Genomic DNA, 288,358 nt, shown 5'->3' with positions numbered 1-288,358 from the left:
TTTCAACAAAATAGCAGGATACAAGATAAATGTACAAAAATCAGTTGGATTTCTCCTACACCAACAAAGAGAACTTCAAAAAGGAAATCACCCAATCAATACAATTTACAATAGCCCCCAAGAAGAAAAAATACTTAGGAATAAACCTAACTGGGAATGTAAAAGTCCTATACAAAAAAAAAAAAAAAAAAAAAACCTGCAAAACACTACTGCAAGAAACCAAAGAAACCTACATAAGTGCAAAAACACACCATACTCATGGATAGGAAGACTCAACATTGTGAAAATGTCAGTTGTACCCAAAGTGATCTACAGGTACAATGCAATCCCGATCTAAATTCCAATGACATTTTTTAATGAGATGAAGAAACAAATCACCAACCACACATGGAAAGGAAAGAGGCCCAAATAAGTAAAGCATTACTGAAGAAGAACAAAGTGAGAGGCCTCACACTACCTGATTTGGAACCTGTTATACTGCCACAGTAGTCAAAACAGCGTGATAGTGGCACAACAGATACATAGACAAATGGGACAGAATTGAGAACCCAAACATAAATTCATCCACCTATAGCAGCTGATATTTGACAAAGACCCAAAGTCCATTAAATGGGGAAAAAACAGTCTCTAACAAATGGTGCTGGCATGACTGGATATCCATCTGCAAAAAAATGAAACAAGATCCATACCTCACACCATGTACAAAAACTGACTCAAAATGGATCGAAGACCTAAATATAAAGTCTAAAATGATAAAGATCATGGAGGAAAAAACAGGGACAACACTCGGAGCCCTAACACATGACACAAACAGAATAAAAAACACAAACAGAACACAAAACATAAATAACAATGCACAAACACCAGAAGAGAAACAAGATAACTGGGAGCTCCTAAAAAAATCAAACACTTTGTGCTCATCAAAAGATTTCACCAGGGCGGGGCCAAGATGGCGGACTAGGTAGACGCTACCTCATATCCCTCTTGCAACAAAGACTCAGAAAAACAAGTGAATCGATCATGTACATAACAATCTACGAACCCTGAACAACAAACACAGATTTAGAGAAGGAAAACGAACAAATACAGGGAAGTAGCAATTGTTTTCAGAGCCTGGAGCCAGAGTCCCAGTCAGGTAACCTTTAGTGCCCGATTTAGGGCAGAGCCCAGGGGAGCTGACGGCACAAACAAGGGGCCCAGCCCTACCCCCCTGAACTCACCCCGGGAGGGGGCCCAGCTGGTTCGCGCAGGTGGTGTGGCGTCGCAGCCGGTGGGAGAAGACCCCGGGAGGCAGTGACTGGTCTTGGAGCTGGGAGAGCAGTGTCCCAGCTGGGGAATCGTGCCGCCCGGCATTTGACTGGGCGCTGTCACGGCACAAGCACAGGGAGCTGCTCCACTCACCTGAACTAACCCCGGGAGGGGGCCCAGCCAGTTCGCGGAGTCAGCATGGCGACATGGCTAGGGGGTCAAGAAGTCCCCGGGAAGCAGCGACTGATTTTGGAGCCGGAAGTAAAGCGTCCCAGCAGGGGAACCTTGATGCTAGGATTTGGACTGGCAGCGGAGGATCTGACCGTGACTTCAGCGGGCCAGACCCCCGGGGGCAATCTCCACACAGCCAGCACACATAGGTGACACGCCCCGCAGGAATCTCAGATATAATAGTCATTCCAAGCCAGACAAGCAACTCTGGCTATATTCTGAGGTGCTACTCTCCTATCTCTCTGATCCCTCCCCCACCCTCCCCAGGCGGCTTCATTAACATTGGAATTGCCTGAGCCAGAGGGAGAATGGCTCCGGCTCTGCGGTGGCTTTGCTTCCCCCCCACCTTTTTTTTTCTTTTGGTCTTTTCCTAACCCACTCTTTCGGCCTGAGAGAAGGAACAACAACAACAAAAAAAAAACCAGGGACCAAAAATCCACCCCTAATTGGACTAAAAACACAGAACCAGCTACAGCCAAGCATATATGATCCAAATCTCAGGCTTTCATCCTTACAGGGAACAAGGTGGCAGTTATAATCCAAAGGCAATTCTGGTAGGGATCTGACTGCATTTTTTTTTAGCGGATTTTCTGGGAAAACTAGTTTCCCAGTGATGGCTCGGAGACAGCAGTCCATATCAAACCACATAAAGAAGCAGACCATGACAGCCTCTACAACCCCCCAAACAAAAGAATCAAAATCTTTCCCAAATGAAGATACAATCCTGGAATTATCAGATACAGAATATAAAAAACTAATTTACAGAATGCTTCAAGACATCACAAACAAAATAAGGCAAACTGCAGAAAAAGGCAAGGAACACACTGATAAAACTGTTGAAGAACTCAAAAAGATTATTCAAGAACATAGTGGAAAAATTAATAAGTTGCAAGAATCCATAGAGAGACAACATGTAGAAATCCAAAAGATTAACAATAAAATTACAGGATTAGACAACGCAATAGGAAGTCAGAGGAGCAGACTCGAGCAATTAGAATGCAGACTGCGACATCTGGAGGACCAGGGAATTAACACCAACATAGCTGAAAAAAAAAATCAGATAAAAGAATTAAAAAAAATGAAGAAACCCTAAGAATCATGTGGGACTCTATCAAGAAGGATAACTTGCGTGTGATTGGAGTCCCAGGACAGGGAGGGAGGACAGAAAACACAGAGAAAATAGTTGAAGAACTCCTGACAGAAAACTTCCCTGACATCATGAAAGACGAAAGGATATCTATCCAAGATGCTCATCGAACCCCATTTAAGATTGATCCATAAAGAAAAACACCAAGACATATTATCATCAAACTTGCCAAACCAAAGATAAAGAGAAAATTTTAAAAGCAGCCAGGGAGAAAAGAAAGGTTTCCTTCAAGGGAGAATCAATAAGAATAAGTTCAGACTACTCGGCAGAAACCATGCAGGCAAGAAGGGAATGGGATGACATATACAGAGCACTGAAGGAGAAAAACTGCCAACCAAGGATCATATATCCAGCAAAACTCTCTCTGAAATATGAAGGCGAAATTAAGATATTTACAGATAAACACAAGTTTAGAGAATTTGCAAAAACCAAACCAAAGCTACAAGAAATACTAAAGGATATTGTTTGGTCAGAAAACCAATAATATCAGATATCAGCACAACACAAGGTCACAAAACAGAACATCCTGATATCAACTCAAATAGGGAAATCACAAAAACAAATTAAGATTAATTAAAAAAAAATACTCATAACAGGGAATCATTGAAGTCAATATGTAAAAGATCACAAAATCAAAAAGAGGGACTAAATACAGGAGGCATAGAACTGCCATATGGAGAGTGATACAAGGCGATATAGAACAATACAAGTTAGGTTTTTACTTAGAAAAATAGGGGTAAATAATAAGGTAACCACAAAGAGGTATAACAACTCCATAACTCAAGATAAAAGCCAAGAAAAACGTAACGACTCAACAAACATAAAGTCAAACACTACGAAAATGAGGATCTTACAATTTACTAGGAAAAACGTCTCAGCACAAAAAAGTATGTGGAAAAATGAAATTGTCAACAACACACATAAAAGGCATCAAAATGACAACACTAAACACTTGTTTATAATTACCCTGAATGTAAATGGACTAAATGCACCAATAAAGAGACAGAGAGTCTCGGACTGGATATAGAAACACGATCCGTCTATATGCTGCCTACAAGAGACACACCTTAGCCTTAGAGACACAAACTAAAACTCAAAGGATGAAAAAAAATATATCAAGCAAACAATAAGCAAAAAAGAAGAGGAGTAGCAACATTAATTTCTGACAAAATAGACTTTAGACTTAAATCCACCACAAAGGATAAAGAAGGACACTATATAATGATAAAAGGGACAATTGACCAGGAAGACATAACCATATTAAATATTTATGCACCCAATGACAGTGCTGCAAGATACATAAGTCAAATTTTAACAGAACTGAAAAGTGAGATAGACACCTCCACAATTATAGTAGGAGACTTCAACACACCACTTTCGGAGAAGGACAGGACATCCAGTAAGAAGCTCAATAGAGACACGGAAGACCTACTTACAACAATCAACCAACTTGACCTCATTGACTTATACAGAAGTCTCCACCCAACTGCTACAAAGTATACTTTTTTTTCTAGCGCACATGGAACATTCTCTAGAATAGACCACATATTAGGTCATAAAACAAACCTTTGCAGAGTCCAAAACATCAAAATATTACAAAGCATCTTCTCAGACCACAAGGGAATAAAACTAGAAATCAATAACAGAAAAACTAGGGAAAAGAAATCAGATACTTGGAAACTGAACAATACCCTCCTGAAAAAAGACTGGGTTATAGAAGACATCAAGGAGGGAATAAGGAAATTCATAGAAAGCAACGAGAATGAAAATACTTCCTATCAAAACCTCTGGGACACAGCAAAAGCAGTGCTCAGAGGCCAATTTATATCGATAAATGCACACATACAAAAAGAAGAAAGAGCCAAAATCAGAGAACTGTCCCTACAACTTGAATAAATAGAAACTGAGCAACAAGAGAATCCATCAGGCACCAGAAGAAAACAAATAATAAAAATTAGAGCTGAACTAAATGAACTAGAAAACAGAAAAACAATTGAAAGAATTAACAAAGCCAAAAGCTGGTTCTTTGAAGAAATTAACAAAATTGATAAACCATTGGCTAGACTGACTAAAGAAATACAGGAAAGGAAACAAATAACCCGAATAAGAAACGAGAAGGACCACATCACAACAGAACCAAATGAAATTAAAAGAATCACATCAGATTATTACGAAAAATTGTAGTCTAACAAATTTGCAAACCTAGAAGAAATGGATCAATTCCTGGAAAAAGACTACCTACCTAAACTAACACATTCAGAAGTAGAACAACTAAATAGACCCATAACAAAAAAAGAGATTGAAACGGTAATCAAAAAACTCCCAACAAAAAAAAGCCCTGGCCCGGACGGCTTCACTGCAGAGTTCTACCAAACTTTCAGAGAAGAGTTAACACCACTACTACTGAAGGTATTTCAAAGCATAGAAAATGACGGAATACTACCCAACTCATTCTATGAAGCCACCATTTCCCTGATACCAAAACCAGGTAAAGACATTACAAAAAAAGAAAATTACAGACCTATATCCCTCATGAACATAGATGCAAAAATCCTCAACAAAATTCTAGCCAATAGAATTCAACAACATATCAAAAAAATAATTCACCACAATCAAGTGGGATTTATACCAGGTATGCAAGGCTGGTTTAATATCAGAAAAACCATTAATGTAATCCATCACATAAATAAAACAAAAGACAAAAACCACATGATCTTATCAATTGATGCAGAAAAGGCATTTGACAAAGTCCAACACCCATTTATGATAAAAACTCTCACCAAAATAGGAATTGAAGGAAAATTCCTCAACATAATAAAGGGCATCTATGCAAAGCCAACAGCCGATATCACTCTAAATGGAGAGAACCTGAAAGCATTTCCCTTGAGAACGGGAACCAGAGAAGGATGCCCTTTATCACTGCTCTTATTCAGCATCATGCTAGAAGTCCGAGCCAGGGCAATTAGGCTAGACAAAGAAATAAAGGGTATCCGGATTGGCAAGGAGGAAGTAAAATTATCTCTATTTGGAGATGACATGGTCTTATACACAGAAAACCCTAAGGAATCCTCCAGAAAACTACTGAAACTAATAGAAGAGTTTGGCAGAGTCTCAGGTTATAAGATAAACATACAAAAATCACTTGCATTCCTCTACATCAACAAAAAGAACATCGAAGAGGAAATAACCAAATCAATACCATTCAGAGTAGCCCCCAAGAAGATAAAATACTTAGGAATAAATCTTACCAAGGATGTAAAAGACCTATACAAAGAAAACTACAAAGCTCTACTACAAGAAATTCAAAAGGACATACTTAAGTGGAAAAACATACCTTGCTCATGGATAGAAAGACTTAACATAGTAAAAATGTCTATTCTACCAAAAGCCATCTATACATATAACACACTTCCGATCCAAATTCCAATGTCATTTTTTAATGTGATAGAGAAACAAATCACCAATTTCATATGGAAGGGAAAGAAGCCCCGGATAAGTAAAGCATTACTGAAAAAGAAGAAGAAAGTGGGAGGCCTCACTCTACCTGATTTCAGAACCTATTATACAACTACAGTAGTCAGAACAGCCTGGTACTGGTACAACAACAGGCACATAGACCAATGGAACAGAATTGAGAACCCAGATATAAATCCATCCACGTATGAGCAGCTGATATTTGACAAAGGACCAGTGTCAGTTAATTGGGGAAAAGACAATCTTTTTAACAAATGGTGCTGGCATAACTGGATATCCATTTGCAAAAAAATGAAACAGGACCCATACCTCACACCATGCACAAAAACTAACTCCAAGTGGATCAAAGACCTAAACATAAAGACTAAAACGATAAAGATCATGGAAGAAAAAATAGGGACAACCTTAGGAGCCCTAATACAAGGCATAAACAGAATACAAAACATTACCAAAAATGACGAAGAGAAACCCGATAACTGGGAGCTCCTACAAATCAAACACCTATGCTCATCTAAAGACTTCACCAAAAGAGTAAAAAGACCACCTACAGACTGGGAAAGAATTTTCAGCTATGACATCTCCGACCTGCGCCTGATCTCTAAAATCTATATGATTCTGTCAAAACTCAACCACAAAAAGACAAACAACCCAATCAAGAAGTGGGCAAAGGATATGAACACACACTTCACTAAAGAAGAGATTCAGGCAGCTAACAGATACATGACAAAATGCTCTCGATCATTAGCCATTAGAGAAATGGAAATTAAAACTACGATGAGATTCCATCTCACTCCAACAAGGCTGGCATTAATCCAAAAAACACAAAATAATAAATGTTGGAGAGGCTGCGGAGAGATTGGAACTGTTATACACTGCTGGTGGGAATGTAAAATGGTACAACCACTTTGGAAATCTATCTGGCGATATCTTAAACAGTTAGAAATAGAACTACCATACAACCCAGAAATCCCACTCCTCGGAATATACCCTAGAGATAGAAGAGCCTTCACACAAACAGATATATGCACACCCATGTTTATTGCAGCTCTGTTTACAATAGCAAAAAGCTGGAAGCAACCAAGGTGTCCATCAACGGATGAATGGGTAAATAAATTGTGCTATATTCACACAATGGAATACTACGCATCGATAAAGAACAGTGACGAATCTGTGAAACATTTCGTAATGTGGAGGAACCTGGAAGGCATTATGCTGAGTGAAATTAGTCAGAGACAAAAGGACAAATATTGTATAAGACCACTATTATAAGATCTTGAGAAATTGTATAAACTGAGAACACATACTTTGTGGTTACGAGGGGGGGAGGGAGGGAGAGGGTTTTTTATTGATTAATTAGTAGATAAGAACTGCTTTAGGTGAAGGGAAGGACAACACTCAATACATGGAAGGTCAGCTCAATTGGACTGGACCAAAAGCAGTTTCCAGGATAAAATGAATGCTTCAAAGGTCAGCGGAGCAAGGGCGGGGGTTTGGGGACCATGGTTTAAGGGGACTTTTAAGTCAATTGGCAAAATAATTCTATTATGAAAACATTCTGCATCCCACTTTGAAATGTGGCGTCTGGGGTCTTAAATGCTAACAAGCGGCCATCTAAGATGCAGCAATTCGTCTCAACCCACCTGGATCAAAGGAAAATGAAGAACACCAAGGTCACACAACAACTAAGAGCCCAAGAGACAGAAAGGGCCACATGAACCAGAGACCTACATCATCCTGAGACCAGAAGAACTAGTTGGTGCCCGGCCACAATCGATGACTGCCCTGACAGGGAGCACAGCAGAGGACCCCTGAGGGAGCAGGAGATCAGTGGGATGCAGACCCCAAATTCTCATAAAAAGACCATACTTAATGGTCTGACTGAGACTAGAGGAATCCCGGCAGCCATGGTCCCCAGACCTTCTGTTGGCCCAGGACAGGAACCATCCCCGAAGACAACTCATCAGACATGAAAGGGACTGGACAGTGGGTGGGAGAGAGATGCTGATGAAGAGTGAGCTAATTATATCAGGTGGACACTTGAGATTGTGTTGGCATCTCCTGTCTGGAGGGGGGATGGGAGAATAGAGAGAGTGGGAAGCTGGCAAAATTGTCATGAAAGGAGAGACTGGAAGGGCTGACTCATTAGGGGGAGAGCAAGTGGGCGTATGGAGTAAGATGTATGTAAACTTATATGTGACAGACTGACTTGGTTTGTAAACATTCACTTGAAGCTCAATAAAAGTTAACACAAAAAAAATAGAGATTTCACCAAAAGAATAAAAAGAGAACCTACAGACTGGGAAAAAATTTTTGGCTATGGCATATCCCATAAGACTCTAATCTCTAAAATCCACAAGATACTGCAATACCTCAACAACAAAAAGACAAATAACCCAATTAAAAAATGGGCAAAGGATCTGAACACATACCTCACCAAACAAGACATTCAGGCAGCTAGCAGATACATGAGGAAATGCTCATGATCATTAACCATTAAACCCAGACTGAGAAATGCAAATCAAAACTACAATGAGATACCATCTCACCCCAACAAGGCTGGCACTAATCTAAAAAACACAAAATAAATGCTGGAGATGTTGTGGAGAGACTGAAACACTTATGCAGTGCTGGTGGGAATGTAAAATGGTGCAGCCACTTTGGAAATCCATTTGGAGCTTCCTTAAAAAGCAAGAAATAGAAGTTCCATATGATCTAGCAATCCCACTCCTTGGAATATATCCTAGAGAAAAAAGAGCTGTCACACAAATAGACATATGCACACCTATGTTCATTGCATCACTGTTCACAATAGCAAAAAGATAGAAACAACCTAGGTGCTCATCAATGGATGAATGGATAAACAAACTATGGTACATACACATGAAGGAATACTATGCAATGATAAAGAACAATGATGAATCCATGAAATATCTCACAACACGGATGAATATGGAGGGCATTATGCTAAGTGAAATTAGTCAGTTGCAAAAGGATAAATATTGTATGAGACCACTACTATAAGGACTCCATAAAAGGTTTAAATACAGAAGAAAACATTCTTTGATGGTTACGAGGGAGGGGAGGAATGGGAGGGAAAAACATAAGTGGTAACTTTGGTGAAGGGTAAGACAATACTCAATACTGGGGAAGCCAGCACGACTTGTCCAAGGTAAGGTAATGGAAGCTTCATAGACACATTCAAATTCCCTGAGGGACCAAATTACTGGGCTGAGGGCTCTGGGGACCATGGTCTCAAGGAACATCTAGCTCAATTGGCATAGTTTATAAAGAAAATGTTCTATATTCCACTCTGATGAGTAGCATCTGGGATCTTAAAAGCTTGTGGGTGGTCATCTAAGATACTCCACTGGCCTCACACTGTCTGGAGCAAGGGAGAATGAAGAAAACAAAAGACACAGGGAAAGATTAATCCAAGGGACTAATGGACCAAAACTACCATAGCTTCCACAGGACTGAGTCCAGCACAACTAGATGGTGTCCAGATACCACCACTCACTGGCCCGACAGGGATCACAATGGAGGGTCCCAGACAGAGCTGGAGAAAAATGTAGAAAATTCTAACTCAGAAAAAAAAAAAGGCCAGAATTACTGATCTAACAGAACCTGGAGAAACCCTAGAGCATGGCCCTGGATACCCTTATATCTCAGTAATGAAGTCACTCCTGAGGTTCACCCTTCAGCCAAAGCTTGGACAGGCCCATAAAACAAAATGAGACTAAATGAGCACACCAGCCCAGGGGCAAGGACAAGAAGGCAGGAGGGGACAGGAAGGGTGGTAGTAGGGAACCCAAGGTCAAGAAGGGGAGAGTGTTGACATATCGTGGGGCTGGCAACTAATGTTACAAAACAATATGTTTTGTGAGAAACTTGTTTGTCCTATAAACCTAAAGTACAAAAAAAAAAGAGAAAAAACTAGAAAAAGAATAGCAAAATAGACCAAAAGAAGTGCAACAAAGGGAAAAATAAAGATTAAAGCAGAAGATAGTGATGTAGAGTATGGAAAAACAATAAATTTAATTAATAAGTAAAAATTTTGTTGCATTTCAATTAACAGACAAACCATTAGCTAACTTGATCAAAAAAAATAGAATGCACAAATATAAATGTAAGACATGACAGTGGTGAAATAAACATAGAAAGAAGAATTCTAAAACTATTACGAGACCACTTGGCGGATATCTATGCAAATAAATCTGAAAAACTAGACAAAAAATGGATAACAGAGGGAAATACAGGTTACCAAATTTGACTTCATTTGATTTAGGAAAACCAATTTCCACAAAAGAAATAGAGAATGTTACTAAGAACTACCCTACAAAACCTAAGTCCCTGGGTGGTGCAAATGGTTTGTGCTGGGCTACTAACCAAAAGGTTGACAGTTCCAATCCACCCAGCTGGGCAAAGAAAGAAAGGCCTGGAATAAGATTATAGCCATTGAAAAGCCTATGAAGTTCAGATCTCTCTGACATACGTGAATTGCCATGAGTCAGAATAGAGTCAGTGGCAACAGGTTACCCCCACAAAACAGCACCAGGAGAGATGGTGTCACAAGAGAATTCTACCAAATCTTGAAAGTCTGGATAATCCAAATGCTCCACAAATTATTCTGGAACATTGAGAAAAGAAGGAAAACTTGCTAATTCCTTTAAAAAAGCCCATTGCCGTTGAGTTGATTCCTACCCATAGCGACCCTATGGGAAAGAACTGCCCCATACCGTTTCTGAGGAGTGCCTGGTGGATCTGACCTTTTGGTTAGCAGCCGTAGCTCTTAACCACTATGCCACCAGGGTTTCCAGTTCCTTTTAAGGGGCAAATACAACACTGATACCTAAAACTGCTAATGGCAGTACAAAAAGGAAAATTACAGACCAATATTCTTTTTTTTTAATCACTCATGAATGTTGATGTAAAAATATTAGCAAACAGAATCCAATACCACATTAAGAAATAGTATACCATGACCAAGTGGGATTTATTCCAGGAATGCAAGCCAGATTCAATATCAGGAAATTCATTTATATAATACACTATGTTAATAGGCAAAAATTACATGAATATCTCCATATGCTGAAAAAAATTCAACAAAATTAATGCCCATTTGAGATCAGAAATACTCTGGAAAATAGAAATTGAGGGATACCTGCTTATTGTGATAAAATTCATAAACCTTGATCTTAAAGCTAGTATCTTATTTAATGAAGAATCACTAGAAATATTTCCACCAAGAACAGGAACAAAGACAAGGACGCCCACCATCTTCACTATTATTTGACATTGTAAAAAGAAGCATTAGAAGGTAAGATTTCACAAAATAAATCAATTAGAGGCAAAAGAATGGTAGCGTAGAAATGAAACAATCTCTATACGCAATTGAGTGGTAGTATACCTGAAAACTCATATGAAGTAATATGGTGTTATTTCCAGGATATACTGAAAGTGTGTATGGGGGGGAACTGAATGGTACAAACCAGCATCTGTAGTATGCTACTATACACGTAAGAATGAAAGGATATAAGAAAATGTACATGTATCTGCTCATTTGTGCAAAAAAAAAAAAAAAATTGTACAAAAAGGATAAACCAGAAATGGAAGAAATTGGTTACTTGCAGGCGGTGGGTAGAAAAGAGCTGGAAAGAAGGGAGAAATGACAACAGGTTAATAGGGAGGAGGAAAGGACAGCAATTCTCTGAATGTACTTTTTGTATAATTCTGACAGACCCATCCATATTAAAGTCTTACAGAACTAAAAAATTTTAAAAAACCTGCATGTGGAAAAAACACAAAATAGAATGCAAACAGCAACAGATAAACCTATGTTATAAAAAAAAATCAGTATAAATAACACTGAAGGAGATGGAGAAGAAAATATGAAGGAGATTGGAAAGAAAACTAACTTAAGTAACTTTGGAAAACAGTGTTTTGACTGGATAATATAAGGCTGTGGGGTTTACAATTAAGTTTATCCAAAGAATTTGGTCTTTGTCCTTGGTTCCTGAGAGATGACTTCTAAAACCTTGAAATTTCCCCAGTGATTAAAGTGTCTTTTATCTATAACGGCTCCAGATCACTCCTGAGAGCTTACACTAATGAGTGACTCTTGGGTACGGACTGGTCGGGCCAGAAAGACCTAGGACATGATATCAGCCCAACCTCAGGGATGGGGTCTGAAGGATGATTCGATCACTTATATCTATGTAATGAGGCCCCAGTAAAGGCTCTGGACATAGACCATATACTTCTGGTGGGAATATAAAATAAGCACTTTAGAAAAAGGTTTGGCAGTTTCTAGACCTACCATAGTTTCTAGACCTACCATACGACCCTCTCACTCCATTCCTACATATTCACTCCCCCCACTGCAGAATGAAAACGTACGTTTGTAGGAAGACTTGTACAGGTATGTCCATAGCAGTTTGATTTGTAATAGCTAAAAACTGGAAACAAACCAAATGGCTATCAAGAAGTAAATGGATTAAAACAATTCTGATATGTCCACATAAAAAAGGGAATATTATTTAGCAATTAAAATGAACTATTAACAAAAATGTCATCCAGCCAATAGTGAGAGAAAGCAGATAGATGATTGCTTTGGTATGTGGGGAGGGGCAGGAGAATGAAATATTACAAAATGATACAAGGAAATATTTGTGAGTAATGCTTAGGTATATTATCTTTGTTGTGTTGATGATTTTACATGTGAATATACACGTCAAAAAGTATTAAATTGTACATGTCAAATATATGCAGTTTATTATGTCAATTGTACCTTAACAAAGATATGCACCTACTCCTCACTTATTGACTCTCGTTATCCGACATTTCACATTTGCAACAAAAGTAAAAAACCTATTATGTGGCTATTTTGCACATTAATGACGTACATCTGGCAGTAACGAACGCGGAGGTACAAGGCGAGAGTAACGTTGGCTGTGTTGGGTAAGGATATGTGTCGGCTTGGGTGGGCCATGATTCTCAGTGGTTTGGCAGGTATGTAATGATGCAATTTGGCAATTATGTAATGATGTAGTCATCCTCCATTTCGTGATCTAATGTGGCCGTCCTCCATTTTTGCATAATGCTGATTTTCTCAAGACGACCTCGTCTTTGGAACCTAACCATGTCGATAAGTGAGGGAGCAGGTGTGTATCTATCTATCTATCTAGAGAGGTGGAGAGAAAGAGAAGAACTCGAAGAAGAAAAGTAAAGTGAGTACCGACGCAAAATAAAACCAAAACAGCCACTTATAAGTCTCAATCTCAAATTTTTGTCCTCATGGAAATACTCTGTTTTTCTCACAGATTGTCTTTACAAGTAATCTATATTTCAACTTGTAAATTGAGTTTAAATAAATGGACTACTGGTATGATGTGTTTCATAGATGGAAGTTCCACAATTTTTTTTTAAGGGATTTATTGTTTAAGTGGTTAAAGCACTCGGCTACTGACCGAAAAGTTGGCGGTTCAAGCCCATGAGCCCCTCCGTGAGAGAAAAGACCTGGAGATCTGCTCCCATAAAGGCTACAGCCTAGGAAACCCTATGGGGCAGTTTTGCTCTGACTTGATGGCACACAATAACAACAAAAATATTGTAAAACCACTGGGTATGTGGCACTCACAAAAAAAGCCTGGCTTAAATGAACCTGTGCATTTATTAGAGGTCACGCTGATGCATTTGACTCATCAATTATTATCATGGATCGGTGATTTACAAACTGTTCCCCTCAGAGCCTTAGACAAGCTGACCTATCTGTGTACCCCATTTCCACTTCAATCAGAGTTCTGTCTTTATTTTATAAATGGGGTTCTGCATAAAATTTGAATTGATGAAAACTTGTTAGTCATTGGCATATTCTCATGGAAATGGAAACCAGGAAATGGTGAGGAAAAGGGAAAGGTTTAGAACATGGTGCCAGGAAAAGGCAAACTAATTTACAGGACTACCGTGGGGGAAGCAGAGGGCACTGGGAAAGTGAAGCATAAGATGAAGAGGATAAATTTGGAGAGGGCACTAAATAATGAGTATCTACCAAACAAGGTTACCTAGGGAAAGCTCTAGCAAAATTTAAAATACCTTTAACAAATACCTCTAGCAAAATGTTAAAGTGATAAGATGTACAATTTTCTAAACTTCTCAACTTTTCTGTGCTGAGTACCTGTTATTTTTATAATCCGTCTAAACTGAAGTTATTTTACAGAGCTGAGGCAAACCTAGACTGATGTCAACCAGACTAATTGTACAACATCTTAGGTGTGTCTTGGGAAATAGCTTGTTGTTGTTAGTAGTCACTGAGGGGATTCTGACTCATAACAATCTCACACGTGTAGAGTAGAACTGCACCACAGGGTTTTTAAGGCTGTGATCCTTCTGAAGCAGATCTCCAGGATTGTCTGCCCTGGGTGGGTGTGAACCCAACCTTTCAGCTAGTAGTTGAGCGCTGAACTGTTTGCCCAACCAGACCCCCTGAAATGTTCAGTTTCATAAAGTTTTGCCCTTTCTTTTACCTGTTGTGTGACCTGGCACACAATATGTACTGAGCTGTGGAATAAAACCAATGAAGCAGGAGTGTTTCGAAAGATTTTTTTCTAATTACAGGAGAACAAGATCTTATCTTCAAGGATAAACAGGGAGATCAAGGACTTTAGCACTGCCCATTTAGAAAAAGAAAAACAAAAAACAAACAAACAAAAATGGTCTAAGAAAGCTCTAAACTTAAACTGGGAGAAATTGATATTATTCAAACACAACTGATAGAAAGTATGAGACAAGTAAGGTTCATGTCATTCTAGGTCTTTTTTTTTTTTAATGTCCTGCTTCATATGTAACCTTTTATCTTGATTATAAATATGTGTGTGTGCTTCTCTAAGCATATATAATATATAGTCATAACCACAACCCGTTGCCATGGAATCGATTCCAACTCATAGCAACCCTATAGGACACAGTAGAACTACGCCATAGAGTTTCCAAGATGCATCTGGTGAATTTGAACTGCCAATGTTTTGGTTAACAGTTGTAGTGCTTAACCACTACTGCACCAGGGTTTCTATAGATAGTCATAGATTTTTTTTATTTTAAAATTTAATTTACTTGAGGGTAGCTGATATTACAAAGTCATATTCTAGTAGTTCCCTACAGGGGTATTTTATAAATATGCAAAATGTTAAAAAATTTAATGACATAGGATTGATAATGGTCTTATTTTCCAAATATGGTAACTAAACAACAATGACAATTACAAAATACCATGTATTTCCTTCATCATTTCTAAAATGAAAAGATATATTAAGTAATCCAAATAGAAAAAACACCATCTTAAAATGAAGAATAATCCTTTAAATTTACACAGTTTCACTTTATAAAACCTTGTTTGCACTTGGTTTTGCTGACACTAATCTGTGTGCCAGCCTTTGGATCTCTGGGAATCAGTGCTTGAGAGTCCATTCTAGACAAGGGAACAGACTACTGGAGTGTGCATAAAAGCAAAGAAACATTCTACTTATTCAGCAGATTTCTCATCCCTAAAACCCACAGAGAGCTCTAGGGCATGTCATACTAACATAATTCATTCATATATATATATATAGTTAGTTATAACTAATATAACTCATGTGTTATGCTGTATAACACCGTGTGTACACAAGGGATTTCTGTGAGAGATGAAGAAAGATTTTCTTGCTTTCAAATAAACGGAAGATGAATTAACAGCAACTCTATTCTAGAGACCTAAATATGTAAGTATAGATGGTTTTGATAAATGGTACAAGAGAATAAACTAAACGATATTTGGGGTTGCCTCAAATCTCTAATATTGTAGCACTCCTGATTCTTGAAATACTATACTTTTTCTCATACATATATCATATTGTTTAGCCTAACACAAGCTAACTGATTAGTTTTAAAGAATTTATTCTGTATAGTAGAAATGGCAGCTAGCCAAATGACAATGAAACTCACCTTTTAAAAGTTTTATTTGCAAGAAATATGTAATACGTGCCAAGGTTTCTGCTTTGTTTTGCAAAAGCTAGTTAAAATGACTGATGTTTTCCAGGCGTAATGAGTTCCTTCTTTAGTGTAAGGGAGATTAATGAATGTTCAACATTCAATGAAGCTACTGTACACTATATATGTCTTTATTGCTCTCTAACTTTTATCTTCAAATTATAGTCAATATACTGATGTTGGAAACCCTGGTGGCGTAGTGGTTAAGTGCTACAGCTGCTAACCAAACGATCGGCAGTTCAAATCTGCCAGGCACTCCTTGGAAACTCTATGGGGCAGTTCTACTCTGTCCTATAGGGTCGCTATGAGTCTGAATCGACTCGAGGGCACTGGGTTTTTTTTGGTTTATACTGATGTTGGGATATAGCACATCAACCTTAAAATAACTGCTTATTTCTTGAAACTTACAATGTTTTACATTCCCCTTTGAGGTCAATTAACCTGTCATTATCAGTAAAATCATGTTAAATGTTTATTCGCAATTCTTAACAGTGAGATCCCATTTCTAATTTTACTGTGTTGGGAGCTCATTAGACTACTAACTGGTTTTATCTTTTAGCATTAGATGTCTAGTATGGTACAGTTAAATCCAAAGAAGCAGATAATTTCACTGAATCAGGAATCATTTTAATTACTTAAAACCACTACATAGCCTGGAGAATTGATTAACCCACTGCCGTCGAGTCAATTCTGATTCACAGTGACCCTATAGAACAGAGCAGAACTTCCCCACAGGGTTTCCAAGGCTGTAATCTTTACGGAAGCAGTCTGCCACTTCTTTCTCCCGAGGAGCAAGCAGCCTCACGAGTTTGAACCACGGACTTTTCGGTTAGCAGCTGAGAGCTTAACTACTGCACCACCAGGGCTCCTGAGAGGATAGATTAAATAGGATTATTATGATTAAAAAAAAAAGTCCAACGTTATATTTTAAAACATTTAATATTTTTTCTTAAAAAAAACTATAAAAAAACAACCAAACCCGTCGAGTCGATTCCCACTCATAGCGACCCTATAGAGCAGAGCAGAACCGTCCCATAGGGTTTCCAAGGAGCCCCTGGTGGATTCAAACTGCTGACCTTTTCGTTAGCAGCTGAGCTCTTAACCACTGCACCACGAGGGTTTCCAAATAAACTCTAAGGTTCATCATTAACTGCACTTTCCAATGGCAAAATTTGATAGCATAAATATGATGAATAACACCAAAAATGTTGAACGGTCATTGCTTATAAAATCATAGGGAAACAAGTTTTGTAAAGAACTTTCATCTAAACTTAAAACTACGTTTCAGATTGATTAACAATTTTATCATAATCCATTAAAAGACACTGTATCTCTTACTGCGTATATTAAGCACTGTGCTAGGTGGTAGCAATACATAGTGAACAAGTCAGATTTCCTCAAGGAAGAAGTTTATATTGTGAAGGGTAAAAAAATGATAGAAAATTAGTAATTAGTATGAAAAGGGCTATAAGGTAAAAGTAACCACGGATAGTATGGAAGCACTTAGAAGGGACACTTAACCCGTTGGGGCAGAAGTGGTTTAGAGAATGCTTTCTGGAAGAACTGATATGTAGCTTGACACTTGAAGGTTAAGCAGGAGTCAGGTAGGCTAAGAAGGAGAATAGAGTGTTTCAGGAGAAGGGACAGCACAGACAGAATCCTGGAGGTGACAGAGAGCATTAAGAGTTGGGAGTCTTCAGTAGTTTAGCATAGTAGTTTAGAACAGAAGGGAGAATTAGAGGAGATGCAGCTGAACACGTAAGTAGGAACCTGGCAATTTAGATCCACTCAGACGTGATTGAGAAGAAAGGCCTGTTGATCTACTTCCAAAAGATGACAGGAATGGAAAAGCCTGTGGAGCCCAGTTCTACTCTGACACACTTGGGGTCATCATAAGTTGGAACTGAGTTGCTATCAAATGGATGTGGGGGTTGGGGTGCCCAGATATTACCCAGGGAGAGAGGCATTAGGGTATAGATGAGAGTGTAATGGGACAGATTCCAGTATCTGGAAGAATACACTCTACTGAAGTTTCTAGTGGAAGCCTGACAAATGCTGTACGAAATAAGGATTAAAAAAAAAAAAAATACCCATTGCCGTTGAGTCGGTTCTGACTTATAGCAACCCTATGGGACAGAGTAGAACTGCCCCATAGAGTTTCCAAGGAGCGCCTGGTAGATTCAAACCACTGACCTTTTGGTTAGCAGCACGTAACCACTATGCAACCAAGGTTTCCAAATAAGGATTAGGCATGTATTTTAAAGGATAATTTTTTGTTAAAGGTAAAATTATGATTTTCATATAGATATAAAAGTGAACATGTGTTAAAATCTTTTAACTCATTAATGAGGAAACTGGAAAGGTGTTAAAATCGATTCAAAGGAGAATTCAAAGAGCAGACATACTTATAAGTGCTAAAAAATATCCCCTTGTAGTGGAGTTTGTTTCAACTCATAGCAACTCTATTGGGCAGAGTAGAACTGCCCCATAGGGTTCCCAAGGAGGGCTGGTGGATTCAAACTGTTGATCTTTTGGTCAGCAGCTGAGCTCTTAACCACTGCACCACCAGGGCTCCATTTATAAGTGAGAAATATTAAAATCAGTGCACAAATGGAGGCAAAGCTAGATTCTCTCATAGTGAGGAAAGGAAGTCATCTGAATCTCAATGTAACATAATTTGCATATCTACAGACAAGAATTATTTTGCATTGCATTGATAATTTTCAACTTACGGAATTATAAAATAACTTCCTTTGAATTAGACTCAGATAACACAGAAGGGGCTCTACACAAAGGACTTGGCAAACTACTGCCCTCTGGCTAAACTCTGTCCATAACCACTTTTGTAAGGACTATGAACTATGAAGAGTCCTGGTGGTGCAGTGGTTAATAGCTTGGCTGCTAACCAAAAGGTCAGCAGTTTGAATCCACCAGCTGCTCCTTGGAAACCCTATGGGGAGTTCTACCCTATACTATAGGGTCACTATTAGTCAGAATCAACTCCATGGCAACAGGTTTGGTTTTTGATATGGGCTATGAGTCCCTAGGAATCAGAACCAACTCAACAGCACCTAACAACAACAACAATAATATGAGCTAAGAGAGGAGCCCTGGTGTCACAATGGTTAAGTGCTCGACTGCTGACCAAAAAGTTTGTAGTTTTAACCCACCCAGTGGCTCCACATGACAGAAGACTTCCTGATCTGCTCTTGTAAAGACTACAGCCTAGAAAAGCCTACTGGGCAGTTCTACTCTATTGTGGCGACCCCATGTACAACAGAACAAAACACTCCATGTTGTGTGCCAACCTCACGCTCCTTGCATTGTAGCAGAGCCTGTGTCACCCCAGCTCGTTGAGGGTCTTCCTGTTTTTTGCTAACCTTCTACTTTACCAGGCATGATGTCCTTCTCCAAGGACTGGTTCCTCCTAATATCATGTCCAAAGTATATAAAATGAAATCTCACCATCTTTTCCCTTCTAAGGAGTATTCTGGCTGTACATCTTCCAAGACAGATTTGTTCAGTATGTTCAATGTTCTTTGTCAACACCATAATTCAAAGCATTGATTTTACTTTGGTCTTCTTTATTTACTGTCCAGCTTTCACATGCATATAAGGCAACTGGGAACACTGTGCCTTGGGTCAGGCTCACCTTAGTCCTCAAAGTAATGTCTTTGCTCTTAACACTTTAAAGAAGTCTTTTGCAGCATATTTGCCCAATGCAATGCATCTTTTGATTTCTTGACTCTTGCTTCCGTGGGTGTTGATTGTGAATCCAAGTAAAATGAAATTCTTGACAACTTCAATCTTTTCTCCATTTATCATGATGTTTCTTATTGGTCCAGCTGTGAGGAGTTTTATTTTCTTTAATGTTGAGGTGTAACCCATATTGAAGCCTGTAGTCTTTGATCTTTGTCAGTGCTTCAACTTTTCTTCATTTTCAGCAAGCAAAGTTGTATCATCTGCATATCATAGGTTGTTAATGAGTCTTCGTCTAAGCATGATGCCCTGTTCTTCTCCACATAGTCCAGCTTCTAGGTTTATTTGCTCAGCATACAGATTGAATAAGTATGGTGAAAGGACACACACCTTTCCTGATTTCAAATCATGCTAGCCCCTTGTTCTGTTTGAATGACTGACTGCCTCTAGGTCTAAGTACAGGTTCCATTATTTGCAATGTTATCCATAATTTGTTATGATCCACACGGTTGAATGACTTTGCATAGTTAATAAAACACAGGTAAACATCTTTCTGGTATTCTTTGTTTTCAGCTGAGACCCATCTGATATCAACAATGATCTCCTCTTTTCCACGTCCTCTCCTGAATTCAGTTTGAATTTCTGGCAGTTCCCTGTTGCTGTACTGCTGCAACCTTTTTTTAATTATCTTTGGCAAAATTCTACTTGTGTGTGATATTAATAATATTGTTTGATATTTTACACATTCTGTTGGATCACCTTTCTTTGGAATGGCCACAAATATGAATCTGTTCTAGATGGCTGACCAGACAGCTGGTTTCCAAATTTATTGGCATAGAGTGAGGACTTTTAGCATTGCCTCCATTTGTTAAAACATCTCAGTTGGTATCCTGTCAATTCCTGGAACCTTGTTTTTTGCCAATGCCTTCAGGGCAGCTTTGACTTTTTCCTTCAATACCATTAGTTCTTGATCATATGCTACCTCCTAAAATGGCTGAACAGCAACAAATTCTTTTTGGGACAGTGACTCTGTGTATTCCTTCCGTCTTCTTTTGATGCTTCCTGCATCATTCAATATTTTGTCCATACCAGTCTTCAATATTGCAACTTGAAGTTCGAATTTTTTCTTCAGTTCTCTCAGTTTGAGAGGTGCTGAGCTTGTTCTTCTCTTCTGGTTTTTTAACTCCAGGTCTTTGCACGTTTCATTATAATAGTTCACTTTGTCCTCTCAAGCCACTGTTTGAAATCTTTCATTAACTTCATCATTTCTTCTGTTTGTTTTAGCTGCTTTACATTCAAGAGCAAGTTTCAGAGTCTCTTCTGATGTTCATTTAGGTCTTTTCTTTCTTTCTAGTCTTTTTAATGACCTCTTGCTTTTTCAGGTATGATGTTCTTGATGTCATCCCACAACTTGTCTGGTCCTCAGTCATTAGTGTTCAGTGTGACAAATCTATTCTTGAGATGGTCTCTAAATTCAGGTGGGATATACCCAAGTTTGCATTTTGCCTCCTGTCGACTTGTTTTAATTTTCTTCAGCTTCAAGTTGAACTTGCATAGGAGCAAGTGATGATCTGTTCTACAGTTGGCCCCGGCTTTGTTCTAACTGATGATATTGAGCTTTTCCATCATCTTTTTCCACAGATGTAGTCCATTTGATTCCTGTGTTTTCCATCTGGTGAGGTCCATGTGTATAGTCACCATTTATGTTGTTGAAAAAGTTCTATGATGCGATCTCCTGCGTAGTTTCTATCACCAAGGCCATATTTTCCAAATACTGATCCGGTTTCTTTGTTTCCAACCTTAGCAACCCAACCACCAGTAATTATCAGTGCATCCTGATTGCTCGTTTGATTGATTTCAGACTGCAGAAGTTGGTAAAAATCTTCAGTTTCTTCCTCTTCGGCATTATGGTTGTGGGTAAATTTAAATAATAATCATATTAACTGGTCATCCTTGTGGACATATGGGTATTATTCTATCACCAACAGCATTGTACTTCAGGATAGATTTTGAAATGTTCTTTTTTATGATACATGTGATTCTTCAGTTTGTCATTCCCAGCATAGTAGACCATATGATAGTCTGCTCGAAAAGGCCAATGCCAGTCCATTTCAGCCCACTAATGCCTAGGATATCTATTTTCAAGAGTTTATTTTATTTTTTGACAACTTCCAATTTTCCTAGATTCATCCTTCATACATTCCCATTCCAATTATTAGTGGATGTTTGTAGCTGTTTCTTCTCATTTTGAGTGGTCTCACATCAACAAATGAAGGACCCCAAAGCTTTACTTTATCCACGTCATCCATGTCTACTTCAAAGAGGTAAGTCTTCCCCAGTTAAATTTGGATGCCTTCCAACCTGAGGGTCTCATCTTCCGGCACTGTATCAGACAAGTTACCCTGCTATCCACAAGGTTTTCAATGGTCACTTTTTAAAGAAGTAGATCCCCAGGTCCGTCTTCCCAGTCTGTCTTAGCCTGGAAGCTCTGCTGAAACCACAATTGGTGGCCCTGCTGGCATTTAAAACACTGGTGGCATAGTTTCCAGCATCATGGCAACACACAAGCCACCACAGTACAATAAACTGACAGATGAGTGGTGGTCAGTAAAGATTACAGCCAAGAAAACACGATGGACCTCAGTTCTACTCTGTAACACATGGGTTGCCAGGAGTTACAATGGACTCAACAGAATTTTTTTTTTTTTGGTCAGCTGGTTTGGTTTTTGAACCCCTTTCTAAACAATACACAGTTCTTCACTGAAACACAAATTTATTTCTCATTTGTAGACTTTTATGTTTATTTTTTTTGTTAGTTATTGTCCCAGTTTTTCTTCTGGTTCTTTTGCTTGATTTACCCCATTTTTTCCATCCTGTAATCCATAATTATTTCTCATATTTTTTCTTCTCTTTAACTCTTTCTTTTTTCTTCTCTTTAACTCTTACTTTCTCCTGTAAATTGCCAGAATGTGGTTGTGTAATGAATAATTATCCTTACCCACAGAGGAGTATGGCCTTTGCCCTCAGCTACTGGGAGGTGATCTCTAGGCCTCTGGAATGTCTTTTCTGATTGTAGTGTCTTTGTTTACCTCGTGGATTTGACCACCAGATAGTTTAACAATGTGATTTATGATTGGGTTTTTGGCAATATCATATTGGTTATGACCTCTGGAGGAACTAGAGAATAAAATTATAGCTCACACTCCAGGAGGCTAGAAACTAAAGGTCAGCTATCCTGACAGTATGTGATTAAGCTATAATAAAACTTCTGGACACCAAAGGCTTGAGTGAGCTTCCCTGGTTGACAATACTCTGTGTGTATTTTCAAACATCATGACGGGGAGGAGGTAACACCATCCATAATGCCACAGAGAGAGGATACTTAGAAGTTCCATGTTTGAATCCTTCTCAGATTTTGCCCTACGTGTTTAAAATCCTATGTGGATTTTCATTTGTATCATTTTGGTGTTCCAAAACTGTAATCACAACTGCAGCACTTTCCTGAGTTCTGTAAGTTATTCTAATGAATTATCAAACCCCAGGTTCTCATGGAGAAGCCCAAATTTCAGCTGGTCTATAGCGAAGGTGACCCTAGGGGCCCCCAAAATTTTGGTTGGTGTTTGACGTGAGGGCAGTTTTTGGGGGACTGCACCGTCTAACTATAGAGTTAGCTAAATGCATTGCAGGGAAACTAAAATACAATACTTTAAAAATAATTTACTATATGAAATTTTAGGCTCTTCTTAGATTTAAAGTAAAAAATGTGTCTTTATTCTGAGTCTAAACTTAATTGGAAGTTACTTTTTGCTACCTTTTAACCTTTGATTAACATATGTCTGGGCCAATGACTCTTAAGAGAAAAAAGGCTCCTCACCTGTGAAAAAAGGATGATGGGTAGTCAGCATCCCCACTCAAAACAAGGAACATTTGTTTGCATTTCAATATGTGAAATTTGAGACAGTGACTTAATATAATCTTCACTGAATGGTTCTTTACTCCCACTGCTTTATAGATAAAGCAGTATGAAATTAGGGATCGACTACTAAAGGTATAATGTCAGCACTTAAATAATGTCAGCAGTTTAAAAATCTAAATGTTTAAATATATGTTGTGTATCATATAATAAATACTAAGTATAATATCAGTGTTTTAAAAACCCCAGTATGCCCAGGCAACAAAGAGATTTACAAGAAAATGGCCTCTGTCTCCTGACTCTGCTGATTTTCTTTTAACTCTCTAATTCCTTCTCATCCCTCTTTATTACCCTTGTACATGTGTTAAATGTCATTATCCTCAGAATTCTGTCCTTGATCCTCTTGTCTTTCTGCATTCTATATCTGAGCAGTCTCATCTCATCTACTCCTTTGATTTTAAATTCCATTTGATCCCAGTCTGTATCTCTAACTGGGTAATCTAAATAGAGCTACAGATGTTATATGTGTATATGTATAACTCATATTAAATGGCCAGCTCTGATTAAGTGTTTCCTGATCCGACTCAGCACAGCCTCTTCCAGTTCACTCCATAACTTTTTATCCTACTTTCCTCCTCATCAAGAAACCGCCCACTCTTCTTTACTGCCATTGACAATCTTAAAATTATTTCATTGCAGGTAAGTGTACTGATGTATGCAGCTCACACTGAAATGCATCCAGAAAGGATGCTTAAATAAATGGATGGAAGGATGGATAGAAGAGTAAATATGTGTTAAAGCAGGTATAATAAAATGTCAGTTGCAGATTCCAAGTGGTGGGTATTTGAGTGTTCGATGTAAAAGTTTTTAAACTTCTCTGTATGTTTGAAATCTTTCAATAAAATGTTGGAGGAAAAAAAATTCTTTTTAATTTACCCCCAAAATTTCTCTAGTGACTGTCATTGCTTTGGCCTAGGCTTTTATCATCTCTCCCCTGAATTATTGCAGTAGTGTCAGTGTCTGTGCCATCGTGCTGGACCCCATCAGACACTCCCAAAGGAAAGTCCCCTAAAATATTGCCCCAAAAGTGTGGTACTATGGTGTGATTGATTACTTTGTGTGGCCTTTCTAGCCATGGTTTTGTAACTCAACCCAGGTGATTAATTGGGACTGTGTGAAAAGGTAATTGTGGACTACTGAGGGGATTGAAGAAAATTAGAACAAGGCCATAAGAGCCAAAGTATGACTTTGAGTATAGTCTACCTGAATTTAGAGACGACCTCAAGAATAGATTTGACTCATGAACACTAATGACAGAAGACCAGGCGAGTTATGGAATGACATCAAAGATACCACACATGAAGAAAGCAAAAGGTCATTAAAAAGACTGCAAAGAAAGAAAAGATCAAAAAGGTTGTCAGTAGAGACACTGAAATTTGCTCTTAAACGTAGAGTAGAATTCTTTATCCAGGGAGGGGGCCAGGATGGCTGACTAGGTAGATGCTACCTCGGATCCCTCTTGCAACAAAGACTCAGAAAAACAAGTGAATCGATCACATACATGACAATCTACGAACCCTGACCAACAAACACAGATTTAAAGAGTTGACCTGAGTGACAGAGACTGAGAATGAACAACTACGGGGAAGCAGCAACTGTTTTCGGAGCCTGGAGCCAGCGTCCCAGTCAGGAAAACTTGGCGCCGGGCTTTGGACTGGATGCAGGGGATCTGAGCACTGCATCCTGTGACGGTGCAAACACGGGGCTCGGCCCTACCCCCTGAACTGACCTGGGGAGGGGGCCCAGCCGGTCCTTGCCGGCGGCGCAGCGATGCAGCTGGCGGGAGGAGAAGTCGCCCAGAGGCACTGACTGGTTTTGGAGCCGGGAGTGCAGCATCCCAGCTGGGGAACCTTGGCGCAGGGCTTTGGACTGGGCGCAGTGGAGCTGAGCACAACATCCTGTGACGGTACAAACATGGGGCACAGCCCCGCCCCCTGAACTGACCTTGGGGGAAGCCCAGCTGGTGCACACAGGCAGCGCAGCAATGCAGCTGACAGGAGGAGAAGTCACCGGGAGGCAGTGACTGTTTTTGGAGCTGGGAGTGCAGCATCCCAGCCAGGGAACCTTGACGCTGGGCTTTGGACTGGCAGTGGAGGAACTGACTGTGGCTTCTGAGACAGTGCAAGCACGGGACGCGGGCCTGACCCTCGGGGGCAATCTCTACCCAGCCAGCGCACACAGGCTATGCGCCACTCGGGAATCTGAGATAAAACAGTCATCCAAAGCAAGATAAGTAACTTTGTCTATATTCCTGGGTGCAACTCTCTCCTGTTTATCTGAACCCTCCCCTCCCCTTCCCAGGTGGCTTCATTAACATTGGAATTTCCTGAGCCAGACGGAGAACTGCTCTGCGGTACCTCTTTTCCTTTTTTTTTTTTTTTTTGGTCTTTTCCTAACCCATTCTTCTGGCCTGAGAGAAGCAACCACAAAAAACCCAGAGACCAAAAATTCTTCCCTAATTGGACTAAAAACACAGAACCAGCTCCAGCCAAGCATATGTGATCCACAGTCTCGGGCTTTCATCCCTACAGGGAACAAGGTGGCTGTTATAATGCAAAGGCATTTCTGATAGGGATCTGACTGCATTTGTTTCAGTGGATTTACTGGAAAGACAAGTTTCCCAGGTCTGATATCTCTGCATATTCAACAGAGCCCTCACTGACCCACAACAGGGAACTGAGGGCTGAAGCTCCCCCTAGACCACCTAGCCTCCTGCCTTAGGGGTCTAAGGAGGGTGACACCTACCAATCTGTAGAGGTACTTGCATTGGGGGCCTAAGGTACACCTGCAGAGCCCACCCACCGAGGTGCTTTAGGAATAGAGACACACCTACCTCACTGACACTTGGGGGAAGCCTGTCAGCATCCTGCCCCCCCGCCCGGAGTGTGAACCCCAGCTGCTACTAGAATCTGGTGCACACAACTATCACCACTACTTCTCAAGGTTGATAGGTGACTGTGTGCATCACACACTTGATGACCCAAAATCAGGTTCTACTCAAGAATAGTGAATGGACTCAGGCATATATATCTGGTAACAGCCCAAACCAGCTGGTAATAGGACGTAAGTGAGTCAAGGGCTACAACAATCAAGACAGCGCAATCTAGTAGCCCATCTACATATACTGAAAGAAAACAAAACAAGATAAGACTCAGTGAATAAATCACTACAATATCTTAGTGATGGCTCGGAGAGAGCAGTGATATCAAACCACATAAAGAACCATGACTGATTCTACAACCCCCCCAAACTAAAGAATCAAAATCTTTCCCAAATGAAGATACAATCCTGGAATTACCAGATACAGAATATAAAAAACGAATTTCAGAATGCTTCAAGACATCAGGGATGACCTCAGAAATGAAATAAGGCAATCTACAGAAAAAGCCAAGGAACACACTGATAAAGCAGTTGAAGAACTAAAAAAGATTATTCAAGAATATAGTGGAAAAATTAATAAGTTCCAAGAATCCATAGAGAGACAGCATTCAGAAATCCAAAACATTAACAATAAAATTACAGAATTAGACAACACAATAGGAAGTCAGAGGAGCAGACTCGAGCAATTAGAATGCAGACTGGGACATCTGGAGGACCAGGGAATCGACACCAATATAGCTGAAAAAAAATCAGATAAAAGAATGTAAAAAAAATGAAGAAACCCTAAGAATCATGTGGGACTCTATCAAGAAGGTTAACTTGTGTGTTATTGGAGTCCCAGAACAGGGAGGGATAACAGAAAACACAGGGAGAATAGTTGAAGACCTGCTGACAGAAAACTTCGCTGACATCATGAAAGACAAAAGGATATCTCTCCAAGATGCTCATCGAACCCCATTTAAGATTGATCCAAAAAGAAAATCACCAAGACATATTATCATCAAACTTGCCAAAACCAAAGATAAAGAGAAAATTTTAAAAGCAGCCAGGGATAAAAGAAAGGTCTCCTACAAAGGAGAATCAATAAGTTCAGACTACTCAGCAGAAACCATGCAGGCAAGAAGGCAATGGGATGACATATACAGAGCACTGGAGGAGAAAAACTGCCAGCCAAGGATCATATATCCAGCAAAACTCTCTCTGAAATATGAAGGCGAAATTAAGATATTTACAGATAAACACAAGTTTAGAGAATTTGCAAAAACCAGACCAAAGCTACAAGAAATACTAAAGGATATTGTTTGGTCAGAAAACCAATAATATCAGATACCAGCATAACACAAGGTCACAGAACAGAACATCCTGATATCAACTCAGATAGGGAAATCACAAAAACAAATTAAGATTAATTAAAAAAAAAAAAAAAAACCGCTCAAAACGGAATCATTGAAGTCAATATGTAAAAGATCACAATAATCAAAAAGAGGGACTAAATACAGGTGGCATAGAACTGCCATATGGAGAGGGATACAAGGCGATATAGGACAATACAAGTTAGGTTTTTACTTAGAAAAATAGGGGTAAATATTAAGGTAACCACAAAGAGGTATAACAACTCCATAACTCAAAATAAAAACCAAGAAAATCGTAACGACTCAGCAAACATAAAGTCAAATACTATGAAAATGAGGATCACACAATTTACAAAGAAAAACGTCTCAGCACAAAAAAGTAAGTGGAAAATGAAATTGTCAACAACACACATAAAAAGGCCTCAAAAAGACAACACAAAACACATACTTATCTATAATTACGCTGAATGTAAATGGACTAAACGCACCAATAAAGAGACAGAGAGTCTCGGACTGGATAAAGAAACATGATCCATCTATATGCTGCCTACAAGAGACACACCTTAGACTTAGAGACAAAAACAAACTAAAACTCAAAGGATGGAAAAAAACATATCAAGCAAACAAGAAGCAAAAAATGCAGGAGTAGCAATATTAATTTCTGACAAAATAGACTTTAAAGTTAAATCCACCACAAAGGATAAAGAAGGACACTACATAATGATAAAAGGGACAATTGACCAGGAAGATATAACCATATTAAATATTTATGCACCCAATGACAGGGCTGCAAGATACATACAACAAATTTTAACAGAACTGGAAAGTGAGAGAGACACCTCCACAATTATAGTAGGAGACTTCAACACACCACTTTCGGAGAAGGACAGGACATCCAGTAAGAAGCTCACTAGAGACACGGAAAGCCTAATTACTACAATCAACCAACTTGACCTCATTGACTTATACAGAACTCTCCACCCAACTGCTGCAAAATATACTTTTTTTTCTAGCGCACATGGAATATTCTCTAGAATAGACCACGTATTAGGTCATAAAACAAACCTTTGCAGAGTTCAAAACATCGAAATATTACAAAGCATCTTCTCAGACCACAAGGCCATAAAAGTGGAAATCAATAACAGAAAAATTAGGGAAAAGAAATCAAATACTTGGAAACTGAACAATACCGTGCTCAAAAAAGACTGGGTTATAGAAGACATTAAGGAGGGAATAAAGAAATTCATAGAATGCAACGAGAATGAAAATACCTCCTATCAAAACCTCTGGGACACAGAAAAGCAGTGCTCAGAGGCCAATTTATATCGATAAATGCACACATACAAAAAGAAGAAAGAGCCAAAATCAGAGAACTGTCCCTACAACTTGAACAAATAGAAAGTGAGCAACAAAAGAATCCATCAGGCACCAGAAGAAAACAAATAATAAAAATTAGAGCTGAACTAAATGAACTAGAAAACAGAAAAACAATTGAAAGAATTAACAAAGCCAAAAGCTGGTTCTCTGAAAGCATTAGCAAAATTGATAAACCATTGCCCCAGACTGACTAAAGAAATACAGGAAACAAATAACCCGAATGAGAAACGAGAAGGGCCACATCACAACAGACCCAACTGAAATTAAAAGAATCATATCAGATTATTACTAAAAATTGTACTCTAACAAATTTGCAAACCTAGAAGAAATGGATGAATTCTGGAAAAACACTACCTACCTAAACTAACACATTCAGAAGTAGAACAACTAAATAGACCCATAACAAAAAAAAAGATTGAAACGGTAATCAAAAACCTCCCAACAAAAAAAAGCCCTGGCCCAGATGGCTTTACTGCAGAGTTCTACCAAACTTTCAGAGAAGAGTTAACACCACTACTGCTAAAGGTATTTCAAAGCATAGAAAATGACGGAATACTACCTAATTCATTCTATGAAGCCACCATCTCCCTGATACCAAAACCAGGTAAAGACATCACAAAAAAAGAAAATTACAGACCTATATTCCTCATGAACATAGGTGCAAAAATCCTCATCAAAATTCTAGCCAATAGAATACAACAACATATCAAAAAAATAATCCACCATGACCAAGTGGGATTTATACCAGGTATGCAAGGCTGGTTTAATATTAGAAAAACCATTAATGTAATCCACCATATAAATAAAACAAAAGACAAAAACCACATGATCTTATCAATTGATGCAGAAAAGGCATTTGACAAAGTCCAACACCCATTTACGATAAAAACTCTCACCAAAATAGGAACTGAAGGAAAATTCCTCAACATAATAAAGGGCATCTAAAAAAAAAATTTTTTTTTTAATTTTTTTTATGCAAAGCCAACAGCCAACATCACTCTAAATGGAGAGAGCCTGAAAGCATTTCCCTTAAGAACGGGAACCAGACAAGGATGCCGTGTATCACCGCTCTTATTCAACATTGTGCTAGAGGTCCTAGCTGGAGCAATTAGGCTAGACAAAGAAATAAAGGGCATCCGGATTGGCAAGGAGGAAGTAAAATTATCTCTATTTGCAGATGACGTGATCTTATACACAGAAAACCCTAAGGAATCCTCCAGAAAACTACTAAAACTAATAGAAGAGTTTGGCAGAGTCTCAGGTAATAAGATTAAAAAAAAAAAAAATACAAAAATCACTTGGATTACTCTACATCAACAAAAAGAATATCGAAGAGGAAATAACCAAATCAATACCATTCACAGTAGCCCCCAAGAAGATAAAATACTTAGGAACAAATCTTACCAAAGATGTAAAAGACCTATACAAAGAAAACTACGAAGTACTACTACAAGAAACTAAAAAGAACCTACTTAAGTGGAAAAACACCTTGCTCATGGATAGGAAGACTTAACATAGTAAAAATGTCTATTATACCAAAAGCCATCTATACATACAATGCACTTCCAATCCAAATTCCAATGTCATTTTTTAATGTGATGGAGAAACAAATCACCATCTTCATATGGAAGGGAAAGAAGCCTTGGATAAGTAAAGCATTACTGAAAAAGAAGAAGAAAGTGGGAGGCCTCACTCTACCTGATTTCAGAACCTATTATACAGCCACAGTAGTCAAAACAGCCTGGTACTGGTACAACAACAGGCACATAGACCAATGAAACAGAATTGAGAACCCAGATATAAATCCATCCACATATGAGCAGCTGATATTTGACAAAGGCCCAGTGTCAGTTAATTGGGGAAAAGATAATCTTTTTAACAAATGGTGCTGGCATAATTGGATATCCATTTGCAAAAAAATGAAACAGGACCCATACCTCACACCATGCACAAAAACTAACTCCAAGTGGATCAAAGACCTAAACATAAAGACTAAAACGATAAAGATCATGGAAGAAAAAATAGGGACAACCTTAGGAGCCCTAATACAAGGCATAAACAGAATACAAAACATTACCAAAAATGACGAAGAGAAACCCGATAACTGGGAGCTCCTAAAAATCAAACACCTATGCTCATCTAAAGACTTCACCAAAAGAGTAAAAAGACCACCTACAGACTGGGAAAGAATTTTCAGCTATGACATCTCCGACCTGCGCCTGATCTCTAAAATCTATATGATTCTGTCAAAACTCAACCACAAAAAGACAAACAACCCAATGAAGAAGTGGGCAAAGGATATGAACACGCACTTTCACTAAAGAAGATATTCATGCAGCTAACAGATACATGACAAAATGCTCTCGATCATTAGCCATTAGAGAAATGCAAATTAAAACTACGATGAGATTCCATCTCACTCCTACAAGGCTGGCATTAATCCAAAAAACACAAAATAATCAATGTTGGAGAGGCTGCGGAGAGATTGGAACTCTTATACACTGCTGGTGGGAATGTAAAATGGTACAACCACTTTGGAAATCTATCTGGCGTTATCTTAAACAGTTAGAAATAGAACTACCATACAACCCAGAAATCCCACTCCTCGGAATATACCCTAGAGAAAAAAGAGCCTTCACACAAACAGATATATGCACACCCATGTTTGTTGCAGCTCTGTTTACAATAGCAAAAAGCTGGAAGCAACCAAGGTGTCCATCAACGGATGAATGGGTAAATAAATTGTGGTATATTCACACAATGGAATACTACGCATCCATAAAGAACGGTGACGAATCTGTGAAACATTTCATAACATGGAGGAACCTGGAAGGCTTTATGCTGAGCGAAATTAGTCAGAGGCAAAAGGACAAATACTGTATAAGACCACTATTATAAGATCTTGAGAAATAGTATAAACTGTGAAGAACACATACTTTTGTGGTTACGAAGGGGGGAGGGAGGGAGGGTGGGAGAGGGTTATTTACCGATTAGTTAGTAGATAATAACTACTTTAGGTGAAGGGAAGGACAATACTCAATACATGGAAGGTCAGCTCAACTGGACTGGACCAAAAGCAAAGAAGTTTCCAGGATAAACTGAATGCTTCAAAGGTCAGCGGAGCAAGGGCAGGGGTTTGGGGACCATGGTTTAAAGGAACTTCTAAGTCAATTGGCAAAATAATTCTATTATGAAAACATTCTGCATCCCACTAACAAGCGGCTATCTAAGATGCATCAATTGGTTTCAACCCACCTGGATCAAAGGAGAATGAAGAACACCAAGGTCACACGATAACTATGAGCCCAAGAGACAGAAAGGGCCACATGAACCAGAGACTTACATCATCCTGAGACCAGAAGAACTAGATGGTGCCCGGCCACAACCGATGACTGCCCTGACAGGGAGCACAACAGAGAACCCCTGAGGGAGCAGGAGATCAGTGGGATGCAGACCCCAAATTCTCACAAAAAGACCAGACTTAATGGTCTGACTGAGACTAGAGGAATCCCGGCGATCATGGTCCCCAAACCTTCTGTTGGCCCAGGACAGGAACCATTCCCGAAGACAACTCATCAGACATGGAAGGGACTGGACAGTGGGTAGGAGAGAGATGCTGATGAAGAGTGAGTTATTTGTATCAGGTGGACACTTGAGACTGTGTTGGCATCTCCTGTCTGGAGGGGGGATGGGAGGGTAGAGAGGATTGGAAGCTGGCAAAATTGTCACGAAAGGAGAGACTGGAAGGGCTGACTCATTAGGGGGAGAGCAAGTGGGAGTACAGAGTAAGGTGTATATAAACTTATATGTGACAGTCTGACTTGATCTGTAAACGTTCACTTGAAGCTCAATAAAAATTAAAAAAAAAAAAACCAAAACGTAGAGTAGCTAAAGTGAATAGAAGAAATGAAGTATAAGAGCTGAACAGAAGATTTCAAAGTGCGGCTCAAGAAGACAAAGTAAAACATTATAATGACATGTACAAATACCTGGAATTAGAAAACTAAAAGAGAAGAACAAGCTCAGCATCTCTCAAGGTGAAAGAACTGAAGAGAAAATTCAAGCCTGGAGTTGCAATAGTGAAGGATTCTATGGGTAAAACACTGAATGATACAGAAAGCATCAAAAGGAGATGGAAAGAATACACAGAGTCACTGTACCAAAAAGAATTGGTTGATGTTCAACTATTTCGGGAGATAGCATATCATCAAGAACCAATGCTAGTGTAGAAAGAAGTCCAAGTTGCATTGAATACACTGGCATAAAACAAGGTTCCAGAAATTGACGGAATATCAATTAAGATGCTTCAACAAACAGATGTAGTGCTGGAAGTGCTCACTCGTCTATGCCACGAAATTTGGAAAACAGCTTCCTGTCCAACTGACTGGAAGAGATCCCTATTTATGCCTATTCCGAAGAAAATTGATCCAGCCCAATGTGGATATTATCGAACAATATCATTAATAGCACATGCAAGTAAAATTTTGCTGAAGATCATTCAAAAGCAGCTGCAGCACTATATTGACAGGGAACTGCTAGAAATTCAAGTCATATTCCGTAGAGCACGTGGAATGAGTGATATCATTGTCGATGTCAGGTGGATCCTGGCTGAAAGCAAAGAATACCAGAAAGTTGTTTACTTGTGTTGTATCGACTTTGCAAAGGTATTTGACTCTGTGAATCATAACAAATTATGGATAACATTGTGGAGAATGGGAATTCCAGAACACTTAATTGTGCTCATGAGGAACCTATACATAGATCAAGAGGCAGTCGTTTGAACAGAACAAGGGGATATTGCACAGTTTAAAGTCAGGAAAGGAGTGCGTCAGGGTTGTACTTATCCATCGTACTTATTCCATCTGTATGCTGAGCAAATAATCTAAGAAGCTGGACTATGTGAATAAGAACAGGGCATCTGGATTGGAGGAAGACTCATCAACAACCTGAGATATGCAGATGATACAACCTTGCTTGCTGAAAGTGAAGAGGACTTGAAGCACTTACTGATGAAGATCAAAGACCACAGCCTTCAGTATGGATTACACCTCAACATAAAGAAAACAAAAATCCTCACAACTGGACCAATAAGCAACATGATGATAAATGGAGAATAGATTGAAGTTGTCAAGGATTTCATTTTACTTGGATCCTCAGTCAACACCCATGCAAGCGGCAGTCAAGAAATCAAAAGATGCGTTGCATTGCGCAAATCTGCTGTAAAAATAAAAGACTTTTTTAATTGCTAAAAAGCAAAGATATCACTTTAAGGACTAAGGTCCCCCGACCCAAGCCATGGTGTTTTCAGTCACCTCATATGCATGCATATGAAAGCTAGGCAATGAATAAGGAGGACCAATTGATGCCTTTGAATTATGGTGTCAGCAAAGAATATTGAGTATACCATGGACTGCCAGAAGAACGAACAAATCTGTCTTGAAAGTAGTACAACCAGAATGCTCATTAGAACCAAGGTTAGGAAGACTTAGTCTCACATACTTTGGACATGTTATCAGGAGGGACTAGTCCCTGGAGAAGGACATCATGCTTGGTAGAGGGTCAGTGAAAAAGAGGAAGATCCTCAGTGAGATGGATTGACACAGTGGTTGCAACAATGGGCTAAAGCATAACAATGATCACGAGGAGGTGGCGGACTGGGCAGTGTTTCATTCTATTGTACATAGGGTGGTTGGAAGCCATTCAGTGGCACCTAGCAACAACAACAAAGGTGATTGGTCAGCTTTGCCTTAAAAGAGGGCCTATTCCAGAGCAGAGAGTACGATCCTACCATCACTAAGGAGGAATAGCCAGGAGTGGAGAGTGTGTCTTTGGACCCAGGATCCTTGGCTGAGAAGCTTCTGGAAGCAGGAGAGAGAGAGAGAGAGCAAGCTGTAACCCTGAAGACGGTGAGAAGTGGTGGCAGGAAATACATGGCAGCAGTGACCCAGCAGCAGGCAATAGTGAGGTGGGCTTAGAGGCCCGTGGAGAGCGAAAGCTGAGTGCCTTTGGGCAGAGGCCTGGGGCCAGGGAGAGGCATGCCTAAAAGCATGGCGGGAAAGAGGCTGTCCTGATGGAAGGACTGTATCCTGAGTGTTCCTGGGCCTGAATTGTAACTACTACTTCCCTAATAAACCCCATAAACGTGAGTTTAGTCTGTGAGCTCTGTGCACGCATTGCAAGGAATTATTGAACCCAGCAGAGAAGTAGAGAGTGCTATGGGAGGGACTATTGGTGTCAGAATTAGTAAAGATGGTGGAGGTAGGAGGCTTGTCCAGCCTCCACCTCATGGGAGTCAGCCTTTTGCTGTTGATCTTTGTTCTCCTTCCCCCTTGTGGGGTTGGAGAAGGTCAGATACTGCCCCCAACCAATTTTTACATGTCCATAGACCAGCAGGAAGCCTGCACATTACCTAGGAGCTTATTGGAAATGCAGGCAGCCTCCTGACATACTGAATAAGGGATTTTCAGTTAAGAAGATCCCCAGATAATTTGTATCAACTTTAAAGTTTGAGAAGCATAGCTCTATATGACATCTATATTCTTTCTCACTCCCTTGGCTTCAACCTTTCAATGGCTCCCCATTGCTTACAAAAGGATACCTGAAGCCTTTACTTAGCATGCCACACAAAGGTCTCTATGGATTGGCAAATGTCTATATAAAAAGCTTCATGTGTTATCACTACCCCTATTCCTTTTCCACCCCCAGTGAGATATCCAACTAGTGTGGTTGTCTATTTTAAGCATTTTTAATATTTCCAAGGCACGTATGTCTTTGTCTCATTCTGTTTCCCCTTTCTGTAACATTCTCCCTACACCTCAATCCTTCACCTAGCTGCTCTAACACATTTGTTGGATGGTAAGTCAGGTATGATCCAGGAAAGAGGAGTCAGAGAGGCCATGAAAGTAACTAGGTTTATTATACTTACAGATCCCAGAATCAGGGAGGTACAGCATGCCACACACAGGGCCACATAGGGGGTTGTACCTGGGGGCAAGGTAAAAAGAAGCTGAAATTAGAGGCGAGTGCTTATGTATGGGAAACAGGGTGGATTTAGCAAGGTTGAGTAGGCTCCCTAGGAATCGAGCATTTTGAAAAAATCTGCAGGTTCAGGGCACATAAGGACTGTCCCCAAGTTGTTGGGTACCTGGCCCTGGAGCAATTAGAATGGTTGCATAGTAGCCCAGGAGTTTGAGAACCTGAAAAAGAGAATGACTGGAGAGTGGACTTGCCAACTGCTCAAGGGAAATAAACCAGCCTCCAACCAGAGCCTCAAAACTGTGTCAAGTCAGCATTAAAAAAAAAGGATATTGCACTAATTCAATCCCATTTGTTCTTTACAATAATTTAGTCCACATTGCTCCCTTAATTTTTGATGCATGACTGTATTTTTATCTGTTGAAATTATGATTCTCAGTTTTACCACTAGGTTGCTGGCCTTAGGAGGCAGAGAATATGTCTTGTCCGTGATAATATTCACAAGTCTTAGCACAGTATAGTCAAATATGCTAGGTACTTAAGAAATATTTATTGAATTTAACCCACTGACTATCCCTGAACCTATAAAATTTAATTATAGAGGTGGTTCAGAGGAGATTGCTACATGATAAACAAGTAAAAACAAATCTTATTATAGCTGTATCTACCAACTTACCCATCCACCTTAGTTGTTAATTCTACCTTCCAGTTATCTGAATATATTAATAATAAAGCAGCTATTTCAATAAATGTGTATATTCTGAAGTACAAATAAAATAGACATGCAAATTCACTCACTACATATTTACTGAGCATCTGTTAGAACTTCTCTCTCTGTTAGAACTAGACTAGTCATATTAAGATGTAATATTGCTTTTGTTGCACTTAAAGAGACCTTCTAAGCACTTGTTTCCAGGGGTCATATAATTAGATTTTACCAATTTTCGTGCATAGGCAAAAGTACAATGTCATATTTATCAACAAAGGCAATGAAATGTCATTTAGATATTCCTAGGGCAATCAGTCTATCTGTCAGCAAAGCATAATTCAAATCTCATTTTGATTTTTGCCTGTGAGACTATTACAAATAATAAGAGAATTAAATAGTTTGTCTATGTTCTTTTTTAATGAGATAAACCAGAGCTGAAAGTAAAAGGACAAAAATGTGAAAAAAAATCTTGCAATTTAAGTCCTGTTTCTAGTCCGTTTCCAATAAAAAGCTACTTTCAGCCAATCATAAAACCAAACCAAAACAGATCCATTGCTATCGGGCTGATTCCGACTCATCGCAACCCTAAAGGACAGGGTAGAACTGCCCTAATAAATCAGCTACTGCAAAATGGAGATTTTTCCTTCTAACCCCCTTCCTTCCTTCCTTCTTTCCACAATATTTATTGAATAGTTATATGATGCAAAGCATTATGCTATGCTAGGTTCCAAGGATACGGAGATAAAAGATTCTTATATTGATTCCACAAATATTTATTCAGTGCCTTCTACATGCCAGGCACTGTACTAAATAAACAAATAAAAAAAACCAAACCCAGTGCCGTCAAGTCAATTCCGACTAATAGCGACCCTATACCCCATAAAGTTTCCAAGGAGCACCTGGTGGATTCGAACTGCCAGCCCTTTGCTTAGCAGCCATAGCACTTAACCACTGTGCCACAAGGGTTTCCAGCACTGTACTAGGCCTTGAAAATAGTGCGGTTGATAGCCAAAGCCTCTGTTCTTGGAGGTATAAGCTAGTGGGTGAACAGACAACAAGTAAACAAAGGAGTTAAGGAGTACAATCAGAGATAAGTGCTCTCGAATACACGAAGCAGGGCAATGGCCTAGAGTACGTAAGGGTAGAGGAGGGCAAGCATCCTATTTTAGAAAGTCCTCCCTAAGAAGGTGAAATTTGAGTAGAACCCTCAATTAGCCCCCTAAAATGAGCGATTTGTAAGCTTGGGGTGGGGAGAAGTATTCCAGGCAGCAGGAACTGCAAGTGTAAAGACTGAGATGAGATTGAGTTTGGAATGTTTTCAGCAAAGCAAAAGACAAAACTAGTTGGAGATTTGGGGAGCAGATGGTGCATGGTAGGGGATGAGGTCAGGAAGGGAGGTGTGGTCATATCACTCAGAGCCATTCAGACAATGGTGATGAGCATGGAATTTATTCAAAAATCTGAGAAGCCATTAAAGAGATTTAAACAGGGAAAGCTTCTGAAATGATTCTCATTTTAGAAATATCATCATGGTTGATGTGTGAAAAAAAAAAGAACCATAGAGAGACAAAATGGAAGCAGGGAAGGAGTTCAGGCAAAAAAAAAAAATCATACCTTAGATTCTTTCCTTCCCCATGTAGGTAGAGAGAAGTGAGTGAATTGGAGTTATATTGTAAAGGCAGATTTATCAAGATCTGTATTTGGAGTAGGTCTAGGGGTTTGAAGTAGAGAAATCAAAGGAGGATCTCCTGCTTAAGTGTTGAGGTGAACAGTGAATTAAGTTAGCTTAAAGAAGCAGATGTTTGTGGGTGCAGTTGGGAGCTAGAAGTAAGATACCCATTATATGTCAAAGTGGAAAGTGTGGGCAGGCAGTTTTTTATGTATGACCGAAACTCAGAGAAGAGGTCAGGGCTGAGGTACAAATTTGGGAATAATCAGCACATAGATGGCATTTCAAGCTCTGGGATTGGGTGAGATCATATAAGGAAGGAACGGATAAGAGAAAAAGGCTTAAGGGTGACCCACAGTATACAACGTATAGCCAGTGAGAACAATGGAGAAGATGCAGCCAGTGGTATAGAAGGAAAACCAGGAAACAGGATTGGCCTTATGAGTAGGTGACCTCTGCAGTTAGCATAAGGCCCTCACTCAAAAGGGCCCCATACTTGGTTTAATGTTCTGCTGTTGCCATCTTGAAATTTCTAATAACTTCATTTTTTAGCTTGTTTTTGTAAGTGAAGTCCAATGACTATAGACCCGATACGCCCAGTATACATGTTCACCTTTCCTTGCCACACCGTTCACATGTGGCCTTCCTGACACCCATGAGCATTGAATTCTGGTGGGCCCATGATCTGTGGGAGTTCAGTGAGGAAGCAAGTGCAGATAAGCAGATTACATCTATAGAAGAGTGAGTGGTGGCAGTGAAACCCTGAAAGCCCATGCCAGAGCTTGTTTCTAGTGCAGAAAGAAGGCAGTGGCACCCTGAGGAACACAACAACCACAGAACCCTGCCATACCTGTGAGGTAGCCAACCACTCACACAAAACAATGACGTACAAGAAAAGGGGAAGGTAGAACAACCCATAGTTCCTTTTCATTCCAGTTTTTCCTTACTCATCCACAAACCAAAGGTAGAGAGTACTGATAGAATGTGTGCATATCAAAAAGTGAAATCAAACAGTTGACTTAGTTTTGTACAGCATTTCCACTCTTCTGGGAAGAATGAAATTCTTATGCATGTATAAGCAACAAATATAAATTATGTAATTTTAATGATTCCCATAAGTTAAATTTTCTTACATTTGCATTTCAAACTGGCATTGTACGGTATACAGATGAATGGTGAAAATCCATGCTAATAATTTTTTTTACTTAAGAATGATATTAAAAGCAAATAAAAAACATCATGACAAGTCTAGAGAGAGACTGTAGAAGAAAGGAAAAAGCTTTATATTTTAGTGCCTTAATAGCATTTTAGTATTGTTTTTTGGACAATGGGATTCAGATTTTTATTTTGCACTAGACCTTTCAAATTGTGTACCCAGCCCTGACAGGAGGGTATTGTGTTCTGGTAACCAAGTAAAGACAACGCTGCCAGAAGGGTCTGTCAACTGTGTCAAATGCTGAGAGTTGAGCAAAATAAGGACAGAAAATTGATCATTGCCTTTGGCATGGAGACTATTTAAGTAAAATCTATCCATTTAGAAGGATATACATCTGTGCAATAGTTTAACTCCTGTTTAAAAAAAAAATGGGAGAGTTATAGACTTACTTTTACCTATTAAGTTTCCATTTAAATATATCAGTTTTATTTATTCTAACTATATTTGAAGTAAGAATAAATTAGTATTTGTTCACTGACAAAAAAGGAATCACCTTATAACTGGTAAGAATTAATAAGAAATAAAATTAAATTATATACTGTTTATTCCTTCTATTATGGCAGATAAAAAAATGCTGTTTTATTTTTCTTTCTCTGCTTTTTTCTTTCCTCTTTTCTATTTTTCCCCTTTCCTTTGAAGAAACCTATGCTAAAGGAGAATGACTATTATTAGATCAAATTTGACACTAATTCTTTCGTAAATAAAAAAGTATATTTTATACCTTGTTAGCAACATGAAAAAATGTAAATGAAGAATAATTATCAAAACTTTGCCCTCTTCCAGGCTATTATTTGTGTAAAACAGAAAATTTCTAATTCATTGCATAGCCCCTGAAGTCAGCCACTAGATGGCAGATGTTACCATGTGCAACAAATCCCTTCATGAAAGGAAAGCGTTAGTAGTTACAAGTTCATTTAGAGTTACAGATTGCAGAAACATAAAATTCTACTGATTCATCCTCTCCATCCTTCCTGCACTTGAAGAATTTATTTCAGGGGTCTGATTTCTATGTCAGTTTTCCTGGATTAAAGTTCTCCCCTGTATACAAGATGGATGATTCTGAAAGCAATTCTGGAATCTTATCAACTCCACAAAACATAAAGTGGAATCACAAAACTGGGTAACAAATTGCATTTAAATGACTGTGAAGATGAATGACAGTGTTGTGCTGGAATGTTTTCAACCAAGGCCAAGTGGATAAGTTCATTGATCTTCCCCGCATAAGATTACAAGGAAGGAAAGGAAGGAAATGACACGCGGGTCACAAAGCAAAGCTAATATATTTACTGCTATGTTGAACGAGTTACATTGCATTAAAAAAAATTTTTTTGATCTGCCGTATGTTCACTTGATCACTATTGTGGTTTTTATTCTTTAAACAGTAGTTCAGATTGAAGAACATACGGAGGAAGAAACATTAGCTAGAAGGATAATATTATGTAAGATGTTATTCTACCCAGTTATAACAACCGAATTTCAGAACCTGCCAGAGATTATAATTCTAACTAATCAAATTCCTTTTATGAAGTTGTGTATTGCTTGTATTTTGACCAATGTGTTGAAATATATTTAAACAAAATAGGCTTGTAAAATGTGAACTTTTTTAAGTTTATAAATTTTCTAAATTGACAGATTGTTGTTTTATAAAATTATGATAAAGGAAATGTTTGCTGCTGGATAATTCTGTGAAAATTTCATTAAGATCTTAACTGGATATCCTGCAATATTTCATACCAGGTACTTTTTTTCCTTTTTTATAAAAATTAATAACACAAGTGGGATTGGCTGAAGTAGGGAAATTTGGGAACTTAAAAATAAAGAATCAGAAGGCAGGGCCAAGATGGTGGAATAGACAGGCACTTCCGGCAAGCCCTCACACAACAAAGACCTGAAAAAACAAGTGAAACGAGTATATTTATGACAAGTTAGGAGCCCTGAACATCAAAGGCAAAGTTAGAAAACAAACTGAACTGCAGGGGGAGGAAGAGACAGTTCAGAAAAGGAAAGGAGATACCAGACCTGAATTGCCGGGAGCCCTCAGGCATCATTCCCGGGAGCGGCTGCGGTGGGCTGGCACTAGCATTCAGCCGCAGTTTCCTCAGGGAGAAGTAGACAGCCGCACAGCCTACTCACACCTCTGGAACCAGAAAAGAACAGCACTCTCGGAAAAAGCTAAGTACTTGCGTATATTTTAACATGCCCCCCCCCGACCCCCACGTCCCCAAGCCAACTTCAGCCACTTTTGATTTTCCTGGGCCTGAGATAGGCCCTGTTGAGTGCCTAGAGCCATCCTCCTGGCCTTGGAGAAAAAATAAATTTGCAGTTGGGGAAAAAGATAATTTGCCAGCTCTACTAATCTGGGGAGCTCAGGACAGAAGCGGCTTCTGTCCAGGCATAAACGGTCTGTGGACTTTGAGTACCTTTCCCTCCTGCATGGACCTGTGTGGGACTACAGCTGTTTCAGCTGTGCAGTGGAGTGGTGGGTGTTTGATGTTTGACACTGCTTTGCCTATTAAACAGGGTCCTCGCCTACCCACATCAGGGGCCTAAAGACTGGTGGCTCCACTCAGGTAACCCAGCCACTCGCAACAGGGGTCCAAGGAAAACTGATACCTCTCAATCCTTATAACCAAAAACATTGGGTGCCCATGGTCTGTCTGCAGAACCCACCCACCTGTATGCTCTAGGGAAGAGGGACATGCTTTCCTCAGAGACATTTGGGGGATGAGTCTCAGCCCCCTGCTTTGTTCAGAGTGTGATCCCCTGCTGCAACCAGATACCAGTACATACACCAATCACCCCTGCCCCTCTAAGACTGTAGGACAGAGCCTATACCACACATTTGATGACCAGCTACCTGGACACCTGAGCTGAATCCATACAAGAAAAGTGAATGGACTGCTAGACTGATATACACAATAACAGCTCTAGCCATCTGGTGACAGGACGTCAGAGCTTCAGAGGTGAAAATAATCAAGCTAGCTCACTCAAGCAACCCATTTGGGCATATCAAAACAAAACAAAGCAAGAAGCTAGGATAGAGTAAGCAAACATAAAATAAACTAATACAATACTTTATAGATGATTCAGAGACAACAGTCAATATCAAATCACATGAAGAAACAGACCATGATCAGTTCAACAAGCTCTCAAAACAAGTAATTAAGGGATCTTCTAGATGGAAGTGCCTTCCTGGAATTACTGGATGCAGAATACAAAAGATTAATATACAGAACCCTTCAAAACATCAGGAAGGAAATCAGGCAACACACAGAAGAAGCCACGGAACACAAGATAAAGTAGTTGAAGAAATTAAAAAAGGTTATTCAGGAACATAATCAAAAATTTAATAAGCTGGAAAAATCCATAGACAGACAGCAATCAGAAATTCAGAAGATTAATAATAAAATTACAGAATTAGATAACTCATTACAAAGTCAGAGGAGCAGAATTGAGAAAGTGGAACGAAGAATTGGTGAACTTGAAGATAAACCACTTGGCACCAATATATTTGAAGAAAAATCTGATAAAAGAATTTAAAAAAATGAAGAAATATTAAAACCTTGTGAGACTCTATCAAGAGAAATAATCTATGAGTGACTGGAGTATCAGAATGGGGAGGGACAACAGGAAATACAGAGAGAATTGTCGAAGATTTCTTGGCAGAAAACTTCTCTGATATTATGAAAGATGAGAAGATGTCTACCCAAGATGCTCACTAAACTCCACATAATGGAGATTTTAAAAAAGAAAGTCAGTAAGGCATTACAATCAAACTTGCCAAAGCCAAAGACAAAAAGAGAACTTTAAGAGCAGCTAGGGATAAATGAAGTCACCTACAAAGGAGAGTTAATAAGAATAATCTCAGACTACTTGGCAGAAACCATGCTGGCAAGAAGGCAATGGGATGACTTATATAAAGAACTGAAGGAAAAAATTGCCAGCCAAGAATCATATATCCAACAAAACTGTCTCTCAAATATGAAGGTGAAATTAAGATATTTCTAGATAAAGAGAAGTTCAGGGAATTCGTAAAAACAAAACCAAAACTACAAGACATACTAAAGGAAGTTCTTGGTTAGAAAACCAATAATATCAGGTATCAACCCAAGACTAGAACACTGGAGAGAGCGATCAGATGTCAATTCAGACGGAAATCACAAAAATAAATCAAGATTAAAAAAAAAAACCAGGGAAACAGCAATGTTATTATGTAAAAGAAGACAACATTAAAACAATAAAAAGGGACTAAGAAATGTAGTCATAGATCTTTCATATGGAGAGGAAGACAAGGCAATACAAAGAAGAGTTAGATTTAAATTTAGAAAAATAGGGGTAAATATTAAGGTAACCACAAAGGAGAGAAACTATCCCACACATCAAAATAAAATACGAGAAAAAAATACAGACAGCAGAAACAAAATCAACAACAATGAATAAGAGGAAAAGACAATATATGAAGATAACCACTTAGCACAAAAAATTAAGTGTGAAAAAGAAACTGCCAACAACACACAAAAAAAGACATCAAAATGATGGCACTAAATTCATACCTATCCATAATTATGCTGAACGTAAATGGACTACATGCACCAATAAAGAGATAGAGAGTGGCAGAATGGATTAAAAAACACGATCTGTCTATATGCTGCCTACAACAGACACACCTTAGACTTAGAGACACAAACAAACTAAAACTCAAAGGATAGAAAAAAATATATCAAGCAAACAGCAATCAAAAAAAGCAGGAGTGGCAATATTAATTTCTGACTAAATAGACTTTAAAGTTAAATCCACCACAAAAGAACAGGAAGGACACTATATAATGATTAAAGGGACAATATACCAGGAGGATATAACCATATTAAATATTTATGCACCCAATGACAGGGCTGCAAGATACATAAAACAAAGTCTAACAGAATTGAAAAGTGAGATAGACAGCTCCACAATTATAGTAGGAGACTTCAACACACCACTTTTGGTGAAGGACAGGACATCCAGAAAGAAGCTCAATAAAGACACGGAAGATCTAAATGCCACATTCAACCAACTTGACCTCACAGACATATACAGAACTCTCCACCCAACAGCACCCAAATATACTTTCTTTTCTAGTGCACATGGACCATTCTCTAGCAGAGACCACATATTAGGTCATAAAGCAAGCCTTAGCAGAATCTAAAACTTTGAAATATCACGAAGCATCTTCTCTGACCATAAGGTCATAAAAGTAGAAATCAATAACAGAAAAGGCAGGGAGAAGGAATTAAACACTTGGAAACTGAATAGTACCCTGCTCAAAAAAGACTGGGTTAAAGAAGATATTAAGGATGGAATAAAGAAATTTATAAAATCCAATGAGAATGAAAACACTTCCTATCAGAACCTCTGGGACACAGCGAAAATAGTGCTCAGAGGCCAATTTATATCGAAAAATGCACATATCCAAAAAGAAGAAAGGGCCAAAGTCAAAGAGTTAGCCCTACAACCTGAACAAATAGAAAGAGAGCAACAAAAGAAACTGTCAGGCACCCGAAGAAAGCAATAATAAAAATTAGAGCAGAACTAAATGAAATAGAAAACAGGAAAACAATTGAAAGAATTAACAAGACCAAAAAGCTGGTTCTTTGAAAATTTAGAAAAACAGGAGAGAAAGAAATAACCCAAATAAGAAATGAGAAGGGCGATATTATAAAAGACCCAACTGAAATTAAAAGAATCATATCAGATTACTATGAAAAATTGTACTCAACAAATTTGAAAACCTAGAAGAAATGGATGAATTCCTAGAAACACACTACCTACCTAAACTAACACAAACAGAGGTAGAACAACTGAACAGACCCATAATAAAAGAAGAGATTGAAAAGGAAATCAAAAAACTCCCAACAACAAAAAAAAAGCCCTGGCCTGGACAGCTTCATGGCAGAATTCTACCAAACTTTCAGAGAAGAGTTAACACCACTACTACTAAAGGTATTTCAGAGCATAGAAAACAACGGAATACTACCAAACTCATTCTATGAAGCCAGTATATCCCTGATACCAAAACCGGGTAAAGACACTACAAAAAAAAAAAAGAGAAAATGACAGATCTATATCCCTCACGAACTTAGATGCAAAAATTCTCCACAAAATTCTAGCCAATAGAATTCAACAACATATCAAAAAAATAATTCACAATGACCTAGTGGGATTCATACCAGGTATGCAGGAATGGTTCAACACTAGAAAAACAATTAATGTAATCCATCATATAAATAAAACAAAAGAATCACATGATTTTATTAATTGATGCAGAAAAGGCCTTTGACAAAGTTCAACACCATTCATGATAAAAAGTCTCAGCAAAATAGGAATAGAAGGAAAATTCCTCAACATAATAAAGGGCATTTATACAAAGCCAATAGCCAACATCATCATAAATGGAGGGAGTCTGAAAGCATTCCCCTTGAGATCGGGAACCAGACAAGGATGCCCTTTATCACCGCTCTTATTCAACGTTGTGCTGGAAGTCCTAGCCAGAGCCATTAGGCTAGATAAAGAAATAAAGGACATCCAGATTGGTAAGGAAGAAGTAAAAGAATCTCTATTTGCAGATGACATGATCTTATCCATAGAAAACCCTAAAGAACCCTCAAGAAAACTACTGAAACTAATAGAAGAGTTCAGCAGAGTATCAGGATATAAGATCAACATACAAAGATCAGTTGGATTCCTCTACACCAACAGAAAAGAACATCGAAGAGGAAATCATCAAATCAATACCATTTACTGTGGCCCCAAGAAGATAAAATACTAAGGAATAAATCTTACCAGAGAATCTGTGAAACATTTCATAACATGGAGGAATCTGGAGGGCATTATGCTGAGTGAAATTAGTCAGTTGCAAAAGGACAAATATTGTATAAAACCACTATTACAAGAACTGGAGAAATAGTTTAAACAAAGAAGAAAATATTCTTTGATGGTTATGAGAAGTGGGAGGGACTGCGGGAGGGTGGGAGAAAAATTTTCATTAATAAGATAGTAGATAAGAATTATTTTATGTGAAGGGAAAGACAACACATAGTACAGGCGAGGTCAGCACAACTGGACTAAACCAAAACCAAAGAAGTTTCCTGAATAAACTGAACACTTTGAAGCCTAGTGTAGCAGGGGCAGGAGTTTGAGGACCATGGTTTCAGGGGACATCTAAGTCAATTGGTGTAATAAAATCTATTAAGAAAACATTCTGCATCCCACTTTGGAGAGTGGCATCTAGGGTCTTAAATGCTAGCAAGCAGCCATCTAAAATGCATCAATTGGCCTCAACTCACCTGGAGCAAAGGAGAATGAAGAACACCAAAGACACAAGGTAATTATGAGCCCAAGAGACAGGAAGGGCCAAACCAGAGACTACACCAGCCTGAGACCAGGAGAACTAGATGGTGCCCGGCTACAACCGATGACTGCCCTGACAGGGAACACAACGGAGAACCCCTGAGGGAGCACGAGAGCAGTGCGATGTAGACCCCAAATTCTCATAAAAAGACCAGACTAAATAGTTGGCTGAGACTAGAAGGACCCTGGTGGTCATGGTCCCTAGACCTTCTGTTAGCCCAAGACAGGAACCATTCCCAAAGCCAACTCTTCAGACAGGAATTGGACTGGACAATGGGATAGAAAATGATACTGGTGAAGAGTGAGCTTCTTGCATGAAGTAGACACATGAGACTATGTTGGCATATCCTGTCTGGAGGGGAATGAGGGGGCAGAGGGGATCAGAAGCTGGCCAAATGGACACGAAAAAGAGAGTGGAGGGAAGGAGTGTGCTGTCTCATCAGGGAGGAAGCAATCAGGTGTATAGCAAGGTCTGTATAAATTTTTGTGTGAGAGACTGACTTGATTTGTAAACTTTCACTTAAAGCACAACAAAAATAAAAAAAAAGATTCAGAGTCTGAAAATAAGCCAATTCTCTACTAGAGTTCTCCATCACTCCTGAGACCCTCCTTCATGGCTCCATGACACACACTCTCCTTGGTTTACCTCCCTTCTCTCTGCCTTCTCAGTCTTTTTCCTGAGTTCCTCATCCATCTCCTGCCTGCTTCTAAAATTCTTTTGCTCTTAGCTTTTTTCTTATCCCTCTATTTTTGTTTCATGTTTCAGCTACGATGGATGTACTGGTTGCTCCCCCAGTTCTACGAGGCAGTATTGCATAGTGGTGATACTTAGGCTTTGGCTTTAGACAGCTAGTGTTCAAATCCTGATTCCACCACTCAATGATTAGGAGATCTTGGTAAATTACTTAACCTCAATGAATCTTAGTTTGCTTTTGGCTGATAACTGAAAGGTCAGCAGTTCAAATCTACCCAGTGGTGCCACAGAAGAAAGGCCTGGTGATCTGCTTACATAAGATTGCAGCCAAGAAAGCCTTACGGAGTGCAGTTCTACTGTGAAGCACTTGGGTTCCCTATGAGTCAGAATTAACTTGATGGCAGCAGATTGTGGTAATCTTGTCATTAGATTAAACTGAAACAGTGTAATGCACTTTTTTTTTTTTAATGCACTTAGCACAGTATCTAGCAAAAAGTTGAACTCAATTAATATTCCATCTAGTTCTCTTTCTTAGAAAATAGAGCTATACTTATTGGATATCTCCGCTCAAATGTCTTACAGAAACCTCAAGATGATATATCCAAATTCACACTCAATATCTTACTTGTTGTTGTTGTTACTTGCCATCGAGTCATCTCTGACTTACGGTGACCTGATAACAGAACTAAGTGTTGCCCAGTTCTGTGCCATATTCATGATTATCAGTATGCTTGAGTCCGCAGTTGTGGCTATTGTGACAATCTATCTTGTTGAGGGATTCCTTCATTTTCACTTTACCAAACATGATACCCTTTTGTAGCGATTAGTCTTCCTGATGAACTCTTACTTCTTGTTGTTCTTAGTTGTCATTAAGTCTATTCCAATTCGTAGTGACCCCATATGTGCAGAGTAGAACTACTATGGTTTCCAAGGTTGTGATCTTTTGGAAACAGACCACTAGGCCTGTCTTCTGAGGAGCTTTTGGGTAAGTTCAAACTGCTCGCTCTTCAGCTAGAAGTCAAGTGTTTAACTATTTGTGCCACCCAGAAACTTGTCCATACCTGGGTTCTCTCTCTTAAATTGCCTAAATTAATAGCAACAATATCACCTAATTTCATCTCCTTAATCTCTCACATTTCTTTAGTCCCTATCTCCTGTTGACATCTACTTGGTAAATATACCCTGGATTTATTTTCTCCAGTTAATCCCTATTTATTCATTCATTATTGTATTTATTCATTCATTGAGTGACTATATTAACAACTATAATGGGAACTTGAGGAATGGCGATGGTCTTATAGCTTAATGGTACATGACATACTGGCATGAAACAGAGAAATTACGAGTAACTCCTACCTTAGTTTGTCTCCTCAGCTATTCCTCACCTAGATTTTTAGAATTATCCTTTAATCTCTCCTCCTTCCACTACATCTGTCAAAATTTGCCAAAATTCTCTCTTTAAAACACCGATCTAAATCTTAAAATATTAGCCAAAATTATCCAACAGCACCTTAAAAAAAAAAAAAAAAAAGCATCATGACCAAGTTGGTTTTATTCTGAGTTCAAGGGTGATCCAATATTAGGAAATCCATTATTATAATTCATTATACTAATAAAAAAGAAAAATCATATGTCATTTCCATAGGTACAGTAAATGTACTTGACAAAATTCAACACACATTAATGTTAAAAAATACTCAAATTGCCAAAGGGCTTGCATAGACACTTCACCAAAGAGGATGTTCAAATGGCCACCAAACACATGAAAAGATGCTCAACATCATTAGCCATCAGAGAGATGCAAACCAAAATCACAATGAAATACAATTTCACTCCCACTAGGATGCCTAAAATTAAAAAATAAAATAACAAATGTTGTCAAGGGTGTGGTGAAATTGGAACCCTTACCCATTGTTGGTGGGAATGCAAAATGGTACAGCTATTGTGGAAAACAATGTGGCAGTTCATCAAAAAACTAAACACAGAACTACCATAGAACTACCATATGACCCAGCAATCCCACTCCTAGGTTTATATCTAGAAGACTTGAAAGCAGAGACTCAGAGAATTGTACACCAATGTTAATTGCAGCACTATTCACAATAGCTGAAAGGCGGAAACATCTTAAATGCCCATAAACAGATGAATAGATAAACAAGATGTGGTACAGACATACAATGAAGTACTATTCAGCCAGTAGAAGAAACAAAATCTTGATACATGCTACGATATGGCTGGAGCTTGAAGACATTATGCTGAGTGAAATAAGTCAATTACAAAAGGCCAAATATTGTATGACCTCATTTACATAAAAAGACAAGAAATGGCAAATGTGTAGAGACCAAGTTTGTTAGTGGTTACCAGGCACAGGAGGGAAGGGGAAAGGGAGATTAAAGGTGATGAAAAATAGCATTGATTAAGGGTAGGATTGAAAAGCCAATTATTGTAATTGATGTCAATAAGTTGTACACCTGTAAAAAATTGAATTGGCAAAAGTTGTGTGATAGATATAATTACGACCAAAAAAAAAAAAAAAAAAAGTAGCCACTGAGGCTGTTTATGTACAACTAAAAATCTCACTAGATTTGGTTCCTTGGATTGGAGGTTTAGGGTCCTGTTTTTACCAAACATTACAGTTAGTTGGCCTGATAACATGTTTAGTACTTCTGTTCTGCCTCCTAGTTTGTTGTCCAGTGCCTGGGGTCTTAAAAGCTTGCAAGTGGCCATCCAAAGCATGACAATTGTTTTCCATTTGCCTGGAGCAACAGAGGAAGAAGGAGAGTCAGGAATAAGAGGAGGATATGGAATGTGTGGCTAATTGCGTCTCTGAACAACTGCCTCCTTTGCCATGAGACCAGAGGACCTGGATGGTGAAAGGCTACCACCACTGAACATTATGATCAAAGATTCTATAGAAGAATCCTTATCAAAAGGTGAAAAATGAAGAGCAGAATTTCAAATTCTCAGGTACTCCAGACTTTCTGGAGCCATGGGGGATAGATGAACCCCTGAAACTACTGCCCTGAGATAACCTTTAAAACTTAAAACAAAAATATCCCCTGAAATCATCTTAAAACCAAACAATAGTTTAGCTTAACTAGTAAAAAAAGACCTGCCTTGAGCTTTATGCTCTTTTAAGAACTATCTGTATGGGATCAAAGTGATAACAGCAACTTGAAAGATTAAATAGGAACCTTAGGGGGCAGTGAGTTTATGTTAATGGGGAGTACAACTCGGAAAAGGAAGGTAAGAATGTAATCAATGTCACTGAATTGTGCATGTAGAAATGGTTGAATTGGTGTATGTTTTGCTGTCTATATTCTTAATAACAAAACCAAAATAATTTTTAAATTTTTTAAAATATATACTCAATAAACTTCCTTACAATGTTAAAAGATATTTACTTAAACAAAAAAGTGAAAAGAACTTGAAGCACTTACTGATGAAAATCAAAGACCACAGCCTTCAGTATGGATTACACCTCAAAACAAAGAAAACACAACTGGACCAATAATCAATATCATGATAAACAGAGAAAAGATCGAAGTTGTCAAAGATTTCATTTTACTTAGATCCATAATCGAATCCCATGGAAGCAGAAGTTAAGAAATCAAGCAATGCATTGCGTTAGGCAAATCTGCTGCAAAAGATCTCTTTAAAGTATTAAAAAACAGGGACATAACTTTAAGGACTAAGGTGTGCCTGACTCAAGCCATGGTGTTTTCTATTGCCTCATACTCATGTGAAAGATGGACAATGATTAAAACAGACCACGGAAGAATTGATTCTTTGAATTATGGTGTTGGTAAGGAATATTGAATAAACTATGGACTGCCAGAAAAACAAACAAATCTGTCTTGGAGAAAGTACAGCCAGAGTGCTCCTTAGAATTGAGGATGGGGAGACTTTGTCTCTTGTACTTTGTACATGTTTTCAGGAGGGGCCAGTCCCTGGAGAAGGACATCATGCTAGATAGAGTAGAGTGTCAGTGAAAAAGACGAAGACCCTCAATGAGATGGATTGACTCAGTGGCTGCAACAATGGGCTCAAGCATAACAACAATTGCGAGGATGGCACAGGACTGGGGAGTGTGGTGTTCTAGGGTCACTATGAGTTGAAACCGTCTTGAGGGCACCTAACAACAACACAACAAGCACAAAAGCTGGGGGAGACTTTAATGTTTAATATTTAATGTAATTTTTCTCCTCTAACGTAAGGAAGAAAGCAAAGGTACCTACTATATATGTAACATGTAGCATTATATTGTAGTTATTAACCAATGGAACCAGACATGAGAAAGAAATTGCTGGAATAAAAATAGGAAACAAAGAGGCAACACTACATTTATTTATTAAGGGTGATTATATATCTGGAAAAGAATCCATGGAAAAATATGACAAATAGCAATAGATTATGATAAAGTAGAAAGTTATAAAATGAGGTTATGAAAATCAATGCCACACACAGGCACATATAAGCAGGCTGTATAAATGAGGATAAGATCCCCTTTGTGGTAGAAAACAGACCATAGAGAAAAAATACCTTGACATCAATATAACAAGAAATATCCAATACTTTTCTGAGCAAAACTATAAAGTACATTGAAGATACAAAACTAGGCTTGAATGAATGGAAGATAGATAGCTGCTGTTGAGTTGACTTTGACTCATGACAACCTTATGTAGAACAGGATAAAATGTTGCCCAGTCCTCATCATCCTCATGATCTTTATCATTGCAACTATTGTGCCAATCCATCTCACCAAGTGTTTCCCTTGCTCTTGGTGCCCCTCTACTTTGCCAAACATGTTCTCTCCTCCAGCAATTGACCCCTTTTGATGACATGCCCAGCAATTGAGTTGGACAGCCTCATGTTGTGAACCATAAGGTTTTCATTGGCTAATTTTCAGAACTCATGGTAACACTGTAGGACAGAGTAGAATTGCCCCCATAGGGTCTCCAAGGAGTGGCTAGTGGATTCGAAATGCCAACCTTTTAATTAGCAGTTGAGTTCTTAATTGATTTGATGGCAAAAGGTTTTTAATTTTCAGGAGTAAATTGCCAGGCCTTTCTTCTTAGTCTGGACAGCTGAAAACCATCCACCATGGGTGACTCTGTTGGTATTTGAAATACCAGCGACATTACTTCCAGCATCATTGCAACATGCAAGTCAGCACAGTACAACAGACAGATGAATGAATGGAAAGGCAATACTCTAGGAAAGAAAGAAATCAGTATCATAAAGAAGTGAGTTCTCCCTAAGTTAATTTAGAAATTTAACTCAATCCTAATTAAATATCATTAGTCTTTTTTATTTTTTTAGGACTAAACAAGTTGATTACATAGCTCATTTGGAATAAAAATAACAAGCAGGAATAACCAGATAAACTCTGAATATTGGTGGTGAGAGAAGCCATATAAGATTTTTTTTTTTTACATACTCTAAAACCTCTATAATTCAAACACATTATACATAAGTAAGCAGAAAAACCAAAACCAAAGGGGAAAAAGAAATAGAAAATTCAGAAATAGAAGAAATTGCATATGGAAATTTAGTTTGCCATACAGGTGGCATCTCAAATCACTGAGTAAAAATGGACTTTTAAAAAAATGTGAAAACTGGAAACCCTGGTGGCGTAGTGGTTAATTGCTAACCAAAAGGTCGGCAGTTGGAATCCACCAGGCGCTCCTTGGAAACTCTAAGGGGCAGTTCTACTCTGTCTTATAGGGTCGCTATGAGTCAGAATTGACTTGACCGCAGTGGGTTTGGTTTTCTGGTTTTGGTTGTGAAAACTGGGTAATCATATGGAGAAAGACAAAATTGGATTCACTTCTTACACCATAAACCAGAGTAAATATCCAACGGGTCAGATATTTAAATTAAGGCAAGAAAAGGAACCATGCATATATTAGAAAAAGCACTTGTGAATTTCTCTATAATCTGTGAGTGGAGAAATATTCCTAAATATGACTCAAAAATAAAAGACTGATAAATTTTATTTTGCAATTTTTTTTTAACTTTTCCCAGTAAAAAATATGCTGTAAATAAAGTAAAAATACAAATGAAAAAACTGGGAACACATATTTCCAAAGGGTACTACCAAAGGTTATCATACCTAATACCCCTCAAAAAACAAAAAACCTGATACAGTTTCTAAAAATTGAGAAAAAGAAGTCCAAGAGCTCTATAATAAAATGGAGTTTTTACTATAAATGGGCTGAACTGCAGAAAAGTCATAGAAAAAGAAACATAACTTGCTCTTAACAGTATGAAAAATTGCCCAACTTCATTCATGAGCTGATAACTGTTGACTCTGGGTGAAGGTACATAGGTGTTCATTGTGTACCCAGGGCCGTCGAGTCGATTATTGTGTACAGGCTTAAATAAATCTGATCATGTCATTCATCTCTGCTTCTCCAGAGAAAAGACCTGGGAATATGCTTCCTTTAAGATAAAAGTCACTGCTATTGAGTCCATTCTGACTCTCAGCGACCCTGTAGGACAGAGTAGAACTGCCCTATAGGGTTTCCAAGGCTGTAATCTTTACGGAAGCACATTGCCACATCTATCTCCTGAGCAGCGGCTGGTGGGTTTCAACAGCACACCTTTCCATTAGCAGTCAAGAGCTTAACCACTGCACCACTATCCTTCCATAAAGATTACAGCCTAGAAAAATCTCATGGGGCAGTTCTACTCTGTCACATGTGGTCACTATGAGCCAAATCTACTCATGACACCTATCAGGTCTCAACTAATTGTTTAGTCTAATCTCTCACCATTACCATTTGCAATTATGCTGTGATCATATTAAAGATTTTGTTATTCCCCACACTTGGAATGCATTTTCATACTTCCATGTCCTTGAAACATGCTATTTCCTCTGTCCATACTGCTGTTTCCTTTCTTCTCTGCTTGGCAAAATCCTGCGACTCTTCAAGGCATACTTAAACTTCGAGCTTTCCTTTGGAGCACTTTGCATGCTCCTTCACTCCCCACAACACTTTGCACAGGTCTCTATCAAAGCACTTTTTTCACAGTTCTTTAGTAACTGGCTTTTACGTGCTCATTTGCCACAGAGATGGGGCACTTCCTTGCCTGAACCAACTTAGCATTTTCAGTGTTTAGCACAATGCCTGCCCTCAAAGATACATGTAATAAACTTTGTTGAGTCATTATAGTTATTATGTGCTTGCCAAAGAGACTTCAGCATTTCCTATGCAAATATTCTTTCAAGACAGATGTAAAGAGAAGTAGAAGCTAGAAAATAGATGTCTCACAGATTTTGTTTACTTAATACCCAGGGTTTTGGTTATTAGTCAAGACTCCAGATTAAATGACAAAAATCCAACTTGAACTAGCTCTGCAAAAGGGCAATTTATTTGCTCCTGCAACTAAACCTTGGAAAGTGGGTTTGGGCTCAGAGACTGTGGGTTCAGGATCTCAAACGCTATCAAAAGTATCTTTCTCTCTCGCTCTATTTCATACACACATACCTCTGACTGTTTGTGATTGCAGCTCTGGGCTTATATACATATAGACTTGCAACCAGCAAGGAACAGCTAATTCCTGCCAGTGACTGTTAGAAAAATTCCATGGAAGTAATGATTGTCGTTGGCAACACATCGACTCCTTGGCCAATAACCACGGCCAGAAAGGTGGGAATATGTACATGGTGGGCACCAGTCTGGCACCATGTCTCACCCTGGAGGTGGGATAATGTGATTGGCAACCCCCTTAAGAGCCATGTTTTGGAGTAGGAGAGAGGCAACATCCCAAGAGAACAAAGACCTCTTCTGGGCATGTAAAGGAATACCTCTCCATCATAAATGGGAAGGAAAGAACAAGGTTAAAAGGAATCTTGCATAATTTTTATGACTAAAAGCTTTTTTATTCCTAATAAATAAGTATTATAGTTCAAATACATGATAAAAATATATGAATCAAAAGAGACAGCTGGTCAGGAATCTTATTCGGGCACTTCCATCTTTTCCTTCTCCTTTCTCATTATTTCTTAAGTAAGAATCTACTTAAAAAGTACAATTCCCTAACCTAAACTTTCCAAGTTTCATAAATTTTGCACTTTGTCAGCTGTATTCTCTTTGTTCTTTCTTTCTTTTACCTTGCCTATTTTCCCCAAAACCAAGTACAGTATTCAAAGAGAAAAAAAAAAAAAAAAAGTTTTTCTTATCTGTGAATAAGTTACTGCTCAAAGATGTTTTAAGAGAGAAAATTATGAAGCAAGCACTCCCATGATGTTCAGTGTAAACCAAATTTTCTTTTGGCTCTTGTGTTGTTGCTATGTCACTCTTTTCAGAAGATTCTACTGGCTGGACCAGTATAGCACCCAACTCTGGGGACAACGTGACTGCAATCAGGAAGAGAGACTACCAAATGTTTCTGTGCTAGCTTGGTAGTCCCAATAAGCAGCTTTTACTTGGATTTATTTGGTTCACGATGTTTGTCTATTATGTGTACAGAACTATCCTAGGAACAGTGGGGAAATAAAAGAAAGTCCCCAAGAAGTTAACCTTCCAGAAGAAAGAGAAGGTACGCAAAAGTGTTCAGTTGCTGAGTTGGTTTTTAAAACAAACAAGCAAATTAAGCATTTTCAATATGAAGTCATATTTATTTTACTTATCTGTGTTTTCTGCTTTTTTTCTTACAACGAGCATATATTTCAAGAATAACAAAATAAAATAAAATGAAACGTCATCGTAAAATGATACACCTCATCTGGCATAAAATGGGGTCACATTCCATTTCTGTCAATCACCAGCTCTGTGAACTTGGGCAGACTAATGAATCTCCCTAAGCTTTGGTTGCTTTGTCTGTGAAATGAGGCTAATAATTCCACCTACCCAATAAGGTTGTGAGTATTAAACAAGATGAAAAGTAATGAAGTGGACAACACTATGCCTGAAATTTAGAAAATGCACAAAAGAGAATGTCTTATTGTTCTTTTTGTTTATATGATGAATATCTAATTTGAATGCTAGACAAGTGTAATCCCTAGGAACAAGTGGTACTTGTCCCAGTTTATTGTTTGTCAATATTTGCTCAAATATGAATTCTCTTGGCTCATTCAACTTTATACTAAACTCTTCAGCATCCACCGTGGAGGTCACTGTTGCAGGGTCTACGTGTTTGCATTGCTGTTGGCTTGCATCTTGTTGCTAGTGGCAGGAGCTGGCTAGACTTCCAGCCCTGTTTCCATTTAGAACCTTAGAACTAGTGATACCACCATGGGAGCCCAATTTTGGATTATTTCAGTTGGTATGTTTCTCTGTAATTTAATATCAAAGAGGGGAATAAAATGGTGTTTTTTGTGTTTTTTCCTTTCTCCCTGTTCCTGTAACTCCATTTTTCAATAAAAGGGTATTCAAGCGCAAGTGGTGAATGGTGACAGCTTCTTCTCTGTTTTTCTCCACCAGTTTTGGATGGGCTCTGAGAGTCTCTTCCACACAGTGGAAAAGTTAATTGCCAACTCCCATCAATAAGCTGTTCCTAAAGTTTGCTTACTGCCAGACTGACCTTTCTTTTGAGAGATACCACTTCATCTGTTTCTCATGACCAAAATCTATGTGAAAAAGCAAAGTCCATTTTAGTTTTATCCACCTGAGAGGTTTCCACCCAGTTCAAATCACCAAACTTGTTTGACTTAAATTTATCTTCCCATAGTTCACTATTTGAATAGTTTTAGAGATGGAAGTTACACAATTGTATATAGTAATGCAGCTGAAAAACAGCATAATGCTCAATGCCAGAATTCTTGGAAAACAGAACTGATGGCTCTCTAAATATTGTAGCTACTACTGATATTTCTACTAATGAACTTTTAATGGGCCCTTATTACATGTCAGGTAGGGCATATGCATAATTTATTTGACCCTAATAACAACCCTACGAGTTATTATTTTCTTTCTCATTTTACACATGAGGAAACTGAGGCTTAGAGAGGTTAACTAATTGGACAAAGGCCACCCAGCTAGTGAGTGACAGGATCCAGGGCATGCTAATTAAATTTCTAAGATTGAGTTCTTTACCAATTATACTATTTGCTCATATCAGGTAGAAATATGAACACTGAGTTAAATATTTTCAATGTGTATCAAAGTCCATTCACAAATCTATGAATTTGGCTGTAGAACCTATTTGCTTTAGGTGAACAGCAAAAGAAGTTTATCAGTGAGTTCAACATATGTTACTGTCTTAGGCTGGGTTCTCTACAGAAGCAAAACCAGTAAAACGTATAAGTATATAGACAGATATTTATATCAAGGAAATGGCTCAGGCAGTTGTACAGGCTGGAAGTCCCAAGTCTATGGGTCACGCTGAAGGCTTCTACCAACTGACATAGCTGTAGGGACTGACAAATCCAAGATCTGCAGGTCAGACAGCAGGGCTCTGGCTCACAGGCTGCAGAGACTGATGAAGCCCAAGATTGGCAGGCAAGATGGCAGATAATCTGCTAGCTCAAGTCCCAAGAACCAGAGGTCAGGTGACAGGAGCCAGCTGCAGGATCCAGAATGAGCAAAAGCCTGTGAGCCTTACCAGAAAGTCCATCTATATTGGATGCAGGCCACACTGCCAAGAAAACTCCCTTTCAACTGATTTGCTACTCATAGCAGATCCCATCATGGAGGTGATCACATCATATCAAAGCTCATCATGGAGGTGATCACATCATTATATGACTGCCAAACTACATCATAACTGCCAAACCACTGAGAATCATGGCCCAACCAAGTTAACACACAACCTTAACTATCACAGTTACTGTAAGTATAAGCTATGTTGCCTACAGGAGTCCCTAGGTGGTGAAAATGGTTAACAGCTTGGCTGCTAACCAAAAGTTTAGAGGTATGTATTCACCCAGAGGCACCCCAGAAGAAATGCCTGGTGATTTAGTTCTGGAAAATCAGCCACTGAAAACTCTATGGAGCACGATTCTTCTGTGGCACACATGGGGTCACCATGAGTTGGTATGTTGCCTGCTCTATTCCAAGTTTGTGGGCTTCTCAGATCACCATAACACTTTAGAACTGGAAAGAAATTTAGAATCCAATTTAATGTTTTTTCCAGCAGTGCTGTGAGGCTGTCCAGTCCCTAGAGGGTTGCATTCTAGGAAGGGCAGTGCTGCTACCTGCCACAACTAGGGGTACCTGGCTGCATGATTACGTGATCCTCTATACAATACAATGATTAGATCATTTTAAACTGTGACTGTTCTATACCTGGTTAGTAAGCCCAGAAAATTTAGGGACACTTCAACAAAACTGTCTGAATTTGAAAATTTTCAACCAGTTTCAATGGTAGTGTGACTTTGTATGACTTGACAAGGAAGGAAAATACATCTCTTTTCATGAGATTTATGTTCAAGATGTACAAATTAAATGGATTTTCTCAGGTACTCCCAATTTTAATCATTTAGTTATGTTTTCTCCACAATCCATTGAAGTCCTTTCAAAATTCTATTTTAAAGAAAATAATAACTGAATTAAGTCATAAATATTACAATATGAACTAGTCATAAAATATGTGGAATCACAAAGCTGGGGTTATCTAGCTTCATAAAAAAAGTTATAATTACACATAAAAATGCATGAGTGTCTAACGTATACACAAGGTACAATTCTTTATGAATATGGCACTTTTCCAGCTGTAAAAAAAAAAAAATTTTTTTTTAAAGTTTTGTAAAATCATGATAATAAAAAAAGTCAGTGTAATTGAGGCTGCAAAAATACTGATGCAGCACAAGGTGTGTGATGATATAATGGGCCATTACTTTGTCTATGGTCAGAAGAAGTTTGAATTACATTTGTAAAACTTTAGTTATAATTCAATGTATCATGCCCCCAGGAAGAAATGTTTTTATTTACTTGTGCAACAAATATATACACATATGGACCCATACTTAAGCACTAGAAGTAGTAGTTGCTAGAGTGTGAGTGCGAGAGCTGACTACCTGAGTTCAAATCCTGACTCTGACACTTACTAGTGGGTAACCTTGGCCAAATTATTTAATTTCCCTGTTACTCAGTTTCCTCATCTGTAAAATGGGGATAATAATCACCTCTAAATCATACAGTTGATGAGAGGATTCCAGATCAAAACCAAAACCAGTGCCATCAAGTCAATTCTAACTCATAGTGACCCTATCGGACAGAGGAGAACTGCCCCATAGAGTTTCCAAGGAGCGCCTGTCAGATTCGAACTGCCAGCCCTTTGGTTAGCAGCTGTAGCACTTAACCACTACGCCACCAGGGTTTCCGATGTGAGGATTAGAGGACTTAAAACAGTGCTTGGCACATGTTGTAGTGTGAATGTTTATTGAGTGCCTGCTCTGTGCCAGGCACTGTTCTGGATCCTGGTATACTGTAGTGAACGTGACACACAAGGCCCCTGCTCTCATGTAATTATATTGTTGTGCAGGAGAGAGGCGACCAGGGAGTACACACTATAAGTAAATAAGATATTTGAAGGTTAAGGTTAAGTGCAATGAAGACAAGAACATTTTCTAAGAAAGACTGAACTCACAATACAGTATGAGAATGATACTTATTTTTTAATATAAGTAATATAAGCATGTACCTATGCACGAGTATCTCCTCACTAAAGAATTAGTAAAAAACAATTTGCCAGATACAACCGGTGAATATATCAGCCTTTGTTCAGCACAGGCTTGTTTCCTCTTCTTCCATGTACTCCCCAAGTTCTGTTGTGCCTTCTATTCTGTGGGCACCATTCAGGGATGTGACTTTCCTACCCCGTTGCCTTCAAAATGAGAATTGTCTCCCACTTACCTGCTAAGAAGGCATCTGTGTACTGCTAAGCTGTTTCACCCCCTGTATGTTCTGTAAAAAATACTAAGTTCTGTAAAAAATGCATAGGGTTAAGAGCTTTACTAACAGGGAATGTCTTTTCTCCGTTTGCGTGATGCTGCAGTTCCTTCAAGCTCTCTCTCACTGCACTGCCTTTCTCTTGCCGGCTGCCTCTAGGATTTTGCCCATTGTCTCCTGTGTCCCCATGATGGGCTATTTAGTTTGTCTGGAAGAGTAGCTTTCTTATTCCCTCATTGAACAGAAATGAGAATGCTACGACATTTCATATGTAACACCATTAGGCTCTCCTTGGCTCGCAGGCCCAGGAGCTTTACTGTGTAACCCTTCCATGCCCCAAAATAAAATATATGTGCTAATGTAAAAGAGATGCAACAGATCACTCCATAGTCTATTATTGAAAAATAATCCTTTACTGGATCACTTATACTGAATTTTGAGTTAAAAAAGGGGCAGAAATCTCTGATAATGAAATATTATGATGCATGTAGCACTTTTAATAAGAACTGCCTGTTAAAATAATTTTGAAGTATTTTTCTAGGCTCTGTGGTGAAGTGTGAAAAGTGAGTCAGTGAGAATGGAAGTAAATTTGCTAGACCTATTTTCATGTCAGCAGTAGTGAGTCACCAGGCAAGCAGACAGAACATTCAGGAATTTGCTCTTGCTGGCCAACCCTTTTCAAGAGGATAGTTTATCACAGCTGTATCTTTGCTGAGGAGTATTTTTTGAAGTGTTTTGTTTTGCTTTTCAGCTTTAAGACATTTTATAAAGACCATTGTCTATGGGATTGCAGAATGGGAACTCCGTGCCCCAAGGGCAGGGCTGAGTACCTAGTTACTTAGGTGGAAGTCTAGGAAGGCTCAAGGTTACTTTCACAGAAAATAAAATATTTATCAATCAATTATAATAAAGGAAAATTATGATAAAAATGCTTAACTAAGATTTATTTTGCCAGGTTTGATTCTAAGTGCATTTAGCTGTGTTATTTTATTCTCACAATCCCTATCAATTAGGAATTATCATTGTATCAATCTCTGATATGACTAAATGGAAACATGGAGAGACTTTAACAACATAACTCTTAGCTAATATGCTCATTATTAGCACCATATGGATTTTTCAAAAGGATTGACTCTTCAAACTCACCCAGAAGAATTGTGGAAAAAGACCTGAAGATCTACTGGCCTAAAGATTTTAGCCAAGAAAACCCCATGGAACAGTTCTGTTCTGTAACACATGGTGTCGTCATGACTTGGAATCTACTGGATTGCAACGGGTTTGGGTTTTGGTTTAAAATTCAGAACAAAATGAAAATTGCCTTCATAATAGTGTATATAATAAGTTTCATTGTAATTAGAATTATCTTCAATGTCGAGTAATCCAAGGTCTAAAATTAAAAAAAAAAAATTTTTTTTTTTTTTTTTATTTAGAGCCTCCTAAATCTGTGAAGACATGATTTAGCAGGAAAAGTATTTGGACAAGAGAATACTGCAACTGTTTATCGTGTTTTGAATGAATAGTTGCTCTAAAAAATCTTTACTATCAACTGCCCCAGTCTGCTGTAACATATTCCTTTTCACGGCGATAACATGTGGAATTGTTCATTACAAGATGCTCTGGTAAGTAAGCGCCATGCTTACCTTGCCTACTGGCTAATCCACCCCTGTCTGTACATGAATCAAGAGGTAGTTGTTTGAACAGAACAAGGGGATAATTTGTGGTTTAAAATTGTAATAGGTGTGTAGCAGTGTTGTATTCTTTCACCTTACTTATTTAATCTACATCTGAACAAATAATATGAGAAATCTGACTATATTAAGAAGAACGAGGCATCAGGATTGGAGGAAGACTTATTTAGATATGCAGATGACACAAATTTGCTTGCTGAAAGTGAAGTGAATTTGAAGCACTTACTGGTGAAGATCAAAGACTAGAGCCTTCAGTATGGGTTACATCTGAAAATAAAATGAAAATCCTTACAATTGGACTAATCAACAATATCATGATGAACAGCAAAGAAATTGCTGGTCTCATAGAGTTCATTCTTCTTGGATCCACAATCAATGTTTATGGAAGCAGCAGTCAAGAAATCAAACTACATACCGCATTGGACAAATTCTGCTGCAAAAGACCTCTTTAAAGTGTTAAAAAGCAAAGATTCCACTTTGATGACTAAGGTGTGCCTTTTCAGTTGCTCAGATTCACACAAAAACTGGACAATAAGAAAGGGAAGATCCCAGAAGAACTGACCTGCTCGAACTGATTTTGGGGAAGAATACTGAATATACCGTGGGCTACCAGGAGAACAAATATGTCTTAAAGGAAGTGGAGCCAGAATGCTCCTTAGAAGCAAGGATGGCAAGACTTTGTCTCACTTACTTTGGACATGTCATCAGGACAGACCAACTGCTGGAGAAGGACATCATGTTTGGTAAAGCAAAGGGTCAGCAAAAAAGAGAAAGACCCTCAATGAGATGGATTGATACAGTGGATAGGACTATGGGTTCAAACATAGCAATGATTGTGAGGATGGTGCAGGACCAGGCAACATTTCATTCTGTTGTACTTAGGATTGTCTACGAGTCAAAACTCACTTGAAGGCATCTAACAACAATTAAATACAAGGTTACTATTTCATAATTTTTCATTTATACTGTATTACTTTTTGAGTATTTTAGCAATGAAATGTATTAAAAAATTTGACTATATTAATATAAAATCTTGATTTATTGCAATTTGTCACCTTAAAAAGGTTACTGGGTTTTATTTTTAATTATAAAAGTAATGCACAATTTTACCAAAAAGTGTTGCACAGTAGTAGTGATGGCAGACATTGCTGTCTTGTTGCTGCTTCAAATGGGAATACAGTTAATACTTTATCATTCAATACAGTCAGTGTTTTTTGCTTTCTTTACTTTCCCTCTTTTGTTTGAGAAAATTAGGTGACAATATCCACATTTTTAGAAACCAAGAGAAAAACCTCTCTCATCTTTTCCATGTTTATTCTCTATCTCTTCTCTGTTTTATTGAAATATAAATATTTTGTTCATACCAGATGAATAACAGGACAGCCTAATTCAGGGGGGAAGAAGAGAAGGAGGAAATGCTGAGGGAGGAGAAGTTAAGAAGAAAGAGGAAGAACAGCTGGCAGCCATCTGTAAATAGAGCCTAATGAATATGGCCAACGTATTTCCACTCCCGCAAATAAACACCACCAATAAGGTTTTAGACTATATCCTTCCAGATTTTTCCCATGAATCATATTTTTATGTGAATAACCTGTGCCTTCTTCATTTGTTTGCCAACAGCAACATGTAAAAAAAAAAAAATTGGCATAGTAGCACTTGTGAAAATGCCTTGTGGGGGGAGGGAGCAGTTGGCAAGCGAACGTAGAAGGCACACGTTATTTGCATAAAAACACAGGTATTCATATGTAGACGTACACATTTTTGGTTTAGACATAGAAATATTTCTGTACATGTTTATACTTTTTCAATTAGTTTATTATAGACATTATTCAATGTCAGCATATACAGACCTAAGTGGCCATTTTAAACAACTGGATGTATGGATGTGAAAAAATTATTTAACAAGGCCACTCTTAATGTATCCTTATGGAATCTTTTCAATTTTTTTTTCTATTAAGAACAATGAGTAATCCTATTTTTACATGTATTTTTGCACAATTGCCCAAATATTTACTTAAGATAAAGTTTGAAGAAATTTGGTTTCAAAAAGCATATGCACTTTTCAAAAATCATTCTAATTATTTTTCAGAAAGTCTGTAACAATTTGCATCCTCAACTTTAGTGGAGGGAGTGTTTGCACATACCTTCAGCATCACTAAAATGTATCTCTTTTTATTCCTCCTAATAAACCTCTTCGTAGAAGTTTGGGAAAGTGAGAAAAGAGAGAAGGAGGAATATTCACAAAGCTGCTGTAACCCTGTAGCCTATGCAGGACTGAACTCTTGGCTTTCATCAATTGTCGGTTTATACATTTAAGATATCCAGGGGAAGTTTTCCAGCCACTTCAGCAAAATTCAATTTTAAATTGCATTTGTTCACATCCTTTCATACGTGATTTGAACAGATATGGGCTATTGAATATAATGGAAGCAACTCTCCCACTGCTTTCCTTAGACTATTTCATAGTTCCCTGCTTTAACAGGCAGAAGGCTATCCAGAAATACTGATTCAGCTATTTCTTAAAGATTTCATAATTATACATTCAACAAAGAAAATGTGAATTCCAAGAAAGTATAGTATTAGTGAAGTATTTAATGTAAGCTTCCGCGTAGAACCTGGACATATCTGCAAGCCCAAACTTTATAGGATTCCGTGATGCAGAATCTGCTAGGTTGCTGAATTCCCAAAAGGAATGTGAGCATCACTGTGTGAGTCGTAGGTTATCTTAGCAGAAAAAAGCATCATAATATTTCATGGTAATTTAGCAGTTGACTAGAATGGCAGCAATGATTTTCAGCTTGGAAGAGCAATGAGGAGAAGTCTTGGTGGATAAAATCTTGCTTATCTTAGTATCTAGATTATGAATGTGAAAGGATATTACTAAAACCAAAAGCATAAAAAGACAACATCCGTGTTCTACCTTCAATTTGTTTACTTAATGAATCATAGTGATGGATTTCCTAAGACTGAACCATGAGATGCCATGGATTTTAAATTATGGAGATAAAATAAATGCATAAGATGAAATGACTGGAATATATTTAAGTGTTAAATACTTATTCTTAAACAGAAGAAAATGCTGTCTCAATAAAGTTAACCAGGATATGACATACTAAGAATGGGAAGCAATTGCAGAAAAACCAAGTATTGGTGGTGGGGAAGGGTGAGAATTTTGCTCAGGATGGAGGACCAGGGGCAAATGGGAATGCCTTTCATCTTCAAGGGGGCAGGAAGTGAGGGGCAAATAAAATACTTTGGTAATTACAGTTACTGGTTAACTTTTATATGTTACAACAACAACTATAGAGATACATAGATTCTAATACAACTATTAGAATAAAAAACAAAAAACCCAAACCCGTTGCTGCCAAGTCGATTCCAACCCATAGCAACCCTAGAGGACAGAGCAGAACTGCCCTGTAGGGTTTACAAGCAGCGCCTGGTGAATTCAAATTGCCAATCTTTTGGTTAGCAGCGATAGCACTTAACCACTTTGCCATCAGGGTTTCCACTCTTAGAATAGGAAGGCAATATTTAGAGGCATGGAGAATCATAAAAGAACACTAATTTAAAAGTGAGGGAGAGAGAATAGAAGAGAAATTCAGCAAGTGTAGCGAAAAGCTTAATATGATCAGCAAAAAGGCAAGGAGAGGAAAAAATAATAAATACTAAAGATAATAAAAGCAAAATATTGATTTAAACAAATTAAATAGAAATAAACCATATTTCTCTATCATGAAACAGGAATATGAAATTGGGTTAAAAATATAGATATGTGCTGTCTATAAGAAACATATTCGAGCTTATGTAGGCTCAAACACCTCAAGGGTTTTGGTTCCTTAGTTTGGAGGTCTAGGGTCATGGTTTTATGGGACTCCCCAGTTAATTGACCTAATGGTATGTTTGGTGCTTCTGCTCTACCTCCTAATTCATTGCATAGTGCCTGGGGTCATAAAAGCTTGCAACTGGTCATCCAAGGCGTGACAATTGGTCTGTATTTGCCTGGAGCTACAGAGGAAGAAACAGAGTCAGGAAAAGAAGGAGGAAATGAAATGTGTGGTTAATTGCCTCCGTGAACAACTGCCTCCTTTGCCATGAGACCAGAAGAACTAGATCATGCCCCGCTACCATTACTGAACATTTTGCTCGAAGACTGTATAGAAGAATACTGATCAAAAGGGAGAAAATGTAGAACAGAATTTCAAATTCTCATGGATTTCCTGGAGCCATGGAGGCTAGATGAACCCCTGAAATTATTGCCCTGAGATTATCTTTAAACCTTAAGTCTTAAGACAAAACTGTCCCCTGGGGTCTTCTTAAAATCAAACAACGGTTTAGCTGAACTAGTAAAGAATGTCTGCCTTGAGCATTGTGGTCTTTTAAGAACTCTCCATATGAGATCAAATTGACAACAGCAACTAGAAAGACTGGATAGGAACCTTAGGGGACAGTGAGTTTATGTTAACGGTGGAGGAACAACTCAGAAAAGGAGGGTGAGAATGGTTGCACAACACAAAGAATTTAATCAATGTTGCTGAATTGTACATGTAGAAATTGTTGAATTGGTATACGTTCTGTTGTGTACATTCTCAACAATAATAACAAAAATAAAATATTTTTTTAAAAGACACATTTGAAGTAAAATAAAGATTGAAAAGAAAATGATGTGCAGAGTCATATAATGAAAATGCAAAATGTAAGACTGGCTAACATTAACAATATATCAAATAAAGCAAATTTTACAGCAACTGTATGAAATGAGACAAAGGGGCTATTATATCAGGGCAAAAGTTGCAGTCCAAACTAAAGTTTATATTTTTATTCACCTGGCACACATCATCAAAAATATATGGAACAAAAACCTCCAGAAATATAAGGATAATTCAAGCAAGATACAATGCATTGAAAATAGGATCAGCAAACTGCTTTTCACATATTTACAAACGTATGCGTTTTTTAAACTTCTGTATTTTATTGACAGAGAACGTAATTATTTTCTTACATTATCAGAGCATAGACAATTGTGGATCACTTACTTCACCACAAACAGAGCCTCAGAGGCCACGTTCTCATCAATCCAAAAAACTAGAAAAAAAAATCATGAAGAAAAAACCAGAACCATGTGGAAATTTAAAAACACTCAACTAAACAGAAGATTGCAGTGGAAATCAGATGGCTATTAATAACAAATTATCTTGCAATTAGTTTTAATTACACACTCATAAATGCTTCACTTCAAAATCTATGGAATTATGACCTTAAATTTGTTTTATCAACAGAGAAAGCCTGAAATTTAATGAATTAAGAATGTAACTTAAGGAAAGACAAAGAGACTAAATTCTATTATTCTAAGTGCTGAGATATTTTAGGCTTCTGGTTTATCTAGCATATTTAAGGTAATACTACAGAAACCGCAGGTGGCCTGGCAAGGATTCAGGGCTATGTTTGACAGTTTCCCTTGTCACAGGCAGGAGCATGAGTTGGCTGCTCTCAGGGTCCACAGAGCTGATTCGCAGACAGCAAAGTAGAAGAGGAGTGTCTATCAAGCATGAAGACTTGGGGCATCTTTCCACACGGGCTGCTCAAGAGCCCTGAAGGGTCTCTCTTCATTCCCCATTCTCCTCAAGGCTATCTGCAAGCCCTGCAAGTAGGTAGCAAAAACCTGGGAGAAGCAACCTTGCCCAACGGTGGAGTCCCAGGTTAGCCAAGAAAAACCAGATACTGCTGGGTTGGGGAGCAGGTCACTTTGGAAAAGCTCCGAGCTCTTTTGTCCCTGGACGTCCTCACCTCCTCCCTTGCAGGTAGACATGTACTCAGGGGCTCCAGTGGCACCAATGGGCTCTGCAGGCCTATGGTTCTAGGGAGAAGCAACAAGAAAGACACTGAGAAGATGGTACAGGTTGTGCTTACTAAGCCCCGTGATGAGCAGGGATCTTCAATCCAGCCTAGCTCCACCGACAAATAGTGACTTGGTGTGACCCTCAAACCCACCTGCACAGGAAGGGGTGTCTTTTTCTAATTTGCACAAAGCCACCATGGGGCCATGAATATCAGGGGAGGGGAGATGTGGTAGTTAAAGACTGCAAGTCAGAGGCTGCCACCTCTCTGGGCACAGAGAGGAGCTTTGGGAATCTGTGAAGATGATGCAATGATGAAATAAGGCAACTGTCTGGCCTCACCTTCCACAGGGAGTGGGGATGGAATGAAGGGGCTCAAAGTCTTTTGGAAAATTGATGCCTGGGAGGCCACAAGAGCAAGAGGTTAGTATTATCTCCTGTGCTCCTCCTTGAAATGAGGATATAGTCTCTGCGCATCACAAGGCTATGCCTTGCAGGTATGGCTCCACTGTCTATGCTGTGCCCTGGGAGCCCTCTTGGTGCTCTCCTTGAGCATACCTGGGGTCAAGAGTGGCTGAAGCATGTGCCAGGTATCCAGTAACAGGACAGGGCCCTACCTAGTTCAGGCCCGAAGCTTCCCTGTACCTCAGGGGCTGCTCACAGCCACTAGGTTCTACCTTCTACTAGGTTAAGTAGTTGTCTTTGCCAAAATGCTTGGCTTCCCAACGCTTTGGAATCCTATTGTTATGGATTGAATTGTGTCCCTCTAAAACATGTGTTGTAAATCCTGATCTCTAGTCTGTGGTTATAATCCCATTTAAGAACGTGTTGTTTCGTGTTAATGAGGCAGGGTTAGTGTAGGGTGTATCTTGAGTCAATTTCTTTCGAGATATACAAGAGATTAAACACAAGCTAGAAAATACAGACTGGTGAAGAGAGTTGCCAAGCGCATGGAGACTGCCCAGGAGCAGAAGCTTGGAAGAGACAAGGACCTTATTCTAGAGCTTAGAGAGAGGGAAAGACTTCCCCTAAAGCCAGCACCTGAATTTGAACTTCTAGCCTCTTAAACTGTGAGAAAAGAAATTTCTGTTTATTAAAGCCATTCATTTGTGGTATTTCTGTTACAGCAGCATAGATAACTAAGGCACCTATGGATTCAATATACAATAGGATGATTTATAGGACCCCAGGAGCTTGCTACTCAGCCCTAAGGCCTGTATCATCAGCATCCCTGGGAGCCTGTTCGAAATGCAGCACTCCAGGCCCCCACTCCAGACCTCCTGAATCAGAACCTGCATTTTAACAAGACTCACAGGCGATTGGTACGCACCTTCAGATCTGTGCAGCACTGCCCCTCCAGACCCTTTCTTCTGTCTCCAAGTACAAGATATGACATTGCCCTAAAGCTGAAATCTCTGAGTGTTGTGGGCTCGTGCCAGGTCCCTATCTTTTCTCAGGTTTAAGTTCCTGTGAAGGTCATTAACGCCATGTCTGTATGCATGAGTAAGAATTGCAGCTGAAATCCTTGGCTTGTTTCATCCATGGCTGGAGCCTGGAATCTCACTCTAACTTGTGCAGTTCTCAGGAGGCTCCGGGGCTGCTGTTCGAAGGAGGTAATGTAAATGCCACTCCATTGGACAGGGAAGGACTTGCTCCTGGTGAGTTTATCCTTTTCAGTACCCTGAACTGTTTAGTTCTCATCTTACAAATGTCATGGCATCATATTTTAAATTCATTAGCAAATATTACCCCACACTTGGTATTTCTGTATCCTACAAGACAATGAGCTGTCAGATATGTGATTTGTTTATCTCCCTTGTTCCAAAGGAAAAGATCATTTGAAAACAAACTAGCATTTACCAAAAATGCTAGAATTAGCTGCCCAGAAAGGGGCTTGTTTGTTTCTTTCCTTGTATTATTCCTATGTTTGATTTAGACATATAATTTCAAGCAACCATGGATGATTTCAATATACACAGTAAACATTTTGCTCATCATTTTGCCTACAATGAAGACTGATGCATACGATTTCCAAATCCTTATTATAAATACATGCTTTGTTAGATCGTTTTTTAAAAGGACCGCAAACATATCTTTTGAAATGTGGTGTTTTCAAATTGCCAAGGGCACACAGCTTTCTTTCTCCTCATGCAACTGAGGAAGTTAGTAGCGTCTTCTGTCTAAACAGCTGCAATCTAGTCCCTGGGGAACAGAAAAGGAAACACATGACCTCTTTCAAAGAGTTTACAGTCCAGAGTAATGCCCAGGAGATAGAGAAAATTGAATATGATATTGTGGTTGGGCTGCCTAACTTGAAGGTCAAAGAAAAGCAAAGCCACTACCAGCTGTAAGAGTAAGGGAAGCCCACATGTTAAAGATGTGGGACTTGACCATTTCATGTATCCAGGCTTTGAAAAGTCAGGCTTTTCAGCAAATGTGATTGTGTTTATAAAAAATTAGATGCCGGCCAGCACTTGCATGTAAATAAACTTTCCTATCGTTTTTAATTTCAAATAGCCTCTTCCTCTTCTAGCTTAAAATTGCCATGAGGATGTCCTACTCCTGAAAAATACACACTGGTTAGAGACCACGGATCCCCATCATGGGGGTGGGTGGCAGGGAGAGAAACTTGCAGGCCACACCAGGACACACATCTAATACACACAGAATGGGAAAGTTGGGATTGGTATTTTAATAATTTTAATAGATCTTCTGAATATCAATGTAATGTCTATCTATTGCAAAAAAAAAAAGAAAAGTAATAAAGAAACTATTTGGTTCTAGTATTATTAATCAGAGATAACTGCTATAAACATTTAAGGTTATATTTTACCAGACATTGTTTTTGTGTGTGTGTACAATGTGTGCACCCAGATATGAACACATTCTTCATTATCTCTTATTAGTTACCAAACATAGAATCATATTATATATCTTCTGTGTGACTAAGGTTTAAAAAAAAAAAAATTGTGCAATATATTATGGATATATTTCCATCACAGTACTTATAGATGTGATATAAAATGATAAATTTTGTGTCACTTGTATGATAAACTTTAGTACCTGGATAAACATTTGAAAGTGGGGTTCCTGGGTCAATTTTGAGGGTTACATATAACATTCACGTTGACCTCCAAAAATACATCATTTTTAACCCTCAACAGCTGTAATATTTATAAAATTTCCCCAGTGCTGTGTATTAACAATATTTCAAAATTCCTCCTTCAAAATTCTTGGGACTGAGTGGGGACACGGGAAGAGAGGGGTGAAGGAAGCCACAATTCAATCTGTCTCTTTAGGTTTAAATTGCTTTGTCTTGAATTGATTTTCAATGCCATCATTTTGATGTACGGTTTGAAAAAATTTGTTATCCTCTTTAGCACAGTTCAGTATTCTCTTGTGTTGTCTACACCCTTCTACGTGAGGTGTGACAAATGTGCACTGCTAAACAAAATGAAAATGATTCCTTTAGAGCTGCTTCATGGACTTAGCTTTAGTAAGCAAAGGACAATTGGGAAATAATTACTCAGCTATTCCTTAGAAGGTTTCAAATGTCTATATCTAATTCAACATGAGCAAAATTTTACCTTTAGCAAGATGTATTTCCAATGTGATTAATGTAAGCATTTTCACTGGGTTGTGTGACTCTTAATCCCAAGTCACATGTGTATTCCAGAATGGGACTGCTCACCTGTACATTTGTGTCTTAAAGACATTATTCTAGGGTCTGTGCCAGGGAGAAATTTGTGCCAAACACAAGCCCTGACTTACAGAACTCACCATCTCCAATGCGAGATATAAAGCATATGGAACATGCCAGTGACGAGCTTCATGATTGGTAAAAAGTCCAGAAAAGAGTAGCAGAGACTTGTCTTCAGGCCACACTTTCTTTGAAGAATCCTGATCACTCTTCAGATCCTGTTCACTAGGAAACTTTCTCTGAGTCCTTAGTCTGAGCTACAGCTCCTTTTTTGATGCTTCCTCTAGACTCCATGCTTGCCTCTGTTACTGCTCTGCACTCCATTGTTTTTTTCTTGCACCTGACTTCATTCTTTCATTCCCAGACTGTGAGTAAATGGAGAAGATGTACTATGACTTATTTAAATTTGCATCCTCTATTGCAGTCTAGGAAGCCCTGGTGGCATAGTGGTTAAGTGTTATGGCTGCTAACCAAAAGGTTGGCAGTTCGAATCCACCCAGCGCTCCTTGGAAACCCTATGGGGCAGTTCTACTCTGTCCTGTAGGGTCGCTATGAGTCAGAATTGACTTGACGGCAATGGTTTTTTATTGCAGTCTAATGAGGACATATTTTTTGTTTGGTAATTTCGGTTTTTAAGACACAAATTCTATCTTTAAGATACAAACAAGCAGTCAAGCATCTGGCATATTAAATTATTTAATGAATGATATTGGAATGGATGAAATCCAGAGGCAGGGGAAGTTCAAGAAGGAAACTGAAAAATAACATTTTGATTTTGATGTATCGGCAGCTCCCTTAAGAAGGCAACACTTCATAAAGCAGTTAGAAATGTAGAGCGGAACCAAGGGGATGGTCGAGAGGCTCTGATTGTGGCATTGAGGGCATCTATCCCTCTATATGCAAGTGAATTGCCTTGATCTGCCTCAAAAAGGGAAGTTTAATTGGTGGTTTAGGAGGTCATACTAAGAAAACCAAACCCAGTGCTGTGGAGTCAATCCCGACTCATAGCGACCCTATAGGACAGAGTAGAACTGCCCCATAGAGTTTCCAAGGAGCACCTGGCAGATTCAAACTGCTGACTCTTTGGTTAGCAGCTGTAGCACTTAACCACTATACCACCAGGGTTTCCTTGGAAGGTCATAGTTTTAATTAAATTTGTTTTAAGTTGTGATACAAAATTTAGACAAGTTAATTTTAGAAACTGTCGTTGTTGTTCGTTGCCTTTGAGTCAGTTCCAACTCATAGTGACCCTATGAAAAACAGAACTAAACACTGCCCAGTCCTGTGCCATCCTCACAATCATTATGCTTTAGCCCATTGTTTGCAGCCACTGTGTCAATCCATCTCATTTCAGTTCTTCCTCTTTTTTGCTGACCCTCTTTAGCACATGATGTCTTTACCAAGCATGATGCCCTTCTCCAAGGACAGATCCCTCCTGATCACATGTCCAAAGTGTGTGAGATGAAGTCTTGCCATCCCTGCTTCTAAGCAGCATGCTGTCTGTACTTTTTCCAAGGCAGATTTATTCTTTCTTTTGGCAGTCTGTAGTATGTTCAGTGCTCTTTACCGACACCATAATTCAAAGGTGTCAATTCTTCTTCAGTCTTCCTTATTCATTGCCCAGCATTTGCGTGCATAGGAGGCAATTGAAAACACCATGGCTTGGGCCAGGTGTACCTTAGTTTTCAAAGTGGCAACTTTGCTTTTTAACACTTTAGAAAAAGATCTCTCGCAGCAGATTTGCCCAATGCAATGCATCATTTGATTTCTTGACTGCTGCTTTCATGAGTGTTGATTGTGGACCCAAGTAAAATGAAATCCTTGACAACTTCAATCTATTCTCCATTTATCATCATGTTGCTTTTGGTCCAGTTGTGAGGATTTTTGTTTTCTTTATGTTGAGGTGTAATCCATACTGAAGGCTGTGGTCTTTGATCTTCATCAGTAAGTGCTTCAAGTCCTCTTCACTTTCAGCAAGCAAGGTTGTGCCATCTGCATATTGCAGGTTGCTGATGAACCTTTCTCCAATCCTCATTCTTCTTCATATAGTCCAGCTTCTCAGATTATTTGCTCTGCATACAGATTGAATAAATATGGTGTAAGGTTATAACCTTTCCTGACTTTAAACCATATAGTATCTCCTTGTTCTGTTCAAATGACTATCTCTTTATCTATGTACAGGTTTCTGATGAGCACGATTAAATGTTCTGAAATTCCCATTCTTCGTGTTGTCATCCATAATTTGTTATGATTCATGCAGTTGAATGCCTTTGTGTAGTCAATAAAACACAGGTAAACATCTTTCTGGTTTTCTAATTTTAGAAACTAGCCTTTATTTAAATAAGGTAGTGAAGCTGCAAAAATAAAAAGAGATAGGAAATGTATTTCCTCCAGGGATTTTAAAACAAGTTATTTTCCAAATAATTGGATGATCTCCAATTATTAAAGAAATTGTCTTCCCCAGCTCTTTCTTGTCCGCATATTACTTGCTCTCTCTACTACCTTTCAATCCAATCTTTTAATACAAAATATATTTTTAGTAGGTGTTCAAGAGTAGTATGGAGGGGATAAGGATATATTATTTGAGGAGGTAGATGGGCTTTAATAATATGGACTAACATGACTTACAAGGAAATAGAACTGAATTTAACCTGAGAAACACATTTCAGAACAATTCTGTAAGAACTGAGTTTAACGTATTTGAATAGAAAATGGAACAGCTCCAGCTTACTGTATAATTTCTGTCATCTTAATCAAATCTATAAAGATATGATTATACTGAATTTTCATTTTCAAGTCTTTTATAATCCTTCCTTGTAAAATCCTATGAGAATGACTTGTCATCCTCAGTATTATCTTTAGTCTTATTATCTCCATTTTCAAATTGAAACTTGAGTTTCTTGAGATTGTATGTGGATTAGAACATTTTATTACAGAGCTAGAAAGAGAAAGCTGGAGAATTGAAAAAGGTCTTGTAGATTTCCTAAACTAATCTTCAGCTGAATAGAAAGACAAGTATAGTACTTATCACAGTGTAGTAAAAAGAACATAAATTTTATAATCAAAAGGCCTTGGTTGGTGCCCTAGTTTTACCACTTACCTTGTAGATTTTTTACTAAATAGGAATTGAATTAAAAGCATTAAGTGCTTGAATTAAATTCAAATATTTGATTGAATTAAACATTTTAAATATAGTGATTGAGTACCTATTGAAGTAAATATTCTAATAGAATTTAAGCTCCATTAAAGTGGAAATTTTTTCTCTTTTCCAGAGCCTAGAACAGTGCCTGGAACATAGTAGGTGCTCTATAAGTGCTTCTTGAATTAATGAATTTAATAAATGAATGACTGTGAAGAAATAAAACATATTTATCATTAAAACTGTACTGAATATAGTTCAGTTTTGAATAATTCACACTTAACATTATGACTATCAAATTTCATAGTATCATCAATGTGTTTGGATGTTGAGGCACCAGCAGGTTATTTGGGGGTAGGTTTCTTGTTTTACAGAATGATAATAAATGGAGTTTATTGGGCTTTATCTTCTGCTTAAATATTTCCAGAGATAGGTAGCTTACCATGTATTTGTTGATTCTTAGGCTTTATTATCAATACAAGTGAGACTATTCTCCTTATGATTCATGGAAGATCAAGAAGTATGATTTAATTATAGCTACCAAAATGTTAATATCAAATTATCAAATAAATTCACTCATTAATCCATCCAACCACCCATCTATTCATAATAGTTCTGCATTGGAAGTTGGCAGGATGGATGAGCTAGAAAGTTCATGGTGTATGGTGGTTCAATAAGTCTTTCTATTTATTGGGCATCCTCAGAGTGCTAAGTAACCCATGGAATACAGTTTACATCACAGTTTTCACCTTCATAAAGTAAGTCATAAGCACCTCACAAAGTCGATGTGGAATGAGGCAACTTGTTAACTCAAAAAACAAAATCAAATAAAATAATAATGAGTGCTATTTTACTTAATCTTTTATATCTTGATTTTTTTCCTTGCTCAATCTGAAAAAAAATAATAAATCTAGGGTAGATAGAATAGAGAATACCCAGCTCCTGTTTAGTTGTCAGGGCATTGAAAGTAGACTTATCCATTGGCAATGAACTACCTTGAACTGCCTTTGTGGAAAGAAAGCTTGATTTGTGGATTAAGAGATAAAACATTTATCAATTTAAAAAACCTATGGTATAAAATGGTACAAACCCCATGCATCTGTCAGTTTGTTGTACTGTGGTGGCTTGGGTGTTCCTATGATGCTTGAAGCTGTGCCATCAGTATTCAAATACCAGAGGGTCACCCATTGTGAACAGGTTTTAGCTGAGTTTCCAGACTAAGACAGGCTATGAAGAAGAACCTGGTGGTCTATTCCTGAAAAAAAATTAGCCAGTGTGGTCCCACCCAGTCTAAAGCAAGAGAGAACGATGAAGACCAAAGACACAAAGGAAAGATTAGTCCAAAGGACTAACGGACCACAACTACCACAGTCTCTGACAGACTAAGTCCAGCACAACTAGATGGTGCCCAGCTACCACCACTGGCCGCTTTGGCAGAGATCACAATAGAGAGTCCTGGACGGAGCTGGAGAAAAATGTAGAACAACATTCTAATTCACAAAAAAAGACCAGACTTACTGATCTGACAGAGACTGAGCCCCTGGACACCCTTTTAATTCAGTACTGAAGTCACTCCTGAGGTTCACCCTTCAGTCAAAGATTAGACAGGCCCATAAAACAAACAATAATACAGGTATCTAAACCACGTGTATGAGACTAAATGGGCACTCCAGCACAGGGGCAAGGATGAGAAGGCAAGAGAAGACAGGAAAGCTGGACGAATGGAAATGTGGAACCCAAGGTGAGAAGGAGAGAGTGTTGACATTTCAAGGGGTCAGCAACCAATGTCACAAAACAATATGTGTATTAATTGTTTAATGAGAAACTTATATGCTCTGTAAACCTTCATCTAGAGTATAACAGTAATAAAATTAGCCAGTGAAAACCCTATGAACAGCAGTCAAACATTGTTTGATTTAATGCTGCAAGATAAGCCCCTTAGGTTGGAAGGCACACCTTTTCAAAGTAGAGTCAACTTTAATGACATGGATGGAGTTGAGCTGTCAGGTTCTTCATTTGCTGATATGGCATGACTCAAAATGAGAAGAAACAGATGCAAACATCCATTAATAATGCAAATGTGCAATGTACAAAGTATGAACCAGGAAAATTGGAAGTTATCAAAAATGAAATAAAATCCATAAACATCAACATCCTAAGAATTAGTCAGCTGAAATGGACTGGTATTGGCCATTTTGAATCAGAAAATCATGTAGTCTACTATGCCGGGAATGACAAATAAAACAGGAATGGCATTGCATTCATCATCAAAAAGAAAACTTCAAGATGTACTCTGAAGTATAACACTGTCAGTGATAGGATAATACACACATGCCTACAAGGAAGACCAGTTAATATGACTATTATTCAAATTTACATACCAACCACAAAGGCCAAAGATGAAGAAATTGAAGATTTTTGCCAACTTCTGCAGTTGGAAATTGATGAAACAAGCAATCAAGATGCATTGAAAATTACTGGTGATTCGAATACGAAAGTTCGAAAAAATAAGAGGGATCAATAGTCGGAAAATATAGTGTGGGTGACAGAAATGATGCTGGAGTTCGTTTGACAGAACATTGCAAGGCCAAGGACTTCTTCATTGCAAATGCCTTTATTAAACAACATAAATGGTAACTATACACGTGGACCTAGCCAGATGGAATACGCAGGAATCAAACCAATTACATCTGTGGAAAGAGACAATGGAAAAATTCAATATCATTAGTCAGAACAAGGCCAGTGGCCTACTGTGGAACAGACCATCAACTGCTAATACACAAGTTCAAGTTGAAGCTGAAGAAAATTAAAACAAGGTCATGAGAGCCAAAGTACAACCTTTAGCATATCCTACCTGAATTTGGAGACCATCTCAAGAATAGATTTGATGCATTGAACACTAGTGACCAAAGACTAGACGAGTTGTGGAATGATATCATATATGAAGAAAGCAAGAGGTCATTAAAAAGACAGGTAAGAATGAAAAGACCAAAATGGATGTCAGAAGAGACTCTGAAACTTTCTCTTGAACATTGAGTAACAAAAGTGAATGGAAGAAATGATGAAGTAAAAAAACTGAACAGAAGATTTCAAAGGGCTGCTTAAAAAGATGAAGTAAAGTGTTGTAATGACACGTGCAGAGTTAGAAAACCAAAAGGAAAGAACATGCTCGGCAATTCCCAAGCTGAAGAACTGAAGGAAATACTCAAGACTTGAGTTGCAATATTGAAAGATTCTATGGGAAAATACTGAATGTCACAGGCAGCATCAAAAGAAGATGAAAAGAATACACAGAGTCACTGTACCAAAAAAAAATTGATCTATGTTCAACCATTTCAGAAGGTATCACATGATCTAGAACCTACAGTACTGAAGAAAGAAGTCCAAGCTGCACTGAAGGCATTGGAGAAAAACAAGGCTCCAGGAATTGGGAGAATACCAACTGAGATGTTTCAACAAATGGATGCAGTGCTGGAGGTGCTCACTTGCCTATGCCAAGAAATGTGGAAGACAGCTACCTTGCCAACAGACTGGAAGAAATCCATATTTCTGCTTATTCCAAAGAAAGATGATCCAACAGAATGCAGAAATTACTGAAAAATATCATTAATATCACAAGCAAGTAAAATTTTGCTGAAGATCATTCAAAAGAGGTTGCAGCAGTACATCAACAGGGAACTGCCAGAAATTCAAACCAGATTCAGAAGAGGCCATGCAACAAGGGATATCATTGCTGATGTAAGATGGATCCTGGCTGAAAGCAGACAATACCAGAACGATGTTCACCTGTGTTTTATTGACTATGCAAAAGCTATTGAGTGTGTGGATCCTGACAAATAATCAATAACATTGTGAAAAATGGGAATCCTTTAGAACAATTAATTGTGCTCGTGAGGAATCTGTGCTTAGACCAAGAAGCAGTTGTTTGTACAGAACAAGGAGATGCTACCTGGTTTAAAGTCAGGAAAGTTGTGTATCTGGACTGTATCCTTTCACCATACTTATTCAATCTGAATTCTGAGCAAATAATCCAAGATTCTGGACTATATGAAGAAGACTAGGGCATCAGGATTGGAGAAAGACTCATTAACAATCTGTGTTACACAGATGACACAATCTTGCTTGCTGAAAGTAAAGAGGACTTGAAGCACTTACTGATGAAGATCAAAAAACACAGCCCTAAGTATAGATTACACTTCAATATAAGGAAAACAAAAATCCTCACAACATCCTGATAAATGGAGAAAATATTGAAGTTGTAAAGAATTTCATTTTACTTGGATCCACAATTAACACTCATGGAACCAGCAGAAATAAAGAAATTAAATGATGCATTGCGTTGGGTAAATTTGCTGCAAAAGACCTCTTTGAAGTGTTAAAAAACAAAGAAGTCACTTTAAGGACTAAAGTACACCTGACCCAAGCCATAGTGTTTTCAATCACCTCCTATGCATGTGAAAGTTGGACAATGAGTAAGGAAGACTTATGGTGTTGGCAAACAATTTTGAATATGTCACGGACTGCCAAAAGAACGAACAAATCTGTCTTGGAAGAAGTATAGCCAGAATGCTCCTTAGAAGCAAGGATGGTGAGACTTCATCTAACACACTTGGAATATGTTATCAGGAAGGACGTCCCTGGAGAAGGACATCAGGGTTCGTAAAGGAGACAACGAAAAAGCAGACGACCTTCTGTGAGATGGATTGACACAGTGGCTGCAACAATGGGCTCAAGCATAAAAATGATTGTGAGAATGGTGCAGCCGGGGGCAGTGTTTTGTTCTGTCTACATAGGGTTGTTATGAGTCGGAATCGACTCGACAGCACCTAACAGCAACTAACAACGACATGATGCAAAGCTCAAAGACAAGTGAATTCTAGAAATTCACCTCTATTTAATTAAGTTAGTAACCTGTGTTAGGAAAAATATTCCTTTCAGAGTTTTAAAAACAAGAGTTTCCAAATAATTGATTTGAAAGTAAGGACATATAAAGAAGGTAGTCACCAAGGCTGTGGTGCTAGACCTACTTATGTGACCCTTCCCTAACTCTTCAATGTTGGTGTTGTTAGTTGCCACGGAGCCAGCCCCAACTCCTAGTGACCTCATGCCCAATACAATGAAACATTGCCCTGTCCTGCCCCATATTCCTGTTTGTTGGCCTGCTTGAGTTCATTGGTGTGGCCACTATGTATTCTGAGTGCCTTACAATCTAGGGGGCTCATCTTACAGCACTATGTTCGACAATATTTTGTTGTGATCCATATGGAATTTGTGGAAGTAGATCACCAGGCCTTTCTTCCTAGTGTATTTTAGTCTGAAAGGTCCATTGAAACCTGACCATCAGGGTGAGCCTGTTGGTATTTGAAATACCTGTGGCATAGCTTCCAGGATCATGTTGTTGTTGTTAGTTGCTGTGGAACTGGCTCTGAATCATAGTGACCTTATATATAACAGAACAAAATGCTGCCTGGTTGTACACCGTCTTCACAATCTTTGCTATGTTTGAGCCCGTTGTTGAATCCATTGTGTCAATCCATCTCACGGAGGGCCTCCCTTTTTTTCGATGACCCTCTTACCAAACATGATGTCTTTCTCCAGGAATTGATCCCTCCTGATGACTTGTCCAAAGCAAATAAAATGAAATCTTGCCATCCTCACTTCTAAGGAACATTCTGGCTGTACTTCCTTCAAAAATAATTTGCTCATTCTTCTGGCAGTCTACGATATGTTCAATATTCTCTGCCAACACCACAATTCAAATGCATCAATTCTTCTTTATTCTTCCTTTTTCAATGTCCAGCTTTTATGTGCTTTATGAGGTGATTGAAAATACCATGACTTGGGTCAGGCACACTGTCTAGGCATGGACCAGTAACTCAAAATTTGCCTCTGAAAATGGAGGGCACCAAGAAACTGAAGAAAGACGTGGGCAACTCCAGCATGGTGGCTAAGGAGTTTATTAGGGAGACTTACATACAATGTAAGTCTCGTGCATTGTACAAGAGACCCCATTCCCTCCAACCAGAAACAGATATAAAAGTGGGGTTGGCCAGGTGCCACATGGTGCCTGTGCTGTGCAAGACACAGAGAAAGTCACTCCATGCCTAGAGTAGGGAAAAGCTTCTCTGATAAGGAGAAGCTGAAACTGGGAGAGAGAAGGTGACCGAATTCCCGGCCTCCTTATCAAAGAATGCTCTGGAACCAAGCCTTTACTTAGGCAGATTGGATGGAATGCATAGAGGCAGACCATTCCCCCAACACGCACATTAGTCATCAAAGTGACATCCTTGCTTTTTAAGATTTTAAAAAGATCTTTTACTGCAGATTTGCACAATGCAATATGTCATTTAATTTCTTAACATCCAGTATCACAGCAATATGCAAGCTACCACGGTAGGACAAACTGACAGATAGGTTGTGCCACTCTTCAATATAACCTTTTAAAACAAAAAATATATTTGTAATAGGAATTTGGACTTATCCTATGAGTTATAAGAAATTGCTACCTTTTGTCACAAGTTAATATACAATGACATTGTCCAAAATAGTAGCCGCTAGCTACATGTGGCTATTGGGCACTTGAAACAAGGGTAGTAGAAATTGTGCTATAAATGTAAACACTAGATTTCAAAGACTTAATAGGAAAAAAGAATGCAAAATATCTTATTAATAATTTTGTTTTGATTACATGTTAAAATGCAATATTTTGGATACGTTGGGTTGAAGTACATTATAAAATTAATTTTACTGGTTTCTTTCTATTTTTTAAGGAGGTTGCTAAGTAATTTAAAAACAAATGTGTGGCTTGCATTACATTCTATTGATTAGCACTGCTGAATGTTGAATGAAACTTTTCCTGTCTCCCAGAAATTGGCTTCTAAAATTCACAGCAGAAGACAAGAAGTGCTAATTAGCCTCACATTTCAACCCCTAAACTAAGAGGTGAGGGAACTATTCCTCTTAAAATTCCAACTTAAGTCAAACACCCTCCAGGGCAATGTTTGTTGAGAGAGGCTTTCCTCCCCTCCTCCCTGTGTTTGTATCCTATCCATCTCCAAGCCAAGTGGTGGGTCTTGTGGGTGTGAGTCAGGAATAGGAGCTTGGGGTCCCTGAAAGGAGTGGAGCTAGGCATCTTGCTTCTTGGCTGAATGCCCAACCTGTTGCGGAATCTGTGGACAACACTGGTGGTGCATCGGAATGCACTGGAAATATGGTGGGAGAATAATTGGAAAGTTTGATGTGCATGCCCCGATGGTGGCTCTTGAAGCAGAACATTGAGACTGGCCCTTTATTCTAGTCTAGAAATGGATTAAGTCAGAAGGTTTACTGGAATAGTTTACCTAGAAAAACAATCTGTTCTATAATTTGTAGGTGAAGAAATGTCAAAGGCAAAGAGGAGTACCATCATCCCAAGTCCTGTGGCCCTCAGAGGGCACAGAAGAGGACCACTTTGATTTCCATGGCTGCTGTAGAGTTGTCCAGGAATCCTGGCCAAGTGAGGGGACATCCCACCTCACCAAGAACACTACACGATCTCTTTTTCTTTTCTCTTGTGCTTGTATGTGTGTAGCGCATTGGGGGAAAATAAGGGTAGGTCAAGGTAAAACCTGTTTTGTTTTAGCCTTGGGGTAAGGTATCTCCCCTGAATAATTGACCATTCTGTTTATAATGTGAGCTACTTAGCACATCTTGGTACTTATATGTGGGCTTTTGTCATCAATTCCCAAGCAATTTGAAAAGATCCATTCAACATTGTATACTCACATTACTGCACTACTCAAATGTTGTTAATGGCTTCCGCATTGTCTGCAAGGTTAAGCACTATCCCTAGCAAGCATAGTTAGGACATTGCCTTTATCTACCGTTCTAGCCTCAACTGTTAACCCCAATCTTTCTGTGCCTTAACTAGATAAAACAACCTGAAACCACTCACCTTTGCCTGATATAATGCTTTCACTCATTCAACAAATATGTATTGATAATCGCTTGTGCACCAGACACTCTCCTAGGCATTAAGCATATAGTAGATAAATCAGATTTTCTTCCTGCCAACATGGAACTTACAGCCTAATGATTGGGACATATTTTCTTGTCTTGGCAAATTGCGCTCCCAATTTTGAAATGTATTTTCTTCCCTCTTCCACCACAGATTAAATGTTACCTCCACTCTGAAGACTTTCTTAACACCCTTGAATAGCATAAATGCTTTCTGTCACTGTATTTTGTGATTATCATTTTGTAGAACTTTGTATCTATTATTTGATTATCTCTCTAGCTCATCTGAGATCTCAATGACAGGAGCTGTGTCCTCTCTATCTTTAAATCTATAACATTTGGCACATTCTGGGTGATCAATAAATGTATGCTGAAAAGCCTCAACCTCATTGTCTTCTAGTTAATTCTTTTTTTTTTTTTTTTTTTGTATTTTCTCTGAGGTTATATAACATTCAGAGATTTGGAAAGCCAAGTTTTGTTGAGAACAGTTACACAATCAAAATATGCTTTAAAGTAGTTTATTCTGAGCATCATGGCTGAATGATTTAACATATTTCTTTCTGTATCTAAACAGTGAAGTCATTCCTGTCTTTTTGGGAAAAAAGCAAAGTACATAGCTCCCCAAATTTTTCTCAAATTTAAGGATAAACAGCTGCTATCAACTTGAAGATATAAAACTATTTTGACCACCACAGGCTCATTTTAATGCAGTCAAAAAATAGAACTCTATATACTTAACACAGCCTCACATGTTGAGTTACTGATTAAGTAGTGGCTTATCTCTGGGACTTAGCTTGAAAGCAAGAATTTTTACTATCAAAATAGTTATTTTATTGTCCTCAGTATTTGATAAAAACTAAAATAATACAAGGTTCCAAATGGCAATATATGACACTTTCAAAATTAGAAATTGAACTTTATGGATCTGCTTTACTAGTAGGGCTGAAATAAGTAGGTATGTAGTTGATTAGAGGTCTCATTTGCAACTTATCATGAGGATGGCACAAGACTGGTCAGTGTTTCAGTTTGTTGTGCATGTAATCCCTGTGAGTTGGGGCTGACTCAATGACAGCTAACAACAGTTGATTAAAGCCCTAGGCAACCTCAGAATTTACCAAATGGCAGAATGATCCCAAGCATCTGATAGTGGTATCAAAGGAGTCAAGTCTCAGCCTCAGTTTCTGGCGGCCCCACATGGTATGGAGGTAATAGAAGCAGAGGGTAATGTGGCTAGATAGGATGGAACCACGAGGATGAAGTCAAGACATGAGCAACTATCTGCATATAAAATCTATTAAGTATCATCAGAATCGCGCCCAAGTCAGGAGACAACAACATGGATGGATTAGGGCATAAGCCCCAATACTCTACACACGCACACCCCAATAATTTCACTCTGTGCAGGCCTCTTGGTTCTCAAATGTAACTCTGGAAAAATGTCAGGGAATGAATCTTGAAATGAATGAGATTTATTTTTATCACCTGGTACCATGGGCTTGAAAGATGTCAGTTCCACTTATAAGGGGCAAAAAGGATACTCCCTGCATACCTGAATTTAGGAGTTGCTATTGGTATGAAATATAGTACTATATCCCTATGTATTTGTGTGTATTTCTGACAGAGATATTCCTAGAAGTGGAATTGCTGGGTCAAAGAGTATGTATCCTTCACATTTTGATAGATACTACCAAATTGCCCTCCAAAATTGTACTTTTAAAAATTCTCCTACTAACAGTGTATAGGAGTGCCCTTTGCCTGCTGCCTTTGCAATATTTACCATTAGCTTCTAAAGATTCATTTACTTAAAATACCACTCTTAATTTATTTTAACAGAAATATCTCCATTGGGTTGCTTCCAGAAAAACTTTGCCCAATGACAATGGTATTTCCCTCAGCTCCATTCAAATCCAGCATCTTTAATTCATTTTTATCACCTATTTGCTTTGAGGAAACTTGGAATAGAGGGGAAGGACAGGGAGACTCATATTCCTTAGGTGGTTACTTTGAATTGGGCACTTCACAGACAGGATTTATAATCCTGGTAACATTATATCAGCAGTTCTCAATGTGTGGTCCCTAGATGAGCATCATCAGCATTAACTGGGACCTTCTTAGAAATGTAAAGTCTACCATCCCATACCAGACCTACTGAGTCAGAAATTCTGGGAATGGGGCCCAGTAGCCTGTTTTCTGTTTTTCCAAGCCCTCTGGATGATTCTAGAGTTCGAGAAGGAACCCTGGTGGTGCAATGGTTAGGTGCTTGGCTGCTAATTGAAAGGTTGTCAGTTCCAGCCCACCTAGCAGTTCCTCTGTAGAAAGACTTGGTGATCTGCTCTTGTAAAGATTACAACCTAGGAAACCCTATGGGGCAATTCTCCTCTGTCATATGGGGTCACTATGAGTTGAAATCAACTCTACTGTACATAAAAAAAAAAAAAAAAATTTTTTTTTTTTATTTTTTAGACAACAACAATAGTGTTTGACAGTCACTGTATTGCACCCGTTTTTTAGACAAGGAATTGAACCTAAGGGAAGTAATCATCTTGCTCAAGGATATAAGCTTGGCCTAATTTCAAAGTCAGCACAATGCTTCTTCCCTGTGTGGGGGAAAATTTTAACAAGATACCATGTTCAAGATGTGCTATAGAGAAGGGACGATATGGAGAACTGTGAGAAAACCAAGAGGCAGCATAAAAGGCCATGAATAACCTTTGGAGGAGGAGGTTACTGAAAGGGACAATGAAATGAAATCCCAGGGCACCAAAACTGACAGAGGGAGAGAGAATTTGCTGATATATCAACAGGAGCATGAAATTGGATTTGGGTCTATGGCTCCTTCTAGTCTCACAAACATGCCAGAGATGTGAACAGTAGATAGTAGGCAGAGAACGAGACCACGAGTTAAAATTACTGCAGTGCAGAGAAGGTAGCAAAAGACAGGAGCAAAGTTGGAGGAAGACAAATTTATCTTGTGCTAAAATTAGGGCATCTTTGTCTGAGATAATTATTAGTCACTGAAAAAAAAAATTTCTTTTCAGTAAGGAGAAAACACTGCAGCTTTTGTGATAAAAGGTGGGGTCACAGAAATATATGGGAAATAGGAGTGGATTCATTTTGGAAGAGGAGAGAGTTCAGTGTGATTCATTGTTAAGTAAAAGAAAATTCTATGAGACTCAGACTTTCTCTAGCTTGCTCCGTGTGCTAACATAGAAAAATAATTCAAGTCCTTTCTAAGTAGAAACTGGCCACTACTCATTTGATTCAAGAATTTAACCTTGGAAATGGGGCCTAAAATGAGGGAAACTTAAATTCAAGAGTCCTCGGAATCCAGAAGGAGACTCTGGGTGGCACAAACAGAAAGGTTGGCTGTTTAAATCCACCCAGAGGCATCTTGGAAGAAAGACCTAGCAATCTACTTCCAAAAGATCACAGCCATGAATATCCTATGGAGCACAGCTCTACCATGGGTCAGGGGCCCTGGTGGTGCAGTGGTTAAGCACTTGGCTGCTAACTGAAAGGTTGACGGTTTGAACCCACCAGCTGCTCCACGTCAGAAAGATGTGGCACTCTGCTCCCATAAAGATTTCAGCCCTGGAAACCCTATGGGGCAATTATCTGTCTTTTTTTTTTTTTATATAGAGCTGCTATGAGTTACCATCTATTGGACAGCAATGAGTTTTTGTTTTTGTGAATGCAGAAGGTGGCTCTGCATGGCACAGGTATTTGGCTATTAAAGGAAAGGTTGGCTGTTTGAATCCACCCAGAGGCATCTTGGAAGAAAGGCCTGGAAATCTACTTCCAAAAAATCACAGCCATGAAAACCCTATGGAGCACAGTTCTACTCTGAAGCACATGGAGTTGCCATGAGTCGGAATTGATGTGATGGCAACTGGTTTGGGTTTTTTGGTGAATCTGAAAGTAGGGTATATTCAATTCCTGGGGCTGCTGTAACAAAATACCACAAAATAGGTGGCTTTAGGCAATAGAAATTTATTGTCTCTCAGTTCTGGAGGCTAGTGGTCTGAATTCCAAGTGTCAGCAGGTCCAATTTCTTGATGTTCTTTGACTTGAAGATATGCCTTCACATGGCGGTTATTCCCTGAGCATTTCTCTGTGTCTCTTTTCCTCTTTTGTAAGGACACCACTCAGATGGGATTACGAACCCTACTCCTGTATGACCTCCTGTTAAATTAAATGATAACATCTTCAAAGGCCCTGTTTCCAAACATCACAAGTACTGGGGGTTAGGACTTCAATACATCTTTTGGGGGATACTGTTCAATCTATAACATAAGACAAAGATAGCTTTGACACTTTGTAATGTACCAACAACGATCTCCTGAGCTGAGCTTCAGGAAAAGTCAGTACATACATTCCATTTTCTGTCAAATCGCTTAAAAACCAGAGAAAAAGTTTGGAGGTTCAAGTCTACCCAGAGGTACCACAGAAGAAATCCCTGGCAATCTAATTCCAAAAAATCAGCCACCAAAAACTCCATGGAACACAGTCCTATTCTAACACACATGAGGCTGCTATGAGTAAGAATTGATTCAATGGCAACTGAAAAAAAAAAAAAAAATGGGGGGGTAGGCAGTATGGTGTAGTGCAGTAGTTCTCAAAATTTAGTACGCATCGGAATCTCCTGGAGGGCATGTTAAACCCAGATTACTGTGCTCCACTCCCAGAGTTTCTGATTTATTAGGTCTGGGTTTATTAGAATTTGCTTTTCTAACAGATTGCATTGCAGATACCTTTTTTTTCAACAACATAAATGGTAACTATACACGTGGACCTCACCGGATAGAAGACACAGGAATCAAATCCTACATATCTGAGGAAAGACACAATGGAAAAGCCCAATATTATCAGTCAGAACAAGGCCAGCCACCGGCTACAGAACAGATCATCAATTGCTAATACACAAATTTAAGTTGAAGCTGAAGAAAATTAAAACAAGTCCACGAGAATCAAAATGTGACCTTGAGTTTATCCCATCTGAATTTGGAGACCGTCTCAAGAATAGATTTGATGCATTGAACACAAATGAACAAAGACCAGACAAATTGTGGGATGACATCAAGGACGTCATACATGAAGAAAGCAAGAGGTTATTAAAAACACAGAAAAGAAAGAAAGAACCAAAATGGATATCAGAAGAGACTCCGAAACTTGCTCTTGAACATAAGTAGCTAAGGGTAATGGAAGGAATGGTGAAGTAAAAGAGCTGAACAGAAGATTTCAATGGGTTGTTCAAGAAGACAAAATGAAGTATTATAATGAAATGTACAAAGACCTGGAGTTAGAAAACCAAAAGGAAAGAACACACTCAGCATTTCTCAAGTTGAAAGAACTAAAGAAAAAAATCAAGCCTCAAATTCCAATACTGAAGTATTCTACGGGGAAAATATTGAACGACGCAGGAAGCATCGAAAGAAGATGGAAGAAATACCCAAAGTCACCGTGCCAAAAAGATTGGTTGACGTTCAAATATTTCACGAGGTAGCACATGATCAAGAACTGATGGTACTGAAGGAAGAACTCCAAGCTGCACTGAAGGCATTGATGAAAAACAAGCCTCCAAGAATTGATGGAATATCAGTTGAGAAGTTTCAACAAATGGATGCAGTATTGGAGGTCCTCACTCATCTATGCCAAGAAATTTGTAAGACAGCTACCTGGCCAGCAGACTACAAGAGATCCATATTTGTGCACACTCCAAAGAAAGGTGATCCAACAGAATGCGGAAATTATTGAACAATATCATCAATATCAAAAGCAAGTAAAATTTTGCCGAAGATCATTCAAAAGCGGTTACGGCAGTACATCAAAAGGGAACTTACAGAAATTTAAGCTGGATTCAGAAGAGGAATCATTGCTGACATCAGATGGATTCTCGCTGAAAGCAGAGAATACCAGAAAGATGTTTACCTATATTTTATTGACTATGGAAAGTCATTCAACTGTGTGGATCATAACAAATTATGGATAACATTGTGAAGAATGAGAATACCAGAACACTTAACTGTGCCCATGAGGAACCTGTACATAGACCAAGAGACAGTCGTTCAAACAGAACAAGGGGATACTGCATGGTTTAAAATGAGGAAAGTGGTACATCAGGGTTGTATCCGTTCACCATGCTTATTCAATCTGTATGTCAGGCAAATAATCTGAGAAGTTGAACTATATGAAGAACATGGTATGAGGATTGGTGGAAGACTCATTAACATCCTGTGATATGCAGATGACACAACCTTGCTTGCTGAAAGCAAAAAGGACTTGAAGCCATTATTGATGAAGGTCAAAGACCACAGCCTTCAGTGTGGCTTATACCTCAACACAAAAATCCTCGCAATTAGACCAATAAGCAGCATCATGATAACCAGAGAAAATACTGAAGTTGTTAAGGATTTCATTTTACTGGGGTACACAGTCAACACACATAGCAGCAGCAATCACGAAATCAAAGTGCATATTGCATCAGGCAAATCTGCTACAAAAGACTTCTTTGAAGTGTTGCAAAGCAAAGGCCTCACCTTGAGGGCTAAGGTGCAGCTGACCGAGGCCATGGTATTTCAATTACTTCATATCCACGGACAAAGAATAAGGAAGATGGAAAAAGAATTGATGCCTTTGAATTATGGTGTTGGTGAACAATATTGTATGTCATGAATTTCCAGAAGAACAAACAAGTCTGTCTTGGAAGAAGTACAACCAGAATGCTCCTTAGAAGCGAGAATGGCAAAACTTCATCTCAGGTACCTTGAACACGTTATCAGGAGGGACCAGTCCCTGGAAAAAGACATCATGCTTGGTAAGATAGAGGGTCAGGGAAAAAGAGGAAGACCCTAGACAAGATGGATGGACACAGTAGCTGAAACACTGGACTCAAACACAGCAACGATTGTGGGGATGGCACAGGACTAGGCAGTGTTTCATTCTGTTGTACACAGGCTGGCCATGAGTTGGAACTGACTCAATGGCACCTGACAACAACAGATTCCTGGGTGATGCTGATGCTCTGGGGACCAAGGGGGTGGTGAAAAGCATCTGGATTTGGGAATCAGAAAACCTGTGTCCTGCTTCAAGCTGAACGTACACCTGCGTAGTCCCATTAGACAAATCGCCTAACCTTCTGATTCACGACTTCTTATTCGCAAATGTGTGCGATGGTAATAACACCAGCCTCATGACGTTGTTCAGAACTGTTGTGAGGGCCAGTGAGGTTATGCAGGAAAATACATACGAATGTTGGTTAATAATGTAAATTTCTTCCCATTTGTTTCTACAATTCAAAGAAGAACAAAACTCCTCCCTCTGCATATTTGTCTCCGCATGGCTCCGCCTTGCTTTTCTCACCTTTTTTGTTTTTTGCTTGCCTTTTTTTTTCTTTAGCCTTTTAAAAAACCAAAGTTCATTTCTACTTAAAAATGTTCAAGGCAGTTTAAAAAAGTCCAAAGGCTCAAAGATATCCAGGTTTAATAAAGTTTATAGTGAGGTGCTGGCTATCGGTGCCTCTGTTGCTATAGTTTCAACTTGACTGGCCAATTCTTCGCCTTGGAGTTCCTTCCAGTTGTAGAGTAGACAATTCGGGTGACTTCTGACGTACTTCATAAAAGACTTTTACCCCAGTAGTGGTGAAAAAAAGAATGCCAAAAGCAGTCATTGCTATTGCAATGCAGAAAGTTGTATAATTCAGATGGAAAATCACCACAGCAATTCCAAAAATCAAAATTATTAATCCAATACTTAAAGAACAGAGGCATTTGCAGATTTTACGTAAAAATTGGTCCTGCACTAGTGCAACAGGGTCCGCTGATTATCGGTTTGAATAGCTGGGATCATGCCTCTGGGAAGGGTTTTTATCTCCAGTAAAAATAGACAGACTTATGAGAAGAAGCCCTTTCTTCCTTGGTCCTACTGAAGTGGGTGCCGAGGAAATCTTCCAAGCTGCAGCATGAGGGAAAGCCAGAATTGTACAGAAGTGGAATAAAACTGATACTGTTAACCTACTGAGTTAAACCAACCCTGAAACAGCCTACTTTTGAATTTCCTGTTATGTTAGGCAATAATTATGTAAAATTCACTTTTACTTGCGTACAGGAATGTGTCATTTAACAGCCAGGATTCATTCTAGGACGTTATGCAATTCTAACTTCGTGCGAACACCTGCGTCCTAGGGCCGAGGGCTGCCGAGTGGCGGCCTGGGCAACTCCCCCTGCAGATGCCTCAAGTGAACTATCCGCTGGTGCTGCTGGCTTGCACCCTGCAGCCCGGTGAAGGTCCAGGGGCTGGCCCCCGAAAACAGGGGAACGGTCTCCAAGACCCTGGCGCCCCCGTTCTTCATGCTCGATGCCTGCCCTTGGCAGGGGTGTCTGTTCCTGAAGGTGGGGGGCTGCAGGCTACGGGCATTCCCTGGAAAAAGGAAGGGAGAGGATTTTGTTCGTTTCTCTTTTGGGGAAGTCAGTCATTTATTGTGGGGGTGAGGGTGAAGTTAGGGAAACAGGTCCTTTTTAAAAGGAAACCGAAGGCCTCACCTGGAACCCACAGGAGCCCCAGGGCAGCGTCTCTGGGCTCCAATCTGAGGCATGCCGTGGGCCTTGCTGAATGAGGCTCAGGCTCAGCCACCCTCTTGGGCGGCTGCGCCTCGCCCTGCAAATGGCCCCGGGCAACCCCTCTGGGCCCCAGCTTGGCCTGGGCTTTGCAGGACCTGCCCTTGTGCTCTGGAGGCTGCCGGTCACCGCCTCGGTGTGACCTCCAATACTTTACCCGCTGCTTCTTGCGTGGAGGCCCCGAGGACTGTCTCGGCTTTGCCAGCTTGGGGAACATGTCCTGGTTAGGCTCCTCGCCCACCACCTTGCGGAGATAGCTTCATCCTCCTTCTCAGGGCAGCCAGCCCCCTAGCCTCTGGTAGGTCTCCAGTCCCCTTCATAGGTTCCCCTGGGCCTCTGCCTGTCCCCTCTTCATGCCCGCCGGGCTCTTCTTGTTGTGGGCCTCTCTCTGTTCCTACTTGCTTCAGCACGTTGTGGGCCTGCTGGTCCTGCCTCTGGGCCTTTAGTCACAGCTTTTCCTCTTTGGCCGCCAGGATGGCCTGCAGCCCCTCCTCCGTCTTGTGCACGAAATTGCAGAACAGCTCCTTCCCCTACCCGACACCCTCCTGGATCTTCAAGAGCTGCAGCGTCACCCTAGGACAGAGCTCAGTGAGCCCCAGGGCGCTCTGGTTGGTTTTCGTGTTGCCGCGCCTGCGGCGGCCTGGGCCAGCTCGGCTTGCCTCAGTCTCTGCTCTCTGACAGCCTGCGCCCGTGGCCAGCAGCTCTCTGGTATCCTGCCGAAGGCTCATGTTGGGGAACTTCTCCTGGAGAAGCTTCTTCATGTCGCGACTTGGAGCCCACAGGAGTGACTTTCATGCTATAATGGCAAAAGTCCAGCTCCTGGGAGACAGGGTTGTAATTGATGAGAAGGCAGCACTTGGTGGTGCTCAAGTTCACCTTGTGCACGTTGATGGAGGGGAGCGGGTTCTGGAACACAGTGTCCATGAGCTTTACCTGTGTGCCATGGGGGCGGAAGCCGTTGAGTACCAGGAGGGGCAGGTGGGCATGCCCTGGAGGCCGCGGGGGACTTCGATGTATATGTGGTTGGACAGTGCCAGAACGGAGGTTTGCTGCTTCCTGACTATATTCTGTAATATGTAGTCATGAGTAGCCCTTTACCGTTAATTCTTTTAAATCAGAATTTACCATTTGTGACATAATTATCATGCTTCTTTTTCGAGATATTCTAGTGAAACCGAATGCATTCTAGGTGATAACTAGTGCCTGACCATTCTTCTCCCTGAAACACCAAGCCCCAAAGTGTTTTGTTCTTTCGTTTCAACTTTCATTCCTTTTTTTTAATGCAAAATGCCTTTGGGAAGTAACCCTACTAGCATTCTGTTCTGCACATTGCATATAAAGTGAATGATACTGTATGTTGCCTTTTGTGTCTGGCTTCTTTCATTTAGTCAACTGTCTCTTAACGCCCTCCCAAACCTATGAACTTGAACACTAGAACCCAACTGCAAGAAAAGCTAACATCTGTATGACTTTGCCGGCAAGTAGAAAATGGCCCCCAAATACCCTCTTTCTCCTGTTTCGCAGATCTTTATGAATGTATCTAATGCACGGAACCCTAACTGAGGCAAGTGTGCGGATTGTTTAGTTTTCTAGCCCCTACAATATAAGATGGCACACTAACAGAAAGTTGCAATGGATGCAGAGTTCTAATCTACTATACCACAACCAGAATTTTCTTGTGCTGTGACTTTACTTGTATTCTTAACTCTTTAGCCTCCTTTGGTTGCCACCCTTTTTCTGTGCCTTGTTCTCAATGCTTCTGTGGATTTTGAGAGCTACCTAACTATGCTGGATATTTTCTGTTTGTCTCTCCAAATCCACCCCTCCCTCTTCTCCTTAATCAAGGATGGAGATGTTGACCTTTAGATTTTGTTCGGTTTCCTCTCATGCCTCAACATTTAAACACCCTACATTAATAGGAAAAGTTATCCTTTCTTGGGTTTGGCTAATGGCAGGTCCAGCAGGAAAGGTGGCAAACAGGAAGAAAATGAGGTCGAATTGGCTCCCTTGCTACCAGATCACCTCAGGTTAGCTGTGTCCTTCTCCTATGAGGTGGTCCAGCCACCCTTGCTCCTTCAGGTCTCCTGGTAGTAATGGCTCTCAGCTGTTGCTAGCCCTGGGCTCCTTCACCATACCATGTCATTTCCCTTGACCCTACCTAACCCAGTGCCATCGACTACCCACACCTTGTAAATAGTCCTTTCATTTAACTCTCTTAAATTGAATGTTTTGAGTGTGCCAGCTGTTTCCTATTTACATCCTGCTTCACACGCTGCTATCTTTCCAATTGATTTGTTTTCTGCTTGTCCTTGCCTGGGTTAGTTTCTGTAGTCCATGACTAAGAACGCCGACTGATGTAGGTAAAGTTTTCATTTAGCTAAATTGTTGTTGTTGTTAGGCACTGGTGAATGATTCTGACTCATAGTGACCCCATGTGACAGAGTAGAGTTACCCCATAAGAGCAGATATTACAAATGAATTCTAACATGTAGGTTACCTTTGTATATAAGAATAAAATAGAAGTACCTATAACTATATTTGGAAACAATTGAAAAAGATGCATGCCATCTTTATTTTTTTTTTACCAGTAAATAAAAGTGCATTTTCTGGGGGAGTTCAAATACGATTCTTTAAAAGGTACCGTCTGTATGGATTTAAATGCCTGTTTGCCAAAAATTACTTTAAAAAATAAGTTTTTATATCTAATATTGAGGATAAAAAGGTTGAAAGGTTTAGCTAAAATACCAAATACACCCACTTTTTTCCACTATAACATATGACTTGCATGTTGTCTATTTTATTGCGTGTGTATATTTAATTTCATTGAATTATCCAAGTATATCTAAAACACCAAACTCAAAATAAGAATAACTATTTTCTTTATCTTTATACTACTAGAAATGTGATTGCAGTTAGTGGGATTGGCTTCTCTCTTTTATGAATAATATTAAACCAAAAAACCAAACCCACTGCTGTCAAGTCAATTCTGACTCATTGTAACCTTATAGGATGGAGTAGAACTGCCCCATAGGGTTTCCAAGGCTGTAAATCTTTACAGAAGCAGACTGCCACATCTTTTTCTCACAGAGCAGCTGGTGAGTTCGAACCTCAGACCTTTGGTTAGCAAGTGAATGCTTAACCACTGTACCACCAGAGCTCCTATGAATAATATTAAAAGAGTCAAATTCGTATATTCAACAAATATTTATTCAATACCAGGCACTCCTCTTGGTGCTGAAGAGATAAAGATGAACAAGAGCGACTAATAGTCTCGAATGGGAAGCCTACATTGAACAAATAATAACATAAATAATTTCTGCTAGGAAGGAAAAAATACTGAGTTCTGTAACACTGTTAAGATCCTACCTTAATCTGAAGAAGGAATGAAGGGAATATTAAGGAAAATTTCTGTGAATAAGTGGCCCTTAAGCTTTTTAAGCTAAGAATTAAGGATAGATAGAAGCAAATTATAAATTATGGTGTTGGCGAAGAATATTGACTATACCAAGGACTGCCAGAAGAGCAAATAAACATGTCTTAGAAGAAGTACAGCCAGAATGCTCCTTAGAAGCAAGGATGGGGAGACTTCATCTCACATACTTTGGACATGTTATCAGGAGGGACCAGTCCCTGGAGAAGGACTTTATTCTTGATAAAGTAGACGGTCAGCTAAAGAGATGAAGACCCTCAATGAGATGGATTGGCACAGTAGCAGCAACAAGGGGCTCAAGCATTGCAATGATCGTGAGGATGGCACAACACCAGGCAGTATTTCACTCTGTTGTACATAGGGTCACTATGAGTCCGAATCAACTTGATGGCACCTAACAACAGCAGGAGCAAAAATATCCCAAGCATTTCCAAAAGTGAAATGGAAGAAGTTTAGTACATTACACAAGTTGGAGAGTAAAAAGGAGTCAGTTCACAGAATGTATCATAGGTTATATTGAAAGTTTCAGACTTTAGCCAAAGAAAAAAATGGGAAGTCACTGAAGGATTTTTTGCTGACAGTCATAAGACAGATTTACGCTGAAAAAATTGACTCTGGTTCCTCCATGAAGAATGAACTGAGAGAAGAACAAGAAGGTATGTATGATGCGCCTTAGCAGATGCTGCAGTAAGAGATGATCAAAGCTTGGACTGCATCTGCCTTTTCTAGTATGGTAGACAATAGTCAAGTGTGGCTATTGAGCACTTGGAATGCAACTAGCCCAAATAAGACGTGCTGTAGGTGCAAATTTGTGGGTAGGTGCAAAATACGCACTAGATTTTAAAGCCTTAGTAATAAAATTTTAAAAACATATATTTTATTAACAATATTTTATATTGATTAAGCATTAAAGCTAACATTTTGAGTAGAATTAAATAACATTCTGTAAAAGAAGTTTTCATTTTACTTTTTTAATTTGACTATTAGAAAATTTAAAGTTATATGTCTGGCTTGCATTATATTTCATTGGCTAGTTCTGGTCCAGAGAAATTAACAATGGAGATTGAAAGAAGTAGACACATTTGAGAAGTGCTTAGGAAATAAGTTAACTATTTTGATATCTTATTATGGAAGAGGGGATTATCAAGGAACATGTATATGTTATGCTATGAATATTAGGCTGAATACATCAGTTTCTGAGATATTGAAGGAGGAGCTGGGTTGAGGAAAGTATGAAAGATGATGTGTTCATTTTTGGTCATGTTGAATTTCATTTTTCTAAGGAAATAAATCTGAGCAGAACATATGAATTTAGGGGCTGGTCACAGATAATAAATAAAGCCATGGGAATGGCTGAGCTCAAGGAGAAACTGACGTGGAAAAGAGAAGGCTGGGAAGGAGCAGCCAGAGAGACAGGCAAACTAGGAGAGTATGTTATACTGGAAGGAAAGGAGGGAGATGCCATTGTACGGAAAGCTATTGGAGACAAAAACTGCAGAATGCCGATAATTAATGAAATTGGGTGATAGACATATGGTAGTTCATTATTACTATTCTCTCTACATTTGTGGGTATTGAAATTCTGTAATGGGAAGTTAATGTTAAGTTTTCTAGTGGTCTAGAAAGAGAAGGACTGAAAAGTGTTCTCTGGGAAGGATTCAGCCAAATCATCCATAAGTTTCTATCAAATAGTAGAATTGTATACATTTATAGCTCAATAACTTAAAAAAAGGAAACCCTGGTAGCGTAGTGGTTAAGTGCTATGGCTGCTAACCAAAAGGTCGGCAGTTCGAATCCGCCAGGCGCTCCTTGGAAACTCTATGGGCCAGTTCTACTCTGTCCTATAGGGTCACTTATGACTCGACGGCACTGGGTTTTTAAGTTAAAAAAAAAAAATAGATGCAGATATTAAGGTTCAGTAAGCCTTGTCCAACGAAGAGATAATATTTACATGTACTCTGCCATGACAATAACAGTCTAATTACACGTAATTTGAGAAGGGAGAATGTAAGAAATGCAAGTACTCATACGTGAGAAAAAAAGGATAGAATAAAAAGTTTAGATAATGATCCCTGAATTTTCGTATCTTTTCTCTGACCCAAGGAAGGAATAGACAAGTTGTAAAACTGAGATTTCAATCACTTGAATGATAACAGTCAGCACCTTATATCAAGGATAATATGTTCCAGACCCGTGGTTTCCTATTAAGATTTTAGCCAACGTAGAGTAAATATTGACTAAGTCTTCGTGCTTGGTACAAAGTAATTATTTTGCTTATGAGTTCAAATTCCTGGGATGTTGAATATCATGATTCTAAATGCCAGGAATCAATAGATCATGTTCCAATATGTTTTTTCTTCTCTAGGCAAGAGTAGACTAGAATTCTAAGACAAGTGAAATAAGAAAATCAGTAGTTCGAGTTATATCAATTGCATTAAAATTTTCAACATGTTGTAACTATAGAAAAACTTGTTCCTATGGTTCTTTCATAATTTTACTAGAAGTATATCTTTTTGTGGAAAAAGAAATTATTTTACTTGAGGACAGAAAATTCATAAATGGTATATTTAAGAATTAAATATCAAAAAGGTTGACATTTCAAATTAACAGATTAAAACTGGATTATTCAGTAAATGCTTTTGAAAAGGCTGATCAACTATTTGTAATTATTCCATAATAAAAGAGAATTCAGTTCCTAACACCATATGCCAAAGTATATCAAAATAAATTCCATATGGGTTGAATATTTAAACATAAAATCAAACAAAAATGCTAAGGAATATGTAAGTGATTAATTATATAAGCCAGAAAATATAAAGGGAAATACCAATAGATTTAACTTTGTAAAATTCAGGACATTAAAAACACTCTCAACTGAACTGAATGGCAAATGACAGCATGAAGGGAATGTTTACAACATATGAGGAAAGTTAATGTTCTTAATACAGAAATCTTAAAGAATGATAAGGAAAAGGTAAACATCTAGTTAAGACACAGGCAAAAGACTTGAAAGAGAAATTTCCAAAAGTAAATAGAATATAAAATACCATTTACAAGCTATCAAACATTTAAAAAAAAAAATAATAATAAATGCTGCTCTGAGAGCATGGGCATTCTAATATTCTGTTGATATAACTCAATATAATCTTTTTGGAGGGCAACTGGAAATACATTTTAAAACCTAAATAATGTATAAAATTTTGATCCAGAAATTCTACTTATATGAATACAATTAAAGTAAATATTCATGGGTATGCATAAAAAATACACATAATCAAATATTCATTAAAATTTTATTTAAAATAATGGAAATTTCAACAGCCTACATTTCTAGGAAGAGAGGATTGATTAAATAGAAGATATTACAGACATACAATAAAATGTCATTCAGGAACATTTAATGCTGTGTAAATATGTTTACAACAGTTTTTAAAATGGTTTAAAAAAAAAAAGAGTATTGTCTCATTTCCCCCCATACATAACTATAGAATAAATACAAAAAGTATCATTTGTGGGGTTAACCCAGTAAACCCAGTGCCGTCGAGCAGATTCCGACTCATAGTAACTCAGGACCCTTGTTGTTGGTGCAGTGGTTAAGAGCTAGGGCTGCTAGCCAGAAGGTCAGCAGTTGGAATCTGCTAGCCATTCCTTGGAAACTCTATGGGACAGTTCTATTCTGTCCTGTAGGGTCACTATGAGTTGGTATCTACTCACTCTATGGCAATGGGTTTAAGTTTTTTTTTTTTTTGGTGGTTGTTTCTGGGTGGTAGAATTATGGATGCTAATATAATAAAAAAAAATATTTTCTTCTTTTGGCTTGTCAAAATTTTCTAAATTTTTCTTATTTCTACTTTCACTAAACTAATTTTAAAAAAATAACAAGAATGTTCAAGCAATAGAGAAAAGTTTGAGTATTATACAACAAACATCCAAGAACTAAAAACCCTACTATGACAAATCTTAACAATATTTTACTATGTTAATTTCAGTCTTAAAACTTTTTGTTGTTGTTATTTTTCAGAATTCAGAGATTCTGAAAGAGTTGTGCTTCAAGTCATAAGGAAGTAAAAGATTCAGGAATTACTTCCCTAGGATAAACAACTAAGAAATTTAAAAAATTTTAAAAAAAGACCATTTCCTGGCATTAAATTAAATGCAGTCAACATTGTAATCTTTTAGGAAAGAACAAGACAAGTGAGTCCTAGAATGACCTGTACTTGGAGATAACTGTTGGACTGAGGTGCAGAGAGAGGAATGTCAAATACGGCCTATTAATCCTGAAGAGTTGAGAAAACAGAGATCAGACCTTGGGGTGAACACAGTGGCTAGAATTTTGAGGCAGAGTGACTGAGAGCAGGGAGTTGTAAGAGAAAGTGTTTCAGAAATCTGAATAAGGATTTTAAGTCTTTGGGTGAATGCCAATTTGTGCATGCTAATACAAAATATGCTAATGTGAAACTGTACTTAGACAGGCAGGTGTTTGAACATAACAATAGGATACTGTGTGGATTAAAGTCAGTAAGGTGTGCATCTGGTTGTATCCTTTCACCATACTTATTCAATCTGTATGCTGAGCAAATAATTTGAGAAGCTGGACTATATGAAGAAGAATGTGACGTCAGGATTGAAGGAAGACCCATTAACAACCTATGATATACAAATAACACAATCTTGCTTACTGAAAGTGAAGAGGTCTTGAAGCACTTACTGATGAAGATCAAAAACCACAGCCTTCAGTATGGATTACATTTCAACATAAAGAAAGCAAAAATCCTCACAATTAGACAAATAAGCAACATCATGATAAATGGAGAAAATTTTGAAGTTGTAAAGGATTTTACTTGGATCCACAGTCAACACCCATGGAAACAGCAGTGAAGAAATCAAATGACACATTGCATTGTGCAAATCTGCTGCAAAATATTTCTTTAAAGTATTAAAAAGCAAAGATGTCACTTTAAGGACTAAGGTGCACCTGAACTAAGCCATGGTGTTTTCAATTGCCTCATGTGTATGCAAAAGCTGGACACTGAATAAGAAAGACTGAAGAAGAATTGATGTCTTTTGAATTACGGTGTTGGCAAAGAATATTGAACATGTCATGGACTGCCAGAAGAACAAACAAATCTGTCTTAGAAGAAGTACAACCAGAATGCTCATTTAGAAACAAAGATGGTGAGATTTCTTCTAATATACTTTAGACATGTTATCAGGAGGGACCAGTTCCTGGAGAAGGACATCATGCTTGGTAAAGTAGAGGGTCAGCCAAAAAAGAGGAAGACCCTCAATGAGATGAATTGACACAGTGGTTGCAACAATGGGTTCAAGATAACAGCAATTGTGAGGATGTCACAGGACCAGGCAGTTTTTCCTTCCATAGTACATAGGGCCACTATGAGTAAGAGCAGATTGAACAGCACTTAACAACAGCAACAACAATGTGAAACATAGAAGACTGAGAGAAACAACAATTACAAGAAAAAGAACAATTACCAGCTAAACAATTCCTCATACTCACAAAGAGCTCATTATTAGTCTGATTTTCCTCCAGTCAAAGTGGAGAGACCTCGTTGAATGTATGGAGGCTTAGCTTCAGAAATAGGGCTAAATTATCACTAGAGTAAAGGGTTGCTCCATGTCCTCCCTAAAATAGCTTTAAAATAAGTCTGGAAATGATCTGCAAATAATTTAACAGTCAGTATGAAGTTCAAGACTCTTTAAAGAAATATAACAAAATTGAGATGTTAATGGAAAACTCACAATCCTAAGTGCACTCCCCTCAAAAAATTAATAAATGTATGGTGAGGCATAAAATTATGACATAACTTGGAGAAAAAGTTTGGTAGAAACATACCCCAAAATTAGAGATAATAAAATTATAAGGTAAGAACATTAAAAGAGAGGAAGGGCCAAGATGGTGGAGTAGTCAGACATTTCCCGTGATCCCTCTTACAACAAAGACCAAAAATAACAAGTGAATTGATTATATATATGACAAGCTAGGAACCCTGAGCATAAAAGGCAAAGTTAAGAAATTGGACTGAGTGAGGGGGGAGGGAGAGTCGGAGCAGAAGCAGTGAGGAGTTGCCAAGCCCATGGCAGCACCTCAGCCACGATTCCTTGGCACAACTATGGCAGGGCTGATGGTAGTTTTTGGGGACATGGCTGCTTCAGCAAAAGAAGGGAAGCAAAGTGGCGCACCCCTGACCCTGTGGCATGACTGCAGCGGGGCGGGCTGTGGCATTTAGGACACGGCAGTTTCAGCAAAAGAAGGCAAGCATGGGGCACAGCCCTAACACCATGGAGCAATCTCGGTGGGGACCCAGCCAGTGCACACAGGCTACACATGCCTCTAGAATCTGAGATAAAACAGTGCTCTTGGCACAAGATAAGTGATTTTGTGTAATCTATTGCGTAGGTCTAATAGCTCCTCCTTTTGAAAGAACTCTTTCCTATCTATCTGATCCCTCCTCCCTCTGCCCCAGCCAGCTTTATTAACAGTTGATTTCCCTGGGCCTGAGATAGGTCCTGCTGCACTTCCTGAGCCATTCTTCTGGCCTTGGAGAAAGAACAAATTAAGAATGGGGGAAAAATATTCTGGAAACTCAGAGCAGAAGCGGATCCAGTTTAGGCACAAGCGGCCCACAGACTTTGTCTTTCACCCCTGCATGGGTCTACCTGGCTCCACTACACCAGATAGGACCTGGCTATTATATTTCAAGGGTGAATCTGTTTGAGGCCTGACTGTAACTGTTTCAGCTGTGCAGTGGAGATGCAGGTTTTGGATGTTTGAAACTGCTCTGCCTATTGAACTAGGTCTTCACGTACCCACAGCAGGGGCCTGAGGGCTGGAGGCTCCAACCATGCCACCTATCCATCCCAGAAAGGGCTCCAAGAATAAGCGGTGCCTACCGGCCCTTACAGGTAAAAGCATTGGGTGCCTATGGTACAGCTGCAGAGCCCACCCACCAAGGTGCACAAGGATGTTCCTTCCTCACAGACACTTGGGGGAAGGTTGTCAGCTGCCTGCCTTCCCCAGAGTGTGGCCTTCTTTTGCTACCAGAAACCTGTGCATACACCCATCATCACTGCTCCTCTAAGATAGTAGGTGAGAGCCTATAACACACACAATGTAACCAACTATGAGGACACCTAAGCTGAATCTACACAAGAATAGTGAATGGACTCCTAGGCTCATATACCTGGTAACAGCTCTAGCCATTTGGTGGCAGGACATTAGTGCTTCAAAGGCTCCAATAATCAAGTTAGCTCACTCTAGTAGCCTATTTGGGTATATCAAAATGAAACAAATCAAGAAACTAGGACACAGTGAGCAAAAGTAAAATAAAGTAATACAATAACTTATAGATGGCTTGGAGACAATAGTCGATATCAGATCACGTAAAGAAGCAGACCATGATTGCTTCAACAAAATCCCAAAACAAAGAATCAAGGACTCTTCCAGATGAAGGTGTATTCCAGGAATTCCAGCTGTAGAATACAAGATTAATAGACAGAACTCTTCAAGACATCAGGAATGACAACAGGAACGAGATCAGGCAACACACAGAACAAGTCAAAGAACACACAAATAAAGCAGCTGAAGAAATTAAAAAATCATTCAACAACATAATGAAAAATTGAATAAGCTGCAAAAATCCATAGAGAAACAGCAATCAGAAGTTCAGAAGATTAACAATAAAATAACAGAATTAGACAACTCAATAGAAAGTCAGAGGAGCAGAATTAAGGAAGTGGAAGGGAGAATTAGTGAGATTGAAGATAAAACACTTGGCAATAATATAAACCAAAACCAAACCAAACCACTGCCATTGAGTTGATTCCAACTCATAGCGACCCTATAGGACAGAGTAGAACTGCCTCATAGAGTTTCCAAGGAGAATCTGGCGGATTTTAACTGCCAACCTCTTGGTTAGCAGCTGTAGCTATTAACCACTATGCCACCAGGGTTTCCAGCAGCAATATATTTGAAGAAAAATCAGATAAAAACTTTTAAAAAATGAAGAAACCCTAAGAATCATGTGGAACGCTATCAAGGAGAATAACTTGCAAGTGATTGGAATACCAGAACAGGGAGGGATCAGAAAAAATTGTTGAAGATTTGTTGGCAGAAAAGTTCCCTGACAAGATGCTCATTGAACCCTATACAAGGTTGATCCCAAAAGAAAATCACCAAGACATATTATAATCAAACTTGCCAAAACCAAAGATGAAAACAAAACTTTAAGAGTGGCCATGGATAAGCAAAAAGTCACCTACAAAGGAGAATCAATAAGAATAAGTTCGGACTACTTGGCAGAAACCATGCAGGCAAGAAGGCAATGGGATCACATATATAGAGAATTGAAGGAGAAAAATTACCAGCCAAGAATTGTATATCCAGCAAAACTGTCTCTCAAATATGAAGGCGAAATTAAGACATTTCCAGATAAACAGAAGCTTACTGAATTTGAAAAACCAAACCAAAACTACAAGAAATACTAAAGGGAATTCTCTGGTTAGAAAATCAATAATATTATATATCAACCCAACACTAGAACACAGGGCAAAGGAACCAGATATCAACCCAGACAGGGAAAATATAAAAATAAAACATGATTTAAAAAAATGCTCGGAACAGGGAATCAGTGATGTCTTTATGTAAAAGATGACATTAAATCAATGAAGAGGGACGAAATAAAGTAGGCATAGATCTTCCATATGGAAAGGAAATCAAGGGTATATAGGGAGATACAAGTTAAGTTAGGTTTAAACTTAGAAAAATAGGGTAAATATTAAGGTAAACACAAACAAGACTAACAATCCCACACATCAAAATAAAATACAAGAAAAACATAAAGACTCAGCAAGATAGAAATCAACTACAGTGAAAAAGAACAACACACAATTTACAAAGAAAAACTACTCAGCACAAAAAAATAGGTGGAAAAATGAAACTCAACAACACACACAAAAAGGCATCAAAAAGACAGCACTAAACTCATACCTATCTATAGTCATGCTGAATGTAAGTGGACTAAATGCACCAATAAAGAGACAGAGAGTTGCTGAATGGAAAAAAAAAAAACAAGATCAGTCTATATGCTGCCTACAAGAGACACACCTTAGACTTAAAGACACAAACAAACTAAAACTCAAAAGATGGAAGAAAATATATCAAGCAAACAACAATCGAAAAAGAGCAGGAGTGGCTATACTAATTTCTGACAAAACAGACTTCGAACTCAAATCCACCACAAAGAATAAAGAAGGACACTATATAATGATAAAAGGGACAATATACCAGGAGGATATTACCATATTAAATATTTTTGCACCCAACGACAGGCCTTCAAGATACAAAAAACAAACTCTAACAGCATTGAAAAGTGAGATAGACAGCTCTACAATAATAGTAGAAGATTTCAACACACCACTTTCAGTGAAGGACAGAACATCCAGAAAGTAGCTCAATAAAGACATGGAAGACCTAAATGCCTCAGCTAACTGACTTGACCTCATAGAACGCTCCACCCAACAGCATCCAAGTATACTTTCTTTTCCAACATGCATGGAACACTCTCTAGAATAGACCACATATTATGCCACAAAGCAAGCCTTAAGAGAATCCAAAACATCAAAATATTACAAAGCATCATCTCTGACCATAAAGCCGTAAAACTAGAAGTCAATAACAGAAAAGTCAGGGAAAATAAAGCAAACTCGTGAAAACTGAAGAACATTTTGCTCAAAAACGATTGGATTATAGAACAAATAAGGGACAGAATAAAGAAATTCATAGAATCCAATGAGAATGAAAACACTTCCTATCAGAACATTTGGGACAGAGCAAAAACCGTACTGAGATATCAATTTATATCAATAAATGCACACATAGAGAAAGAAGAAAGGGCCAAAATCAAAGAATTATCCCTACAACTTGAACAAATAGAAAGTGAGCAACAAAAGAAACCCTAATGCACCAGAAGAAAACAAATAATAAAAACAAGAGCAGAACTAAATGAAATAGAAAACAGAAAAACAACTGAAAGAATTAACAAGACCAAAAGCTGGTTCTTTGAAAAGATTAATAAAATCGATAAACCACTGGCCAGACTGACAAAAGAAAAACAGGAGATGAAGCAAATAACCCAAAAAAGAAATGAGATGGGCCATATCACAACAGACCCGACAGAAATTAAAAGAATCACATCAGATTACTATGAAAAATTATACTCTAACAAATTTGAAAACCTAGAGAAAATGGACAAATTTCTAGAAACACCACTACCTACCTAAACTAACACAAACAGAGGAAGAACAGCTAAATAAACCCACAACAAAAGAGGAGATTGAAAATATAATTTAAAAACTCCCAGCAAAGAAAAGCCCTGGCCCTGACGGCTTCAATGGAGAATTCTACGAAACTTTCAGAGAAGACTTAACACCACTACTACTAAAGGTATTTCAGAGCATAGAAAAGGATGGAATACTCCCAAGCATATTCTATGTAGCCAGCATAACCCTGATACCAAAACCAGCAAAAGACTCTGCAAAAAAAGAATGTTACAGACCAATATCCCTCATGAACTTAAACACAAAAATCTTCAACAAAATTCTAGCCGGTAGAATTCAACAACATAACAAAAAAATAATTCACCATGACCAAGCGAGATTCATACCAGGTATGCAGGGATGGTTCAACATCAGAAAAACAATCAATGTAATCCATCACATAAAACAAAAGACAAGAACCGCACGATCTTATCAACTGATACAAAAAAGGCTTTTGACAAAGTCTAACACCCATTCGTGATAAAAAAAAATCTCAGCAGAATAGGAATAGAAGGAAAATTCCTAAACATTAAAAAAAAAAAATTATAAGGACATTTATACAAAGACGACAGCCAACATCACCCTAAACAGAGAAAGACTGAAAGCATCTGCCTTAAGAACAGGAACCAGACAAGAATGCTCTTTATCACCACTCTTATGCAACATTGTGCTGGAGATCCTAGCCAGACCAATTAGGCTAGATAAAGAAATAAAGGGCATCCAGATTGGTAACAAAGAAGTAAAAGTATCTCTATTTGCAGATGACATGATCTTATACACAGAAAACCCTAAGGAATCCTCAAGAAAACTACTGAAACTAGTAGAAGAGTTCAGCAGAGTATCAGGATACGAGATAAATGTGCAAAAATCAGTTGGATTCCTCTACACCGACAAAAAAGAACATCGAAGAGGAAATCACAAAATCAATGCCATTTACAATACCCCCTAAGAAGATAAAATACTTAGGAATAAATCTAACCAGAAATGTAAAAGACCTATACCAAGAACACTGTAAGACACTACTACAAGAAACCAAGAGGCCTACATAAGTGGAAAAACAGACCTTGCTCGTGGATAGGAAGACTCAACATTGTAAAAATGTCTATTCTGCCCAAAGCGATCTATAGCTACAATGCAATCCCGATCCAAATACCAGTGACATTTTTTAATGAGATGGAGAAACAAATCACAAACTTCATATGGAAGGGAAAGAGGCCCTGAAATAGTAAAGCATTACTGAAAAGAACAAAGTGGGAAGCTTCGCACTACCTGATTTTAGATATTATAGTGCCATTGTAGTCAAAACTGGTACAACACTGGTACAACAGCAGTTACATAGACCAGTGGAGCAGAATTGAGAATCCAGACATAAATCCAACCACATATGAGCTCTGATATTTGTTAAAAACCCAAAGTCTGTTAAATAGTTAAAAGACAGTCTCTTTAACAAATGGTGATGGCATAACTGGATATCCATCTGCGAAAAAAAAAAAAAGAAAAGAAACAAGACCCATACCTCACACCATCAAGAAAACCAACTCAAAATGGATCACAGACCTAAGTATAAAATCTAAAATGATAAAGATCATAGAAGAAAAAATAGAGAAAATGTTAGGAGCCCAAATACATGGTATAAACAGTATACAAAACATTATTAAAAATGTACAAACACCAGAAGAAAAATTAGCTAACTAGGAGCTCCTAAAAGTCAAACACCTATGCTCATCCAAAGACTTCACCAAAAGAGTAAAAAGATTACCTACAGACTGGGAAAAAGTTTTTAGCTATGACATTTCCGATCAGCGGCTGATCTCTAAAATCTATATGTTACTGCAAAAACTCAACAACAAAAAGACAAATAACACAATTAAAAAATGGGCAAAGGATATGAATAGGCACTTCACTAAGGAAGACATTCAGGTAGCTAACAGGTACATGAGGAAATGCTCAAGTTCATTAGCCATTAGAGAAATGCAAATCAAAACTACAATGAGATTCCATCTCACTTCAACAAGGCTGGCATTAATCCAAAAAACACAAAATAATAAAGTTGGAGAGGCTGTGCAGAGACTGGAACACTTATACACTGCTGCTGGGAACGTAAAATGGTACAACCACTTTGGAAATCGATTTGGCGCTCCATAAAAAGCTAGAAATAGAACTACCATACGATCCAGCAATCCCACTCCTTGGAATATATCCTAGAGAAATAAGAGCCTTTACAAGAACACATATTTGCACACCCATGTTCATTGCAGTACTGTTTACTATAACAAAAAGATGGAAGCAATCAAGGTGCCCATCAACAGATGAATAGATAAATGAATTATGGTATATTCACCCAGCGGGATACTACGCATCGATAGAGAACAACATTGAATCTGTGAAACATTTCATAACATGGAGGAATCTGGAAGGCATTATGCTGAGTGAAATTAGTCAGTTGCAAAAGGGCAAATATTGTATAAGACCACTATTATAAGAACTTAAGAAATAGTTTAAACAGAGAAGAAAATATTCTCTGATGCTTACGAGATGTGGGAGGGAGGGAGGGAGGGAAGGAGGAGAGAAGAGGAGGACTCGCTAATTAGGTAGTAGACAAGAACTAATTCAGCTGAAGGGAAAGACAACACACAATACAGGAGACATCAACACAACTGGACTAAACCAAAAGCAAAGAAGTTTCCTGAATAAACTGAATTCTTCGAAGGCCAGTGTAGCAGAGGTGGGGGTTTGGGAACCATGGTTTCGGGGGACATCTAGGTCAATTGGCATAATAAAATCTATTAAGAAAACATTCTGCATCCCACTTTTGGAGAGTGGTGTCTCAGGTCTTAAATGCTAGCAAGCAGCCATCCAAGACATATCAATTGGTCTCAACCCACATGCACCAAAGGAGAATGAAGAACACCAAGGACACAAGGTAATTACAAGCCCAAGAGACAGAAAGGGCCACATGAGCCAGAGACTGCATCATCCTGAGACCAGAAGAACTAGATGGCGCCTGGCTACAACAGATGACTGCCATGACAAGGAACAGAGCAGAGAATCCCTGAAGTGGCAGGAGAACAGTGGAATGCAGACCTCAAATTCTCGTAAAAAGACCTGACCTCATGGTGTGACTGAGACTAGAAGGACCCCAGGAGTCATGGTCCCCAGACCTTCTATTAGCCTAAGACTGGAACCATTCCCAAAGCTAACTCTTCAGACAAGGATTGGACTGGACTATAAGATAGAAAATGATACTGGTGAGGTGTGAGCCTTTTGGATCAGGTAGACACATGAGACTACATTGGCAGCTCCTGTCTGGAGGGCAGCTGTGAAGACTAAGTGGGACAGGAGCTGGCTGAATGGAGACAGAAATACAGGGTGGAGAGAAGGAGTGTGCTGTCTCATTAGGGGGAGAGCAACCAGGAGTATATAGCAAGGTGTATGTAAGTTTTTTTTATGAGAGAGTGATTTGATTTGCAAACTTGTACTGAAAGCACAATAAAATTTTTAAAAAAAGAACATTTAAAGAGGTGTCATAGATATATTCCATGTATCCAATATGTGAAAGAAACATAAACATAGAGAAATAGAAAATATGAAAAAGAGCCAAATGGGTCTTCAAGAGAAAAAAAAAATCATCCAAAATAAAAAATCACTGAATGGAATTAAAAACCGATTAAACATGCATAAGGAAATAAGAATGAGTTTGAAGGCATAGCAGCAACAAGAAAGAAAAAAAAATTCAAAATAAAGTGCAAGGAGAAAAATGTTGACAAAATAGTCCAGTATATTCCAAGGAAAAGTAAAGGAAGCGATATTTGGAGAAATGAGGCATGAAAATTTTCAAAATTTAATGGAAACTATTAATGTGAAGCTCAACAATCCCCAAGGAAGAAAAACCTAAATAAAATCTTGATGAGGTACATAATAATCAAATTGTTGAAAACCATTGATGAAGAGATAAAAGTTAAAAGCAGCTGGGGGCGGGGGAAGACACATCAAATATAAAGGAACAAAGATATGAATAACTGCAGACTTCTTGTTAGAAATTACATAAGCCAAAAGACAGTGTAGAAGCATTTTTGAAGTACTAAAACAGAAAAAATAATCAAAAGCTTAGAATTCTTTACTAAACAAAACATCTTTTAAAAAAAAGAAGGGTGACATATTTTTTTCAAACAAATAGAAGCAAATTTATCACTACATCTACACTCTAAAAAATGTTAAAGATAGTTGTTCATTCAGAAGGAAAATGATGTCAGATAAAAATTTGGATCAGAGTACCAGCAATGATAAATACATTGATAAATATAAAATATATATTTTTCATTTAAAAAAATTTATTGTGTTTTAGGTGAGAGCTTACAGCACAAATTAGTTTCTCACTCAAAAATTTACTCGCAAATTATTTTGTGACATTGGTTGCAATCTTCACAATTTATCAGCCTTCCCCCTTCTTTGCCTTTACACCCTGGGTTCCTTGTGTCCATTTGTCCATGTTTCCTGTCCCTTCATGCCTTCTCATCTTGCTTTTAGGCAGGTGTTGCCCATTTGGTCTCATTTGCATGATTGAGCTAAGGAGCATTTTCCTCACTCGTGTTATTGTTTGTTTTATAGACCTGCCTCATCTTTGGCTGAAAGGTGGACTTCCGGAGTGGCTTCAGTTCGAAGTTAGCTGGGTGTCCGGGGACCATAGTTTCAGGGGTTCCTTCAGTGTCTGTCAGACCAGTAAGTCTGGTCAGACCAGTAAGTCTGGTCTTTATACTGTGAGTTTAAATTTTGTTTTATATTTTTCTCTCACTCTGTCTGGAAACCTCTATCTTGATCCCTGTCAGAGTGGTCAGTGGTGGTAGACAGGCACCATCTAGTTCTTCTGGACTCAGGCTGGTGAAATCTGTGGTTCATATGGTCCATTAGTTCTTTGGCTTTCTTCATTCTCCTTTGCTCTCAACACAATGGGACCAATAAATGTATTTTAGACGGCCACTGGCAAGCTTTTAAAACTCCAGCTGTTACTCACCAAAGAAGGATGTAGAACATTTTCTTTATGAACTATGTTATGCCAATTAACCTAGATGTCCCCTGAGACCATGGTCTCCAGCCCTCGGCCCTAGTAACTTGGCCCCTCAAGGTGTTTGGATGTGTCTAGGGAGCTTCCATGGCTTTGCCTTGATTAAGTTGTGCTGACTTCCCCTACATTGTGTGTTGCCTTGTCTACTATCTAGTTAGCGATTTCCCCTTTCCTTCCCCCCTTCCCTCGTAACCATCAAAGATTTTTTTTTTCTGTGTAAACATTTTCTTGGGGTTTTATAATACTAGTCTCATAAAATATTTGTCCTTTTGTGATTGACTTATTTTATCCAGCTTGATGCCCTCCAGATTCACTCATGTTGTTATATGTTTTGCAGATTCATCATTGTTCTTTATTGTTGCATAGTATTTCATTGTGTGTATGTGCCATAATTTGTTTATCCATTCATCTATTGATGGACATTTAGGTTGTTTCCATCTTTTTGCTATTGTGAATAATGCTGCAGTGAACATGGGTGTGTGTATATCTATCCATGTGATGGCTTTTATTCTAGGTTATATTCCTAGTAGTGGGATTGCTGAATCATATGATATTTCTGTTTCTAGCTTTCTTTTTTTTTAAGGAAGCATCATATGATTTTCCATAGTGGTTGTATCATTTTGCATTCCCACTAGCAGTGTATAAGAGATCCAATCTCCCTGAAGCCTCTCGAACATTTGTTATTTTCTGTTTTTTTAATTTGTGCCTGTAATGTTGGGGTGGGATGGTATCACATCATAGTTTTGGTATGCATTTTTCCAATGGCTAACGTTCGTGGGCATTTCCTCATACACCTATTAGCTGCCTGAATGTCTTATTTGGTGAAGTGTCTATTCATGTCCTTTGCCCATTTTTTAATTGGGTTATTTGTCTTTTGGTTTTTGAGGTGGTGAAGTATTATATAGATTTTAGAAATTAGACCCTTGTCAGATATGTTTTAGTGAAAATTTTTTTCCCAGTCTGTAGGTTCTCTTTTTACTCTTTTGTTGAAGTCTTTTGATGAGCATAAGTGTTTAGTTTTTAGGAGCTCCCAGTTATCTAGTTTATCTTCTGGTGTTTGTGCATTGTTAATTATGGTTTGCATTCTATTTATGCCATGTATTAGGGCCCCTGGAGTTGTCCCTATTTTTTCTTCCATGATCTTTATCATTTTAAGTTTTATATTTATGCCTTTATCCATTTTGAGTTATTTTATGTGTCCTGTTACATTTTTTTTTTTTTAACAGGTGGACATACTGTTTTGCCAGCACCATTTGTTAAACAGACTGTCTTTTCCCCACTTAATGGACTTTGGACCTTTGTCAAAGATCAGCTGACCATAGGTGGATGGGCTCATGTCTGTGTTCTTGATTTTGTTCCATTAGTCAATGTGTCTGTCGTTGTACCATTACCAGGCTGTTCTGACTACTGTAGGTTCTGAGATCAGATAATGTAAAGCATCCTACTTTGTTCTTTTTCTTCAGTAATGCTTTGCTTATCTGGGGCTTCTTTCCTTTCCATATAAAGTTGGTAGTTTTCCATCTTGTTAAAGAATGCTACTGGTATTTGGATTGTGATTCCATTATATCTGTAGATTCCTTTGGGTAGAATTGACTTTCTCACAATATTGAGTCTTCCTATCCAAGAACATGGTATATTTTTCCATTTATGTGGTCTTTTTTGGTTTTTTGGGGTAGTGTTTTGTATTTTTCTTTGTATAAGTCTTTTACATCCCTGGTTAGATTTATTCATAAGAATTTTTATCTTTGTAGGGGCTTTTATAAGTGGTATTCTTTTCCTGATTTCCTTTTTGAAGTTCTCTTTGTTCGTGTATTTTTTTTTTTCATTTTTTAACTTCTTTAAAATATAGTTGACTATTTAAAACAATAGTGATAACAATGTATTATTATGAGGTATATGGTATATGTAGAATTAAACATGAAAACAATAACAAAAGTAAGGGAGGAGAGAAATGAAAGTATACCACCTTATTAAGATTCTTATTCTATGAGTGAAATGGTATGTTATTTGAAACAGATGGTAATTTTAAAATGTATGTTATAAACCCTAGAGTGGCCACTAAAACAATAAAACAAAGAAGTATAACTAATAAGATAATAGTGGAGATATGGAATTATAAAAAGAAAAATCAGTGAATAAAAAGGGCAAGGAGGGAAGTTTAACAGAAAAAAAAAAGAGCAGAGATAAGAAATAGAAAAAAAGTTGCAATTAAAAAAACAGATTCAACTATCTGCTGTCCACAAGTCACTTACTTTGAATTTATATTAAAAAAAAAACAAAAAACCCATTGCCATCAAGTCAGTTCCTACTTGTAGTGAGTCACAGATAAATTAAAAAGAAAAGGGTGGAAAAAGATATATGTTATAGATTGAATTGCGTCCCTCAAAAGTGTGTATCAACTTGTCTAGGCCATGATTCCCAGTATTGTGATTGTCCACCATTTTGTTATCTGATGTGATCTGCCTATTTATGTGTTGTAAATTCTACCTCTACAATGTTAATGAGGCAGAATTACAGGCAATTATGTTAATGAGGACTGAATCTACAAGATTAGGTTGTGTTTTAAGTGAATCTCTTTTGAGATATAAAAGAGAGAAGCAAGCAGAGAGACATGAAGACCTCATACCATCAAGAAAGCAGTGCTGGGAGAAAAGCATGTCCTTTGGACCTGGCATTCCTGCATGGAGAAGCTGCCAGACCAAGGGAAAATTGATGACAAGGACCTTCCCCCAGAGCCGACAGAAAGAGAAAGCCTTTCCCTGGAGCTGGCACCCTGAATTTGGACTTCTAGCCTACTAAACTGTGAAAGAATAAACTATTTGTTAAAGCCATCCACTTGTATTTCTGTTATAGCAGCACTAGGTGACTAAGATGACAGCTACATGAATCAGGAGAAGTCTCTACCCTGACTTGAGGACTTGGGACATTCCAGCCCCTACAACCATGCAAGCCATTTCCTTGATATAAATCTCTCTATATGTATACATTTATATGCTTTACTGGTTCTGCTTCTCTGGAGAACTCAGCAGAAGATATTATATGATTCAAATGTTAATCAAAAGAAAACTGAAGTCCTTATGTTAATAGTTGATAAAGTAGATTTTAGAAAAAAGAATATCCCAAAGAATAAGGAGGGAAATTTCATCATAATAAAAGGGGTTAATTCATAAATGTGTATGCACCTGAAGACAGAGCTGCAAAATACATGAAGCAATAACTTACAGAACTGAAAGGAAAATAAAAAAAAATTATAATTGGAGAGTTAAACACCTCTCTCTCTCAGTAATTGAACGAGTGAATAGAAAATCTGTAAAAATAAAGAATAATAATATCATCCAGGTAGAAAATAGAAGCTAGAAAAAATACTCAAACCCAAAATAAGAAAGGAAATAATCAATAAATCAATGCACTTTGAATCAAAAAAAAAAAAAAAAGAGGATAATCAGTGAGGCCAAAAACAGATTCTTTGAAAATATCAATAAAATTGGTAAATCATTAGCCAAGCTGATCAATTTAAAAAAAAAAAAGAAGTCCCAATTTACATGCTGATAAATGCAGTTTGCTGTGGGCCCAGAATCTCCTGCATGTCCCTGCTGAGTGCCAATCTGCAAGGCCTCACTGTTCTCTAACCCTGAGCCATTACCCGTACAACATCTCGTTCCCTGGTGAGAAGGACTGGTTGGTTTACTGCTTTCCGTAAGAGATGTTCAACTCCTGGTTGTCAGTTCATTACCTGCAGAGCAATGGGCTGTTTTGCTTCCATCTGGGCAGATTATGTCTCCTCATGGGACTTGGGGGAAGGACAACCAGAACTACCATGTTGACGCTACTGCTGCTTTCTGTCATGTGAGTAATAAAATATCTGGCTCTTTTTTATTGATTCTCATTGTCTGTTTTGGGCATCTTTGGAGTTATTGCAAGCCAGCCTGCTTGTTTATTTAGTCCTCTCTTTTGGAATGCTTTACTCCTTGCCCTTCTCTATAAGGTCAGGGTTTTTCCCTGACATTACCAATACCAGGAATGAAGGCACAAACATCACTATAGACTCTATAAATATTTAAAACAATAATAATAAGGTCCTATTATGAAGAACTATATGTCAATAATTTTGAAAGCTTAGAAAATACAGACAAATTCTTTGAAGGAAACAAATTAGCAAAACTTCCTTAAGAAGAAATAGATAACCTGAATAGAATTTTATGTGTTAAAGAAATTGCATTTGCAGTGAAAAACCTTCCCCCCAAAAACATTCCAGCTCCAGAGTTCTCTAAATGTATTGACATTTAAAGAAATAATATCAATTCTGCAAAACTCTTTCAAAAAATATAAGAAGAGGTGACATTTCTCAACTCATTTTAAGGTCAGTATTGCCCTCCTACCAAAATCAAAGGCATTAAAAGAAAATAAAACCCCAGACAAATACACTATTTGAAAATAGTCACAAGAGAGCTCTTAACAATTGTAGCAAACTTATTCCAGAAGTATTTAAAATGTTTGATATATAATTAACAAAAGGATTTCATCCAAGGAATACATAGTGATTTAACCTCAGAAAATCAATGAATGCAAAGTACCATATGATCAATGTAATTTACCGTACTAATAGATAAAAGAAAAACTACATAATCATCTCAGTAGATGCACAAAAAATGTATTAATCAAAATTCAATACCCATTCATGATTTAAAAAAAATTCTTTTGGAAAACTAGATACAGTAGAGAACATCCTCAACCTGATGAAGAACATATCCAAAAAACTCCAACTAACATAATACTTAGTACTGAAGGACAGAGCGATTTCCCCCTAAGACCAGTAACAGGGCAGAGTTCAGCTTTCACCACTTTTACTCAATATTTTACTGAAGGTATTAGTTAATGGGGTAAGATAATAAGATAAAAGGTACCTACACTGGAAAAGGAAGAATATAAGTGTATTTATTCACAGATGACATTATTGTCTATAGAAAAATTCCGAAGGAATCTGCAAAACAAAGAGCTTCCAGAACTTATAAGTGAATTTAACATATAATGAATGAATTTGAGATACAAGGTTGACATTTTAAAAACCAACCCTATTTCTGTTTGCAGGTGAAAAAAAAAAAGGTAAATTTAAAGATACCATTGAAAATAATATCCTAAAGTATGAAATGATTAGGGGTAAATTTAACAAAATATATACAAGACCTAAATACAAAGCTACAAAACAGTACTGAAAGAATTTACAGAGGATCTAAATAAATGGAAAGATATACCATGTTCATTAATTAGAAGACTTCATATCAGTATGGTGTCAATTCTCTCCAAACTAATCTTTAGGTCCATTACAATTCCAATCAAAATCTCAGAAGATTTTTTTTTTGTATAAATAATTATACAATTTTATGGAAGTGCAAAGGACCCCAAATTCACTATAAATTCAGAGTAATTGAGTCAGTGTGGTACTAGAGTAAGAATAGACATTTGGATCAATGGATAAAAATAGTGAGTCTAGAAATGCACCCATACCTATATGGTGAATTGATTTTTTTTTTTAATATGGTGAGAGAAACATCTTTCATTAAAAAAAATACTTCATTGAGTTTTTGGTGAAAGTTTGCACAGCAAATTAGGTTCCTGTTTAACAATTTCTATACATACTGTTCAGTGACATTGGTTACATTTTCCACATTGTGTCAACATTCTCATTATTTCCATTCTGGTTGTTCTCTTTCCATTATTCTTGCTTCCCTGACCCCTCCCACTGACCCCACCTTTGCTTGAGGATAAATGTTGACCATTTGGTCTCATACACATGATTGTGTTTTTTGTTTTTGTTTTAGAGGAACACAGTACTCACAGGTGATATTGTTGAGCCAATTTACTATTTAGCTGAAAGGTGACCTCTGGGAGTAGTTTCAGTTCAAAGTTTAAAGGGTATCACAGGGTGACAGTCTTGGAGGTTCCTCTGGTCTCTGCCAATCCAGTAAGTCTGAACTTTTTTTTTTTAAGAATTTCAGTTTTTTTCTATAACTTTCTCCCATTCTATCTGGGATCATCTACTGTGGATCCTCATCAGAACAGTCGGTAGTGGTAACCTGGCTCCATCTAGTTCTTCTGGCCTCTGGATAGGTGAGGTCGTGGTTCCTGTAGGCATTTGGTCCTGTAGACTAGTTTCCTCTCTGAGTCTTTGATTTCCCTCTTTCTCTTTTGTTCTAGAGAGTAGAGGCCAATAGTTGTGCCTTAGCACCTCACAAGCTAGATGCTATTTACCAAACTAGGATGTAGAGCATAAGCTCTATGGACTATTTTGTGCCAGTTACCAAGATGTTGCCAAGACTATGATCCTGAGTGTTCAAACCCAGTAAAGCAATCCTGCGAGGTGTTTGATTATATTTGAGAGGTATCCATGACTGTGTCCCCTATGTGCTTTATTATACACATGAATGTATGTGCAGTACACACAAGCATATGTGTAGATATACCTACAGACACACCTATATATGCTCACATATATGCACATACATTTCTATACACATGTATGCGTACATATCTACCTTTGTAAACATTCACTTTTTTTGGTTTTTACTGCTGTTGTTGTCAAATTTTTTATGTTATAGCATTTACCAATAACACCCTTTATTCTTGTATATTTCTTAGTGTCATCATTTATCTTGGTTAAGTTGTGCTCAGTTTACTAACACTTGGTGTTGACTTTCCCATCACCAAAGCTAACAAGTGTCTACTGTCTAGACAGTGGTTCGCCTTCCCTCACCTTCATATCCCTAGTAATCACCAAAGAATGCTGTTTTCTGTATGTATATCTATTTTTGTCTTTTTCTAAAAGTACGCTTTTAAGCATTTGCCCTTTTGTGCTTGACTTATTTCACTCAGCATAATGCCCTCCAGATTCACCCATGTTATTCTTTATAGCTGCATTGTATTCCATTGTATATACAGGCATAGCTTGCTTTATTACACTTTATTGCACTCTGCAGATATTGTGTTTTTTAGAAATTGAAGGTTTTTGTCAACCCTGTGTCGAGTAAGTCTATTGGCACAATTTTTCAAACAGCACATGCTCATTTTGTGTCCCTGTGTCACATTTTGTTAATTCTTGCAATTTTCAAACTTTTTCATTTTTATTATATCTGTTATGGTGCTCTGTGATCATTGATCTTTCATGTTACTATTGTAATTATTTTGGGGTGCTATTTTTTTTTATGGACCATGCTCATATAAGAAGACGAACTTAAACTATAAATGTTGACTGCTCCACTGAGTGGCCTTCCCCCAGTCTCTGTCCCTATCCCTGGGCCTTTCTATTCCCTGAGACATGACAATATTGAGATTAGGCCAATTAATAACCCTACAATGGCCTGTAAATGTTCAAGTGAAAGAAAGAGTCGCACATCTCTCACTTTAAATCAAAAGCTAGAAATGATTAAGCTTGGTGAGGAAGGAATGTCGAAAGTTGAGATAGGGTGAGAGCTGGGTCTCTTGAACCAAACAGTTAGCCAAGCTGTAAATGTAAAGGAAAACTTCCTGAAGGAAATTAAAAACGCTACTCCAGTGAACACACGAATGACAGGAAAGTGAAACAGGCTTATTGCTGATATGGAGAAAGTTTTAGTGATCTGGATAGAAGATTAAACTAGCCATAACATTCCCTTAAGCCAAAGTCTAAACCAGGGCAAGATCCTAACTCTCTTCAGTTCTGTGAAGGCTGACAGAGGTGGGGAAGCTGAGGAAGAAAAGTTTGAAGCTAGCAGAGGTTGGCTGAAGAGGCTGAAGGAAGGAAGCTGTCTCCATAACACAAAAGTGCAAGGTGAAGCAGCAAGTGCTGATGCAGAAGCTTCAGCAAGTTATCCAGAAGATCCAGCTGAGACAATTGATCAAGGTGGCTGCACTAAACAACCGATTTTCAATGTAGATGAAGCGGTTATACTAGAAGAAGATGCTACCTAGGGCTTTCACAGCTAGAGAGGGGAAGTCAGTGCCTGGCTCCAAAGCTTCAAAGGACAGGCTGACCCTAATGCAGCTCATGACTTTGGGTTGAAGCCAATGCTCATTTGCCATTCCAAAAATCACAGGTCCCTTAAGGATTATGTTAAGTCTACTCTGCCTGTGCTCTGTAAATGAAACGACAAGGCCTGGATGACAGCACATCTGTTTACAACATGGTTTACTGAATATTTTAAGCCCACTGTTGAGACCTACTGCTCACAAAAAAAGATTCCTTTCAAAGCATTGACAATGTACCTGGCCACCCAAGAGCTCTAATGGAGATCTATGAAGAGATTAATGTTATTTTCATGCCTGCTAACACAACATCCATTCTGCAGATAAAGGAGTAATTTTGACTTTCAAGTCTTATTCCTCTGATGGACCTGGGTAAAGTAAATTGTAAATCTTCTGGAAAAGACTCACCATTCTAAATGCTGTTAAGAACACTCGTGATTCATGGGAGGAGGTCAAAATATCAACATTAACAGGAGTTTGGAAAAAGTTGATTCCAATCCTCATGGGTGACTTTGAGGAATTCAAGTCTTCAGTGGAGGAAGTGACTGCAGATCTGGTGTAAACAGCAAGAGAACTAGAATTAAAAGTGAGCCTGAAGATGTGATTGAATTGGTGCAATCTCATGATGTAACTTTACTGAATGAGGATTTGCTTCTCATGGATGAGCAAAGAAAGTGGTTTTCTGAGATGGAATCTACTCCTGGTGAAGATGCTGTGAACCTTGCTGAAATAACTACAAAGATTTCGAGTATTAAATAAACTTAGTTGATAAAGCAGCAGCAGGATTTGAGAGGATTGACACCAATTTTGAAAGACGTTCTACTGTGGGTAAAATTCTGTCATATAGCCTTGCATGCTACAGAGAAATCTCTCATGAAAGGAATAGACAATCGATTCGGCCAACTTCATTGTTGCCTTATGTTAAGAAATTGCCACAGCCACTTCAACCTTCAGCAATCACCACCCTAATCAGTCAGCAGCCATCAATATCAAAACAAGACCTTCTGCCAGCAAAAAAATTATGACTCTCTTAAAGATCAGATGATGGCCAGCATTTTTTAGCAATAAAGTGTTTTTTAATTAAGGTATGTACATTTTTTTTTTAGATATAATTCTATTATTGCTCACTTAATAGACCACAGTATAGTGTAAACATAACTTTTATATGCACTGGGAAACCAAAAACAAAAAAAAATTGTGCGACTCGCTTTATTGTGATATCTGCTTTATTGCAGTGGTCTAGAACCAAACCTGCAATATCTCTGAGGTATGCCTGTATATACTGCGTTTTGTATATTCATTCATCCACTGATGGGCACATAGGTTGTTTCCAGCTTTTTGCTACTGTGAATAATGCTGCAATGAACATAGGTGTGCATATGTCTATTAGCGTCACTGTTATTAAATCTGTAGGGTATATACCTAGGAATGGGATTGATGGGTCATAGGGTACTCCTATTTCTAGCTTTTTAGGATGAGCCATACCATTTTCCACAGTTGTACCATTTTTCAATCCCACCAGCAGTGGCTAAGCATTTGGTCAATTGATTTTTTGATAAAAGGATCAACGTAATTCAATGGAGGAAGGATAATTTTTTCAACAAACAGTACCTGAACCACTGACATTTGATACACACACACAAAAAAACCTTTTAACTTTTATAACTCTTGCTATACATTTACAGCATACACACTATACGTAAAAATTACTTGAAAAAAATTGCTAAATCGGACTTTGTCAAAATTAAAAACTTCTGCTCTTCAAAAGATATCATTTAGACGATGAAAAGGAAAGCCAAAAACTGGGAGGAAATATTGGTAATACACGTATATGACAAAGAACTTGTATCAGAACATATAAAAATCTCTTACAACTCAGTAATAAGAAGACAATCCAATTTTTAAAAAATAGAGAAATGATTTAAAGACATTCTACCAAAGAAGATAAAGGAATGACCAATACGCACATGAAAAGTTGCTCAACATCATTAGTCATCAGAGAAATGTAAATTAAAACCAGAATAAGATGCTACTACACACCCGTTAGAAAGATTAAAATTAAGAAGACTGACAATACCATATGTTGACGAAGATGTGGAACAACTTTAATGCAGCTTTAATGCCCATCCATTTACTTGTGGAAGTAGAAAATGGTAAAGTAACCTTGGAAAACAATTTTCATTTTCTTAAAATATTAAACAAACATTTACCACATGACCTAGCAATCCCACTTTTAGATATTTACTCAAGACGAAACAAAAAAGTCCACACAAGGCTTTGTACATGAATGTTCACAGTGCCTTTATTTACCATAGCAAAACATTGGAAGCAACCCAAACACCCTTAACAGGTGAAATGATTAACAAGCTTGGTATATCCGTACAACTGAAAACCACACAGTGATAAAGAGGAATGAAGAACTGATACCCACAAGAAATGAGAACTAATACCTACAAGAGATTATGCTGATCAACAGATACCAGACGCAAACATCTACATACCATAGAATTTCATTTACTTGCAACTCTAACATATAAATCAAATTTACAGCAACAGGAAGAAGGTACGTGGGCCAGAACAGAAAGTTGACTAAGAATGGACACAAGAGTATCCTTTGGGGGTGATGGAAATGTTCTCTATATCAATTGTGTTGATGGTTATAGGGAGTATGTATTTGTCAAACTCTACGCTTAAAATGGGTGGATTTTATTGTATGCAAAATCATATCTTTATAATGTGATTTTCAAAAAACCGGTACGTAAGTTTGACTTTCCCCTGCCTTGTATGCCCTTCCTTGATCTCATTTCTAATCATTTATCTCCATCTTCACTATGCTAAATTTGTTGTTTATCAATCCACACAGACTTCTATATTTTACTATGTGTATTTTTTTTATACCCGATAGTGCTACACAGCAGTTTTGCAAGCATTAAAATTTTATAGAAATGTTATCATACATTGTTGCTAAATATTATGTTTCTGAGATTTTTTTCAAGTAAATTCTTGAACCTTCTGTGTTTTTATTGTATGAATCTATTATCATTAATCCATTCCTATTTTGATGGATATTTAGTTCATATTTTATGCAATAAATAGATATTGCTCTACAAAATCACAACGGTTATTGAAAATACTGAGTAATGTTAAAACATATTAGATTATGGGATTCGAATAATAGAGTTAGCTGTAATATCTCGTAGGTGTTATCTGATTTTGCCGTTGAGTCAATTCCGACTCATAGCGACACTACAGGACAGAGTAGAACTGTCCCATGGTGTTTCCAAGGAGCATCTGGCGGATTCGAACTGCCAACCTTTTGGCTAGCAGCCGAACTCTTAACCATATGCCACCAGCGTTTCCAGATACAAATATCCATGAATGAGCTCCCCTTGTATAGAGACTCTGTTTAAGATTTAGAGTAACTTAAAATTTTTTCATCTATAAGCAAAAAACAAAGAAAAGAAAAAGGCTGGTACTTTCTGAAGTGCTAAAAAGAATTTAAAAGAAAAAAACAAAAACCTCTTTTAGCCTCTTTGAAATGGAATTTTCTAGGTAGTCAAACATCCAGCAAAAGAGACAGTTTCAGGCTTGTTTAAATGTCAACTGAATTTTAATGTACAATTCACCACAGAGCTATCATAGAGCTACTTTTTTTTCTGAACCCAAACTTGGAACTATCGCTCACTCCTCTATCCCAGAAGCCTGGTACGTAATGAATGGCCTATAAATATTTGTTCAACAAATTAATGTTCAATGTATTCATTTTTGGCTATGAGAGAAAGTCTGGGAGAAGGCATTTTGATGTCAAAATGTGGAAATTTCAAAAACATTTGGGCATGATGAGGACTGTGGGAAGAATACATACTTTAAATTGGCATCACCCCAGAAAATCTCAAACATGTGGTTATGGTGAGTTACGATAGATTTTTATCTACCTCGCTGGCCCCTTTACTAATTATCTGTTACCATTGCTCTCAAGTGGACTCTGACTCATGGTGACCCCATGTGTGTCAGAGTCAAACTATGCTTCAATGGGTTTTCAGTGGCTAATTTTCCAGAAGTAGATTGCCAGACCTTTCTTCCAAGATGCCTTTGGGTCGGCTTAAACTTCTCATCTTTCAGTTAGCAGCCAAGAAGTGTGTGTTAGCCACTTGCACCACCCAGAGACTTCTTCAAAGAGTAGAATAAGAATTTTTCGCTCTTTTGAAGTAGAGTAATTTTCATTTTTATGACACACTTCCAGCTACCTTATTTCTGATTCAGATTTGAGGCGGAATAATGCTAGATGGAAATAAAAAGTCCAGGTTAAAGAATCAGTAAAAACCATTCTGTAATGTCTGTGCTGTCCGTGAGTGGTTCCATTGCCAGTCGAAATGGAGGTAAAATTATAGGAAACATATTTTTAAATCTAAAATACATTTCTATTTCTGGAACCCTGGTGGTGCAGTGGTTAAGAGCTTGGCTGCTAACCAAAGGCTGGCAGTTCGAATCCACCAGACCCTCCTTGAAAACCCTATGGGCAGTTCTACTCTGTCTTCTAGGGTCGGTATATGCATATCTATTTCTATATATTAGTGTTTATACTTTGTTATAGACTACATAGGTCATCTTTTGCATTGTAAATTTTAGAAAGTTAATGCTATATTTTTTTAATGTTATGATTTCAGCTTTATTTCTCATTCATTTCTTTTTTGTTTACATTTATTCTCATTATCTTCAATATGCATTCACACAGCTTTCAGCCCTGTTCTCAGTTCATAACCTCTTTGCAGCTAATGTACCATTTTCCCTCTAAAATTTCAGTGCTGTTACAATAATAATTAAAATGTAGGGGTAATTTTGAAAGGAAATGAAACTGAGGTATAACTAACTATATGGATGGGGCTGCTCTGTCAAATGTGTCGGTGAAAATTTGTTGCAGATAAATTTGTGAGAACATAGCATTATGTTTTGCGTGTTTAATTTTCATTCTTTCATTTGCTCAACAATATTTTGAGGGCCTAAAATGCAATAAAGGAGCCCTGGTGGTGCAATGGTTAAGCACTTGGCTGCTAAGCAAAAGTTGGCTCTTCAAACCCACTCAGCAGCTCTGTCAGAGAAAGACCAGGAGATCTGCTCCAGTAAGGGTTAAAAAAAAAGCCTAAAAAAACCCCTATGGGGCAATTCTACTCTGTCGCACGGGATCACCATAAGGCAAAATCGACTTGATGGCGCCTAATGACAACAAAATGTGTTAAATTAATTGTATAATAAATGTGCTTGGTAGTCTTGAGTCCTGGGTTCTAACTATGGTCCCACAACTAACAAGCAGCTGAACACAAGGATTAAGAATTAAATGTTAGTTGTGTGACCCTGAGCACTGTCTACAGCTACTTTGAGCCTCAGGGGCTTCATTAATAAAAAAAAATAGATGGGGCTAATATAGCATCTAGGATTGTTGACAGAATGCTATGATGAGATGTGTATAAAGCACAGTGCCCAGGACATAGAAAGTGGGCAGTAAGTGCCAACACCATGATCTTGTTAATGACAGTTGCTGGGCCAGAGCTGCGCCTGTCTGGATCTGTTTCCTCAGCTGTAAAATGGAAGATTGAACCAGGTGCTCTTCAAGGGCAAAAAAGTGATTATTTAGGGTTAGGAAGACTTGTAGTAGAAAACATCCAAAGCCCCATTGACTTAAGAGTAAATTAGGCAGACTTTAAGGTCTTTAAGGGATAGCAGGATATACAAATGCCCGAAGAGAGATATTCTGTTCCTGAAATGTGCACGGGTTGAGCTTTCTTAGCATTTACATTGCCATATCTGTGACTCATACCCAAACTCAAAAATGGTAATTCCTTTCTAACATGTAAGTGAGATAAAAAATGATCTTGGACAGGGCTGAAGCTCAACAGTCAATGCTGCAGGAACCACTGACTCTTCCCACTTTCAAAACTTTTATGGGCAGACTTGTAAAGACACGCACAATCCCAACACCAGATAAATTACTAGTGAATATCTTACTCATAATAGTTACTGATGGGTCAGGATTTTACCACTTAAAAAATAGGGCTACTTGTTTTTGGAAAACATTTCAAAAAGACATATACATTTTAAAGATCATATTTAAAGACCCGTTTTTCCTATACTTTATTTAAAAATTGTTCTCTTTTCATGGTTGCCATGATAGAATTTGGGCAGGTAGTTTTTTTAGATGATTGTCTTTGTTTGTTTGCTTTTGTTTGGTATTTTGAGTTTTAACCATTCTCTATTGATTTTGAAACTCATTCTTAGAGCTGAGTTCTTGTTATGATAACTTAAATTCAGTTTGTCCCCCAAGAGGGAAAACATATACCCTGGTAAACTGTGTGCACGTCTTCCCTGACCTGCACTGCTGTCATTAGAGCTTCCAGAGCACTTTATAATTTCCAAGTATTTTAGCACTGTTTTAATTTGTGTCATGCCTGTGAAATAAGAACGCCATAAATACCCAAAAAGTAGGTTAGTTTATAAAGAACCTGTAAAACATCTTGAATATCAGGAGAAAATAAAAAAAACAAACTAAAAATCAAAAATAACAAGTAAATACAGTTAAATGAAGGAGGTACGAAAAAGAGTCTAAAGAGGAAGGGGAAGGCTAATAACAAATGGCATTTTAAAAAATGCTTTAATTGCCTCTGTTTTAACAGTCCTTTATCGAAATATTATTTACATTCAATAAAATGCACAAACCTTAAGAGCGCAGCCCAATTAATTTTGGTCCACCCTCACCCTGAGCCTCCCTCTAGCATGGTGCCTTGCACACAATCCTAACCGCCTGTGCGCTTGTCTGTCTCTCCTCCGACCTCCTTCAACTGGACTGCGAACTCTCTGAGGGTAAGAGCTGAGTCAAGCTCAGTTGCTTCTTTAGTGCCTTCACAGAGACTTGCATGCAGTAGGTGCTCAATAAATGATGCCTGAATCAATCAACAAATACGCATTCGTTAATAGGATATTCTATTATACTTTCCGGCTGCTTTTCTCAGCAGCTCAGACCTGGGAAGAGATGATGAGTTTAAAGGTCTACAATACCTGAACATAAAGAAAAGGAAAATTCTTACAATTGTACTAATAAACAACATCATGATAAATGACAAAGAAATTGAAGTTGTCACCGATTTAATTCTTCTTGGATCAACAATCAATGCCCATGGATGCAATAGTCAAGAAATCAAATGGCATATTGTATTGGGCAAATCTGCTACAAAAACCTTTTTAAAGTGTTAAAAAACGAAGATGTCACTTTGATGACTAAGATGTCCCTGACCCAATCACATGCATGCAAAAGCTGGCAATGAAAAAGAAAGCCTGAAGAAGAATTGACACATTTGAATTGTGGTGTTGGTGGAAAATATTGAATATAACACAGATTTTTAAAAGAACAAACAAATCTGTCTTGTAGGAAGTACAAGTAAAAGGCTTCTTAGAAGCTAGGATGACAAGACTTCATCTTGCTTACTTTGGCCGTGTCATCAGGAGAGACCAATGCCTGGAGAAAGACATCGTGCTTGGTAAAGTAAAAAGTCAGCAGAAGAGAGGAAGACCCTCAACAAGATGGATTGACATAGTGGCTGCAACAATGGGCTCAAAAAATAGCCATGATTGTGAAGATGACTCAGGACCAAGTAGTGTTTTGTTCTGTTATACACGAGGTCGTTATGAGTTAGAAATGACTTGACAGTACCTAACAACAACATTATACTGCCTGACTGCTTTTCTGGGAAGAGATGATGGGGGGTTAAAGGTCTTATACCTGTAACAGTTGCAGCCTGAAGTGTTGGGAGGCTATCAGTCATGGTCTGTCTTAACTGCAATTCAGAGCTCCTCAAAGAGAGGCATTTGGGCAAAAGATGCAGAGTCCAGGGGGAAGAGAGGTCCAGGAAACAAAGGGTTGTTTCAAGTATTTGATTCTCAGAGTCCAAAACAAAAAGATGGTAAAAATCTAATCAATACTTGATGGTCTACCCACTGGGACTATACAAGGGAGCTTCTTATGATCAGTCCTTGAAAATCCTTCATAGGACTTATCCTGCATTATTAACAATTTTTAGTGAGAGTAACCTCACAAAAATCAAGCATTAATTCAAAATAAATTTGTATTGCTGACTGGGGACACATCATTATCTTTGGGAAGTATATTGTTGTTGTTAGGTGCCCTGGAGTTGGTTCCAACTCATAGTAACCCTTTGAACAATAGAACAAAACCCTGTCTGTTCTGCACGAACCTCATAATTGTTGCCATGTGTAAGCCCATTGTTGCAGCCACTGTGTCAGTCCATCTCGTTGAGGCTCTTCCTCTTTTTTGCTGACTGTCTACTTTACCAAGCATGATGTCCTTCTCCATGGACTAGTCCTTCCTCATAACATGTCCAAAGTACTTGAGACAAAGTCTTGCCATCCTTGCTTCTAAGGAGCATTGTGGCTGTTCTTCTTCCAAGACAGATTTGTTCATTCTTCTGGCATTCCATGGTGTCTTCAGTATTATTCACCTACACCATAATTCAAAGGAATTAATTTTACTTTGATTTTCTTTATTCATTGTCCAGCTTTGACATGCATATGAGATTATTGAAAATACCATGGCTTGGGTTAGACGCACCTTAGTCTCAAAGTGACATCTTTGCTTTTTAATACTTTAAAGAGGTCTTTTGCTGTTTTTTTTTTTTTTTTTTTTTTGCTGTAGATTTGGCCAATGCACAGCATTGTTTGATTTCTTGACTGCTGCTTCCATGGGTGTTGATTACAGATCCAAGTAAAACGAAATCCTTGACAACATCAATCTTTTCTGCGTTTATCATGATGTTGCTTATTGGTCCAGTTGTGAGGAGTTTTGTTTTCTTTATGTTGAGGTGTAATCCATACTGAGGACTATAGTTTTTGATTTTCACCAGTAAGTGATTCAAGTCCTCTTCACTTTCAGTAAGCAAGGCTGTGTCATCTGGATATAACAGGTTGTTAATGAATCTTCTTCCAATGCTGATGTCAGGTTCTTCTTCATTTAGTCCAGCTTCTTGGATTATTTGCTCATGAATAATTCATGAAGTTTCTGGGAATGAGGGGCAATTTAAGGAAACAATTAACATGTATGGGGTGCAGTGGGGGTGCAATATGATGGCTGGCGGTATGAATCATGGCGTTTATTCAAAGCCAGCTTTGGGGCTTATTGCTCATGTTCGAATAGAGGGGAACACGGTGAGTAGTGAAGCGGTTTTGAGCAGAGAAGCAGTAAGACCATCTTGTGTTGTTACACAGAAATGTCTTATCAGGAATTCATGGGTGGGGAGGTGGGAGGAGGGGGAACTGTTTAACCCTGTTGGTTACATTTCAGGAGGGGGACAGTTTAACCCTGTCAGTCTGTTACAGTTCCACATCCTCTTCTGAATCCAGCTTGAATTTCTGGCAGTTCCCCGTTGATGTACTGCTGCAACCATTTTTGAATTGTTGTTGTTGTTAGGTGCCGTCAAGTCGGTGCTGGCTCATAGCAACCCTATGCACAACAGAATGAAACAGTGCCTGCTCCTGAGCCATCCTTACAATCGTTGTTGTGCTAGAGCTCATTGTTGTAGCCACTGTGTCATTCCACTTCGTTGAAGGTCTTCCTCTTTTCCACTGACCCTGTACTCTGCCAAGCATGATGTCCTTCTCCAGGGACTGATCCCTCCTGACAACATGTCCAAAATATGTAAGATACGGTCTCGCCATCCTTGCTTCTAAGGGGAGTTCTGGTTGTACTTCTTCTAAGACAGATTTGTTTGTTCTTTTGGCAGTCCATGGTATATTCAATATTATTTGCCAACACCACAATTCAAAGGTGTCAATTCTTCTTCAGTCTTCCTTATTCATTGTCCAGCTTTCACAGGCATATGATGTGATTGAAAATACCACGGCTTGGGTTAGGTGCACCTTAGTCTTCAGAGTAACGTCTTTGCTCTTCAACACTTTGAAGAGGTCCTTTGCGGCAGATTTACCCAATGCAATGCATCTTTTGATTTCTTGACTGCTGCTTCCATGGCTGTTGATTGTGGATCCAAGTAAAAAGAAATCCTTGTCAATTTCAATCTTTTCTCCGTTTATCATGATGTTGTTTACTGGTCCAGTTGTGAGGATTTTTGTTTTCTTTATGTTGAGGTGTAATCCACACTGAAGGCTGTGGTCTTTGATCTTCATTAGTAAGTACTTCAAGTCCTCTTCACTTTCAGCAAGAAAGGTTGTGTCATCTGCATAATGCAGGTTGTTAATGAGTCTTCCTCCAATCCAGATGCCACGTTCTTCTTCATATAGTCCAGCTTCTCATATTATTTGCTCAGGATACAGATTGAATAGGTATAGTGAAAGAATACAACCCTGATGCACACCTTTCTTGACTTTGAACCAATCAGTATCCCCTTGTTCTGTCCGAGCAACTGCTTCTTGATTTATGTAAAGGTTCCTCATGAGCACAATTAAGTGCTCTGGAATTCCCATTCTTAGCAATGTTATCCATAATTATCCTCAGCAAATTTTTACTTGCATGTGGTATTAAGGTTATTGTTGGATAGTTCCACATCCTATTGGATCACTTTTCTTTGGAATAGGCACAAGTATGGATTTCTTCCAGTTGTTTGGTCAGGTAGATCGATGTCTTCCAAATTTCTTGGCATAGATGAGTAAGCACCTGCAGCACTACCTCTGTTTGTTGAAACATCTCAATTGGCATTCTACCAATTTTTGGAGCCTTGTTTTTTTAACCAATGCCTTCAGTGCAGCTTGGACTTCTTCCTTCAAGACCATCAGTTCTCGATCATATGCTACCTCATGAAATGGCTGAATGTCAACCAATTCTTTTTGGTACAATGGCTCTTTGTATTCCTTTCAGCTTCCTTCAACACTTCCTGCATCGCTCAACACTTTGCCCGTAGAATCCTATAGGGTAATTATATTACATAGGGTGTTATTTTGGTAAAACATCAAGGAAAAGAAAAACAGAAAAAGTGAACAGATATAAAGCATGCTTATGAGAATGAATTAGTCATATACATGCTTGGAAAAGTCATAGTAGGCCAACTGCTGTAACAAACAGACTCAAATTTAGTGGCTTAACCACAGTTTAGTTTTTGCTCATGCACAGACCAAATGGGTGGTTCTGGTCCCATGGCTCTTCTGGGCATATTTCTTCCAAGTGGCATCTCAGAGAATTAGGTTCCTTCCCTCCTGGGTTTTTTTCAGCTCCTAGGAGCCCTGGTGGTACAGTGGTTAAGAGCTATGGCTGCTATCCAAAAGGTTGGCAGTTCAAATCCACCAGCTGCTCCTTGGAAACTCTATAGGGCAATTCTACTCTGTCCTATATGGTCGCTATGAGTCGGAATCAATGGCAATGGTTTTTTTTTTTTTTTTTTTAATCACAGCCTTACTGGAACTTCTGTCTCCAGACAGCAGGTGAGATAAGAGAAAAAACATGGAGGAGAGTGTGGGAGATTCTTGGCCCAACACAGAAGTGGCATAAATATGTCCACTCACATACCATTGGCCAGAATTTAGTTACCTGGTTGCATCCAACTGCAAAACAAGTTGAGAAATGTACTTGATATGTACCCTGGAGAAAAGCTAGCCATTTTCTGCCACAAGGTATAAAAACGACATGGTGGAGGCATCTGACCATGTCTAACTTCGCAAGAAGGAAGGAGAATCTAGATCAACGGCCCAAGGCTGATTCCTATGAGGCATAGGTCAGACATGCCTCCTCTCTCCACCATCTTTACCAATTCTGACACCAACCATTGCTCCCACAGCACTTTCTACTTCTCTGCTGAGTTCGATAGAACTCACAGACCATACTCATAGTTGTGGAGTTTATTAGGGAAGTATCCAAAAAACCAATTACCATCAAGTCAGTTCTGACTCATAACGACCCTATAGGACAGAGAAGAACTGCCCCATAGGCTTTCCAAGGAGCGCCTGGTGGATTTGAACTGCTGACCTTTCAGTTAGCAGCCATATCACTTAACCACTACCCCACCAGGGTTTCCATTAGGGAAGTAATAAGTTACAATTCAGGTTCAAGAATGCTCAGGATGCAGGCACGTGTCTCTCTGGCCCTTTGGCCTCTGCTTTGCTTGGGCAAATATTACAAAGCTCTTTTAACTCTGATGATTACTGCCCCAAGGCATCTCACTCTGCCAGTAAGTCTTGGCCCAAAGGTGCTCAGCTCTAGTTCCATGGGTCTGCAAACTTAGCTCCACCAAGTACCTGGAGGCATCCTACTCAGCCAGCAAGGTTCCTGCCCAAAGGCACTCAGCTTTCTCGCTCTGTGGGTTGGGTGTCTCCTATCGGTTTTTGGGTTCTGCTGCCACCATTTCTGTCTTTGGTGTTACAGCTCTCTCTCTCTCTCATCCTCCTGGTTCCGGAAGCTTCTCAGAACAGGGATCCCGGGTCCAAAGGATATGCTTCACTCCTAGCTCTCACTCATTGTTGGTGGTGAGATCCTCTCTTCTCACCTCTGGGATTGCTCATTTTAAGCTTAGCAGGGTGGCAAAATTGGCCAACCCCTTTGTTAGGGTTCCATATACCTTATTTGCACAGTCCCGCTCAATCATTGTGTGTGAGTCATAAAGACTATGCCTACAAGGGCCATATTAAGCAATTCATTGCACCTCACAGGGATTGTCCTCTCTTTTCTTATGAACTGTCAGATTAATTTTTTAAATACTTGCTTTAAATTAAAAAAAAAAATTCAGTTCTCTCAAGAAAATATCTTCTGTTTGACAGTAGTCTCAAATTTTTACTTTAAAGAAATACCATAGTTTGTCCCAGGCCAAACTAAAAAAGCCGGTTTGGGTTGCAAGATGAGCATGGAAATGACTTGGACCTAGTTTAAAGTTGCTAGTTGTTGCTGTTAGTTGTCATCGAGTTAATTCCAACTCATGGCAACCCCATGTGTGCAGAACAGAATTGCTCCATAGGGTTTTCAAAGCTGTGACCTTTTGTAAGCAGATCATCAGAACTGTCTCCCAAGGGAGGTGCCTCCCGGTAAGTTCAAGCAGCCAACCTTTCAGTTAGTAGGTAGCACTTAACATTTTGCAGCACCTCCCCAAACAGCAAAGAAATAGTGCACAGGATATAAATGAGATCGGATGTGGGTTTTGGTGGTTGCTCTCCAATGCCTCCCTTATCCCGTCATACAGGTTGTCCAATGGTTGGTGTTCTGGTGGCATTCACAGAGTAAGATCTCCCCAAGGGCAGAGGAGCTTAGGGAATGTGAGCTAATTCCTACCTGTTCCCAGCCAGATCAGTTCCTGGAAACAGTTATCAATCTGCTACTAAGGAGCTCTTGACAGAGTAATATCCTAGTTCTTTAGCCTTAAAAATTCTTTCTATGCCAGGACTAGAGCAATCTTCCCCACCTGGGCCTGATCGGCGGGGCCAAGGAGTTTGCCGTTTATGTACATTCTGAGACTTCCTATGGGTGGGCCTAGCTATGGCTTATCACAGGGTGAGAAGTCATTTTCTTAATTCGAGAGTCTAGGTTTAGGGATCAAAAAATGCCTTTTTGATGTGGAGAGAACTTCAAGCTTTCAAGATAAACTCATAGGTTTTGCTGTATCTGTATTCTTCATTAAAGTGATTTTTTTTTCACATTTTCCTTTTGTTATGGACCAAGGGATGAACAGACAAGGGCTTTTATCAATAAGTTACGGGCAGAAGCAAACGAGTTGGCTTGTTCTTATCTGATCATGTAGCCACATGAACATTAATTTACAGAACCTCTTTTTAGCAATGTTTCCTATCTTCTAGTAAACAATTCCTTTCAGGTGTTAACAATGTCATAAAAATTAGAAAATGGTTGCTCTGAATCTTTAGTAAATTTACAAAACTGAAAATAAAATTAATATTATGATTTTTGGTAGATTTTCTTTCAGTATAAAAGGAAATAAATCGCAGAGCAAGTAAAAATTAAAATAAAAACAATCACCTAAAGATCTTTGTTGCCTTCCACTTTGGAATTATATCCGACTGGCCCTCCTTACCCAGCCTCCTGAGGAACTATTTCATCTTCACCTAATATAGCTTCTAAAACAGCACCTGTTAATGTAGTTGTCCTCCTCAACTAGGTTTCAAGAGCCTTGAGAGAAAGCCAGCTCTGCATCTAGTTCATTTTTGTATTTCTAACCAACCACTTTGTTTTTAACCAACGACTTGCCATCAAGTCAACTCTGACTTATGACATCCCATGTGTGTCAGAGGAGAACTGTGCTCCATCAAGTTTTCAATGCCTGATTTTTCAGAAGTAGATTGTCCAGGCTTTCTTTCAAGGCACCTCTGGGTGGACTCAAGCCTCTAAACTTTCAGTTAGCAGCCAAAAGCATTAATTATTTCCACCACCAATAGGTACCTGTTAAGTGAATAAATACGGAAAAAAAAAAAATCCAAATTCGGCAAAAGAAATGGTCATCAAAGTTACAGGTGGCAAAGGCTTTCATATATCTAGCTATAAGGATCTGCTTTTCGAAACAGTTTCACAAAGACTTCCCTTTTTTAAAAAAATAAGGGACAACTTTAAAAAAAAAAAGTCTCCAAGTCTGTGTATCCAAAGTTCTCAACACCTTACAGATAAAACCTAAGGAGGCTGTGAATATAATATTATTTGTAATGTTCAAATATAGACATTTCTCTAACAAATGAGATGTTATTATCTCTACCAGTAATGGTAAAAGTGGTCTTGAAAGAACCAACTAAACTCACTTTTGCTCATGAGTTTGTCACTATAGTTAAAACAGAAGTTTATAGACTCCATTCAAATCTATGTTCTTTGATTATAGGGTGTGAATCAGAAGACTTTTAACAGGAAAGTTAGCAACAACTGTTAGTTCATCCATGCTTTGTGTCTCAGAATAGATTACCAAGACAGAAATATTTTCCCTTTTTGACAGCCCACGCTGTGTTTTTCTCACAATTCTATCTCCATTCTGGCTGGCATTGGAACCACTCATGGACATCAAAGGCATAATAGAATGGGTATAAAAACCTTTTCCCCCACATGTCTGTCAGTTTTTTTTACTGTGTAGGCTTGTGTGTTGCTGTGATGCTGGAAGATAGGCTGCTGGTATTCAGACACCAGCAGGGTCACCCATGAAGGACAGGTTTCAGCTGAGCTTCCACACTAAGACAGACTAGGAAGAAGGACCTGGAAGTCTACTTCTGAAAAGGATTAGCCAGTGAAAACCTTATGAATAGCAGCAGAACATTGTCTGATATAGTGCTGGAAGATGAGACCCCCCAGGTTGGAAGGCACACAAAAAACAACTGGGAAAGAGCTGCCTCCTCAAAGTACAGTCAATCTTAATGACGTGATTGGAATCAAGCTTTTAGGACCTTCATTTGGTAATGTGGCACGACTCAAAATGAGAAGAAACAGCTGTAAACACCCATTAATAGTTGGAATCTGGAAAGTACAAAGTATGAATCTAGGAAAATTGGAAATCCTCAAAAATGAAATGGAATGCATAAATTTCAATATCCTAGACATTAGGAAGCTGAAATGAACTGGTATTGGCCACTTTGAATTGGACAATCATGTGGTCTACTACTCCAGGAATACAACTGGAAGAGGAGTGGTGCTGCATTCATCAACAAAAAGAACATTTCAAGATCTATCCTGAAGTACAATGCTGTCAGTGATAGGATAATATCCATTTTTTTTATAAGGAAGACCAGTTATACAACTATTATTCAAATTTACACACCAACCACTAAGGCCACAGATGAAGAAATTGAAGACTTTTATCAGCTTCTGCAGTTTGAAATTGATCGAGCATGCAATCAGGATGCATTGATAATTACTGGTGATTGGAACATGAAAGTTGGAAACAAAGAAGAAGGATCAGTAGTTGGAAAATACGGCCTTGGCGATAGAAATGTTGTCAGAGTTCACATGACAGAATTTTGCAAGACCAATGACTTCTTCATTGCAAATACCTTTTCTCACCAACATACACATGGACCTCACCAGATGGAATACGCAGGAATCAAATCAATTACATCTGTGGAAAGAGAATGGAAAAACTCAATATCACCAGTCTGAACAAGACCAGGAGCCAACTGTGGAACAGACCATCAACTGCTCATATACAACTTCAAGTTGAAAATGAAGAAAATTAGAACAAGTTAACCAGAGCCAAAGTACGACCTTGAGTATATCTCACCTGAATTTAGAGAACATCTCAAGAATAGATTTGGTGCATTGAACACGAATGACTGAAGACCAGATGAGTTGTGGAATTACATCAAGGACACCATACATGAAGAAAGCAAGAGGTGATTAAAAAGACAGGAAAGAAAGAAAAGACCAAAATGGATGTCAGAAGAGACTCTGAAACTTGCTCTTGAACATCAGGCAGCTAAAGCAAAAGGAAGAAATGATGAAGTAAAAGAACTGAACAGAATATTTCAAAGGGCATCTCGAGAAGACAAAGTATTATAATGACATGTGCAAAGAGTTGGAGATAGAAAACCAAAAGAGAAGAACATACTTGGTATTTCTCAAGCTGAAAGAACTGAAGAAATATTTCAAGGCTGGAGTTACAATAGTGAAGGATTCTATGGGCAAAATACTGAAAGATGCAGGAAGCATCAAAAGGAGATGGAAGAATACGCAGAGTCACTGTACGAAAAAGAATTGGTAGACATTCAACCATTTCCGGAGACAGCACATGATCAGGAACTGATGGTAGAAATCCAAGCTGCACTGAAGGCATTTGCAAAAAACAAGGCTCCAGGAACTGAGAGAATATCAATTGAGATGTTTCAAGAAACAGATACAACACTGGAAGTGCTCACTCGTCTACGCCAAGAAATTTGGAAGATAGCTACCTGGTCAACTGACTGGAAGAGATCCATATTTATGCCTATTCCCAAGAAAGGTGATCCAACTGAATGTGGAAATTATAGAACAATATTATTATGCAAATTATGCAAGCAAAATTTTGCTGAAAATCATTCAGAAGTGGCTGCAGCAGTATGTTGATAGGGAACTGCCAGAAATTCAGGATGGATTCAGAAGAGGACGTGGTACAGGGATATCATTGTTGATGTCAGATGGATCCTGGCGGAAAGCAGAGAATACCAGAAGGATGTTTACCTGTGTTTTATCGACTATGCAAAGGCATTCTACTATGTGGATCATAACAAATTATGGATAACATTGTAAAGAATGGGAATTCCAGAACACTTAATTGTGCTCATAAGGAACCGGTACATAGATCAAGAGGCAGTTGTTCAGACAGAACAAGGGGATACTTTGTGGTTTAAAGTCAGGAAAGGTGTGCTTTAGAATTGTGTCCTTTTACCATACCTATTCAGCCTATATGCTGAACAAATAACTCAGGAAGCTGAACTCTTTGAAGAAGAATGGGGCATCAGGATTGGAGGAAGACTCATTAACAACCTGCATTATGTAGATAACACAACCTTGCTTGCTGAAAGAGAAGAGGACTTGAAGCACTTACTAACGAAGATCAAAGACCACAACCTTCAGTATGGATTACACCTCAACATAAAGAAAACAAAACCCCTCAGAGCTGGACAAATAAGTGAAGAATAGATTGAAGCTGTCAAGGATTTCATTTTACTTGGATCCACAATCAACACCCATGGAAGCAGCAGTCAGGAAATCAAAAGCATTGCATTGGGCAAATCTGCCGCAAAAGACTTCTTTAAAGAGTCGAAAATCAAAGATGTCACCTTGAAGACTAAGGTGTGCCTGACCCAAACCATGGTATTTTTCAATTGCATCATATACATGTGAAAGTTGGACAATGAATAAGACCAAAGAAGAATTGACTCCTTTGAATTGTATTGGCAAGAATATTGAATATACCATGGATTGCCAAAAGAATGAACAAATCTGTCTTGGAAGAACAACCAGAATGCTCATTAGAAGCAAGGATGGTGAGACTAGTCTCACATACTTTGGTCATGTTGTCGGAAGAGATCAGTCCCTGGAGAAGGACATCATGGTCCATAAAGTAGAGAGTCAGTGAAAAAGAGGAAGACCCTCAACGAGGTAGACTGATACAGTAACTGCAGCAATGGGTTCAAGCATAACAAGGATTTTGGCCATGGCACAGGACCCGGCAGTGTTTCATTCTGTGGCACACAGGGTTGCTATGAGTCGGAACTGACTCAATAGTACCTAACAACAACGAAGACCTTTTACTATGTCTTTAACCTGGAGTTTTTATTTCCAAAGAAGCCAAAAATAAAAACCCAAACTAGTTGTCATCAAGTCTATTCCGACTCATAGCTACCCTACTACCACCATCACCACCACCACCCATTGCCATCAAGTTGATTCAGACTCACAGTGACCCTATAGGACAGAGTAGAATTGCCCCACAGAGTATCCAAGGAGCTTCTGGTGGATTTGAACTGGTGGCCTTTTGGTAAGCAGCCGAACTCTTAACTACTATGCCACCAGGGTTTTCGCTACCCTACTATAGTCTAAATCAGAAATAGGGTAGATGAAACTGTATCATAAAAATGAAGATTTTGTGTATATATATATATACATATATATATATATATATAACTTCAAAAGAGTAAAAAAAGGTTTATCCTATTCTCTGAAAGTTGCCATTGAATGCAAGAGGCTGATTCCAGGTTGCATGTATAGCTATGTGCAGATCTGGAAGGATAGAGTGTAACCAACTGCCTCTGTGCCCATTGTGAGAATTTTTTCACCCATCTAACTTTTTAAACGTTGAAATAAAAGTAGTTAGTGCTCTTATCAGTTTATTAGGATTACAGTGACATCTTGTGGCATGTCATTTTTCCTTTTAAAACTATTGCCCAAGTAAAAAGCTAATACTTAAAATACTTTAGTTCTTCCTAAATAAATTTAGATGTATTAATATACGTTGATCAAAAAACTCAGAAACTACTAATTGAAACGAAACCCAACTGAACAAAATTCATTCCACTTTATTTGGCTCAAGTAATTTTTTCTGAGTATGTTAAAGTTTTTTTTTCTTTCAAAAATACTGATATCTAGCAGTTATTTTAGTTTTTTTCTCATCAGCATCATTTTGACATAGAGAATGCCCCTGAAATTCAGCGTAATTCGATCCATGTATAAACTATGAAATTAAAAATCTACTGTTAAGTATGCATTGCCTGATCACAACTTCTATACGGTGTTAAGTCCAACTAAAACAATCTTTAAAATAATCTTATCGGAAGAAAGTTTTTATTGAAATAAAAATAATTTCAGAGAAAAATAAAAATTCTGCCATTAAATCTAATCATTATCGATCTCTTCGAGGACTGTTTCTGATTAGCGTGGACAATGTGTGAAGCAAGGAGATGTAATTTAAAAACAACAACAACAACAAACAGACTGAAGTAGCATCAGTACTCTCTCCTCATTCTCCCTAACCACCGCTCTGACCCCAACACACATACACGTTTTAGCCATTAATGTTCACTTCCAAGTCATGGACATCAGAATAATTCTTCTTTCAGATACATTTTAATAATGAAGTTTCATCTATTTCAGGTAATTTACTGTTGTTCTGCTGAAAATATTTACCCTTTTGTAGGTGGCTTAGGTAGGGTGCTTTTCTCTTCCCTTTTCCTTTCCCTCTCTCCCCCATTCTGTCTCTTCCCTCTTTCTGCTTTTAAACTTCTAAATAACTCTTTTGATAAACGTAGTGTTAGTTAATAGTCAATGAAAGTAACTCTTTAGAAATTATAGGTGACAATATTTCTACTTGTTACGGACTTTAATAAACATAATTCCTACACAAGTCTTAGTGTAGATAATATGCTGTTTCAGCCAACTGAAAACAACATCAATTGTCAGATACTTCTTTGTTTCATGTGTCATTAAGACAGAAAAAAATTACTGTCAAAGTATGGCACCATGATTAGAATGTTTAAGCATATCCAAATTTCATTAAACAAGTCTCTTAGACTTAAACAAATTCTATTATATATCATTCTTATGCATACTTTTAAAAGAAAATATAAGTGAAATAAAATGTTTAAGGCATTTCCGAAGCACAGAGTCCAGCTCCAAGTTACTTTTCTGATAAGAGTAAGTGATTGATGTCCCGTGTTGGCCTAGCCCATCATCCAAATGCCAGCAAGAGCAATGGTGATGCAGCCACGCCAAAAGAGTGCTCCAAATTTTGTCTCAAATACTTTCTTCCAAGCAAGTGACTCTTATTCAGCAAGTTTTGAAACTGGCATCTTATCTTACAGAAAAGTCAATGAAAGGATTTACGATTTTGCCTCTAATCGTCTTTACAATTCTTTCTTAAATGTTTTGTTGACTGAGATGCTAAGGGATTGCTGTTAGACTGCAGTCGTGTAAAGAGATGACTGTATGCATAGGCCATGACACCTAAGCCGTGACTGCTGCCTGACCACTAGCAATTATAAGATGTCGTTGATGGTAGGAGCACTCCATTTTCATAAATGTTAAAGCATGAAAAATGTGCCTTAGAATAGCCAATGCTAATACCCTTTGTTGACTGCTACGTGTCAAGTACTACTCTTCATACATATATCATTTAGTCCTTAATATAATCCTATGAAGTAAATGTTATTACTTAATGATATAGATGAAAATTAAGCAGCTGGCTCTAGAGACAGACAGCGAGTCAGTGGCAGACCTGGGGTTTGAACTCAGATCTGTCTCATTCCAAAGTATATGTTTTTCCCCTAGGCATCTGGTTATAAATATTTAAGCAGAAAATGCCAGAAGAGGGGGTCACCGAATCATGTGGAAAAGGGTAATCTCTCCATCAGCTATTTTTCCTGAATAGCCAACAGAGCAAAGAGCAATTGTATGAAAAAATGTCAGATTTATACATTCCTGAATTATCACAAAACTTTCCGAAGAGGAGGGAGATGAAACGCTGTCTCCTATTTGAGGAGGAAAAAAAAAAAAAGCCCTGCTACGTCAGCGAGAAGCTGTGCTGGCTGCTGAAGAAACATTTTCTGAAACATGCCACATGTCACAAATAACCACTTTATTTTTCCCCAAGGAAACGAAAACTCTACAATTTTCAAATGGAGGAAAAAAAATGCATCTATATTTAATGTATAATAAAGTATGTTCTCTGTCTGGATTTATTTTATTTTTATTGTTTTTTCTTGAGAAAGTGATCTATTTTATTTAAATTATTTTTAATTCAGCCAAAAATCTGAGGAAAAATCAGTGACAATATATACTAGAGATGGATATTTGTTAAAAGCATTTTTAATGTTTACTGACATGGCAACTAATAGATCATCTGTACACTTTGAAACAAATGCTTCTCTGGTAAATGCTAAAAAGTACTTTTTCTGTCAAGAATCTTGCTGGCTTTATTTCCCTGGTATTTCCAGAAAGTTTTTGAGTTACCAAGATACACTATACATCTGTACATTTTAGTGTCGTAATTCAAGAGCACTGCTTCATGGTTTTTTGCTAGTCTTGTTCCATTCATTTCATTTTCCCTCCAAGCCCTCAATGCAAGGGCCCTCTGATATGTTCGGCCCAACACAGGACCTAACGGTCATCAGGCTTTACACGTTTCTATCTGTCAGCATTCTAGAAATCCGTTGTTAAGTAACCAATGCTTTGAAATGTTGGCATTTTTCTACAATTTAAATCACTTATAAGATTAAACACTAACTTTAACAATCACTTGGGCGTTTCTTGACATTTTTTTCTGGCTTAGATTTTTAATAACTGCACAATAGAAATCTGAGGTATGATGAGATTTTTTTAAATTAAAACCTAGATATTTCATGTTATGAAACTCTGGGTCTTATTTAAAACTTCTGTTTTGGCTGACTTTCGCGGATACCTACCACCTTAGTATGGGAAGCTGGAGCACTGCTTTGATACTGCTAGAAAGAGGTGGAAGTCCAGGTTCCCCACCCGAGCTGGGGAGCTCCATGTACCGCTGGGGTGAGAGTTTTAGCTTCCTGCATGCTTTCCACAGACACTGAGGCAGGGGTGGCTTTGTTACCACTGGGCAGTGGTGAAAGTCCTGATTCTCCAGTAGGCTTTCTCTGGCACCACCCCAACAGGGACAATGGGACACCTCATTATAGCCTGGGAGGGTGGAAGTCTAGTCTTCCCACTCAGCTTTTACCTGTGGGGTGGGAACACGGTTTTTTCCGTGGTGTCTGGCTTGAGTAACTTGGTTATCTGTCTTGCTTTCCTGCCTCTTCCCTGGTCCTTTGGGTAGAAAAAATAGAGTCTTGATTTTATTTTATTTTTTTTGCCTGTGCCCATTGGTGTTTCTGAGTTGCTGCTGGTGTCTGGATTGAGTTTAATTGAATGAATTAACCCCCTTCATGAATCCATGCATCTTTATCTCACTAAAATGCATCTAACATGATGCCTCTTTAGGTTTTAGCTTATGAATGTAAATTATCTTCTATACTTTGAACTAAAGCATTTAATAAAAAAGTAAACCAATTCTTCTTTGCCAAATTCTCTTTCTTCGTAACACACAGATTTTTTTTTCATAAGCTATTTTGACGTGTGTGTGGAGGCTTTAACATTCCCTCAAGAATAACTTCGTTAGAAGACATAGAACAAAGCGGCTTGTCTAAACATTATATCCTCTATGGTTGCAAAAACTTAGAAGAAGAATAAAGTAAATCACCAAGATTTTCTCTTTTTTAAAAAAACAAAAACCTTTAGTCTTTCATAGTTCTATGACATTTTCCAAATCTGTATAAAATTTGAAATCGGCACAGATAATCTTAAAACTTCCATTTCTTGCAAAGATGTCTCTGTCCAGGCTTGATAGAAATGGCTATGTGGTTGAAAAAATAAACAAGCAATTATTCAAAAATTCAAGATTTTAGGCCTCAGGTCTGGAGATCCTTGCATTTTATTTTCATATTTTATAATGTCAACACTATCCTAAACAAAAAGACAGAAAACTGATATTTAAAAAAAATTCTTTCTAAGAACAAATTCTATGATGAAATTGTCAGGGAGTGAGCTGAGCTAGAGAGAGGCAAACTGAGCTGTTGGGTGTCAGAGTAGCTGAATAAGAGGAGTTTAAGTGAAAGTAACAGCCAAGCCTTTAGTCACGGCAATAGCATAAGCAAGAGAAACCCAGAGAAGGTTCAGACTCCTCCCTGTTCCATGTTTCCCAAGGAGCAGCACTTGGGCAAGAGTCAGGTGGATCAGCAAGATGTGGGGACCTATCTCACTGCCAAGGGAGCTCCAAACAAAGGTATCTTGCAGTTTTATAGATCCTGAGGATGACAAAAGGGTTATAGGTAAGGGATAGGAGTAGAAAAGTGCTGAGGCAGAGTGGGGGAAAGGGTCTTCAAGATTCCCCCTCCTTGATAAGGAGGCTTCAGCAGAGATGCCTGAGAAAGGTCTCTGCCAAATACCCCAGAAAAGAGGCACCCATGTGGAGGTTGCAAGGCTAGGAATGCAGATATGTGAAAGAGTACAGTTGGTCAGGCGGGCCTGAGACCTTGAGTGAAAATTCCCTCAGAGACTGCAGTGCATTAGCTGTGCACAGAATTTGGTTGGGGAGGGTAGCTTTCTCCCTGAGGACTGCCAGGTAAATCCTCTGTAATTGCCTACTATGGTCAGGCCTAAAAAATCATAGATTGTTAGGTAGAAGCCAGACTGCTCAGAAACTTATCACAATGTAAAACATACCCAGAAAAATCCTAACCATTTAAATATGAAAAGTGGTAAATGAAACTGAATAAACAAAAACATAGGTCATAGGTCAGAAAGTCTAAACATTGAAGGGCATGTACTTTGCTACAAAACACATAGAATTCAGGCCTAATTACTTTTACTTTAATTTCAATTCTAACATAGTGTACAAGTTTCTGGCCCACAGATATGAATAAGCAAATTCAAAAGTATAGGCACATACATTACATAACAAAGAAGAGACAGTTGAGAGAAGACAGGAAAAATACGAAGAGAAAAAAAAGCATGTACACATGCACTCATAGCAGGCATAAAACTCAACAGTAATCAATCCGTGACCATTCTTGAACAAACAGCATTACACATGTCAGTAGCTATGTGTGCAGCTTTACATTACAGTAGGTGTGATGCTCACAGTGATGACACAGGTTTACTGGGAAGAGTTGTTATCATTCAGAACCTTAATATGTGTAAGAATGGGTGTAAGTCATTTTGGGATACTTTCCATAAAAGACGGTCAAAATGAGACATTTTTGAGGTTAAGTGGAGATTGTTCCATGAAAAATTTATTTTTGAAACCAGCTTAATTCCTGATGATGTTAAAAAATCAAGATGTACTTGGCCTTGTGCTTTCTTTAAATGTATTAAGAAAAACGGGTGAGTAATATTTATACAGATTTATGCCAGTAACTTAGATTCCTCCTCCTGAAACTGATATTCATAGACCAGCAGTAGCGGCATCCTCTCCGGGCTTGAAGAATCCCAGGCTTGACCCATTCATATTAAATCAGAAACTAAATTTTAAAAAGATTTTCACGTGATTTATATACACATTAAAGTTTGAGAAGCACTGATTTAGAGAACTTAAAAACCTACTGCAAAGAGCTTGAGAAACGAATTTCATGAAGCTGAGTAGGAAGTGTTCGGTCATCCCGGAACTGTGCATGTGTGGAACTGACCCAAAACAGGATGCCAAAGGCATTGACAACTGAATTATGCTGTATAACAAGGGGTAGGTACCACACTAGGTCCAGGAGGTGCAGGCCCAAGTGGCATTTGGAAGCCTTCAGTACTGAACTGACACTGAAACTATAGCCCACAGAAGGCAGATCAGGACTTATATCCTAAACCTAACTGAATTGATGGCCTTCTGGGGACAAAAAAGAAAAGAAAAAAAACAACCTTCCCTCCAAAATAAACATTCTGCAGAGGAGAACAGGACATTTAAAAATGTCCAAGATACAATCCAAAATACAAAAATCTCAAGGGCTCAGAAGGGAAAAGATAATCAACTAATGTTAACCCTGAGATAACCAGCATGCTGGGATTTATCAAATACTTTAAAGTAGCTATTATAACCATTCCAAAGCGGCAAACACTCTTGAAATGAAAGAAAAGATTAAAAATACTCTGCAGAGAAATAGAAGCTACAAAAAAAGGAACAAATGAAAATTTTAGAACTAAAAAAGATAATAACTGAAATGAACAATTCACTGGATGGGATCAATAGTAAAATGGCAATGACACAAGAAAGAATGTGTGAACTTGAACATAAATTAATAAAATTTAGGTAATCTAAACAACATAAAAAATATGTTAAAAAATGAATACAGTCTCAGCAACCTGTGGGAAAATATTAAAAGGTCTAACATATGTGTCATTGGAATCCTACAAGAATAGAAGAAAGACATTGGGGTGGAATATTGTTTTTGAAAAAATAGTGGTAAAAAACTTACCAAAGATTTAAGAAGCTTTATTTTTGAGGATAAAGCCAAAGGAAAGCACACCCAGATATACTGTAATCAAAGTACTGAAAAGCAAAGCAAGGAAAAAGTCTTGAAAGAAACCAGATAAAATTACACATTACATAGAAGGGAACACTGACTAAAGTGACCGTGGAATTCTCAATAAAAGTCATGGAGGCAAGAAGACATTGTAACAAAGTTTATAAAGTGCTGGCGGAAAAGAACTATCCACCCATGATTTTATATCCACTGAAAATATCTCTGAGGAAGAAAGGTAAAATAGACATTCTCAGATGAAAGAAAACTAAAAGATTTTGTTATTAATAATCCTGCTTTGAAAGAAATGCTGAAGAAAAAATTTTCAGGGAGAAGGGAAATGGGGAAATGATATACGAAGGAAACTTGGAAGTTCAAGAACAAAGGAAGAGCAACCATAATGGTCAACATACAGGTGATTATAATCAACTATTTTTCTTCTCTTAAGTTATTTAAAATATGTATGACAACTGAAAGCAAAAATTGTAATTCTTGTCTTTTGGGGTTTCTGATGTATGTAGGTGTAATAGATATGGCATTTACAACATAAGTGGGGTGGTTGTAAAGTTTCTACATTTCACACGAAGTAGTAAAATTTTAATAGTAAATGTAATGTAAAAAGATAGGTTTTAAACCCTAGAGCAACCACTAAAAAATTATAATGAGAAACAATCAAGAAGTCAACAGTTATTTTGAAATGGAATGCTAAAAAATAATTGAAATATTCCCAAAAAAAGCAAGAAAATGAAAAACAGAGGGGAACAAACAGAAAATAAGTAATATAATGGTAGCCCTAAATCCAACCATATCAACAGTTACATTAAATACGAATGGTCCAAACACAGCAATTAAAGGTAGAAATTATCCAATTGAATAAAAAGACCCAACTATAAGCTGTTTAGGAGCTCCAGTTGTGTAGCGGTTAAGCACTTGGTGCTAACTGAAAAGTGGAGGTTCTAACCTACGAGCAGCTCCATGGGAGAATGATGTGGCAGCCTGCTTCCATAAATATTTACAATCTTGGAAACCCCTAAGGGACAGTTCTACTTTGTCCTATAGGGAACACTATGAGTTGGAATTGACCTGACAGCAATGGATTTTGGCTTGATGTCCTGCATACAAGAAACATTTTTGAAATATAATGACATAGACAAGTTAAGAGTAAAAGAATGAAAAACATTATAACATAAAAACACTAATCAAAACAAAGCTTGTTGTTAGGTGCTGTTGAGTTAGTTCTGACTCATAGTCACCCTACTTAGAACAGAACAAAACATTGTCCAGTCCTGTGCCATCCTCACCATCATTGCTATGCTTCAGCCCATTGCTGCTCAAAGCTAGACAAACAAAGCTAGAATAGCTATATTAATATCAGTCAAAATAGACTTCAAAACAAGGAGAATTTTCCAGGAATAAAGTAGGACATTAGATAAAGATAAAAGTGTTATTTCAGCAAGAGGACATAACAATTCTAAATGTGTATGCACCTAACAACAACATGATGAAAAATCCTGATGGAACTGAAAGGAGAAATAATACACAATTACAGCTGGAGACTTCATCACTCCTCTCTTAGAAATTGATAGAACAAGTAGTCATAAGATCAGCATAAATATAGAAGACTTGAACAAAATCATCAACTAACTTGACCTAATAGACATTTACATAGCATACAATCCAACAACAGGAGAATACACATTCTTTTCAAGTGTGCATGCAACGTTCACCAAGATAGACAAACCTTAACAAAAAAAAAAAAAAAAAACAAATTTAGGAGGAATAAAATCGTACAAATTAAGTTCTATAATGGGATAAAACCAATATTCAATAACAAAAATATGTATGAAAAATTCTCAAATAGTTGGAAATTAAACAACACACTTCTAAATAATCCATGGGTCAAAGAGGAAGTCTCAAGAGAAACTAGAAAGTATTTTGAATTGAAAGAAAACAAAAATATATCGAAAGTTGAGTGATGCAGTTAAAGTATGTAAATTTGTAAAACTACATAATTACATTAGCAAAGAAGAAATATCTCAAATTAATAATACAGGCCTCCACTTTAAGAAATTAGAAACACAAGAGCAAACTAAACCAACAGAAAGCAGAAGGAAGGACATAAAAGACAAAGAGCAGAAATCAATGAAATTTAAACCAGGAAAAACAGAAATAATCAATGAAATTAAAAACTTTTTAAAAAATATCAATAAATTGATATACCTGTAGTGAGACTGACCAAGAGAAAACAAGAGAACACAAATTAGAATTGTTGAGAATGAAAGAAGGGACATCACCAAAGATCCCACTGACGATAAAGGATAATGAGGAAACGTTACTAACAACTCTATACACCGAAGATGAACAATACAGATGAAATAAACTGATGCTGAGAAAAACACAAATTTCCCAAACTCACTCAAGAAGAAATAGATAACTTGAATAGCCTTATATTTCTTCAAGAAATTAAATTAGTAGTAGCTCAAAACTTTCTAAAATAAAAAGTCCAGGTACAATTGGTTTCACTGGCCAATTCTACCAAATATTTAAGGAAGAAATAATATCCTTTCTACCCGATCTCTTCCATAAAGTAGACGAGGAGGGAACATTTTCCAACTAGTTTTATCAGACATGTTTTTTTGTTTTTTCTCTATTCCTCTCAAGAAGTTTCCTCAGATGTTGAGAAAAACACTATCAAGCATCCTACGGAAATCAAATTGCTCCCTAATAGATAATAATGGAAATCCTTGGTGGTACAAGGGTTAATGTGCTTGACTACTACCTGAAAGGTTGGAAGTCTGAGTCCACCCAGAGGCACATTGGAAGAAACGCCTAGCTATCTACTTCTGAAAAGTCAGTTCTTACTCTGACACACATGAGTCAGAGCTGACTTGACAGCAACTGGTATTGGTACTGGTAGGTTACGATAAATGTGAGAGAACTCTCATCTATTGTCACAATGACAGAAAAATCTTCAGTGCTGACAGTAAGCTATTGAAACAAACATTGAAAAGAAAAGAGAAAAAATTCATACGCACCCTAAAATGGAATGTAACTAAATCTTTTTTAGTGATATATGACTGGGGTGAGCCAGAGTTGCACTCTGGTACCCAGGCACCACATACCACATGGTGAAAAGTTGTGGGATGCTGCTTTTAGATTTGTCCACCCCACCCCACACCTATATACCCCTCCCTTTCTCTACCTTGTTACCATATCACCTCTAGCGATTCAACCTTTCTTGGGGAACAAGAACTGAATTAGAACAATCTTGGAGTCATCTGGGTGTGGGATTTCTTTTCAATGATACACTTTAGTCAAATTAGATTTTTGCTTTTATTTTAGTCCAGTAATTAAAAAAAAAAAGTATTAAAATATAAATAGGCAGTTTAGCCTGCCTGGAAGGAAACAGTTACACTGGAGATTTGTTGGAATATTTTTATTGCATCTATACATTGAGGTAGCCTTACAATGAAATCATTTGATAAAGCACATTGCACTATGTCTAAGGCATGCTTCTTTAAGTAGGTTCCCTCTGTGATGGATAAGAGCAACAAATTTCTCTTATGTGGCCTTTCTGGCCCTGGCTTTTAATTTTACCAAAATGACTGGTTGGACTACAATCTGCCAAGAGATTGGTCCAATTGTTTGTTGCCTAAAAGACTTGTAAATCTACCCAAAAGGATCGGCAGGTTTACAATCCACCTAAGGGATTGGTTGGTGTATGAAAGTTATGCTTTGAAATCGACAAGTTTTCCTACACTAGCCTCTGATCTCAGGAAAGTTTTGGGGGACCTTCTGATCAACAAGAGCCTGCAGCAGAATATGTCCTGTGGACCAGGGTCTCTTCACTGAGAACCTCCTAGACCCAGATAAAAGATAATGTACTATGTTTGGGTCAAGGGCTGTAACACTGAGCTGATAACATTGAAGACAGAGAGGACTAGAAGGTGACCGGTGCAGAAAGAGCAGTCAAGACAGCTGCAATGGGCAAGGTTTGGTCTCGAGGCATAGCTAGGCATCTCCAGGCAGGAGGCCACCAGTGAAGCTGGGCACCCAGTTGTGGGGGGGAGGCAGCCACAGTCCGGGTCCACTGGGGAGTATGCGTGAGCAGAACAGGTGGCAGTGCCGGGCCGCATGGCCTGCCTTTGCCAGTGGCAGACGCCCCGACTGCATGAGAGCTGTACTTGAAGGCCAAGAGAAGGCCGTTCCTAAGGGCTGAGAGGGGGCCAGTTTTGAGCAGGATTTGTCAGCAGAGGCGTGGGTACATCCCTGTGTAGGGGTCACCAGCAGAGGTTAGGGAGACTCTGTGCAGGGGTCTTCCTGCAACAGGGCAAAGCCTGCTGTGTGAGCTCCAACCAGGCCCAGTGGCCGACCAGAGGGAGTCATATGGCCTGGGCAGCACGGTGGGAGCCTGAGGCATCATGGCATGAACACAGCATCTCACCTGAACGACAGCTACCTAGGCGGTGACATAGACTGGGCATTGGTTTGTGGGAAAGGGTAAGTGGGTCCCTCTCCTATAAAGTGGGTCATGTTGGAGGGGAGTGAGACCAGTTCACCATAATTGATCAGTTCCTTTTGTTTACTCTTTGTTTTCTGTAAATTATAATGACTTTCACTTTTCTAACACTGTGTAGGTGTCTTCAGAGTACTGCTGATCATACTGGATGAACACAGCACCCATGGAGTGGTTGATACCCCTGGGTGAAACTCTCATTCTTAGCAGTCTTATTGCTGCCTGGAATTCTGAGGCAACTGTGGGTGCAAGGCAGCAATCCTGTTACAGCGAGGTTCTGAGAGAATATTGTAAGGTTACAGGTTTTTCAGCAGCCAGTTTTGTATTAAAAATAGTCATTAATCTTATTTTCTCAAGATTGCAACAAAGGCCTTTATTACAAAGATCATCTCAAGTTGCCTTTGGCTGGTAACCGAAATACCCCAGGTTTAAATAAAAGATAGTTTTTCAGGTAAGAAAAATATCTGTCATTATAAATTCAAGAAGCTGATTACATATTGAAAGCAGTGAATTATATTATGTGTAATGTACACATTTAATGAAATATGAATTTTATCATCAGTGAATTTAAACAGAATGAAATGTCTTTTATCATCTTTTCTCCTTTCATTGTTTTGATGAAACCTAACTTAAAGGAACGGTTGTTGGTTTGAACCCACTCAGCAGCTCTGCAGGAGAAAGACTTGGCGACCTACTGTCCTAAATATTATAGCCTAGAAAACGCTATAGGGCAGGTCTACTCTGTCAGATGGGGTCACTATGAATGAAATTGGCTCAATGGCACCCAAAAACAACAAGAATTTTTCTGGTGTTCAAATAAACATGTCTTTTTAAGACAGATTCTAACAGTGATTTGGTCATGGTGGTGAGGTCAAGATTTAAGATTATATTCCCTATAATTATTCAGACCAGACTATTAATAAAAAATTAAAAAAAAAGACTATTATTACATACAAAAAAAAAGCAAAATCAAGATTTAAAATAAAATTTTAAAAATGTATAATTAATAATTTTCTCAAAAAAATAGGTCTAAAATCAAGACATTTCAGTAAGCTGTGCATACTGTGTGTGAGTGTATGCATAGAAATTTATCCATTTTAAGAGAAACTGAACTACAGTGCATTACTTTTCCAAGAAAAAGGAAAACATTGAAAAGATTATAAACAAAGTCCAACAATAGGTAAAGCTTGGGTACTATCATGTAGTCTAGTTTAAGCACTCCACAAACATGCTAAGGACAAGGCAGAATCCATTTTCATTTACCAAAAAACCAAACCCATTGCTGTTGAGTTGATTACATCTCATAACGACCCTCTAGGACAGAGGAGAATTGCCCCATAGAGTTTCCAAGGATTGGCTGTTGGACTCAAACTGCTCACGTTTTGGTTAGCAGCCAAGCTCTTCACCACTATGCCACCAGGGCTCCTATTTTCATTTAAGGGACATCTAAATTATATTGTAATACTTTAAGGTCAACATTCTTAATGGAAGAGTTTCATCTTATACCACCACTCCACTAACCAGCTAATACAAATTGCATTTTGGGCTTTATAAAATCTACATGATTGTCTAGTGACATTTCCTCTTCCTTACATGTAACTCACTTAGTTTAATGAACATACAGATATAGCGCTACCTGTAATGCTGAACATACATAATGATATGGTGCTAAAGAAAATCACAAACTCAGAATATCCACTGAATCAACATTGGTTAGCCTGATTTGTATACATTACAAACAAAAACAAGCGTGCTGTTCCACAATAGCTTCAGCTTCCTGAATAAACTGCAAATCTTCTGAAAATATAAGCTGTAAAAAATTCAGTGCGAAGTATTATGTGCTTGGGTATCTGTAAATTCTTTTGTCGGTATTGCCTATAAATGTCTCTGTGTTTTTTAACAATTTATTCAAGTGCTCTAACCATGCAGAGAAATCCTGCATTTTTCCATAGCATGTAATAGAAAGAAAGAAAAAGCTTTAGAGTAAAAACATTTTTTTTCATGTTTTAGTATAAGTGCGTTGCATTTTTAATGCAGAATACCCAGATCCCTCCAAGCTGTATGGAAATTTATATATATATAAAAAAAAACACCAAACATGCAAACCTTACATTAGGTAGAATTTTCCTACTCAAAGTGAGTCCATAGACACTTAGCAATAGCATCACTTGGGTGCTTGTTAGAAACGCAGAATCAGAGGCCCCACTGCAGACCTACTGAATGAAAGCCTGCATTTTTATCAAGGTCCCCAAGTGATTTGAATGCATGTCAAAGTTTGAAAAGCACTGATTTAGAACACTCCATAATTGATCTAAAAGCTTAAATTTGAAGTCAGGAAAGGTGTGGGTCAGGGTTGTAGCCTTTCACCATACCTATTCAATCTGTGTGCTAAGCAAAAAACTCGAAAAGCTGTATTCTATGAAGAAGAACCAGGCATTAGGATTGGAGGAAGACTCATTAACAACCTGCATCATGCAGATGACACAACCTTGCTTGCTGAAAGTGAAGAGAATTCAAAGCACGTACTAATGAATATCAAAGACCGCAGCCTTCAGTACGGATTACACCTCAACATAAAGAACACAAAAATCCTCACAACTGGACCAATAAGCCACATCTTGATATATGCAGAAAAGACTGAAGTTGTCAAGGATTTCATTTTACTTGGATCCACAGTCAACAGCCATGGAAGCAGCTGTCAAGAAATCAAAAGACGCTTTGCATTGGTTAAATCTGCTGCAAAGGACCTCTTTAGCAAAGACATCACCTTGAAGACTAAGGTGCGCCTGACTCAAGCCATGGTATTTTCAATTTTATCATATGCATGTGAAAGCTGGACAGTAAATAAGGAAGGCCACAGAAGAACCGATGCCTTTGAATCGTGGTGTTGGCGAAGAATATTGAATATACCAGGGACTGCCAAAAGAATGAACAAATCTGTCTTGGAAGAAGTACAACCAGAATGTTCCTTAGAAGCAAGGATGACGAGACTGTGTCTTACATAATTTGGACATGTTGTCAGGAGGGATCAGTCCCTGGAGAAGGACATCATGCTTGGTAAAGTAAGTACAGGGTCAGTAGAAAAAAGGAAGACCCTCAATGAGATTGACACAGTGGCTGCAACAACGGGCTCAAGCATAACAACTATCGTGAGGATGGCGCAGGTCCGGGCAGTGTTTCGTTCTGTAGTACACAGGGTTGCTCTGAATCAGAACTGGCTTGACGACTCCTAACAGCAAAAATTATAATAATTGATCTAATTTTCCATAAATTAACTGTATCTAAGCACTAGCACTAAAAAAAATAAAAATATTTTATAGAAGTATTCTGTATGTATCCTTTACTTTAGCAGTGTTCAAGATTTATTGCATAACAGAATTAGCAAGTGGGTTGTTAGAAATAAAGTACAGATTTTCAGGTTTTCCCTCAGACAGAATTCAGTAGGTCTTTCAGATCCGGTTTCCCCAAACTACTGATCTCCTGAACTGGATTAAATTTAATAAAAATACCAATAAATTTTAACAGCTCCAAATCATAACAAAATACCTATGGCGCAAGAAAGTAATAAGTAAACCGTTTCTGTTAAATTTTGAAGACACTTCAAACTTTTCCTGAAACTCTTAATCTTAGAATAAAAACATCTGGCACTGAAGAGGCCTGTTCCATTCATCAAACGGTCATTCTTTTCCACTCCCCCCCACCCCCGCCCAAGAAATACCATTATTTCAACCAAAGAGTAACAACATAATTTACTGGAGGCCATAAATTGATTGGCATGGATTACCTCTTATACTAGAGAATAAGACCAAATATATTCTACAAAGTGCTACATATAACTCTTCTGTGGCCCCAAATGCGAATACAACCAGGAACCCCACAGGTAACCAGTGGGAGAAGCAGAAGAGTGGCACCCCAATTACTGACATTCGAGTTCAAATCCAAAAAAAACACCATGCAGAGCAAACTACAACACCTGTGTGGAGAGCTTTCAGCCCATGACCTTTCTGTTTCCAGTATCTGTGCTGGCAAGCTTTTTCAAGTACTATCCGAACTCCCCGGTGACATATTAAAGGACAAATTTTTATTATTAGTTTGCTCATTTGGGAACTTGCAGTTCTAATTTTACTTGAAGCAGCAAAATGTGGTGATACAACAGGCTTATAAACTACACCGGGCATATGAAACCAAGTGGATTTTTTAAAGATACAGTGGTAGGCTATGGCTATTGCCTATAAGCTTGCACAGCCCGTATTATTTTTTCTAACAAATTTTGTAGTGAAGTCATACGGAAGATGTCGTCAGCTTGCATTCTTTTGTACCACATAACAAATCTTCTTCAGAGAACCTAAAAATTAGAATATTTGTAGAGAACCTGTCTTCCACTCACTAGTTGTACTTGTTATTGTTTGTTCTATGTAAGTGTACAACACCAATTTACTTTGTTGCTTTTACTCTGTTTCCAAACTTCCCCTAGAGGTATCTTTATCTTTCTTTATGTTACATTTCTAAAATTAAAAACAAAGCTGTTCACATGTTCAATATGTACTTTTATTTTAAATACCAGCACAACAAACACAGTGACATAATAGGATCATTATCTTAATAATACTGATAACATTCCTTGACAAAGTTGGTTTATAATTTACATACATTGTTGTTTTTATCCAGGGCTATTTTAAATATTATCTTAAGATACACTGTGAAACACAAATCTTAAATATATGCGAGTTGCAAACATAATGTGCTTAGTTACTGATTTCCTTGCTATTTAAATATAATGATTTAAAGTTCCTCAAAATCATGTCCACTTGTGTTCATTGTTTCAGGATGCATGACTCGTCCCATGAAGAGGACTGTACCTGTATTGGGTTGGAAGTGAACAAAAGAAGGGGTGAAAAAAAAAAGGGGGTTAAGCAAAAGAATGAGATATTTATTTTTTCCTTGCATATAATTACCAATATCCTAAAAATGAAAATATAAGGAAATGTAGTTTCATTTTTTAAGAAGCTTCTGAACACTAGACATTCCCTGATAAATATGGAGAAAAAACATGTTCGCAACTAAATAAAACGGCTTCATTGTGCTCTACTAAATAAAGTTCTCCTAACAGACTTACCTGTCCTCCTGTTCCTGATAAGAAAGAAAAATGGGTGGTCGATAATAACTTGTGGATACAGCACCGCCATCCTACTAATTGCAATCATTCCTAGAGTGCAGAGAGAAGGCAATTACATGTCTCTGTATGTGCACCGCCTAATGAGTAATGCCTCAAACCCATTTATGTTTAATTAAAGGCAACAATTTATAGGAAGCAAGAGTCTGAAGATTTAAAGAGAGAAAAATTGTAAAAGTGTTAACATTTCTGCTTGATCTGTTAAACAAAACAACTGCATACAAAACAAAATCTCTCCCCATGCCAAAAATAATAGGACAATTTATTCTGCCTCTTTCAAAATTTTTAATCTCAATCTCAGATAAATACTTGTAGCTGTACTAAAACGACCTTTGATCTGGGGTGGGGAGGAGAGAGAAGGAAAAAATCAAACACCAAACAACAACAAAAACTAAGTCAGTTTCTTTATATCTCACATCATTATTTCTTTTGTCTGAACTGTGTATTTTTACCTAAGAAGCCGCCCTGCTCCTAGTGGGTGGTCAGGTTGGCAGTGATTAAAGGGAAAATACAGCAGGGGAGCTGCAATGATGTCTCCTATACTGGGAAACTGAATTCCCCTGTGATCCTGGTTTTGAGATGATGTTTAGCAGGGTAGCTAGTGGTCAAAAAAGTTGTCCAAGGTCGAGAAAGGAGAGAGTTGACATGTGGTGGGGTTGTTAACCAATGTCATAAAACAATATGTATACTAACTGTTTAATGAGAAACTAGTTTGTTCTGTAAACCTTCATTTAACGTACAATTAAAAAAAAAAAGAAATTAATGAGAACTATAAAAAAGATAAAATCATGTAAGATTTTAAACTTTCTTGATGCCTGAGACTATTATTTCTATTTCCTCCTGAAAATATTATTATAACTGGTGAAATAACTTTTAATGGACAAACACGTGCAGAAGCTAGAAATAACGTGAGCAAATATCATGTTAACATTATAAAAAAAAAATTTTTTTTATAGCAGGGGGAAGAATAAATCCTACCAAAATATGACGATAGTTGCTGAAAATGGGATTGGAAAAAAAAAAATCCAAAAATGAAAGGGAAAAGGAAAATCATTTTCAGTTAACTCGGGAGGTCAGAACTATCAAAACGGTCAAGGACATTTACCATCATGCTTTGGGTACATGCTTTCTGTCAAAGCTCTTAAAAAAAAAAAAAAGTGTTACATCCTATCACAGGCTCTTGTTTAGGTACGTACTTTTTAAAAAATCAAACCTTTTCACTTACAAAATTAAGAAACAACTTCCATGAGTAATTAGGTAGGAAGAAACATATTCAAACAGGCAGCAGCGAAATATTTAAAATATTTAAACAGGCAGCACAGCAGGAAATTCTATTCTCATAGAACCGCCAGGGTCCTCCAGCCTCTCATTAGAGAAAAGCTGGAGAGAGGAGTTACACTGTAACAGTGCATCAGAATTAGGGCAAGCTTCATATCCGATTTAGAAAATTCTGGCTGTTTCAGCATTAGCTTGACTTCTGAGTTAGAGCAGAGTTAGTTAGTTTTTTGGCATGGTTCTGAAAATGGCCCCCAACCCCACTCCAGATTCCTTTAAAAATACAAATATCAAAAAGGTGAGAAGATTTTAAGGAAACAACTTGATACCTGAGGCAGCAGCAGCTTCTGAGCCTTCCTCGTTAACCTCTATGAAGGACTTGTGAATTGCTTTGGAAAGGAAAATCTCTTTGTCACCTGCACAAAGAGAATCAGAAGCACTACTTTAGTATTAGGTAAAGGGGAACATTTTATCCATTTGTCAAATAGGCTTGTGGGATGTAAGAGACATAAGATACTGATATAATACAGAACAGAGAATGTTGTACGGTCACATTTATGATATGAAGAAACTGTTGAAGACACGGTTTCTAATTTGTCCTCATTTTATATTCCCTTGTGAATCTTTCATTTTTGTTGGTGATTTTTCCATGGTTTATTTCTTATATTGCCAGAAAAATAGAAAAGGTGGCTCAATTTTTGATGACTTCAAATTAGTTCATAACTCAAGAATAAAAGGTTTAATATACGGTTCTCTAATTTGAAACCTTGAATGAGAAAATGAAAACATAAAATTAAATGCAGTTATTACCAGAATAAGAAGTAATGTTTTTCTTTTTTTTAAAAAAAATCTAATTTCTAATTACTATGATAATGTAAAAATTTTTAACAAAGAAAGATAAAATTGACTTCTAGGTTTTAGAAATGTGAATATATAAAAAAAAGTTACTTTCAATTCCAGTTAATTGGTTTATCTGAGGACTCACATATATTCTTTACCTTAATATCGGAGGAAATAATACACTTTCAATATCAGGAGGATTATTGTTCTTTTTGAACTTCTTTTTATATTTATACGTACTTTTAAGTTACTGACTTTCAAACATGGGTTTCCAATCTTTCCCCAAGATTAAAACAAAACAAACAAAAGAATGCCCTGCAAATAAAAATGAAAACAGCACAAGGAAGCAGGATGAAGGACACTCAAGTTTGTACTCTTTGTTTGCAATTCCAGGAGACCTAATTCAAATTTAAGATAAACAACTGTGTTGCTGAAGCCCAGGGCCATTCAGGACCATCTCTGGAAATACTTTAAACAGGGATATTGCTTCCTCATATTACATTTCATATTAAAATAGAAGCACTACATTATTGAACAGTCCATCTTGTATGTTACGGTATTTTCTTCAAGAAAGCATTTGATGTCTACAAGAAAAGGAAAAGGCAATCAAGTTTTTACATTAAGCAATGAAGTATAATGAGCTCTCTCAAATTCACAGGACTAGGTTTTCTCTTTTGGGGTTGTTTTTAACAAAAGGAAACATATAAATTGCTTTAAGTAACCATACAAATGCATTTAGTTGGCTAAACAAACATGAATTTCAAGACAGCAAACTATTTTAACTATTTAACAGGTAACTGATGCTGTATTATTGTTAGATTCTGCCACTCATTTTTGTCAGTCTGCCAGTTAAAGAGCCAGGGCTACGACCCTGGATGTAAAAGTGACAAAACCTGATTCCTAAAGGGTAATGAGTGTCCACATTGTCAGCTAGGCTCTCCTCAAATATTCTGAGGGCAGGTCTTCTCAAACACACTGAATGATGTTTCAGTCACATCCAATTTGCACAAAGAAAACTCTGCCAGTGGGCCTAACCTGCTGGCTGCACAGGGTTCTTAAAACAAGGAGTCTCATCCCTGTAAGTGTGTCCTCTGCCCAAAGTATAACCTCCTCTGGTCACTTGTCCCTTTGTACACCCTCATTTTCCCACACAAAATGGCAGACGTGCTGATGGTGGTAGGGATACTGCCAGGTATGTGTGGCAGGAAGATCAGGAAAGCAGGGATGCTGAGGGCTCTTCCGGGAGAGCTAGGTTTTATTTTGTTTATTTATTTTAAAGATAATGAGGCAGACCAACCTTTAACAAGATTTATGAAGAAAAAAAAGAGACTACCCAAATAAACAATATTAAGAACAAAAAAAAAGGGAATATATCTAAAGTTTTGACAGATGTGTATATCATGAAACCACGTCCACAAACAAGAAACGGAATATTTTCATCTCCCTCAAATGATTCCTTGTGTTTCGTATGCAGATAATTTTGAAAATGAACTGATTTTCTATGATTTCGATAATTGTATAGAAACGTATAAATTATAAAACTGAATCAAGGAAAAAAAAAAAGAATACCTGAGCAATCCACTAATAATTAAGTTAGTATGTAAAAACCTCTGCTCATCTCAAAATTAAAGACTCCAAGTCCAGATAGTTTTCTAGTAGATCTAAACCAGTTCTTCAAGGAACAGGTAGAATTATCTGTTATAAAACCATTACAGACACTAGAAAGAGAATAAAAGCTATTAACTCATCTCTGGCTAATAATATCTTGCTATCAAAATTGAACAAGGGCAGTATAAGAAAAAATAAATCATAGACCAAACTCACCTATTACAAGGTAAAAGTTTTTTTAAAAATGGGAAAATTAAACCCAGTAATGAGTTTCAAGAGATGTTACAGTGTATCATGAAATGGCAGTTGAGATCTGTTTTCCTAATTGACTCCAATTCACAAATAATGTTTCCTCTGAGATAATCTTTTCAAAATATGAACCAATTTATGCCACTACACAACTAACAAAAACACCACCGCATAAAACCCTTTATCCCCTCCCCCGCTCATTCTGCCTCCCAGTTCTTCTTTCACATAGTACATACCTGTGTACCTGCTCAGTATGCAATCTACGTTCCTCTAGGAGGTTCCTTCTGCCTCATTCATTTAGTTTAGAAATACACATTGCCAAGCATTCTTCACCCCATCACTGGGCTCCAGATGAACTAAACTGCAATAGCCTGAACACTGGTCTCTGCCTCCCGGAAACATTCCCTTGATTCCTGCTGTCCAGTCAGACACCTAATCTACTTTAAGGCTGAGCTTCTAGTCCTATGGGGCTTTTTCTGCTCTGTCGGACTCCTACCTCCCCTGCCTCAACTAAAGTAGAACTGACCATTCCTTCCCACTGAACCCAGATCTAATTATATCAAATTATTGATAATGTATTTGCACTGATGCGTCTTGGACTGTCAACTTCCTTAAGGCAAGGATGTGTCATTCCTCTCTGTAGCCCTGGCTTCTGGCACTTCACTGGGGCCTAATAAATGAAGTAACTTTAAGCAGAGGGAGTTTCCTGGTAGTGCATAATTTTCCAGTATTTAACACAGTGGGTAACGTAAATAGGGGTTCATTAACTGTTGAATGAAAAAGCCTAGTTATTTCACATTCTACGACTTTGGGTTTTTATATTCACTCTTGGGGCACCTGAACCACAATTCTGTTCATTAAAAACCAAACCCAGTGCCGTCGAGTCGATTCTGACTCATAGCGACCCTATAGGACAGACTAGAACTGCCCCCATAGAGTTTCCAAGGAACGCCTGGTGGATTCGAACTGCTGACTCTTTGGCTAGCAGCCATAGTGCTTAACCACTACACCACTAGGGTTTCCTTCTGTTCATTAGCATGGCTATAAAATTTATTCCTAAAATAAATAAAACAGATGACACTAATCCAAAGTAGATGCTCTAGAAAAATTGATGGAGAACAGCAACAGAGAAGAAAAAGAGTACAAAAGCCACAGACACACTAAAACCTTAAAATCTGATCAAGTTCAAGAGCAAGGGAATAGGATCTAGCTATACAGAAGAAAAAAAAAAATCCATTGCCAGCAAGATGAGTCCAACTCATAGTGACCCTATAGTATGTAGTATCTATTTCAAAGAGAGCAAAATAAAGATCGAATCCAGTGTTCAGACTCCCTGAACGTGACTGACTGCTACATGATGGGTGGCAAATGTCTGCAGATGTAAAGTCGACCTCAGGACATTCAACCTTCAGAAAAACACCCCCCTTTGGTATACACATGGGAGAATATGAGACAAATAAAGGATTACATCACAGATACTGAGAAAAAAATGAAACTTTTTTCTCTTGGGACCGACTTCAGTCATATTACAATAAAATATAAGCTGAAAGAGTTTAAGCAAGTATGTGTTTGCAGGAATATTGGCAGCTCACAGCTCCCTATGCCTCCATTTTAATATTACAGTCAGTTCTCTCTATCCATAGGCTTGCATCTGCAGATACAATCAACCATGGGCTGGAAATATTTGGAAAAAAAATTAGATTTTTTTCCTGGTCATCACCCCTAAACAATACAGTATAACAACTATTTACATAGCATTTACATTGTATTAGGTATTATAAGTAATCTAGAGATGATTTAAAGTACACGAGAGAATGTACCTAGATTATATGCAAATACTACGCTATTTTATGTAAGAGACTTGAGCATCCTAAGATATTGGTATCCGCTGGGGTCCTGGAACCAATCCTCCTCTGATACTGAGGAAGGACTGTACTCATGCCTATGTAATTGTGTATCAATTGAGGCCACGTTTCCTGCTAGGTGATACATTCCTTGAGGGCCTGGACTTTGCCTGCCCTATTCATGTCACATCCATGATACTGCACACACTGCCTGGCACCAAGTAGGCACTCAGGTCATTGATGAATTGAATCAGAATACCAGGGGGGTTAAGGAGAATAACACTCTAGAGCTGGTCTTATTAATTACAGCAAAGCTAGCAGCTATCTCAAAAAAAAAAAAAAAAAAAACCTGAGGCAAACAGAGCTAAAAAACAAAACAAAGCAAGCAAGCAAACAAAAAATATTCTGTCCCCAGCCCCAAGTATATGGCTCCTTCTGGCCACAGCGGACATTCCTGCCAAATGACGGATCCTACTTTCCTCCAGTCAGCATGGCACCAAGGTTTTCACAATGGAGATGATCGGAACAAGGTCAGTGAAGCTGAGGTTCCCCAGAGAAGAGCTGGGCAACAATTCAAGCTCCTCTGAAGAAAACAGAACTACTAAAGCATTTATTCAGTCATTAAGCAAATATTTATCGAGTACCCTTCACATACAAGGCATTGCGCAGGGCACCAAAGGCTCTAAGCATCTGTGATTAGCATAATGCTGGCCGGATGGCCATCACAGAAGAAATACCACTATTTTCCTTGTGGCACTATTCCTAAAGACAGCCAATTTAAATAGCTTTCTACATCACCAGGGACATGTTTAAAATAACAAAATGAAAAGAGTATCATAACAGAACCAAGAATACCAAAAGCATCTCTGTGCTTCAGTTGTCGAAATATTTTTAGCTTTAGCCCCACCCTTTCTAGAACTTTAGAAAGGTTTCTAGAATTTGAGCTCCTTCAAAGTAGGAATAGTGTTTGCTTGTGTGCTTGCTTTTCTAGATACTGTTGACACACTGGGTATACCATGTGACACACTGGGTATACCATATACACACTGGGTGAACTAAATACTTCCTAATAAGGAGAAAACAAACATTAAGTAACAGAAAATGATGATAAAAAAGCAAATCAAGAAATGATCAAAATTTAAGAGTGTGGTAAGAGTCACTAAGAAAATGAGATGAAAAAGTAAAATGCTCAATCGCTAACTGAAAGGTTGATAGCTCAGACCCACACAGACCTCCCTTGGAAGAAAGGCACGTCATCTGTTTCCGTAAAGTTTACAGCCAAGAAAACCTTATGGAGCAGTTATACTCTGTAACACATGGGGTTGCCATGAGTCAGAATCCACTGGACAGCAACTGGTTTGTTTTGTTTTGGCTTTTGCTGGCTTTGACAAATAAAAGTATATAGAGAAGGGCAAGGACATTCCAAGCAGATGATTATATTTGCAAAGTGAGAGAAACAGCAAGGATGACCTGAAGGTGTAGCAGAGCCTGGGCTATGAGGAGGTGGGGAAGTGGGCAGGGGCTGTAGCTGATTTGAAGAGCTTTGACCATCACGCTAAAGAGCCTGCATTTTGTCACAATTGCCTTGATTTTGGAACAAAACCTGTGGCAGCAGGCTTGAAGGGTGAACTGAATGAGCAAATAGGCGGGGCAGGAAGAGCAAATATGTTAGTTGTTGCAATAGTCCAGGCAAGAAAATAGGAGAAGAACTGGAATTATGGCAATGGAAGAGAAACACAGTCCTCTGGTTGACAGGGGCAAGGAGAGAGCCGGTGCGGCATAAATCTACAGCACTTGAGTCTGACCTGAATATGGCTTTTGCTGTGTCTTCTTAATTCCTTTATTTTACTGCCTCCTTTAATAAAGCTCATACTTTATACTGAAGGATTTAGCACTCTCTTTCTCCTTCCCCTTCTACCTTCAAGAGGATTATCTATTAATCCAAATGCTGATGGTCATTCATTTCCATTACAAAACCAGCCTTACTCTATATAACAGGGTCCTTGCTGCAGCTAGATGAGCATTTTAAATTGATCCTGAGAAGAAAATGATTCTCAGCACTCTCTACATTCCATGTTTATTGTGTGAGTCTTTACAGTGTTTTATGCTAATGGAATTTGGAGCCAAAAGCAATGGACATCAAATTGAGATGAAAAAATAAATACAATAAATACCAAGCATCTCATTCATTCTCTCATTTGGCCAGCACTCAGCAGAAAGCACAGAGCTGAGCCCTGCAGAAAACACACATACAAATCAAGCTTCGGGGGTTTACATTGTAGCAGGGGATATTAGATAAATAACGATGATCCGAGATAAAATGTGATATGCCTCATAAAGAAAGGTATAAAAGAAGGTAGAATTTAAGAAGGAGCAATTACTTCTGGTTGGGGTAATTATGGTAACTTGATGAAGTTGCGGGTATTTGAGCTGAGGCTCAGTTCAAGAGGCAGAACAGGCAAGGGAAGGATTTCAGGTGGGAGAGCTTTCACAGAGATGCAGAACTGGCGAGATGTGAGGCTCAGAGCCAATGTTCCGTCTGGCCTGAGCACAAGCTGTGTCTGTGGAATCAGCAGGAATTAAAGCTGGAGGGAGCTGAGGTTTTCATGTCCTCCTGAGCAGTGGATGGTGCACAGCAGACGAAAGCCAGCCTTTGAGCAGGGCCTGCAATGATCTGAGAAAGTTTTAAGGTGCTTAATCTTGGCAGCGGTAGATAAAACGGATTAGATTGGAGAGAGACTGCAAACAATTTAGGAGGCTATTGAAACAGTTGAGGGCAGTGGTAATGAGAGTCTGAAATAAGAGTGGGTGCCATGGAATAGAGAATGATTCAAGAGATCTTAGCAAATGACTCTCAAGTCACTCCGTTTTTCCAGAAGCAAGAGGTAAAGCAGGTTTTTTGTTTTGTTTTTTTTTCCCCACTGCTAAATCACATTTGGCATTTTTAAAGTCAGAAAATTTTTACTACATAATTTCAGAATGTAGCAGTGTCACAATTGTACTGAAATGCTCTCTGGGAGCTTTCAAATTTATCATTTAATTCTATTTATTTAATGCTGTTCTTTAAAGTTTTTCCCAGTATTTTTAAATAAAAATCTTAGTTGAAAAATTAATACATGCACAAAGTAAAACTGCAAACTGTACACAATGGTATATAAAATGAAACTCCTCTCTCCCCTGAAAGCCTCTGTCCTTTTTTTAGAGGCAACCACTACTCTCAACTTCTAATCTGTGATTCAAAAATGTTCTATACATTTAAAAGCCTGTATACAGATGTATGTTCTCTTCGTCTGTCTTTTGACCTAATAGGCTCTCATTTAGCCTTTGCTATTTGTCACTCTCTGCTTCTACAATGATTTCTCTAGCACAGGGTTTCTCTCCCTTGGCACTATTGACATTTGGGGCCAGATAATTATTTGCTGTAGGATGCTGTCCTGTGCATTGTTGGATGCTTAGCAGCTTCCCTGGCCTCTACGTACTAGATGCCAGTAGCAACGCCCAGTTGTGACTACCAAAACTGCTTCCAGACAATGCCAAAAGTCCATGGGGGAACAAAACTGCCCTGGTAGTGAACCACTGCTCTAAAACAACAACAATGAAAAACCACATTTCTGTCATTCTTCCTTTTATTACATCCAGCCGTTTACGTCTTTTTCCTCTACAAGTCTGTATGCTCCTTTAGGGCAGGCATGATACCGTAATCATTTCATTTTTGTGACACAGTACTTGGCTTCCATTACCTGCCTTAAAACAGTTGTTTAATGAAAGGAAGAGACAGAGCATGGAAGATAATTAATGTTGTATATCTTAACACCAAGAGATTCTCATTAAAGTAGAAAGTAATAACCTAATGCATACAAATAATTTTCCCGGGTACTCGCAGGGGTTATCAAGTGTTATAGACACTTTAATCATCAAGGTTTTCACAAATTATTCAGAGAGGCAAAAAACTAGACAGGTGAAAAGGGTATCAAGCATGCAGGGCAGAGCATACGGAACACAGATAAACGATGCTGAGAAAAAAACAGGCTTTAGAGGAAGCAGAGAGGCAATTTTTATGGTAATGTCAATAGACAGTTTTTGAATGACCAATTCATAAGTTACTGTTTGTGTGACAGAAAGAGAGATATCAAGAATGAAGATGGATACAATGGTTGAGGTGGCCAGTATGCTGGAGCTACCTAGACTGTGGCAAAACTAGTAATTCAATAAACAAAGAATTCCCACTGAAAGCTTTAGAGGCTTGGTTTAGATCTTTCTTCAGGGGATCCTGACCTGAATTGGTAGTGTGTGAGGATGGCAAACCCCGTATTTCTTGCTGATGCTTTTAAGGAGGCCAAGGTTCTAAGAGCTGTAATATATAAGGTGGCCCCAAAGAAACCTCTTCTCTCCTTGCCTCCCTCTGTTTTATCCTTCAGGAAACATTTACTAGGTGCCAACTATGTGTCAGCCCAGTGAGAGGTACAGGAAATGCAGCTGTGAGCAGAACTCTGAAAAAGATCCAATTCTTATGGAGATTTGATCAAAGGAAGAGATAGTTTGCATACAAATGGTATGAACTCTCTGGAAGATTCTAGTGTTATTTCAAATCTGCAAAGAGTCTCCATTCATAATATATATTTATGCTGTATTGTCTCTGTATATAGTAAGGACATTTAAATATTACCTTATAAATTTTCCAAATATGTTAGAAAGTATAAGCTACATTAACCACAATAACTGACTTACCACTGCAGAGCTGCTCCCTCAGGACTGAGGCAGCAATGTTGTGTGTGGGAAATAACTGCCTAGATGTTTGAGTGAGACAGTAAGGAATCTCTAATCAAACTGAAAATAGAGCTATGTTAAGAATGCAGAATGTAGTTACGCAGTTTGAATTTGGCCAGTATGGTAAGATAGATTGTCTCAATTCCTGTGAAAGGGGGCATAAGAAATTTAAACGATGGGGGCATTAGAAATTTAAATGATACTATGCTTGAACCAGGAATACATTTCTAACTCAGGTACCAAGGTACCAATACCTATTGAATCCCCACCAGTCCTACCTTCTTGAAAATGCCACTGAAAAGCTCAGAGCCCTAGGAGCTTAGATGTGAGTCACAGAAACATAGAAACATTTACCCAGAGAAAATTCATTTCTCTGGTGTGGACAAAAACATTTATATAGAAGACATTTAGAAAAGCTCTATTAGTGCTTTGGACTGTGGGCTCTCTAAATGAAGGGTAGAAGCTGTGGTACCAAATACATCAGCATCATCTCATTGCTAGAAGCTGAGTGTTGTTTAGAAAACAATCTGAAGTCTGGGAGAGTATGCCCTTTTTTGATCACAGGCCCCTTAAGAATATATTGAACACTATAAGCCCACCATTTTCCCCACCCTGTCTGTTTTTCTCTTTCACATACACAGGCACAAACACACACACTCATGCAATTTGGTGGGGAAGTACAACCTCCCTGAATTCAGTCCTTGGATCCTCACACTCCAGGCTTAGAAGCTATCACTTCAGCTTTCTTTAAATGGAGAACTGAGGTCAATAAATTGCATACAAAGAGCACTTACACGTTGTTTCTTTTGTCTTAATATATACCTGTCTTTTAGCTCATAAGAAAACAGATTCTATTTTCTTTTTCCTGTTCTGTAGAAAAGATAGAACATAATCATTACATAAGCTTACTAAGGAAACCCTGGTGGCGTAGTGGCTAAGAGCTTGGCTGCTAACCAAAAGGTCGGCAGTTTTAATCCACCAGGTACTCCTTGGGAACCCTATGGGGCAGTTCTACTCTGTCCTATAGGGTCATTATGAGTCGGAATTGACTTGATGGCAATGGGTTTTTTAGTTTTTAAGCTTACTAAGCCTTAAGTTCACTGGTACCTTATTTCAATAATAAATTTCTTGGGGTTAGCTGCATAAAAGTACTTCCAAAAGCATTTCACATGCTCTAAATATGTAAATGTTAGTAATATTTTATGATTTTTACCCAGACCTTATTAAGGCATTTGAATCAAATAATTCAACTGGACTTTTTATTGGTACATTTAAAATAAATTACTCAACATCTCAATGTGCCAGGTATTTTTTGAAGCTACTTCTTCAAAGCCACTGTTTTATATAAAGACTTAGGAAAATATTTACATCATCTCACTGGGAATTCTTTATTCTTGTATAAAGTGTCCAGTTCTCACAGTAGGTACTCATTTATCCTCTCTTCCTTTTTTTATCTTCTGTATGATTTACTACAACAGGAAATACTGAGATATTCAGTCAAAACATTTATTATCTATTCTACAAGGCATTGTATCATATGGAACAGGAAATCCACAGATGTGTAAGACAGGTCTTCTGGAGAATATAATCTACTACCAAAGATAAGGCAAGAAGGAGAATAATATCAACCTAATGTTATGACTATATTTATAGTTTTCTCTTTAGAAATTACATACATTTCTCATTATATTTATCTGGCAAATGATAATTATATTTTATCTCAAAATTCCATAAAAAATAGAGGATTCAACATCATCATTAAAAAAAGCTTTCATGGAATACTTTTTTTTAAAATTGGTGCTTATTTCTTACCAGACAGGGCTGTCAAATTTGCGTTTTTGATGAAAATTTCAGTTATTCCAAGAGCCTTCAAAACATCTTTTAAATCAATTTCCTGTTCCACTGTGAACCTGGAGAACATATCGGGGGAAAAGTATTTAGTAACAGCAATTTAAATATCAATCACCTGGAACAAGAATAAAATGTTAGGCACGTTGATTTTAAAAGTGTGTTTTATAGTCGGTAAATTATGCTAAAACTAGCTTTTGACTGCAAGTAGCATTTGATTGTGCTTATAAGAGAGGAATCATCAAAAAGAATGATGCAACAAAATAGGAATTAAATTCCTAAGCAGGAAGAATATATGATGTAGACACCAAATAGTAATATATGATGGAATAAATGAGTTTTGAAATCAAGAATCATTACTATATTTCCTGAGGTTCACCCTTAAGCTGAAGATTAGACAGGCCCATAAAACAAAACAAGACTAAATGGGCACACCAGCCCAGGGGCAAGGATGAGAAGGTAGGAGGTAGACAGGAAAGCTGGTAATGTGGAATCCAAGGTCGGAAGGGGAGAGGGTTGACATGTCATGGGGTTGGTAACCAATGTCACAAAACAATATGTGTATTAATTGGTTAATGAGAAACTAATTTGCTCTGTAAACCTTCAGCTAAAGTGCAATTTTAAAAAAAGAATCATTGCTATACAACTATGTGAGACTTGAAAATTTGAAAAGTTGCTTTCAAAATCATTTGACTTAGTAAGTGATATATTTGATTCTTTAAGCTGGCTATATTTACCCAGGGTATTTCATTCTCCTCTTAGAATGCTGCCCCCATAATAAGAAAGGGCTAAATCAGGGTCATGTTCTACTGTATAATGAATATACTCAGCATCTCAATTTCTATACTACTCAGTGAAAGGAAACATAAAATCTTCCACATTAAAAATACTTCTTCATGGTTATATTAACCTCAAGGACACAAGCCTGTTCTCATGGTAACATCAGAGAAAAACTGTTAACTAATGAGAGTGAGTTATGTACTACATCTTTAAAATTATGCATTTTTATAATCAGAGATTAAAAAAAGAATAATAGGTCTTTATTTTTTGTTTTAATGAATCTCATGGATTATTATATATAAATGTGCATCACTTTTGTAACAAGACATAAACATTACTTAAAAACTTAAATGAAAATGGGAACTTTAAGTACAATGGTCATAAACAGAATACTACTTTTAAAAAATTTTTCCACAGAAAGCCTGATTGGTCCCAAAGTGAAATGTCCCCCAAACCAATGGATTCCATCACCAATCTACTTCTTTAGTGAAAGATGTGGACCAAACATGACTGCATTAACCAACAAATACACTTTTTTAATAGCAAAATATTTACTCCTTTTTTTTTTTTTTAAGTGAAAACAACTGGTTAGAACTAAATGTTTCTCTTTTTCTAAGTTAGCTCCTCCTGATCAATACAGATTATATATATATATATCCACCACTTGTCTGTTAAGAAGTTTGTTGTACTGTGGTGGCTTGTGTGTTGCTGTGATGCTGGAAGCTATGCCTCCGGTATTTCAAATACCAGCAGGGTTACCCAGAGTAGACATGATTCAGCAGAGCTTTCAGACTAAGAAAAACTAGGAAAAAGGATCTGGCAATCTACTTCTGAAAAAATTGGCCACTGAAAACCTCATGAATAGCAGTGGAACATTGTTTGATGTCGTGCTGGAAGATAAGCCCCTTAGTTGCATGGCACTCAAAATATAACTGGGGAAGAGCTGCTTCCTCAAAGTAGAGTTGACCTTAATGGTGTGCACGGAGAAGCTTTTGGGACCTTCACTTGCTGATGTGGCAAGACTCAAGATGAGAAGAAACAGCTGCAAACATCTATTAATAGTCAGACTATGGAATGTATGCAGCATGAATCTAGGAATATTGGAAGTTGTCAAAAATGAAATGGCATGCTTGGAGATAAATATCCTGGGCATTAGTGAGCTGAAATGGACTAGTATTGGCTGTTTTGGATCAGAAAATTCACATGGTCTACCATGGTAGGTATGGTAGGTTACCTACTTTTGTGTGTGGCCTTTTAGCCATGGTCTTGTAACTCCCACACAGGTGATTGTGTAATAGGTAATTGTGGAAAACAAAGATTGTCACAACTGGACCAATAAGCAACATCATGATAAACAGAGAAAAGTTTGAGGTTGTCAAGGATTTCATTTTACTTGGATCCACAATCAACACAAATGGAAGCAGCAGTCAAGAAATCAAAAGACTCATTGTACTAGGTGAATCTGCTGCAAAAGACCTCTTAAAGTGTTGAAAAGAAAAGATGTCACCTTGAGGACTAAGGTGCATCTGACCCAAGGCATGGTGTTTTCAATCGCCTCATATGCAAGTGAAAGCTGGACAATGAACAAGGAAGACTGAAGAAGAATTGATGCCTTTGAATTGTGGTGTTGGTGAAGAATATTGAATATACCATGGACTGCCAAAAGAACGAACAAATCTGTCTTGGAAGAAGTACAACCAGAATGCTCCTTAGAAGCAAGGATGGCAAGACTTTGTCTCACATACTTTCGACATGTTATCAGTAGGGATCAGTCCCTGGAGGAGGACGTCATGCTTGGTAAAGTAGAGGGTCAGCGAAAAAGAGGAAGATTCTCAACGAGATGGATTGACACAGTGGCTGCAACGATGGGCTCAAGCACAGCAACAATTGTGAGGAGGGCACAGGATTGGGCAGTGTTTCATTCTGTTGTGATAGGGTCGCTATGAGTTGAAACTGACTCAATAGCACCTAACAAGAACAACAACAAGCGGATTGGTCAGGTTTGCCTAAAAAGAGACCCAATTCCAGAGTAAAGAGGAGAGCCCACCGCCACCAAAGGAGAGACCTGCAGCAGAAACCAGCAGCAGAGATCTGCAGGAGATGGTGCAGTGGGCTTCCCAGCCCACGGAGCGAGAAAGCTGGGTGGCTTTGGGAAGAGACCGAGGGCCACAAATCTGAGCCTTGCCAGAGTCCAAAACTTCGTGAGCCATTTCTTTTATACAGTCTGTGAGTTCTGTGAGACATTGCAAGAAATTAGGGAACCGGAAGATAGAGGAAGAGTACTGAGGCAAGAGGGAGTAGCTGGTGTTAGAGATGATGGAGTGGCACAGCAGCCTGGAAAAGTTAGACATTTGGAACATCTTTAACCTTTACCTCATAGGAACCAGCTTTGTGCTGATCCTTATAAATTATTCGTTTACTGGGAATGACAAATTGAGGGTGAATGGCGTTGAATTAATCGTCAAAAGGAACATTTCAAGATCTACCCTGAAGTACAATGCTGTCAGTAATAGGATAATATCCATATGCCTACAAGGAAGACCAGTTAATATGACTATTATTCAAATTTATGCACCAACCACTAATGCCAAAGATGAAAAATATTTAAGATCTTTACCAAATTCTACAGTCTGAAATTCATCAAACATGCAATCAAGATGCATTGGTAATTACTGATGATTGGAACGTAAAAGTTGGAAACAAAGAAGGATCAAGAAGAAGGACTGGTAGTTGGAAAATGTGAGACTGGAAATTGCATGATACAATTTTGCCAGACCAACAACTTCTTCATTGCAAGTACCTTTTTTCAACAACATAAATGGTGACTATATACATGGATCTTGCCAGATGGAACACACAGGAATCAAATCGACATCTGTGAAAAGAGACAATGGAGAAGCTCAATATCAACAGGCAGAACAAGGCTAATATGCAAGTTCAAGTTGAAGCTGAAGAAAATGAAAATAAGTCCATAAGAGCCAAAGTACAACCTGAGTATATCCCACCTGAATTTAGAGACCATCTCAAGAATAGATTTGACACATTGAACACTAGTGACCGAAGACTGGACAAGTTGTGAAATGAAATCAAGAACATCATACAGGAAGAAAGCAAAAGGTCATTAAAAAAACAGGAAAGAAAGAAAAGACCAGAATGGAAGGTACAAAAAGACTGTGAAACATGCTCTTGAATGTAGAATAGCTAAAGTGAATGGAAGAAATGGTGACGTAAAAGAGCCAAATAGAAGATGTCAAAGCACAACTCAAGAAGACAAACTTAACTATTAGAATGAAATCTGCAAAGATCTGGACTTAGGAAACCAAAAGGGAAGAACACGCTCAGCATTTCTCAAGCTGAAAAAACTGAAGAAAAAATTCAAGTCTCAAGTTGCAATACTGAAGGATTCTACGGTGAAAATATTAAATGATGCAGGAAGCATTAACAGAAAATGAAAGGAATACACAGAGGCAACATATCAAAAGGAATTGGTCAGTGTTCAACCATTTCAGAAGGTAGCATATGATCAAGAACCAATGGTACTGAAGGAAGAAGTCCAAGCTGCGCTGAAGGCACTGGTGAAAAACAAGGCTCCAGGAACTGATAGAATACCAATTGAGATGTTTCATCAAATGGATGCAATGCTGGAGGTACTCACTTGTCTATGCCAAGAAAACTGGAAGACAGCTACCTGGCCAACTGACTGGAAGAGATCCATATTTGTACCCATTACAAAGAAAAGTGATCCAACAGAATGTGGAAATTATCCAACAACATCATTACTATCACGCCCAAGTAAAATTTTGCTGAAGATAATTCAAAAGCAGCTGCAGCAGTGCATTGACAAGGAACTGCCAGAATTCAAGCCAGATTCAGAAAAGAATGTGGAATGAAGGATACCATTGCTGATGTTAGATGGATCTTGGCTGAAAGCAGAGAATACCAAAAAGATGCTTACCTGTGTTTTACCGACTATGCAAAGTTGTTTGACTCTGTGAATCATAACAAATTATGGATAGTATTGTGAAGAATGGGAATTCCAGAACACTTAATTGTGCTCATGAGGAACGTGTACATAGACTAAGAGGTCATTTTCCAAACAGAACAAGGGGACGCTGCATGGCTTAAAGCGACGAAAGAGGTGTGTCAGGGCTGTATCTTTTCAACATACTTATTCAATCTATATGCTGAGCAAATAAACTGAGAAGCTAGACTATATGAAGAAGAACACAGCATTAGAATTGGAGGAAGACTCATTAACAAGCTGTGATATACAGATGACACAACCTTGGTTGCTGAAAGTGAAGAGGACTTGAAGCACTTATTGATGAAGATCAAAAATCACAGCGTTCAGTATGGATTACATCTCAACATTAAGAAAAAAAAATCCTCACAACTGGACCAATAAGCAACATCATGATAAACAGAAAATGTTAAAATTGTTAAGGATTTCATTTTGGATGCACAATCAATACCCATGGAAGCAGCAGTCAAGAAATCAAAACATGTATTGTATTGGGCAAATCTGCTGCAAAAGCACTCTTTGAAGTGTTAAAAAGCAAAGATGTCACTTTGAGGACTAAGGTGTGCCTGACCCAAGCCATAGTATTTTCAATAGCCTCCTATGCACGTGAAAGCTGAACAGTGAATAAGGGAGACTGAAGTAGAATTGATGCCTTTGAATTATGGTGTTGACAAAAAATATTGAATATATTGATCAAATCTGTCTTGGAAGAAGTACTGCCAGAATGCTCCTTGGAAGCAAGAACGGTGAGACTTTATCTCATGTACTTTGGACATGTTATCAGGAGAGACCAGTCCTTGAAGAAGGATATCATGCTTGGTAAACTAGAGGGTCAGCAAAAAAGATGAAAACTCTTAATGAGATGGACTGAGACAGTGGCTGCAACAAGGGGCTCAACAATGACAAGTATTGTGAGGAAGGCACAAGACCAGGCAGTGTTTCATTCTGTTGTACATGGGGTCACCATGAGTCAGAACCAACTCAGCAGCACCTTAACAGCAACATATATATATATATATATATATATATATATATATATATATATATATATATATATATACCAAACCAAAAACCAAACCCGTTGCCATCGAGTCAATTCCGACTCATAGCAACCATATATATATATGTATATTTTGTTTATCAACCAAACTCTGTTTGCTATTAGGGATCAATTGGAAGTTGAGACATTTATCAATCATATTTAAATTTTACAGGTGTATAATTGTGCATAAACCTTGTAATACTTCCCTTGATTTGGAGATATGACATAGATATAACAATCTTATCCTTTGCCTGAATAGAATCTTCCATTTTTTATAAAAATACAATTTCAAGAAGACAGGCAGAGACAGGAAAGCTGGTAATAGGGAACCCAAGGTTGAGAAGGGAGAGTATTGGCATGCCGAGGGGCTGTTAACCACTGCCATAAAACAATATACGTACTGCCTGTTTAATGAGAAACCAGTTTGTTTTGTAAACCTTCATCTAAAGTACAATTAAAAAAAAAAAAAAAAGACCAGACTTGCTGACCTGACAGAGACTGGAGAAACCCTGAGAGTATGGGCCCCAGATACCCTTTCAGCTCAATAATGAAGTCATTCCTGAGGTCCACCCTTCAGCCAAAGATTTGGACAGGCCCATAAAACAAAACGAGACTAAAGGGGCACACCAGCCCAGGGGCAAGGACTAGAAGGCAGGAAGGGATAGGAAAGCTGGTGGTAGGAAACCCAAGGTTGAGAAGGGAGAGTGTTGACATGTTGTGGGGTTGTTAACCAATGTCATAAAACAATGTGTACTGACTGTTTGATGAGAAACTAGTTTGTTCTGTAAATCTTCTAAAGTACAATTAAAAAAAAAAATTCAATTCAGCATGTGATTCTTGTAAGATTTATTATTCAGAGGAAATAACAAAAATACAAAAGCAAATGCTTTTTTCCCTCCTAAAAAACCCTATACCTTTTAATGACAGCATTTTAAATCTATTCGTATAACCTCTAATATGTTGTTGTTGCTCTGTGCTGTTGAGTCGATTTCGACTCATAGCAACCCTATATATAGAACTGCCCCATAGGGTTTCCAAGGCTATAAGTGTTATAGGAGCAAATCATCAGGTCTTTTCTCCCACTGAGCTGCTGGTGGGTTTGAAGACCTTTCAGTTAGCAGCCAAGCACTTAACCACTGTGCAACCAAGGCTCATTTTAACCTCTAGTATAATAAAAAGTAAAAGAACCCGCCAAGCTGGACAAGAATGTGGTAAAATTACAGAAATGTAAAGTTGTATTTTCAGCACAATATCTCTATATGAATAAAACTGTACAAACGATTAAAGACTGAGTAAATCTAGAACACACGTATTAGAAAATTTTTACCTTAGATAAAATTGGGTCGCGTAAGTCATTACCTTCATTGAACATTCAACTAATCCTAATTCTGTAAAAGAAGTCCTTGGTGGCTATTAACCAAAAGGTTGGTGGTTTGAATCTACCCAGAGGCATCCTGGAAGAAAGGCCTAGCAACCTACTTCTGAAAGATCACGGCCTTGGAAAACTCTATGGAGCACAGATCTACTTTGACATATATGAGGAATCCACCCAGATGTACCCCAGAAGAAAGGCCAGGCTATCTACTTCTGAAAGATCACAGCCTTGAGAAACCTTATGGAGCACAGCTGTCTTGTGACACATACGGTGTCTTCACGAGTTGGAGTAGACTGGGCAGCAACTGATTTGGTGTTTATTTAGTTTTTTTTTTATTTTGTTTTTAATTCTGTAGAAGGGTGGAGGCAGATTTTTTTTCCAGCTGATTGCAACTAATGCATAAGTGTTTGGTAATAGTCAATCTGTTAAAAAAGGAACCCAAATTAATTAATCTTATCTAGCTACTTGGCCTCCCTATCTATGCATTGCAGGAGAAAGCAGCCCTGGTGGCTGCTTCTGCTTGTGGAAGAAAGATGCAGCAGTCTGCTTCCATAAATATTACAGACTTGGAAACCCTGTGGGGCAGTCTACTCTGTCCTACAGGGTTGCTATGCATTGGAAACAATTCCGCGGCAAAGGTTTTTTTTTTTTATTATTATTAGCCATGCTGAGGGAGAGTTAATAAAACTCCTGGAGAAATGGATACATGGTGATTAACTGTGCCGAGTTTAGCATTAATATGAGCAAGCAAGCTAAACTATTTCATAATTGAAAAGTCTGTCTTAGAAAATGAAAATTTAATTTTCTTCTGCTGCCACATTCAATTTCTCAGTGGACAGGACCTAGAGGCCATAGTTTTCTAGCGAATATGGTTGATTTAGAATATGTAATATTTATTAAGTATTCATTTGGAATACTATTAAAATACTCCTAAACAATTTTGTGTCTGTATAGAAATGAAACATTTGGATATGTTGTGCTTATTTCATGGAATTTGGTAAGAGAAATATTAACAATATACTGAATTCTTATATTATCAAAATGCATTTTCTAAAAACTGAAAGAAAAAAAATAATGACAAAAGGTCATCAGATGAGAGTGAACATGAACTAAATACTTCAGAAGTTTAGGCCTGATTTAGATAGCAATTTAAATAATTAATGTTCAAAAGTAAAATTTTTTTTAGAGTTAAGGTATGTTGTTTACATATTAAGTATGTAGAAGTCAATTACCATATAAAGCAAAAATGTGGCTTTATTTGTTATTTACTGGCTACTTTTCCTTAAAAGTATAGACTTAAAGTGGAATCTTTTTCCGTAAATTTATTGTCATGGAAAGTTATACAAGCTAAATATCTCAGTCAAAAAAAATCAATCATTCAGGTTATGATTAATTTTTGTATGTAGACCAAGAAATGTATACATTCCAAACCTGCCGCCATCGAGTTGATTCTGACTCATAGCAACTCTATAGGACAGAGAAGAACTGCCCCATAGAGTTTCCAAGGAGCTCCTGGTGGATTCAAACTGCCAATCTTTGGTTAGCATCCATAGCACTTAACCACTACGTCACCAAGATTTCCACCACTATACATTAAGTATGGTTATATATTATGAATATATAACGTGTTGTTGTTAGGTGCCATCGAGTTGGTTCCTACTTGTAGTGACCCTATGTACAACAGAACAAAACACTGTCCAGTCCTGCACCATCTGCACAATTGTTGCTATGCTTGAGCCCATTGTTATAGCCACTGTGTCAATACATCTCATTAAGGGTCCCTCTTTTTTGCCGGCCCTCTACTTTACCAGGCAAGATGTCCTTCTCCAGGGACTGGTCCCTCCTGATAACATGTGCAAACTACGTGAAACGATGTTTTGCCATCCTTGCTTCCAAGGAGCACTCTGGCTGTATTTCTTTCAAGACAGACTTGTTCGTTTTTCTGTAAGTCCATGGTACATTCAATATTCTTTACCAACGCTGTAATTCAAAGGCATCAATTCTTCTTCGGTCTTCCTTGTTCATTGTCTAGCTTTTACATGCATGTGAGGTGACTGAAGACATAAGCTAATGTATATTTTCTAGCTGAAAATGTCTATGTTTCTGAATAGGTCTCCATCAACATAAGAATACTATCAGCTAAGTCTTTGGGACAATAGACATTTACATTAAATGTACATTTTAAATAATTCCTCAAATTAAGATAAATATGAATGAGCTAATGAGTCTTTAATAATTCAGTTTTAATACTGATGTCTTATTGATCACCTTTCAATGCTTATATTAAACATATTTGCGTAGTTCTCTTAATATGGAACGAGTGTTAGAATTGTATGTCTATATATACACGCATATACATTTACTTGTTGCTTATTTGTGTGTATTGTTTAATAACCTAAACTTTATACATTAGGTTTATAAATGTGTGGATATGTTTACACATGAAGTTACCATTGGTCACAACTGACTTGATGGTCACTGGTTATGTTTATTGACCTAGCTTCCCTCTAGGGTTTAAGTTTGAGGGGACAGGGTAAATATCTTTAGTAAGGTTCAGTTTCACAGATATTTATTTTGTCTTTATTGGGGAGGGAACCAACTCTACCCTAGAAAAGCTCAGAGAAGGAAAGAGAGACCCACAGAAAGGCAACGGCATGGTGAGGTGGTAATAGATAATAATGGGAAGGTACAGAAGTGAGGGTCACTTGCTCCACTGGGCAGTTCATGGAAGGCTTTCTAGAAGAACACATGCCAGAGCTACATGCTGAAAGCTAGGCGAAGAGTATCTAGCAAAGAAATGTGAGGAGGGCATTTTAGGTCAAAGTAAGAACATAAATAGAGACTAAGAGGCATAGTATATACAGTGTAACTATACACACTCTGAGAGTACACACTACAAAATGCCTGATGTAGTGAGTGCCTAGAGATGGGGCTGAGGAAGTGAATGGCTGTCATGACATCAAGACCCTGCAAGCATTTCATTCTTTCAGCCACAGGGGGGATTTTAAGCAGAGTTGCTTCTTTCTGCTTATTTATGTTTGCGTTTTGGCATCTAGCACAGTGACTTTTTTACGGCTCTTGCAAAATGCCAGAGATTATTTTCTCTGCAGCCATAATCAACTTTAAATATTAATGAAATATGTAGAAGACTCTCAATCCAAATCATATTTAGACGCGATCTATTGAAAAATCTTCTAAAACAAAGATAAGAATATCATATCAAATCACATCTGAAACTAGGTCTTGTTAAGTAGTAGTGAATGAAGCAATAAGTGAGCAAGTGTTTCTGGGCAGGATTGCATGGGTATGATAGAAAACTTAAAAAAAGAGGAGGAGGAAGAGGACGAGGAAGAACAAGAAGAAGATGAAAAAGAAGAGGAGGAGGAAGATGAGAGCAGCATAAGATTTAAAATTCAAAAACTGGCAAGAGTTTTTCTGGGTTAGAACCTTCATTGATACCACCCCCCCTCACCCCCACGCCCATGCTCTAAGAGAGAGTCACATGGGAGCTTCTCACCTGGGCAGGTACACTTCTACTTTTTGCTTCTTTACAGAGTTCGCCCATTCTTCAATCAGCTGTGCTTTGACCAGTGGTTCCAGGGTAGCCAGTGGGACTTCCTGTCTGGATAGTACCAGTATCATACTTATCTCCTCTCCCTCATATGGTATTTCTAGGACTTGGTAGATACCACCAGCTTCATTGGAGCCATCACTAAATTCCCCTAAAAAGCAAAGGTAAGGCCATAAAAAACCTACATAAAAGCTTTAAAAAAAAATTTTTTTAATTTGTTGTAACTTTTTTCCCCCAAAATAGTGTATAGAATTTGAGAAATTCAGGCATCTAAGAAAAAGAGAGTTTATTAGAAAACAGGCCCTGGAATTCAATTGAACCCTTGTTCTTGGTCTTACAATTTTTTCTTTTTTTTTTTTTTTAGAATCCCTAGAATTATTTCCCATGTTTCAGAACATCTTCTATAGACTTGCTTTTCATTTTTAAGTGAGATAATTTAAATGGATTTATACTTAACGGATGTCATTACAAACAATGAAAAGTCCTGGATAGAAAAACAAAGCCTTGGCACCAAGTTGGTTGTAAATTACAATTACCCACCAGATTTCTAAGAAGGGAAAATTGATTGTGCAGCACCTGATACTACATTATTACCACAACTATGAAGTTTTAGGCCAAGGTTGCACAACCAAAATGAAATCGAAGCATTCAACAATAGTTACCTGGTATATTTGTGATTATTAAGACTTTCACATTAGGTAATTAGGTAAATTAGAGAACTGGCTCTATGCACTTGACCAAATTGACTTGGCTTTTATAAAAAAAAAAATTAAAGAAGTCTTTAAAGCAAATGGTTCTGTCGCTACTTTAAAATTTTTGCATTTTCAGAAATAAATGTAATGCTTTTCTTATGAATATATTCAAATAACTGATCTACGTTCTTTAGACATCGCAGCAAACATTTTGGTTCTATTTTCCTTTCTTCCTTTTCTAACTTTCTTACTGTGATTACAGTCTTTTAATTTTATAATACACTTTTAAATAGAATAAACTATTAGTTGTAACATATATTGCCTTCAAATTATATTTCTGCTTAAGAATTTCAAAAAATTTTAAATTCATTATAGTATATAGAAAGAAATAACACCATTAACATGAAAAATTCAATGAAACATCTTTGAAAATAATGCCAAAAATATTGAGTTGTACCAAAAAGTATAGACTCTCAATAAATGAAACTCTGAGTAAAGAATTAAGCCTGGCCATACACAGACAAGTCTGAAAGAAAAATTTTAAAGGAAAGAAGAGCCCTTGTAATAGAAGAATTTTAGTAATTCAAAAGTGGTGAGGAAACCAAGTCAAGTGCTTGATGGACCTGAAAACCACACAAAAGCCAAAGACTTTTGGATTAACTCAGAAAGTTCTTATACAATGTCAGGTATTTTACTGTAAATAAAATCACTCTGTAGGTGTGATCAGCTTTACAGATTAATGATACTTATTAAACCAAAAAACCAAATCCAGTGTCGTCGAGTCGATTCTGACTCATAGCGATCCTGTAGGACATCGTAGAACTGCCCCATAGAGTTTCCAAGGAGCGCCTGGAGGATTTGAACTGCAAACCCTTTGGTTTGCAGCTGTAGCACTTAACCACTACGCCACGAGGGTTTCCATGGTACATATTAGGAAACTATAAATGCATATAATATTCACTTAGAATCTAAAAAAAAAAAAAAATTTTTTTTTAGAATCTAATTAAAGGCCTTTAAAAATGGAATCAAAGAAACTGAATTGTAGCCCAATCTAGTCTAACAAGCAGTTTGAGTAATAAATATTTCATTCATGCTCTTTCTTAGAAATTTGTTAATATACTATGAAAAGAGGAAAATAAAAGCCAAGATTTCTTACCATAATAAAATTCCCCTTGTTGATACATCATGGGGATCTGGACTTCACTTTCATCATCTTTCGTGAAGGAAAACGTTCTAGTATTTTCAGGTCTAAACTGTGACTTCCAGCTCCCCTTGAAGTAGACAGCATTGATAAGGGCCAGATGAGTGACAGCATCAAAATCCCTTGGGGATACCAAATCTTTCAACAGATCTATTCAGGAAAAAATGAGCAGATAAAAATTCACATTAAATTGGAAGATGAAGAGGGACCAACAGGTAATCAAATTACTATCTGATAGGGTGATCCAGAAAAAAATGCATGCCACTGCTGGATTTACAATAAAAATGAAAGGTATCATGTTTTAAAGAAAAAAGTAATATTTGTTAAAAGGTTTTATGTGTATGTGTTAAAGATTAAGGACACCCCAAACACCTATACTACACTACACTACACTACACTACACTACACTACACTACACTACACTACACTACACTACACTACACTACACTACACTACACTACACTACACTACACTAAACTAAAACTAGCAGCATCTTGACACTTGACACTTTTGTGCAAACTACAGGATCGCATACAAAGCAGGATCTCAGGCTTCACCACTTTCTGGTTGGCACCATGCATGTAAAACTGAATACAGAGCAAGTACTCAATAAATATTCCTAAGTATGATTAAAATGTCATCCAATTCAAACTTTTTCTCCACGTATACTGGAAATCTTTCCACCAAATATAACAAACTGCTTTTGACTAGGTGAAAACATATGAGTGAAAGCCAATTTCACATATGATGTGTTATTTTCTATCATTTGAAATTCTCTTTCCAAATCTATTTTGAAAGAGATTGGATCTTTACTGTTTGCCAAAAGTGTCAAAAATACTTTGGAATAAAAACAGCTTTTAATAATTCAGTTCATTTCAGGTAGATTATTAGTCTTATATGCAAAAAATAAAAATAAGTTTCTTTTTTCCTACATTTTAACCTTACAGTTGAAAAACATAGGACAAAAATTTCTCTGTATTCTCTCATTTTATGAATGGTAGCACTTCATAAGACAGAAGGTCCCTCAGCATTTTGGGGAGTATAGGACATAGGGTAACTGACCAGTTTTGTTTCCATCATAAAATTTATTAAATTAACATTATTTTAGGATTTGATAATATGACAATTTAATGGGAGGCCATAGTAACCTACTTTCAATTTAGCCAAATTTTTGAGATCCTAATTTCAATTACTCTGCTGGCAAAACTGGAAAATAGAACTGTCAAACATGAAGCATTTGGAAACTTGAAATATATTTTAAAAATGTAAATTAGAAATAAAATTTAAGATAAATACTTCTCTTCCTACTCTACCATTTCTTTGGCTTAAAATGGTATGCTGCTTTTTTTAAAGGTATCTTATTTTAAACATATTTAATCATAATGTTGAGGAAGCTACCACGTTATTCTAATATCTAATTTAGTAAATAGCTCAAGCAAAATCCATACAGTAGTTAAGATTACTCTACAGAGAAAACCCATTTAACAGTGTCAAATTATATACATGCCAAATGATTGAACTTCCTTCTCAAAACCTTATTCATAAATGATGTTTCTAAAATAGGCTTTAATCCATACAAAATAATTGTAATATACCCAACTAAATGCAATCTAATAAGCAACATACAAAAGAAGTGATGGGGCAAACAACTTTGGAAATAAAACATGGTTAAAACTAAACTGTTAGAGAAAGAAAAGAACCAAAGACATACTATTTGTGTTATTCTCCACCCAGTGATTGATGTAGTTGGCCACAGCTATATTTTGACTGAAGTCCACATGATTTACTTCTGCATTAAAGTATTTTTTCATCATTTGCAAAAACTCATCACTGACATGAAATCCATTTTGCACAAAGAGGGAATTGGCGATTTTCATTACATACTGGCTCTCTTCAGCAGTTGCCATGTTAGAAAACTCCTTCAAGAAAGTAAATTCTTCACCTGCAAGATGAGAAACAGTAAGTTCATTAGGGAAACAAACATGGTGAAAGATTAAGGCAAATTGAAAAGCATTACAACACAGAATACAATTTTATTTTAAGAGACATCAATCAATAGGACAGAGGCCCAAGGGAAAAATGCCAGGCTTATTTCCCACATAAGCTTGGTAAGGAGGTTCTAACACTTGTCCTATTTCTAGAAGTTCAAACTAACTTTTTCAGCGTAGTTGTACCAATTCATACTATTTTTAATTTTAACTGTCATCTTGCTGTTGTTGTTAAGTGCTGTCAGTCCCAACTCACAGTGACCCTATAGATAACAATACAAAATACTGTCCAGTTCTGTGCCACCCTCACAATCACTGCTATGTTTGAGCGCATCGTTGTAGCTATTGTGTCAATCCGTCTCGTTCAGGGTCTTCCTCTTTTTTGCTGACCCTCTGCTTTGCCAAGCATGATGTCCATCTCCAGGGACTGATCCCTCCTGATAACATGTCCAAAGAACGTAAGATGAAGTCTCACCATTCTTGCTAATAAGGAGCATTCTGGCTGTTCTCCTTCCATGACGGGTTTGTTCGTTCTTTTGGTCATCTATGGTATATTCAATATTCTTCATCAACACCATAATTCAAAAGCATCAATTCTTCGGTCTTCCTAATTCATTGCCCAGCTTTCACATGTATAGTAGGCAATTGCAAATACCATGGCTTGGGTCAGGCGTACCTTAGTCCGCAATGTAATATTTTTGCTTTTTAAGACTTTAAAGAGATCTTTTGCAGCAGATTTGCCCAATGTAATATGTTGTTTAATTTCTTGGCTGCTTCCATGGGCACAGATTATGGATCCAAGTAAAATGAAATCCTTAACAACTTCAATCTTTCCTCTGTTTACCATGATGTTGCTTATTGGTCCAGTTATGAAGATTTTTGCTTTCTTTATGTTGAGGTATAATCCATACCGAAGGCTATAATCTTTGATTTTCATCAAAGATTGCTTCAGGCTCTCTTCACTTGCAGCAAGCAAGGCTGTGTATCTATATATCACAGGCTGTTAATGAATTTTCCTCCAATTCTGATGCCCTGTTCTTCCCATAGTCCAGCTTCTCAGATTATTTGCTCAGCACACAGATTGAATAAGTATGGTAAAAGGATACAACCCTGAGGCACACCTTTCCTGACTTTAAACCACAAGTATCCCCTTGTTCTGTTCGAACTACTGTCTCTTGGTCTATGTACAGATTCCACATAAGCACAATAACCTTGCTAGGATCTACAAAGTAGATACATTTTTTTTTCCCACAAAATTCAGGTCACTTTCATTATATTAGTGTTATTTTATAATTACCAGTTTAAAAATCAAGATATTCCTATAAATTTCAGCCTCAATGGACTCTTACTTTATTTTACCTTATAACTAGAAAATTAATTAGAAATTGTTTTAGTTATTAACTTTTTTATGAGTTAATTCACATGTATATTAAAGGCATTAAGATGGAAATCATACATCACGACAAAGTGATTACCAGTTTTTGTTTAGAAAATTTCCCAAATGTATATCTTTCAATAATAATAAAACATTTCATAAATTATTGAATGCTATTTTTTTTTATTTGAACAAAGGAGATACAGTTTATTTTAAGCAAAAATTTTGATTTTCTTGGAGAATCATATTTCTTTTTCTTTACAGCCCTCATCACAGTTCTAATTCTTCAGATGATTAATATAGGCCTCTTCCTCTAGACTAGAAACTCCATGAGGCTAAGAACCATGGTTGCTTTTATTACAGTGGGGTTCATTTAAATGAAAAAAAAGGAAGTAATTTCCTTAGATTCATTCAGTCAGGGATAGGATTGGGAATTGATAGGTTTCCTGGGTTTCCCAACCCCCCCCTTTTTTTTTTCTCCTAGCCCTACCATCTCAATGAGATAATTTTCTTACCATGTGTAAGTATTGCTGCCACTAGCATGAGACACCCACATAACTGAGTTTAAATTTAAGTCCAGTAATTCTGAGAAATCAAACGTAAGCATACTTACCATTTTTCAGGCTATCATATCCCATTGAATGACGGATTTCCTTTAGGGTAGATCCCTGGGCCCCAAGTTGCATCATCCCCATTGCAAGAGCAATGCTCAATGGAGAGAAGAGAATATTTTCATCTTCCCCAGTGACTCGAAGATGGTTATACATATTCACTGACAACTCAGCAATGGTTTCATCAGGGAAGGTGGCCCCTAAAGCCGTACTTTGCAGAACCAGCAGAGAGAAAAGTCCAAGGAGAGCCATGTTGGAATAGTTTTAAGTCTATAAAACAATAATTTACATATTAATTTTTAATTATCTCAGAGAGATAAAGTGAAAGGTAAATATCAAGAATAATTTCTTGGCAAAGTTGCAAAGCAAAGCAAACCAAAGGTTTTCAAACACATGCAGTATTAACATTTCTATAACAAAAGCCTCATTAAAAGGTATGTTGCAAAGTCCTATTTTAAAAAAAAATCAGTTAATAGTCAAAATAATAACAAATTCTGAGCATACTGCCAGAAACCAGATAGCCATAGTCCCCCACGCTTACAGGGTTAAGAGCCTTTGTAGACATATATACAAGTAATAAGCCATGTTTGGTCAGGCTAATTTATCAGTTTTTCAGAACCTCACCAAAGTTTGGAACTAACTTAGCTTCCACTGAACTACATAGGTTGAGGATAACTACAATGAAAATCAGAGAATATTTATGTGGCTAAACATGAACTAGCAAATGAAGGCATTTGAAAAATGCTGTTTTATCCATTTATTTCAATTGATAAAATTAATGCCTTTTGCAGCTGGATTACCAACTGGTGGGAAGAGATCAGACACACATGTGCCACAGGTCCCAATTTATCCAATCTAGGCTACAGAATTCGCAGGAAGTGGTGACCCAGATGAGGAGCAGACTCGGCGCATCCTTGTGGGTGTTCCCATCCATGCTGGTTCCCTGTGAGGCTGCTGCTCCCAGGGATGACCTCTGGGCAGGGAGGAGTCTCCTGCCAGAGTTGAGAGTGAAGCTGAATTCTGGCTACAGCACTGCCCTTTTATACTCAGGTTTATATTACTACTCCAGCAACAAACTGGTAATTACAAGGATATTTCTAAATATCAGACTCATCTGGCTCTTGAACCAAATTGAACGGCAACAAGGCCCCATTTTCTCTTAGGAGGAGAAGGCAGTGTCTGTGCCCAGATATCTCTGAATAACAATATTTCTTCCTCTCAGCATGCCAATATTCCAGAAGCCCTGTCTCTGCACAGACAGCTTGACTGGCAGACAGTGGTGACAGGGTTTCCTCTTGTCCTTGTATTCTTGAACTTTATTTATCACTGCAGGCCTGGAAAGCTAAACTGTCTATTTCAACAATTAAGGAACTCACTTGTTCTTGATCTTTAAAAAAAAAAAAAAAAATCATTAAAACAGCCTGCAAAGTGATATTGAGCAAACGCATTTGGAAAATTGTATTTTAATTGGGAGCAGGCATCAACAGTCCATTACTCAATCAACAGAGTGCATACACATTTAACTTAAGAGCAGTGCATTTCCAACAGGCTTTTGAGTCAGAAAGTTCCAATCAGTCCTGTAATACCTGTAATGTCAATTTCAGGGAATTGCGAAAGCATCAATTTTTCGTCTGAGAAGTTCCAAGGTTTTTTTTTTTTCCTTTCATAAAGAATTCTCAGTTTATGACACTATGGCTCAGCCTATATATAAATATGCACTCTCACAAGTGGGGTTGTGAGAAGGCAAATGACGGCTGCTAACGGGAGACCAAGTGCACCGCTGCAGAACAGCGTCTGTTGTGCATGAAGCATTGGGACAGGGGCCAGGTGCTGAGAGCACTGCGGCCCGGAATGTCTACCGACTTTGACTTTGGCCACTGTTGGGAGGTTGCTGCTGCTGTGTCATTCTCACTTCCTCATGGATGCTCCAGGCTAGGTGGAGCAGAGAATTCCAAGAAAAGTGGAAAGTCTAAGAGATAGAGCTTTCTCTGTCTAGATTCAGGTGGAGATTTAGCTGTTACCCTTTTATGTTGAAAGGGAACTTAAGAGATATTCAGTATTTAATATTTAGGAAGTGATACTATGCAGTGGAATTTAAATCCAAGTCAGATTCAAAAGCTCATGCCCTTACTTGCTATACTACACTGATGGCTGACATACCATCTAACTTCTACCCTATAAAAACCCAAACGTGAGCCTCACTGCTGTCATTTAATGTTATCTGGTATAAGATCAAGAAATTAAATTCATTATATGATAGATGTACCTGTCAGTCAATAGCATAAAAAAATGGACTAATTGGGAACCACTGCATTTAACATGAGTATCAAATTTCAGGCTAATAAGAAGATTTCCTTCATATAAAACAAAAATCGACCCATTGCCAACCAATAAGCCTTCCAGAAGACAAGGTTAAGACTATTATGCTCATTCTATCCCATTGCCATCAAGTTGATTCCAACTCATGGCGATCCCATGCATTACAAAGTAGAGTGTCTCCATAGGATTTTCTTGGTTGTAACCTTTACAGAAGCAAATTGCCAGGCCTTTCTTCTGTGGCACTGCTGGATGGGTTTGAACTGCCAACCTTTAGGTTAGCGACTGGTCACAAACCACCTGGGCCACCCGTGAACCTATTATGTTAGCAGGTATTTTTATTTTTGTTTAGAATGAATGCACCTTTAGATGATAATGATAGCTAGCATTTGTTGAGTACTTATAAGGAATGTCTTATTTAAACTTTGCAACAACCTGGCAAGTAGGAACTTTTATTGCCCCCAATTTAAAAATGGTCACATAGTAAGTGCTAGAGCCAGGACTGGAACCCAGGTCATCCACACAGGGCCTTAACCACATAAACTGTATTTGCAGTCCTTGGATAAAGTGAGAAGATATGAGACTTGCAGGTCAAAAGCTTGGATTCAAGTCCCAGGTCTGATGTTTAAATGTGCATTACCTTTGGCACATCACAGGCATTCTCTCAGCTTTACCTACCTCATCTGTAAAATAAGGATACTAATCCCTATTCCCTAAGATTGTTAAAGAATTAAATGAGATAGGGTATGTGAAGCTCTCATTTTAAGCTACAAGACATACTAATAAAGGGCATTGTTATCAAAGAATATCAATGTATATTTCCTAAGAATGTCTATTTTCTCAGTCAAATGAGTGGCTACCGAGCCAAATTGAGTATTTTATGTTTCCTTTTTTTATTGACTCATGTAATGTACCACCATTAGCCATTCATTCAGCCAAGATTGACTGAGGTACCATGAAGATACCGAAATATATAAGGACAGGCCCTTGTCCTCAAGGAACTCACATTATTGTGCAAGAGTGTATGATCTATAATAGTGGTTCTTATCTTTTTAAGAAAAGAATCCTTTTAAGAATCAGGAGAAGGGTAAATCATCCCTTCAGGAAAATGTACTGTACTTACATGGATCACAGAGCCCTGATGGCAGTGCTTAAGCGTTTGACTGCTAACCAAAAGGTCGGCAGTTCAAATACACCACCTGCTCCTTGGAAACCCTACAGGGGTAGCTCTACTCTGTCCTATAGGGTCGCTATGAGTTGGAATCAACTCGATGGCAATTTTTTATTTCATGGATCATAGAAAATTACATTCACTGGTCAGGATAAATACTGACCTCAGGTTACAAAGGCTTGGTCTACAGCAGATGGTCCAGATGCAGAAAGAAGCAGAGTCCCTAATGGACCCGCAGCTCTGCAGGGTTCCCTTACTGGGGGAAACCAATAACTACTTGCCTTTGAGTCGATTCCAACTCATGGCAACTCCATGTTCGTCGGGTTTTCAATGGCTGACTTTTCAGAAGTAGATTGCTAGGCCTTTCTTTGATGGCACCTCTGGTTGGACTCAAATCTCCAACCTTTGGTTAGTAGCTGAGCATGTTAACCATTTGCACTGCCCAAGGACTCCTACTGGCGGAAACAGATGTCAAAATCACTAATGCATCCTTAGGCTCCTGGAGGACTTCCGAAAGGAGAACCCATATGTTTGTGGGAGAGAGCTCTTTTCAGGGTGTTGAGAAATAGGTCACATAGGTTGGAGTTTCAAATCCACTCAGAGGCACCTGGTAAGCTACTTCCAAAAAATCAGCCATTGAAAACCCTGTGGAGCACAGTTCTACTCTGATGCACATAGGGTAATCATAAGTCAAAACCAACACGACGGCAATTAGTTTTGGTCTGGTGGCTGTGAATAGTGGGAGTGGGCCACTCAGCAAATAGTTTAGTAAAGATTTAAAGAACTCTGTTCTGGAAATACATATACTTAACCATAGGTAAGCGATCTTTCCTCTTTTTGAAGGCAAAATTTCCAGACTGCAACGAAAACTACCTCTGCATGCCTGGTCCAGCCTTCCTGGTGACCAGCCTCCCTTCCCATCCCCCCTCCATCTCTGACTACTTCTTTTGAGAGTTTCTTTTCTTTTCTTTTTTTGCAGGGGGGAACTGGGCAAGGGAGGCCAGGAGGGGTGATATCCTTTCTCCCTTCTATCTTCTAGGTTTAGGTATTCTCTATTCTTGGCCCTCCTGCCTTCTCTATAATATTCTTCACACTCCTGTTGGTGAACTCCTCTCAAAACAAAGATACTTCAATTATTATTCCCATTGAAACTGTTCCCAAATAAGAAAATTCTAGCTCTGGCGTTATTTTCATCTTAATTTCTAAATGTGCATAGCTAATTCTTCTTGGGATATTTATTTAGTCTCTGACTTCTGCCAGCACTTCAAATTCAAGGTGGCTCAAACATAAATCCTTATCTTTCAAACCCACTCTTTACTTAAAATACTAAAATCTATGACTCCTCTCCATCTCTTTTCCCTTCAAGTTCAACAAACTGTCATCACTTATTGCATCCTGCCTTTCTAGCATCTCTCCCACTCTCAAGGAGGACTGCCCATGGCTCCCAGCCATTCTCTGAAGCCCTGGTTACTTCCCTCTTCAATCCAACTCATTGGCAGCCTCCAGATGAATTGTCTTGAACAGCTTAGTCACATACTTACAAAACTCTAAGAGCTCCCTAATGCATACAGAATAAAGCCTGAACTTGTTAGTCTTGAACATAACCCTCTGCATCTGACCCAGCAAAACATGCTCTCCTTCATGGATCCTGTGAATCCAACCACACTTCCTTTTTAATACTTATCCCAGAATTTCCCTGGTCTGTTGCTGCCTTGTGTGGCTCTCTTTCTGGGACTACCTCAGAGCAATTCTATATATTCAAATCCTAACCATTTCTCAAGGTTCTGCTCCAATTCTATTTCCTTCAATTCCATTTCTCATCCTCTGAAGTCCTGGCACAGTTTACCTCTATGTCTCTGAGCACACACCACTGCTACCTTCTTTGTAAAGAATTATGTCATAGGCCTATTCCATAAATGGAAGTGCATTCATTTTTGTAGATCTTAGAATAAGCAGAATAGGCACCAGTAATGCCTGTTGCCATCAAGTCCGACTCATAGTGGCCCTAGAGGACAGAGTAGAACTGCTCCATAGGGTTTCCAAGGAGTGGCTGGTGGATTTGAACTGCCGACCTTTTGGTTAGCAGCCAAACTCTTAGCCACTGTGCCACCAGGGCTCCACATTACACATAGTAGTTGCCAAATAAATAATTATTGAATTAATATAGTTTGAGATGTAAAGGCCCATGATGCTGCTTTAGAAGGAACAGCATGAATACCTGCTTGAGGCTAATTTAATCTAAGCTCACAGGTAGTAGCTCATTTCCATTTTTTATTCCCTTTGGTAAACTGTTTCCTCATTGAGTCTGATACTATGTTTCCAGCCTGACAAAGTGGCACTGAAACAACTGCTGGCACAATGCAATGGCTGGGCATGTGATGCATTGACAAACAAGGATACCACCTTGAAAAATCACATGAGGCGGTATTGAAATGTTACCATATTACCTCTAGTCTACAAAGTGGCAGGGCCCCATCATTGATCGTAATAATCAACACGTTGCAAAATGAGCTTCTCTCACATGGAGCACTACTTTGCAGGTTCACTGTTTTCAAGCTACTGAACAAAATGCCTTTATATAAAAACAACAAGGTGCTGTGGTACCAGAATAGTAGTAGATAGTGCCGTTGTACTAGAAAAGGTAGAAATAGGTGAACTATGAATAAACTACCATTAATTCTTGCATTTCTCCTCCTTATTGCCAGTGGGGGTTTGGTTGTGTGTGTCTATGTGTGTGTGTGTGGTATGTGTGTATGTATGTGTCTAATATTTTCGAAAACACTTGATTAAAACAGCTCTGGGAACTAAATCTTCTTCTAAGTGAGGTATGAGGAATCATAAAACTAAAAACCAACTTAATAAAATATAGTTTTTTAAAAACCTCCCTTGTAGTTAATCTTACGCAGTGCTTGGCTGTTCATAAATGCATCTTGTTGCTTTTTTTGATAACTCAATTACTGAAATTTTAAAAAATACTTTAAAACCTCATAGTTGTGAGTTGAGAGAAAAAAAGAGATGCTATTTAGCGGCTGAGGAAAAATGGCTGAGGAAGGTCCTTTCTCCAGCAAACTATCCCTTCAATCCCATAAAGCCATAGGAAATAGCATAGGAAAAATGTATAATGTAAAACTGCACTGAATTAGAAGCCACCTAGCCTCTTAATTCCCAGGCTTTTGTATGTAAATGACCAGTAATTTTTTTTTATTGAGGTAATCAACATAGGATTGCTAGATTTTTATTTTGTCATATAAGAACTTGGGGAGTTGTTGTTAGCTGCCTTTAAGTTGGTTCTGACTCATAGCGACCCTATGCACAATAGAACAAAACACTGTCTGGTCCTGCGCCATCCTCACAATCGTTGCTATGTCTGAGCCCTGTGTCAATTCATTTTCTTGAGGGTCTTCCTCTTTTTTGCTGACCCTCTACTTTACCAGGCATAATGTCCTTCTCCAGGGACTGGTCCCTCTTGATAACATGTCTAAAGTACGTGAGATAAAGTCTCACCATCCTCACTGCCGAAGGGCATTCTTCCAAGACAGATTTTTTCATTCTTCTGGCAGTCCATGGTATATTCAATATTCTTCACCAACACTGTAATTCAAAGGCATCAATTCTTCTTCAATTCTTCCTTATTCATTGCCCTATTTTCGCATGCATATGAGGCAACTGAAAATACCATGGCTTGGGTAAGGTGCACTTGGTCTTCAAAGGGACACCTTTACTTTTTAAAACTTTAACATGAGGAGTTACCAAAAGCAATGCTTCTACAAATATATAAAAGATTGAACACTACTATGTGAAAACAAGACAGTTCTTTAACATGAATATATTTAAACTTGTGGAAGATTCTCTCTCTTTTTTTTTTCATTTTGCCATAGATCAGTGAAAATTTTCTTATGTCCAGGCACTGGGTGTTTGGAAACCGCTGCTCTAATTTTGTTTAGCACTAACTACTCTGTGACAAGTTGGAACAAAATAAGTTGAAATCTCCAGGCCTTTGTTTCCTAAATTACTGAAATTAAGGGTCAAGTTAGATCAGTGGCAATGAAGCTGGTAAATGTGTTAAAGAATTCGTCAAAGAAAAGGAGCCAAAGTACTGTGTAAAACAATCTGCACTGCTTAATTTAGCAAATTTCCTCAATTAGAAAATGTATGGTGTTCTTCTAACTCTCCCTCCTTCAATCTTAACTTTTCTGAAATCAGGATAAATTTTATGATCAACATCCAAAGAATTCTGCTAGAGGAAGAAGGAGACCTAGGAATTGGAAAATTAATTAGACCACAGATCTAACTATCTCCTTGAACTACTGCCTCCTTAGCCGTGAGACCAGAAGAACTGGATGGTGCCTAGCTACCATTACTGAATGTTTTGATCAAGGAATAATAGCTGCATCCTCATCAAAAGGGGGAAATTTGGAACAGAATTTCAAATTCTTAGAGTTCTGACTTACTGGGCCTATTGCGTATGGAGGAACCCCCAAATCCATTGTTCTGAGAAAACCATCAAACATGAATCAAAATTATCCCCTGAAGTCGTCTTTAAACTAAACAACTGTTTAGCTAAATTAGTAAGGAATGTTTGCCATGACCATTGCACTCTTCTAAAGAACTATCTATATGTGATCAAATTGTCAACAGTAACTCTAAAGCACAGATGAGATGTTTAGGGAATAGTGAGTCCACGTCAATGGTGGTGAAAAAACATGGGTAGAGACAGAATGTGATATAAGGTAAAGAATGTAACCAATGTTACTGAATTGTGTAGAAATTGATGAATGAGTGTATGTTCTGCTGTGCATTCTCATCAAAATTAATATATATATATATATACAAAAGAAATCTGCTAGTCATCAGGCAGAGAGAGATGCTGTGAGACAGTTGTAATTTCATGTGAAAGTGTCATACCCTGGACAGGTGTGGACTCTTCAGTTATTATTTTTCCCTCAGTTGAGTTATTTTCATTAGTCCTGCCTCACACAGTTGTGTTTTTTCTTAATTTTGGTTCTTGAATTGTCCTCAATAGGACTGTACCATGGGGGCAGCATTAAAAAGAAAAAGTACCATGTGTGCAGAAGACAACAGAAAGGTACCAAAGGATGTAAATTTATGGTAAGGGATGCAGCTATTCATCACTAAAGAAATTAACCAACTTATTTTCTTGTAAACCAACAACCAAATGCTTTATAAAGGACCCAAGAATAGAAGACACATGCAAGTAAATAAATCTATACAAGTGGATAAATCTTTTGTCATTGGGATACACACACAAAAAAAAGTCTGTTGGATGCCAAGCACTGCAATTAAAGGCAAAAGAATTTGCCAAATCTCACAAAATAAAGCACAGTATTTTCTAAAGCCCGGGAAAGTGAGCGATACATACATGCTTTCTGAAGGATTACTGCTTGTGTGCTAAGCTGTCGAAAATTTCTCAATAACTTTCAAAATTAGCTGTATAACCTCCAGTGGTATATAATAAATTGGAGTGTGTTGGAGGGCAAAGATGTGGGGGTGGAGTGCTCGATCAATCAAATGGGAAATGCGGAGAATACCCCAGTATTCTTTGAAATGTTTTAAGATTATATTTTCAATCAAAGGAGCTAAAAAAGGGTTTGATCAGTAAATGCTTTATGAAATGTATCATTTTATATGTGAGACAAATGAAGGCCAACAGTAATTCAGAAGAATGTTACAAAGGCTTAGACTTAAGCTTTTGGTTGCTGAAGAAATAATATGCAATGATATGAATACATACACTCCTTTGTGCTATTTTTTTTTTTTAAATAAGAAATACACTTTTTTTCCTTTTCTTTCTATCTCCCAAAAAGGTGTTATCACATTGAGATGCCTCTTAAAGCCAAGGGTGTCAGTCAGAACCAAGGAAATAAGGTAATACAAAGAGGTTCAATTCTGTAGTCACAATATCTGAGAAATTGTCACATAAACTATTTAATCCTTTTTTTTTTTTTTTTTTTTGCCTATACCTCCAGCCTTCTTAATGTGCTCTTTTAACTTGTAGTTTTCACTAGGATACATGTTTATGGTTTTCTCCTGTTTTATCGAATGAAGCAAAAGGGAAAGTTCAGGTATCCCTCAAACAAGGTGAGCTTAAGGAAATGGCCAGTTAAATCAAAGGGGGGGAACCATGGAAAAAGCAATCTATAAAGATTTAATGTATGATGAAAAATTATGGAAGATTTTGAAATAGACTAAAATGATTAGTGGGCGTCTCCACTGGAAAACAACAAATCGCTGAAAACGTACCTTTCTGGGTTATCTGATACCACAGGTTTGGGGCCTTTCATTGTCTTTGAACAATTTTATATTTCCCTAAGTGGTAGAAAATACAAAGAATTCTTGTCCATAAAATACATATTTTGTCTGGTAGAATGCAATCCATCATTGCTCTGTGGGTATTGACCAGGTTTGTATCTATTAAGCAAATGTACTTAGATATTCCTCATGGCTTATATATTTGTTTGCTTTTTGGATTTTTTGACACATACTCATTTTATATTTGTATGAGAGTCATGGTTATAACCTTTTAAAAATGCAGTTATCCTATAACAGGTCTAGTAACTGAGTTTTTAAGTTCTTAAAGTTAGAAATTTTTATTTCAAAAAATATTTATTTTCATAGGATAATTGCGACTCATAGCAACACCATAGGACAGAATAGAACTGCCCCATAGAGCTTCTGAGGCTGTAATCTTTACAGAAGCAGATTGCCACATCTTTCTCCCTTGGAATGGCTGGTGGATTCAAACTGCCAACCTTTCAGTTAACAGCCAAGTGTTTAACCATTGCGCCACCAGGGCTCCTTGATCAGAGCAGGAACGACTAGAATTTTAGTTCTTTTGTAATTACTGTTACTTAATTACTGGTTGATTTAATACTTGTACTAGGTTAAATAGCACCCTCCACCAAAAAAAAAAAAAAAAGAAATTCATGTCCAACAGAAAACTCAAAATCTAACCTTATTTGAAAACATGGCCATGGCAGATGTAATTACTTAAGATGAGGTTTTCTTTGATTAGGTTGGGTCCTCAATCCAATGACTGTCATCCTTATAAGAAGGCCATGTGAAGACACACGGGGAAAAACCATGTGAAGTCTCTGCCCCTACTCTCACATGATGTTCTCCCTGTGTGTCCTCACATGGCGTTTTCCCCACGTGTCTTCACATGGTGTTCTCTCTGTGTCTGTGTCTCTTCTCTTCTTACAAGGATGTCCATCATATTGGACTTAGGGGTCACCATACTCCCCCGTGATTTCATCTTAATTTAACAAATTACATCTGCAAAACTATTTCCAAACAAGGTCACATTCACAAGTAACAGCTTGAAAAATCTTTTTTTGTGGGGGTGGGGGGGGGACACAATTCAATCCATAACAGGTGGCAACCACCAGCAGCTAGGAGAGAGGCATGGAAGAATTTTTCCCTCGAACCTCTTGAAGGAACCAACCCTGTCGACATCTTGATTTTAGGCTTTTAGCCTCCAGTACCACGAGAGAATAAATTTCTATTGTTTTAAGTTACTCAGTTTTTGATAATTTGTTATGGCAGACCTTGGAGACTGATGCAGTACTGTACCAGTGATATCCAAAATGATTTGGCAGAACCCTGTGGCTTGGACTTACAAATCACAGCAGCTGTGCTGAGCTGGCTGTGCCACCCATTTTAAAATTCTAGGGTATTTTGCATGCACCCAAGAGGAAGCTTGTGTCTGAAGAATCTATGCTTCCCCGTGCCCATTTAGGGACTGAACAATCCTGGAGATGTTGACAAACAACTGAGGAAAGATGTGGTGCCAAAACTCCCAAGAAGTTCTAAATATATAAATATGAAGTCTGAATTCCTCTGCATCCAAAAAAAAAAAAAAAAAACCCAAACCCACTGCCATCAAGTCAATTCCAGCTCACAGCAACGCTACAGGACAGAGTAGAACTGCCCCACTGAGTTTCCAAGGAGTGCCTGGTGGATTCGAACTGCCGATCTTTTGGTTAGCAGACATAGCTCTTAATCACTATGCCATCAGTGTTTCCTGTGTGTGGCTAGTGGCTACCATATTAAACAGTGCACAGTTAAAAGCAGGCTAAAAAGATTGACTTTTCATTACATTGGTTCTTCACCAAATGATCCATAATACAAGCGTTTAAAACAGAAGTGGAGGAAAATCAGCAGCATGAGCCCTACAAGACATATCTCCTTACCTAAGATATTTCTATTTAAAACATACTGTCTTTCTTCAGGAGATCTCAAATGATAAACAGAATCATTTTGGAATTCCAAAGGCTTTTATTTAAAGCCGGGTGATTAATGGAGAAAATAAAGTCAATGCCAATAAAATCCAGTGAGCTGGCACGTCCCCAGCCCTACTGGAAATGTGATTTGGGCTTTTCATGAAATGGTTATGAATAGTTTTCTCTGGCACAATGGGGAGAATTTGTACTTCCTCTGATTTCTGTCATGACAGTGAAACATGTTACAAACAAGCCCTAAGGCAAAAATCAGTAAGTAGTTTCAGAGATGGGTAAGAATTCTTTATCAATCAAGGTTATAGGTGGCCCAAGGCCATTTTGGAAGTAAGCCAGGCATTAACGCTCTTAGTTTGTTGTTGTTGTTAGGTGTCCTTGAGTTGGTCCTGACTTATAGTGACCCTATGCACAACGGAACGAAATACTGCCCAGTCCTGCACTATGCCCACAATCATCGTTATGCTTGAGCCCATGGTTGCAGCCACTGTGTCAGTCTATCTTGTTGAGGGTCTTCCTCTTCCTCATTGACCCTGTGCTTTACCAAGCATGATGTCCTTCCCCAGGGACTGACCTCTCCTGACATGTCCAAAGTACATAAGACATAGTCTCACCATCCTTGCTTCTAAGAAGCATTCCAGTTGTGCTTCTTCCAAGACAGGGTTGTTCATTCTTTTGGCAGTCCATGGTATATTCAATATTCTTCACCAACACCGCAATTCAAAAGCATTGATTCTTCTTCTGTCTTCCTCATTGTCCAGCTTTCGCAAGCATATGACGCAACGAAAATACCATGGCTTGGGTCAGGCGCACCTTAGTCTTCATAGGCGACACCTTTAAAGAGGTCTTTTGCAGCCAATTTGCCCAATGCAATGTGTCTTTTGATTTCTTGATTGCTGCTTCCATGGGTGTTCATTGTGGATCCAAGTAAAACGAAATCCTTGACAACTTCAATCTTTTCTCCATTTATCATGATGTTGCTTATTGGTCCAGTTGTGAAGATTTTTGTGTTCTTTATGTTGAGGAGCAATCCATACTGAAGGCTGTGGTCTTTGATCTTCTTCAGTAAGTGCTTCAAGTTTTCTTCACTTTCAGCAAGCAAGGTTGTGCCATCTCATAATGCAGGTTGTTAATGAGTCTTCCACCAATCCTGATGTGCCGTTCTTCTTCATATAGCCCAGCTTTTCGGATTATTTGCTCAGCATACAGATTGAATAGGTATGGTGAGAGGCTACAACCCTGATGCACACCTTTCCTGGCATTAAACCACACAGTATCCCCTTGTTCTGTCCAAACAACTGCCTCTTTATCCATGCACAGGTTCCTCATGAACACAATTAAGCTCTTAGTTTACCCATTAAGAAATCTATAAGAAACCCCTACTGATGGCTTGCTTCAGCCTTTTTGGCTGTTCAAAAGACTGTGGAACTTTTATGCTGGAAAGTTTTGTAAAATCCTTATTTTACAGGTGAGGAAACTGCAGTTTGTGCTGAAAAACTTCTTGGGCACAAAGGTTGTTTAATGATTATTATAGATTCTAAAAAAATACTCATATGTGAAATATCTCAGAATTTCATTTATTCATTCAATAAATACTTGTCTATGCCAAGTAAGCACCAGGCCCTGTGCTAGGGGCTGGGGATACAGATGGGAATGGCAGGGTGACACAAAAGACCTGCCTTCATGATATCAGCCTTCGTGTATCAGGTCTGCATTGTCCAAAGAGACATTCAGCTTTTTATTTAGAGCACTAAAAATAGTGACTTTTCTAATTTTTTCACTTAATATGTTTCCTAGGTAATAAAGTTTCTCAAAATTGGCTGTCTCTGAAAATCTAAAGATACACAGATGTAAGGTCACTTCTCAATTATATTGCTAATGGAGGGAGTTATAGCATGACTCATTCTCAATCATTCATGTGTCAGAGTATATCCAGGGGGGCTGGGAATGAAGTAAAATTAGCAGAGGTTATTTAGTACACATATTTAAAGACAAAAAAATTCACGGAAAGACTTTTAGAGCATTCAGAGGTGGTTTTTAGCTGTTCTTGACAATGCACAGTCAGAAGTATAAATACGTTATTGTACTATTGTAATATCCTGACAGAATACAGTATTGTATAGGGCTGTTTGCTCATGTACCAAAGCACCCCGAATTGCTGTATTTATAGAGGGCTTCTGTCTTTTTTTTTTTTCCTGTCACTTCCCACTCTAATGTCAGCCCTCATAGATGCTATTTTGTTCCTTGAGTTTTAATCTCTTGCCTTATTTTATAAGATCATCATATGTAAGTGAGGATTTGAGGACATCCCTAAACTTTCCTATTAGGTAAAATACATAGGTTCTGTCTGCCCCAGTGTCTCTGAGGCCACACAAAGCTACTTCCTTATTTTGTCTAACAACTATAAGAGTCCAAACAGGACCTTGACACCAAAGTAAATAAGGAAGAATATTATAATTAGGTTGGATCCTATGAAATTGCCATTTTTGTAAGTCAAACTGCTCAAATACCAGGAACTTTGTATGCTTTAACTGACTGTTTATTGACCATTTACTGTGTGCCAGGCTGAAGATAAGAACTTCTATATGCTATTTTGCTTCTTATATTTCAAAGAGCTGTTTTAACGTTTTGAGAAGTCACACTATGTCATATTTTTAAAATGCACACTAATTTAGAAATCTGGGAAAGCTCTTCTTTATGATCTCCTCTAATAACTTATTTCTATTCACCTTGTCTGGAAATGCTAGAAACTAACAGAAGAAACACTAATTGATACAAAACACCAACCTAAATTAAGTGACACTTTGTTAAAAAAAAAAAAAAAAAAAATCACAAAACATACTTTCACCCTGGGGAAATTAAATTACATACATTCCTTTTTAAATGGTCCTTTACAGTCTATACGGAAAGAGAAAGTAAGAAAGAATAGGAATGTGTCAGAAAATTTTACTGCTTAGTTTCTTAATGCTCCCGTAAACTTGAAATTAAAAAAAAAAAAAATCTTGATGCTGGCTAATGTTGCATTAATGCTACCTAAAAATATCCACCTGTCAAATCTATTTATAAAGCTACCACACATATTGCAATAGGGAGATTTCTAAAAGAAACTTTGGTTTCCTCTTCCTGTTCATCACTGTTAACGACTGAAAAGGCAACTTGTAATTTTTATTGCAGAATGTGGGCAAACAAGTAAAACATAAGTAGATATAAAAAGGCTCTATGAAAGGGTTCTGGTTATACTCCCCTGTGATTTTCAGAACAACGTTTAAAATATAGTAACAGCTCTAGGAAATGTGTAGAAGCATTTATCAAGGAAATCAGCCAATGTAAATGTTGGGTAGGTAAAAATGTTGGAGGAGGTATTGTACTTCTCCATAAGACAGGGTTATAGTAATCAACCACTCCTTTTTTTTTTTTTTTCCGAAGACCTGGAGAGAAATTGTCATGGATTAAATTGTGTCCCTAAAAAATATGTGTCAACTTGTTTAGACCACGATTCCCAGTATTGTGTGGTTGTCCTCCATTTTGTGATTGTAATTTTATGTTAAAGATGATTAGGTTGGGATTGTAAAACCCTTGCTAAAGTCACATCTCTGATTCAATGTAAACAGTTTCCCAGGGGTGTGGCCTGTACCACCTTTTTTCTTACAACAGATAAAAGGAAAGGGAAGCTAGCAGAGAGTGGGAGACCTTATACCACCAAGAAAGCAGTGCTGGGAGCGGAGCGTGTCCTTTGCACCTGGGGTTACTGCACAGAGAAACTCTTAGTCCAGGGTAAGGCTGATAAGAAGGACCTTCCTCCAGAGCTGACAGAGAGAGAGTGGCTTCTTCTGGACTTGAAGCCCTGAATTTGGACTTTTAGCCTACTTTACTGTGAGGAGATAAATTTCTCTATGTTAAAGCAGTCCACCTGTGGTATTTCTGTTATAGCAGCACTATATAACTAAAATAGAATTGGATTTAATAATGTTCTTCTGAATTTTGTCCCAAGTTTAGCAATCCTCACTGATAGGAAATTGTCTCTTAACAAGCCCCTTACATAGCAGCGTAAGGCTTTTTCCATGATTGGACAGGTAAGCTGGGAAGGATATTTTATACACTATGAGCACCAGCACTCACTGCCCCTGGAACACTTAAGGCTCACAGCTCTCCTCATTAGTTAGCCCGAAGGAGCTCAGAAGAATCTTGGTGAAATGCAGGCAAGGATGTCGGCTTATTGTTTTTGTTAACTTTGGGCTGCTTGCTACATGTCTGAAGCATTATCAAAAGGGAAAGCTAGTTGTGCCAGAGAAATTTCAGAGAATATTTTTATGAATTCAAGATGTGTCAGAGCCAATCATGCAGATAAGAACTTAAGTACATTAGAATAAAATGAAACAGCTCTCTTGACTTAACTTTAAAAAAAATACAGATAATTGGCCCTGCAGAGAATGACTGATCCATGGGCCTCAGGTTGCCATGAGCCTCACAGATTTTACACTATAACAGATCTACACATCTATATTTAAATATATAGTTCTATAGCTCCAATAAGAAAAAAAATGAAAGTCAAAGCTCAACTCAAGAAAACCGTGGAAGACAGGCTCCCCAAATAGGACAGGATATGCTGTCACATTTTCTCACTTCTAGCACTGCCCGCGGAGTCTACATGGAAGTGGCGGGGAGCTAGAAGATCCAGGGAATTAATTGTTAATAAAATCCAGAAATATTATGGGAATATCTAAGTTTCAAAATGAAAAAATAAATTCTTCCCATAAAACATATCCTTTGAACTCAATTTTCTCCCCCAAGGACCAATTCATTCATGGAATCCTAGATGCTAATGGACTTAGCATCTAGACATAATACAAATCTTTGCTAATCTGCACAATAATCTGAATGTAGGTGGAGGTGGAGGTATTTGCATTTTGTAGATAAAGAAATGAAGACCTAGGAGGTTTAAGACACTTCACCCCATTCATATAGCTTACTAAGGAGTGGAAAGGGGATTTGAACTTTTGCCTGAAGGCTTCAAATTCCAAGCTATTTTTATTACGCCATGTTGCTCCCATTGAATGGCGCTTAGAGGCCATCTGGTCCGCTTCTCTTATTGAACGCTGGACTTTCCTCTATAAGACTGACTGCTTAAATAGTGTGTCTGTGCAAACGCGTGTGCAGCGTGTGCGCTCCGACACCGTGCGTGTGTGCGAGACAGAGCCGTCTCGTTTTTAGATGGCCTACTTGCTGGTGAGGTATCCTTTAAGGTTTTAACGAAAACTTCCTCCCTTTAACATACTGATTCTACAAATAACGCTACGATAGGCTCTAAACGTATAGCACCTGGAATCTTAACCTACAATTTCTTTCATTATAGGACTTAAACTTTTAACTAAAAAAATCAAATAGGTAATAACTCACAGAGTACAAAATTCAAAAAGTATGAACAGGCATCTAGTGAAGAGGGTCTTTCTCATATTCCTTGTCCCTTAGCTAGCCAATTTCCCTCCGCGGAGCCACTGGTGTTACGTTGCAGAGATACCCTGTATATGTAGTACATGCATTTCCCCTTTTCTTACAGAAACTGTAAGGTAATATACATACTATACACACTGGTTTTCACCCTCATTTTTTCATTTAACAACATATCTTGAAAACATTTCCTATCATTACGTACAGAGCTTCATTTTTTATCAGCTTCATGCATTTCACTGTATGGATATGACATAATTTACTAAATTATCCTCTTACCAATAGAACTTTAAATGATTTCCAATCTATAGCTATTACAAATAACGCTGCCTTGATTAATTTCAGAAATACATCATTTCACAGGTGTGTAATTGTCTCTGCAGGATAAAGTCTTAGACGTTAAATTGTTAGGTCAAAAGACACAAGTACATGTAATTTTGATAAATTGTGTAAATTGCCTTCCACAGAAGTGATATTATTTTAAAAACCCTAGGAATACACTTAAAATGAAATAAACAAAAATCTATATGAAAGAAACATTAAAATGATACTGAGGAATACAGAAGAGGCTGGAATACTCCACCTCCTATGTAGTATTCTTGCCAAAAAATGAATAGGTGAACATGTTAACATCACGGGTATATAGGTCAGCAAAATCCAGACTGTGGGAAACTCTGCAGGACAACTGAACTAGTTTCAACAAATAAAACACAGGAAAAAAGGACACTGAGAGTGGGGGAGGGAGAGAGACAGATGCCTTAAAAGAGACTTGAGAGGCTTATCAACAAATTGCAATGCCTGGACTTCATTTCGATCCTGGCTAAAACAAACTACAAAAATAATTCGTGATATTATGAGACAACTATAGGAAAGGACTAGGATACATGGAAAGTGCTACATTATTCTTGGATGTTGTTGTACTGTTGTGTGCCTTCAAATCTGCTCGGACTTATAGTGACCCTAAAGACAGAGTAGAACTGCTCCATAGGGTTTCCTAGGCTATAATCTTCATGGGAACAGATTGTCAGGTCTTCTGTGGAGCAGCTGGTGGGTGCAAACCACCAACGTAGCAGTTAAGTGCTTAACCATTGTGCCACCAGAGCCCCTTATTACTTTTGGACAGGAATATTGAATATTGTAAAGATGTCAGTTATCCCTATATTAATCTGTACATTTATTGCAATTTCAGTAAAAAATAGAAATTTTAAAAATATTAGACAAGCTAATTCTAAAAAATTAAAGAGTATAAAAAAATTAAGAAGAATAGTAAGGAAAATTCTGGGGGGAAAGAACAGTCATGAGATCTTAAAACACGTTAAAAAGAGTTAACTAAAATAGAGTTGTATGAAATAAATTTCATATATGATAATATATGGCATTTCAAATCAGGGGGTAAGAGAAATTATTGAGTAAGTGACAACAGGATATCCATGTATAAAAAAAATAAATGCAGACCTTGTACTTCAAATATAAAATTCCAAATAGATGAAAGTTAAAAGTGAAAAAAAAAAAAAAACTGTAAAATTACAGGAAGAAGTATGGTTAAGAGCTCAGCTGCTGATAAGACGTTGGCAGTTCGAATCCACCAGCCGCTCCTTGGAAACACTATAGGGCAGTTCTACTCTGTCCTTTAGGGTCTCTATGAGTCAGAATTGATTTGACTGCAACAGGTTTTTTTTGGTTTTATATATTTTTTAACAGATTCATATGTAAATATATGTACATATTTACACATATATCTTTTCATATGGTATATATATAATGTGCATAATATATTTAGATATGTATATTGAATTGGAAAAGACCAAAGTATGACAAAGACCCAGGAGGCATAAAAGAAAAGACTAATAAATAGACTATGCTGAAATAAAAAATAATATATATAAGCAAAGTGAAAAGACAAATGGCAAACTGAAAAATCTGAAGTACAGGCGAAATGATAATTACTCTACAGAGGATATCTAAGAATCAATAAGACCAAGAAAAAGCCAATACAAAAATAGGCTATACCGTGAATAGGATATGAATAAACACTTCACTGAAAGTAATTACAAATGGCTCTTACACATAAAAACACGGTCACACGTTTCCATAATTATTAATTAAGACTACACTGTAGTACCATTAGTCATTTATCAGACTGATAAATGTAAAACGATTTTTTTTAAAGACCTAAATTCTTAATATTAGAGAATGACTCTAAGGCCATTTGACTTGTGGAAATAATGGACGGGGGCAAAAAGTAGTAAAGTCTTACAAGTTACAGACCATGCCTATAATCTATAGGGTTGGGGTGTTATGGTTTCAACTCACTCATGCAAAGGTCACAATGTCAGATGATTTCTGTCATCCAGCATGCAAATGAAAAACTAGAACAAGCAAAAATTTAAGGTCTTTAATTAGTTAAAGATAAAAATTCAAAAAGATACTCTTTTGGTATTGATGCTTGTATACTCAATTCAGAGGGACAGGCCTCCATCCCTCTCCCAGGATGTTTATTTTGATTTTATATACAATTCTAATGTACAGACTTGTATTTATTTTGTTTTCCTATCTCTAGCAATAAAAACAAAAAAAGAAAAGAAGGAGTGGCTCCTAGTGACAGGCACACTGACTTTAGGAAGAAGAAGCAAAAAGGGGAAAAGCTATGCACATCAGACATAAGGCTGTAAAATCTGGGACCATTAACTATACAGGCATTTCTTATGAAGATCCTGGTATTACTACATTTAGTGCTAGATACTCAAGACGATGTCATTGAACCATCTCAAAAACATTAACTCACTTGGTTCAGTAACTTCCCAATGGACGTGCATAACATATTTAGAACTATAGAAGCCACCTAAAATGAAATATTGGAATGTTTAATAGGGTAAGTTTCAGCTGTCTAGAAAACTCAACGGTGGATAAACAAATTTCGTCTTGGATGCAGCTAACTGTGCTATTACTGTTAAAAAACAATACATTCACATTTGTGTGCTTTTTTTTTTTTAACTCACAAGTCAGATTTTTCACCTTTCACTAATCCTGAGTCAGAAGTAAGACACTTAACTGAACAATTACTTACAAAGGTTTACATTTATGACTATTGTCCCAGAACATGGCCACACGTCATATTTCAAAATTATTTGATTTTGCATAATTATGTTAACAGAAAAATTATGCTCATATTTGAATCTACAAGGCTTAATAAATAGCAGCAGACACTACCATCTGTTGGTTTTTGTCCTCAGTATCTGTGGCAGGAAGGCTCTATAAGGTCAATTTTCTTTTGGGTTGTGGTGCCTTTGAAGTTCCTCACTTTTTAGCCATTAAAATTGATAGCATTTTGAAACTCTTCAAGTGTTTTTTGCAATAAAGCTATCAGACAACAAAAAGTGTCCTCCAGGGGGTGAGTTATTTTAAGATTTAGCGCCTGGTATGATTAGATATTGTGTGTGGTTGCTAAGGATCATTAAGACCATTAAATACGTGGTAAAAATTCCATATTAAACGGCTTCTGGGAGAGCATAATTCATTCAGAATGACATGACTTTGACATGTTTTTATAACCTATCATTAAAAAGGGAGACAATAAAACTATTTCTCTACATCAGCATTTCTGTGTATGCTGTGGGGCCTTTTGCATCAGAATACAGAGACTGGGGCTTACCTACCTCCTAAATCAGAAAACCTAGACATGGGCCCCAGCTATGTCTATTTTTAAGATATATTTCAGATGATGGTTAAAAAAAAAAACAAAAAACAAGTTGATAGGATACAACTAGGATCTGCCTGTCAGTAAGACTGACTAAAAAAAGGCAGTCGTGGTGTGAGAGGAATGGGGAGGAAGACGTACCTGAGCACTAATTATAAGCAAGGCACTTTCCAAGCTAGCTCATTTATTCATTTACAATCTAGTGACTGTGATTTACCATTCTTTCTAAGATCATTGTTTATAGCTATCCCCTCCCTGGACTGCAAGCTCCATGAGGACAGGAAGCACGTCTGTTTCACTCACCACTGGCTAGACCTAGCCCACTGCTTGGCCCAAGTCCACTCTCAATACATGCTGAGTGAATGATTTAGGCATAATTATGCCCACTTTATAGATGAGCAAACTGAGACTCAGTGACTTTGGATGGGCTGCTTAAAACCATATAGTTTATAACCATTGTTGTTGTTGTTAGGTGCTGTTGCGTCAGTTCTGGCTCGTTGTGACCCTTGTGTACAACAGAACAAATCACTCCCCGATCCTGTGCCATCCTCACAATCGTTGCTATGTTTGAGCCCATTGTTGCAGCCACTGTGTCAGTCCACATCGTTGGGGGTCTTCCTCTTTTTTGCTAACCCTCTATAATCATTAAACCAAACCTGTTACCATGGAGTCGATTCCAACTCACAACGACCCTACAGGCCAGCGTAGAATTGCCTCACAGGTTTCCGAGGAGGAGGTTGTGGATTCGAACTGCCAATCCTTTTGGTTAGCAGCCAGGCTCTTAACGATGATGCCACCAGGCCTCCCTATAATTGTTAGCAGAGAGTAAATCAGGTCTGGCTCTTAAGCCCAGGCCCCTTTCCCACACCATCCCCTCCTTGTCAATTTGTTTGTAAAGGAGACCTACATCTCTTTTGCCTATTAAACACTCAAACACTCAAAATCCCCTATGATAGAGTTTATTCAGAAAATAAAATAATTACATGGATATTAGAAGGAAGAGTGCTCCAATTTTAAATAAAAAGATTAGGAAAGCTTCCTGTGCCCAGTGAAGGGTTTTTGAAAAAAGACTTCAAAAGGAAGACGAGGAGCCTCAGATATCTATGTGAAGAGGTCAGGGATTGCCAAGTGCTGAGGATGGTGTGTGTTTGAGGAGTCTGAATGTCAGCAAGAAGACACGGATGGCGTGAAGGTGATGAGGACAGTGAGTGAAAGCCTGACTGTTGTTGCTGTTAGTTGCTGTCGAGGTTGGGTCAAGTCCAACTCATGGTGGCCCCATGTGTTACAAAGTAGAACTGCGTCATAAGATTTTCCTAGAGGAAATCTTTGTAGAAGTGAATTGCCAGGCCTTTCTTCTCCAGTGTTTTTGGGTGGGTTCAAACTACCAACCTTTAGGTTAAGATGAGCACCACCTAGAGACCTGAAAGCCTGATTAAATGGAGTTAAGACAGAATGGGAAGAATCAAGAAGCAGGCCAAAAAAAAAACTCTTTTTTTTTTTTGCCTGATTATTATTATTTTTAAAATTTTTTATTGTGGTAAAATACATATAATGAAATGTGTTAATTTAATCATTTTTATAGATATAATTCAATGACATTAATTACGTTCATCATATTCACCATGAGTCAGAATCCACCCGAAGGCAACTAACAGCAACAGGTTGTGCAACAATTGTAACTATCCATTTCCAAATTCTTTCATCACCCTTAACAGAAACTCAGTGCCTCTTTAGCAGTACCTTATCATTTCCCCTTCCCAACCAACCCTGGTGTCTTAGTTATCTAGTTGCTGCTGTAACAGAAATACCACAAGTGGATGGTTTTACCAAAGGGAAATGTATTCTCTCAGTCTAGGAAGCTGGAATTCCTGGTACCACAGCGGTTAAACGTTACAGCTGCGAACCAAAAGGTTGGCAGTTTGAATCTACCAGGTGCTTCCTTGGAAACTCTAAGGGGCAGTTCTAATCTGTGCTATAGGGTCGCTATGAGTTGGAATTGACTCAACAGCAACGGGTTAGTCTAGGAATCTAGAAGTCTGAATTCACGGTGCCTGCTCCAAGGCAAGGCTTTCTCTGCCTGTTGGCTCTGGGGGAAGGTCTTTGTCATCAATCTGTCTCTGGTCTAGGAGCTTCTCAGAGCAGGGACCCCAAGTCCAAAGGACATGCTTTCCTCCTGGTTCTTCATTCTTGGTGGCATGAGGTCCCCTTGTCTCTCTGCTCGCTTCTTTTATATCTCAAAAGAGATCGACTCAAAATACAACTTAATCTTGTAGATTGAGTCCTGCCTCATTGCCATCATAGAGGTAACACTTACAACACTCAGGAAAATCACATCAGATGACAAAATGGTGAACAATCACACAATACTAGGAATCACAGCCTAGCCAAGCTGACACATTTTGGGGGGACACAATTCAATCCATAACACCTAGTAACCACTAACAAACTTTAGTTTCTATGCATTTGCATATTCTAGATGTTTCATATAAATGGGATCATACAATATTTGTCCTTTTTGTCTGACTTATGTCACTTATACTGTTTTCAAAGTTCGTCTATGTCGTAGCATGTGTCGGACCTTCAGATGTCTTCAGGACTGATTAATATCCCTTTGCATTTATGTCCCACATTTTGTTTATTTATTCATCTGGGCATGAACACTGGGTTGTTTCCACCTTTTGACTATTGTGAATAGTGCGGCAATGAACGTTAGTGTACACAGGTCTGTGTTTGTGCTTTCAGCTCTTTTGGGTATATACCTAGGAGTGAAGCTGCTGAGTCACATGGTAATTCTGTTTAACTTTTAGAGAAACAACCACACTGTTTTCCACAGTGGCTGCACCATTTTATAATCTCACCAACAGTGGATGCGGGTTCCAAATTCTCCACATCCTCACCAACCTCTTCCATTTTTCTGATAACAGCCATCCTAGTGGGGGATGAAGCAAAGCCAATTCTTTCGATGAGCAGAGAAATGGGTGGTAGTTGGATGGAGAGGGGGCAGTCCAGAGGAGGTTTTCTTTGTTTGCTTGTTTAAGATAGGAGAAAAAAGAAGCATGTCTGTTTCCTAGTAGGATGATCCAGGAGAGGAGGGAACCGGATGATTCAGGAGAGACAAGAACTGTGAGGTGTTGAGAACAGTGGGGTTCTGAGTCTGGCAGAAAGGATAAAAACTAGCACACAAGTAGAGGTGTTGGCCTTAGAAGTACAGACAACGGATCTACAGAAATGGAAGAAAAAGCAAAGTATATATAGAGTACAGAAACTTCTACCTAGGAAGATGTGGTAGTGGCAAGCTGTGGAAATTTTCTTCTGATGGGTTTCCTTTTCTCCGTCAAATAGGATGCAGGGTTATTAGCTGAGAATGAGGCTGGGGAAGAGGTGCTGGAGAACCTGATTGCAAGAATGTTTTTCAGCCTTCTACTTGTATATAAGTATTGCACTTGGTATTTCTGCTTAAACATATGGAAATATCCTAAACATAGACTCTTGCCAAAGCCATGTTACTCATCTTTGGTTGGAATTGACTTGGCAAGTAAACTGCACAAGTAATAAATTTGGGGGAAAAAAAAATGCAGATCGAAAACTTTCTCATCTCTTCTCCCTTATATTAAGAATTTATTTTTTCAAAATTATTTCATGTTCTGAGTGTCACTGAGAAATTTAGTAGATCACTGAGCTGCATCGCAGAAGTAGTTTCCCAACTGTAATTTAATTAGAAGGGTAGTAACCAAGTTTTACCATATGGGCCTGCCAGATAAAATCAATGCAATATAACTTTGAAGAAGGCATCATTGCAAGTGTCAAAGCACAGTTTTATGAGCAATGAAAGCTATCATTTACGCACGAGAAATCACTGATGTTTTATGAAGTTAGGACATCAACAGAATATTCAAGGGTTAGAGGGTTAATGTAGAATGAGTAATTCTGTTGAAAAATAACATACTATCTAAAACACTCATAAGTCAGATAATAAAGATATTACTCACTATTCCCTCACCCCACACACCAATCAAATGTTAGGCTAACATGGTTCAAAGTTTTATACAAATACAAGTTTTGATACAATAAATGGCTATAATTTAGGAAACTACTATAATTTGGCTTTATTAACAGAGAATCTAGGAAAATTCATCAGCCATTAAATAGAGGCCTGGAGTCCCTGGGAGGTGCAGTTAACATGCTCCCTGCTAACGAAAAGGTACCTCAGAAGAAAGGTCTGGTGATCTACTTCTAAAAATTAGCCATTGAAAAATCCCGTGGAGCACAGACCTACTCCGACACACCTGGGGTCATTCACACGGCAACTGCTTTATCTTTTTTATTTTAAGTTTTTAACCTGGAGACCATGAATAATTTAACAAGCTGAAAGTCATTGCTGGACTTTCAGCTTGTTACTTGGATTCTTCCAGCCTCAAAGCTCTTGCAACCCAGTGATCGGTCTTGTCTTGCAAGGGAAAACTTACAGCAATGACTGCGCTCCCCAACGTATTAAGTGTATTATTCGATGTTTGCAGGCAGGTTCAGAACAAAACCTCACACCTGAATAAACCTTCTAACAGACACTGAATATTTCACCCTCTCGGTCAGGTTGAAGAGGTCTCTTGCACAGGCCAAGAGGTCATCTCCCTAATTGTGCATCAGGAGCAGCTGCTGCGCTAGTACTAACTCATGCTCAAGAGCAGATTCATATATTTCATTTTGCCACCAAAACAGTGGCACTCCAAAGCTAAAGATCCAAGAGTAATCACTCTGCAGAGAATAATCATCTGGTCTTGCTCTCCCTGAACCTGGCTACATTGTTATCTGCAGGATTGTTTTTATGAATGGCTTTTAAATGTTAATGTCTTCAATTTCCATGATGTTGAACTCAGTCTTTTCCTAGGCTAATTTGAACACAAGAGTGAAACTATATAATCTTTTGCCAGGTTACATAAATTCAGAAGAGATATTTCACTTAACCAATATATAAAGAAGAATCAAATGCACTGTGTTTGTTTAAGGTTTATTTAAGTAAGGAGTTTCTAGAATCCCTACTGATAGAAAACATTTAAACTAAAATTAATAACTAAATTATTTTCTTTGAAGTTTATTTGTAAGACAGGCAAGATACCCAATTTGAAGTAGGCTATAAGAACAGGGAACTCTCCTGTTCCAAGCTCACGGATTTACGCTAAGGCTGCATACTAAACCAGGGTTGTAGTGTCAGAAGATTGGCAGCCACACTTACTCACTGTCAGTGGCTTCTTACTGCCCTGGCGCCAGAACAGAGTGCCATGCTCAGGGTTCCAAAGCCAGGCAGGTACATTTTCTCTTGCCATTAGCTATTCAGCTGTCAGCATGCTCTTCTCCTACCAGAACCATTGTGACTTTGGTAAGATTCAATTGATAGAACCACACACAGGTATTAACAAGGCCAGCCAGTTGGACCACAGACATACACTGGCAGCAAGAGTAATTTAAGTTTGCCAGTGAGGCTGAATTTAAGTAGCACCTAAACAATCCCCAAAGCAAAGCTAATGTGAAGATAACAAAGTTTACTTTTAAACATCAGTCTGTGAATGGTCCTTCACCGGTAAAAGGGCACTAGATGGTCCGAGAGAAGTAATTAAAGAGACACGAGGATGCTGGGCTTCAAAGTCAATTTTATTGTACTCTCACTGCTATCCCTGCTTAGAATGATATTCCCAACTCTTTTCACTTGGTTTATTTCTTCTTGGTCCCTGCATGACACAAGTACTTTGTGATTGACTACTAACCTAAAGGTTGGTGGTTCAAACCCACCCAGTGGCACCATATGCTTCAAAACCCTATGGTGCGGTTCCACTGTGTAACACATGGGGCCGCCATGAGTCGGAATTGACTTGATGGCAACGGGTCTTAACTTCTACTTCTCTTTCATATCTCTCCTCTTTGAAGATGGCCCAACAAGTCATATTCATTTTTGTATGTACAGTGCTAAGCACAGTTTCTTGACTTGATGGTCTTACATGCCGTTGAGTCGGTTCCGACTTGCAGAGATCCTTTGTACAGCAGAATGAATCCCTGCCCGGTGCTGTGCCCTCCTCATAATAGTTGTTATGCTTGAGTCCACTGCTGTAGCCACTGTGTCAATCCATCTCATTGAGAGTCGTCTTCTTTTTTGCTGACCCTCTACTTTACCAAACATGATGTCTTTCTCCAGGGACTGATCCCTCCTGATAACATAGCCAAAGTATGTGAGATGAAGTCTTGCCATCCTTGCTTCTAATGAGCATTCTAGCTGTAATTCTTCCAAGAAAGATTTATTCATTCTTCTGGCAGTCCATGGTGTATTCAATATTCTTTGCCCACACAATAATTCAAAAGCATCAATTCTTTTTTGGTCTTCCTTATTCAAAGTCCAGCTTTCACACACATACAGGGCAACTGAAAACACCGTGACTTGGGTCAGGCACACCTTAGTCCTTAAAGTGACATCTTTGCTTTTTAACACTGGAAAGAGGTCTTTAGCAACAGATTTGCCCAATGCAATGCATTGTTTGATTTCTTGACTGCAGCTTCCATGGGTATTGATTATGGATCCAAGTAAATGAAATCCTTGACAAATTCAATATTTTCTCCATTTATCATGATGTTGTTTAACGGTCCATTTGTGAGAATTTTTGTTTTACTTATGTTGAAGTGTAATCCATACTGAAGGCTGTAGTCTTTGACCTTCATTAGTAAGTGCTTCCAGTCCTCTTCACTTTCAGCAACTTCACTAACTAACCAGTCTTACCTATGGCAAGTCTCTTACTCTGACTTGCACTAAGGCTTGGAATTGGTCAAACTGGGTCAGTCATGGTTGATGAAATAAAACTGAAACAGACCCAAATTTTTACAATTTGGGTGACCTGGAACAGGAAAAATTACAGGTCGAAGCCCTGGAACGGGAGACTTAGAAGAGGCGTAGTGAGCAGTTTCAAGAGCCTGATGAGTGAGATTGGTTTATTGGCAGGACAGTGGAGAGCAACACATATTCAAAATGGCACAGTCATCTGTCTGCCATCTTTGAGAGGGGCACCATTTATTCCAACTCTGCTCAAAAATCCAATGGGCAAGAGACTTGGTAGATATGCAATGCATATGCTACCCTTGTTTTCTAAGAGGGAGATTAGGTTTTTAGCAGGGCTTCGGCCCATAAGTTTTCCCATTCTGGTTATTGTTCTGATTCACCCAAATTAAAAAAAAAAAACAAAAAAACTCTGGTCTATTCCAGTTTTGCTTCCTCAGCCATGGCTGAACTGGTTCGAAGCCCTGGCTTGAACTCAGTTTCTAAGTCTATAAATGGGCATAATAATGCCTTATCCCCCTTCTTTGTGAAGTAGTTATAAGCATAAGACAGTAAAGCCCGGCAGGCATTGTAGTGAGGAAAACAGGGTCTAACAGAACATCTGGGTCCATAATGGGCAGCCTTTGGCAAGTTACTGATGTCAAGTGGATCAAAACATCTTGTCTATCTCTTAGGCTCCTGTTATAAAGGGCCATTCAAATATCAGAAAGTGCTATAGCTTTTTAAAAAATCTATTTTAAAAATATTTTTAATTTTAATTTTGAAATAATTTTAGACTTAAAAAGATATTGAAAAAGATGACCAAGATTTTCCATATGCCTTTCACCCAGATTTTCCCAACGTTAACGTCTTACTTAACATATTGCAAAAATATCAAAACCAAGAAATTAACATTGACACAATGCTATTAAGTAATATATAGATACTGTTCAAATTTTGCCAATTCTTCCACTAACGTCCTGTTTTAGCCCTGGATCCTACTCAGGATCGCACACTGCCTTAGTTGTCATGTCTCCTTAGTCTCCTCCAGTCTGGGAGTTCTAGTTCTTCTTTGTCCTTCATGACCTTGACACTTTAGAAGAGTACTGGCCAGATGTTTTACAGAACACTGGTCAATTTGGGATTGTCTGATAAAAAAAAAAAAAAAAAAAATTTTTTTTTTTTTTTGATATTTTGTCCTTAATAAATTCAGGTTAAGTAAGAACAGCATGATACCAGGTGGTAGATGATTTTGATATGTCTCCTAGTTACTGGTTTTGTTAACTTTGACCATTTCGTTACAACAGTGTCTGCTAGTTTCTCTATTGTAAAGTTACTATTTCCCCCTTTGTAATTAATCAGTATCTTGTACAGCAATAGACTATGCAAATATTCTGTTTCTCACCATACTTTTGACCACTGATTTAACATCACTGATTACTCTTATCTGCAATAATTACTAACACATTATCTTAGTTATCTAGGGCTGCTATAACAGAAATACAAGTGGATGGCTTTAACAAACAAATTTGTTCTCTCACAGTTTAGGAGGCTAGAACTCAGAATTCAGGGCACCAGCTCCAAGCAGAGGTTTTCTCTCTATCCGCTCTGGGGGAAGGTCCTTGTCATCAATATTTCCCTGGTCTAGGACCTTCTCGGCACAGGGACCCAGGGTCCAAAGGATGTGCTCCACTCCTGGATCTTCTTGCTTGGTGGTAATGAGGTCCCTCTCTTCTCTGCTCACTTCTCTCTTTTACATCTCAAAAGAGATTAACTCAAGATACAATCTAATCCTGTAGACTGAGTCCTGTCCCTTTAACATAACTGCTTCTATTCCTGTCTCATTAACATCATAGAGGTTAGGATTTCAACACATAGGATAATCATATCAGATGACAAAATGGTGGACAACCACACAATACTGGGAACCATGGCTTAGCCAGCTTGACACACATTTTGAGCGGACACAATTCAATCCTTAACACATGTTATTTTCCAAATGGTGATTTTTCTCCTTCCATCAATCTTTTTACATTTATCAATAGGAATACTACTGTAAGGAAGAGCTGTCCCTCCTCTCCCATTTATTTATGTATACAATTTTTTTTTAATTTATATCTAGTATGTACAGGTATCTATTTTATTCTAAGGGTTATAATCCATTGCTATCACTATGTATTTTATTACTCAAATTGTCCCAGATTTTTTATGGCCTTTTTTGATGGTACAACTCACATAGATAAATGTCTTACTAAAAATCAATCTCATTCCAAGAAATGTCTGTTTGGAGATGTGACATACGAAAAAAAAAAACTGCAGTGGATTAATTACTTTTCTGTGTGGCCCTCCTAGCCATGGGCTTGTAACTCCCACACAGGTGATTGTGTGATAGGGTAATTGTGGCCTGTGAAGGGGATTGGTCAGTTTTGCCTTAAAAGAGAGCCAGTTCCAGAGCAGAGAGGAGGAGACTACAACCAAGGAGGCAGAGACCAGCAGCAGAGACCCAGCAGCAGGAGATGGCATGGCAGCTGGGCTTCCTGGCCCACAGAAAGAGAAAGATAAGTGCGTTTGGGCAGGGACTGAGGGCCAGGGAGAGGCGTGCCTGTGAGCACAGCTGGGGAGAGGCTTTCCTGACGGGAAAACTGTATCCTGAGTGTTCCTGAGCCTGAATTGTAACTGTTAGTTCCCTAATAAACCTCATAATTGTGAGTATGGTCTGTGAGTTCTTTGTGGCTATTGCAATGAATTATCAAACCCAGTAGAGAGTGCTGTGGGCGGGATGGTTGGTATCAGAACTGCTAAAGATGGTGGAGAGAGGAGGCTTGTCTGGCCCCCGCCTCATAAGAATCAGCCTTGGGTTGTTGATCCTGGTTCTCCTTCCCTGTTATGGGGTTGGAGGAGGTCAGGCACGTCCCCCATGTATTTTTACAAAAATTAACATGTATAGCTAGAGAAGAAAAAAAAAAAAAGCCTGGTGTATCAGGGGACACAGAGCACCGTATCCAGAAACAGTAAGCTCCAAGGATGAAAACAAAAGACTATACGGATGCAGAAGCTCAGAGTACTGGGTATCACTGACTCCCTGACATTTGTGCTTTGGCTATAGATGAGGTACTCTGGAAACTGGCAAGAAGGGGGTGTAGGAACGTTTACCTCCCTGACTATAGTGTAGTTCGTGTGAACATACATAGAGCAGCAGGAAGTCTGATTACGACTCTACCTCATGATATGTGTGTATGAGACAGAGAGAATGGAACCAAAAGAGAGATTGCTTTTTAGATATCATCAACTCAAGCTACTTTAAAAAAAAATGAGTAAGAACTTTAAGAATATAGTTAAAATCAACCTCATGTATGTTTTTATAACACAAACCAATATACAACAGCAGGATATATGAATTCCTTTACTCATGTCTGTTCATAAAACCATTTAGTAATTTATCACACACATTCATATTTTCAATATGATGTGTGCAGACGCTATGGATATAAATATAAATCAAACACTAAACACTTCAGCAAACTTGCAGTTTAGTGGACCGGAGGGCCTTTCAAACAGGTGGAATGTTCCAGATGGTCTTAGGAAAACCTCTGGTCTTCTTCACTAAAATGGAAGAGTTGCTCTTTGATCTCTAAGACTCTTTCCAGTTCTAAAGTCATTTGATTCTGTGATTCACTTACTTGATTTAAAGGTTGCTGCTCAATGTGCCTTTTTCTCTAAATATCCTAATCAGTAATAGATTCACTTTTCTTCCTTTAATAAATCCTTTGTAGCTGTTTAAAATACTCACTGAATCTCACAGAGCTGATTCCCCGCGGGTGGAAAACCTCATTTACACAGAGTCACCAAGTTTATTTTTCATACAGTGGCATAGACTTGTGACATAATGAAGAGTCAGCCGAGACTCAGCAAACATTACTTTTAAAGTCTGAGGCAGACAGTTCGTTGCATGTTGTAGCTACTCAGTTTTTTTCTTCTTTTGATTAATGAAAATCATATCGCTAATGTAAATAATTGTGGTGGTGGACTAGAAACTGCTTTCATGGCTGTGACTGCCATATTCATTACAAGGGGCATACATATGCTTATCTACATCTTCCAAGACAAGAAAGATGATTTATTTTAAGACTGAATACCAGATATGTTTGTTTGGAAGTTTAACCAAGAAAACAATTTTAGAGAATCAGCAACACCTTCTTGCTTTAAGCAAAAAAGCAAAACAAAACAAAACCACCAAACCCATTGCCATCAAGTCGATTCCCAGTCATAGCGACCCTATAGGACAGAGAGAACTGTCCCATAGGGTTGCCAAGGCTATAATTTTTTGGCAGAAGCCTGCTACATCTTTCCCCAACAGATCGGCTGGTGGTTTCGGACCGCAGCCAAGTGCTTAACCACTGTACCACCAGGGCTCCTTCCTGATAATACAGGCTGCAGGTTTATTAATCACCTATTATTACAGCAATACCAGAATCTCAGAGATTACAGAGAAGAAAAGTGAAAACAGATGAAAAGTTTTTTTTTAAAGACTGTTTATGCCTTATGAAAAATTTTACGTTTTACATTTGCTGCAATTCCAAATATGCGCAGTCACTGATCTTAGTGGGCAGTGAACAAAGTACTAGTACCAACCACAGTACCAACCACGTGGTTCCCTTTCTCTCCCACGTTCTTTACCTAAAATGGTAGCTCTTTCTACAAAGATAGCTGGGTCACAATAGGCTTGTTCGAAACAGTTTAAGACTGTCATTAAAAAAAAAAAGAGGGAACAGATCTTCACTTGTAAATCAAGTTTAAAATATTGAATCTACCAATATCCTTGGTCACCTGCCTATTCCAAGTCAAGGGTGAAAGTGTGTTGCAGATTAAAAAAATCTGAAATTACAAGGAGGTCAGATTAGAGTGGTCATCACAATTCAGTGTATTTTCTTTCAGGGTTTATTGATTAGGAAGTGCTTCCAAACTATCATTCTGAAACATACCATGGAATAAAATGTAACTTTTTTTTTCCTCCTACAGATGAATTTATGAATGTAGATATGGGTTTATGTGCCAGTGCTATAGTGAGAGCTATGATCCAGAAACTGCTAGGAAAACTGAAAGGCTAGAGTAAAGGTCAAGAAGAAACTGCATCTGTTGAATAAGTATGTTTTAGAGATATCAGATCAGATAAGAGGATAAGAAGGGAGCTAACAAAGATGTTTGTGAACAGTAAGAAAGGAAGAAAAGAAGTAACTCAGGGAGACCAACTAGGTGAACAGTGAGAGGGAAAGAAAAATGCTGACAGGAATCCAGGAAGTATTCAGCCACTTGGGTTGGAGAGGCCAGGAAAGGTGCATTTTAATCCTGAATTCCATGGTGGACATGCAGACCAGCAACAAAGGGTTGAGAAACTCTGAAGTGGAAGAAAACTACAGGATTTAGCTAATCAAATCACAAAGCACCTTAGAGTAGCAGCCTGAAAATGAGTTATGCTATCTTTTTTTTTTTTATCACTAACCAGGAGCCCTGGTGGCGCAGTGATTAAACATTAAGCTGCTAACTGAAAGGTCAGCATCTGGTGATCTGCTCCCATAAAGATTCCAGAACTCATTGCCATTGAGTCGTAGTGACTCAGTGATCTACTCTTAGTTCTATCTGTCCTATAGGGTTTCCAAGGAGCGGCTGGTGGATTCAAATTACGGATCTTTTTTTAGCAGCCAAGTTCTTAACCATTGCTAAAAAGGGTAGGAAACCCTACGGGGCAGTTCGACTCTGTCCTACTCATAGGGTGACTATGAGTCAGAATCAACTTGACAGCACACAACAATTAAACAAGGAATAAGAGTGTGTTCAATTAACTTACCTTCACAGATGTAGCTCTAGTAAGTAGTTGTTTTGCTTCTATTGGGTTAATCTGATTAGTGACAGTCCCAAAGTGTACCCTCAAAATGTGAAAATTCAGATTTTGCACTGTGGATTTCCTTAAAGCCAAGTCATAAACCTTAAATTTTACTGTATGTTGACATTTAAAATATTAAAATTTGAACAACATCCATATTCTATAGAAAGCATAGCCTAAAGCTGCAACTTGTGAAAATATATGCTCCATAGAAATAAGTAGGGCACTTAGAACTGCTTAAATATTTCAAATTTATAAACAACCAAAATGCTTGTAAACATTTTACAATTATAGACCAGTAGAGGGCTTTAAGAGGCACTTCCATCTATTCTAATTGCTGAAGTTGCTTCTCTGTAGCCCAGGGTCTGGCTGTAATGTGTGGTTCTATTGGCTGATGAATTCTCACTTCCCCTATTTCTGGGATTTGTGGACATCCTGTGGTGATTCTAACCCTCATCCTTTTCTCCCTCCTGGATTTCATGCCTAATTAACTGATATAAAAATGATTGCAGAGCTCACAAATTCTTAAACTGACATAAAACAAAGGTAAATGTGGCATAACTGAGTCTCTTCTAACCACAGGCACTGGGAATATAAATATTTCACTTTAAAAAAGTTTGAAGTAAGTTAATACACGATTTTGCAGAGTAAGAAATGTATATCTCCCATACACTTTTTTTTTTTTATTTAATGTGGGCTAGAGACTGTCTTTAGCATTAAATCCAAAGTAATATACCTACAGGAACACTCCATGAAATACGTTCTGCTATTTCTTACCAAAAAAAAGACAGTAGCAACACTTGTATTCATTCTGCAGTTGTTGTTTTTGAAAAACATTTTGCCTAAGGACATTGACAGTCTTCTCACATAGTCCTCATTTATTAGCTCTTATTCCAGTGATGCTGGTTACAGGCAAGATTTAGAAACATGTTTCTCAACCTTTTCTTTGCTTCAGCATACCTGACGAATATGATACATTCCTCATTAGAAATAGCCACCCTACAGTAGGCTGAGGAGGTAAGGTACAAGTTAATGTACTTTGCAAAAAGCCTCAGAGGTTATTCTAACACACCCTCTTACTGCCCCCGACTCCTCAGTCTTCACTGGGGCCAGCACTTCTGAAAATCAGTGGTATAAAAAATGTGGGAATTGTGTTTCAAAAATGGCATTAGTATTTTTTAGTACCTACCGTGTACTGGGTGGAAACCCTGGTGGCACAGTGATTAAGCACTACAGCTGCTAACCAAAAGGTCGGGGGTTTGAATCCTTGGAAACCCTATGGGGCAGTTCTACTTTGTCCTGTAGGGTCGCTTTGAGTTGGAATCGACTTGACGGCAATGGGTTTGGTCTGGGTACGTACTAGGCACTTTCTATGTTTTCTTTTATTAAATGCCTCACAGCATCACGAGAAAGAAACTTTGTGAAAGAGGAAACAGAAGTTCATTCATCGAACAAACACATTTAAAACATCTACAACTGTCAAGCCGTTTGCAATCGGCTGCTAACCTAATGGTTGACAGTTCTACCCGTCCAGCAGCTCAACGGAAGGAACGCCTGGTAGACTGCTTCCACAAAGATTACAGCCAAGAAAATCTTACGGAGTGGTTCTGTTCTGTAACACGTGGTTGCCATGCGTCAGAATCAACTTGACGGCAATTTTTTTTTTTGGGGGGGTGGGTATTTACCAGGCACCTTTCCAGGCACTGGGGATACAGCATGAACAAAACAAAGCACCTACTGTTCAAAAACTTACAATCTAAAGGCTCAGAAAAGTTAAGTGTTAACTCACCCAAAATGAAGATGGAATTTGAAACCGGCCCATGTTCCCTGTACTGTTCCACACGTCCAGAAGCCCCTCACCATCATATTCTCTTCCGAACAATCTGGTTTTCCTCAAACACCAACATCTAAGATGGACTGTTTTTCATTTCAAGCAAATAGCATCTAATTTGTACTGGGCACCAGATACAGTTAGGAACAAACTCGACAAGGTCCCTGCCCTCATGGACCTTACATTGAACAAACACACATATGAGAATCTAATTGCAAACTGTGTTAAGCACAATGAAGAAAAACTACTGTGCTATGTACCTTAAAGAATACTAGGGGCCTATTTTACAATTCTCTCCTTCCACGTGGATCACCCAGGTTTCATTCCTGGCCAGTACACCTCAAGCACAGTCCCTACCCATCTGTCAGTGGAGGCTTCACCCAACTCTGTTTGCTATGATGCTCCACAGGTTTCAGTAGAGCTTCTAGACTAAGATGAACTAGGAAAAAAGGCCTGGAACCTACTTTTGAAAAATCAACCAATGAAAACCCCCTGGCTCACAAGGGTTCAATCCCCAGTCGATCGTGGGGATGGTATAGAACTGGGAAGTGTTTTGTTCAGTTGTGCATGGGTTGCCATGAATCAGGAGCTGACTGGACAATTTTAGATTGGGTATGGGATCAAGAAATGTCTCTCTGAGCAAGTGCCATTTAAGCTGAGCACTGAAGGACAAGCAGAGTGAAGCAGGTGAACAGTACTCTAAACAGAGGAAAAAAGGCCCTGAGGCAGGAAATAGGTCTGCAAATGTGAGAAACTGAAAGAAGTCAGTGAACAAAAGGGAAGGATAAGGCTGGCTTAAGCAGGAAGGGGCCATGTCTTATACAGCCTTGTAGGCAGCAAGGATGCTGAATTTTCTCCTAAATGCAGCACAATTTAAGAAGCTGATATTCAGCGGATGGATTATGGGGAGTCTAGAGAGCAAAAAAAAAAAAAATTTTTTTTTTTTTTTTTTTTTAGAGAGCAAGCCTACAGACTAACTGGGTGGTTATTAAATAAGCCAGTTAAGTAGAGACAGTGGTTGAGGGAATAGGGTAGCTGGAATGAAGATAGAAAAGGAGTAGACACAGTTTCCGGACATACTTACTAAAGAGACATTTAGAAGTGAGTCAGGATGTCTCCCAGCTTTCTCCTGGATCAGCTGGGAGGGTAGAGGTGCCTTCACTGAGATAGGGAAAGCTAGACCAAAAGCAGGCAGGGGTGGAAGAGCAGTATCAGGGGTTTAATTTTGGACAGGTAAATCTGAGATGCCTATAAGACAGCCACTTAGAGAGTCAAGAAGAGGCTGCATAAACAGTATTAAGAGTTCAAGTACAGGTCCGGGGCAAAGATACATTTGGGAGTTGTTAGTACATTTAAGACTACCAGGATGGATGAGCTTTCCTGGAGAGTGTGGAGAAGAGGAAGCCTGTGGCCAAGCTCTGGGAAATCCAACCCCTGCAGGACTTCCAAGGATGAACAGAGAAAATGATCTTCCATGTGAGAACAGGGTCTGTCAGAAAGCAGGGTAGCAATACACATCTATGATTAACCTAGAAATGAAGCTATCTTTTAGTATCCATTGTAAAACCCTTTCCCAATTTGGAAGAACAGTATCCACGCTAGGATAGTTGATATATTAGGTTGAACCATGTGAATTGCCTTTTTTTTGGTAGGTCAAGTATAGTCAAATGTTTGCAATTTCACGAAGTTCAACCTACTACAAACACAATTTGGAAAAAACCCAAAATTTATATCGACAGGATATAGTTCTAAATTGCTGTCCTTTCCATACATGAAGGGAAACCCTGGTAGCACGGTGATTAAGTGCTACGACTGCTAACCGAAAGGTCGGCTGTTCAAATCCACCAGGCACTCCTTGGAAACTCTATGGGGCAGTTCTACTCTGTCCTATAGGTAGCTATGAGTTGGAATCGACTCGACGGCAATGAATTTGGTTTTTTTGGTTTGCTCCATACATGAAGGGCAATTTTTTGCTAATTTTAGGAGCCTCTTTTTTTTTTTTATTACCTTTGATACTGCGGGAGATAAAAAACAAATCATTCATGGTCATGCTGCATACCATTTAACAATTAGTTTTACTCTGACAGTCAAGCTGACAGCCTAAAGATGCCACTGACAACCTATCACATGTTCTGACTGTTGACGACCCCAATAATACTATTCTCCAATAAGTCTACACACGCAGCAGGGGAAGCACTTGCATTTTCACACATCTCAAATCTTCCATCTGGCTTTAAAAAAATCTCTGATTCCTACCCTTTCCTACTGAGTGGGGGGAGGACATTAATGGCATTTAAAGCAAAATAATGGCATAGATGACTGTTCTATAATTTAATCTTATCTTGGAGAGAGACTAAACTTCAAAAAATTATTCTGACATAGTTTGAATTACTTTGTATAATTACAGGTTTACCTCATTTTACCAAACATGTATTTCAAACAATTACGTTAATCTTTTAATAAACCAAAAACCAAAAAATCTTTTAATAGCATACTTTAAATTTACAAAAGGGCTCAGGATTTAAAGCTAGGATTACCAACTCAGATGCCTGCAGTATCTTGGCAGATAAAATGAATGGGTAAATTGGTCCAGGGTAATAGGGAGTAGAGATGTCTGTGGCAACTGGAGAGAGTATTCTTTGCCTAAAAAGTAGGTTTTCTTTGTTTGTTTTATTTTTATTTTCTAAAACAGGGACTCTGAAAACTCAGCTTAGTTGGCATGAGGTGAGGTGGGAGAATTTCAGTTTGCCAAGGTACCAGTTTGAGACACCCAATTCAAAATAACTTTGCAGTGGATTTTTTTTTTCCTGTATTATTAACAAACATGCTCTAGGTATTGTACAAAGTTAGAATTTTTAAAATGTTGGGTTTTTTTTTTTTTTAAAGGTCAGACCTGTAACGGTCCTGTTTTTTTTTTTTTTGTTTTGAGAATGTAGGTGACTTCCTAGTTGTTGAATGCAAGATACAATGCACAAACAAGGTATGGACCAACCTACAGAAATACAGAAAGGACTTGGGTGCCTTCTGAACTAATGATATTGTATTCTGAACTAACAATATTGCAGAACCATGTTTAGGCTAGAACCAAATGCAAACTCAGTACTACATGGTGATACCTGGGGCAACATATATAACTTTCGATGCTTCACTTTTCTCCTCTATGAAAAGGGGGGTATTTGGAATCAACTCAATGAGAGTGGGTTGGGCTTTTTTTTGGTCTCACAGGGTTGCTATAAAAATTGTGGGAGATAATGTATGTGTGTATGTAAAGATACTGCAAAGTACTTCTTATTAGCTGCCGACGAGTTGATTCTGACTCATAGGGACTCCATGTGACACAGTACAGCTGTCTCACTGGGTTTTTTATGCTGTAATCTTTGTAGGAGCAGATCAACAGGTCTTTCTCCTATGGAGCTGCTTGGTGAGTTTGAACCACCAACTTTTCAGTTAATAGCCAAGTGCTGAGCCATTGTGCCATCATTGCTTAGGTCATAGTAAAAGTCCAGTATCAGATAATCATAAAGTATTCTGGATTTCTCTGTGCACAACCCCCATTGCCTCCCTAAGAACTTGTACTGGCTTTTCACACACTAAGAATTGTCTCCATGTGATGTGCAAATAAATAGCAGGAACATATGGCTGTAAACCCATTGCTCAATGTTGTCTTCTCTATGATTTCATTACTTTCTACCTGCTGTCATCCTGTTTGTATTTTCCATGCTAAATGACAAGGTGGAAATAATACTTCTCATAGAAATTCTTGAATTCAACCTGGTAAGAAAGCCTACATAAGGTATAATTAGTCATTTCATATGTACATCTCTAAAACAAACCATTTCAACATTACCAAAACCAAACCCAACCTGTTGCCTTCAAGTCTATTCTGACTCATAGCGATCCTGTAAAATTGCCCCATATGGTTTTCAAGGACCAGCTGGTGGATTGCAACTGCCAACCTTTTGGCCAAGCTCTTAACTAAAAAAAAAAAGCTCTTAACTACTGCACCATTATTTTAGATGTTTGGGTAAAATATACATTTAGTTATGCACAGAAAGAACAAAACTTAGGTTTTCTTAATTTCTCTGAAAATAATTCATTCTGGCATTGTGTTTTGCCAACAGTTATGAATTTACTTCTCAAGCATCAAAATTTGGCTGGATTTGGGAGCTTACTTCTTGATTCTAAGGTGTGTTTCAGTGGGAATTGTGGATTCATTTGATCAATGAGCTACTCCTGTTACTGCTTTTCATTTATAAGTTATTCTAAATGGGACAAAGAAGAAAATATTTTTAAAAAATCTCAGTTGGTATGCTGTTTTAAAGTGAAACTGGGTATATGCTTTTAAGTTATCAGCCTTATAATTAAATGAGTGTCTTAACTGGTATAAATGATTACTCCAGCTTGTCATATGTGGTTAATGACTCTCAGTGATAAGGGTATTCATGCTAGTTGGCTAGATGAACATTGTTTCTACTGGCGTAAAAAGTATAACGCATCTTACTATGTTCTATTGCAGTTGAAAAACAGGTGTCAAACCAAACGTTTTCCAATTAGGGTGATATAGAAGGAAGGTGATACGAGAATAAAGTGGAGCAACAACAAAAACATCTATAAGGTTAAAAAGAGAGAAAATGAGACTCAATGTTTTAAAGAACAACGACTTTCTTAAAAGGCAAACATTTTTACGTGTTATGTCAATATCTCAATAAGCCACTGTTTTCTTATAATATGAAGCAGACTGAATTTAGATAATGAACACAACTGTTTTAAGACAAACAGATTAAATGCTTTAAGTTTTCAGCTGATTTGTGTTACTATTTGAAGTACTACAATTACTCTTTTTTCTCCTATTGCTCAGACTCACAAGGTTATAGTCATCCTTCCTCAGCTATTTTCTTCTCTCATCTTGAAGAGTTCACAAACTCAAATGTCTACACAGGCCAGGACGAAAGGTAAATGACCAAAATTAGCTCAGCATAAGACAACAGAAACAGTGGTGAACTGGCACACACAGTAAATACACATGTAAACCCCTATTGGCTGATTTTTGACCTGTTTGTTAATTCCTGCTCTGTAGCCAAGACAGAGACAAAAACTGTTGATTCTGTATCCCAAATCTCTCTTGAATCTGCATCATCATTGCTACCTCCCGGCCAGTGTCATCATCTTTGCTTCTTCCCAAGTCGATTTTTTTGTCTTTTCCTATTCTTAACTTTGCATGTGGACTTTTTTCCCTTGAATCCAGGTCTGACAGTCTGACACCAAAGGCTACGTTTACACTACTTTTCTAGATTGTTTTAGGTATTTTAATGTTATATGGCCAGTACAAACAGGCTCCTGGTTACTAAATCTGCATGGTTACCAAATCTACCTCTTTGATCAGATTAAGGCATTTTGCCTTGAATTTTTTTGTCTATTTATAAGACAAAAAAAAATTTATAATATAGCATATCTTTTTTTTTGTTTTTTATTTTTCATCTATTATTGCTTTGTCATCATTTTGCTTTAAACTGGTACTATTTTGCTTCTTTTGAACACAAAATAGATGGACTTTTTTTTTTTCTACCAGCATGGCAGCAATCTATCTTTCAATAAGGGGCTTAAGCCATCGGTAACTGTAATATATTTGTTTAGTATTTTGTCATTCTTACACTTTTCATTTTTTCTGTTTTGGATCACGTTTCCTTTGTTATTTGTTTTTAAACATATTTTCTGTCAATGCCAAAAATAAAAGCACAGCTATGACCCCTCCATTTTTAAGATGAGAAATTTAATATGCTTTCTTATACAGGCTCTTCTGTGTTTTTGAAATGATCTGGAGTATTTGATCCAGAACGTTAATTTTTTCCTACCACAAAGCATCTTAAAAGAATTATTTTTGACATCTGAATTGTTTTATAAACAAAATAGCAATGATATAAATCTTAATTGTTTCATTATTTTTATCTTCCCAATCCTGAACTCTTGATTCTGATTATTTGGCCAGCAAAGTATGCTTTTCTTATTGTTGTTGACTTTTTTTTTTAAATCCTTGACTGAGAACACCATTCTCTTGTCCATATGCATGCTGCTTCAGACCGTTGCTGGGTAAGAAGTTTTAAGTAGTAAATTTTTCTCACTGCAATTCTGTACCCACTGTCCCATTGCCTTCTATCATTGAATGCTGCAGAAGAGAAATCTGATGACAAACTTTTTCTCCCTTCCCCATTACTTGCTTTTTCTTAGCTTGTTTAGGGTTTTTTATAATTCATTTAAAAATATAAAAGAAAAACTTTAACAAGGTGTGGCTAGGCCTTGGTCTCTGTCTATTAATTCTGCCTGGTATTGTGTGTGGCCAAATGATGTAAGAATATTTTTTCTACAATATTTTTTTTCCATTAGTCTGGGTTACCTACAGTTCAGTCTTTCATAACTTTTCCATATGCTTATCTTTTTATATTATAATCCACTTTTTTAAAAAAACAGCTTTAGGGAGACATAACTTACATACCACAAAATTCACTCTTTTAAAGTATACACTTCAGTGGTTTTTTAGTATGCTCATCATCACTATCTAATTTTAGAACATTTCACTCCAGAAAGAAACCCCAAAGTCATTAGCAGTTACTGGATTACTAGAAAGATCGCCTTCTTCCCCTAGTAGTACTCTACTTTTGGTCTCTTTGGATTTGTCTATTTTAGATATTTCATATAAATGGATTCACGCACTATGTGGCCTTCGGTGTCTGGTGTTTTTTATTTAGAGGTTTTCAAGGTTCATCCATGTTGTAGCATGTATCAGTACTTCATTCCTTTTTATGACTAAGTAATATTCCTTTGTATGGATACACAATATTTTGCTTATCCATTCATCAGTTGACAGACACATGGGTTGTTTCCATTTTCTGGCTATTATGAATAATGCTGCTATGAACATTTGTGTACAAGTTTTTGTGTGGATGTATGTTTTCAATTCTCTCGGGCATATGCCTATCAGTGGAATTGCTGGTCATACATTCTTAGGAGAACTAGGGGCACGGTTAAGCGTTCAGCTGCTAACTGAAAGGTTGGTGGTTCTCACACACCCAGCAACTGTGCGGGAGAAAGACCTGGCAATCTCTTTCCACAGATTACCATACTGTACCCATTGCCATTGAGTCGATTCCAACTCACAGCTTAGAAAACCCTATAGGGCAGTTCTACTGTTACATGGAATCACTGAGTTGAAAACAACTTGCCAGCATATTAACAACAACATGCTAACTCTGTGGTTAGCATTTTGAGGAACTGCCAGGCTGTTTTCCAAAGCAGCTGCACCATCTTATAATCCCACCAGCAACATATGAAGGTTCCTGTTTTCTCCACATCCTCACCAACACTTGTTATTTCTGACTCTTTGATTCTAGCCATCCTAGTGGGTGTGAAGTGGTATCTCACTGTGGTTTTAATTTCATTTCCCTGATGAGTAATGATGTCTGGCATCTTTTCATGTGCTTATTGGCTATTTGTATACCTTCCTTGGAGAAGTATCTATTCAGATTCTTCACCCATTTTAAAATTGTGTTATCTAAGTTTTTATAATTGAGTTGTAAAAGTTCTTATATATATTCTGGAAACTAGCCTCTTATCAGATACATGATTTGCAAATCGTTTCTGCAATTCTGTGGTTTGTCTTTCACTTTGTACTTTGGAGCACAAAAGGTTTTTATTTTGATAAAGTCAAATTAATCTATTTTTCCTTTTGTTGCTCATGCAACATCTAAGAATCTTTTGCCAAATCTGAGATCATGAAGATTTACTTCTAAGACTGTTATAATTTTAGCTCATATATCTAGGTCTATGATCCATTTTAAATTTTGTATGTGGTATGATATAGCGTCCAATTTCATTCTTTTGCTTGTAAATATCCAGTTCATTTTGGTCTTCTTTAACAATGTTTTATAGTTTTAAGGGTACAAGTCTTGCACTTCTTTTGTTAAACTTATTCCTATGTATTTTATTCTCTTTGATGCTATTGCAAATGGAGTTTTCATCCTTGATTTTGTTTTTGGAATATTCATGGCTAGTGTAAGAATACAGTTTTTTTTTTTTTTTTTTAATTGGTCTTGTATCCTGCAACCTTGCTGAATTTTTAATTCTGATAGGTTTTTTTTTGTGTGTGTGTGGCTCCATTAGGATTTTCTAGATAAAAGATCATGTCATCTGTGAACAGAGATAATTTTACTTCCTCCTTTCCAATCTGTATGCCTTTTAGTTCTTTTTCTTGTTTAGTTGTACTGGCTAGGTATTGAATATCGTGTGAGAGCAAACACCCTAGTCTTAAAAGGGAAACTTTCGGTCTTTCTCCATTAAGTATGAAGTTAGCTGTGGGTTTTTTGTTTTGTTTTGTAGATGCCTTTTATGAAGCCGAGAATGTTCCTTTCTATTCTTAGTTTATTGTTTTTAACACAAGTGTGTTGGATTTTGTCAAATGCTTTTTTCTGTATCTACTGATACTCATGTGTTTTGTGTCCTTTATTCTACTAATATGGTGTATCACACTGATTTATTTTTATGTTAAACTAGCCTTGCATTCCTGAAATAAATTCATTTGTCATGGTATATAACCCACGTTATTTATTGCATGAATGAAACTAACAATCACAACAACAAATTTCTTGCTAGGTTTGGTTGCTAGTATTTTGTTGGGATTTTTTTTGTCTATATTCATAAGGGATAGTGATCTGTAGTTTTCTTGTACTGTCTTTGCCTGGTTTTAGTATCAGAGTAATGAAGGTCTCACAGAATGAGTTAGATGTCCCTTCCTCCCCTATTTTTTAGAAGCATTTGTGAAGGACTGCTGTTCATTCATCTTTATATATTTGGAAAAAGTCACCAGTGAAGCCATCTGAGCCTGGGCTTTATTTTCTGTGAAGTTTTTCGTTATAAACTCAATTTCTTTACTTGTTATAGGTGTATTCAGATTTTCCATTTCTTGTTAAGTCAGTTTTGGTAGTTTTTTGTCTTTGTAGGGATTTGTCTATTTAGGTTATCATATTTGTTGCCATACAACTGTTCATAGTATTTCTTGATAATCCTTTTTATTTCTGTAAGATTGGTAGTGATGCCCTCTCTTTATTCTGTTGTTAGGCCATCAATTTTTGACTCATAGAGACCTCATGTGACAGAGTAGAACTGCCCCATAGGGTTTTCTTGGCTGTAAACTTTACAGGAACCTTTCTCCCACAGAGTCATGGGGTGGGTTCAAACCACCAACCTTTTGGTTAGCAGCCAAGCACTTAATCATTGCAACACCAGGGCTCCTTCTCTTTATTCTATTTGCTTTCTAATATCCTTTTCCTCCAATTTCTAAGAGAGTATCCTAAGCCTCTTTTTAAATTGACTGGCATGGCTTCCTGCAATATTAAATATATCGTTCACTCGTGATTAAGTTTATTTTAAGAAGTCTGGATTTTACTTTTCCATAAACTGAAGCTTAGGATGTATACCAATCTCATGTCTTTACAATATATTTTGTGGAACTCTTGAAAATGTCTTACAATCAGATGATACCCTTCTCAGTTTCCTAAACATTTATTTTAAGGGGGAGGGGTAGTAAAATTTAGAGTTTCAAATCCTCACTTGAATTAGAACAATAGATCTATAACAATAGATCATAATAAAATAAAATCTAACATTTAATAAAATAACACATATGCATCTACTACATGCTAGGTACAGTGCAATGCGCTTTATATGAAGTCTCATTTAATCAACGTGAACATTCTCTAAGTCACAAACCACAAAAAAAAAGGCTCACAAAGATTAAGTAATGTACCCTGTATCATATAGCTAGTAATTGTGGAACAAATATTTGATCCAGTTTTGTCTGACTGTGGAGTTCTTGGGCGATACAGTTAACATGCTTGTTAACCAAAAGTTTGGTACCCAGAGGCACCTCAGAAGACAGAAGACAGATCTGCTGATCTACTTCTAAAAAAAAAAAAAATCAACCATTGAAAACCCTATGGAGCACAGTTCTATTCTGACACTCATGGAGCTGCCATGAGTCAGAATGAACTTGACAGTAATTTGGTTGTTTCTTTGACTGTAGACTTTATAAATTCAGCCAGGGGTTGACAAACCACTTTTTAAAAACAGCCAGAGAGTAAAAATTGTAGGTTTTTGGGCCATATGGTCTTTGTCACAAGGACTCATCTTTGCCGTTACAGGGAGAATGCAGGCTTAGACCATATATAAATGAATGGGTGTGGCTGTGTTAAATAAAACTTTATTTACAAAATAAGGTGGCAAGACTGCCAACCTCAGCTTGCCATTCCCTCATCTTAGTCAACACATTACCTGCCCTACTTCTTTCTCAAAGACTTACCTAGTCACCACATAGATCAATTTCTTCTGCTTCTTGACTTGTACCATAAGAATTGTTGTAATACCATAGTCCTAGGTCACATGCTTGTTTACATATAAATGTCTTTTGCAATATCTTCTTGTGTTAATTATACTGACAAATGTTATACCAAAAAAATGATTTTATATATTTTGTTGTATCTCCCTGTAGCACCCAATGCAATGCTACAGGTCGATTGCAGAAGTAGTCTGAAATTTGCACACTACTGTATTTGGAGACTTTTATCCCAATAATGCCACTCAAGCACAGTAACGTGATAGAAATGCAATAACTGGGCAATGAAGATGTTGATCTGAAAATACAAAGATAACTGCAACATAGCTAAGGTTATGATTTTTTTTTAATGCAGAAAAAAAATCAATGTACTTGTTTCAATTTTCTAGATTTCGTTTTTCTCTTCACTTACCTATCTTAAAGAATCATAAGTTATTAAAACCGTAAGTCCAAGACATGTCATAGCATAAATGAGTCACAACTTAGGTAACATCCTATACCCAGTGCCGTCGAGTTGATTCCAACTCATAGCGACCCTATAGGACAGACTAGAACTGCCCCACAGTTTCCAAGGAGCGCCTGGCGGATTCGAACTGCTGATCCTTTGGTTAGCAGTCATAGCACTTAAACACTACCCCACCATGTTTTCCAATCATCCTATAGACGTCAATGTATTTTCAGCATTTCAGATGGGTAGCCCATCATTTCCCAGGATCACAAATTTTTATAGTGAGTTCCTCTCTTTATAAAACTCACTTATCTTGCTTTTCAGCCAGATAAGCAAAACTTAAAAGAAATTCTAATACTCAAGTGTTCTTTCATTTGTATTATCCCCATATTTTTAAATATAGTCCATGCACAGAAATTCTTTGAATCATCCTTTTGAGTTTTACTGAAAATATTTGTAATGAAAAATACAGGACAAGTACTGGATATGGTATATGTTAGATGGCCTTTTTACCAGAGACTATCTGTCTCTAGGGAATGCTGCTGCCCAGGGACATAAGTTTGGTAGTCACCAAAGTGAACATTCGGTGTGAAAAAGTTGAGTTTTCCAACCTAAAGAAACAAACAAAAAAGGGGGGTATGGAAGAGGCACCAACTGACTAGAATAAGGAATAATATTTAAAGTTAACATGGTTTTGATAATCAGATTATGGCTGAAATTCTGACTGGTTCCTCAAACCCCTATCCCCTTGCTTCACGTACCATGGAGACCAGAAGTCCTGGGTATCCCAACATCCTTTGAAGCTAGGCAGCCATGTGACATGGATCAAGTCCACAGCGGACATTTCCTCGAGGCTTTGGGAAAGCCTTTATGTCCTGATTAAAAGATAAAGACTCAACAGACTCAGCCTTTCCCCATTCTTCCTGCCTTCAACCAAAATGTGCTACCTGGATGAGCTGCAGCATTCATCTTCAGCAAGCAGAACAGAAAGAACAAGAGCAAGGCCCTGAGAGCACTGAGACACTAAACAAAGAGCCAACAACTCCTTCCTTCTATATTTCTTGTTCTGGAAAGAACATCCCTATTGTTTTATGTCATTTTGCATAAAACTTATGGCTGAAAGCATTTCTCACTGACGAAGACTTTAAAACTATTTTTTAAATTGTCGATTACTTTTGGGCTACAAAAGTGAGCAAAAATCTGCTTTTAAGATAATCTTGGGTAACATGATTTCTTTCAAAATGTTCACTCTTGCATTACAAATTAACTCACTTTGCTGTTAATTTTAAAAAACATGAATAGCTAACATTAAACATTAGGCCTTTATAATTTTAAATTATTAGCATTACCTTTTAAAAATAAAAGAACATGCTGCATTAGAAACTTTGAAAAAAAAATTCCCATTTTAGATTTAGTTAATGTACCTTGTGCTCAAGATCTTATAATTTTAAAAAGTTTTCTGACTTAGCAAAAACAAAAATTATACCATTGTCATGCAGTTGTGACAATACTGATATTGTACAAATTTCATCCAATATTACACATTCAAGGTACTTAAGCTAAAGAACTTATGACCTAAGGAACTACTTAACCTGCCTTAGACGTTGAATAAGTGACTTAATATCTGCAAGCAATTTAGCGCATGAGGTAGAGGGTTCATAACTGGAAGAATGAATAGGTTTCAAAAACATTAATTGCTTCAATGACTTTAAATTGTTTTGAACGTACACAACAATTAAATGCTCCAATAACTGATTTAATCAGGTGCACGGCAAAAATTATACATCATAATACACTATCTGTAGCACAATACTAAACGGTGGAAAAATCCCATGCTCTTCAAGTTAAATAAGGTTAAAAGACCCCAACTAGGCTGTCATGGAAATAACAGAAACAATCTAATAGGCATGAAGTCTTAGATGCGTTCTAGTGAGCACCTCTGGGTCCACTCAAAAGAAGCCAAGAGGCTAGGGTGAAAATAGACTACAAGTTGACACTATGCCCTGAATTTCTAGGCTGTACTGGACTACAGAGATTACTTTCTGATACATGAGCTACTGTTACTGGGAACTCTGGAATGAAATATATGTGGAAAAATACACTTGGGAAAATACGGTTATTAACTCAAAGTGAATTCCATCTGCCTTCCTTCCCACATTCCATTAAGAGCTGTGAGGAGCTCCGATGGCTTCATTTCTAGGCTGAACCAGAAGGGGGCCTCAAAGCAGTAGATGGAGGTACATGAACACTTCAGCAGCTAAGCTCTACAGACAGCCCACACCGCACACTTGCTAAAGCCAAGTCTCAAAATTTATCCCTTCCCCACCTTGGCTAGAAGATGATAAATGCCTGTATATTTCAGGCTTAATAAGGCCTTTCAATGCAACCACTTCGTGGCAAATAGAAAATATATGACCAGTTAAATTTTAGTAATAATAAACCTCCTATTATATTATTTTTCTATAAGTCTCTGTATCATCTGTCAAGAAAGAAAGAAAAAAAAAGTATAGAAAGCGTTTTTATATGCTTGTGGGGGTGGTGGTATTTTAAAAGCTTGTTTCAATCAGCCAATTTCTAGAGGCAAGGAGAGAAATGGACGACTCATTCCAAACAGCAACCAATAAACACACACACACATACACGCACGGTTGCAGTTAACAGCAGTGTTTGCTCTATCCATTCAAAAATCTAAGCAAAGGCAGTGATATTCATATTTGGTCTAATATAAACAACTGTTGTGGGCAGAGGGCTACATCTGGTTCTAAAACAGATGTCTAAGTAAAATTCATTTTTCTAGCTGTACTTGTTTGTGAAAAATGTAAAATGATGCTTCCTTGTAAGTTGCCAAATATTGAAACAAATTGCTAACACCTACCAAATATATACGTAAGGCCCCCAAAGTAAATAAAAGGATGAAAGAAATTTATTTCTGGTGAGGAAAATGGTTACGAACCCAGCTATACAAGGCAGCGCTCTAATCACTGCTAAGAGTAGTGCCAAACGAACGTGAAGAAGGGAGATGAATGATCATTTCTAAGTCAACCTGTATCCATCAGCATCTGGCAAAGGTATTTTAAAATTAACCAAACAAAATCCAGTTAAATATCTGTTATTATTTGCTTTTACTTCTAATAAAGAACTGTTTACAATTTGCTAAAATTCTCCATGTCTCATAATAACAAATGAAAAAAATATCTTCAAGTTCTTAATTCTAACACTGATAAGGATAATTTGTTTCTGGAAGATCACATATAAAATAAATAAATAAATGCCCACCTCCATATATGCTTAAGCACCATCGGATTTTTTCTTCTTTCCTGTTTTTAAAGGAATGACTAGAAAAATGGAAGAGCAAATTCAGTTTTTATGTAATAAAATTTTCTTCCTATAATCAAGCTTCAAAAATGGTATGTGTCTAGGAACTTGAGGTAAAATGGTGATGAGCTAGGGACAGCCCTTTGGTTCCACCTGTTGGGGGGCCTTTTCTCCTGGCACATACTCTCTATCTCAGGAACGGATGTAGAAACTTCGGAACCCAGAGTCGTAGATGAGTCTGCAGCCCACCACAGCCTGAATCAAATTGGCCTCCATCTACACTTCTGCAAAGGCTAAGCAGCACAAAGCAATTCTCGGAAATATTCTATAGGATTGATTGACTCTTGCCTCTCAAACTATGTTTCAATGTGTACATCGAAGAAATACTGGCCAATATTTCTAATTTCAGTAAGTGGATATAGGGCAACTTCTTTATGTTGAGTGTTATGTGAGGTACTGCATGAGATAGAAAATAAGTACATGGTCTCAAGAAGCTAATAATCTAGTTAAAATACGTTCCAAAGTCTGAAAAAATTAGAGGCAAGACTATAAAAAATAAAACCTTTATCTTTACATAATGATAAATGTTGATCCTCAAAACAGTGTCTAACCTTAGAAGTTTGCTTTAAAAAATAGATAAATAAAAAGGGCCCCCGGCCCCCCCAAAGAAGCTCTTGTTCATCATTATTGTCTGATTCAAGTACCTCTATTATTAAAGGGGAAAACATTATTTTAGGTTTTTTGTTCTTTTTGCTTTAAATAATATGTTTCACATGGAAGTGAACACATATATGTATGGTCTTTTCTGCTTTGCTCTAATGATCCATTATTATTCAAAATGTAATGAATTCATGTTGGCCTGACTCTAGTTAAAATGACAATGTAGGAAAGTAATGTCTCCCACTTTGGACATATGCCTATAGAAATTAATGATTAGGGGAAAAAAAAAAAAAGAAAAGGTGAAGTCCCTTAACAAAAAAGTCAAATCTCTTTTCTCTCTTGCTAAGGGTATATTCCTCAAGCAACTTTCTTCCTATTTGGCCCCCCCTCTACATGCACCAAAACCGTCTTGCTCTTCGGTCCTGCATGAATCAGTGAATCCTCATTAGAAAGAGAAATCCCTGCTACTCAATTATTTTTACTCAATAGGCTTGAGTCAGAATTTTTAGTTTAAAAAACAATCCAAAAGATAATGTAACTGGAAATTAACAAAGTCTTTTGACTAAAGAACTGTAATCCCCAGAGAAACTTCCATTTAAGAGAGACATTCTGAACAGGTTTTTTTTTTTTTTTTCTTATTGTATCATGCCAATCTCCCTGATATGTATACGCAACTAGTAAAACTCAAGAACACTAAATAATACCCTTTTAACCTAGGAAGTGCTTTAAATAAAATTATAAACTGCCATATAATAACTGTCTCAACACTGGTAGAGTCAACAGAAGTCTTTAGATAATCTGAAATTTGGTATAAACATCAACTTAAAATGTGTTAAGAGTTCAAGGTAATAGATAAATGCCCATGTAGTATACATTGGCAATCATTTTCTCCCCTATAAAAGCATGGTCCTTCTACTCTTAAATGATAAACAAGAACCCAATCTCTTTCATTGACACATTAAGATACGAATCTGGGAAAAAGGCAAAACATTTAGTATTTGAATACCACAAACTCATTTATTCCTGATAAGATTCTAGCCTTTATGACAGCTGAGAACAAAAGGCCTGTAAGTAGTTGGAATTCAAAGTTCATCTGAATCTTAACTCTTCTGATATTTATTTTCTACCCTATTTGCTTGACTATTAACTGCTTTCCCAACCAAATGCTTTCCAAAAGATCTTTTAATAGCACTCTGAAAAAACTTCACTGTCATTATTATTATTACATGGGGGAAATAAGCCAGTGAGAGTAATTGTTCGATTTCACAAAATCAATCAGTAGCAGAGACTGAGAGAGAATCTAAGACTCTGATTTAGGACAATCCACTTAATCACAAACAACAAGGGCAAACACAATCTTTTCTAAACCTCACTATACCCTATTCCTTTTTCTCCCCTAAAATCATTTCACATCAAATAATCAACTACGTGGATTAAGAGGCTGTCCTGTGACGTAGCAAAGATAAAATCTGATCCTTACAATAGCTACGAAGTTTAGTGGCTGCCGTTGCTTTTTCTTTCTCCAAAGCTCTGTTTCTTCTAACACCTGATCTGCTACCGGACAATCTAAAAGCAGCTCTTTCTTTCTTGTTTTTTTTTGTTTTTAAATATTTCTCCGGTGTGTGAATGCAGGAGGGGGTGCTGAAAAGGAGTATATATATATTGTTAAGTCACTTATGCTATTAAGCACTTATAGGAGTGAATGTTAAACTACAAATCGAAGTCTTTTGAGCCTTGTCTTTTCAAAAAGGAATTTTGTGCACATTAGAAAAATAAAATTCTATTGGTCGGAATTGACTCGACTGTAATGGGTCTGATTTTTGATTTTAAGTAAAGCAAGAAAGTGTGAAAAAGAAAACAGAAAGCAATTATTCTGTTTTATTGGCCCTAGCTCAAGAAAATCCAGATTAAAGTATTCAGACAGACTCTCTGAAATATACAACTGTCACAATGAAGGCATTTCAGAGCAAACTCTGCTGCAATATGCTACCATGATTAAAAGCCATGTAATCTGGGGAACCTCTGTAACGAAAAGAAAAAGGCAAATGAAGTAGGCAAACATCTTTTTACATACTTTTCTGAAAAGAACAGCTGTAATTGTATCAGTTATAAAAAGACAGAGGCAACTTCCATCTTTGCCTAATATTAAAACGTATTTCCGTCCATCAGCATGTAATTACATTCAAAGATTTACACACGATTTAATACTGTGAATTATTTTATGACCCTCCATGTCTTTTAAGTCTGAAGCCATCACAACATATACTAAGGGCAATCACTCAGTACACACTCTCTACAGAGGAGAGATCCTTACACAGCTTTTCTTGTACTCTTGTTTTTTAAATGTACAAATATTACCGGACACAAACGAAAGAATAAGGAGCAATGAAGTACGCTATATGTTCCCACTGTAGGCTGAGTCCGGGTCTTTGTTTCAATATTCCAGAGCCACTGGAAGGAAAGCTAAGTATCCACCCATTAAAACACATTTTTACATGTTTGCTGGCAAAAGTTATACTTCTGATACGTTCAGTCATACTGATTATTCCTGCCTGCATTCGCTTCCTTAACACAGATCTCTTTCAATTCTAGGAACCTGCAGTACAACCACCCTGGAAAACAGGTCGGAGCAGGACAACCTGATAAACCAACATTAAAGGGCAGACACTGAAGAAGAATGCAAACTTATTTTCTTAGTGGAAGAGTTCTGAAGTAATTCTGTATCAATGACATTTTTGCTTTTTACTAGCTACGCACCTATCCAGATTATCGTCCACCTTGTCCTCAATCAGCAGGGTTTCCCTCAATTTTGGGATCTCCCAGAACAATTTTAATGCTACAACTGAAAACACTAACCACGCCCTTTTATGCCCAGGGTCTAGCCACCTTTTGCTTTTTTCCCCTTAAAGTCCAAAAATGTACGTCTTTCACTCAAAAGGGTTTGCACCGGTTTCCTAGCCTGAGGCAGAGACTCTCTTGGCTGTGCCCTGACACAATTCCTATAGAAGAGGCTTTTTCACGGGCAGTAAAACCCTGCAGTGTGTGGACGCCTGGAAGAAGCACCCACGCTTACCTCCCACACACCTGCAACCCCTCGCGGGATGATGGAGCTGATGCTCCGAGGACCGCGCTCAGCTTCTGTTCCTGCTCTTGCTCTCGTCTCTCCCGGGCAACTACAGTCCAGGCGGCGCCTTCAGCTTCTACAGGGACCCAAGCTCCGCCTCCCCCTCCTCTAGTTGGCGAATTCGGCAGCTGTTGCTCCTCCCCCTGCTGTTCCTGCTGCAGCCGGGGCGGCAGGCGGCGGGAAGCCGTTGCCCGGGTACCTCCCGCTCCTGCACTTCTGCAGCTCTTCTGCCGCTGCCTGTCCCTGGAGACCCCTGTCCCCTCACTCGGTGGCCTCACACCTGGAGCTGCCTCCAGCCCCGCCCAAGAGCCTCCGCGGAGAGCCCGAGCTCAGCCTATCCAGCCCCGACCCGCGGCTCCGGCAGCCCGGAGTGCCTGGAACTCGGCTGTTCTCGAGGAAGCTGCTCCTCGGGCCGCGGCGCGTCTCCACACCGCGCCTTCCCTTGGCCGAGATGACTTTCCCACGGCTGCCTCTCAGCCCGCGCGGAATACCCATACAAGCAGTCCCACGTTCCCCACCTTGGGCCCCTCCCTCCCTTCCGTCCTCTGCTCTGCTAGCCCGCCCCCACAATGGGTGAGTTGCCTGCGGGGCAACCCTGCACCCTGATTGGCGCAGGTGAGAGCTGACCCCGCCCTTCCTCTGCTTTCCGTGCACCCTTTCTCTTCATCTCACCTCCTGCAAAGGCAGGGAACTCTTTAACTATTGGCTAGAAGTGTCCCCACCCATCGCCTTAGGCTCCTCCGCATGGCCTGCCGGGAACTGTAGTCGTCTGAGTTCAGGAATTGCCGGCAAGGACCTCGGATGGGACTACGAGTCCCCATACGCCCTTGCGCGACTCCGGCTGGGCAGGATTCCGGACAACGCCTGGTTCCTCTCGGGTCCTTCCGGCGTCGCCGGAGTGAATTGATCCGGGAGTTGAAGAGGGCTCTAAAGGTGGCAAGCGGAGTCAGTGCCCCAGTTGCCGGTAAGGTGTGGGTGTTCTGTTTCAGTCCCCGTAGGTCTGAGCGGAACAGAAGAGGTCTGGGTCACACAGGGGCCGGGGCTAAGGCACTCGGGTTTGCCTCTGGCAGGCGGAGCGGACGGGGCTGGGAGCGGGGCCCTATGGGCGTAAGTGAGGTTACCCTACGCGAGTGGCGTAAAGGGGGTTTGTAAATGCCGCCTGCCGGGCTTGGGCCTGAGCGCCTCCAGGAAGTTTCCTCTAGGTGGGGGCGGGAGGGGAAGGGCGAGGCTGGCCTCTGGTGCCCCGGGAAAGGGCAGAGGGCGGATGTGCCGGGCGGGGGGGGGGGGGGTCGTCTGAAGGTGTGGCTAGAGGCGGAGAGATGAGGCTGCTGTTTCCCCCCTGCTTTGGAGGTAGGATGGGAAGGAGTGGAGGAAGGAAGGAGTGTATGGGAGGCTGCTCTTAGGGGTGACTCGGGTTATGCCCTTTGAGAGAAGAGAACTGTATAAGGACGGGTCACATGTTGACGGGAACCCACGGATTAAATTCCAGTTTCTTGATGTGGCTTCTGTAAGGAGCAATTTTGCCCTAAGTAGAAAAGCTTGACCCTGTTATGTGTAATACCTAAGATGTTTACCTGTTTACTGTTTTCAAAGTACTTTCACATCCTGCTGCTAATGAAGAAACTGAGGCAATAAGTGTCACACACGTAGGGACAGATCTTGTCCAGTTCTAGTCCAGCTTCTGAGTCAGAACTGCCTCTCAAGAAAGAAAGAGTAGGGAGGTTGGATGTGTCTTTTTAAAAAGGTGCAGGGTGGAGGAAGTTACGAAGTAGTGTATCGTAGTTATTTCTAAGAAGTCATTTGTGAGGTGAAGAGTTACTGATTTTGAGCTGGGGTGAAATTCCTCAGTCTAGAGGAAAGGCCCACTCTGACCTTTGAGAAAAATTTTTAAAAATCAGTTTCAACTTAACATATTTTTCTTATTATTAGAAGTATATTAAATGATAGCCTGTATTATTACCACATTCCATTTTAAAGGGTATATAGGAGATAAGAGAATGTCAACTAAGCAATATATTACATCCTAGTTACAAGAACATTCCTTTCATTTCTTATTTTAGGACTATTTTTATTCTTATTTTGTAAAACTGAGGACAGTGGTATTGGAATTATTCCATAAAACTTACTTTATACTTTTTTCAAATAAGGTAGTATCCAGAGAGTTTAGTGTGCTCGATACAAGTAAGGGAGATACATTGCTTTCCACAGAGGTAACATCAAATTTCCTGCTTGGGATTTTTATATTCCTGTGTCTGTGTGTGTTTAAATAATAAAATCTGGATCTAATATGCTTTTCCTATGATTTTTCTTTTAATTTGTCCTTATTTTACATTAGAGAGTGAAAAAAGAAAAGAAAAAAAAAGGATGCTTATGTTTCATATCAAGCAGAAAGCAGTGTGCTTGCTCCAGTCTTCCCAACACAAACCCACTGCCATCAAGTCCATTCTGACTCACAGCAACCCTATAAGACAGAGGAGAACTGCCCCATAGAGTTTCCAAGGCTGTAAATCTACAGAAGCAGAGTGCCACATCTTTGTACCTCGGGGTAGCTGGTGGACTCAAAGCACAGACCTTTCAATTAGCAGCCACACGCTTTAACCAATGTACCATGAGGGCTCCCTCGTTCCAGTCTTACACCCTGTGATTGTTGTTATGACCAGTTATAAAAAAAAAAAAAAATGAATATTATTATTGAATAGTTCTTTAATAGAATGTCAGGATTAAGTTCATTGACATCAGAATTTCTTTGTAATAAGTTTATCCAATAATTAGATACCTAGTTATAGTCAGCGGAAATCCTGGTGGCATAGTGGTTAAGAGCTACGGCTGTTAGCCAAAAGGTCGGCAGTTTGAATCCACCAGGCACTCCTTGGAAACTCTGTGGGCAGTTCTACTCTGTCCTGAAGGGTCGCTGTGAGTCAGAATTGACTCCACGGCAACAAGTTTGGTTTTTTTATAGTTAGGTGACCAGTCATGGCTGGCTTTTTTATAAATTGATCATTAAAATATGCTGAATTTTTAATACACTCTACAATTTATTATTAACAATGTATTATATTCCCCTATGGTTGAAGTTAAGATGGTCTGGAAATTAATGTGATCTTTAAAATAGAAGCAAGTTATGATCCTACAGATGAAGTAAAATCCAGAATAATGTAGTACCTAGAGTAATGTAGTACACAGGGAAGGCAGAACAGCTAAACAAATGGAAAACTATGTGAGGAAACTGTGCTAAATATTAAAAAGGTAGTTTAAGCAGACCATGAACTGAGCATTAGTCAGTGACGGTAAAACAAGCATGTTAGTGTATTTTCTAGGTGGTAAAAATGACGTTTGTTTTTTGTTGGGGGAGGTAGGAAGTGATTGTAACTTTTTGCGTGGAACTAAAAGAGCTTTTGAATAAGTCAGGAAAACTTGGAAATAAGTTAAATGAAATTAAGTATAACATAGTTGGTGTATTTCATTGTATGTTGGCTTTGGCCTTAGTTCGATTCTACCACTTTGTCTTCTTTTTATCTTTAAGGTTGATTATAGTTTTGATGTTTCATCTATGCTGGAATGGTGCAAACCAAAAAAAAAAAGCCAAACCTGTTGTCTTTGAGTCGATTCCGACTCATAGTGACCCTATAGGACAGAGTAGAACTGTCCCATAGGGTTTCCAAGGAGTTCCTGGTGGATTTGAACTGCTGACCTTTTGGCTTGCATTGGTAGCTCTTAACCACACTACTCCACCAGAGTTTCCTGGAGTGGTGCAGTAATGTTTTATTGTATTTTTCATTCTTTGAAGTCATATTCTGGAGTACTGTGGTCTTTTTGGACCTCTGCACATTGGATAAGTTAGGGTTCACAGAGTGATGTGTTCAATGGTATATTTTATAGTTGCTTACAATTTACAATGCATTGACCCACATTCACAATCACTTTGGGCTTCATAGAGCCTTGTGTCAGCTTTTGGCCATTATCTCTTACACAGCTCAGGCTGGTTTCCATTTACAGTGCTCATTCTTTCTCTAGCTAGAATTTAAGGATGTAAGGCCTGAAGAACAGAATTTATCGTACTCTGAGTAGATAGAATGATTGAGTACTTGTTTTAGAGAAGAATGGACAGGCTCTGTTTGGTTAAGTGACTTGCCCATGGTCATGCAGCTAGCAACCGGTATGGACCAAGGCAAAATCTAAGTCTTCTGACTCTGTGTCTTTAGTGCTAATGAAATAAAGACTCAGTTTCCTTAGATCATTTTGCTTATGGGAGAAAAAGACTTAAAGTGACTGAAATACTCAAATACTATTTGCCTCTTGCTCTGTTTAATGGTGATAATTTGTCTCCTGTCTCCTCTCTGCCCTTATCCCCAGCCTTTCTCATTTACTACACCTTTCAGTTACTACATATGTAAACTTTGTCTTGACTCAGGGCCTTTGTACGCATTCCATCTCCCTGGACCACTACCGTCAGTTCCTTCTCCCCCCAAAATCTGGTCAACTGGTTGATTTTCAAGTCTCATCTTAAATGTCATTCCTCAGGGGAGCCTTCCATGACCTTTGGCCCCTCATCCCTGAAGCTAGAGTAGGCCCTCTATATCTTCACCGTACTTAGTAGTTCTCCTTTGTAGCGTTCATTCATCACAAGAGGAGCTTAATTATTTGTGTATTTAAAATGTCTGTTTCCACTACTAGAGTGTAAGCTGTTTGAGCAGGACCCTCTAGCTTGGCTGCTAACCAAAAGGTTGGCAGTTTGAAACCACCAGCTGTTCCTTGGAAACCCTGTGAGACAGTTCTACTCTGCTCTGTGGGGTCACTGTGAGTCAGAATTGACTTGATGGCAGTGGCTGTTCTCAGTTATTGTGGTACTCCACTACTTACCACAGTACCTAGCACAAACTAAATGCTCAGTAAATATTTGCTGAATGAATGAATATGTGCATTCATGCACAGTGCCTCCAGCACTGTGTTCGGGACAGAAATAAACAAATGCAGAGATGAGTAAAACAGACATGCTTGGCACCCTCAAGGAGGATTGAAGGAACTCTCAAAAGAAACTTGGGAAATTTAGGTTAGACACAAAGGAATTATTGATAGAAGTTTTACATAAACCATAGAATGATGTTTATTCTTTCTTGGAGGTCTCTAAAATCAGGGTAAAAAAAAAAAATTTTAATCAGGGTAGATAGCTTTTATGTGGAAATGACAAAGGAGTCATTTTCCATTACAGTGAAATTTTGTATTTCAGCATTTTGGAGACCTTATTACTAGCCTGCTTTTTGCAAGCAACATTCATTATAACAAAAGAATATAAACATGGAAGGAACTAGCTTTTTTTTTTTTTTTTTTTGAAAAGCAAATATGTCAGTTTGGGGACTAAGGTGCACCTGACCCAAGCCGTGGTATTTTTTTTTTTTTTTAATTGTACTTAAATGAAGGTTTACAGTGCAAACTAGTTTTTCATTAAACAATTAATACACATTTTTTTGTGACAGTGGTTGCCAGCCCCATGACATGTCAACACTGTCTTTCTCAGCCTTGGGTTCCCTGTTACCAGCTTTCCTGTCCCCTCCTGTCTTCTCATCCTTGCCCCTGGGGTGGTGTGCCCATTTAGTCCTGTTTTGTTTTATGGGCCTGTCTAATCTTTGGCCGAAATGTGAACCTCAGGAGTGACTTTAGTACTGAGTTAAAAGGGTGTCTGGGGGCCATACTCTCAGGGTTTCTCCAGTCTCTGTCAGACCAGTAAGTCTGGTCTTTTTTTTTGTTAGAATTTTGTTTTACATTTTTCTCCATCTCCATCTGGTACCCTTTATTATCCTTGTCATAGTAGTCAGTGGTGGTAGCCAGGCACTATCTAGCTGTGCCAGACTCAGTCTGGTGGAGGCTGTAGTAGTTGCGGTCCATTAGTCCTTTGGACTAATTGTTCCCTTGCGTTTTTGGTTTTCTTCATTCTCCTTTGCTCCACACGGGTTGGGACCAGTGGAGAGTGAAGTATTTTGTCTTAAATGGCCACTCACAATCTTTTAAGACCCCAGACGCTACTCAACAAAGTACGATGCAGAACATTTTCTTTGTGGACTGTGTTATGCCAGTTGAGCTAGATGTCCCCCAAGAGAAGGAACTAACTTTGAATGAACTATATTTTTTCCTGATATTATTTAATCCACAAACAATTATTTCAAGTAGGTAGTATTAGCACTGTTTTATAGCTGAGGACACTAAGGCTCTGGGAAGTTTAATTAAATTGCCTGAGTTTCCAGGTAGTAGATGTTGGAGCCAGGGTTTGAATCTGAATCTGTCTCCTTTAATCTCACCTACTTTAGACAAGGTGACTTTGTAAAATTGAGTAGTGGTTGTTGCAAAAGAGCATACATTTTGGGCTTCTTGAAGATTCCTGTAATATTTCAGTGAATTTTAAGGTGATATTTTATTTGTTCTATGTCTAGGTACTTATGAGAGTAAAAAGATCATATTATTTTAAAAACAAACTAAATTTTAGGGATAAATTATGTTCTATTTCGGTCCTCAAAAAACAAAAACAAAAAAAATTTCCTGATCTTTCATACTATGGAAATGGCATTGGATAAATTTACAGCTTTAATTTGCATTAGCCTTATGTGTCGCGAGGAAACCTTGATGGCATAGTGGGTAAGTGCTGTGGCTGCTAACCAAGAGGTCGGTGGTTCAAATCCACCAGGTGCTCCTTGGAAACTCTATGGGTCAGTTCTACTCTGTCCAATAAGGTGGCTATGAGTTGGAATTGACTAGACGGCAGTGGGTTTGGTTTTTGGTTTTTTATGTGTCTCATACCATATGATTATGGTGGATTTACCAAATCAGTCTCTCACAAGATATTCTCAAAAAATGATTTGCTGATACTTGGCTTTAAAATTTGATTGTGCATCCTCAGTTATTATTATTATGTATTTTCTCTTATATTTTTTGCTAAGTCCTAAACTACTTTTAAGTCAGTCCTGATGTTATTTGAATCTTTTATAAAAATTTTATACTTAACTTAGCATGTATGGAGAATATGGAGCCCTGGTGGTGCAATGGTTAAGAGCTTGGCTGCTAACCAAAAGGTCAGAAGTTCAAATCCACCAGCCGCTCCTTGGAAACCCTGTGGGGCAGTTCTACTCTGTCCTGTAGGGTCACTGTGAGTCAGAATCAACTTGACAGCAATGGGTATTAAGGCCATTATGGCAGGTAATGTTACTGAGAATTTTAAGCCAAGTCCATTTTAAAGTCAGGTGTTATGATTGATTGTATATATTATTACATTTGGAATGTTATATTAAATTGCAGTCTTAAAAGACTTACGTTTTAGTACTATATATATCTGCATACACACACAATGTTAAAAATGACAACTTTTTTGCAACATTTGGAAATTTTTTTGCTGAAAGATAAAAAATGGAGTTTGAAGGTCCATTTTTCTTTATATGAAGATGAAAAATTTAGTTTTCTTACTTTAACTACAAAATTTAATTGCATCTTGGATGTGTTGTGATACTACAGTCTTATTTTTCCTGGTTACGCCATGGCATGCTTCCTTTAACTGCCAAAAAATGATTTGAACCTATTCAATCTCATTCTTCTGAGTTGCCTAGAATCAAGTGTTACCTGTAGGGTTGTTTCTGTGTGTAGATTTTATTAGAAAGCTTAAAATTATTGGGTAGCAGAAGTGGAATATGTTAAATGGTAGACACTACTATTTAATCAATGAGGCTAGTCCCTTGGAAATAAGTTTACCAGAGGTAAGTCTAAATTGCGTAATATTGATACCCCACCTCATTTACTTACCAAGTATTTACTGAGTGTTTATTAATTGTGAAATTGCCTGAAATCCTCTTTGGAATGAGCTGGGATATAATATGATAGTCAACATTTATTGAGCAGTAACTAAGTGCCAGGCATCGTGTTAAGCATTTTATGTGGTTTCGCATAATCCCTACAAAAACCCTGGTGAGATAGCGGCGCTTTGTCTCCATGTTATAGATGAAGGCAACTAAAATGTAGCCAGGTTAAGTAACTTGCCCATGGTCACACAACTAGTCATTCCTTGGCGTTAGGATATGAATCTAAACTGGCTGAGTCGAGATCATGTTTTTAACCATTGCAGTAAAAACTATGTTAGTGTGTGTATGTGTCTATCTGCATTGCACATGCAGACAGGCTGTGCCTCGAACTTCCAGGAAGCCATTAGACTGCTAGGAATGAGACACATAAACCCATTGGTAACCATTCACGGATGCTGTGTTCATCTGTGATTGAGCTGGGCACACGAGACACTTAACATGGTGTTGGCAAAGTGAAAGCCGTTATTATTATCTAGAGAAAGCAAACTTTAAACATAACAGCAAATTCCCAAAGGAGAACTGCTCACCCTTCCCCAAATTACCCATGTCTGTTCCTTTGTCACTGGACTGGCGTGCTGTGGTTCACGTCAGATGCTACGTTAACATCACTGCTGCCTCTGGCTACCACCGTGCTGCTTGAGGGACTACACAGTGCCTGAGGCTCCTGCACTGCTGCTGAGCCTTGCTGGTTCCTGCTGCTGCTGGAAGACCCCTGCATAGAATCTCGTGAACCTCCACCGCTGGGTCTTTCTAAGCCTCTGCGCTGGCTCCTGACATGCTACCTGGGCCCCCACTACCCAGGAGGGAAAGGCGTGCAGCCTTTGTACAGGGCACACTCAGGCCTCTCTTACCCTGCATAGGCAAGTGGTATAGCTGCTCTTTTGACTCCGCCAGCAAGCCTCTTGCCTGAAGGCGCTCAGCTCTTACTCTGTGGACCAACAAGCCCACATGCAGCCACCTCAGTCTGTGGACCAGCAAGCCCACTGCTGTTGTCTTTTGCCATCTTCAGTGTGTGTTCTTTTTTCTGGGTCTAGGAGGTTCTCAGCAGAGGGACCCTGGGTCCTTGGTCTAAAAGACACACACAGCTCCAGAATCTTCTTAATGGTAGTGAGGTCCCCCTGAATCTCTGCGGGAATGGCTCTTTTAAAGTTACCAGGATGGCAGAACTGGCCAATTTCCCCGGTTGGCCACAGGCACCTTATTTACATAGTTACTGTCCATTCCCTGGAAGATTTTTACATACTTTATTTGCATACTCCCAGCCAGTCATTTTGTGGGGGTTAAGAGACCATGGCTAGAAAGGCCATATAAAAGCAATTCACTGCACTGCAGTTAGCGGTAGAGCTTCATTGGAGGACAGTTAGATTTAGAGTTACAGTTACAGAAAAGTTGTATCTTAGTTGCTAAGGTCAATGTGACAGGTAAAAGGTGCTTATATTCAAGCTTACTCTTAAAAAATTCCCTTAGGAAGTTATCACATTAGAGACTAACATAACTTGAGCACAGCCAGCTTTTCTCTAGAAGTGGAATTGATTACTTTTCCTTTTGGTGTAGGTGAAGTATTTGGCTTCAGAAACTGTGTTGGAAGAGAAATATGTATAATACAGGAATTACAGTGTGGCGAGCTGCTCATTGTGAGAGGCACTGTGGTGCTAAGTCCGGTGGCAGGAATAGCAGGTCCATGTTCGTTATCTCTCATTCTAGGGCTTATGCTTATGGAATGGAATTATTAGCACCTACATATTTTAATAGTTTTCTTTCAGTTGAACCTGTGTAGCATAAGTGTACTATAATGTAATGCAAGTATGTCCCTTGGAGTTACGCAAAGTGGCACCTTGACATGTCACTGTTTCTTTTGTGCCTCTTATCTGCAAGACTGCCCACTTCTCAAGGGTTTGGATTATGTCTGACTTTCATAACCATATCTCCAGCTGACTCTGTCACTGGCTTACACTGACTATGAAGAGTACTATATTAAAAAAAAAAAAATAGAGAAATGAATAAAACTTGTCTTTAGGGAGTTGGCAGTTCAGTGGATAGAACAGGAAGGTGTCTTAGTCACCTAGTTCTGCCATGACAAAATATGCCACAAGTGGATGGCTTTAAAGAACAGGACTTTATTAAGGTTTTGGAGGCTAGAAATCCAAATCAGGGCGTCTTTTTCAGTAGCCAAGGAGTTCCTTGGCGTTCCTTGGAATCAGTCTTCCTTACTTGTGTATCTCTCTATTCTGTTCTTTTTATAACTCAGGAGTGATTAGGTTTAGGACCCACCCTACTCTGGCATGACCTCGTTAAAATAACAACAGAAAACCCCAATTTCCAAACAGATTCACTTCTGCAGGTACAGGGGCCAAGAGTTCAATATATATTTTGCAGGAATACATAATTCAATCCGTGACAGAAGGGGATGGAAAGACCATTATATTCTAAAGGTGTTTAGCCTTTATAATATATTAAGTACTTTCACATGCATTATTTCATTTGATAATTTTGGGTCAGAGCTGATTTTCATGTTGCTGTTGAGTCGATTCCAATTTATGGTGGCTCTGGGTGTGTTACAGAGTAGAATTGCTGCTCTACATGGTTGTCTTGGCTGGGATTTTTATGGAAGCAGATCTTCAGGCCTTTGTTTCGCAGTGCCACTCGATGGATTTGAACTGCCAACCTTTAGGTTAGTAGTTGAGTGCAAACCGTTTGTGCCACCAAGGGACCTTGGGAGGGAAAAATTATCGTTTTTGTAACTATCTGGTCCCTGGTGCTGAAATATGCCTTCTTAACTTACTCAGTCATCGTAGCTTACCTCAGATTGAAGTAGAACTCCAACTGAGGTTGAAATTAAGAACTAACAGAACCTTAAGGTGTTACACCTCTGTTGTTTCTCAGACTCACATAAGGTTGCTGCAACAGCTGCCAGTTGGTAACATTAAACAAGTTGGTCCTGTCCTCTAGGCTGAAAAGCTCCTTACACAGTCCAGATTGTTAAAAGGGCTTCCAAAAGATTTTGACTAATGCTGTAGTCTTTTACTCAAAAATAACACATACGTGGATGCCTTCATTCATATTAAAATTGGTATGTTGTCAGTATTGTCAAAATTTTAGTGATTTCTGAGGTTCTTTGGGTAACCCAATTTTGGTGGGCTTCCTAGAAATGAGTTACATTCTTGTATGAAATGTTACAGGAAGAACTTTTGATAATATAAGCAGATACCATTCTAACCCCTCATTTCTTCTTGTGACTAATAGTCTTTTATTTGAGATCATTTGGGAGCTAAAGGTAAAGTGAAATGATATCAAGCTAGAACCTTGGTCTCATTAACACCTAGTGTTAAATGAGCCAGAGAGTCAATTTGTTATCTGGGATAATAATTTTGTCAACACTTGAGTGCTTTGTGGCAATGTTTTGGTGTTCAGAAATTTCATAAGGTAAAGAAAATATACATCACATATTGTAGAGGCCCTTAGCCAGGTTAGGGATCATTAGGTTAAATAGAAGGAGTGCTGGTGGTGCAGTGGTTAAGTGTTTGGCTGGTAACCAAAAGATCTGTGGTTCAAACCCAGTAGCTCCTCTGTGGGACAAAGATTTGGCAGCCTGGTTCTGTTAAGGTTACAGCCTTGGAAACCCTATGGGGCAGTTTTTCCCTGTCCTGTAGGGTTGCTGTGAGTAGGAATCTACTCAACAGCACACAATAACAACAGATTAAATAGTAGGTATCTAATGTAAGTGATTTTTTTTTTTAATGTAAGTGATGCAGAACAAGTAGACAAGATCCATGTGGTACAGCCGGCTTTAATTGTACTTTGAAGCATGGCAAACCTAGGTAAAATATGCAGGCTTAGCTTAGTGGGAGCTTTAAGGGATTTTAAAAGAAAGCTTTAAAATTATATGGGAGAAATTAAAACAGGAAATCACAAATATTTATAAAAAGGAAATAAAAAGACATGTACCTCCTTTTAACACTAACCAACTGCTCAGTCATTATTTAATTTATGAGCTACTAGATTGTGAACTTTTTGGGTAAATGATAATGTTGTCAAAGGAACAGATTTATTTCCTGCTTTCGAACAAATGTTTTTGTTTAATTTTTGTTCAGACCAGGGTTTAAAAAACCTTAGACACTGGAATAGGAAGAAAAATTGAGATCATCACACCTAAAGAAATGTGTATTTTTTCCCCCTTAACCAGTTGTTGAGAAATATCTTAGAAGGTAGCTGCTGCTAGTTTGTTGTTGTTCCCATTTCCCATCAACTAATTCAAAGATAATAAGCTCTTCAATTCTCTTGTCAACTTTTGATTATCTTACATAGATTATTGCCTTTTATGAACTATCCAGAGGTCTTTGATCATATCTTGATTGTTTTCTGCCTTCTTCTGGACCATAGCTTCCTTTATTAAGTTGATCTATATACACTAAGAGAATAAAATATAATTTTAATATAGACTAGGGAAATAGTTTTAGAATGCATCTGATGACCAGATTCTTTTATGCGTTCCAAAACTAAGTGATTTGTTTCAGATGACCTATGTAACTTTCTTTTGGTGGCCCATGGGATTTGTTTATACTTCACGTTTGTCAAATGGGGGAGAAAGGGTGAATCTGATGCTATGTAAGTGACCTTTAAAGTCCCTGGTGGCGCAGGTGGTTTACAATTAGTTGCCACCCTAGAAGTTGGCAGTTTGAACCACCCAGGCTCCACAGGAGAAAGACCAGGTGATCTGCTTGCATAAGGATTCCAGCCAAGAAAAGTCGATGGAGCAGTTCTGCAGTGTAACATGTGGGGTTGCTGTAAGTTGGAACGGACTTGAGAGCAGTGGGTTTGTTTTGGTTTTTTTGAAGTAGCTGTCAGTGGCAGCTTCTGAGTTGCTATGATGCTGAACAAGTTTCTTCGCAGCTTCTAGATTAAGATGGATTACTTCCGAAAATCAGCCAATGAAAACCTTACGGATCACAGTGGTCTAATCCTCAACTGATCATGGGAATGGCATAGAACCAGGTGGTGTTTCCTAGCTTTGTGCACGGAGTTACCATGAGTCCGGGGCCTGTTCGAGGGCAGCTAACAACAACAGCATCTGTGATAGGCATGCTGGAATTAACAATAAATGATAAAGTGAATGGAACTAAAAGCACTTTTGTTGTTGTTGTTAGGTGCCATTGAGTCGATTCCGACTCGTAGCGACCCTGTGTTCTGCAGAAAGAAACACTGCCTGGTCCTGCGCCATCCTCACAATCATTGTTATGCTTGAGCCCACTGTTGCAGCTACTGTGTCAGTCCATCTCATTGAGGATCTTCCTCTTTTTCACTGACCCTCTACTTTACCAAGTTTGACGTCCTTCTCCAGGGACTGGTCCCTCCTGATAACATGTCCAGAGTATGTGAGACATAGTCTCTCCAGCCTCGCTTCTAAGGATCATTCTCTCTGTATTTCTTCCAAGACAGATTTGTTTGTTCTTCTGGCAGTTCATGTTTAGTATTCTTCACCAACATCATAATTCAAAGGCATCAGTTCTTCTGGGGTTGTCTTATTCATTGTCCAGCTTTCACATGCATATAAGGCGGATGAAGCACCATGGCTTCGGTCAGGCACACCTTAGTCCTTGAAGTGACATCTTTGCTTTTTAACACGCTAAAGAGGTCTTTTGCAGCAGATTTGCCCAATGCAATGTGTTATTTGATTTCTTGACTGCTGTTTCCATGGGTGTTGATTGTAGAGTCAAGTAAAATGAAATCCTTGACAACTTCAGTCTTTTCTCCATTTGTCATGATGTCACTTATTGGTTCAGTTGTGAGGATTTTTGTTTTCTTTATGTTGAGGTGTAACCTGTTCTGAAGGCTGTGGTATTTGATATTCATCAGTAATTGCATCAAGTCGTCGTCACTTTCAGCAAGCAGAGTTGTGTCATCTGCTTATCACAGGCTATTAATGAGTCTTCCTCCAATCCTGATGCTACTTTCTTCATATGTTCCATTTTCTCAGATTATTTGCTTAGCATACAGATTGAATAAATTTGGTGAAAGGATGCAACCCTGACATACACCCTTCCTGACTTTAAACCACTCAGTATCTCCTTGTTCTGTTTGACCAACTGCCTCTTGGTCTTAAGTACAGGTTCCTCATGAGTACAATTAAGTATTCTGGAATTCCCATTCTTCACAATGTTATCCATAATTTGTTATGATCCACACGGTGGAATGCCTTTGCATAGTCAATAAAACACAGGTAAACATCTTTCTGGTATTCTCTGCTTTCAGCCATGATCCATCTGACATCAACAGTGATATCCCTTGTTGCACGTCCTCTTCTGAATCCACCTTGAATTTCTGGCAGTTCCCTGTCAATGTACTGTTGCAACCATTTTTGAATGATCTTCAGCAAAATTTTACTTGTGTTTGATATTAATGATATTGTTCGATAATTTCTGCATTCTTTTGGATCACCTTTCTTTGGAATGGGTACAAATATGGATCTCTTCCAGTCGGTTGGCCAGGTAACTATCTTCCAAAGCATTTTTACTTTTAGGCATTTTTTTCATCGTGGGTTATTGTGTTCTAGTTTGACAGTGTTATTTGTTCTCAAAAAGATTTTAACCAAACTTGCAGATACTTTCATTACACCCTCTCTTCTAATAAGTTCAGCAGATGCTAGTTTGGTCAGTCAAATTTACATACATATTGAAGGTCATATCACTTTGGGCTTGTTTTGGGGGAAAAGAATAGCTGGAGTCTGTGAACCAGTTAGTGGTAACAACTGGATACCAGAGAAAATGGTATCCATTTATCCGGAAATGGCTGGATACCAGAGTGGCTGCCTTTCCACACTTGAAAGGTTAGACCTTCCAATGAAGTGAGAATTTGTTGTGGAATGTGTATTTTCTTTGGGTTGTTATTTAAGGGTGAATATATATATGTGTGTGTTATGTGTGTATGTATATATATAAAGTTCTTAAACACTGTGCCAACAGGGCTACATTATAATGCTTAGTAGCTTTCATTTAATATGGAGGTGTTATGATTTAGAAATTATCTCATCTTTTATTATAACTTCATCTCTATGCAGTATATAGCTCAGTTATTGCCAGTTTTAAAGATGAAGAAACTAAAGCATAGGGAGGGAAAGTTATTTCCTCTGAGTTAAGGTGGTTTATAAATGACAGGATAGAATTTGAACCCATGTTTCCTCCCTATCTCTCGATAAGTATTGCCCATTTGGTATTTTGAAAAAGCCTGGAAAAAATATTTAATAAATGTAGATTATCCTTTAAAGTACATCTGTTACCCTTCTTGTTAACAAGAGATTAATTCTGGATGTCCCTAAACACAAAATATTATAAATACTAAACTGACAGCAGTGCAAGTTTAGGGAGGTTGAGTTTCACATAACCTTATTAAGATAGAAAAATGCAGAATATGAAACCTTGAATTGTAGAAAATATAATTTTCAAGGGAAGAAGAGAGATGTAGATGTAAGTGTATCTGAAGGCTTCTAGGTTCATTTTGGTCTAAATAGGATTTCCTACTTAACCTATTCCTTAATTTTACATTTTCTTGGTGTCCTCCTCAAAATCTTTTGTCTCCTGTTTGGAAATGGCTGCAGCATTTTGACATGAGAAGGCACTAAGAGGTATGTAGGTTATGAGATCAAATGCCAGCCTTTCCGGGTATGTGAAATGGCCTTGGAATAAGTCCAGTTTCTCCAGGAGCCTGATGGTTATGATTTGTGATGCTAGATTGTTGAGAGAAAGCGAGGGGTTGTCAGTTATTTGAAACCCTGAGTCAGTCAACTCTAGGACGTGATTTCCTTACTAGAATTCATTAATGATTTTTATTATCTGATGAGATGTTTTTATTTCCCATGAGATTATTTTTGAAGCTATAGTAGATGTCAATGATAAAATTTTATTATTACTGAATTTTAGTGTAGTAAGGCCTTTAAGAGGAGCCCTGATGGCGCGGTGGTTAAGCGTTTGGCTACTAACTGAAAGGTCAGTGGTTTGAATTCACCGGCCACCCCATGGGAAAAAGATCTGGCAGCCTGCTTCTGTAAAGACTTATAGCCTTGGAAACCTTATGGGGCAGTTCTACCCTGTCGTATGTGGTCACCGTGTCTTGAAATCAGTTCAGTGGCAATTGGTTAAGGCCTTTAAGAAGAAGCACTCAATGATTAAGAGCTCGGCTGCCAACTAAAAGGTCAACCGTTGAAGCCCAGCAGAGGCTGTGTGTGATAAAAGACCTGACAATCTGCTCCCGTAAAGATTACAGGCTAAGAAACCCTATGGGGCAGTTCTACTCTGTCATATAGGGTTGCTATGAGTCAGAATCGACTCAACCGCACATCACAACAAGAAGAAGAAGGCCTTTAAGGAGCCCTGGTTAAGTGCTTTGCTGCTAACTGAAAGGTTGGCAGTTCATACCCATCTAGTGGTTCCACAGGAGAAAGACTCAGCAGTCTTCTTCGATAAAGATTACGGCCTAGAAAACTCCACAGCGATTCTGCTCTGTCACATGTGGTTTTTGTGAGTTGAAAGTCAACTTGAGGTCACCTGACAACAACAAGGCCTTAAGATGATACAATTTTATCCCCTTTTTGTTTCTGATATAGAAACTGACACTTTCAAAGTCAGGGCTATAAACTCATGTCTCGGGTGCTTAGTTAAATAATTTTCCTGTATCACCAAGACTGGCTTTAACAGCTAGTTTTTCTGACTCTTCCAGCCACTGTTCTTTCCGTACCAGTAGTTCCCAGACTGTCCTGTTTATAAGAATCATGTGGGTTGTCTTCTAAAAATAAAACCAGAACCCTGGACCCCTCCCTGGAAATTTCGATTAAGTAGCGTGGGATTATGTATTTTTAATAGACAACAAAGTAAATGTGATGGATTAGGTCTTCCAACACGTGGGAACTGTAGCACTCTTCTACACTGTCTCATAGAGAAAGTATTCTACAAGTTATTCTCATAGAATATACTTTTGTATCCAACTTTTGGGATTTTTGCTTATGTATAAAGTAAGATTAATTTATGTTGGAAATTCTTATACTTTGAGAATCTTAACTCCTGAATTGCACTTCAGTTTGTATCCTATGACCTAAAGTCATCCTTGCAGTCCTAATAAAAAAGGAGGTATTAGAATTTACAGTATCTGACTTTTATTGTTATTTATTTTTATTTGTTTTTCATATAAACTTCTGTTGGGAGTTCTGATTTCATTTGCAGTCATCTGGTGGTTATGTTCTCTTAGCTTACTGCAGTAAGAGGAGCTTGGGATAGTTAAAAAAGAAAGTAAAAAACTGGTAAATATGACTGATTCCAGACTTTGCTAATAGAAATAATTAGGTTTCTGCGTTTGTTTTTGTTTTGCCAGGCTAGATTTTTGAAAAGATTACTGAGACTGATTCAACTTATACATTGTTACCACCTTAATTTGTTCTTTAAACAAGAGTCCAGTGTGCCTGCTATGAAGACTAATGTCTATTGGGAAAAAGAAATGCACTCATAAGTGGGGACATCAATACATGGAGTCTCCTCACTGCTAGAATGAATAAACTTCTTTTAGCTAAGTGTTCATAGACAGGTTGAAGATGCAACAAAAATAAAATGTCCCCTTTCTAGAGAGAGATAAAAGGAATTATAAAGATTAAGGACCAAGTGAAAGGGCTAAGTACTGAATTTTGACTATAGAGAAAAATGAGACAAATATACCTGTTGAGAAACATTTTAAATGTAGAATTTAAAATGTAGCTTCTTTTGCTACCAAAGAACTGCATATCAGTGCCAGGGGCTTTCATATGCCCCCTGCTTTTATTTGGGAATAAATAGAGCTTTGGCCTTAGAGTTATCTTAGGCCCCAGATGGAGTAAAGTGAAGCTATTTCAGGAAATTCTGACTCTGTGCCTTGAGATAATACCCTAGTGTAGCTCTTAAAATGAGCAGACCCAGGTTGGTTAGGTAGGGCAGAAACTCCTAACAGTTTGGTGTGGAATGGCCAAAAGCCTATTTTTGTTGCCTCCTCACTCTTTTTTGGTTCCTCACTCTAAACGATTGTTGTCTTCAGCCCAGGAAAATATTTAAAGCTGATTCATCTTGTGTTAGAAATTACTGTTGTTGTTAGTTGTGGTGGAGGTGGTTCTGGCTCATGGTGACCGCATGTGTGCAGAGCGGAACTGCTACATAGGGTTTTCAACACTGTGACCTTTTGGAAGCAGATTGCCAGGCCTGTCTTCCAAGGTACCTCTGGTGGGTTCAAACTGCCAACTTTTCAGAATAGTTGGACACTTAACTGCGCTATCCAGTGACTCCTGTGTTAGAAATTAGGGGTGCTATTTTAAATATTCAAGGAAATAAGTATATATGTTCATACTGAATTTGTATTACTATCCTCACATCACAAAGGGTGTTTTTGAAGAAAAATTTAAGCGTATACCTTTTGTCTTAAGTTTTTACAGCTGAAGTTTTTTTTTTTTTTTTTAATTCTACAGGTGCTGACAGCTCAGATGGAAAGCTTACTTTGTATTGAAAAATTTTCCCCCAAAGCAACACATTTGAAATGGGAGACATAAAATAGGTCTTGCTACGTTGCTACCACTGAATTTTCATTTTTTTATTATTAATTTTATGTATTGTTAGAGAAATTGTGACCATTGGCAAGTCACTACACCATTTTGGACTTTGCTTTCTTTTGCAGGGTGACTTTTTAAGACCTTTCCGAATTTGAGATTTTGAGCCAGTGATCAATCTTCAGTTGGTCATACGTGCTTGATCAGCAGTCGCCCCAGAAACCAGTACCCATTCGAGGGCTGAAAGTTTGTTAGTGTGTTGCCCAGCTGGCCGGGACCAGGCCACATCCAAACTGGAAGGAAGGAACCTTGCCAAAGGGCCAGGCCTCCACCCTCAATAGCTGGCCCTTGCAGTTTTCCATATCAGGCTCTTTGTTGCCTGGAGTGATTGCAGGTTGTCCGTTGGACAATTTAAAATGGCGAAGCATGTGGAACAAATGGTGAAAGAGTGTTTTAACTTGAAATTGAACTAAAACAATGATTTAATATTCAAAAATCCCTATTGTGATTGTCGGATTGTCGATTTTCACTCTCACGTAAACTCTAATGAAACTCTGAGGGATCCCAGTTTCTCAATGTGAGTTTCCAAAAAGTTCAATTTTAAATTGATTCTTTGGAGCATTTTCCCATAGGAACACTATTAGAGAGTGGTTGTGTGTAGGGTTGCTATGAGGTGGAATTGACTCAACAGTAGTGGGTTTGGTTTTTTGGTTTTGGTGTGGTGTCAGTCAATACTGTTTTTGTGGCGGGCTTTAATACTGTTCCTATATTTAGCCCATAATGTTGCTAAAGTACTGTTCTTTCTGATGAAAAATAATAGCTGACAGTACTGTAAAGTTAGTTTTCAAGGAGATAAATGTGTATTTTCAAGGAGATAAATGTGTATTTCTCTGTTAATTTGAATCCTAAATGACTAAGTGAAAATTTTCTGACATGGTACAGTACTGGAGCTACAGCTGCTAACCAAAAGGTCAACAGTTCAAATCCACCCACTACCTGCTCCTAGGAAACACTATAGGGCAGTTCTGCACTGTCTTATAGGGTCACTGAGTTGGTATTGACTCGATGGCAACAGGCTGGTACAATACTGCGTATTGAATGCAGTTTTAAAAAAATCAATGCCAGTATTTACAAAAATTAAGAATTTGAGCAGGTTTATTGGGGGAGATAGGTGGAGAAGTCAGCTGAAATTCTTAAAGTTACTAGCCCCCTCCCAACCTCTTCACCTCTGTCTGCTTTTATAGATGCACATGTGTTCAAAAGAACAAAACACAAAAAGCATTCCATTGACCCTACTTTTCCCCTAGAGTATTTTACTTTCTTTTTACTGAGATTCTTGAAAATTTCGATACATCTCACACCCCTTTACTCAGCTCCTACAGGGACTTACCACCTGTGATACACAAGTGACACTGCTCTTTGAGGGATACTCTTAACCTCATCAAGAGTTCATAGAAGGTTTTTATCTTCCCTGCTTGGTGGCATATACAACTTTGGACCACCTTTTCTTTGAAACCCTTCATTTTTGTGATGCTGCATTGTTCTGATTTTTCATCCAACCCTCCCACCTAACTTCTCCCTGTATAATACAGTTGTTCATTTTGTCTTTCTTTCCATACTGTAAGCTCTATGAGGTCAGAGACTGTCTTGTACTGCCATGTACCCTGTATTTAATACCATGTCTGATATTGTATCAGTATTAACAGAGTATTTATTAAATAAATGCGATTGTTTTTTCTTTCTATCACCAAATGAGACAGCTCTCTTGAGTTCTGTTGGCTCTGTTCTACTATTTCTTGTTTGCATTTTTCATTGATATCCATGCCTTCTGCTATTATCTGTACAATGCATCCATTCCATCCTTTCTATTTTGACTAGGATCACTGCATTTCAGCCCCTTTTGTGTGCCAAGTTTATTATGAAAAAGTAGTCACAATTTATTTCTAAATAGAAAAACAGGTTAGCAATGGCAGAGTTAAATAGGAACAGCAGGGTTACAGTTGAGTCAGAATCGACTCCACAGCAACAGGTTTGGTTTTTTTTGTTCTTATTATGTATTGAGATCCTGTTTCTAGCTTAGACATACCAGGTCTCTTAAGTTCTCCCTTCCTTCAGGTTATATTTTATCCTTCATTCTGACCAGAGCAATCTACCTAAATCAATGGTTTGATCAAATAATGATTTTCTCTTGCCCTGTAGAATAAAATTTGGGAATTACTCATTTTTATCTTTTTTTTTTTTTTGGCTCTGTGATGTCAAAAAGGAGATGTCAGCTCAGAAACAGGAAAAACTTTCTGTATTTAGAGCTGTCAGAAGCTGTTTCAGTGTGTGTTGAGTTCCCCTTCACTGGTAGGGGTGATAGGGTAGGATAGTAAGTAGTTTTCAAACCGGACAGGATATTGGAGCCTTTTGAAACTACAAGCGCTGCCAGCCTACGTCTCCTCCAGGCCTTTGGTTTTATCTTTCAGACTGCTCAGGTCAACATTCAGGACTTCTATAATCTGGCCTAAAGAATTTTTTATTTACTAGGACCAAGTCTTATTCATCCCCACTGTATCTTGCAGGTTGTTGGTGCAAAACATTTATCTGTTAAGTAAATAAATAACTTCCGGTCACTTTCTTGGGTAGATGGAATGAGGTACTTTGTTGCCACTTTATGTTTGGTTTTGTGATACATGTCAGATCTTGATTCAGAGTGCCCAGGATCAAGTCTTGCACCCCAGGTGAGTGATCTGGGGCAAGTTATTTACCATCTCTTAGCCTGCTTTTTCATCTATAAAATAGGAATGACACGTATTATAATTATTGTAAAGTAAGTCATTGTGAGGAGTAAATGCATGTGAAAAACATTTTAAAATCTGAAAATACTTTAAAATGGAGGAAGTTATTCAAAGGTGATAGCTTTTGTTAAATATAATAACGTGTATCACTACTATTACTCTTGCACTTACTGATTATAGGGTCAGTGTTTAGCTTAGCAAAGGAAACAGGTGTAGTTGCTTTCTCTTTAAAAGCAGCTTATTTCCTTAACCCCTCGAGGCCAGATTTCTCTCTTATATTGTTTAATTCTTGATATTTTAATCCCAGACGACCAGTATCTCTGGGTTTCTCCATTTTTTCAGTTCTTCTGAATACCACAAAGTACCACTGGTAAAATTAAACAGATGCATTTTCTCAATTAGATGCATTTGGTAGAATTTTCCCAATTTTAAGTCCACCCCCCAACCGATTTTTCTTAAATCTTTGGCGCTTTCTATGTTCTGTTGTTATTTTTAAGTGGCAAAATCAGTGAACAAGCAGCAAAAAGATTTTAATGAAAATCTTAAACACTTTAATTCTTTATTTTTTCCTTATTCTTAATTCTGTAACTTGGATCTTTATACATGCTTACACAATTGTACGTTTCATGGTTATAATTTTATATTGCACATAAATGTTATAATTAAACATCTTATTGATACTTTTTCCTGGATTGTTTATGATAGAATTAGATACATTATTCCATGGTGTTTTGTAGAGAGTCTCTGGGATTTCAAAGTGAGTGAGTTTGTCAGTCACTGCTTTGTGGAATACTACTTGATGAAGGAGATTAGCTATAGGAGAGGGCAGTCCTTAGGTCTGTGGATTAAAAGAGAGAAGCCTCACTGGCCAGGGTTGCTGTCAGAAGAAACTATATTAATTAACTTTTTATAAGTTAGGGACTCCTATAATTTGGAAAGGAAAATTCCACTTAATATAGTAAATATGTATTCCTTCTTCCTTTTTCACCAGGTCAGTATATGTTCTGTGCCCTATTCTTTTATCACAAAAAAGGGAGGAAATACTGCAGTGAATGAAGATTCCTCTGCATTTTAGCACTGCTTTTTCTCCTGTAGTTGGCTTTTGAATGAGGATGACAATGGAAGAGATGAAGAATGAAGCTGAGACCACTTCCATGGTTTCTATGCCTCTCTATGCAGTCATGTATCCTGTGTTTAATGAGGTAAGTGGGTAAACATTTCCTCATATATTCTCTGCAATTCCTTAGTGGCTGTTTACTCATTCATGTAACAAATATGCATATAAATGAACTTATACCAATATGCTAGGCTCTGTGCCAGGACTGAGCATAAAATACTGAAAGAACGAGATCTATTGCTCCCCTTTGAGGTTACACTGTAGTGATAAAGATGTTGACCGAAAGCACACAAGAACACAAGTAATTATTTAAATGACAATCTGTGAGAAGTGCTGTGGAGTAAAATAAAAAAGTAGGTGTTAAAGAAAATAGCAGATGGGAGCTATTTTAGGGCCCAGGACTGACCTTACTGAACAAGAAACATACATGCTAAGATCTGAAAGAGGTAAGCAAGAGTTAGATGAAGAGCTGAGGGATAAATGCATTCGGGTAGCCAGCACAGCAGGAACAAAGAGCCTAATAAATTACAGCCCATGGTGATAAAACTTTTTTTTTTTTTTTACCAGTATTTGGAAGAAATCATTGTTTCGTGTCTAGAGAAGACGTGGTTGCTTTTTTATTTAAGGACTTTTCTAGTACTTAATATCAGTACTTTTGGGGTCTTCTTGTAAATTAATATTATATGTTTGTCATGGATTGAATTATGTTCCCCCAAAAATATGTGTATCAACTTGGTTAGGCCATGATTCCCAGTATTCTGTGGTGGTCCTCCATTTTGTGTTGTAACTTTATGTTAAAAGGATTAGGGTGGGATTGTAACACCCTTACCAGGTCACATCCTGATCCAACGTAAAGGGAGTTTCCCTGGAGTGTGGCCTGCACCACCTTTTATCTCCTAAGAGATGAAAGGGAAGCTAGCAGATAGTTGGGACCTCACACCAAAGCAGCACCAAAAGCAGAGCACATCCTTTGGACCCTGGGTCGCTGCGCCTGAGAATCTCCTCGACCAAGGGAAGATTGAGAACAAGGACCTTCCTCCAGGGCCAACAGAGAAAGCCTTCCCCTGGAGCCAACGCCCTGAATTTGGACTTTCAGCCTACTGTACTCTGAGGGAATAAATTTCTCTTCCTTATAGCTATCCACTTGTGGTATTTCTGTTATAGCAGCACTAGATGACTAAGACAGTGTTGTATAAAGAACGCTAGCACCAGAAGTCCTTTAGAGATAATTTAATCAACCCCACCTTCCTTTTAATGGCAGACTGAGGCCATGGAATGTGAAATGATTTTCCTGAAATTACCTAGGACTAGAACCAAATCTAGGCCTCCTGACTTCAAACTCAGTGGCTTCAGGTTCTTTTCTCTGTAATTAATTACTTTTTTTCTGTCTTATTAGTCTAATTAATTAAAGCCATCAATACTGTTAACCTTATTGCTGTTACTGTAGCCTGTAAGAACTTAACCATTTCCAGTGAAAAAAGCTCTAACAATTTAAGTGATATTTTTCCTACACTTCAGAAGTGGATTATGTCTGAATCTTGACTTTGCAAAACAGTTACATTGGATGTGGTATTCTGGTAAAATAAATTGTTGGAATGAACACTGATACACCTTTTCTATTCATGTGTAAGGAAAATTAACTTGAAAGATAAAGAAGTGGCTATGAATGGACTAGTATTTTCCATGAATAAAGGCAGTGATTCTCTCCGGATGAGATCTGAAAACGTGGGTTAACAGGCCCAGAACTAGAACGCGTTGCCAAATAAATGATTCACAGTTGGTCCAAGAACTAATTGTTAGGAGTGAAGTTTGAACATGATGTGCCTGAACGTGGCCGACTGAGAGATGCTACAGCACATTGGCAGGTTCGGATTCTCAAATCGACTTTACTTACCTAACATCATAGTATCAAGCTGTCTTTTGAATTATTTCTGTAGTATATTTAAAAATGAGTATTCTGAAAGAAAGGCTTTTAGAAATAGTCATGGTAGTTAGGTTTCCTTTTTGATAGAGATGAAATCTAGGACTTGATTTAGGAACAGCAAAATTTTTGTTGTGCCTTCAGATGTAAAGTGTTTGGTTAAAGGAATAAAATACTAGCATTGTTCTCTGGCTTTCCAGTATAGTAATGTAACATTTCAAATAAGTTACCTAATCAATTAAACATTAATATTTAGCTGTAGTTCACACATGGATTTTTCTATAAATCTACTAATAGGGGAAATTAGAATATAGTTGGGCTCCGCTCTTCTATGCTGTGCAGACTTAAAGATAAAAATGGTTGTCAAATTGATCTAACAGAAAGTAGTACCATAGTAGTAGGGATGAACTTCTTACTCATCGAATCTTAATTATTCATCGAATCTCATTTACAATGTATTTTAAGAACTAAAAAGCTTACACAGCCTCACTTAAAAGTAGATCCATAATAGTAACAGTGGTAGTCTAGAAATCATATTTTAAACAGATTTTTAGCTAGCAGAACATTTCTGATACCTGGGGAGATTTTAGTACTGTTACTCAAGCTCACAAGGCAAAATTATTTATGGCGTTCAGGGAGCTTGATGCTTCCTCGATTTCATAAAGCATGGTCAGACAGCTGAGAAGGAATAGTCTTCTTATTTAATCAGCTGCTGCAGAGTTCAGAGTCCAAGTAGATTGCATGGGTTGTAAATGTCCTGTGAAATAGGTCTCCTGGTTGCATTATGGAATGTCGGGTTTATGGAAACCTCATGCCAAATCATAGGTCTGGTTTCCATGTAGCTATTATTTTGTACCAATTCTTTGTATATGGAGGAAGAGAGCTGTATGGTTGAGTTCTTCATTCCAGCAGAGGGGAAAAAAAAAACTGTCTTTTTTTTCCTGTGTCCTTTTAGAGGAAATATTTTAAGGTGAAATATAATTTTTAAAGAAATTATGTGTTCTGTTTTGAAACAGAAATGAAAAACAATTTTGCAACCAAAGATAAATTTTATATGCCCAAAGGTTTATGTATTTGTTAACAAATCACATAAAAGCATTTCATCTAAATCAATAATTAGTATCATTTCATTCAGAAGCATCCAAAGCAGCTATTTTTGCCAATTCTTGGTAGAATAGCCAACTTTTTAAAATCTTTCCTAATAAGCAGGTGAAACCTGGAAACACCCAACTTTATTTATCCCCTTCCTCATTTTTTTTTTTTTAATTTTTTTTGGTTGAAAAAAAAAAATATTTGAACTCCAAACTTTGAGCGTAGTAGATTTACTTTAACCCCATGAACGCATGGGTTTCACCTACAATCTCACCTTTCAGAAGTGATCGTAGTTAACGTTTTGGATTTGAATTCTGCTGTGCCACTTCCTCTGGAAACCCTGGTGGCATAGTGGCTAAGTGCTACAGCTGCTAACCAAGAGGTTGGCAGTTCAGATCCGCCAGGCGCTCTGTCGAAACTCTGTGGCGCAGTTCTACTCTGTCCTGTAGGGTCGCTATGAGTTGGAATCGACTTCACGGCATTGGGTTTGGTTTTTTGGTTTGGGTGCCACTTACTAAAAAGTTAGCAGTTCACATCTACCAACTGCTCCCTGGAAACCTTGTGGGGCAGTTCTGCTCAGTCCTATAGGGTCACTATGAGTCGAAATCAACTCGACGGCAATGGATTTTGTTTCGTTGTTTTTTGGTGCTGCTTAAACCAAACCAAACCAAACCAAACCCAGTGCTGTTGAGTCAATTCCAACTCAGAGCAACCCTATAGGACAGAGTAGAACTGCCCCACAGAGTTGCCAAGGTATGCGTGGCAGATTCGAACCGCCGACCCTTTGGTTAGCAGCCGTAGCACTTAACCACTATTGCCATCAGGGTTTCCAAAGCTCCAGAGGGGGGCTTAGTAGGATGTATAATCTTATTTCAGGTTTCCTATGTGTAAAATGGGTGTAAACAATAATATGATAGAATTAAAATCTTACAACAACTCTGTGAAATAAATGAGTTAATATATTTTAAAGTGCTTAGGCTGGTACCAAGCACGTAGTAAGTGCTATGTAAGTGTTAAAAACCCAGTGCCATCGAGTCGATTCCGACTCATAAGTATTAGGTATTATTATTACAATGAGACGTTGGTGATTCAGTACTTGAGTTCTCACCTTCCATGCAGGAGACCAAGGTTTGATTCCTGGCCAATGCACTTCAGGTACAGCCACCACCCATCTGTCACTGAAGGCTTGCGTGTTGCCGAACACGTGGAGCTTCCAGACTAAAAATAGTATGAAAGGCCTGGCAATTTGCTTCTGAAAATCAGCCAGTAAAAACCCCGTGAACCACAACAGTCCAGTCTATAGCCAATCATGGGGGATGGCACAGGATCAAGCAGCCTTTCATTCCTTTGTTAATGCGGTTGTCATGGTTTGGGAGCCAATCTGATGACAGCTAAAAAAAAAAAAAAACCTAAAAAATAATTATTACAGAACGTTCAAATACATTTTTTGACAAAATGCTGTCATACCCTGGAGTTTTATATACTTGTAGGTAATGTTTTAATTGAATACTTCCATATTAATTAGGTAGCTCTGCTTACTTTTTTTTTTTCTTTGCCAGATAGCTTGGCAACCCCAGAAACTGATTCTTTTAGAAACATTTATTGAACTTAGTATCTGTAGCACACAACTGATGACTTTTGCTTTCTCTGTGACAGTGCAGAAGCTAATAGGTGGCCTCTGGATTCCATTTACTTCATTTTTTTTTCTGGCATTTTATTTTATTTGATGCATTATCATTGTCATTTGAATCGCAAGTAGTGTACCTGGAGTTCTCATTCATATGACTTGGCCCAGTTTAATTTCTTTTTAAAGAATAGGATTAGTAATTTTGTGGGAAAAGAGAGGGTGTCAACTTGGGAAAATCATGCCTGATTCTGAGGAATGAAGTAATTTGTAGACAGTTCAGAACTAGTTAACCTAATTATTTTGACCTTTATAAAATAAAAGAGGGAAAAAAAAAAAACAGATTTCATAAGATTTTATGCAAGACTCTTTAAAACTTGAGGACCCAAAGGGCTAAATGGGAAAATAAAATATAGCAATGAACTGAAACTTAACAACAGAATCAATATAATGAGTTCCCTATGAAATTATTATTATGTGTAAGCTTTTAAAATGTTTTTGTAAATGATCCAAAGTGTCTGAGTTTGGAGTTGATAGTTGTTGTTGGGTGATGTCGAGTCGGTTCCGACTCACAGTGACCCTATGTACAAGAGAATGAAACACTGCCTGGTCCTGCGCCATCCTCACAATCGTTATGTTTGAGCCCATTGTTGCAACCGCTGTGTCAGCCCATCTGGTTGAGGGTCTTCCTCTTTTTCACTGACCCTCTACTTTAACAAACATGGTATCCTTCTCCAGAGACTGATCCCTACTGAAGACATGCCCAAAGTATGTGAGATGAAGTCTTGCCATCCTTGCTAAGTTGATAGTGAAGAATAAGTGACAGGAGGAGTTCACCAAACTGAGAGTAAGCAGACTGTGGGGTGGGGGTGAGGCCTAATGCTAAGTTCTCGCAGTCCACGAGTTCTTCCCAATGTGCTTTAACAGGCACCTTTTCTTCTCTTTTAAGTAGATGAGATTTTATATACCCTTTTCTCTCACTCTGAATCCCTTTTTTTCCTCCTTACTCTTTTACTGGTAATATGGAAGTCCTATATATGGCTGAGGCCCTAAGAGTACTCTGCCCTGGCCCCCCAACCCCCCGTAATATCCATTGATGTAAGGTATAATCGATCATATGTTCCTTCCTTCTCAGTTGGACCCAAAATATGGTGCATGAGCTATCAGTTGCTGCTAATAGAATTATTGCACCAATTCTTTAAAGGTACCCTAACCAAAGATTGTTTTCCCAAAAGCTTGCTAAAGTGCTGGACGTCATTAGTAAAAGTATTTGAAACAAAATGAAAATCCTTTCCTGTTCTAAACTTAAGTAAAATCATTATTCACCCATGTGTTACCAATCCTCAAACTCTAAATGGGGGAGCTACAAAGGAAAATCATTTTGAGAGGCCATGCTCTTCAAGTTCAAATCCCATCTTTCTAAAGACTTTACTTCCTAATTCAGCTGGCAATGAAGCCACCAAATTGCTGCTTGCTTAGATTGAGCTTTTGGAGTCCTGGACCATAGGCTTTTTTTGTATCTCTCACATTGACTTCTTGCACATGATAGAAACTCAAGAATTTGTTGGTTTATTAAGTAGCTGAAGAGATTCAATGAGTAGGGTAAAGTCCAGTTGGGAAAGGGTGAGTACAGGGAGGCAGGGTAGCATTGTGCATTGGGGTCGGAGCCAGACAGACATGGTGTGAATCCTGGCTCTAGACTTAACTAGCTGTGTAGCATTGGGCAAGTTTTTGTAACTTGAGTTTCTTCCTCTGTAAAATGAACATGACGATAATTAGCTACTGATTTATTGTGAGGGCAAGAAATACTCTATATAGTGCCTGATCCATAATAGGTATTTAGTAAATACTCGACGAATCAAACCTGTTGCTGTCAAGTCAATTCCGACTCATAGTGACCCTGCAGGACAGAGTAGAACTGCCCCATAGCGTTTTCAGGGAGAGGCTGGTGGCTTTGAACTGCCAACCATTTGGTTAGCAGCTTAGTAAATAGTAGCTGATATTTGGATATTATGTCACAGACCAGAGACCTGAAAAAAAAGTACTTTTTAACATAAGAGAAAAAAACATATCTTGCTACGTAAGGAATACAGGCAAAAATTATAGATTCAAGAAGGATTTAGATAAATTTATTAATGAAAGATAAAGTTCAATTCAAAAAATATGTTTTTGCCTGTGCTCCTGACTTTGCCCTGGGCAGTGTTGATACCATAATGAATAAGAAAGCCTATAGGGTTTATTGCAAGGTATGTGTGTATATACATACATACATACATACATACATACATATATATATATAAATGAAATGCATCCCAAAATGACTCCCAACAGAGTTCTAGCGAGATGCTTCACAGCTCACAGATTTTAGTATGTTTTAACTTCTTTTCTAAGGTACACATACGTACACTTAATCTAGAGATGTTGATATCTGTCTTGGATAATTTTATTAGTTCTTCACTGACTTTTCTTAGCCTCTTTTACCTGCCTCACTCTTTCTTAAAACGTACCAAGCCAGGCGGTGGAGAATCAGTTAATAATATATCTGACTCAGACCTGTGACTTGCTGCAAGAGGTCAGAGTGCGGTGTAAACCCAAATAAGGAAATGAGCTCATATCAGGGTGGAAACAGTCATCCTGTCTGTCTGCCCCTGCCTCCTCTTGCACAACAAGAACTTGAGATCAGACCAGCTGCTAGAGTACCTTTTTTTTTTTTTTTTTGTAATACTCTTAAGTAGTATTCACTATAATTAAACAAATTAAGTGAAGACAGAAAATACTTTCATTTTTGGAAACATACCTGATTAATTTCATAACTCCTTACATTGTTCTTTGCTATATTTGCCTAGTGTCTTTCCTTTTACTTGCTAAGGCGCAATATTAGATTTTACACAAGATTTGTAAAAACCAAGTTAAATTGACTTGTTTTTTTGGAGTAAACTATTATCTTGGCAGATTTTGTTGCATTTACCTTATGTTTAAGTAACTCTTAAGGAAGTAAGATTCTTGGCAATTCTGACTGTCTTGTTTAGAAAATAAATTGATTTAAAGTGTTGGAGTTTTCCTAGATGTGTATATTTAGTGCCATTTATAAAGCAAATCTTACACTCTCATTGCCTCAAGGAATTGAAAGGATTATTTATTGCATTGTATATGTTCATAAGGTTTTTGTAGAACTATTCCACTTGCATAAAAATCTATAAAGGTTACATTGTTTTCCAACATTTCAATATTGTCCCAAATAAAAAATATATATACAGTTTAGTTTTACTGAGTTAACTAGCCCAGTCCTTGGAGACATAAGAAATCTGAATCTAACTGTGGTTATTTTAAGCCTGACCGTTAGCAGCTCTTCTACAAATGGGGTTATTTTTATGAAGTTGTATGCCTTCTTTAGCTTGCTGAAAAATGAGTAATATAAAGTGTGTAATAAGGACATCTTTCAAAATTATAAAGCTCATATGTTTGATATGCCTTTGAGTTGAACATTTGATACACTATTTTAGGTAACCAGTTCTTAATCCTGACAATATAGAGAAACAGGTGTGAGAATCTCTGAACTCCATAGATGATCTACGGTCTTCAGTTTGAGTATCAAACAGATTTTTTATCATAGCTATTTGCTAATTAATAAAGTAGAGTAATCAGTTTAATTCCTGGCTGAGGGATTCAAAGGCAAATTAAAAGGAGAAAGGTGGATAGGTAGAAAGAGAATCTAAAAAAAAAAGTTCATTAATATTATACACACACACGCTTGCCATGTATTTGCCTATCATAACCATAGCTGTGGTAACAATGCATTGAGAGTTTAACCTTGAATGTTCTGTGTTTTCAATAATTCAGATAAATATGTTTGTTCTTTCAGTAGGGACTGGTTTTTTGGTATGATATCGTTACTTTATATTCTGTGCTTATCTTATGTAAAATAAACCCTAGTTTTAAGGTGAAATGTGTGTTTTGTTTTATTTTTTTTAAGGAATAAACAAAGGACTGATGTATTACCTTAATTTTTCATGGTCCTTAATGAAAATTTTTAGATGGCCTGTCTGAAGAATTATGGTGATTTAGAGCCATTAACAACTATTTTTTAATTGAATAATGGATATTTCACTGTGATTACTACAGAATACAATATCAGAAGTATGCTTTACTCCCCAAAATTGATATTAATAATGATTTCAAATTTATATTGCAGCTAGAACGAGTAAATCTGTCTGCAGCTCAGACACTGAGAGCAGCTTTCATTAAGGTGAGAAGCAAATAATTTATTTTGATGATTAAAATATATGTTATATATAAATCTAAATGCCATGTGATAATTGCCAGTTTATTTTCTTTTAGTGGAAAACGTGTTCAGCCACAGCACAGTGGCTGAAGTGCTCGGCTGCTAACCAGAAGTTCAGTAGTTCGAACCCACCAGTCTGCAGGAAAAAGATGTGGTAGTCTGCATCCGTAAAGTTTTATAGCCTTGGAAAGCTGAAGGCAGTCTACTCTGTCCTGTAGGGTCGCTGTGAGTCAGAATCTACTCGATGACAGTGGGACGCCTCTTTTAGTATAGTCTGTAAAGCTTAAAACACTTCCAAAAAGTGAACTGGAGGAAGTGCTGTTTCCTTAGCATTCATCTTGTTGTCATTTGATGCCTTTTGAAACTGACTTCCTCAGAGTGTTCTCTCTTTAGATTTAGAGTATCTTATTGAATTATTAAAAATTTATTTGTAAAATTATAATTTAAAAAGATATTCTCTATATTCTTTAGTTTCAGAGCAAGAGTATAAAAAAAGAATATTTTCGAGTGGAAAAGTAAGTCCTCTGTGTATGATGAATTTTAGTTCAAACCCATCAGCTGCTCCTTGGAAACCCCGGAGGGGTAGTTCTGCTCTGTCCTATAGAGTTGCTCTGAGTCAGAATCGATTCAACAGTGTTGGGTTTTTGGTTTTATGTACGATAGTTTAAGGGCATTTTGAGAGAATGTACAGTTAAGTCACTCAAAATGAATTTTTTAGTTGTCTGTAGACCTAAGCTGTACCGTGAATAACCACTAGCCACATGTAGCTGTTGATCACTTAACATATGGCTGGTTGAGATATACACAACATATGAAATGCACAAAAGATTTCAAGGATGTAGTGCAAAAAAAAAGGGAATATAAAATAGTCATAATTAAATTAATTACATGTTGAAAGGATAATATTTTTGATACAGTATTAAAGTAACTTCAGCTGTTTCTTTTAAGGTAGGCCCTAAAAAATTTAAATTTTGTTACAGAGGTGGCTCATATTTGTTGTTCACATTGTATTTCTATTGGGTAGTACTACTCTAGAGGCTCTTTTTCATGATGGCTTCATTCCTTAGTATAGAACTTTGTCTCCCCCCACAACTGCCTAAGAATATATGCATACCTAGATGTCTCCAAACTTTTAATTTTTATTTATGTGTGTATGTTTCTGTCAGTAGCTAAAATAGTTTCCTGTTTTTTAAGTAGCATTGTTTTAAAGTTTTACATAGAATAAAGTTATAGTCAAGTTTTATTTGACTTGAAGCTACAGATCCATCTAGCTTGATTTCTTTTTATGATTCACGAGATTACTTTTTTGATAGCTCTCTAGCTTAGTACCACTAGACATCTTCCTTAGCATTTCACCACAAAATTTACATTACATATGTTGAATTAGAGCTATTTTGATAGGTTTAAAACTCTAAAGTGCAATGTGTATATACACATATACTAGCTTCATTAAAATAACATCCTGCCAATATACTGGGTAACCAAAAACCAAACCAAACCCAGTGCTGTCGAGTCGATTCCGACTCATAACGACCCTATAGGACGGGGTAGAACTGCCCCATTGAGTTTCCAAGGAGCGCCTGGTAGATTTGAACTGCTGACCCTTTGGTTAGCAGCCGTAGCACTTAACCACTAGGCCACCAGGGTTTCCAATATGCTGGGTTAATAAAGAAAATTAACAAAGCAACGTGATTATCATTTTTTGTTGTTGTTTTTCCTTTTGAGTGTTAGTATGGTTTTCAGATGGTCATTGTGGAGGCATGATAGTGACTATCTAAAGCATCTTGGTGGCCAAAGAAAAGACAGAAACATGATCTGGTGCACAGTATAGTATCAACAAGGCAAAAACCAGTTTTTCAGCTTTTTCTGATACAGAGAACAGAGAGAAATTTTTCCTGTGGATCCTCATAAAGAGGACCTTGTTCAGAGAAGTAGATGATATCTTTATTGACATTCATAAAATAGATAAAATAATGAATTTCATGAGGCTTTATCTTTAATATCTGTACGTATAGACTGATGATTCAAAATTCAAGTACAATTAAAAAGCAAACAATGTTTTTAACGTATGTGGCTATTTATGAATCTGGTTTGATTCATGAATAAAATTTTATTGTCCTCAGCACTGATTTTTAATTGGGGGCAGTGGAAGTTAATTTAGAGGAAAATGGATTAATCACTATTACTTTACTAGATTTTTAAGTACCATATTTAATTTACGTTGAACTCACATGACATTAAAAGAGAGCCTGTGTTAAAAAGTTAAAATTTTTGTGTTTTTTAAACCATAACTTTCTTGGAAGAGATTTTTAAAATACCTCACTGGACCAGAAAATCTTTTATATCCATGTTTCCAGTTCTTGGCCCACAACAATGGTGATATTTATCAAGCTTTGCTGTCTTTGCTATTTGGAGAAAAAGAAAAATATTAAATTAGTTTTTATCAAGATACAGTAATACTATTGAATATTACTTGTTAAACTTTATGTATGTTCTATCTGACCCCTTGTAACCCATTCACCTGAGAGATTCTGAAAGGCCATCCTGGCTCCTAGGTGGAGAATCCATGGTTCACAGTAGCGGTTTTTACTGCCTGTGGCGTATGTGCTCTCACAGCTGGCTTCTTCATAAAAGATTGGATGCCACAGAGCTCAAAGCTGTATTCTGGGGAGAAACCTGGAGGTGTAGATAGTTAGAGTCTATGATTTAAGGGCAGAACTATTTGTTTTGGCTGTCAGAGGCATTGGGTAAATTTAAGACTTTTAAAATTAAAACTAATTTAACCAGGACTTATCCAGAAGATACTAAGACTACTGTTCCCATAATATGTGAGGAGACGTGCTGGGGACCCATGCCAAATTCGCAGGGATGTATAAAAGCGAAAACCAAACCTGCCGCCGTCCTGTCAATTCTGACTCACAGCAACCCTGTAGGACAGAGTAGAACTGCCTGTGGGGTCTCCAAAGCTGTAAATCTTCACTGGAGCAGACTGCCCCATCTTTCTCCTTGGGAGCAGCTTTTGGGTTTGTACTGCCAACCCTTCAGGTAGCAGCCGGATGCTTTAACCACTGTGCCACCAGGGGTGCGTAGAATATGTTAAATTCTTGAAGGAAACAGTGATACTCAACATCTGCCGATGGTGAGTAAAACTACTAGCTTGATGTAGTTTGTAGTTTCAACATGAAATTGGGCTGCATTCCTTTTGATGCTATTGTATCTTTGTGAAGCTGGGCTTTCGATAGTTGCTGTGATAAAAAAGCAAGTACCACAAGAAAATCAGCGTGCAACAGGAAATGAAGGTGGCTGGAGTACCATATTTTTCACAAATAATGAGCCCGTGTAAATAATGCCCCCATATATACAAAGCACATAATGAGCCTAGAAAGACAATGCACGAGGGGGTTGTGGGGTTGCCAGAAAAACATATGATGTGTGTGTTATTTGCATAAAAATGTGGTAATCTGATTCCAGTGTTTGAGAACTTGTGTGATGCTCAGCAGTCACACACACACAAAAAAACCAAACCCATTGCATTCGAGTCGATTCTGACTCATAGCGATCCTACAGAACAGAGTAGAACTGCCCCATCGGGTTTCCAAGGAGTGCCTGGTGGATTCCGACTGCTGACTTTTTTGATTAGCAGCCAAGTTCTTAACCATTGCACCACCAGGGCTCCTAACACACACATCCCATTAATAAGTAATTACGGTTAAGAATGAAACAAAATATTTTTTTTCTTTGAATTTTTTTTTTTTTTTAAGGTTACTAAGTTGTTAGGATATAACTACTTATTGTTTGGGCCTAATAACTTAATAAATAGCATTGTTAGGTTATTTCTTTTGGCATTAAGGGCACTGTGCCCTTAGTGTAATCTCTGTGAGATTTCTGTAGTGTTCCAGCTTTGGCATTTCAGGGCCTCAGACCAACTTGGTATTGAAAACTTTCTTCTTAAGCTGTTGGTGTTTCTTTTCAGTACCTAATTATAGCTTAATAAGAAAGGTGTTTTGTTTTGTTTTGGTTTTGCTGGCATTCCCTGAAAACACGTAAAGAATGGTTCCCCCACAAGGTAATTCATTATTTAGGTAGTTTCAGTCTTAGAGGAGGAAAATAAATCACTGTTACCAAATAGTGGTTTATTTAAGTAGTATACTATGTGTACTTTTGCAGCAGTTTACCAAATTAATATTGTTGACACCATCTTAAGCCATATTTATGCAACTTTCCTTTTGAAGACAGTCTTTTTTTTTTTTTAATATTTTAAATGTATCCACAGAAACAAAAATCAAAACTGGTTATAAAAGAAGAGAATTTAGCAGGACACACTTATTAATCATCTATCAAAGTGATTTCCCTGAATAGCATTTGACAGCAGTTAAAATGATCCCAGGATTGAGATAAATGTCTGTATTTTCTTTTCCCATTTTCTTCCACCACCTTTCAGTTTTCGATACATGAAATCTAATGAGAAACAAGATGTTATAATGGAAAGAGCAATAGGAACAGAATAAAGCTGTGCCTGCAGTGATATCAGAGTGGAATTGAAGAGGCAGAGGTTAAGTGTGTTTGACACAAAGGGAAGCAAATAGATTGCCATCTGATTAAGACCATAAATTGTGTTTCTATTTGCTACTTAATATCAGGGCAAAAAAAAAAAAAAAAGGAAGCTATCAGCATAATGATTAAAATTGACAGGCATCATAGAAACAAACTTGGAGTATGACTAGAAAATTTGAAAAATAATAATAAAATAGAACAGAATTACTGGAGAAAACAAAGATCTGATAATTAACTTTGGTAAATTCAGAGCTCTTCTCGCTCAGTCTTGAAATGACTAGAAGGTTTTAGTGCTCTAGGGAGTCTAACTTACATAGAATGAGTGCAAACTCATTAGTGAAACAAATTCAGGATGTAGTAAAAGGATTAATGATATTCTAAAAACTAGTGAAGGGAATATTCTTACTACAAAAAATAAAAAAGGAAATTAAAATCATTGTGTGGGAAGGTAGTTAAGGGACTATAAAGGAAAAGAAATCTTGCTTTTTTGTTGTTTTTCCTGGCATTGTCCTAGTTTAAATGCAAAGGATCTGCAAAATACTGGAGAGACCAGTCATTGCTTGACCCTCAAGTACTACATAAGAAAGAAAATTCTAAAAGCATTCAATGTATTTAAAATAACGAAAAGAGTAACTGATGGATAACAGAAAAATACAGATAACCTTTTTTTCTGTCTATGTTACTCAGTTGCAAGAGAGTGAAGGAGAAGTAGGAAACATTCAATACTTTATGTTCAGATGGAAAACGGGATGATGGCTGAGGCAGAAAGTAGCTGATGCACCAGCTCTAACACAATGTGAATGAATGGCATCGTGGCACACGGTTTACAGAGATTTCTACCCTTACGTATGAGTTGGTCAGCCTCCGAAACTCACAGCAGATTCTAATACAGTTAAGTTTGGGCTTTAAAATGCTCGTTTGGTTTCCATTTTTCAAAACTGGTTTCCTCCTTCTTATAGGCTGAGAAAGAAAATCCAGGTCTCACACAAGACATCATTATGAAAATTTTAGAGAAAAAAAGTGTAGAAGTTAACTTCACAGAATCCCTTCTTCGTATGGCAGCTGATGATGTAGAAGGTATCAGATATCTTAAAATTGTTTAAAAGCACTTTCCTCTGAATCATTATTTAACAGAAGGATCTTTCTTAATTTCTTTCCCTCTCTTCCTCTTTTTCTTCCTTCCTCCCCCCTACCCTCTTTCCCATCCTTCTTGTCTTTCTCCTTCATTCTTCTTATTTTGGGGGTTGTGAAAACAAATCTGTATAAAATAGTAAAGCAGTCCTTGCTTTTTTTTTTTATATTTGTCAGATTTCATTACTTAACAGTGTTTATTCTTCATGTTTTATTTTTTTTCTATTAATAAGATGTTTGAAGAGTTCTATTTTCGCTAAAAGATAAACTATTTTGTGTTGATGTTTTAAGCAAACCTCAGTTTGAAAGACATGAGTTACTTTGTTTTTTACTTTAGCATAGCGTGATACTTTTTTTTTCAAGCACAGATTTGAGAGAGCAATATAATAACTATCTTTTTCCCATTTTTTGCTTTTTTCTAATAATTAGAAACAAATTTCACTTAAGTTCAGTAGCCATTCTCCTGCCAATTTAGGAAAATAAAACAGTCTAATTTCCCTTAGTTTTATTAAGGGAGGGAAAAAAAGGTAGGTATTTTAACTGATTCTGTAATTGTAATGAAGCAGAATCTTCAGCATTTATAAGAACGCTCTCATTATTCTAGACCTGAGCATTTGCAGCTTGTTAGACAAGAGTATATAGTATATCAGTGAGTTATAATCCTGCTAAGTCTACAACGAATCTGCTAGTGAACTTACTTTTCCTCTGCCTGGTCCAGTTGAAAATTGAACCTTTTGTCCAAAGTTGTCCTGTGATGCCAGCCCTTGTGCTGGATTTGTGGTGGTGGTGATTTTTGTTTTTAAGTGAGATAGCAAAAATGTGCTGAAGATGCTAGTTGGTTGAGTTTGGGGCTTACATCAATAATGAGCCACTGAACGTTCAACATAGGAGTTTTAAATCATTAAACTCAGCTTTTTCTTTAGTGATACTACCTTTCCATTCATTATGAATATCATCACTTCATTTAAGAGTTCCTTCTAAAAAGGTGAGTTTGGTTAAGCCCCTTGCCCCTTTTTTAAAGTCGGATTTCTATTTACTCAAAATTGAAAATGTTTAGTCTTTTATTTTCAATATCCTACTGGGAAGAAGTCCTAACATTATTAGTGACCTAGTTTGAACTCTTAGTGAATCCTGTCTTGCAACATTGTCTTTCCTAATTATCTGGCCTTTCTTTTTCTTTTCTCTCATTCTGTGACTAACATTGAGAATTCTTAAATTTGAGTTTGGCAGGGAGTTGCATTATGTTTTTTGTTAATGTATTTATTTTATCAGAATATATGATTGAACGACCAGAGCCAGAGTTCCAGGACCTAAATGAAAAGGCACGAGCACTTAAACAAATTCTCAGTAAGATCCCAGATGAGATCAATGACAGAGTGCGGTTTTTGCAGACAATCAAGTAAGTTATTTTTTTATTTTGGTTTTTCTTGAAAGTATTTCAAAGGAACCACTCATTCTAGATGTTTTTATTTTGCTATAAAATTAATATTAAGCTAATTTGAAATTTTTATATAGTACATTTTTAGTATTAACTTCTAAGCTAGGATGTTTGGCCTCAGAGTACAATAACATCAACAATGGATTAAACGTGCATAAACCAGAATGTAATTTATGTATTATGTATTATAAGTAATGCAGAGATACAAATATCAGATTAAAGTAAATGAATACACAGAGGAGTTAGATAAATCTTAGATATCTGTAAGACAGGAGACCAAAATTATTTTTATTTCAGAATGGCAGAAGTCACTATGCCAAATAATGTACTCTAAGGCATAAATAGCATTTTCTAATACTGATCAAATTGTGAGCCTCCAAGTTCTTGCCTTTGGGATCCAGGTTAAATAAGACTGAGAATATACATGGTTCCAGGAGGCTGGCTGGTGAGGAGCAGCCAGAAGGATCATTCTAGAGCAGTGGTTAAATGAGGGGTCACTCTCTTCTGGGATGCAGTCAGGGAACAAGGGGGAAACATCAACCATAATTTCTAGGTGAGTATTTTTAAACTAGAGTCTGACAGTGTTCTCCAGTGTCACCGAGTGGAAAACAAAACCAGGAATAATCATAGTGGCACTAACAATGCAACCTTGTGGTGCAACCAGAAGTAGAAATTGCTGGAAAGGAAAGATTTAGCTCAAGTCTTTTTCTGGAGGAGTCTGTGTCATATGTGACCTTTTAAATTACCTAAGGAGGCTCATGTGGAATAAATATTAATATTCATCTCTCAGAAATAATCTTTGTAATCCACATTGAGAAATATTATTTTAGCTCATTTGGACACCTACTTTAAGTGGTATGTAGAGGGAGGAGTATGTCCAATGTTTTATATCTCACAAGGGTTTTTATATTTTACCTTTGTAGGAATGTTCCAACTTCCTTTAATTATTTTTCATATATGAAAAGAGGGAAACAGTCAACTACTTAAGCATTTTTATTTTTAATCTGCTAAAAAAAAGAAATTTTTTTTTTTAATGGGTAAAGTAAGCAAGTTTGGCCTATGGGATAAATTGTCAGCGACCTCAAACTTAGCTGTTTAGACAACTTATTTCTAGAGTTTTCAAATAAGTTAATAAGTTTTAATTTGCTTTGATAATCATGTATTTGTTGATGAACTATGCTATATACCTGTGAAGATTTAATGTTGAATATTTTCAGTAAATTTTGCTTTAGATCATTGAAGTAGAGGTTTACGGAATCAGTGTCATCTTAATAATAATGATCACTTATATAGAATCTACTATGCGTTAAGCACTGTTTTAAACACTTCACATGTATTAACTTCATCCTCAGAACTATAAACAGATGAGAAAGTCGAGGCACAGGAAATTAAGTAACTTCCCTAAGGTCACGGAGCTAGTAAGTGGTAGAGCTGGGGTTTTGAACCCACTCAGTCTGACTCCAAAGTCTTCTCTGCTGCTTCCCAGTCGTAGACTCATAATGTTGATTTAATCTGTTGATGGGGAAAAAAAGTTCTCTTTCTGCTGTTTGAAAGAAGTGTGATGAAGGACACCCTGTATAGAATGCCAGTGTGTAAAAGACACGACAGTGTTGTGTTTGAGGCTGGGGCCGAACTGGCAGGCCTGGAGCCCTCATCCTGCATACTTTGATTCTTTTCCCCTTAAAGAGCCCCCCGGGGATCTCTGCTAAAACCTCTGTGGCTTTACGGAGATGCAGTTTGAAAACTGTTTTATTACAGTCACATTTCAGTCATAAGAAAGTTGAGGTGAAGAGCCTGAGTCTTGTCCAGAGTCACTGATGGAAGCTCAGTTAGGGTCTTGTCTCTCATTTATGGGGCAATAGAAATATTTCAGTTCTGTTTTCTGGAATGTACTGAGCACAACTGACTAAAGAGCAATGGCAGTGAAAATTTTTTTCTTAACTATTTTAGAAGGGTTAATTCACCATGGAAAGTTTCTTAATATATGTATAATTTTTAAAGTAAAATTCAACCTTGTATAGCATAAATGTTTAAGGTGTGATTATTTTTATCACTATGATACATATTGATGTATTTTGGTACATGTTGTTACCACAGATAATTGTTTGACAAATTAGTGAAATTGCAATCAAAATGGTTTATCCTTCAGGCACAGCATACTGTGCAGTAACTATTTTTCTTTAAAACACTTTACTTTCTCATATTTAAAGTCATTATGCTCTTCTTTTTATTTTAGCAATGTTTTCCAATAAACATAAATACCTACTACACCAAGTATGTACATGATGCTATAAACCAGTAACCCAGTGCTGTCGAGTCGATTCCAACTCATAGCCATCCTATAGGGTAGAGTAGAACTGCCCCATAGAGTTTCCAAGGAGTACCTGGCGGATTCGAACCGCCGACCCTTTGCTTAGCAGTCGTAGCACTTAACCACTATGCCACCAGGGTTTCCCATGATGCTATAGGTTATGCTAAAGTAGAAAAAATATTCTTGACATCTAACAAACATTCAGGTCTTTTTAAATGTATTAGCAGACCTGGGTTTGAATCTCCAGTCCAACATTTGTATGTGTAACGTTGAATAAGGTGCTTAGCTTCTGTGGTTCTAATTTGTACCTCTGAAAATGAGGATAATAGTTGTGAGAACTGGAAGAAGTGATATCCATAAAGTATCTAGCACAGGACCTAGCATAGGCACACCCTCAGGGCACATACCAGCACTGCTGTGAAATAAGGTTTTTTTCCTCCCTTCTCTCTATGGAGTTGATTAGGAAAAATGATGCAGCAAACAAATATTTTAAATATTCTTTTGATTAATCAATGTTTCTATTTGATTATATTTGAGATAATGTAAATATTTTATAAAACTAATTCATAGCTTTTTTTTTTTTAAGTCATACATTCTAGTTAATGGATGAATAGTGGAGACTTGTGATTTGATAGACCAGAAAGCCATGCATTTAGCCCAGTTACTCTCTGTAATCTGCATTTGTATATTCTTAGGTTAAAATTCACCCAAGTTTGTCTCAAGTCAGGGGTTCTTATGGTGGCTTCAGAACAGCTTTTCTAGAGGTATCCGGTCTAGACCAAACTAAACATAAAACAAAAGAATTTTCTTCCTTTACAGTGTATAAACACATTATCGTACACGTTTGGCTGGCATGATTAGAAGCTGTTCCATGGCATTTTTTTTCTAAGATGTGTGTTTATATTTCATCTAACGTCCGTTGTGCTTCTTTCTGCTTCTTTCATTCATCCGTTTCCGAAATGTTACCCCACTAAACAGCTGCAAATTGTTACATTCCCTTCCACTATACCCACACTATGTGTCCCTTATTACAGAACCCATCACCTCCAGACTGTGCATAGTTACACTATAGATATTTTACCAAGTTTTCCACAGTTCTTTACCTGTTCGGTTGTCTGAAGTATTTTTTTATACTGGTACTTTTCTCTCATAGGAAACAAACTTTCAGGCAGCTAATAATGTGATTTAACTTTTCTACTGCAGACCTTGCTATTATAAATGAAAATGCTGTTCTGTGTACCTGTGGGTAACATACTAGTTGACATATACATTGTTACAGAGTGCTTTTAGAGAAAATTTTTCAACAACTTGATAGGTCATTAACAGTCTTTTGCCTCATATCATACAGAAGGCTAGGCCTAGGGATAAACAGCCTTGAGCAATGGAGTTCTTTATAAAGCTCTGTTTCCAAAGCTCCATGTTCCCACACAGTGGTTACCAAACCTAGCTCATCAGCAGAACCTCTGGGGAGTTGTTTTTTTGTTGTTGTTTTTTTTTTTAACGATACAGATTCCAAAAGGGTTTATTAGTAAGTCTGGTGTAGGGTCCAGCAAGCCCCGCCCCCCTTTTTGTTTTGCGCCATAGGTGAGTGATGGAGTGACCAGTCTGAGAACTGCTTTTCTGACTGATGGAATCCTGCCTTTAATATTGTACTTGGACCATGTGCTCATCTTGTTGACTAGCCCTGAGAGGACATTTTTATCATCCCTTTTTTAGCAGAATATTAAAGTGTATTGCAAAGTGAAACTGTGTATAAACAGCTAATTGCCTGATTGTTGGGTAATTGTTCCATTATATTCCATTTTAAATAGCCCTCATTGTGGGTTTAGGAGACCTTGGATATTCAGTTTGACTTTTGTGTTATTGAAATTATAGTTTTTTTTTCTCAGCTGACATCATTTTTTAACCTCTGGTAGATTTATGTCCATCACAGCCACACAGAAAGATTCAGCTTGCTTAAAATCGTGGGCAAAAGGAACAGTTATATAACTTAAAACTTCTGTTACTAAACTAGAAGCAAAAATATGAGTGGACAGATGTCATTTTTATGTAAAATTTATTGTCCCACTTGAGTAATATTTTCATGTTTCAGCCTAATTGCATTTTTTTAACACTTCGTAAAAAATTGTATTTTGTTGGCATTGAGAATGTACACAGCAAAACATAAACCAATTCAGCTGTTTCTACATGTACAGTTCAGTGACATAGATTTCATTCTTCAAGTTGTGCAACCATTCTTACCTTCCTTTTCTGTGAGTTGTTCCTCCCACATTAACATAAACTCATTGCCCCTAAAGTTTCTATCTAATCTTTCAAGTTGCTATTGTCACTTTGATCCCATGTAGATAATTCTTAAAAGAGAATAATCCTCAAGGCAGACATTTTTTACTAGTTTCATACTAATGTTTGACATACAGTAGCTAATATACACTCACTGAAATATTGATTAAAAATGTCCTTGATATTACAGAATAGGCTAAAATGCTTTTTAATATACCAAAATCCTTCTATCTGTAATTCCTAGAGTTTCCATATGCTTAAAACCCTGGTAGTGTAGTGGTTAAGAGCTACAGTTGCTAACCAAAAGGTTGACAATTTGAATCCACCAGGTGCTCCTTGGAAACTCTACAGGGCAGTTCTGCTCTGTCCTATAGGGTTGCTATGAGTCGTGATCGATTCAGCAGCAACGGGTTTTTATTTATACACACACAAAAATCTGGAAACTGAGCTCCCCCCCCATAGTAAGGTTGCAATGTTTTAGGTATGAAATAACTGAAATCTGACATTTGCACCAAAGTCAGTTTTAAAAGGTTATATTTGGGATGATTTAGATTTTTACACTTCCATTATATCTGAGTAGCTAAAGGTTTTGTGGCAGTTGACACCTAAGAGAATGGATGTGGAAAGGAGGAGACTTACCTTAGAAAATGCGAGGCTATTTGAGAATGCAGAATTACATAAAGTTCAGTTTGACAGGAAAGAAAAAAATTGCTGTGAAGTTAGGATGTGGAAATTGAAAAGGTCATAGATATAAAAGACAAGGAAAGCTCTTGGATAGGAAGATGAGTCGACTCATGAGAATTAGAGATTTTTTTTCTCTTTTTAGAAAGGAGAAGGAGGTGTTGAGGCATATATAGTCAAAGGATGATTGCTGGAAAGGTTAAGGTAGAAGAATATTCTGATACTGTCTCTCCCAGCAATCTGAATATATTTTCCAAAGGAAATAGTGACAGCAAAAGTTTGGAAGAGGAAGATACTCACTGACTAAAAAGAAGGGAAATGTGCCTAAGAGAGGAGAGCTATGTCTGAGGAAGAAGTATTTTAAACATCGCAGCTGTTAGGTATGAAACTTGAAGTGTTAGTAAATAAGCAGTGGTTTTTTTGGTGGGTTACATGAAAAATTTCATAAAATCGTTCATTCTTGAATTCAGCTATATTGACCAAAGAAAGTAAAAATTAGAACTAGAAAAAACAGAAAGGCAGAGATATGCTTACCTTGGTATAAATTTTAATAAGTAATACTGAATAAAATGTTGATTTGGGAAAATTAGTGTTAGTTGGCAGTGTTTGGCCAGCTGTACAAGAGGAGTTAGAATAATAGAAAAGAACAGGCTGAAACCCCACCAACCATCTAGCCAGATGTTTGCCCTTGGCAGAGCATACCTATGGTAATTAATAGTATACTGTCATTAGTAATTCTTAAATATGTACACACACACACATAAACTTTCAAATATAGCCGATTTTGCTAAAAATTCTTTTTTTATTTCCCAACAGGGATATAGCTAGTGCAATAAAAGAACTTCTTGATACAGTGAATAATGTCTTCAAGAAATACCAATATCAGAATCGCAGGGTAAGTTTAAGCAGAAGCCTTGCTTGTTACCAATCTAGGTGTTGGTTTGCACTCTGTTGTTTTATTGAATTAAATACTAAAAGGGTTAGATCATTGAAAATAGTTTTGTACCATTAACCATTGGGTTTGTCCTTGAATTAAATATGCTGTGTATTATATGTGTTTAAATAAATACTCCTAAAAATGCTTATTGGTAATAAAGGCCATTCCATATCCTGTGTAATCACCCGTGTTTGACTTTGGCTTTTGTGTTATTTTATTTAATAATATTTTATTACTTTTTTTTTTAATGTATATAGGCACTTGAACACCAAAAGAAAGAGTTTGTAAAGTACTCCAAAAGTTTCAGTGATACTCTGAAAACCTATTTTAAAGATGGCAAGTAAGTACTGTCATTTATCATACTTTTCTTTTAAAATGAAATAAGTTAGATGGTTTTATATGACATTAAAACTATATAAATAATTATATCGTTGGAGTCTCTGAGTGGTACAGGTGGTTAAGCTTTCTCCTGCTAACCAAAAGGTTGGCAGTTCAAGTCCATTCAGAGGTCCCTTGGAAGAAAGCCCTGTTGATCTACTTCTAAAAAACTCAGCCATTGGAAACCTTGTGGATGATCAGGGCCACAATAGGTGGGTCCTGGTAGGATGGAAGAAGAATAAACTGAACCTCAAATCCTTAAAAAATCAAGACTTCCTGGACTGGTTGAGACTGGAGGACTCCCTGAGGCTATTGCCTTGAGATCTTTAAACCTTGAATCCCTACCAGGCCCTGAGGTCACCTTTAGGTAAATAATGGATTGGCCAACAAACTAAAGAATATCACCTGTGAGTGCTGTGCTGCTTTGAAAAACCGTCTACATGCAACCTTGCTTCTGCTCTCGTGCAGAAGCGGCCATAGACAAGATGTAAACAAACGCCTCTGAAAGCTTGTTTCTAGACACTGAGATTGGAATCTTGTATAATTTTCACCTGTCACATAACATTATTTTTTTTTCTGCCTACCATTTAACATGTAAAAAGTGTTCTGGACTTGTAGGCCATACAAAACCAGGTTTGGTCAGACTTGGCTTACTGGCCTACTTGACTGATCCCTGATTCTATAGCTCTCAAACTTTAGTGGCATCAGAATCACCTGGTGGGCATGTTAAAACACAAGCTATTCAGGTCCCATCCCAGGTTTAGATATTTAAAGTTATTCAGTAGCTCTGGGGAGGAACCCAAGAACTTGCATTTCTAAGACATTTTCTGATGATACTGATTCCACAGGTCTGTTGAGAAAGACTGCTAAAGTTACAGCAGTGGCTCTCTTTCTTGGCGGCACCTTAAAATCACTTGAGATCAGTTTGCAAAAATCCCAGTGCTGGGACCCCACCTCTAGAGATTCTGATTGGACTGAGCTGGAGATGGGCCAGGATGTCAGGTGTTTTCTAGAAGTGCTGCAAGTGATTTAAAATGCTGTAGGGGTTGTGATCCACTCTCCTGGAAGGAAGGACGCTCAGTTGGCTTTTACAGGGTTACTCTATAAGAAAGGAAGTATATTCAAAATGTAAATTGGACATTATTTTTAAATTTACATACTGTTGGATGTAAGACACTGCAGAAAACCAAGAGATTCTTCTTAAGTGCATGCTGATAGAAAAATGGCTAGAAGGAAAGGCAACACAGCTTTAACAACTGTCGCTGGTGGAATTGTATCTAATTTTTTTCTTTTTTTGTGTCAGATTTTCTATAGTGAACATACATAGCTTTTGTAATTAGAGAGGAATGTACGTTTTATATGTGTTTTTTGCATACGTACACACCTGTGCATATGTCTGAGCTGGTGAAATGAGCTTGTCTTCTGTAGCATCGGACCACATATGGAGTTCTTTGTACCTCAGGTGGAATGCTAAGAATTTTGTAGAAAAGACCATTTTCTCACAGTGCTTGAAGTCAGAAAAATAACCTAGATAATGATTATTTGAGCCTTAATCGATGGGGACCTCAAACATCCTGTCCAACCATTGAAATTTTAACATCTCTATTGTGCAGGTCACATCTTTGCATATTATTGTAGTGATGTTTTGTAATAATAAAATATCAGAATGGTTTTCTCAATTTTTAAAGTTATTTTTAACAGTGCAAACAGGTTGAAATATTTATATTATGAATTAAAGATACTAAGCTAAATTTTGTTAACGGTTTTGTGTTGCTCTGTACTGCTATTCAGGTTGTCTAGGGGGAATGCTCCTTGATGACTTACGTTCAATAACTTAGCAGGTGTGTTCTGAAAATAAACTTACATCTGTTTTTCCCAGATTTCCCGTGCCAAGTCCACCTAACCAAAAACACATTAAAATAATAATTTACATAATGGGGTCATTATTTCTGATTCTAATTAATGAGAGCTATTTTTTTTTATATAATAGAATTAGCACACTGAAAGGTAGAAATTCATTTAGAGCCTGCTTTATCTGAAGTGTTTTACCCTGCATATGTATTATTCAGGCCCCCACTACTACTTTCCATTCAGCAGCTTCTTAAATTGCTCTTCTTTGTGTATGAATAATGTGCTGCCAGTTTTGTACCTGCTCATTGCTCAAAACTGAAAAGTATTAATCGAGCCTGACCTATAAGCCATCTTTCAATGGGAGGTCCCTGCTTTTTGAAAATTGTCTCGGGTGAAGATGCAGGCTTTAGCTGTGTTACTGAGAGAAACTGATAAAGCCACATAATGGGACTAGGCATCAGCTCTGTGCTCCCGTCCCGTAAGATGGGCTGTTAGGAGAATATGGTAGAGAGCAAAGCTGTTTTTAAAAACAGGTTTTTTTTGTTTGTTTTAGAAGTAGGGTAATTCCAAAAGTAGTTTAGAATCCTCACTTTTTTTTCAAGTAAAGTTTGGGATGAATCAGATTAGACCTAATTCTTCCTATGTGTTCATCATGTCCTTTGACCAGTGTAATACTCAGCCGATTTTATTTGGGTAACTTCTGCGAAACCACAGCCAGAGTCCACATCAAACCCTCCTCATTGGTCAGTCGTTTGTCGTTTGTTCCACCTTAAGTGAACTCTGGTCAATTGAGGTGCCGCCTGTCATTAACAGCCCTCCAACTCCCTGTTGCCAGCCAGAACCACCAGGGGGCAGTAATTCCTAGATAGTCTCCAATGATGCTGGGCCACTAAATTCCAGACTGGAATAAAAGCTATGAAACTCAATGCTAATTTGTCTTTTTCTTTTTATATCATAATAAATTGAGTTTATTTCTACTATTATTATTTCTACATTATTAATAACTTAAAAATGTGATTTTTTTTATGAAATTAATGTTTGTTTTTGTTTTTTTAACAGGGCAATAAATGTGTTCATAAGTGCCAACCGACTAATTCATCAAACCAACTTGATACTTCAGACCTTCAAAACTGTGGCCTGAAAGTTGTATATGTTGAGAGATGTACTTCTCAGTGGCAGTATTGAACTGCCTTTATCTGTAAATTTTAAAGTTTGACTGTATAAATTATCAGTCCCTCCTGAAGGGACCTAATCCAGGATGTTGAATGGGATTATTGCCATCTTACACCATATTTTTGTAAAATGTAGCTTAATCATAATCTCACACTGAAGATTTTGCATCACTTTTGCTATTATCATTCTTTTAAGAATTATAAGCCAAAAGAATTTACGCCTTAATGTGTCATTATGTAACATTCCTTAAAAGAATTGTAAATATTGGTGTTTGTTTCTGACATTTTAACTTGAAAGCGATATGCTGCAAGATAATGTATTTAACAATATTTGGTGGCAAATATTCAATAAATAGTTTACATCTGTTAAACATTTGTTTACTTTAAAAAAAAAAGCATGTGTGTGTGAGATCAGAAGACCTAGGCAACATGGTGTAATATCTAAAGAACTTCTAACAGGGTCTTATTAGTCTATCAGGTCTTAAAGCAACGAGAATTCCTATTTTTTGCCCTTAATCGCTTTGTACAAAAATTAATCAAGGGAGATATTTGCATTAGTTACTACATATGAGGTACTGAATATTTTTTCATTATTTTCATCTTGTTTTAAGAGATTTTTGAGAAAGGGGTGGCAATTTTATGGTGTCTTCACACTGTAAGGCCACTTTTTGAACTCTGTGACAACATAAATTTGACTCTGAGAAGTTAAGACTTTCTGGTATGCTGGGCCCTAATAAGCATTTCCAAAAATAGCCACAATTAGTAATTTGAAGCTATACCAATGCTCGTTGGCTTGAAATTGTCATAAGTGTTAATATTCTACCCACTCTTGAAATATGTATAGCTTTGTTTCACCACAGAGAAGTTTTAAGGAAAGTATATATTGAGTATTTATGCTAAGAGATGATTTCAGTTTTCATTTATGATAAAGGAAAAAATCAGAATATGTTCATCTTTTTAAAGACTTTAAATGTTAAACTAAATTTTTGTTTGCAATATATATATATATTTTTTTTTACTATCATTGATTTAGTTATTTTAAAAAACATTTTAAAACATTAGTTCTCATTGGCAATATAAAAGTAATCACCCTGTTAATATAAACAGAAAATATTTGGAAAGAAAAACAAATAGACAACTTGATGGAACATGGGTTTATGGAAGTTTTACTGACTTGATTTTTTTCTTCAAAGATATATAGCCAGTAAAACAAATAGAATTGGTGATCTTAACCATTTTGGGCATAAATGATCATTCACTTTGAAAGTGGATGGATGGTCATTTGCAAAATAGACTTAGCAAATTATGAAGAAATAAGATGCTGTTTTTTTGTTTTGTTTTTTGCTTCTTCAGTAGCAGCCTTTTCTAACATGAACCAAAACTTCTGTTGTCCTCCTGTTGATTTACCCTTCTTAGGAGAACTCACCACAGTTACCACCCAAGCTCCAAATCACCTGTTTTTGTTTTTGTTTTTTTTTTTATCCCACTATCTGATACATCTGGCTTCTGTCGTGAAATATTCATCCAGAAAGAAGGCTTATGCTCTGGTTAGTTTCTTACATAATGTTAGTGGGCCAGGGTTTGGGTGAATGTGGAAGGGCTAGTGTGGCCCTAGTCAGACGTATCTCCAGAAAACAGAAAGGTAGCTCCAGCAGAAAGGAAGAGGAGGAGACATTTGTTAAGCACTGTATCAAGCGCTATTCCAGATACATTTCTTTCATGTAATTCTCTTAACAGTCCTGAGATTTAGTTATCTGCCTCACAATTGATGAAATTGGCTTGGAGAACTTAAGATACACAGCTGATAACTGCTGGAGCGAGAATTTGAATTCAACATTTGTCTCCAGACTCTCTGTTCTTTGCACTGTACTGCCTCCATTCCTCCGAATGTACCTTGTTTAGAACACTTGTTTCCTCACACCGAAGTGGAGTCTCTGGGTGGTACAAACGATTAACACACCACCCACTAGCCAAAATCATCCTTTGATTTGGAGAGTATTGCTATGTTTCAGATGTTTAAAGTGCCCCCCTCAAACTTCTTAAAAAAAAGATAGTATGTGGCAGTTCCTTTTTTAAATTATGATTGTGGTTTAATATAAAACCTTATTAGGCAAAACTTGAGGTTGGCAACCCAGTATCAGTCCCTTCTAATTTTTTTTAACGTTTTATATGGAAAACTTACAAGTTTATAGAAAATTTGCAAGAATCCTAATACAAAGAACACCCATATAACTTTTACCCAGATTGACCTAGTGTTAACCAGTTTACCTTTTTTGGGTCATCATTGTTCACTTGCCCTCCCTTTCTGTACACGTATTTTTTTTCCCTTGAATCATTTGTAATTTGTATTTCCCAACAATAAGGATATTCTTACATAGTATGGTTATCAACTTGAGTAAATTTAACATTGATACAATGCTTTTTAAATTTGCTGTCAGTATTCTAAATTTTTCAGTTGATTCAATAATGACCTTGATAGTATTCCTTTTGCCTCCAGTTTAGGACCCAGTTTAAGACCAAGTATTGCATTTAGTTGTCATTTTTTTATGTCTAATGCACAATTTCCATGGCTTTCCTCGTTTTTTATGACATCGACATGTTTTTGAAAAATAGTCTTCTCACCTCTCCCCCCTTTTTATTAGAGTGTTCCTCATTTTGGGTTTGTCTTGTGATTTTTCATGATTAGATAGATATGTACATACATAGGTTATGCATTCTTGGTCAGAATGCTCCATAGGTGATAATTGTGTCATCAGGGTATCATCGGACCTGGCGGCACATGATTTCCAGCTGCTTGGTGATGTTCATTTTGGTCACCTGGTCAAGGTGGTGTTTAGTTTCTCCAATTCAGTTACAGTTTTTTACCTTGCAACTAATAAGCAATCTGTGGGAGGAGACCTTTAAGTCCAAGCTAACAAGAACATTTTCTCCTAGGATTTAGCATTCCTTGATAATTCTTGTTTATTCAGTCTTTACCATGATGATTGCAAAGTGGTGATTTTCCAACTCCAGCATTGCTTCTGCATATACCAGCTGATACTCAGCATTCTGCTGTAAGCAGGCGCCCTCCACCATCATCCTTCATGTATCTGTGTTTATCCATCTAAACTTTTGTATCCGTTATTCATACGGACTCATGGTTTTCTATTTTATCTTCGATGATTTACAATTCATTCCTTTGGTGCTTAAATTTTCTCACATTTGGCCAGTAGGAGCTCCTCCAAGCTGGCTCCTATGTCCTGTGGCATATACTCTGTAGATCCCTCTCTCTCTTTTTTTTTTTTTTTTTTTAGCACATAATCTGGCCAAAAAAAATGTTCCAGAATCTGGAATCAGCAGTTTCTCCAAGGAACCCTGGGGAATGATAATAGACACCAAGATATGGGTGCTAGGTGTGTTCATTGCTACCAAGGTGTCTGCTTCCAGGCCTGTTCAGCAGACAACTGGGAAACATGCACATATGTACACACGCACACACGAATACACATGCACACATGCAATTACATATGCTCATGTACACAATATGCGTAATTTCAGAAATCATGAGTTCACAACAATATCTCCAAAAGGTTCTTACCTTTTCCCGTTCCATTTTTCTGTCTCTTCGGCCTCAGAATTTTGATTCCCAACCCCCCCCCAAAAAAAACTCATCCACTTGCTCAATCCTATAATAGCTCTAGAATTGCTTTGCCCATGTCACTCTAAAAAACACACTGAAAAACATTCAAGATTTGTTTGCAGTTTCTTCCTGCCTGTACCGTGTCCAAAACCAAGGATATATAGTAACATTCTGTGTTCATAAATGAATTCTTTTTCACTATATTATTTGTTTGAAATAAAATCGGGCTTATTTCAGTTTGCTTTCAGTTTTAAGGTTCCTCTCCTCTCTACTTCCCACCTTTATTGATTTAATTTTTTAAATATATAGAATACTAACATGCTTTCAAAGATCAAAACTCTAGCAAAAGGTATAATAACATGCTTTCAAAGATCAAAACTCTAGCAAAAGGTATAATAAGAGTAGCGTCACTCCGTGTCATATCCCTTCTGCCCCATTACCCACCCCTTCTAGGTACCCAGCTTCATTTTTTTTTTTTTACCCTGTGTTTCCTTCTATGAAGAAAAGCAATAAAGTATGTTTTCTTAATCCCCCCCATCTTAGTTATCTAGTGCTGCTATA

At 37.9% G+C, this 288,358-nt stretch overlaps 2 protein-coding genes and 1 pseudogene across 5 annotated transcripts; 1 reads left to right on the top strand and 2 right to left on the bottom strand.

The window, feature by feature from the left end:
- Positions 1 to 91,667: 91,667 nt before the first annotated feature.
- On the bottom strand, positions 91,668 to 102,155 carry LOC100670917 (suppressor of SWI4 1 homolog; annotated as a pseudogene).
- A 51,023-nt stretch (positions 102,156 to 153,178) lies between these two features.
- On the bottom strand, positions 153,179 to 237,045 carry SERPINI1 (serpin family I member 1). Of its 2 annotated transcripts, none has more exons than XM_003416252.4 (9): positions 236,203 to 237,045; positions 182,928 to 183,195; positions 180,663 to 180,893; positions 178,907 to 179,101; positions 177,005 to 177,209; positions 166,234 to 166,331; positions 155,443 to 155,529; positions 153,782 to 153,871; positions 153,179 to 153,524 (listed from the first exon to the last, which is right to left on the bottom strand). In XM_003416252.4, the coding sequence occupies exons 2-9, from the start codon at positions 183,175 to 183,177 to the stop codon at positions 153,448 to 153,450; spliced, it is 1,233 nt and encodes a 410-aa protein (XP_003416300.1). In that variant the 5' UTR covers positions 183,178 to 183,195; positions 236,203 to 237,045; the 3' UTR covers positions 153,179 to 153,447. The 2 variants fall into 2 exon arrangements, with proteins under 2 accessions (XP_003416300.1, XP_010594352.1); XM_010596050.3 differs by having other exon boundaries at positions 153,180 to 153,524; positions 236,192 to 237,045.
- Positions 237,046 to 237,091: 46 nt separating this feature from the next.
- PDCD10 (programmed cell death 10) lies at positions 237,092 to 285,059 on the top strand. Of its 3 annotated transcripts, none has more exons than XM_010596051.3 (8): positions 237,092 to 237,206; positions 258,401 to 258,611; positions 267,356 to 267,409; positions 272,959 to 273,076; positions 274,403 to 274,529; positions 280,657 to 280,735; positions 281,035 to 281,117; positions 284,066 to 285,057. In XM_010596051.3, the coding sequence occupies exons 2-8, from the start codon at positions 258,516 to 258,518 to the stop codon at positions 284,145 to 284,147; spliced, it is 639 nt and encodes a 212-aa protein (XP_010594353.1). In that variant the 5' UTR covers positions 237,092 to 237,206; positions 258,401 to 258,515; the 3' UTR covers positions 284,148 to 285,057. The 3 variants fall into 3 exon arrangements, with proteins under 3 accessions (XP_010594353.1, XP_003416301.1, XP_023411306.1); XM_003416253.4 differs by having other exon boundaries at positions 237,095 to 237,206; positions 258,505 to 258,611; positions 284,066 to 285,059; XM_023555538.2 differs by lacking the exon at positions 237,092 to 237,206 and adding an exon at positions 254,577 to 255,206 and having other exon boundaries at positions 284,066 to 285,058.
- The last annotated feature ends 3,299 nt before the right edge of the window (positions 285,060 to 288,358 follow it).

Source organism: Loxodonta africana, chromosome 23 (assembly GCF_030014295.1).
Source record: "Loxodonta africana isolate mLoxAfr1 chromosome 23, mLoxAfr1.hap2, whole genome shotgun sequence".
Classification (NCBI taxonomy): Eukaryota; Metazoa; Chordata; class Mammalia; order Proboscidea; family Elephantidae; genus Loxodonta; species Loxodonta africana.
This window is presented reverse-complemented; position numbering and strand designations above follow the sequence as displayed.

Bases quoted from the DNA above. Each gene is read 5' to 3' on its own strand.
- PDCD10 (XM_003416253.4), top strand. From the start codon at position 258,516: ATGAGGATGACAATGGAAGAGATGAAGAATGAAGCTGAGACCACTTCC. The intron at 273,077-274,402 runs GTATCAGATATC...TTATTTTATCAG, and splicing joins GGCAGCTGATGATGTAGAAG to AATATATGATTGAACGACCA. The intron at 281,118-284,065 runs GTAAGTACTGTC...TTTTTTTAACAG, and splicing joins ACCTATTTTAAAGATGGCAA to GGCAATAAATGTGTTCATAA.
- SERPINI1 (XM_003416252.4), bottom strand. From the start codon at position 183,177: ATGGCTCTCCTTGGACTTTTCTCTCTGCTGGTTCTGCAAAGTACGGCT. The intron at 180,894-182,927 runs GTAAGTATGCTT...CTCATCTTGCAG, and splicing joins ATATGATAGCCTGAAAAATG to GTGAAGAATTTACTTTCTTG. The intron at 179,102-180,662 runs GTATGTCTTTGG...TTTCCTGAATAG, and splicing joins GGTGGAGAATAACACAAATA to ATCTGTTGAAAGATTTGGTA.